Raw genomic sequence first — 288,358 nt, forward strand, 5'->3', positions numbered from 1 at the left:
TACGTTTTCCTATGTTCATGACGTCGGTCCCTTGGGCACGCCAGGAACCTATGATTGTGGGTTCGAATCCCGGTTCGCCCCGATTATGTTTCTAGGTTTGTCAGCACCATACCCGTGCTCGTGGGTTTCACCGAAGTGGTAAACGCCTGAGACCTGCATCACTTCGGGCTTTCCTCCCACATTACGGTGACACGCCGTGATATAACTGGAATACTGTTAAAAGCGGCGTTAAACCCAACTCACTCATTGTTAACCACAACCAAACATGAGTGTATTACCTATTTGAGTTGCAAGACCTATGAGGTAACGTTTAGACATTTTCACAATTTACGATCCTCAAACATGATTGGTTGGTTGAAGTAATATGACGTCATACTGGTACAGTGTTGTGTGTAAAAGAAATATGTTTTCCTATGTTCATGACGTCGAGAAACGTCACAAAAACAATATCCTCATTGAATGGATTTTATAGTGTATTTAAACATATTTGCTTCTAATAATGGATATTATATATTTTCATATAATGAAAAATGTTAACGATCCGATTCGATAAACTTCGTATCACGATCCGATAAATATGCAAATGAGCTCACCTGACAAGAACTATTTTCAAGCTCCATACATCGAAGCACTGCCTTCTTGATAAATTCTTATGCTGCAAAATCGTACTGATGAAATGCAAAATAAACATATGCCCGAAAGCATCAATTCGTCTGAAATGGCATGAAAGGTATTTACTTGTCCATATCAACTCGTCACCATAATTTCAGACATTGCCATGAGGGTTAGAAAAAGGTGTTTAACAAACTCTCATGTTATTGTTGGTGGTTTAGAACCTGTTGTTACAAGGGAGTCTGAGGCGGTCGGAAAGCCAAGTGGTTAAAGTGTTCGCTCGTCACGCCAAAAACCCGGGTTTGATTCCAGACATGGGTACTATGTGTGAAGCCCATTTCTGGTGTCCCCCGCCAAGATACTGCTGAAATATTTCTAAAACAGCCCTACATTCGCACGTGAAATTCGCCCGTGTTAAGGCCAAACAACTTAACTAGACTGTTTTAAGTCAAACGTCTAAATCAGAAGGGAACTTTCTGTAACAGTTATAAAACGGAAGCAATGTTTTAAACTAGGGATGTTCTTGGTATCCGCTAATTCCAAATGCAAATATTAAAATAAACAGAACGAGTTCAATATGTCATTACAATACGGTATTTGCAAGTCGGAGGGGGTGCACAGGCAAAGTTGAGGACTAAAAGCTTCATATTGTAAAAGTGATGGTTAAGATCATGCAACTGTCAGTCAAATTAATATTTCAGTTGACAGTAACAGTGACAGTGAAAATATTTCAGAATAGAAGTTTTGAGAGTATCCCTTTGTTCCGTGATGATCTTCAGCTGTTCTGTTTATTGCGCAGACCCCTTGTAACAACAGGCAACAATTACATGACAGTTTGTAAAACAAATTTTTCTCTACTTAATGACAACGTTTGAAATTATGATGACGAGTTGGTATGGACAAATAAATAACTTTCATGCGAATTAAGACGAATTGTTGCTTTCGGATTTCTATAAATGTTGCGACCCGTGAAGATCCGGGGTAGAATAGGTCTTCAGCAACCCATGCCTGCCGTAAAAGGCGACTAACGGGTCGGGTGGTCAGGCTCGCTGACTTGGTTGATGCATGTCATTGTATCCCAATTGTGTGGATCGATGTTCATGATATCAATCACTGGATTGTCTGATCCAGACTCGATTATTTACAGACCGTCATCTTATAGCTGTAATATTGCTGAGTGCGGCGTTAAACAAAAAATCAACCAACCAATGCAGCAAACGGACAAGTAAAATATTATCTGTTGTTCCCAACAGGTTTAGATGCGTGTTTCCCATGTGGGTGTTTCTGTAGACAAACGTGCTTCTCAGTCATTTGGAACTTTTTAATAAATTGGCCAGGTCACTCAAACGTATTCATACGCGGTTTCAGGAGATATTCATCGCGTAAAGATACATCTTAACCATTGACTATTTTGAGAATGACCTTATTTGATCAAGAGATTATAATTATTACCCCCACGTGTTTCCGTATCGTAAACATCACATGTTAGGATTACATAATATACCACTCAGTCTTTGATAGGGATACTGAGATCGTTCATACTGTTACAGAAACTTAAGGGATTATTATATAAATTACTTATTTTTTGTAATGAAGCTGAAAATGAGGTCGCCTTCTGTCTTACAAGTTTCGGCTGACCTGTCCATCTTTGGGACTCTGTGTGAGTTCTCTCGAGTAGCTGTCCATCTCTCAGAAATAGAGTTAGTTTGGGCTCCGCTAAATGAAAAAGAGTAAGTTCCAACGTCTCCAAACGAACAGAGTATCACTACCAAAACTATACGGAAACACACTCGGGTAATAATAAATAAACTACCCAGATGTTATAATTACAGTTTCGGGGGGGGGGGGTGTTTGACGTTATTCCCAAGCCTTTAACCGCCGTTAATCTGTATTCCCTGACAGCTCATTCTCTGCCTAATTCATTGAAACTCAGATTATCTGCTACTCGAAAACCAACTCAGTTCATCGCTAATGCTCGGACTAGTAGCAAGCATTCAGTAGGGAGGTTTAACCGTATAAACTCCCTAAGTCTGCGTGGCTCTGTGATTATCCTATAATTACTTAATGGCTGGAACAAGCAGGATATTTGTATTCACGGATAATGAGCCGTGCACTCAGCGTTCAGCAAAATATTGACTACCACCTTAATATCCTGAGCAAGTTGCCCACCGTATTAGTTCCTGTGATTTTCGGTATGTCGATGTCTCCTACGTATTTAGGCGGTCGGGTTGCCTAGTGGTTAAAGCGTTCGCTCGTCACGCCGAAGACCCGGGTTCGATTCCCGATATGGGTACGATGTGTGAAGCCCATTTCTGGTGTCCCGATCCCGTTAGTCGCCTCTTATGACAAGCATGGGAAGACCTATTCTACCTCGGATCTTCCAGGGGTTATTCGAGGAATAACGTAATTATTAACGGAATCTATATCAAAATCGTATAGGAGCGTTGCAGAGATACGGTGACCGCAGCTAACTCCAGTGAACTCAACCAACATGGAAGTCAGTTCTTAAATAAAAGGAGGCACGGGTGGCCCAGTCGTCAAAGGCGCCTCATTTCGTTATGCAGAGTTGCTTCCCTTTGGCACGCCAGAAACCTATAAAGGTTGATTCGAATCCCTGTTCGCCCTGATTATGTCTCTAGGTTTGTCAGAACCATACCCGTGTTTTGTGGGTTTTACCGAAGTTGTAAACGTCTGAGACCTGCATCACTTCGGGCTCTCCTCCCACATTAAACTGACTCGCCGTGATATAACTGGAATACTGTTAAAAACGGCCTTAAACCCAACTCACTCACTCATTAAAATAAATGCTAAAGATACATTAATGTCGGATAGTTATGAGTTGGGATTTAATGAATGTGAGACAGTGTGTACAAGGAAGTGTGTGTGTGCGTGTGCGTGCGTGCGTGCGTGCGTGTGTGTCTGTGTGTGTCTGTGTGACTACTCATTCCATCACCTGACTTTCCAGCCAACATAATATCATTACTATTAGCGTCACCAGCATCATTATTTTTACATGTACAAGTATCCAGCAACCTATGATTGATTACGCGCCACTTACCCCGCGGGGGTAGGAATTTGTTCGTAATATCAATCACTAGTTTGTCGAGTCCAGACTGGATTATTTACAAGCTGGAATAGAGTTGGAATATGGCACAGCGCGGTGTCAAACAAAAGACAAACGAAAATTTTAAGGTACAATAGGAGTATGATATTTAAAGCTCGGGGATTGATTTTGTATAGCAAACTCAACATTTACGATCAACAAAGGGACGTCTTTAATAAAGTGGATATGCGTGTTGTATGGTGATAGACGACACCTGTGCCTGCACGCCAAGCCCACTTACAAACAAAACGAATTAAAAGCACAAATATTTGACACAGACATATGTAGAAGAGAAACCACTTCCCCTTGGGTTACTTGAGATTGTAAACCCTGGCGGGAGGGAACGTCCCGAGGCGAGCGTAGCCCCCCAAGGTATTTTCCCGAATAGTGGTTTGTCCAAATTTTAAAGCGACTCGTCGCTTAGGTAATAAGAAAACATCGATATACCTTTTGTGAAACATTACAGTTTGTCGCGGTATAAAAGGAATTCGAAAAGCGTGCGAGAGCAGAAAAAAAACGTGCAGCATGGACAAACTGGATTAATGACATGTAAAATTGAACACCCTTTCCACCTGCACTGGTGGCTTAGTGGGAAGACAGTGGCTCACAAAACTATATGTGAACACAATATGTGAACTTGCAGGTTCGATTCCCGTCATTCATAATGAAAACTTTCATTTCTTGTCTTCGATTTTAGAACATTGGACGTTTGAAACACCAAGTACAAATTTACAAGAATAGAAGTATTAGTAACTCCTCATATGAGGGTTTACAATCATTGTAAACCAGACCGCAAGGGATTACATTTGAATAAATGCCCGCTAGGGGGGAATTCAACCATTTAAAAAACCATCACGGGGTTACACAAATACGCAGAAGGTTTATAAATATCCATATTACAAGCGTGCATAATGCACCGTTAGTATAGCCTGTCCCGGGTAGAGCGAGAGACGGGTTGTTTGTTTAACACTGGGATACTTGGTCCAGTATTTAAGGACAAAGGAGGCACATTTTTCTGTCTGTGCAAACTTTGTTAAGAGCTGTATGGCGCGGAGTTACCGTCCTGCCTTTGCAAACTTTAGATGGGGTATCGAACCATTAAGAACCGAAACAGGCAGATGTATTAACCTAACGTTTGAAGACAGAGTGTGCTTTAACTGTAATTATCATAAAATAAATTATTGAAGATAAAAAAAAATGTTTTCTTCCAATGTCCATTATACGATGATCTAAGCTCTACATTATTTTAAGTATAACGGCTAAAATGTCCAACTTTTTAAACCTCTCTAACAATGAGAAATTGTACGTGTGTCCTTTTTTAGACATGAGGTATATTTCACTGCCACTGCTATTAAATATTACGACGCAGAAAGCTATTGTTATATGGATAAAACATTTTTATCTGTATATATCATTTAGTTTTGTATCGTCTCTAATTTTATATGAGTGTCGCTGTATTATTATTTTGATGTAAAAACTCCTATTTGTGCATGTTTCTGTCTGTCTGTCCGTAGTCTGTATGTACGTCTGTCCGTACGTCTGTCCGTACGTCTGTATGTACGTCTGTCCGTACGTCTGTCTGTCTGTCCGTCCGTCCGTCCGTCTGTCTGTCCGTCCGTCCGTCTGTCTGTCTGTCTGTCTGTCTGTCTGTCCGTCTGTCTGTCTGTCTGTCTGTCCGTACGTCTGTCTGTCTGTCTGTCCGTCTGTCTGTCTGTCTGTCCGTCTGTCTGTCTGTCGGAATACGTAGACTGTTAAGAGAGACACACGTTCATGTTGGGTTTGCACTGTTGACTTTGTCTCGTTCATGTTGGTGATATACTCTCAAGTATCTCGGGGTATCCGGTGCATTAACACAGTTTATTTCCACTTTCTGCTGTTTACTTTCTTCATATATCGTGACAAATGTTGAGAATATTGCAATGGAATCGCAGTTGATTGAGCGGAGAAGTCCCTTCCATATTGTGGGTAGTCAATATTATATAAAAAAATAATACCAGTATATCATATTACAAAGGCTTGTTTGTTTGAATTGACGTACGGGATCAATACTGTAGTCGGGTAAATCCGCCATCCGAAAGTGTATGAAGCGGCTTGAGAATCATCTTACACAACTGATTGCATTGGCGAGTTTTCGGCTAACTTTGGCTGGCATTAGGAGGACTTGTAATTAGCAGTTTCACCTGTTCGCGTGGCTATCACATTATTCTTGTGAGAGTCACTGGATAAAATAATTGCTGCGCAGTATTAAAACATATTTATCTTATTTTTGTTCACCACGAAAGGGGCATTTTCAGAACCCAACGCAATGTAACAATAAGCTAAGGGATTGGTCGGTATGCGGTTTAAAGTGAAGTCATGCATAACCACCAGCCCTTCGTTCCGTGAGGTGTTATGTAGGTAATGGAATTAAGCCGAGGGCTTCCGGTGAAGTGAGATGAAATGGCGTTTAACGTCGCGTCCAAGATTATTGCACTTATATAGCGACGTGCATGTACGTGTGTGTGTTTGTGTGGCTGCTTGTACTAGTCCGGACTGATGCCGATTTATAGTGCTAGCTCACTGAGATAAACAATGAATACCTCACTCAGACACAGTATACTGACTCCGAGCCGACCAGTCCTTGTTTTAGCTCCTTAATGCCGAGCGCCAGACAGGGTAACAACAAATACCATCTTTTAACGTATTTTGGTATGACGCGGCCGTGGATCGAACCCCGGACCTTCCGCTCTCCGGGCGGACGCTCTACCACTAGACCACGGAGGCGGTCGAGTGCATACTTATTCATTGACGATGTTTTAAATAACAGTAAATACCCACTCACGTACTAGTGTAGCAGCTTAGTGCATGTCCTTTTAGACTGAACAAACACATACTACGGGGTAGAGGTCTACGGTAGATCAAGGATCTAAGATATCAGACACCCTGAAACACATAATTACATAATAAATAAGCGGGGGCACGGGTGGCCCAGTCGTCTAAGGCGCCGCGATTCGCTGTGCAGAGTTGCTTCCCTTAGGCACGCCAGAAACCTATGATTGTGGGTTCGAATCCCGGTTCGCCCCGATTGTTTCTAGGTTTGTCAGCACCATACCCGTGCTCGTGAGTTTCACCGAAGTGGTAAACGTCTGAGACCTGCATCACTTCGGGCTTTCCTCCCACAATAAGCTGACACGCCGTGATATAACTGGAATACTGTTAAAAGCGGCGTAAAACCCAACTCACTCACTCACTCATAATAAATAAGTAAAACATTATCATTAATGCTAGATACATAGCATATGCATTACATAAGCATTACATATATCAGTCATCTATTAAACACGAGATAGACTGAACCTTAAACGATTATACTAGAACATATACAGTTATACATGATCCACCAGACCGACATTCAAGGGAGATAACTCCTTGCCTTCCATTTGACAATAATATATACACAATAACGCTTACACATTCTGTATAAACATATACAAAACAAGACAGAAATGAATGATATTATAATATTACATTAAATGTGGTCATAACATTTAGATTACATCTTAAGTATTAGACAAATATATATAATACAATGCACACCCTGTGGATGATACAAGGGTGTGTATCCAAACTGCCACACGTATGGCAACACCATAGATGATCTGAATAATTAATACATAAACTAAAACACTATTTAACATTAAGTAAAACACACATTTTATTTACAATGATTCGCATGTATCACCTCTGAATCTGTACCTTATAAAGCTTTTGAAAACATTCTTGAAGTAAAACACTATTACACATATTTAATTGAAGTGATAGAATATATTCTAGTGATAATGTATAGTTGTTTAGCTTATCTTTAAATAATTAGACATAATCAACATTTATATTAGATTACATACATTTAATTTACTTAATATAACACTTTAAACATACTGTATTATTTCAATACAACACAAGATAGATATTATAACCATTTAACTCACCTGATTTAAGATAATGTCTTTATGCTTTGCTGGCCTTAGCAGTTCAGTCAGTTCATGTGCTGAGAGAGTATACAGTGTAATCAAAGCATGCAGTTTAACAATAGGTGTTAGCTTGGCCAAGCAACATATGAAGCTTCTGGCCATGGGGCGGTTAGTAGGTAAAACAGTACAGATTCACTTTGTTATAGCTGACTGAAACTGACAACTAGTTATATATAATAAATATATGTAAAAACCTAAAATGAAATTAAAACAAATATATACCAAAAAAAACATCGGCCACACTAGCATAGTGCACGAACACTCCCTTGTACACGCTGCGTCACGTGCATTAATGTGTCATTCGCATTTATTGTAGTGAGTGAGTGAGTTGGGTTTAATGCTGCTTAGAACAGTATTCGAGTATTCAACCGCTGAGACATTCTGTCGTCTTACAACACAATACCGCTTCTATAACATACGTGCATAATCATTAGGCATAATAAGGGGCTTGTTTCAGCAACAGTGATCATCGATTGAATACTATTTATGTTGGGTGGGGTTCGTTTAGAACAACACACGTGACACCCATTTGCTCCACGAAGGCCGCTTAGGATTTACGGTCTCTCTCTCTCTCTCTCTCTCTCTCTCTCTCTCTATCTCTCTCTCTCTCTCTCTCACACACACACACACACACACACACACACACACACACCTCTCTCTCTCTCACCTCTCTCTCTCACGTCTCTCTCTCTCACCTCTCTCTCTCTCACCTCTCTCTCTCTCACTCACCTCGAGCTCTCTCTCTCTCACACCTCTCTCTCTCTCACCTCTCTCTCTCTCACGTCTCTCTCTCTCACCTCTCTCTCTCTCTCACCTCTCTCTCTCACCTCTCTCTCTCTCACCTCTCTTTCTCTCTCTCACCTCTCTCTCACCTCTCTCTCTCTCACCCCTCTCTCTCTCTCACCTCTCTTTCTCACCTCTCTCTCACACCTCTCTCTCTCACCTCTCTCTCTCTCACCTCTCTTTCTCTCTCTCACCTCTCTCTCTCTCTCTCTCACCTCTCTCTCTCTCACCCCTCTCTCTCTCTCACCTCTCTTTCTCACCTCTCTCTCACACCTCTCTCTCTCACCTCTCTCTCACCTCTCTCTCTCTCTCACCTCTCTCTCTCACCTCTCTCTCTCTCACCTCTCTTTCTCTCTCTCACCTCTCTCTCTCTCTCACCTCTCTCTCTCTCACCCCTCTCTCTCTCTCACCTCTCTTTCTCACCTCTCTCTCTCTCACGCTTCTCTCTCTCTCTCTCTCTGGGTCATGTCAAACACAAGCTCCATACAAGTCATTCAAAAATATTTGTACGACGGGGAATGTGAGGACGCGTCTTAAAAATAATGTCTTTTATGTTTTGATGAATTGAAAATATGCACTGCGGCACGTATCCACAGTTGTTTAGAAACGGGAAGTAAGAACTCCTAACACAGAGGTGTGGCTTATACAGATCTAGTAATTGCCTGTAATTTAGAGTGGATTGTATTGTGAAATCAGTCACCCGGTGTATCAGATGCGTCTCAGTTAGACCATGGTAATTACGTACATTATATTTCGAATCTACACAATGTACTCTGTGGGAAAATACACTTAGTCCCGATCAAAGACGCTGGTTCAAGGTTGGGGCTTTGTAAGTGGGTTGAACATTTGAGATACATCCTAGGTTAAATATGTGTTTACGTCCGCCTAACCATTTTCGGGAATAACCATGGGATAAATGGAATACAAAATGAAAACGAAAATATCAACAAAAACAATTATTTTATAAGCGAAACAGAAGTAAGAATAAAAGTATTGACATATTACACAACATGGTGAGATTATTAACAAAGAGAAAATATAGCAGAGTGAAAATGTTAACAATGTTAGGATATAAACCACAATGTTAGGGTATAAACAACGAACTGATATACGTATATCATAACTAAAGATACGAACAACACATAGCAGCGGGGTGGTACAAACAACAACAACAACAACAACAACAACAGTAAAGATATAAGTGAATGTAAACCACAATAGGATGGTGGAAAGTACGAGATGGTAATAAGTGAGGTGAGGTGAGGTGAAATGGGGTTTAACGTCGCGTCCAAGAATATTGCACTTATATAGCGACGTGCATGCAGGTGTGTGTGGCTGCTTGTACTAGTCCGGACTGATACCGATTTATAGTGCTAGCACACTGAGATACCATGCCGCAGTTTTACATGAATACCCCACTCAGACACAGTATACTGACTCCGAGCCGACCAGTCCGTGTTTTAGCCCCTAATGCCGAGAGTCAGACAGGGTAACAACAAGTACCATCTTTCAACGCGGCCGTGGATCGAACCCCGGACCTTACGCTCTCCGTGCGGACGCTCTACCACTAGACCATGGAGGAGGCCGGTAATATTAACGACACGGAAATATATATATATATAACAACGAGGTAATAGAAACAACAAAGTGACAACAAGAACATGATATGTTTAATGACGAGCAATCAGGAGAGGTTAACCTCTGCACCAGAAGATTCTTTTCGTTTGTTTGTTGTTTAACGCCGCACTCAGCAATATTCCAGCTATATGAAGGCGGTCTGTAAATAATCGAGTCTGGACCAGACAATCCAATGATTGATATCATTAGCCTCGATCCACGCAATTGGGATCGATGACATGCATCAACCAAGTCAGCGAGCCTGACCACCCGATCCTGTTAGTCGCCTTTTACGACAAGCATAGTCTCCTTTTACAGCAGGCATGGGTAGCTGAAGACCTATTCTACCCCGGATCTTCACGGGTCGCACCAGGACAGTACATGTTGCACAACACAGCTCAACACGCCACATAGCGTGACATGTACAGGAATAAAAAAAAGCTATCTCAGGAATTTCCGGAAGATAAAATATGTATTCATGCAAGTCTAATACAAGCGACACAAAACCATGATTAATTAATCAAGCCATCTTCTCCTATTAATCAAAGCCGCATCTGCCATGCAAGGAATTTTAAGTGAAACCTCGTTAATCCGGACGGTAATCCTATCTGGATTTTCGAATCTTGTTTATGGAGTTATAACCCTCTGTGCATGTGTAGACGTTCCACCTGTAACAGTCCGGTGGGAGAGGTTTCCGGACTGAAGGGGTTCGTACGAACGAAGTTTCTCCAGCTCGAAACACTCAACAACAACAAACAAAAAATTATGTCGTTCACTAGAGATAATAATGGATGTTTTGAAAAATAATGTGTTGTAACGTGTAACGTTTCGATAGTGTTTGTAATTTTGGGGTCAAATCCTATTTACCAAAATAAATAAAATAAATTCTTTTACCCGGCAGTTTGTTTACGTATGCAAAAATCGTTTTCATAAAGCAATTACATAATGCAACCGTGCTACCATAAAAATGTATAATGTTATATGAGGTAGAGTACTTATTATAGGGCTTTACTGTTACATAACAGGTCATGCTGACCTCTCCCTGTGCATAACATAACGAACGCTATATGTACGCTACATGTGTAACCTGCCGGCCGCGAGCGTTAACGTTCACAGATACCAATAACTTGTCATAAAGTGCTCTATTTCTGTGAGCGACCGTGATGTTATCTGGCCAAGTGGCTGTATCCTGTCTCCAGTAAAGCGTCGCACCAGGGATGGTTTTTACAACCTTATATTGTAAACGCTAGCTCTCGTCATGGAGGAGCCGGGATGCACTGGTTGCAAGTTCGGGTCTCGACAGCACCAATCTGATTCAATGCCAGAATGGGTGGAGCACTGGTTTTGTAATGAGGTTAGTAGATTGAAATAGGGGTTGATCATATTGAATATATTATACTTGGTGTAGGGGAATCATTATTAGCTTGACACATTTTCAATCCAGTTAACTACGTTTATAACGAACACGCTTATAACGAACTGACCGATATAACGAACTTATTTTTTAGTCCCGGCCATTTGTTGCGTATATGCTGTATATATGCTTATAACGAACTACGGTTATTACGAACTAAGATTGGTGGTCCCTTTGAGTTCGTCATAACCGTAGTTTACTGTATAATGTTTGCTGTTACCTTGGTTGTATCGTCTTTATGTTTACGTATGTTGATACAATGATTTGCTAGCGTAAGTGACGTCGCAGTAAATGGTATTGTACTTATATCCAACGCGTATCGACGAGCATAGACGAGTCTGGATTACGCAATCCAGTAGTTGATGCACAACGACCTACGCCGATTATATATTTATTTATTTATTTTATATTTATTTATTATTTTTTATTGGGGGCGGGGGATGGTGGCGGGAATGAGCCACATACAACGTGCCATTTAAAACTCTAGACGCGCTTAAGGTTTTCGTGATTAAGAATTCCTTTCTTGCTGCACTATTTTTTAAGCGGCGTAAAATCATACTCACTCGCTCATTATCCTTTCTTGGATTTAAGGTAAAGAACAGGCCTAATAGTATTAATGTGTAAAGAAAAGGCCTATTAGTATTAATGTGTAGAGTACTTTTCTCCGTCACCTTTTGACATAAAACATGTTTATCGGTAACACAGCGATTAACTATTAATACCCTGGCATGCTCCGTGGGTTACGAAGTGCAATACTCGTTAACAAATAACGTTTGGATATCTCAACGTTTAATAGGATGAATGATTTATTAAAATATTTTGTAGAACTTTCAAATATATATTTTTGTTTAAACTAACATTCTAGATATCGCTCCTTTGTGAGGATCTTTTAGGAAGTAGCTTCGCATTTTCAAAGACTCTATATAATCGTATAACAACCCTAACAACAGTTCACCCCGCCTGTACGTTAAAGGGCAAGTTCACACGGAAATGAACCAATTTTCCTTGTACTATTTCCACATTAAAAGTGTTAACATAGAAGTGTCATAGACAAAAATATAAAAACATCATATTTAATTAACATATTTTTTGCATTAAAACGATTTATATTTTTCACATTTACCAAGTGTTCTATTTCCATAACAAAAACACCATGGCTTATGCCCCTTGCAATATGACGTCATTGGTGCCAATTGATAAACATTATGACGTCATCATGCTTTGTTAGAGCCGCTTCACGTGGTGTAGGTACAGTTTTGTGATTCTAGCGTCTCAGATGTCAGCCAGAATTGTGTTATGCTGAGTCACTACTGCGCCGGAATGTGTCGTAGACCATGTTGTTTTACCGCAAACTGGTCCTTGATATCTTTTGCGTTGAGAATAGACAGGGACCCAGTTGAATTGGCACCAATTTCGTCATAATCTAAGGGGGATAACTCAGACCTATTTCGCTCGTAAAACGAAGGCCTCATAACGGCATATCATTTTAACACTATTGTGAGCTTCCTACTTTCACTGTGAAAATTAGTGTATATTTTCAAACACAGATACTAATTAATTCTAAAATTGCGTTTTGTTTAGAAAAAGAAAGAAAGTGATTTTTGCGTGTACACTTCCCCTTTAAGACACTGGTCTATTAATATTTTATTTTGTACAGCAACACGCTCTAATAGTACCTCCCCTGATACCGTGTAGTACACCCCGTGGGGATTCAGGGCTAGGGCAGGTCCCATGGCCAGAGTGCCGTTGTACAAAGGGATCTTAACGCTACGATGCTCGTAAGTCTATATTAAAGTATCGGAGTTGCGATCACCTAAGTGCTAAAATCCCTTTCTACAACGGCACCCTGGTCCTAATGATTTTGTTCTTAGAGCAGACTTAAATGTGTTTGTTCTTTTGTTTGTTGTTTAACCGTGCAACATTCCAGCTATATGACGTCGGTATGTAAGTAATCGAGTCTGGACCAGACAAGCCTGTGATTGACATCATGAGCATCGATCTACGTAATTGGGATACGATAACATGCTTAAACCAAGTCAGCAAGTCTGGCCACCCGATTTTATTTTTTTTGATAACTGTGACGTCACTGTTAAAACAAAACAAAACTGCATTTCAAATGCATTATTTCAATTAAATTTGCATATATAAAATCATTTTTTTACAAATCACTAATATTTTATATAATCATTTTGTATTTAATGTACTTTAAATTCGTTATAATTGTTATATCAATATGATAATTTCATTAGTATGTGTGCGTGCGTGCGTGCGTGTGTGTGTGCAGGGTTGGGACTTTGAAGAGTGTGTGTGTGTGTGTGTGGGGGGGGGGGGAGCGAATGTCCTCCGAAGGTATAACAATCAACACGGTCTTGGAATACCCGGAGTTCATTAACATGTCACACTTCACAACTCTATGATAATGGTCCATGACTTTTACATGTACATTCATGATCGATGGTCGGCACTTTTTCTGCATCCCTGAAGGATAGCCCACGATAAACACTCATAGTATAAACAACGCCGAAAGAAAATCGCTGCTCGGCCAACCTTGAAGTCCTAGGTGGCACGAAAGTATTTCACAACCCCGCTTTGGGTACAACGTCACTCGGGAAGGCATAAGATATACCAAGAGTGACACGGTGGATGATTCTCGAACAATAAGACACTGCCCCACCCGAGTAACTTGAGCTTTGTCACGGATACCTTCACTCGTTAGCTCTAGACCAAGGAATTTCTAGGGCATGTCTTCAATCTCACCGGCAACTGTCGGGCAGCGGAGGACATTGTAACTGCGGGAACCATTTCGACGACAGGTAAGACACCGGTTCATGTCGATGATGACATTATGTGTTAGAAGCGTTGTTATATAGCTAGTGTTTCGGGTAGATATGTAGGTCGCGTTCGGGCAGTACCGGGATGGAAGCTTTTCAGACAAGCTCGGTTAGTTTCGTGTAGGCATAAAGGTATTCCCTTGTTCACGGCGGTGTTGATATGTATGAGATTTGTAATCGTGAAATCCACTGTTATCATGTGCTGGATATAACAGATCAACCGGTAACGGATTAGAGACGCATGTCTGGCATAACATGCTCAGCCCGTCCGTGTAATCGGTAACGGGTATCCGACGGGTGTGTGTATGTGTGAGAGACTAACGTGTTCATGTACCCTTCTATGTAAATATGTTATATCTATCTATTTTGAGATGCATCGTTCAGTTAATAACAGAAGGCGTACGCTCAAGTAACATTAATATCCAAGCGGTAATCTACAGGTGTTTGTCAACCTCTGGAGGCGTGAATGCTTGCCAGGTGATATTTGTATACTGAACTACACTATTGTGCTACAAGAGTTTTCACATATGACGTACAGTAAGAATCAATAGTCCACTCGATGATTCGCATATTCACACGAACCAATATCAATCGGTGTTTTTTAGACAGAGCATGTTTTAGTCAGCGTTTTAAGACAGCATCAGTTCAGTATAGCAACTTGCGTGAGATAGAAGGTCAACGCAAGGCAATTACTCAAAACCTATCCTATCCCATCCCAAAGCTGATCTTAACTTGAGTCCTAAGTAAAACGCCATAAAACAGTAAGGTACATGCATATGTTACGAATCTGTGAGTCACGCTAGCGGCACGACAGCCCGACCAATGGTATGACGTGTTGTGTGTTTGGGGGGTATTAAGAATGTACACCGAATGAGATATATCCCTGTAATAAAGAGTAAGCCTAACATTTGCTGACAAAATTTAAGTGACCTGATTCTACATCAAGCTTTTCCTACAGGATATTTATTTGTGTTAAAAATACTTTAGATCTTCTTGGGAGCTTCTTGGGAGCTTGCATATCTTTGTTAAATCATAATCATGGAACTATTGATTTCCAGCAACAGCTTGAGATTTGTCAGTTTATTTTGTAAACAGTTCACCGTGATGTAAATAGTGTACATATTCAAGCCACCAATAAAAATTCCTAGCTAAATGTAATAAACATGTCTGGCATTCTTATTAACATCAAAGTAAAGAAGGTAGACCATTTTATATTTTAATTGAAACTGGTAATCGACGTGTGACTTAAATGGCAAGGACATGTTTGTAAGGATTGTAGGGATATATATAATAATAATGACTATAGAATAGAAGAGACACCAAATTCACATATATTTTTTAAAAAGTGTTTAAAATGAAATGTGTTAATGTTTTTGTAAATCTTTAAGTAAATTTATATTCCATGTCTATGACGAGTGTGATGTTATTAATGATTTATGGATAGATGAACAACCTAACCAGTTCCTTCCACATTAGCTTCATGTCACTGCATTTTCAATATTCTTTGGATTTCGAGAAAATATGATATTACATAATCACATGTTATTGTCTCAAAATAACGACATGTTAATATGTATTAAAGGAGTAAAACTATCTGGGGTATCAATCATCTGTATGTAAAGCCGAAAAACCTATTATATATAAAATAGTAAATCAACAGTCATATTGTTTCAGTCTATTGCCAAATACAATCCGTGAAGATCCGGGTCAGAATAGGTCTTCACCATCCATGCTTGCCGTAGGGGATCTGGTGGTCAGGCTCGCTGACTTGGTTAATGCATGTCATCGTATCCCAAATGCGTAGATCGATGTTCATGGTGTAAATCACTGGATTGTCTGTCCAGACTCGATTATTTACAGACCGCCGTCATATAGCCGGGATATTGCGATGTGGGGCGTTAAACAACAACCAACACACAACCACTATTGCCAGATAACCTAATGTAATATTTAATGTCCATTAAAGCAGTTTTAACGCTGTAGTGCACATCCCACTGTGTATTCATTGAAACACATCAAGACAACCTAGCGACATAAACTACAACAATGCAATGACGCTTACACTAGAAGCATGAGTCAAACTGCAAACATACACAATGCTTTAAAGACTTTTGGATTGGGACGCTGTTAGCTCAGGCTCGTGCTCGTGGATTTCACCGAAGTGGTTAACGTCTGAGACCTGCATCACTTCGGGCTTTCCTCCCACATTAAGCTGACACCCCGTGATATATATAACTGGAATACTGTTAACAGCGGCGTTAAACCCAACTCACTCACTCACTCTTTCTAATATTAAACCATAGATATATAAAGGTCCCTTAGGTCCGTTAAGTGTTTGTGACGTCATAAGAGGCAGCTTCAAATTCCAATAGTGTATATTGAAAAAAATCAAGGTCGGAACAAAACTCAATTTTTACAAAGTCGAACTTCTAGCAAATACTTTATTTTACATGAGGTTTGTTTGAAATTGTCAGTCATTATAAAATACAAATGTACGTGTTAGAAATGAACCACTAAATGTAGGATGATTGTACGCTATTGTATTAGGTATTATGTGCAAGTTCATAAATGTGTATGGTTTCATATGGAAATGGAATATTTACAGGTTTTATGACTGATTCACTTTTTCAATCCGGTGTACCATGGGTCCAGTCTGAGCTGCAGAAATTCTGCTCAATGCCAAACTGTAAACTACTACTACTAATACTAATACTACTACTACTACTACTACTACTACTAATAATAATAATAATGAAAATAATGAAAATAATAATAATAATAATAATAATAATAATATGATGATGATAATGATGATAATAATAATTGAACTATAGCGCACAAATAATTACGCCTTTTGTAAATGATGAATTGTCGTCAAACACGTCCATCGAAATGCCAAACTGTAAAATACTACTACTAATACTACTACTAATAATAATAATGAAAAAATAAAATAATATTAATAATAACAATAATAATGATGATGATGATGATGATGATGATGATGATGATGATGATAATTGAACTATAGAGCACAAACACTTACGCCTTTTGTAAATGATGAATTGTCGTCAAACACGTCCATCGGAATGTGGATTCTATATAACCGTCGTGTCAATACAACTGCTGGTACGAAACCGGTAGGTATAGTATGCCTTGACAAATACATGCCCCAACAAATTATGCCTTAACAAATACATGCCTTAACAAATACCACGCTTCATTTACGCCGTTCTTTTTCTATTCGATTGATTTTCGATTTCCTTTTCGACACTGGCGGTATAGCGGGGATATGTACAATCTGTAGCGTGAGGCGTTATATGGGCTAATTAAATATGCATAGTCGCATGCCACATCGATCTTAACTGTACAAACACCAGCTATATCGACAGGCAGTTTGTTTCCCCTTTTAATTCATTAAATAACCTGCGTGTTATTACCTAATATCGGTCTATATGAACGTGTTTTCGGGCCCTTGCGTGTTGTCTGGCTGGGTTCATGGCGTGGCTTGTTTGACTTATCCTGGTGTAACACACAGTAGGGTTTTCCCATGTGTATGGCGGATAGACTGACACGGGTAGTTCAGTGTACGTTCAGGTAAGCATTTCTCACTTTGGGTATTTAATATTAATATTCCTATGATCTGACACAGCAAATTATGCGTTAAAACGTTCAAAACTAATATGCATACTGCATGTGTTCACTTTAATATTAAAAAAGTGGAGTAAGATTGAACACAGTTTTGATAGGCTATATGAACATGTTTTCGGGTCCTTGCGTAAATAAATATATGTATGGGGGTGTTAGTGTTAGTGTTCCAGGCGAGAGAATAAGATGTTTGTGTTTCAAGTCAAGATAGGGGCGGTCGGGTAGCCTAGTGGTTAAAGCGTTCGCTCGTCACGCCGAAGACCCGGTTTCGATTCCCGACATGGGTACAATGTGTGATGCCCATTTCTGGTGTCCCCCGCCGTGACATTGCTGGAATATTGCTAAAAGCGGCGTAAAACCATACTCACTCACTCACTCAAGTCAAGATATAATTCGTAATTGAAGACAACCTGCGTGTGGGTTGCAGTGTCTAGTTTGACGCATGCAGTGTGTTATTCATGGTCGAGAAAGTGTACCTACTAATGTTATGGGCGGTGCGGTAGCCTAGTGGTTAAAGCGTCGCTTGTCGCGACGAAATCTCTTGTTCGATTCCCCACATGGGTACAATGTGTGAAGCCCATCTCTGGTGTCCCCCGCCGTGATATTGCTGGAATATTGCGAAAAGCATCGTAAAGCCATACTCACTCACTAAGTGGTGAAGGGTGTATGTCGTGCAAAAAAGCATAAAATGTCGCCTCTTACGACAAGCATAGTCGCCTCTTCTGGCAAACATGGGTTGCTGAAGACCTGTTCTACCCCGGATCTTCAAGGGGCACTTGGAAAAAAAACAACCAAAAAACCCAGCGTGTCTGTCCCTAAACAGTCACCTCTCACAAGTGTGAGGTAAAAAAGGACCTATAATATTCTTCCCCGGAATCCACGTGGAGTAATACGAGTGAGTATGGTTTTACGCCGCTTTAAGCAATATTCCAGGAATATCACGGCGGGGGACACCAGAAATGGGCTTCACACATTGTACCCATGTCGGGAATCGAACCCGGGTCTTCGGCGTGACGAGCGAACGCTTTAACCACTAGGCTACCCGACCGCCCCTGGAGTAATACGAAGTTGATTTTGTTGAAGAATTGTCGTCACTTAAAGTGATGTATATTTTGAAGTTTGGTTTTTCTTATTTACGAAATGTGTTTCAACATTGTTGTTGAACGCACGCCGATCACCTTGCACCGAAACAACTTGTTTACATTAAACTTTTAACAGACGTAAATATCAAAGCCAAACAGTGCGTAACTCAACACACCACTGACTAGGTTCTTTAATGCATCTGATCTCATCATTAACTACTTGTATATTGAGATTAAATGTGTACAGTGATGAATATGATAATTGTAGTGAACAATATATGCTGCTTATAGCCCATACGAGAACACTAATACAAACAATACTTGTTTACGTAGATACGTTTGAAACATTCCCCTGTGTTGTGTCTTTACAGTCAAGGACGTCATATATAAGAATCAATGAAGCGTATCGGCTTCCTTGTGTCGTGGAATCGTGTTTGTGTATACTGACGAAGGACACGAACCTCTCCCTTTCATGTCTCCGATACTGAACATTTAGCCCTCGCGCCCTTGTACCGAACTCGTGGTCCACTGTGGGCGACTAGAATCGCCTTCGGACATATCTTGTGACCTTTAAACCTTTCTCTCCTGTCAGTGTGCACACCTCTGGACAAGGCAACCTGTTGCTTTTAACATGTCAGATACAAAACGGATAACATCGCGATCAGAAGGTGAAAAGTTGAAATTCCCGGTCTCATGTCTCTCAGGAAGGGTAATGCATAACACAACCCCGGGATAAAGGAGTCCCAGGGGACCCGTGAAGATCCGGGTCTTCAGCAACCCATGCTTGTCGTGAGAGGCGACTATGCTTGCCGTGACGGACGACAAACGGGATCAAAATCAAATATGAAACGCCGCAATGTTCCTGCTCTATGACGGCGGTCTGTAAATAATCGAGACTGGACAAGACAATCCAGTGATTGATATCATGAGCATCGATCCACGAAATCGGGATACGATGACATGCATCAACCAAGTCAGCGAGCCTGACCACCCGATCCCGTTAGTCGCCCTTTACGACAAGCATTGTACTCTCTTAGGACAGGTATTGGTTGCTGAAGACCTAGTCTACCCCGGATCTTCACGGGTCGACCCCGGCTGTAGAAAGCTTCTGTTTCTAAATCATACCCTACATGCATCTGTCTCTGAAGACAAGCCTATTCAACGCTGGTCCAGGCTCCTTACAGAAGGTCTATGTTATTTAGGATGTATTGACCGTTATGTCAAGTGATGATCCCTACTAATGTGTGATTGTTAACATGTACCCCACCCACCCGAATGCCCGGGTTCGATTCCCCACTTGGATAGAATGTGTGAAGCCCATTTTGGATGCTAAAAGCAGCCTTAAAACCAAACTCACTCGTATGACTCGTACAGTCACGTTTTATTCCAAACAGACCATTGACACAGAATATTCCTATCAATAATGAGTAGTATATAATTATTAACGACTTAGTGTGTATTTGGACGTATCTAGTTAAACAATGTATATATGTCCCGGGTGCCGTGTTTCTCAGTGTGTCTTTCTTAACGCAGTCCCTAAAGGGTAGGTGTTTAGAGGCAAGTTGTTTTCCAAATCCCTGATCTAGAAATCAACAGTTGATCGATCTGATCCACGAGGAATACATGTTAACAATAACACATTTATATCGGTCAGAAATCAATCATCATTCATTGACACATGCCGGTCAATACACCCTCAATTATCGACGTGTTCGGGCGATACCCTAGAGAATCAATCAGTGCCAGCTTAAAGCCATGTTTAGTAAAAGATTAATCCTGTTCATGTTCTAACTTTAAAGGTTTAGGCGTCCATATAGTCACCACACCGCCCTGGTATAATGGTCGTCCTTTCAGTCATTTGGTGGATCCAAGAGGTCTCATTCAGGTGGTCAGATTGACCTGAGGTGAATGAGTGTCTGTCGCGAAGGCAAATAAGTGTGATTTTGTTGTTGTTTGGCAAGTTTTAGCGTATTTTCAGCAATATCACGGTGTTGCTGGGCATGAGAAATGGGCTTCATACATCGGGTGTTAGGAATATCAAGTGATTATACTAGGGGGATGGGAATATCAATATATTATACCATGGGGGGTGGGAATATCAAGAGATTATACCATTAGGGTTGAGAACATCAAGATATTATACGATCATCATGGCCAACTGCTGTGTGTTGGGTATATCAAGAGATTATACCATGGGGGTTGGGAATATCAAGAGATTATACCATTAGGGTTGAGAATATCAAGAGATTATACCATCATGATGGTCAACTGCTGTGTGTTGGGTATATCAAGAGATTATACCATGGGGTTGGGATAATCAAGATATTATACCATTAGGGTTGAGAACATCAAGAGATTATACCATGGGGTTGGGAATATCAAGAGATTATACCATTAGGGTTGAGAATATCAAGAGATTATACCATTAGGGTTGAGAATATCAAGAGATTATACCATCATGATTGTCAACTGCTGTGTGTTGGGTATATCAAGAGATTATACCATGGGGGGTGGGGGGTGGGGTGTGGGGGGGGGGGGGGGGGGGGGGTATATCAAGAGATTATACCATGGTTTACTACTGGGGTTAGGAATATCAAGAGATTATACCACCATATACCATTAGGGTTGAGAATAGCAAGAGATTATACCATGATTTACAGTTTTGGAGCTGGGTATATAGAAAGATTGTAAAATGGTTATAGAAGGGGCCATGGTTTACTGTCGTGAAGTTGGGTATCTCAAGAACGCATACACCATGGCTGATAGGTTCAGGTCGGGTGTACTGATAATAGTCAGGCGCTTTTCCTCTCCATAGAGAGTGAGTGAGTAACATATGAGAACAATCATATCATCACTGAGATAGCTTTCCACTCTTCTTTGTTGTGGGGAATCGAACCCGGGACAAGTTTACCCACATTAACCGTTGTGCTACATCATGGTCGAACCCGTTCCCTCACTCACTCACCCACCCACTCACTCACTCACCCACTCACCCACTCACTCACTCCAACCATTAACCCAAATATGTATACATAGGTTAATATTTACTATTCAAACTGACCCGAGAACACATTGGCCATTAGCTCCGTAAGCTTTATGAGTCCGAGAAAGAAATTTTCATGGGAAAAGCCAGCTATAAATTGGCTGTTATAAATAGTCTAGCTGGTGGTGCTGGAGAATGCTTCTGGCAAGTGGCAAGACTCGAGTTACAATACGTGCCAAGTATACGGCTACCCAGGCTTAAGTCCAGTGACTTAACAGTAATGGGTGTCGTTGCAGCCACAAAAGACGGCTTGTAATTTGAAACCCTGCGTTCCTGGGGCAAATCCAGGGAAAAACCATGCGGGAGTACTCAATCATATCCACTCGCCAGTTTCCGTGGTGACGCAGGCTTCACTTGACTGACCTGTCATTTTATCCCAGATGCAGCCTGTCTCACAGTCCCTGAAACATATTGTTTCCATTTCCGCCCAGCCCTTCCTGTAATACTAAAACACTCAATGAAGCAAGTCTAGATTGTCAACGGGATCTGACACTCCCATCTCACTGGGATTCCTTTTCAATTTGAATGAAGTTGCTTAAAACAGTGATTCTATCAAAATTATATATTTTCAGAGACTAAGCGTTAGTCTATCCCTTATAGTAAGAACAATTGTAATGGCCTGGGATTTCTGTTAGAGGCAGGACATTTTTGGGTCACTGCTTCAAAACATTCTGTGACAAGAGAATCCAAAGATTTTTATGTTTATTCATACATTTATCAGGACATCCTGCTCACTTATATTTTTTCTTGAAGTAAACCCTGTGGACAAATTATTTGTTCACTATTTTTTAAGGGGATACGATCGTCATCATTATTTTCACAAAACAAGAAAATAAAAATTAAATGGCATGTTTTAATTATATATAAACTAATTAAACTGAGGGCCAAAAGAGACTATACCTCTCAGTTAAGTTTATCATGTTTTGTTTTCAGTTTAAAATATACTTATACTATATTAAATAAGATTAATTGTACTGGTACGTAGTTGGGCGATTAAGGCTAAACTTGTGCACTTTGGGTTAAAAGCACCAAACTTGACACACTTATACATTGAACCATTCTGAACATTTTTGGATATGGATTTTAGTCAGCGCTCAAAGAAAAACATTTACATTTTTTTTTTTTTAAAAATTATAATTGGATTTTTTTAAAAATATTAAAATAGATTAAACAAAAATTTACAAAATACACAGGTGTTCAAGCATGTGGTTGCAAATTCATTTCTTACCCCAGTCTTCATTGAACCAATATATTATACACTTTTGCTACCCAGGCAGCGATTACATTATACAAACTGTTGCAGGTATGAGTGATGGTTAGATAGACAGAATCAAATGTAACAACAGTTCATTCAGTTTTCAATTACAGTAAACTACGGTCATAACAAACTCAAAGGGACCACTAATTTTAAGTCGTAATAACCGCAGTTCGTTATAAGCATATATACAGCATATATACATCAAATGGCCGGGACTGAAAATAAGTTCGCTATATCCGTCAGTTCGTCATAAGCGTGTTCGTTATAAGCGTAGTCTATTGTACATGAAAAAATATACTTTTGCCCATCAGTTTATTCTGGATTTATAGGTTTTCAGAAATGACTTAAATGTATGTACACAACCTCATTAAATGTACCATGTATGTAATTGTCAATAAAATATACATTTTCTAAAGTTTAGAAGCCCACGTACTGCATTCTTTCATTAAAAATATGAAAGAATTTGGCCCCAAAACATCAAGACCGAGGTTTCGTAGCTAGGAACGTTGTATACGAAATATTATTTGGTAATTTCTAACTATAGTGTTTGGTCGAAATAGTCAGAAATGGTATCAGTGTCAACTATTGATATGTTAAGTTGATACATTACCACCAGAACATGGCCATTGCTTGAACAATCGACACACCCCTTGACGCCAGGCACAACCGTAAAGCAGCGTCACAGGCGATGACGTAAAAAGCTATTTTCTAATGTGCGCTGGCTAAAATAGCAATAATTATCAAAAGAAACAACTGTCTCATCTCAAAAGCTATAAGAAGTTCAAACATCTATTCAAAACATCAACATGAGATGAAAATAAAATGAGGCCCGGATAAGCTTCGAAATTGAGTGAAATACGCAAAATATATCACCATTAACTAAATTTTGAGTTCGTTGCGTACAAATTCGCGTAAAAAATTTTAAAAAAACCAGTCGCGTGACAACACTGCGTAATTATCCAATGTATCCTTTACAACGTAAGTACCTGCATTTCTTTATACAAGTCTTTATTTACTAGTCGAAAACAGGCATGTGTATCGCTATTGTGTATTTATGCCACATGAGACACACTTGGCGCAGTCCACGAATAGGTACAAATTAAAATTCATCTGAAACAGGATTTGAGAAGAATTATTTCAAAATCAAATGTCGACTCAATGGTGTACAGATGCACAGTGGACTGGACCTGTGGCAGTTTAATATATTGAATACCCAAAGAAATGCGAAGGCTAACTTGTGAGTCAAAAGCAGGTATCTGTAACCCTGCATACTTCGCCTTTGTGATTCAAGCTGCTTAATACGGGAAACCGGTGTCGGGTATCATTTGTTACGATCAGCCATGCTCGTGTTCTCGGGTAGGTCTGAAAAATGGTATGTAGCATTCGTCACCGCTCGCCCCTTTCCGTAACCTGCCAGACGACTCGTCCCCCTATCGATGAATGTTATGCGCGAAAATACGACAAACCAATCAAAATGCGCGTATGACTTCCAGTTCTTTGGTCGAAGAATCCCTCAGGAATAATTTTTGAATTTACACATGTCTTGTCTAAAAATATACCCAAGATACGGTTATATGTGTTCAATCATGGTTTATAATGCCGCATGTCCCGATGTGCTTTAATTTTCATCCGAAATGATAAAATATATGGGGAAATATAAGTGAATCAGTACGCAACGAGTAGACAATCCTTTTAGCTATGCCCCTTTGTGCTTAGACGGAACCTCGTCGCCAAAAATGGCCACGATGGGGGCACGAGTCTCTATTCGGCTTGTTCCGGAATAACACGAGTTGGTCACGAATGTGGTATGTAGGTTATTGTGGAGGTCATCCGGTATGCTTGCGGAAGGCGACATCACTCGCCATGGCTGGTACAGGGTGTGTGACGTTATTTTAATGTATACAATGTATAATCAAAGTAACTGAGATTTTATCGATTTGTTGACAACCAATTAAGGGAGCTTACACCACCAACCCCCCTTTGATAATTGTGTAGTCTGTGTGGGAGAGCCTAGAGAAAAAAGTGAAAAGGAGTCCAACTCAAGTCTAGAATGTTTTGGCAAGTCTAGATTTCCTCATCTCCAGAAGGATTGTTCTTGGCTCCATTTGGATGTTATTATTTTCATTTTCTAGATATATTTTTTAAATAAGATAACTTTATTTCTTGGACTAAATGTCTAACATTAGTGAATGAATCATATTTATATGGTATAGGCTGTATGCATATATATTGATCAGTCGTCTGTGAACCAACCAAACACTTGTCACTACAGACCAGAGTGTCCTTTACTGTAGTATAAAATTCAACAACATCCCAAATTTGTTTTCTCCTTTCAAACTGCTGCAGGGGCGGTCGGGTATCCTAGTGCTTAAAGCGTTCGCTCCTCACGCCGAAGACTCGGGTTCGATTCCCGACATGAGTACAATGTGTGAAGCCCATTTCCGGTGTCCTCCGCCGTGATATTGCTGGAATATTGCTAAAAGCGGCGTAACACCATACCCACTCATTCACTGAAAATGCTGTACATCTCTTATGTCACTTGTCATTACCACAATCGGCTGAATCTCAACCCCTCAGGTTATCTCGTCCTGCATTGATAGGAATCCATTTTGTAAATAGTTTCGTCAGATCACGTGGCAATCACATGACAGTCTAGCGTCAGGCGTGACCCTTGGACAAATGTTACGCTAATTTGAAAAATTGTTAACTTAATTTCTATAAACCACAACAAAAGCCTTTCTCAAGATCGGGCGTCTTTCTACACGAACAACATCGGTCGGTATTCGGACAGTGGAATGCAAACCACTACCCCACGTGCACCCAGTAGTGATTACAGATTCCAGTAACGAGGCGTCTTAGTGGATCGGGTGGTCAGGCTCTGTTCCTTTGTTTGATAACGTGTCATGATAGCAGTCATTGGCTTGACTGGTTCAGACTCGAGTGTCACAGGCTGCCGTCATGAAGCTGGACTATTGCGGAGTGTGGCGTTAAACAAGAAATACACACACTGAATAGGCATTGCGCAGTATTGTGAAATCTAATGTAGCCATACAATGTAGCTCAGTAAGCTCCTGGTATGCCATGATGTCGTTATTGATGTGGGGACGTGACCGAGATATTCCTCAGGTATCAAAAGACTGTTTGTGCTTGTGATGAAATTGCGAATCGACACAAAGAACACGTAACAAGCACATGTGTGTTTGTCAAATAGAAAAGCTTTTGGGAACATTTTTTGAATTTCACTGTTTATGACCTAGCCTTTTGTAAGGGGGCGGTCGGGTAGCCTAGTTGTTTAAGCGTTCGCTCGTCACGCCGAAGACACGGGTTCGATTCCCGACATGGGGTACAATGTGTGAAGCCTATTTCTGGTGTACCCCGCCGTGACATTGCTGGAATATTGCTTAAAGCGGCGTAAAACCATACTCATTCACTCGTTTTGTAAGAATGCAAGGTCAGGGCAAGGTCGGTTTCATAAGCGCAGGAAGGCGGTACCGGATAGCGTTACTGCGATACTGTTTTCGTAAATGATTCACAACGAAATGTCATCTGCAGGCACTGAAATGAAGCCGGCCGGGTAAGAGATCCCGGCACTTAAAGATTTCGTTTCAGGACACGTAAATTATACCTGTGTATGGGTTGTTGTTATGACTACCAGATCGATCGATACCTGTAACCAAATATATCTCTGGTGTATAAACCCTGCAATAAAAGCCGACTCGGTTTTCAAAATATATAAATAAAGTAATTTTTAAAATACGAGGTATATTTTTTCTCTCGTCGCTCTGTTGTTCCAAATTCATTTTAACATCTTGATGGTAACAGTCTCATTTTATCAGTTTTTGAAACGATATTTCCAACCTTTTTTTAATGATGTAGAGGTCGCCCTGGTTATACGTGAAGCTGGAATATTGTGTGGAGTGTGGCGTCTAACAAACAAACAGATGTTTAGATAATTATTAACAAACAGAAAACATTTTATAGAGGAGGGTGAATAAATTAATTTTTTTGTGTTAAACTTTGTTTTTCCTATTATTTGTTTTATATTTTGTTCATAGTGGATGCGAAATATGCATGCGTTGTTAACCGGAAAATGGTATGTGCGTCATAACAGAGTTGAAAGGAATATCGTGTAATTTGAGTGAGTGAGTGAGTGAGTGAGTGAGTTAGAGATAAGGAAAGCCTTAAGTGATTGAGATGTTGGACGTTTACCACTTTGGTGACGCCCAGGATCATGGGTATCAGGGCGAATCTAAGACTCCCACGATCACAGTATTCTGTCACGCCTAAGGGACGCAATTCTGTATTCCGACCTCTCAACGACCCTTCCTGGGTAATTGGAAACAACGACAAACAATGTATCAGGGCCACGTCATATCCATGTGCACTTTTTGGGATACGTGAAATTGATTTAGTTGAAATGGGCCATCACACCATCATTGCCGCTCACTACTTTTTCTAGCATGCTTTTCAAAGACAAATTCTAGGAATGATTCTTTAAGTACTACATATAAGGGATTTAAATGTCAATACTGTCACTGGAAAAGTGAGAGTTGGGATATGCATCCTTGTCTTTCCTTGCATATTTCCTAACAAAATAAGTTAGGAATCCTGATTATCTTAATGGACTTTTTGTAGTGAAGACGGAGCACAAAATTTCATGAAAATATCCTCCAAAATATTCATGATCCGTAACTTTGTGTGTTCAGTATATACTAAGACCTTGTGGATGAGGCGCTCGCCTCTTACATTTACGATCCGGGTTCGATTTCCAATATGGGTATATTATATGAAAACCTTCGTTAATGTTGCTGGAATAATTGATTCAAGCGGCGTTAAACCATACTCACGCAATCCGTATCATACGCAGCCAAGGCTAAACAAGTAGCGGATTAAAGGTTTCTATGACAGACATATACGTACGTCGCAACGACAACAAAATTCGTTTGTAACGTATACTTTCGACAGCCAGGTGTTAATTCTCACGGACCAGCATTACATATGGTATTTATAGTACGTGTAGCATTAATCATGTGTTATTGAAGATGCGTCAGACAGACGTATTGTGTAGGCCAGGTGATTTAAATTGGGTTTTGAAAATGCATTAAATAAATTAAAGAAATTTGGATTGTATATTTCTATTTTTGTCGTAAGGTGAGTGAGTTTGGTTTTACGCCCCTTTTAGCAATATTCCAGCAATAACAGCAATATCTAAGGAACACCAGAAATGGGCTTCACACATTGTATCCATGTTGGGAATTGAACCCGGATCTTCGGCATGACAAGCGAACGCTTTAAAAACTTGGCTACCCCACTGACCCCTTAAAGTGAGTGAGTGAGTGGATTTCACGACGTCCTAGTGCAAGTGTTTCAGTTACCACGGCGGGTCAGCTTGGTGTGGGTAGAAAGCCCAAAGTGGCACATGCCTCAGAGTGAGTGAGTGGGTTTGGTTGGTTGTTGGTTGGTTTGTTGCCGCACTCAGCAACATTCCAGCTATATGACGGCGGTCTGTAAATAATCGAGTCTGGACCAGACAATCCAGTGATTGATATCACGAGCATCGATCCACGCAATTGGGATCGATGACATGCATCAACCAAGTCAGCGAGCCTGACCACCCGATCCCGTTAGTCGCCTTTTACGACAAGCATGGTCACCTTTTACGGCAAGCATGGGTTGCTGGAGGCCAATTCTACCCCGGAATCTTCACGGGTCAAGAGTGGGTTTGGTATAACGACGCTTTGAACAGTATTTCAGTTATAACACGGCGTGTCAGCTTAACGTGAGAGAAAGGTCGTGACGCAGGTCGTACACATTCACCACTCAGGGATAGACCAACGATCACAATCGGGTCGAATCCAAGATTCGAATCCATTGTCACGGATCGCGTCTTCTAGGGGACGCAACTCTGTACAACAGTGAGTGAGTATGGATTTACGCCGCATTTAGCAATATCCCAGCAATATCACGGCGGGGGACACCAGAAATGGGCTCCACACATTGTACCCATGTCGGGAATCGAACCCGGGTCTTCGGCGTGACGAGCGAACGCTTTAACCACTGGGCTACCCGACCGCCCCTGTACAACAAGCCGTGCGCGTTGGTAAACTTACCCAACCATAAATAAGTCTTTATACAACATTTGAATATTACACATGTACAATAGTCTGAAACATAAATAATTCAATACTAGATTTCAGAAACCCATTATGAGTTGTGTTGAGTATCCATTCTCACCGAGTGTTCATGCCTGACGTCCCTGACCTCAGTCCCCCGTCCATACAATACAATTGCTGTCTCACTATGGGAAGGAATTTGAGACGAGGGGATTTCGCAACTCTGGTTCTCTCCATTGTGTTTGTTGTGTCACGTGAAACCGCGGGGATGCCAATGTCACGAGCTTCGGGGGATGCGACCGACACGGCATTCGTGACCAACTCGTGTTATTCCGGGACAAGCCGAATAGCGAAGGTTACGGAAAGGGGCGAGTGGTGACGAATGACCGACACGGTTGTTATTTAGTTTATATGTGACCTAAATACACGCATGTAATTAAATGGAAGATGTATACAAGTTTAACTTCTTTGATAGGCATTTAGAAGTTAGAGTACTGAATAAGGATAAGAATTTATGGTTGAACAACTTCTTTATTAAGAGCGACGTTTCGGTGTAGGTTCTAACACCGTTATCAAGCAAGTTATTTACAGAGTGACTGACTGATATAGGAGATTTAACGTGCGCTTTCCGACTGTAGCGTATTTCGCACACTGGCCTGGCCGGGCCATTTAATGTATTCCGAAAAGGGTGAAAGTGATGTGTGCAATCCAAGAGGGGGCTTTTAGGGGTTGCTTATATTGAATTTTTGGAAATTTAAATTTGGAATAAATGCCGAGGTATTTACAGAGTTTGGTTGGCAAGTATATATACAGGTAGGAGGCAATCTTTATACAGTAGAGTAGATATTGCTATACTGGAGTAGAGAAGCCTGTTATGTACACACAAGGGTAGTGATGACAATCATCTGTGAAGTCAGTGAAATAAACAAAGGGTGAAGCCAGTAATATAAACAATAGGATTATGGCTGATGTTCATTTATTCGGGTTTTGAGGGGCCTAGATGCTTCCATCCAGCCACAAGCTAGAACCATCAGGAGCAGTTTACCACATCTCATGCAATTGTGGACAAGCTTACATAGGAGAAATGCTCCCTCAAAGCACCAGGGCCCACTTGCACAAAGCGGCCTTAGCGCTATGATGATCGTAACTCCCATACTCTAACATAGGCTTACAATAGTCGTCGCACTAAGATCGCTTTGTGCAAGTGGGCCCAGGACCGTGCAACCTCTGATCACAATGGTCCAATGTATAAGATCACGCTGTTTCTTTAAAAATGTATATATTTTTAATATTTAATTTGCGATGAATCGTTTTCGTTTTTTTAAAGTGAAATCTATATGTCCATAATTCCGAATGTATTCTTGTTGTTTTTTCTCTATTGTGTGGTTATTCAGTGAAACAGGATGTCTGTCCTGGTTTTCCGATCTCGAGTGTTTCCATGGCTGTGACCACGCCTCGCACCTTCTGTAGTTTATGTTAACACTGCCTCGTGATTACAATGTAACGTAAGAACCACAGACTAACGTGTAATGGACCCGTGAAGATGAGTGAGTGAGTTTATATATATATTTTATCATTTCGGATGAAAATTAAAGCACATCGGAACATGCGGCATTATAAACCATGATTGAACACATATATCCGTATCTTAGGTATATTTTTAGACAACACATGTGTAAAATCAAAAATTATTCCTGAGGGATTCTTTGACCGAAGAACTTGAAGTCATACGCGCATTTTGATTGGTTTGTCGTATTTTCGCGCATAACATTCATCGATAGGGGAACGATTCTTCTGGCAGGTTACGGAAAGGGGCGAGTTGTGACGAATGACTTGAGTGAGTGAGTGAGTGGGCGAGCGAGTGGGCTTCTCGCAAAATGACGCCGAGATATCGCGGGCTGAGATGGAATCGAGGTTGAGCCGGTGTCGAAGACGACTTGTTGTTTAACGCCGCACTCGGCAATATTCCAGCTATATGACGACGGTCTGTAAATACACGAGTCTTGAGCAGAAAATCCAGTGATTCACATCATGAGCATCGATCCACGCAATTGGGACACGATGGCATGCATCAACCAGCAAGCCTGACCACTTGATCGATTAGTCGCCTCTTACGAAAAGCATAGTGGCCTGTTACGATATATATGAGTTGCTGACCCGTGAAGATCCGGGGTAGGATAGGTCTTCAGCAACCCATGCTTGCCGTAAAAGGCGACTATGTTTGTCGTAAAAGGCGACTAACGGGATCGGGTGGTCAGGCTCGCTGACTTGGTTGATGCATGTCATCGTATCCCAATTGTGTGGATTGATGCTCATAACGTCAATCACTGGATTGTCTGGTCCAGACTCGATCATTTACAGACCACCGTCATATAGCTGGAATATTGCTGAGTGCGGCGTTAAACAACAAACAAACAAAATATATGGGTTGCTGAAGACCTATTCTAGATCTATCCCGGATTTTCACGGGTCAGCGTGTTTCTATCCCGTATACGTACACAAATGTAGTTTGTGGGTATCGGCGCTGTTTTGCTTTTGTGTTAACAATCATTAATCTAATATTTCTTTGCTGTCGAATTGCTTGGGTTGTTTGTCTTGTGTCTTCTGTAATAAGAATCAGTTTGTAGCTCACATTATTCTTTCATTTTCATCTCAACTAAGATTAGATCCTTGGTTTATATTTCTCACACATTAGGCTAGAGTCGCACCAATGCCCGTCTCCTTTTCACCACGCCTCGTCCGACTCGATAGTCGCGACGGAGTAAACAGGCCTGTTTCGCGCGCGGGAAGCGCTGTCCCAAACAACACGGGTGAGTGGGTACTAGCACGTGCTGTACGTGCAAGTCAATTTCAGCGCATGCGTATAGCGACGTGTTCCGTCTGTCGTCTGCATGAATGTTCATTTGGAGAAGGCCAACAGGCACTTTGGGAGGTTTAACTATACAGTAATTTAATGGTCAAGTCTATAGCATGGTTGTTGTAAATATTGTTTTTGTGTCTGTTTGTGCCTCAGAAACAAGACAACTGGAAGAAAGTCGATCTCATACGAAGCCCTTATTCGGAAGGGTACTACATATACCCATTGAGCGGAAGTAAACGATCGAGCAGAAGGTCCCAAAGCCGACGACAGGCGAGGAGTTCCGGTCGGGGAGTAAGGATGTCCGACAAGAAATACTACACCAGGGAGGACGACGAGTTCTATACCCCGACACGGGTGCAGCTTGCTGGGTACGGACGCCATATGTACGACAACCCGAATTTCGTGTACGACACAAGCCAGAAGCAGCGTCCATATCATGTGGCTTCCAGTTCCGGTAAGGTGTTGTCTGTGGCGTTACTACTATTTCGTTTCTAGTTCCGGTCAGGTGTTGTCTGTGGCATTACTGTTATTTCGTTTCTAGTTCAGGTAAGGTGTTGTCTGTGGCATTACTGTTATTTCGTTTCTAGTTCAGGTAAGGTGTTGTCTGTGGCATTACTGTTATATGGATTATGGTTTGATCCCAATGTGAGCATTCACGATCATGAAGTGGAAACACGTAAGCTGCATGCATCATTGGAGTTAATAACGTGTGCTAGGTTTAGGGATTGTTTAGATGTCATTAATTTATTATTATATATCTTTAAATTAATAAAGTTTGATAATGGGGGGGGTGTCTTCATGGGTGGCCCAGTCTCTAAGGAGCCACAATTCACTGTGCAGAGTTGAATCCTTGGCAAGCCACAAACCTATGATCTTGGGTTGATTGTTTAATGCTTGGTCATCCCCTTTACCAGGGGCAAAACTACCATTGTAGCAGAAAAGCAATTGTTTACACCTAAGAAAAAAAGCACAATTTGTTTACACCTTAAAAAGAAGCACATTTTTTTTATAAGTAAAACTCAATTTACCATCTATGCAGTAAATTATTAATTCAAAATTGGTCGAACATGACATTGATTGTCCAACTTGAAAATCGGACTCTTTACACACTTTAGGATTTTAGTGTCAGATGGTTTGTGACATAAGCCAACCTCGCTCTCACAGGTTTTTTTCAAAATAATGATAGGTCGGCTCGAGTTAAAATATGAAAATATAAATAACCATCACATACTACTAATGAACTTGTGAAAACACAAAAAGAAATATTACCGATTCATTTTAATGTTCAAATATCATTTGTCACCATGGATGTTTCTTGAATGAAAGTCGTAAATGTGTTGATGAAACACCTATATATACTACTAATGTAAATTATGAAGATAAATAAATTGCTAATATTTGTTACAAATAAAATCTGACATAAACAGTTCCAAAATGCAGGAAATAGCTTTTAAGAGCATCTATAACTTTTTTTAAATTTCTGGTGGGCATGCCCTCAAAATTGGCTGCTTCGTGCCCTCGTGACATGCTGACACTTATAGTTACCCTATTTGCGCCCCTGCTACCTGTGCTCCTGGGTTTCACTACTGAGGCCAACGTCACTTCGGCCTCCCCTCCCACATCAAGCTGACACCTCATGATATAACTGGAATACTGTACCAAGCGGCATTCAGTCCAAACACCCCGATCCTCAATTTTTTCCTTAGACCAAACCCTGAACAGATTATGCGTTCTCCTATACGTCATGCTTCTGGGAGGAACTGTATCAGTTGTAGGATCCAGGCCTGTTCCCCATGCCGAGAATGTACCATTACTGCCCATCTTGTTATAACATGTCTTATACACCAAAACCATACCTTCCGCATGAAGATCTGACATGGGCTCAAACGATGGAAAAAACAAAAGGCAGAGTTACTTCCCTTATTCAACTCTTCTTAGGACAGGATACAGCAAGGGTTTTTTGTTTAAGTAAGAGAAAATTCAGTACATAGTTTCCAGGTTGGTATGATATATACTTCTAACAATAATTGGGGCGGTCGGGTAGCCCAGTGGTTAAAGCGTTCGCTCGTCACGCAGAAAACCCGGGTTCGATTCCTGACATGGGTACAATGTGTGAAGCCCATTTCTGGTGTCCCCACCGTGATATTGCTGGAATATTGCTAAAAGTGGCATAAAACCATACTCTCACTCACTCACTCTAACAATAAGTTAAAAGGACATCAAACTTTTTCATATGACTGTATGTCTGTCATGGCTGGTGGGTATTGCAACATACAGTCTTCAAGTTGTGGGTGTTCTTAACTTGTTTTGAGTCATATGTGGTTGAGAAGTCAAATGCAGCATGTAAGAACAGTTTTCATTTTGTTTGATCGGGACAGTAGTTCATGACCGGGTGGAAATGAGACACACTCAGTAAGACAGATGGCCACTGACTCACTATGATAAGAATGCCTAAAAGTTCAACTGAACTCAAACTACAATGAAATCCAGGTGTGAATCAGATGTATCATATCGCCATGGCAAACTAAGGGTGTGACAGATGGTTCCATCACTCGCCTGCCACAATTCATGACTGTCGTAAGAGTCAAGTCAGGGGTTAGATTGTGTATTTGTTGTGGTACTGTGACTTTACACAGTGGTCATCTGGCGGAGTGTTCCACAGTGCACGAATAGATTTATGTTGGAAACTTGATATGATTCGAACAAACAGGGTGATTTAATTTCTTTCCCCATAACTGGAAATTTGTGAAACTGTATACTTACTTACACCAGACATGTTTTGTTTCATGTTATACAGATATCTTTTCTCAATATGGTAAAATACAGGATAAAAATGATAAAAAAAGCCACTGTAATTGAAAGTAACTTTTTAAATAAAATTATTTCCTTTAAAGGGATGTTCACGGCAAACATATTTTCAGTCTATCACAATGAGCCCCCTATATATTTTTGGTTAATTATTTTTGGAATTTCATTTTGGCTTATCCTTTAATCAAATTGGTCTGGTCTAATGTACAAATATTGAGTGATTTACTTTAACATCCAAATCTCATTGAAATTATCTCATACTCTGATGCCATACCTCTCTGGATGAAGGTCTAAAACCCTTCTACCTCCATAGAGAGTAGATTCAGGTGAATCCTGAGGCCAGATTTTGGGGTGGGGTTACAGAAGTTGGGCCCAATAAATAACATTCCAATTTCAAATATATTTTCTTATTTGAGGAAATCAGTGTCAACTTATTAAAACCATTCATCTTTGTTTCTTTACTTCCTCCATTGGATCTTGGCAAAAGAAAGCCCAAAGCATATGCCCTCAACAGTACACCTTAATATACCATCAATAGTACACCCTTTTGGGTGTAGAAGGCATGGTTCTCAGAACACCCTCTTGCATGTGGAAGGCATGGTTCCTAGAACACCCCCTGCATGTGGAAGGCATGGTTCCTAGAACACCCCCTGCATGTGGAAGGCATGGTTCCTAGAACACCCCCTGCATGTGGAAGGCATGGTTCCTAGAACACCCCCTGCATGTGGAAGGCATGGTTCCTAGAACACCCCCTGCATGTGGAAGGCATGGTTCCTAGAACACCCCCTGCATGTGGAAGGCATGGTTCTCAGAAAGAACAGGCTTTATTTCTTTTCATGTGCAACTACCTAATTACATTTGTTTTCAAGGTACTTGTCTGAGAATTTTGAAGCCTTGATGTTGTTTTGCTAACTGGAAAGTTTTCCTGACACAATCCTCTATTGAGTTTTCCTCAGATCTTTATGCACAGATATTGGATGGTTTCAAAAATTTGATTTCATTGCGATTGTTGAACATCCATTGATATCTCTCATTGTGAGCTTGAGAAATTTAAACATTTTTATTTTCAGACTCCAGCAATGGAACTAGCCGATTATCAAAACGCCAAAAGAGCCACTACTTCCTCGCTGGAGTCATATTGTTTGTTGTTTTATTGGTTGTGGCAGCCATCGGAGTGGGCGTATATTTTTCAAGTATGTATATTTCTTTAGTCTTTCTTGTATTTTTGCTATTAAGAGTAAGTTATGTACAGTAGGAAGCATGTTAGTCCGAGAGACCATACACACTACCCCGGTGAGAGCAGGGCAGCCATTAGCAAAAGACCCGTGAAGATTCCGGGGTAGAATTGGTCTTCAGCAACTCATGCCTGCTGTAAAAGGTGACTATGCTTGTCGTAAAAGGCGACTAACGGGATCGGGTGGTCAGGCTCGCTGACTTGGTTGATGCATGTCATTGATCCCAATTGCGTGGATCGATGCTCATGACATTAATCACTGGATTGTCTGGTCCAGACTTGATTATTTACAGACTGCCGTCATCTAGCTGTAATATTGCTGAGTGCGGCGTTAAGCAACAAACCAACCAATAGCAAAACTGCATCTGAGTTTTACAGAATGGAAGTTCCTATGTAACATACAACAATTTTGTGTGGTTAATATGTTAAGTTGCATTCAGGAAAATAAAATAAAATAGCTATATTTTCTATCACGTTTCATATGATTTTGATGGAGTTCAGTCATTAAAATGCTTGCAATGTTGCTGTACAGAATTCTCAGATTTCAGTTTTGGCCCATTTTTATTGTTAAAAAAGTTAGTAATTATAAGGAATAGCTATCAATATTCATGATAGAATCATGAATGGTGTTGGCAATCCCCCCATGCTTTTTGCTAGAGGCGACTAAAGGGATCGGGTGGTCAGGCTTGCAGACTTGGTTGATGCGTGTCAATGTATCCCAATTGCTTATGATGTCAATCACTGGATTGTCTGGTCCAGACTTGATTATTTACAGACCGTTGTGATATAGCTGGAATATTGCTGAGTGCGGCATTAATCAAACAATCACTTGTTAGAATAACCCGTGCATCTAAAAAATTGGTATCAAGCCAGTTCTTGAATTCCAAACTCACGACAATGTTTGTGTGATTGCTTCATGGGACAAAAATCTTATTGATGCTGTTGTTGAATTACAGTGAACCAATCTACGCAAGGCAATCTCGATACAAGTCCGTCCAGACTAGAGACCCATTCAGGCAATCAACGTGAGTTGTTCAACTATGTACAAACTTATGATGATATCATAGGAAATCACCAGCTGTAATAAGTCTGAATGACGAGGGATGACTATTGGGGCTAATTATGTCTCCCCCAGAATGGAGGGAGACATATTGTTTTTGGCACGGTTCCCGTCGGCGTCGGCGTGGGCGTCGGCGTTCCCACCGTTTCCGGACCATAACTCAGAAACCGTTTAATATTTTTTCGCGAAACTTTGTATACACATTAACCCAGCACTGAAGTGGTGCCTTTTGCTATTTAGAGATTTTTGACATTTTTATTTTTTCCTGTTTCCATGGAGATAACTTGAACATAGACTCTGAATGGGGGTAAGCTTGGTTTCCGGACCATAACTCGGAAACCGTTTAATATTTTTTCGCGAAACTTTGTATACACATTAACCCAGCACTGAAGTGGTGCCCATTAGTTGTTTGAAATTTCTAGGAGTTCTATTTTTGTCTCTGTTATTTAGTAATGGAGGGTGGGAATGAAGAGATGGGGTTTAACGTGAAGTAAACGAATGAATGGGGGTTAGGGGAGTGGGGGGAGACATATGTTTTTACGAGTAAAAACACTTTCTAGTTTCACTATTGCAATTGCACTTCAATAGTAGCCCAAACTATTGCAATAGTATTGCGATGGTAGTAAACCAACTTTAAGGCTTTATGATTATATTAGTCAATGTAATAGAAATAAATAAAGTCTGACAATCTCAAATACGGCCATTTTCCTACCTATCACTACTCAAACCAAAGGGAAGTAACTCTAATCTTGAGTTGTTAATATCCTTGCTTACCTACCACACAGACAGGCTTGAAATGGGCATAATATAATGTATTATTAACAACTAATTGCAACCACTGAAACTGTCGATTGTTATGCATACTTTTGGCATTTTTAAACCATTGTGATAATTCAACAGTTCAATATATCTTTACACTCTTATAAAGGACCACTGTTTTATGAAGTCTTACGGGTAAGGTTAGATTATTGAAACTTATTTTATGAAATGTTTCTAGGTAAATAGTCTTTGCTCATTAACATGATGTACTAATCATGCATTTCAAAGTTGTCTCTTTGGTTTTGACTTCCTGTCAACACTGCCACAAATACAGACCAGAATAATCAACCAAGACTGACTATTGTGTAGACAGGCAGTCGCCATGATCATTCTCATAAGAGCGTTTTGGTATGCTGGCAATAAAACTAGACATTTTGCAATCCTAGCACCGGATGCAAAGCTGACCGTTCGAGCCGGAGATAAAACCTGGGAAAATGAGATGGCAGACACCCAAAGCATCCGGTTCAAGGAGGTAGCCAAGGAGTTTGAAAAGGAGGTATGGACATCTTCTTTGAGTGGCATTTAGAAGTTGGAATGGTAACTAAGACAAGATTGTTATGGATGAGCAACTTCTTTATTACAATTGGGCGACGTTTCGGTGTAGATTCTAACGCCGCCTTGATCGCCCAATTGTAATAAAGATGTTGCTCATCCATAACAATTTTGTCTTAGGTATAGACATGTTTATAATATTCTGCACAGACTTCGTGATGACACTTGGCCATCATACACAGCCTAGATAATCATTATTGTAAGGGATCAGTGTCTCCAATTGCTAAGGATTGATTTGTATGTTACTATGGCCACACTTTTTAAATTTATTGCTCACAGATGTTTGATTGCCTCTGCCCAAAATATAGTAAATTTTCGTGTTGCTTGATACTTTTATTTGATTTGGCAAGAAGTTGTGTGGGTTTATTAGTTTGGTGAGAATACGTAGCTGCTGATACTATTGAAAGTGCAGGAAGGTTAGTAGTTTACAGTAACATGTATTATGTTTGTGCTCTTGAGAAGGCTTTCTTCGCTTTATACTGATAATTGTCAATGCAAGAAAATAACAAGTCTAGATTATTCACCGAAACAGATTCCATTTGGCGTAAAGGGCAAAATAGCTGTGAAAATAATATGAATGGATAATTGAAAATCAGTGATGACACCACATACAGTGCATTTGATCAATTGTGATTATTTATAGGGTTACAGCTGGTTAATCATGTGAATAGCCAATTTAGTTTGGTATGATTTTGAAATTATATATTTTCATTTTTTCTAATCCACCAAAGAATGGCTGTGGGGCATAAAGAATAAATTGTAACTATTTTGTATTTCATTTTATAATTGTGGCTTTTGGCTCCGGTCAATCATGTCCATAACCCCCAAAATAAGAAAATCTAAAAGATGCTTGTGATGACAAAATCTCAGTTCACAAGAATGGAAGCAGTTTTAGTTGTCCAAACAGTGAGTGAGTAAGTGAGAGTGAGTGTGTGAGTGAGTGCAGTTATCCAAACAATGTGTGAGTGAGTGCAGTTATCCAAACAATGTGTGAGTGAGTGAAGTTGTCCAAACAATGTGTGAGTGAGTGAGTGAGTGAGTGAGTGAGTGTGTGTGTGCGTGCGTGCGTGTGTGCGTGCGTGCGTGCGTGTGTGTGTGAGGGAGGGAGGGTGCGTGCGTGCAGGAGGGAGGGAGGGAGGGAGGGAGGCGTGCATGCGTGTGTGCGTACGTGCAGTTGTCCAAACAGTGTGTGAGTGAGTGAGTGAGTGAGTTGCTGTGAAGCCTGCTTACCACCCTGGGCCTCCTTGTAGGAAAATAGTCTTTATTGTCCCTTCTTTCAACTTCAGCTTGATTCTGTCTTCCTTGCCAGTCCTGTGAAAGATGTGTACAACTTCAGCATGGTGTCAGGTCTCAGGTAAGTGAACACTTCATGCATGATGTGATACAAGAAAACTGGATTAACTGGAGCTGTCTTATCAAAGACGTTGACAAGGAAATCGACCAAAACACATCTTTTGTTAGTTAAAACAAAACTTGGCAATATTCCAGCAGACAGCCGTCAGTAAATAATAAAACCTGGACCAAACAAACTAGTGATTAATATCATGAGCAGCATGCCATGCCATTCTAAGTGTTGACACGTTGACAAGGGTTGTGTATTGCCTGAAAATGTTCTTGTTTGCAATATATTGTGATTCTTAGGTCTATTGTGATATGATTTGAAATATTTTGCCCTCAACTCACTGCTGTGATGTTTCTTCCACTTTCGACCATGTTATGTTCATGTTATCAGCCCAACATAGCGCCATACATGTTAGTTGGCTCTTTTGTTTGGAACGATTTCATGATCAAGACGCTCGGCCACCATATTTAGCTGTAGTACCATCATATCAAGGGGGGTAGCGGTGACAAATAGCACAGCATGCTAGAAATATATTCCCCTGAGGGGGCGGTCGGGTGGTGGTTAAAGCGTTGGCTCGTCACGCCGAAGACCCGGGTTCGATTCCCGACATGAGTTCAATGTGTGAAGCCCATTTCTGGTGTCCCCTGCCGTGATATTGCTGGAATATTGCTAAAAGCGGCGTAAAACCATACTCACTCACTCACTCACTCACTCACTCACTCACTATTCCCCTGAGATTAGTTGTACCAGGAATGTTATATTATTGATAACACCCAAAGAAATACAGTCAAGTCTCGTTTATCCGACACTCGTTAATCCGACAATCGGCTTTATCCGACACAAATGATGGGAACCGATTAAATCAGTGCTGTTTAGACCCATTAATCTGACAGTCTCGCACTCCGACTCCGACACACCTAATTTGCAACGATTTGCTGAAATCACTCATTAATCAGTCTCGTTAATCCGACACAGGATCAGCGTACTCCATGGTCATCTGCCCGCGAGTACATAGCCCTGTGTTTTGATGCATATTTAAACGGCTGCAGAGATAAACTTTGTGTTTTGTGATAAACTTTAGAGTTTGCATGATTAGAAAACATATTCCGCGAACAATGTAACACAACAATATGAATATTTCCTTTTTCCTTTTTTTAATACAACATGTTTGAATCGTTATCTATCGTGTAGTTGTCCAATTTTCGATCCGACATACTCATTAATCCGACATAATCATATGCAACCAACAATGTCGGATTAACGGGACTTGACTGTACTTATTCTAGTATTTTCTCAATATGAAGACTGATTCAGATGGTACCTCAATGTGTATTGTTAAAGATTTGCATCAGGGTTTCCTGGTATAACAGGCAATCAACAATGTGTATTGTGGAAGGTTACTGGCATAATGTGCAAGCGTGATGATACACTATCAACCAAGTCACTGACCCTTACCTCCTGATCCATTTGGGCGGTCGGGTAGCCTAGTGGTTTAAGCGTTCGCTCGTCACGCCGAAGACCCGGGTTCGATTCCCGACATGGGTACAATGTGTGAAGCCCATTTCTGGTGTCCCCCGCCGTGATATTGCTGGAATATTGCTAAAAGCGGCGTAAAACCATACTCACTCACTCCTGATCCATTTTGTCTCCTTTTACGATAAGCAGGGCTCCAGATAATTTATCAGTATCAGGAGTAAGTACTCCTCATTATTTCAAAATAGGACTACTGGCAAAACTAAAGAGTACACTTTGAGTACTGAATGGAATTTAATGGATTCATCTTGTATTTCATCTCAGATATGCACGACAGCATTTCTACTCACATGTAAGCAGGTCAATAAACAACAAATAATACTTTTTTCATTGTACATGTATGTCGGTTGTATAATGCGTACTTTCAGATAAAACATCACTAGACATGTCTATTGTATATTGTGCACTTTCAGATAAAACATCACTAGACATGTCTATTGTATATTGTGCACTTTCAGATAAAACATCACTAGACATGTCTATTGTATATTGTGCACTTTCAGATAAAACATCACTAGACATGTCTATTGTATATTGTGCACTTTCAGATAAAACATCACTAGACATGATAATTTACTGTTTAAATTGTATTTACAGTTCTACTAGGCATTGTTTTATTGGCTGCGATTAAGATGACCGTGTGTATTTTCTCGTAAACTAAGCCGGAAACAGCAAGTGCAAGTATTTGTTGATAGTAGTGGGACAAACCACATATGTCCTACCTTTTAGACATTTTAAATCTTGCCCTTTATTGGACCTTTACACTAGACCATGCAGCTAAATTATCTCGAAATGTAATTCCTGCACTGTTAACATCATCCCCTCAGAAACCACTGGACCAATGAAGTTGAAACTTCTGTATTTGCTCCCACCAATGATGACACCCCAATGTGTTTCGAAAAGATCCACCACAGAACCCATAATGAAAAATATGTTTATTGCTCTTACTCAGATATTTTTTTCAGAATGTAATGAAATTTGGTATGTGTTTAGTAGTTCAAGTCTTGTTCAACTTTTTAAATTTTTTTACATTTTGTCCTTAGTTTGAACTTGCACTTGTGTATGGACAAACCTCTTAATTCAATCAAAATGTGCTTTAGGCTCTGAGCATCATCTCCTGAGAAAGCACTGGACAACTAAAATCTGAACCTCCAGATACTTGTTTCACCCAGTGATGGCATCTGAATATGTTCACCAGCGATATTGAAAACTTATTTACCATATTTTAACTGGTGTTATATTGCAATAAACTAATACGATAAACTTGGTATCACGATCCGATAAATATGCAAATGAGGGCACCTAGCAGGAACTACTTTCAAGCTCCTTACATCGATGCAATAAACCATTGACTGACAATCCCACTTTTATTATTTGTTGTAGTATTTGTTGAGACACTTGTCGATTTGAAAAATTTGAATAGCTTTAGTTGCAGTGATGACATTTTGAACTGTTGACTGCATATCCAGGTGAGCTACAACGACGTGGCACTATATAATTTTCATGTATTTCAATCTCAGATTCTGTGTTAGGTTATCTTCAATCATTACGTGGTAAAAAAGACATTGTTATCTTCAATTGTTTCATGGCTAAAAAAACATTTTTTTATTTCTTATATATTTTATATTTATATCTCCAAATGTTACAGTTCTGGTAGTGTGATAGCCCAGGTTGAAGTTTTCTTCATTACGGAGACTGTGGAAACGACTGTGTCACAGAAACAGCAGGTAGCCAACTATAAGGCCAACCCACAGACATTCCAGGTGGTGGTGAAAGAGGCCTTTGCAGAGAGGGCCAAAGAGAGAGCCAGAAATAATATCAATACAGGTCCAACATTTGACAGCTCAAATGTAGAAACAGTTGTTGTGACCACAACTACAACCACCACAACGACCACCACACCAACAACAACCCCACAAGCAATGACAACTCAAGCAGCAACAACTCAAGCAGCAACAACTCAAGCAGCAACAACACAAGCAGCAACAACTCAAGCAGCAACAACTCAAGCAGCAACAACTCAAGCGGCAACTACACAAGCAGCAACTACACAAGCAGCAACTACACAAGCAGCAACAACTCAAGCAGCAACAACTCAAGCAGCAACAACACAAGCAGCAACAACTCAAGCAGCAACAACTCAAGCAGCAACTACACAAGCAGCAACTACACAAACAGCAACAACTCAAGCAGCAACAACTCAAGCAGCAACAACTCAAGCAGCAACAACTCAAGCAGCAACTACACAAGCAGCAACAACTCAAGCAGCAACAACACAAGCAGCAACAACTCAAGCAGCAACAACTCAAGCAGCAACTACACAAGCAGCAACAACTCAAGCAGCAACAACTCAAGCAGCAACAACTCAAGCAGCAACAACTCAAGCAGCAACTACACAAGCAGCAACTACACAAGCAGCAACAGAAGCAGCTACAACTCAAGCAGCAACAACTCAAGCAGCAACTACACAAGCAGCAACACAAGCAGCTACTACACAAGCAACAACACAAGCAGCTACTACACAAGCAGCAACACAAGCAGCAACAACTCAAGCAGCAACAACTCAAGCAGCAACAACTCAAGCAGCTACTACACAAGCAGCTACTACACAAGCAGCAACACAAGCAGCTACTACACAAGCAGCTACTACACAAGCAGCAACACAAGCAGCAACAGAAGCAGCTACTACACAAGCAGCTACTACACAAGCAGCTACTACACAAGCAGCAACACAAGCAGCAACACAAGCAGCTACTACACAAGCAGCAACACAAGCAGCTACTACACAAGCAGCAACAGAAGCAGCTACTACACAAGCAGCAACACAAGCAGCTACTACACAAGCAGCAACAGAAGCAGCTACTACACAAGCCACCACAACAGTCCAGACAGCATCAACAACCAGCAACCAGCCAGATGTAGTAACAACAACTACAATAGCAGCTCCAACCACAACTCCACCTCCAGAGCCGGAAGTTGGTGAGTAATGTTTTGTAGATAATACAATGGAGTCAGCAGGGGTCACAGATAGGGCCGGTCTGTTTGTAGCCATCAACCACTTTCCAGTTTCATTGTTGAACAAAAAAAAAATCTGCTGGAGACATTACATTCATTGACTCGACCGTCAAGACATCATTACATTCATTGACTCGACCGTCAAGACATCATTACATTCATTGACTCGACCGTCAAGACATCATTACATTCATTGACTACACCGTCAAGACATCATTACATTCATTGACTCGACCGTCAAGACATCCAATTGGACCCTTTGCTATTTTACGTGTTGAGTTGCTCTTGCTATTAATGTGGAAAAAAAACCAAAATTCACAGATAGGCAGAATATCTATAAAACTATATGAAACAGCCTTTGCTGTTTTGACTGCTCATCTTCATATCTATATCGACCGCCCCTGTGGTCTAGTGGTACAGCGTCCGCCTGGAGAGCGGAAAGTTCAGGGTTCGATCCCCGGCCGCGTCATACTTGTTGTTACCATCGGCATTAAGGGCCTAAAACAAGGACTGTTCGGCTCAGAGTCATATACTGTGTCTGAGAAATGTATTCATGTTAAACTGCGGCATGGTATCTCAGTGAGCTAGCACTATAAATCAGCATCAGTCCATACTAGTAAAAGCAGTCACACACACACATGCATGCACATTTGATCTTATCTTGGACGCGACGTTAAACCCAATTTCATCACACCTAACCTCATATCTATATGATCTGAGACAAGGGGACATGATTCTGATTTAATGCTTCTACTTGACAATGGGCAATAGGAGGGGTTTGGGAACTCCAGGATTAGATCTTGTCATTTTTGTAGTTTTGAAATCGATGGTCCATTCCAGTTTGGTGGGTCGGTGCTTGGTTGTGCCCTGTTCTGACACAGGGTCTGATTTTGGCTGTTGTATGATTTGGTATTGTAGGCCTCTGGTGGAGTGCCCAGTTGAGGTGAAATGGTTGGTGACAAGTTTGTCTCCCTGGTTGGTAAAGTGTTCGTTAAGTCGAATGTAGAAATGATGTTTTGATTTTCCTACATATTGTTCAGGACATTTTGATCAGAGTAAGTAGGTGAGGTTTCTACTCTTGCAGGTAAAGTGTGTGGAGTACTTGTATTTCTTGCCTGTTGTGTTTGGACATTCATGCAGATTTGGCAGGCTGGTTTTGGGCAATTGTCATCCAGTTTAGTGACAGTTTGACCGCTAGTTCAGTGTTCCCGTTTACCGGTAATTACCCGTTTTTAACCGGTAAAATTAGGCTTGGACCGGTAATTCATGTGACTGCCAGTCCCTGTGGACCGGCAAATTAAGTACCTTATAAATCTTTGTTGTTGAACAAAACATCTGTGATATTCATATAAGTACATTTTTTCAAACAAAGTCTGCATGTCTGTTACCATCAGGGTCTCTCCTTGTCTATTTCTAGGATAAATATCCATTTATAGCAACTTCGTCTCGAATATTAAAAAAAAAGAAGAGAAAATTGTGACTGAAGTTTGTGTGGATGGCGTATAGATCAAACTAAGTTACTTCAGAGATGACATCTTTGCACTGAGCATGATGTTGAAAGAATTGAAACCAAATAATTTTCATGTGTTTTTTTATTTGTTGAAAGTTTGGACTGGCAAAAATTAGGAGGGACTGGTAATTTTAAGAGTTGCCAGTCCACAAGGACTGGCAGTTTCAAAGCCAGCGGGAATACTGTAGTTGTGGGTTTGGTGGTGGGTATGTCATGGCTGCTTTCCCGGTGATGTCTCTTTGTGTGTGGTTCTTTCTGTATTGTTGTGATGTGAGGGACTTGGACATTTTTTATGTGAGCAAGCATCTGGCCCTGCTAGAAGGTGCAAGTTCATGAGATCCGGCTTGGTATAGGCCTTCAGCAACCCATTGCTTGCCATAAAAGGCAGCAATGCTTGTTGTAAGAGGCGACTAACAGGATCGGGTGGTCAAGCTTGCTGACTTGGTTGATGCATGTCATCGTATCCCAATTGTGTGGATCGATGCTATTGATGTCAATCAATGGGTTTTCTGGTCCAGACTCAATAATTTACAGACCGCTGTCAAATAGCTGGAATATTGCGGAGTGCTGTGTTAAACAACAAACAAGCAAGCCAGTTCTTGATTGTGGAGCTGAAGAGTGCAGTAATCTATGATGAAGATAACTGGTTTAGTGTCTTCAGAAAGTTTTGTTTTTTTTTTGTTAAGAGGAGTGTTCTTATCCATTAAGATTTTCATAGGATAGCCTCTCCTCAGGTATACATGACCAAGTTATTGCTGTGGAACTCTTATTACGACTGCAAGGTGCATATCATTTTGAGTCATAGTAATTGGCTATGAGGTACTTTGACCTTGAGGTCTCAGATGTGGATGGCAAGAAGTGTATGGCAGATAGAAGAGCGTATCTGTTGTCTTGCAGTATAGGTCAAATTCTGGTTTGTGTGTGTTCTGTTTAAAAATGACCCATGTATCTAAGAAAGCCACCTTATCCCTTGAAAATTCATCCATTCATATTGAGGAAAATAGTGTATGCACCCCATGTGAAGAACTGACAATGTTATATATCTGGAATATGGTATCGCTTAATAAGTCCTACATGCTACTTACCTAATCTTTTTCCAAAGAGCAGGTTAGGATGATGATAAAATGGTCAACAATGGCTGCCAGGATGAATAGTTACTCTACTGGTGACCAATAGGAAAATATTTTTGTTCAGCTCGAGGCTTGGCATATTTGCTTTCATTGCTTACACTGTTATTGTTGGTTTGTTGTTTAATGCTGCACTCAGCAGTATTCCGGCTACATGATGGCAGTCTGTAAATAATCAAGTCTGGACCAGACAATCCAGTGACTGATATCATGAGCATCGATCCACGCAATTGGGATACGATGACATGCATTAACCAAGTCAGCGAGCCTGACCACCAGATCCTGTTAGTTGCCTCTTACGACAGGCATTGTTGCCTTTGACATCAAACATAGGTTGCTGAAGACCTATTCTACCCCGGACCTTCATGGGTAACACTGATATTGATGTGTATTGGCAGGGCAATCGTATCACTGCATCCACAGAACAATATTTCTCAAATTACAGATTGTGACACTTAGACATCACTTTACTTTAATATGAACAGTGCTTGTTCATAGGAACTACAGGCAAACATTTTACTATGATCATGTAAAACCAAAGGTAAAGATGAATAAATGAAATGTGTGGTAACTGGTTTGAGACTTGTTGCAGTGCCTGACTACAACGCCTCCTTGACCGTGGCCAACCAGCAGTGGAACAACGCACTCAACGACACCACCAGCGAGGAGTTCAAGAACATGTCTGCTAAAGTTGTTGCCCAGGTCAGTCGTATGGCTGGAATATTGCTATCAGTGTTGTCCGCTGTTGTCACATGGCTGGAATATTGCTGTCAGTGTTGTCCGCTGTTGTCACATGGCAGGAATATTGCTATCAGTGTTGTCCGCTGTTGTCACATGGCTGGAATATTGCTATCAGTGTTGTCCGCTGTTGTCACATGGCTGGAATATTGCTATCACTGTTGTCCGCTGTTGTCACATGGCAGGAATATTGCTATCAGTGTTGCCCCTGTTGTCACATGGCTGGAATATTGCTATCAGTGTTGTCCGCTGTTGTCACATGGCTGGAATATTGCTATCAGTGTTGTCCGCTGTTGTCACATGGCTGGAATATTGCTATCAGTGTTGTCCGCTGTTGTCACATGACTGGAATATTGCTATCACTGTTGCCCCTGTTGTCACATGGCAGGAATATTGCTATCACTGTTGCTCCTGTTATCACATGGCTGGAATATTGCTATCAGTGTTGCCCCTGTTGTCACATGGCAGGAATATTGCTATCAGTGTTGTCCCTGTTGTCACATGGCAGGAATATTGCTATCAGTGTTGCCCCTGTTGTCACATGGCTGGAATATTGCTATCAGTGTTGTCCGCTGTTATCACATTGCTGGAATATTGCTATCAGTGTTGCCCCTGTTGTCAGATGGCTGGAATATTGCTATCACTGTTGTCCCCTGTTATCACATGGCTTGAATATTGCTATCAGTGTTGTCCCCTGTTGTCACATGGCAGGAATATTGCTATCAGTGTTGCCCCTGTTGTCACATGGCTGGAATATTGCTATCACTGTTGTCCGCTGTTATCACATTGCTGGAATATTGCTATCAGTGTTGCCCCTGTTGTCAGATGGCTGGAATATTGCTATCACTGTTGTCCCCTGTTATCACATGGCTTGAATATTGCTATCAGTGATGTCCCCTGTTGTCACATGGCAGGAATATTGCTATCAGTGTTGCCCCTGTTGTCACATGGCTGGAATATTGCTATCACTGTTGTTCCCTGTTATCACATGGCTGGAATATTGCTATCACTGTTGTCCCCTGTTATCACATGGCTGGAATATTGCTATCAGTGTTGCCCCTATTGTCACATGGCTGGAATATTGCTATCACTGTTGTCCCCTGTTATCACATGGCTGGAATATTGCTATCAGTGTTGCCCCTGTTGTCACATGGCAGGAATATTGCTATCAGTGTTGCCCCTGTTGTCACATGGCAGGAATATTGCTATCACTGTTGTCTGAAGATTTATAAGTCCATTCTTTATTGTGATATCACTTTGCTGCAATGGAGATGACCAATGATCACCGACTGCAACTTCAGTAGTGACATGTATATTTCAGGTTGATGAAGTCATGAAGAACAGTAACATGAGTGAATTGTACAACCGCACCGAGGTTTCATCCATGAGGTAAGATGACTGTTCTCTGCCTCAATCCATCATCTGTACCAGCTTCATGTTTTATGTCATCTTTCCTGTTTGTTTATTGGTTTCAGATATTTTAGGTGAAAAAAGCATCAAGCATTGTAACACTAAAATAACTTTACCATATATGTTTATTTTGTTCAAAGATTTATTTTCAAAATGTCTTATTTTGAATGAAAAAAGGCAAACTAGCATGTTGTTTTCACAGCCAAAAGATATAAAAGTAAAAGCCAAATCTTTTTGGTATGTTTAGAAGATTCTTTCACCTGGAGTATCATTAATAAAATATTTGTGTCAGCAGTGTGTTTAGTTGCAGTAACTTTTATGTGACGTGTTTTGAACATGGTTATTTGCCAGCTGTAATGTTACGAGTGAGAGAACGTCTTGGTGAGTATTTCTTCAGGATGGAAGTACCTATAGGGGCTCGATGCTAGTTTATACATATTAGTGTTTGCGTATCCTAGATTTTCCTACACTGTTGTTAGAAGTCCAAACCTTATGTTTACAGTAGAGACTACTCTAAGGTCTGAATTAGAACTAGATTAGTGTGTTTCTTAAAGTCATCTAGTTCTAGACAAACAGATCATGCTTTCTGAATTGTCTTAGTCTCAGGGTTTATTTTACTATTGTAAAATAAGTCTTGCTTTGTGTTTCTATAGATAGCACATTGTGCTTTTACAGGAATACCATCTATTTACAGTTGTAACTCATGAAGTAAGACTGGTTTTGTGTTTCTACCATGTCTTTATAAACATCGATAACACAGTGCTCTTTGAGAGTAACTGGTGATACAGTGGTGACTTATAGTTTACTGTCCAGCATTGCACCCCTGAGAGAGGGTGTCAACAACAGAGGCTTCTTCTTCAGTCAAGGAGCAGTGGTATCAGAATTTATGCCGATTCAGCATTTGATCTTAACTTGGTGTTGGAATATACAATGATCAAGTATTTGCAAAAAAAGGGCTTAACGCCATAAGCCATCAATGAAAATATGAGTACATAGGGAATGTGGGTAGCAAAGTTTAAGCATGGCAGATGAGCCTTGAAGACTGCCCCATTCCTTGAAGACCTGTCACATCAGCAACAACAGAAATGGTCCAGAGAATCCACAATATTGTGATGACCGACTGGCGATTGACTGAGCGTCATATTGCTATAGTTCAGTAGGCGATTTCCCTGGAGATAGTACCTTCCATTATCACAGATACTTTGGCAATGAAGCTTCTGACATCTGATAACTCACTAGGCACATCTCCAGTGAAAATATAGCTCTATTTGAAGCTGATTGAGAAAGCTAGGTTCTTGCAATAAGTTGTGATTGTAGGCAATTGCAGTCCAAACAACAATCAAGCATTTGGAAGCATTTGCCATCACCATCAACATCACCATCACCATCACCATCAGCTGGAAAGGTTATGGCTTCCGTGTTCTGGGACACCAATGGTGGACAATCCTAAATGGAGCATATCATGCTGCATATTTGTGGCAATTACAGGATGAAATTAGGGCTGCAGGATGTGGGAAGCTGAGAAAAACTGTGCTCTTCCATCACGTCAATGTGCCAGTGCACAAATCAGTCATTGCCATTACTACAATCCAAGAGTAAGGCTTTGAACCCCTTCATCGCCCGTCTTATTCTCCTGACTTCCATCTGTTCCCAAACATTCAGAAAGCTCTAGCTGGAACCCATTTCAACTCGAACAATGACATCATTGCAGGTGGGGATAACTTTTTGGACAGCCAAGAGAAGGGCTGTTGCAAAACTGGGATAAGATCCTTCCAACATCTATCGCAAACAGTATGACGGTGGAGGGGTTTGGTTTTGGTTTGTTGTTTTACGCCGCACTCATCAATATTCCAGCTATATGACGGCGGTTTGTAAGTAATCGGGTCTGAACCAGACAATCCATTGATTTACATCCTGAACATCAATCCACGCAATTTGGATCGATGACATGCATCGGATCCGGTGGTCAGGTTTGCTGACTGGTTGGTGCATGTCATCGTATATTAATTGCATGGATCGATGCTCAAGATGTCAATCACTGGATTGTCTGGTCCAGACTTGATTATTTACACACCGACGTCATATAGCTGGAATATTGCTGAGTGTGACATTAAATAACAAATAAGATAAAAAAATCTAAATACCCAAGGGACCACAGAAGCTGAAACTTTACATGCTTGTTCCGACCATTGAAAAGATCTCAACAGGTCAGATCAGATCTGTTCCACAATATGCCATCATGTCTGTCAATTTGAGAAACACCTTATGACCTTTATGGTAATTTTAAGATGTTCTTATTTAACCATATATATCTAAGCCTTTTGTAGGTTTTTTAGAACTATAACTTTTCTGTCAATCATTTTCTGTAGATTTTAGTGTTTTTATGTGAACTGATATTTCATTGCATTTCTATACAAAACAAACCTTTAATTGGCTCTGGATGGTGTCAGAACTGTTTAACCAAAAAAACAACATTTTTCATTCTTGTGTTTTTCATTTCAAACAAATCCTGATCTGAGACCTGTAAATAGTTCTAAAACATAAACCCTTTTTACTTACAACTGTATTTGTGTGTTTGTTTGTTTGTTTGTTGTTTAGCGCCACACTCAGCAATATTTCAGCTTTATGACAGCGGTCTGTAAATAATCAAGTCTGGACTAGACAATCCAGTGATTGACATCATGATTATTTACAGACTGACGTTTTATAGCTGGAATATTGCTGAGTGTGGCATTAAACAACAAACAAACAAAACAAAACAATACCAGTATTTTTCCTCAACAGCCAAGGAAGTGTCATCGTTATCTTCATCATCATCTTCAACCCTGTGCCCCAAGCTGAGGTAAAACCAGATGTCTTGGTCATCATTAAACAGCCAACAAAAATGAAAGAGGTTTTCAAAGAGGGGATACAACGGATGAAGGAAGAGCTTAAGAATAACCCTGACAAAAAACCCGTATCTGATATAGAATTGGATGAAGAAAGCTTAGATTTTGAACCAGTTTACAAGCCTTCACCATGTGAATCGGCCGTTATGGACGTAGCTTCCCACTGTAAGGCTGCATATGAAAAGTTTGTGGACATGGCAACTAAAGAGGGAGACTATTGCAAGTAAGTTATATGTTCTTTAAGACTGAAACCTGAAGATCCGGGGTAGAATAGGTCTTCAGCCCCCCATGCTTGCCGTAAAAGGCGACTATGCTTGTCATAAGAGCCGACTAACGGAATTGGGTGGTCAGGCTGGCTGACTTTGTTGATGCATGTCAACGATTCCAATTGCATGGATCAATGCTCATGATATCAATCACTGGAATGTCTGGTCCAGACTCGATTATTTACAGACTGCCGTCAAAAAGCTGGAATATTGCTGAATGTGGTGTTAAACAACAAACCAACCAACCTTTTAGACAGAAAAAAGAAAGCTGATTACAAGTCATTTGTGAGAATTTGTCCTTACTTTCGTCTCCTATTTGGATAGTTGTGTTGTGTATTTAGAGTAAATCTTACTGTCTAATGTTGGTCATGTGTGTAGATACACCAGCTCGCATAGTAAACAAAAGATGCCAAGTTTTGTGTTAATGCCATAGCCACAAGCTAAGGAATTGCTATGATTTTCGACACTGGATCATTATTGCTTCAACATTGATTGATGAAATATGCTAATAATATCGAGAGAAACACGTAAACAATTTATATGTTAGCATTGGCAAAACAATAATAAATTTGAATGCATTCTTTGTATTCCTCAGTCGCTCCAAGTTTCTGTAACTCTGTAAGTTGAATTGCAGCGCCTGTATGTTGATTAGTCTGCATTTGACTCATATCTTCTTTGAGGGGTGGTCAGGTAGCCGAGAAGTTAAAGCGTTCGCTCGTGACCCCGAAGATCCGGGTTCATTTCCCGACATGGGTACAATGTCTGAAGCCCATTTCTGGTGTCCCCTGCCGCGATATTGCTGAAATATTGCTAAAAGTGGCATAAAACCATACTAATGAATATCCTCCTGATTATTAAAACCTTTCTAACTGTAGAACAATTTACAATGGAACTGTTTGAGAAATAAGTTAGTTATATAAATATTTAAGCCAATATTATTTGACCATTGGTGTGCCTGGACTTCGCATGATTATTCTCAGGCTGCTGTGTCCTCTGGCTTTGATACTGCTGATTACAATGGAGAACAAGCGAAAAAAACATTTCTCAATGAATAAACTTACATAAGGCATAAATCTTCTAAGTAGGGCTAATCTGCATTATGTTACATCTAATATGAAAGCATACAGGTGAGTCACAGAACCTGTCTATCCTTTCTGTTAATTTGACTATATTCATAAACTATGTAGTAAAGCAGTCCAAACACTATATTCACATGCATGTGTACTCCTGTATTCTCGTTACAGCCCCTATGAGTTCTATGTGAGCTGTCTGAAGTTCATGGTGAACTTCTTCAGAAAGGACTGCCATGTGTACCATGTGTCCAGTGCTGCCAACTACTATGTCTCCCAGAAGGATCCCAGCATGGCACCACTTACATCCAAGTGTGCAGGTATGTTCTTGCTGTGCTTGCCTTGGTCAAACAGTTGGTGATTGTGCTCATAAGAGCCATATTCTCTGGTGATATTGCTTGAACTGAAGCTGTAAATCCTGGGGGAGCCATGTTTGGAAAATAAAGTGCCTTACCTTCCATGGCATGAAGTTCTGGCAGTGACCTGATTGCTTTCATTGGTTAATCATTTGACTTCTTCCAATTTTTAGCACACCTGACTGTAAGTCGTGTGAGCATATGTCATGTCCGAGGTTTTGTCGTGAATTGTGCTTCGTCCGTGTCAAACATCATCTCCTCAGAAACCTCTGCACCAATGAAGCTGAGAACTTGAATCTGATTTTCAATATGGCTGCCACAGGAGCCATATTGTAATCAAATTGTGTTTTATGTGTAGCTAGTAGTGAAGTTCAAAATGTATATCTGTTCCAAGTTATTGGGATACTTTAAATTTTAACCTTGATTTGACCATTGCAGATGATTTTACTGAAAGCTGAAACTTCTTTGACAATGACGAAACCATTTTCTTTCAAAATGTCTTGAAATTAGGTACTTGTATAGTTAGTAGTGGAACCTAACACTCATGTTCTGTTTTCACGATATTATTAATTGTTACCTTTATTTTACCTTTAACACGTCCCATTTTAATTCTGGAAACCCAAAAGTCCAGAAACTCTACGCTCTTTGCCCAGTCTCGGTTAAAGGTATTTACAAAATTAAACATGCCGTTTTCATGGGAACATACCAAGGAAGAAAATATGAAAAAAAAATTGTTTAAAAACTCAATATGTAGACTATGTCGCCCATCGGCCTGCCCATGGGCGAAGTGTGGCCCATGGGCCTGCCCATGGGCGAAGTCTGGCCCATGGGTAGGCCCATGGGCAGGCCCATGGGCAAGAATATGTTCCTTTACTTAAAACTCATGTTTTTGTTTCGCAAATACATTTAATGTATTCATTCAAGTATCATGACACAAAATTTAACTCATTTTAACTTAATTCAACGATTTTATAGCGATATTGAAATATTTCGCCCATGGGCGAGAAAAAGGTTTGGCCCATGGGCGAGAATATGTTCCTGTACTTAAAACTCATGATTTTGTTTCGCAAATGCATTAAATGTATTGAAAGAAGTATCATGACACAAAATTTAACTCATTTTAACTTAATTCAACGATTTTATAGTGATATTGAAATATTTCGCCCCTGGGTGAGAAAAAGGTTTGGCCCATGGGCGAAAATATGTTCCTTTACTTAAAACTCATGATTTTGTTTCGCAAATACATTAAATGTATTCATTGAAGTATCATGACACAAAACTTAATGAAAAAATGAAGAAGAAAAAATGTTCAAAAACTCAATATTTAGACTATGTCGCCCATGGGCCTGCCCATGGGCGAGAATATGTTCCTTTACTCAACTCATGTTTTTGTTTCGCAAATACATTAAATGTATTTATTTAAGTATCATGACACAAAATTTAACTCATTTTAACTTAATTCAACGATTTTATAGTGATGTTGAAATATTTCGCCCATTGGCGACAAAAGGGTTTGGCCCATGGGCGAGAATATTTTCCTTTACTTAAAACTTATGTTTTTGTTTCGCAAATACATGCAGGTGTTCTTACTATTTTCATGGCACATAATGTAACTCAATTTTACTCAATTCAGCTATTTTACAGATTTATTGAAATATTTCGCCCATGGGCGAGAAAAGATTTTGCCTTCGAAATCCTTGATTATTATATCATGCCAGAGTTCTGAAATTCAGTGACAATGTTGCTGAACAGTAGAATCTGATGGACGTATTGTGCAGAACCTGTTTGACACTATGGGTTCCAGGACCACTAACACTCTGAGCTGAAAAAGTTTGGTCCTAACCGCACCCAACATCTTTAATGAACCCGGCCTTATCTCTCAAAACGTTTTGGCAGTTTATCATACGAATTCATGTGCGTGTACAACATGAAATTTTAGTTAGTTTCTATTTCATTTCCCATTTTATGACCCGTTGATACATCCCACTGTGCAATTACGTGACAGGTACGCGTGCGCGTATTTTAATGGAAAGAAACTATTCGTCTTTTATTGCATAACGTTTGGCTGAATATCTTACATTCTAACGAAATCTCGAAATAATTATTTAATTACAAGCAGTGTCGAACTGACCAGTAGGAATTATGTTTCAATGCGATTGAGGAAAACGTGAGTGAATATTGTGACACTAAAGCAACTTTTAACTGCATTGTCACTTTTGGTATGAAAATGGTAATAGTTAAGAAAAACGTAACAGCCTTCTTATGATAATTCTCATATTCTCATTAGTACGTTGTGTCTAATTACAGTGTCGGCCTTATTTACAGGTGATTCTACAATACTTGTTGTCGGTCAATTACAATCTGCCACACCACGTGTGAATAAACAGTTATGCAGGTGTTGCTGTGGGCAAATACCTAGCCTGTACATGTATATTTTTGTGGATACATGTATTACATATTTTCGTTGATATGTGGATATATTAAGCACCAAGACACAAAATGTTTATGAAAGATGAATTTGTGCCTTGATATATATATTCAACGCGAACGAAGCTTGTATTTTCTCCGCGATCCTGATGTGTATCATCGTTTAATAGGTCATTCATTAAAAGGATGTTGTGAGGCGATATCAAAGGAGCCGCTCAATATACACTGTGTCGTCCGTTTCGCGTGAACTACCACCCTACCCTGTCAAGTAAGAGTTATGTAATCGGCACACAAATATATTTGGTGCGATGTCAGTGTGGAAGGAGTTTGAATTACGTCAGCCAGTGGCCACAGAAAGCGTAGTACCAATCAACAAGGCCAATGCCGTACTAATAACCTAGTGACTCGCGTAACAACGGCTGTCAATATGTCTGCTACATCTACCATACCATCATCCCTGTCACAACTGGCGTATTAACGGTTTATTCAAAAAATTATTGTAGAAATGTCGTTACCAGACTAACGTACGTCGTATTCAGTCCTCAACTGGATGTCACATTCCTTATATCAGTTAACAGCCCTGTTTGTGAAAATATTTACTAGACATAAGATTTAAAGACTAATAAAATCAATTGTAAGACCGCATAGACCATAAAACCGAATAAAATATGTCTTGGTATCATCTCTTGTGTATTAGATGATGGCAATGACCGGAAATGTTATAACGTTAGATTAAGAAGGAGAAACATTAAAGTGTTTTACAATACTTGGAAACATGAGCAATAAGATGTAGCAACATAAACATGCATGGAATAGGGAAAAAGGATGAAAACAAATTGAAAAGGATTTTAATACAAAATTATCGAACTAAATAACTTGCCTGAACAGAAGGGGTACCCAAACTTGTTTGACAGTTATTCGTGTGTTGTAGACTGTCGAATGGGACTCATGTGTGTACGTAGGGTACGCATATCTATTGCAAGTTTTAGTACTCATACACTTTCTCTTTTTGTGTTTTGTTTGTTTGTTAGTTGTATAACGCCACACTTAGCAATATTTCAGCTGTATGACGGCTTTCTGTAAATAATCGAGTCTGGACCAGACAATCCAGTGATTGACATCATGTGCATCGATCCACGCAATTGGGATACGATGACATGCATCAACCAAGTCAGCGAGCCTGACCACCCGATCCCGGTAGTCGCTTCTTACGACAAGCGCTGTCGCCCTTTTATGCCAAGAATGGTTTGTTGAAGATCTTCACGGGTCTATTGAATGCAGGGATTTGTGTAAAGTCATCAGACAGCATACAATGCCAACTAAAAAATTTTACTCAGTGTCTCCGCAAAGTAATATAGTACGGTACTTAGAGTACATGTGAGATTATACTCAGATTAGGGAGATGTTTAATCCATATAACGTGTTATTATTCTACCTAACAATGTATTTAATGAAATGAATGCAAAACAAACTCAACGGCTAAAAGGTTTCATTGAAAAAACTACCCCTAGTCTTGACTAATAAAACAACTGCAACCCGACACAGATTAAACGCAACTTACAAACACAATCATAATCTGGTTAGTCTGTATCACTCAACGAGGCCGCTTACTCTGCCCACAGTATGACAGTATTGGGCAGTTCAGTAATTAGGAGCCAAAACCAGGCAGGTACGCTGGTCACACTTGACTGGTCTGACTGATGATTAGGTCATCTGCCAATTGGGAGTGAACCATAGCAAGAAGTATCTGCGAAACTATTTGCTCCTTTTATGGGACCGATTAGTTTTATGACCATGGGCCTCGGCACAAGCGTGGTGTTGGAAGACAAGTTATACATGTACATCCGATATGGTGACTGTTTTTCGCTATTCATATTCTAAATACATTCATAATACCACAACATTTTAGTACTCCTTGAAACTTTACAATCACTTCAATATGTACAATAGATTGAACGAGAACACTTGATATATTGCAGATTATTAAATCATTGTCTCTATTATCAGCCGCTACGTTTGTATCGTTTGCATTGTACAAAGAAATATTTTGTCTGTCCTTTTACAGATTTAGCCTCAGAATGTGCTCATTCGAATTAGGAACGAAAATAATTGCTTATCATGAGTATATATGATACAGTTAAAAGTTACTTGTACACTGTAGACGTATTCACTTTAAAGTCGCATACGACCTTCGCGAGCGAGTTGAATAATCCAGGTATATTGGAACGAAGTCTAGAAAGGGTTATAAAGTTTTGTATTTGGTAATGTGTAGGTTTGTTAAATATAAATTTTTAAATTCCTTTTATTTCAATATGTAAAAACATAACTATGCGCTTAAAAACAGAGCTGACTTGATGGGAGATAGCCACCTCAGATTGTCTGTTGGACACGGTTTAACCTTACTGTGTCCTCACCCTGGTTGTTGTTACCGTTGTTATAAGGGATTAAGAGCTACGGCTCATTGCATTTTTGGTTACAGTCTGTATCACTAAAGTGGACATGTGCAGGTGAACTCTGTTCAATTAGTATATGAAATGCCCCAAAATGTGAACTCCAGACAATAATAACCTGAGGGTAAATCCACGTGCGTCTGCCTTTCCCCTCGTTCACCTTCGAAATCCTTGATTATTATATCATGCCAGAGTTCTGAAATTCAGTGACAATGTTGCTGAACAGTAGAATCTGATGGACGTTTTGTGCAGAACCTGTTTGACACTATGGGTTCCAGGACCACTAACACTCTGAGCTGAAAAAGTTTGGTCCTAACCGCACCCAACATCTACAAGTTTGTAAGCTTGTAGACATCATTAAGAAGTAATTAACAGTCCCATGCTGAGACCTTTCTCAAAATTCAGACCGGTGGCAGGCTGCCAACAAAGAGAAGAAAATATCGCAACCTCGACACGAGTGTGCTCAGTCAAACAATGAACTTACGACCGGCAGAAAACAACTCCAGTTGAGTATGCCGATGCTGTATCTCAGCCGTGTTGGCCTGAAAATTTAAACATGCTAATTAAATCCAAAATCGTATAATTATTTTTAATAGAAACCGTATCTTAATTTGTTCTTGCACTGCATCATATCGTGTATTTCATCTGTATATGTGTAATGTGTATATGTATCAATGACTACACTTATACCGCATATTCTGCAACAGACTATAATTAATCACCTTATTATTGTCTCTCCATTTACCATGGCTGACTGCACTAATACCCTTTTAACAGTGGACACCGATATCAGTATACATGTAGGCTTTTTGTTCAAAAAGGAATATGCAGGAAATTATATGTAACAATTAACTGTGTACTAATTACATGTTTGAATGTTATCAGTTTTACGTTCTGAGATACAGTGATGTAAGCATCTTCTAAAATCTTCTAAAAATATAATAAAATACAAAACTCTCTGCCGTAATTTTTTGTGGAAATCATTCGATCAAGTAAAAATGACTGCGTGACAAGACGAATCAACTATTTATACCCGATAAAAGAAACTGCCGTATTTTAGGAACAGTGCTATAACAAGACATTTGAAATTTCTAACAAGCAGATACATTAAAGACAGTGAATAGACTACAGGTACGTAATCCGTATCAATCAAAGGTGTAAAAAAACTGAAAATCATATCTGTCGGAGACCTACCAAATTACCAAGTTTTATCATTACTATATTTATTACAATGCAAATACTTTAGTGATACATTTTTTAGAGGAGAGGGCATACACACAAGTATATTGCTTCCGTGTGTGAATGCAGGTTGTACTTGGTATCTCAGTTCTCAGTTTCATACTGGTTGTATAACTGAATTTGTATATGGAACCATGCGTACAGCATGACAATTACTTGCTATTCGTCAGTTTACAACACACATAACACGGTCAAACAGTTTTAGGCATCGCTTTTGCGAGTTATTTAGTACAATAATGTTTTATTAAAATCTATTTCAATTTGTTTTCACAATTTTCCCTATTGACAGTCGTTGTTACGTGCGTCACTAGGTAATTAGTACGGATTGACCTTGTTTATTGTTTCTATACTTTGAGGATTTCTGTGGCAAGTGGCGGACGTAATTCAAACTCTTCCGCACTGACACCGCATCAAATATATTTGTGTACCGATTACATAACTCTAATGGACAGGGTGGGGTGGTAGTTCACCGGACGACACTGTGTATATTGGGCGGCTCCTTTGATATCTCCTCCAAACATACGTTTATTGAATGACCCCATTAAACGATGATACACATCTCGATGAATATATCAAGGCACTAATTCAACTTTCATAAACATTTTTTTGTCTTTGTGCTTAATATATCCACATATCAACGAACATTTGTAAAACATGTCTCCTAAAAAAAATTAAACATTTTCAGGCTAGGTATTTGCCCACAGCAACACCTGCATAACTGTTTATTCACACGTGGTGTGGTAGATCGTAATTGACCGAGAGCAGGTATTGTAGAATCACCTGTAAATAAGGCCGACACTGTAATTAGATACAACGTACTAATGAGAATTATCATAAGAAGGCTGTTGTTTTTTCTGAACTGTTACCATTTTCATACCAAAAGTGACAATGCAGTTAAAAGTTGCTTTAGTGTCACAATATTCACTCACGTTTTCCTCAATCGCACTGAAACATAATTCCCACTGGTCAGTTCGAAACCGCATGTAATTAAATAATTATTTCGAGATTTCGTTAGAATGTAAGATATTCAGCCAAACGTTATGCAATAAAAGACGAATAGTTTTTTTCATTAAAATACGCGCACGCGTACCTGTATATTGCATACCTAGTGTCACGTAATTGCCCAGTGTGATGTATCAACGGGACATAAAATGGGAAATGAAATAGAAACTAACTAAAATTTAATGTTGTGAATTGGAGTACACGCACATGAATTCGTATGATAAACTGTCAAAACGTTTTGAGAGGTAAGGCCGGGTTCATTAAAGATCGCTACAATATGTAAAACAGGTGAAATTTGTAGAACTAAAGGAAACATCCAACCAAATGCCCTTTTTAAATAGTAATGTAATGATATAATATAAAGTATATTTCACATGATACAATATACTTTGCAAACAGTTAGTTGATGCTTGAAAGGGACTGACGAAAACATGGGCGAAATATTTTAATAACGCCGTAAAATAGTTGAATTAAGTAAAAATTAGTTAAATTTTGTGTCATGATACTTGAATATATACATTTAATGTATTTGCGAAACAAAATCATGAGTTTTAAGTAAAGGAACATATACTCGCCCATGGGCCAAACCTTTTTCTCGCCCATGGGCGAAATATTTCAATATCGCTATAAAATCGTTGAATTAAGTTAAAATGATTTTAATTTTGTGTCATGATACTTCAATAAATACATTTAATGTATTTGCGAAACAAAATCATGAGTTTTAAGTAAAGGAACATGTTTTCGCCCATGGGCCTGCCCATGGCCAAACGTTTTTCTCGCCCATGGGCGAAATATTTCAATATCGCTATGAAATAGTTGAATTAAGTTAAAATGATTTTAATTTTGTGTCATGATACTTCAATAAATACATTTAATGTATTTGCGAAACAAAATCATGAGTTTTAAGTAAAGGAACATGTTTTCGCCCATGGGCCTGCCCATGGCCAAACGTTTTTCTCGCCCATGGGCGAAATATTTCAATATCGCTATGAAATAGTTGAATTAAGTTAAAATGATTTTAATTTTGTGTCATGATACTTCAATAAATACATTTAATGTATTTGCGAAACAAAATCATGAGTTTTAAGTAAAGGAACATATTCTTGCCAATGGGCCAAACCTTTTTCTCGCCCATGGGCGAAATAGTTCAATATCGCTATAAAATCGTTGAATTAATTTCAAATGAGTTAAATTTTGTGTCATGATACTTGAATGAATACATTAAATGTATTTGCGAAACAAAAACATGAGTTTTAAGTAAAGGAACATATTCTCGCCCATGGGCCTACCCAAGGGCCAGACTTCGCCCATGGGCAGGCCCATGGGCGACATAGTCTAAATATTGAGTTTTTAAACAATTTTTTTTTCATTTTTTCTTCCTTGGTATGTTCCCATGAAAACGGCATGTTTAATTTTGTAAATACCTTTAACCGAGACTGGGCAAAGAGCGTAGAGTTTCTGGACTTTTGGGTTTCCAGAATTAAAATGGGACGTGTTCTTTGCATTTTGGCCATGCACCTACCTCATGTTATAATACTTTCCCTTCGTACTGTAAACAATGTCTTCTCAAAAACAACTTGATCAATGAAGCTTGTTCCCACCAATGATAACTCCTGAATATGTTCAAGAGGTTCGAATCCAAATTTCAATATTGACAAATTTTAATGAAATTTGATATTAATTTACTTAATTATGTGATTCAACACAAAATTTGTTTGTTTTTGCATTATTTAAATTTATTTTAATTAAACTTGTTTTGACTATGCTCTTACTTCTCTCATAATGCATACTTGCCTCTGTAAACCTCTCGCCAGAAGTTGGCATTATTGGACATTAGTGACTTTGGAATGTGTGTTTCTCTTTATGATGACATCATAATTTGTTCAATTCTTTGGATTTTGTGTTTTAAGTATTTATGCAGATTATATTTGAATATATCGCTGCTAAAAGCAAGTTTTGTTTAGTGTCTGTCTTTTGTTTTCAAACTTTTGACATTTTCACCTGATGATTACATATCCAGGTGAGCTACAGTGTCGTTGCCCTATTATTTTTAAAGATTTTGAGTCCTTTTGCCAAATCTCGAAATTTCAAAATAGTTACTTGTAGTTTCAATTAGTTTCTCATTATTAAAAAACTTCTTTCAACAATGTTTAAAAATCAAAATTACAAGTTTTTTCTCATTACTTTGATTGATTATTTTCTCAAACATTTAATTATTTTCTCAAAATTACAAGTTTTTAAAATAAACTTGAAATAATGAGAAATAATTGAAATTATGAAAATGTAATCAAGGTAATGAGAAAAAACTTGTGATTTCGAGGATACCAAACAAATGATTGAAATAACGAATAATTTTTATGTATGCTACCAAAGTGGCACCATTAGGCTTTCGTAGTGAAGAAATAAGAGTACACTCAAAATCTTTCTTTGCCTGTAGATACTTGAGGGTCAACAAAATGGCTTAAGGTGGGATGTTTGGTAGTGAGGAAGAAAGTTTTTCTGGCCTAAGTGATCTGACATTATTTATGATTTATTTGTGTTTTGTGCAGATGGCAATGGTCAGGTGAAGAATATCAACTTTGCACCTACCAGAGCAGATAAAATGTGCTTGGATGGCAATGCTGTCAACTACATGGCTCACTTCCACTGTCCAGATTATCTGGACCAAATACGTTCAAATGAGACCAAAGGAGACTGCAAGTAAGTTGTCATTGTTTTCAGGAAACATGGGGTTTCAGGATAGAGCCTTCTCAAAGCCTTTGCTTGTTGTTTGATCCTTAAAAAAATCCAGAGAAATGGTTTCTACGACCCTTTGCTGAATGAAGGTGTGTCTGGTTCAAGTGATCTTAGGGGTCGGCCATTATATGCTCTTTAGAAGCTTGCGAACATTGCCATGTTGAGGCCCGGAATGTAGGAAATAATGATGTTGCTCCTAGGAGGGAGGTAACTGTAAACTAACCACGATCTTAGTTAATCTGAAGGATTAATTAATTTGCATTTTATAAATTATGGGAAAATTTCAAAAGTATTTGCCAAGTTTATTATAACTGAACACACTATCAAAGTTTATATTTGAAATTATGATACACTGACCAGTGAAAAATGATTTCAGAATACATGTCCTTGAAAGAAACAAATATGATTAACTTTGTAATGTTCCTAAGTTTTCGAACTTATCCAATCTCAAACTATGCATTTTTCATTCTTTCGATTTGGGTGTGGAAACTCCCTAGAACAAAGCCTCATGCCAAAAAGAACAATGCATGAACTTATCCCAACATCACCATGGTCACAACCTAAACAAATGGGTAACTCATTGTAATCCCATGCATAGTGACCCTACACAAGCTGACTTCACCTGACTTCACCTGACTTCGCCTGACATATCATTCTCTTTCTCATTGCCACAGTGTGGAGATATGTTCGAACATAGAAAAAACATTTTGAGTATTTTTGTGAGCTTCCTCCTCCTGCTACATCATCATTTGGCGTTTGTCTTTACAGGGCGTTTGTCCTTAACTGTTCCTACGTCATCCCTAACCCGGCCCCCCAAGCCATTCATGTCCGATCTCGCCTCAAACCTTGAAAAGGCCTTTGTTTCATTCAGACATCAGAAGTAGAGTGTCTTGGGATACGATGACATGCATCAACAAAGTCAGTGAGCCTGACCACTGGATCCCATTTGTCGCCTCTTAAGACAAGCATGGTCGCCTTTTATGGCAAGCATGGGTTGCTGAATACCTATTCTACCGAGGAGCTGACACGTACCGGCATGGATGGAGTGTCTACCTCCTCCACAGCGCCAGAACTGTGCGACATCACCACATTCAATCCAAAGTGATCTTCTCATAGTTCCATTATTGAATATTGAGATAGATACAACAATTTGATGCATTTGTCTGCTCACATCCAGTGTTATATGCCAAGTCAGAAGAAGAAGCTACATCAGAGGTGCCATGATGCTTCAACATAAGTTCCAAGGCATTGTGGACTTTACTGTCCCATCACATGGGCACCATGACTGCAATCCGTCGCCATGTGCTCCTTCAAGCTATCCTTGGTCTACGCCTTACCTGTGTGCCAACAGGTCTCCAGGACGTCTCTCAGGATGTCAGCAAAGAAACACACTTCCAGGTGTCAGTAGATCTTCTTAAACTGCAATGTTCGCAACTGGGAGACCCCAAAAGGGAAGTATTGATACCGTCCCCAGTGGAACCCATCAAAACGGGAGTTACATGAGGTCCTCGCTCAGAAGCCTAGTTCTTTTCATGGCAGAGGATGTGGCCAAGGACAATAGGGATGCAAGTCATCAAATCCCCGGACAGTCTCCTTCACTCCCAGCAGGCACACTGGAGAGTTCACCAAGCCAGTCCCGAAGAAAGAGGAGGATAAGCTCTGGATGATGAAGACTTTCAACACGCAGTATCTCGAAGATCCGCCCAATTTTTGCATGATTTCCATCATGCTTCTATGTACAATCACCATGACACTATGGCCATCTTGTGGGAGAATTTCAATGCCTATGCCTTTCCACTCTACCAGCCTTCTACCTTGGGTTTTCAAAAGGCAGCAATCAACAAACAGCTTCAACTGCTTTGGGTCGCACCTTATTGGCCAGCACCTCATTGGCCAGCACGAAGTTGATTCAAAGTTCTGGTAAACATCACAGAAAAAAATTACCATCATCTATCAATGCAAAGAGATTCTCTCCTCTGACCTCATTGCACCTGTGGCCGGACACTCTCCATCTGTGTTTGGCTCTGCCAAGGGTTTTTCTATGAGAGTAGCCAAGACCATCAGTGCCGCTCATCACACCCCTCCCAAGGCCTTGTACAACCATAAGTGAAAAGCCTTTGAAGGGTACTGTCAACCAGACGAACTGTTGACCATCCCTTCCTAAACCTGCATTTTGAACCCAGATGACCATGAAGACATCTCATTATGCCTGGTTAGAACTTTGCATATTTACCCCAAAGCTTCTACGATGTTATGATGCCCTTTTATGCCCGGCCGCCAACATGGAAGTCTCCTGTACCACAATTTCCTTTTGGCTACGCTCGACAATTCTTTGGGCCTATCACCTTTGCTGGATTCCCTCTCCCTGTGACATCTAATCCACACAAGACAAGAGCAGCTTCATCCTCGATGGTGCTGCACATCAACTGCAGCAGACGTAGGATGCCCCTGGAAGTCCACCACAGTCTTCGCTTCCCACTATCTACAAGACAACCTGTGAAGATCCCAGGTAGAGAATAGGTCCTCAGCAACCCATGCTTTTAAAAAAAGGCGACTATGCTTGTCATAAGAGGTGACTAACATGATCGGGTGTTCAGGCTTGCTGACTTGGTTGATGCATGTCATCGTTTCCCAATTGAGTGGATTGATGCTCATGATGTCAATCACTGGATTGTCTGGTCCAGACTCGATTATTTACAGACCGCCGTCATATAACTAGAATATTGCTCAGTGTGGACAAACAAACAAACAAAAAAATGAGACATCTCAGTCACCGATGTTCAAGGCCTTAGCCAGTTTGGTCTGTTGGTCTTGGCACAACAGTTGACGGCAGTCCATCAGTGCAGATGATGATACAGTGTACGCTCTGCAGCGGACTCGTACACCGTCTCCTATACAAACTGAATAAATATTGTAATGTCATCCTCTGGTTATTGTCATTAGAGCTCATAGGAGGGTGAAGCAGCTCTCCTGTAGAGACTCAGGTCTTCAACATAGAAGTCGCCACAAGGTACAGCTGTTTCGACAATGTCCCAAGAACTCTTATCTGCTCACCTCTGCCTTGAGCTTGTGATGTCTCAGTATTTGTTTGAAGATCCTCTTATGGATATTGTCAATTGTTCTACTCGTCTTAGCATGCTTCATTGTATTTGATATTTTTGACGAAGTGTTAAAGAAGATGCCAAGCAGGTTAACCTTACATCCTTGAGCATATGTAGAGGGCTATCTTGAAGAACATATTGACTGGAGATCCCTTCCAAATTGGTTATAAAGTGATGGTTGAATAGGTTCCCTACTTCAAAACTACTGTCGTTTCTCCGTGACATCCTCGATATCATGCTGTTATGGTCTAGTTACGTAAAGAGGTTTTCTCACCTTTTACAGTGTTTTTAACCTGCTCACATAGTCATGTCTTTTTGTTGCTAAATTGTGTAACTATCTTGAGGAAGAAGCATTGTTTTAAGCCATCTTCCTTGTGTATGGCTCAAGGTTGTAGTCTAATACAGGCTAGGTTTAACTGTGCCTCTCTGTCCAACCGTGGGATAAATGCATAGTGTGAGATAGGATAAGTCAAAGTGTATATTGATATACTTATCCTATCTCACACGCTACATGCTCACCTGACTATCCCAGTATCACAGTTACCTTGGGCCGCACGGGTGGCCCAGTCGTCTAAGGTGCCGCGATTCGTTGTGAAGAGTTGCGTCCCTTGATTGTGGGTTCAAATCCCGATTCGCCCCGATTATGTTTCTAGGTTTGTCAGCACCATACCCGTGCTTGTGGGTTTCACTGAAGTGGTAAAAGTCTGAGACCTGCATCACTTTCCTCCCACATTAAGCTGATACGCCGCGATATAACTGGAATACTGTTAAAAGCGGCGTTAAACCCAACTCGCTCACTCACTCACAGTTACCTTTGCCTGTCTGCCCAAAGAAAGAGAATGATATATCTGGTAAAATCAGGTGGTCAGCTTGTGTGGGGCACTGTGCGTGGGATTAGACCCATTTGTTTAGGTGGTGACCATGGTGATGTCGGGATATGTTTGGCTGTAATGTTTTTTTTGAGGATTTGTTCTAGAACTTTTCCACACTAAAACTGAAAGGAAAAATGCATAGTGTGAGATAGGATAAGTATGTGAATATACAAGTTAATATAACATTTTCAATTATTCCGGAAATCTACTGAAAATGATACAGAGACAAGTGGACTAAATTCCTTTCCCACTTTCAGCATACTGGACGGCCTCAGTTCTTGTGTGTATGAAGCTATGAAAGGGCTCGCCGTGTCTAACGGCAAGACATTTGAGTGTTCCATGAAGGATGTGAAGAACAAAGTAGTACATTACAAAGGCAACATTCTCAAGCAGACAAAACTCCCAGAAATATGCTTCAAAACAGGTAGGTCAACATAGTCATGACCATCCTCGAGTATCCAGTGTGTTACATCTTGTAAGAATGGACTACTATGTTATCTAGTACTGGATGTGAATGTTATTCGCTTTTTAAAGTAAGCCAGGAACAGAGAAATATTTCGACCTTGAGTACATTTGCCAACAGTTTGCTCGTGCTCGAGTTAGATGTATACGGTTTAATTTTGATATCAGGAGACAACACAAACTTTCAAAATCTTTCAACATAAACTTACAATAAATGCTTCAATTAAGTTAAAATACCTCAGAATTTGGGAAAATAACTTTAAAAAAATCATAATTTTTAACAAAATAAGTAATATTTTTCTCAATTTGCCCACCAAGGGCACTTCGTGTAGAATCCTAGATAAAACTCTGCAGTGTTAACAAATATGCACATCATATTCATTAAAGAGTATTGATGATTGTCCCTTATCATTTTGGGGACATTTCCTTCTGTATTTGACCAAGTTTATCAGCACAACCTATGCCGACCCTCCACCATTTCCATCGTTGTTTCACAGGTGAAGGGAAACAAGCTTGTCCTCCATTCATGGAGTTAGTTGGCTTTGTTGCGGAGAGTTGTCCAGAAGCAATCGAAAAAATCTCAACAGAAACTGATGTTGAGTCAAGATGCAAGTAAGTACAAATCAGAAGGACAGTAACTTCAGACAGACATTGATGTGGCCCTTACCCTGGGTTATTTTCCAATTCAGACAATGTTTGATGTGTTCGTCCATTTCTCTTATTTGAGCAATCACATCTTGATGTGCTTGCATTTGCAACTAATAAACCCCAGGCAAACTTTGGCTCTCTTAACCTATTTTCATCAATACAAGAATTTCTAAGCCTCAAATTGGATATATATTTCAAAATTCCCCTCTTCAGGTTATTAAATAAGGTGATAGATTTATGAAACTTGGTAATGTTATAGTTTTGCAATGGTCACTTGTTTTTCAAAAATATTAAGATTAGCATTATCATGATTCATGAAATGCTGAATGAAACACCCGATTTGAAGAAAATGAATAACTTCAAATAAGATGCCAATTTTGTGTCCACCTATGTGTAACCATCAGGCACTTAGTTGCAGACCCTTGTTTAATCCCTACTGTGTATCACTGGCGACATTACAGCAGAACACAGATATAACGAACATGGAGAGAGTGAACACACGGACACAACAAACTGTTACAAAATCCCAGACTATATCCCCTCTATATTATCACTTAAGATTTACGTACATGGTGAACTCTCTGACTGACTGACTGAGGTTGGGGATTTTACGAGCGCTTTCGGACTGCAATTAGCGGTGACAATTTAACTAGTTAAACTTGCTTTATGTTAAACTTACCTGTACATGTAATTGGACTAATCTTGTCTGTAAAACAAACATTAAACCTATGCAGTTTCACAAATGCAGTCAGCAAAACAAACCCACAGCAAATGACCAACTATACATCCTCCCCGTATGTTCTAAAAATGTTATGAATTGAATGTTCTTAAATGAATGTGATGAATTGTTATCAATTGAATACTATAAAGTGATCACTGCTAATACAAGTCAAGTACGTGTATTGTGTTTTGTTTTATCGAAGATGGTGGATGTTTCCGAGCGAAAACGTATAGGCCTATAACGAACTGATTTCTCCAGTCCCGTGTAGTTCATTAGATCCATTTTCTGCTGTACTTAAGCAGCCTGACATCACAGTAGCCTATAGGAATCACCTGTATCAACCATGTTTTATTTCATCTTGACATTGGGCAGTGGGTAGCCTATTCGTTAAAGCGTTCGCTTGTCACGCCGAAGACCCGGGTTTGATTCTCGACATGGGTACAATGTGTGAAGGCTATTTCTGGTGTCCCCTGCTGTGATATTGCTTGAATATTGCTAAAAGCGGCGGAAAACAATACTCACTCACTCACTAATCTTGACATTAACTCTGATCCTTACAGGCATTATGAGTACCTGTTGGGCTGTGGGGTCATGGTTCTCAACAGAATGAACTACAACTGTAAAAAGTCCCAGCTGAACACCATGGCTGTGGAAAACAAGGCGTTCTTCCAGGTCCAAATGAATGGATTTGATGTGATGCAGTGCACAGGTAGGCGGGATTGAAACCCTGACACTCTGCTTCATAAATGTTGTCTGTGAAAATGTTATCCTTAGAAACTAATTCTTAACATTCCTTGGTAATTAGAATATCCTGCCTAGGTGCTTGTTCCTGTTAGGGGTCACAGTATATTCATGGCAACCATTCCATAGAGCTTTTGAATAATGACCAGATAAAATCCATTAATAGTTAAGGCAAGTTTTACAAATACTTTGTCTTAGTTATTGTTGGCTCATTGGTCACCTTGGGACCCCTATATTCCTGCCTGGGACCCCTATATTCCTGCCTGGGACCCTTATATTCCTGCCTGGGACCCTTATATTCCTGCCTGGGACCCCTATATTGCTGCCTGGGACCCCTATATTCCTGCCTGGGACCCCTATATTTCATGCCTGGAACCCCTATATTACTGCCTGGGACCCTTATATTCCTGCCTGGGACCCCTATATTGCTGCCTGGGACCCTTATATTCCTGCCTGGGACCCCTATATTGCTGCCTGGGACCCTTATATTCCTGCCTGGGACCCTTATATTGCTGCCTGGGACCCCCATATTGCTGCCTGGGACCCCCATATTGCTGCCTGGGACCCTTATATTCCTGCCTGGGACCCTTATATTCCTGCCTGGGTCCCCTATATTGCTGCCTGGGACCCCTATATTCCTACTTGGGACCCCTATATTTCATGCCTGGAACCCCTATATTCCTGCCTGGGACCCCTATATTCCTGCCTGGGACCCCTATATTGCTGCCTGGGACCCCTATATTCCTGCCTGGGACCCCTATATTGCTGCCTGGGACCCCTATATTCCTGCCTGGGACCCTTATATTCCTGCCTGGGACCCCTATATTGCTGCCTGGGACCCTTATATTCCTGCCTGGGACCCCTATATTGCTGCCTGGGACCCTTATATTCCTGCCTGGGACCCTTATATTGCTGCCTGGGACCCCCATATTCCTGCCTGGGACCCTTATATTCCTGCCTGGGACCCCTATATTGCTGCCTGGGACCCCTATATTCCTGCTTGGGACCCCTATATTTCATGCCTGGAACCCCTATATTCCTGCCTGGGACCCCTATATTCCTGCCTGGGACCCCTATATTCCTGCCTGGGACCCCTATATTGCTGCCTGGGACCCTTATATTCCTGCCTGGGACCCTTATATTGCTGCCTGGGACCCCTATGTTCCTGCTTGGGACCCCTATATTGCTGCCTGGGACCCCTATATTCCTGCCTGGGACCCTTATATTCCTGCCTGGGACCCCTATATTCCTGCCTGGGACCCTAATATTCCTGCCTGGGACCTCTATATTGCTGCCTGGGACCCCTATATTCCTGCCTGGGACCCTTATATTCCTGCCTGGGACCCCTATATTGCTGCCTGGGACCCTTATATTCCTGCCTGGGACCCCTATATTCCTGCCTGGGACCCCTATATTCCTGCCTGGGACCCCTATATTGCTGCCTGGGACCCCTATATTCCTGCCTGGGACCCCCATATTCCTGCCTGAGACCCCCATATTCCTGCCTGGGACCCCTCACCCAGTGCTGTAGCTGTAGATGACGTCCCACTTGCAGTAGTTCTCTGATGTTTTCCGACAGTCCTCACCAGCTTGTGATTCATAGATGCCTTACGCTTAAGCGGCATTATGAGCGATGTATGGTGAAGGAGGAGGAGTCAAAAGTAGAGAATTGCTGTACAAAACCCAGTAGATAAAATTTTGACAGAACGCAATGAACGATGCTGATGAGAAAGAGAGTTTGATGAAGTCATTGGAAGTAGAATTACGACGAAATAATAATAATAGTTTAGGTAAGTTTCACAAATGCTATATGCCTTAGTTATTGTTGGGTCAGTGGTCACCTTGGGACCCCCATTTTTCATCCCTGGGTCGCCCATATCCATGCCCAGGACCCCCCAAGACAATCATATACGTGTCTGGGACCCCATCGTATAGCTAGAATATGAACGCCAAACATCAAAAAGAAAGGTGCAGGTAAATAAATCCCTGGTAATAGGCAAACTGCTTAATATTCATCAGTAAATTTGAGTTGGCAAAGAAAGAAAGTGAGTTTTGAAAACCAGCATTGACTTGAGCCTCCTTTCATGTCACATTCACTCAGTCACCGTCTCTAGTTTGGTTCAAACATTGTCAGATATGCTGTGTTGTGTTTATTTCGAATACTTACAGTAGTTTTGACCCGGTTGTGCATGTGTTTTCAGAAGGTGGAGAAGTTGAACTATCCACAGTGGCCCCTTTCACATATTACCCATCATGCCTCAATGTTAACGAGTATGACTATATCTGGAGGTACAGGTGCAAGGTCAAGGTCGAAAAGGTTGAAACAGTGAACGGAACTGCTTGCAGGTAAAATTATTAGTGTTGGCATTTGGAAGGCATATTTTTGAACACATAGACATATTTAAATCTTGAACTCTAAATAAAGTTTTACTGTTTTCTTTTAAATTTGGACTTGGTAAAAAATGATTTTGGGTTATATGGTTTTCATTTTAATGCATAATTCTGCAAAGTTGTAGGATTTGTATATTTATGTAATGAATTACTGTTATTTATGGCTTTCAGCAAACTGACAGCCACTATGGGATGCTTTATGGAGAGTATGGGATGTTCCTACCAGAACGTCTCGATGATCCTCCAGAAGTACGGCCGCCTCTTTATAGCAGAACTGAACTTCACTCTGTGCCATGGTGAGTGGTCGGGTTACCGTATATGACTGTCTATAAAGCGACCCCAATGTGTAAGGCAACCCCCCTGTACAAGCCTGCAAAGTCGATGCTAATTACTATATCCCGTCTATAATGCGATCGCGAATGAAGCACATCACTAGTGCATACACAATCCTAACATTTGCAATAAAAATGTGTTTGTCTTCTGCAGAAAAAAGGACATTGTATCGAATCAGCAAATTCAGGGAAATGAATAGATCATACAATTAAACTTGGTCATTACAAATTTTAAATTTGAGATTAAACATCACTAGACATGACAGTATTTAAAAAAACATCAGCTTATTATTGGAGGAAAGTCCTACCGGATGCAGGTCAGCCATGTTATTAGTTTGGCAAAACCCACAGGGTCACAAACATCTGGCGTAGAATAGATCTTCAGCAACCTATGCTTGCCATAAAAGGCAACTAAGCTTGTCATAAGAGGCGACTAACAGGATCGGGTGGTCAGGCTTGCTGAGTTGGTTGATGCATGTCATTGATCCCAATTGCGTAGATATCAATCACTGGATTGTCTGGTTCAGACTCAATTATTTACAGACTGCCGTCATATAGCTGGAATATTGCTGAGTGCGATGTTAAGCAACAAACAAACAAACACAGGGTCACAATGCGAACGCCTCTGGTTAGCAGAATGCAGAGAAAAAAACAACTAACTCAAAGTTATTCTCATATATGTTGATCAACATAAGTATATGATAAATTTGATATCCCTTTCACCAAACTGAATGTTTTGATATTGAGAAAAGTATGTATATGCTGTGAAAGGTCCAGAGGATTATGGGGACTTTTCAAGCAATCATCTGCTGCACACTGACAGTCATTCTACAAATATATGTTGTCTGTTGTAGAGTTCATGAAGCAGATTGATGGTCGAGCGTGCCTGAGCTCCACACAGCCCCAGCTGGAGGGACTCACCAGGTGTATGGTTGTTCTGTCTGGTCTGTCCGATGACATGTCCCACGACCTCTCCTGCAGGTAGGCCACAGGCACAAGTCCTGCTATCAGAAGTGTTCCCATCTCCCCTGTATGGTTGTACTGTCAGGTCTGTCCCACCACCTCTCCTGCAGGTAGGCCACAGGCACAAGTCCTGCTATCAGAAGTGTTCCCATCTCCTCTGTATGGTTGTTCTGTCTGGTGACATTTCCAACGACCTCTCCTGCAGGTAGGCCACAGGCACAAGTCCTGCTATCAGAAGTGTTCCCATCTCCTCTGTATGGTTGTTCTGTCTGGTCTGTCTGATGACATTTCCCACGACCTCTCCTGTAGGTAGGCCACAGGCACAAGTCCCGCTATCAGAAGTGTTCCCATCTCCTCCTCCTCTGCACAAGGTTGGAAATAAATTTAAAACCCAACATGACAGTGGACTAGGTGGCCCATAAGTGTTTTCTGCCCATCTTCAAAGTTACCTGCATGCATTCAGGCATTTTGAATATTGAAAAATTGCAAAAGATAAGAGACAAATCGTGTCTGATTCTGTTGAAACAATGCAAACAATTACTTGAGAATCTACAAGGAGTTGAGGAAAATTTCATGCAGCCCGACACAAAAGTTACCAGCCATGGGCAGGGCGGGTGGGCGGGGCGGATGAGCAGGGTGGGTGGGGGGATGGGCTGGCGGGCTGTTGGTCAGGCAGGCAAGCAGGTGGATGTTATCAATCACTTGTTGGTCTGGTGAAGACGTCATTATTCACGTTTTCACAGGCCGACAATGTAGATGGAATAGTGTTGAGTGAGATGTTAACATTAACTCGCTCACTTCAGGGAACCAAGTCTCATTGTCAGATGCACCATGACGTGATCATCATGTGTCCCTTACTACCTGAACCTTGTAATTCCTTTGAATACCTTACCTCTATTACATCTAGGCCATAAAGTCTTGTTTTGGCTGTAGTCACATCAAAAAATCTCAACTAAACCTCAATTCTGATACCAAGCTGAATACACATGACGACCATGTTCCTGTGAGAGAATGCTTGACTTAAAATTGCAACCATAAAATGGGCTCCCTTACATTGCTGTATATGAAGCATCAAAAAAATAAAATTTGATTCTTATTGTAGTTTTGTGTACATGCTCAACCATAGTCAACACCATTTCTTGGTTTGAGTTTCTGTGCCAATATGGAGGTGGCCGGAAATGGAAGAAAGTTGGTAATAACTGACCAATGTAGACCAATCACAAGGATAAAACTGAAATAACCTTCGTATGAAACCGCTGTTTATGTCTGTGTTGATTGGAAGCTCCATGTTTTAGTTTTTGTCTGAAGGGTCAGGCTGCTTACTTTATCGTGGACTTGACATTGAGTCTGTGATCCATTTGCAGACAACTTATTATAGGAGATGAAGAAATAAATTAGTTGCAGATATGGGACAACTTTCAAGGTTTCTGTTTTTTAAAAGAAGACCTATGCCCCACTCAGCATAAGCCTCCATGCTTATCGATAAGGGGTGACGAATAAGTGGATTTAGTAAGGATGAACAACTTCCTTATTACAATTAAGAGCTCTTAACTTCCTCCAACTTCTAAATGCCTATCAAAGAAAGTGGATTTAGTGGCCACAGTGGCTGCGAAAATGAATAAGATTTGATTTGTGACCTCCAGAAAAGTGTAAGATTTTGTACTCTATGGTTCGACAGGTCCAGATTCAGTCTTCAGTCAGCAAACGTTAAAAGATGGTACTTGTTGTTACCCTGTCTGGTGCTCGGCATTAAGGGGCTAAAACAAGGACTAGTCAGCTCGGAGTCAGTATACTGTGTCTGAGGGGGTATTCATGTTAAACTGCTGTATGGTATCTCAGTGGGCTAGCACTATCAATGGGTATCTGTCGGGACTAGTACAAGCAGCCACACACACACACACACATGCATGCACGTTGCTATATAAGTGCAATAATCTTGGACGCAATGTTAAACCCCATTTCACCTTCACAGCATTGAAAGAGCTGGGATGAGTCTAATATTCACACAGACTTGCAGAGGTTGTAAGGAGGCTTTTAATTTAGTGGCTAAAGTTGTTAATGAACCATGATTAATGACTTGTGTTGCGTAAATAAACATTCACCATATCCCTGTTCTAGGACGTACTATGAGGCTGTGCGCTGTATGGAGAATCTTCATGCTGATCCAACTTGCAACATGGAGGCTTTTGACAAAGTTCTTCCTGACTATGCCACAACTGCTTTGATACGAACACCAGATCTTTTAGCAACATTAAAAACGACATCTTTACCAGCAGCACCAAAATGCTCAGGTATGTACGAGTTGATAATCTGTTGGTTTATTCAAAGCTGCATTAATACCCAGCTTGTTGGGAAGGGTACACAGGGTACTCACTGACTGATAGTGATTTCTTGAATCTCTACTAACAATTCAATTACACCAACTAGTATTCATTTGATGTTATATTTGTGTTGGACCAGATTACATCAAGAATGCTGTTGACATCAAGGTTCCCTGTCTGGACAAGGAGTTTCTGGGGAAGGTCATTCTGGGAAGAGTCTGCAGAAAGTTTTTGGATAATGTTCTGGATAAAACACTTCCTAAGTTCAGTCGATGCCAGTAAGTCAAGTTTGATCTATCATTTCATTCACAGTAGTGCTGTGTTTATAGTAGCTACTGCTCACTATACAAGCCAACTGGGGACTGGGCGATCACACTGACAGTAGTGCCATGTTTATAGTAGCTACTGCTGTAGCCAACTGGGGACTGGGCGATCACACTGACAGTAGTGCCATGTTTATAGTAGCTACTGCTGTAGCCAACTGGGGACTGGGTGATCAAACTGACAGTAGTGCCATGTTTATAGTAGCTACTGCTGTAGCCAACTGGGGCCTGGGCGATCACACTGACAGTAGTGCCATGTTTATAGTAGCTACTGCTGTAGCCAACTAGGGACTGGGCAATCACACTGCCAGAAGTGCCATGTTTATAGTAGCTACTGCTGTAGCCAACTGGGGACTGGTTGATCACACTGACAGTAGTGCCATGTTTATAGTAGCTACTGCTGTAGCCAACTGGGGACTGGGCGATCACACTGACAGTAGTGCCATGTTTATAGTAGCTACTGCTGTAGCCAACTGGGGACTGGGTGATCAAACTGACAGTAGTGCCATGTTTATAGTAGCTACTGCTGTAGCCAACTGGGGCCTGGGCGATCACACTGACAGTCGTGCCATGTTTATAGTAGCTACTGCTGTAGCCAACTGGGGACTGGTTGATCACACTGACAGTCGTGCCATGTTTATAGTAGCTACTGCTGTAGCCAACTGGGGACTGGGTGATCACACTGACAGTCGTGCCATGTTTATAGTAGCTACTGCTGTAGCCAACTGGGGACTGGGTGATCACACTGACAGTAGTGCCATGTTTATAGTAGCTGCTGCTGTAGCCAACTGGGGCCTGGGTGATCACACTGACAGTAGTGCCATGTTTATAGTAGCTACTGCTGTAGCCAACTGGGGACTGGTTGATCACACTGACAGTAGTGCCATGTTTATAGTAGCTACTGCTGTAGCCAACTGGGGACTGGGTGATCACACTGACAGTAGTGCCATGTTTATAGTAGCTACTGCTGTAGCCAACTGGGGCCTGGGCGATCACACTGACAGTAGTGCCATGTTTATAGTAGCTACTGCTGTAGCCAACTGGGGACTGGGTGATCACACTGACAGTAGTGCCATGTTTATAGTAGCTACTGCTGTAGCCAACTGGGGACTCGATGATCACACTGACAGTAGTGCCATGTTTATAGTAGCTACTGCTGTAGCCAACTAGGGACTGGGCGATCACACTGCCAGAAGTGCCATGTTTATAGTAGCTACTGCTGTAGCCAACTAGGGACTGGGTGATCACACTGACAGTAGTGCCATGTTTATAGTAGCTACTGCTGTAGCCAACTAGGGACTGGGCGATCACACTGCCAGAAGTGCCATGTTTATAGTAGCTACTGCTGTAGCCAACTAGGGACTGGGCGATCACACTGACAGTAGTGCCATGTTTATAGTAGCTACTGCTGTAGCCAACTGGGGACTGGGTGATCACATTGACAGAAGTGCCATGTTTATAGTAGCTGCTATAACCCTTGATGATGGGAGAATATGCCTGAAGTTTCAGCCCAAAGTGTTGGCTGTTTAAAATGAACTCACCACTCTCAGTGGCACTACCGGTAATTGCATATTTTGAGTCTGATTCAAATCATGTCCAATTTTTTATAAATTTCAGAGCAATAGTACAATGCGTTCAGACGGCCATGTATGAAAGTGTCCGAGCCAGCTGCACTGTTGAGCAGGTCAGAGAGGCCATTAATTCAACTTTGGATGACCTTCAGACAGTCTTTCCTCTTGCAGCAAACAGCTGTTCAGGTACAGTCTGCCGTGTTACTCTGTTATTGTTGGAATCGGGTGATTGAGTTCTTCCTGTCCGAACTGGAAATTTCATTTGGAACCGGCAGCGTTCACATTATACAGATATCACATTACCATTGAATGGTATAAATGTCGTAATGGTATGCTGTGATACATTGGATAACGTATATGTGATAACTGAAGTCATCTGGTCAGCAGTAAGTGGAAAGAAAATGAAATCAAAGTTGTCTTCATTGTAATGATCAAACTTAATACCTATTGAATGTGGTGTCATTTTACAATGGTAGATCATCTCTCGTTTTTTCAGGTGAATACGCTGGACAATGTGAAGGGATTGTAGTAAAGAATGAGAGTAAGCCAGCCTCCTCAAAATGTTTTGCCTACATGTTCACCATGAACACCACCCTCTTAACTGTGGAGGAAAACTGCAAGTGAGTTTACAGTTTTGATGTCCTTTGTTCATTCGAATTGGACCGTCTCCGTGGTCTAGTGGTAGAGCGTCCGCCCGGAGAGCGGAAGGTCCGGGGTTCAATCCCCGGCCGCGTCATACCAAAAGACGTTAAAAGATGGTACTTGTTGTTACCCTGTCTGGCGCATTAAGGGGCTTAAACAAAGACTGGTCGGCTCGGAGTCAGTATACTGTGTGTGACTGGGGTATTCATGTTAAAATGCGGCATGGTATCTCAGTGAGCTAGCACTATAAATCGGCATCAGTCCGGACTAGTACAAGCTGCCATACAAACACACACACGTACATGCACGTCGCTATATAAGTTCAATAATCTTGGACGCGACATTAACCCCATTTCACCTCACCTCATTCGAATTGGTCGCCGTGAAAAGGTGCAAGATTGCTGATGGCTTTGACTGGTAATGATACTGACTGATACTATGTTGACTAAATTATTAGGTAACAAGGTATTTCTTCTTGTGACTATGTTGTGAATTGAGAAAAAGATTTGGGCAGTCGGGTAGCCTAGTGGTTAAAGCGTTAGCTTGTCACGCCAAAGACCCGCATTTGATTCCAGACATGGGTGCAATGTGTGAAGCTCATGCCTGGTGTCCTCTTCCGTGATATTGCTGGAATATTGATAAAAGCGGCATAAAGCCATACTCACTCACTCTACAGCAACCCATTCTTGTAATAAGAGGCGACTGTACTTGACGTAAGAGGCTACTAACAGGATTGGGTGGCCAGGCTCGCTGACTTGGTTGATGCATGTCTTCATATCCCAAATGCGAAGATCAATGCTCATGATGTCAATCACTTGATTGTCTGGTCCAGATTTGGTTATTAGCAGACAGCCTTCATATGCTGGAATATTGCTGAGTACAGCTTTGAACAACAAACAAAAAAACCAACAAAGAACAGAAGAAACATTACATGTTTTGAAGGAGTGACCAAAATGTCCCGTCTCAAACAATAATCCCCCTACCGCCTCCGAATATCAAATGGTGGGTCTTATATAAGAAGGTTGGTTTATCATTCAATGATAAAATGTCCAGATAAAATTTGAGTACTATCCTCTTTTCTTGTTCTGTCACAGCCTCTTCATCAGTGCACTAGCATGCTTGAGGAGAGAGTTCATGGAAGTCAACATTACTTGTACAATAAAGCAACTTGGCAGCCAGATCTTTGAACTTGTGCCGTACATGGCTTCACTGAGACTACCCTTCCTGGTGTATGATGTCATGCAGTGTAGAGGTAACTGTTGCTATGACGAGTCGTAGATTTCATTTCATGTCACTTCCTTTACAGGTAATTGTTGCAATAATGACTCCTAACTATTGCTTGGTGAGCCAATCAAATGCCATGAAATTACATGCAAATGTTACCCGTGAAGATCTGGGTTAGAATAGGTCTTCAGCAACCCATGCTTGGCATGAAAGGTGACTATGCTTGTTGAATGAGGTGACTTATGGGATCGGGTGGTCAGAGTTGCTGACTTGGTTGATGCATGTCATCATATCCAAGTTGTGTGGATCGATGCTCATGATATCAATCACTGGATTGTCTGTCCAGACTTGATTATTTACAGACCGCTGTCATATAACTGGAATATTGCTGAGTGCAAAGTTAACAACAAATACAAAATATATTCAATGAAGTACACATAGATTTGATGTGATCTGAGTGTAATATGTTCTGTCTGTGTGTGTGTGTTTGTGTGCAGCATGCATTGCATGCAATGTTCACCTGGTAAACATACATACATAGTGCGGTTTTTTTTTCACTATGGTAACATCTTTGATCAGCAATATGTATGTTAACTGACTCTTCATTACCTAATGTTGATTTAGCTTTTGTAATGAGTTAATAGACTCAACGATCGATGCTGCTGTGAAGATTCCAGGTCAGAATAGAGTGACATGACTGATTGCATGTCATCTTGAACCAACACCGTGAACTTTCATCATGTGATCATCTACCAGTGGTTTGCTTGGACCAGACGGGGTTATTTACTGACTTCTATGATAAACCTGGATATTGCTGACTTTTTGTGACAGTCACTTTGTGAAACAGTCTTATGGTATCCACCTTGTAATTTGGCTATTCTGCAATATTTAATATAGAACAGGCAGGTGAGCTACAGAGACTGTGGTTGTTTTTGCTCATTCCCATGATTTGATTGTTTTCAGCGCAAGTTGCTGAAGCAATTGATGTAGCTACCTCAGATCACTGTTCTAATTTTGCCACCATCCCTCTCTACACTTCTACCAGTGTGTGTGCCCAGCATGCATTAGGAAGTTGCACGTATGTATGTCTCAGTCATCTGTGTAGGTCGGACAAGGGCATGCTTCCGATAGTTAGGGGGCACGGGTGGCCCAGCTGTCTAAGGCACTGTGATTCGCTGTGCAGAGTTGCATCCCTTGGGCACACCAGAAACCTTAGATTGTGGGTTCGAATCCCGGTTCGCCCCGATTATGTTTCTAGGTTTGTCAGCACCATACCTGTGCTTGTGGGTTTCACCGAAGTGGTAAACATCTGAGACCTGCATCACTTTGTGCTTTCCTCCCACATTAAGCTGACATGCTGTGATATAACTTGAATACTGTTAAAAGCGGTGTTAAACCCAACTCACTCACTCACTTTGATAATGAACTTGAATTACAGAGTTATGTTACTGTATCAGTATCTGCATTCAATCACTGGTTTGTCTGTTCCGAGTTCAATTATTTTTAAACTGTCATGATGCAGCTGGAATATTGTTGATTGCAGCATTGAACAGTATTCACTCATTGTGTGAAGTTTTATATCTTGAAAATCACATTCGTAAAACTGGTTGAGTAAATTATACAGCTCATCTTTGGACTTTTGTATTTTATCTATCTATATATCTAAGTATATATATATATATAGCACTCACATATTCAGTTGTATTTGTTCCCTTGATTCATTCCCTTGGTATATTGATTTGTGAAGTTTTGATTCTTTTGGAGTGATTGCTGACAAGTGTTGTACCTTTCAATCCAGTGCCCTGCCAGGACTAGTTCAATGTGTGGGGCTCGTCCTGCAGTGTAATGATACCACCGCCATCTCCAAAACCCTTGTCTCTAATAGCGACATCCTCATTCGTCGGCTTGGCATTGACTACAGCAAATGTTCCCCAGGGGGAGGTAAGGAGGGAGTTGGTTACATGTATACAGATCATTCAATTCTTGGATTGTTCTTTGTAAGTTTTGGTAAATGCTGATTTGCAATAGGAATGATTTTTTTCTATTGGATCTTATGTTTTTTTGTACTGTGGAGAAATATATACTCATAATTGTAGATATTTTGTAAAGGACACACATTCAGAGGTGTTCAGTTTCTATGTGCACGCTGAATGTCCTAAACTCTTCACAGTGATATTTCCCAATATCTTGAAATAGTGAAACGGATAATATTTCCTTTTTGTTTGTTTTGAATGTGCAAAAGAAAGAGATTAAGTTTAACAACATTTAAGAACTCTTGTCACGTCTTTTGCATGCACATCAAATTTAGTTTTCTACCTAAACTGATGTATGATATGATGGTTTTAATTTTATATTCTGCAGTACTCCTCCGTTCTCTAATTAGACTATGTCTATTCTGTTTCAGGAGTGGACTCGTGTTCAAGTGCACTGATGAAGCCCGAGGGTACAGCAGCGGGGTCCAAGTGTTTCGCCTACATGTTTGTCCAGAACACCACCTTGCTGACTCTGGAGGAGAACTGCAAGTGAGATGACCCACCCCCAGTTCTGCCACTCACTTCATTGATGATGAAATAGGATTGTGCTTCATGGCATCAGCTGTACCCATGTTCACCTCAATAATTATCACACAGTTTATTATAAAATATTAAACCATGGCTCCTTTGTCTTTGACTGTGGCCTAACTAACAGAATTGTTAGTTAAACACCACTTGGCAATGACATATCTTTTATTTTTCCCCTGTCCTAGATTTGACAATAGAACAATTTCATGAAAAACGTTTGTTGCCAGCGGGATTCAAACGGGTGAAGTCCTCACAGAAGGCTACTGAATATGGTCTTCTGCCACAGTGACATGGTAGAAATTGTATGAAATTGACAACTAAATATCTAGGTGACTGATAAATGTGCAAAAAATGGTCCAAAATGAATGGTATACTTGCCTGGGACATGCATTTCATAACCCAAATCGGCAATTTACCATGTGCACGTACAAAAGGCATGGGAAATATATTTCACGTGCTTTGTGTAGGGCTGACTGACACAGTGTTCTCCCAGTTGAGCATAGAGTTCCTGAATATCTTTCCAAATATCTTGAACGAAACAATATTTTTTAATCATTTTAGGTGCTATAAATGTTGGACATGGTTTAAGACTGTTACACCACTTGGACCCCGGTGTCTGATCGTTGAAATGGTTTATTAACGAGGCGTTTGTGGTGTAATTAACCATTTCAATGATTAGACACTGTGTCCTTGTTGTCTACCCTATACATAAGACCTCATTTAGCAGCAGTGCATCATTAATAATACTTACTTGGTGTTCATCTTCAAACCTAGAAACGTTGATTCGCCACACGTGTTGAGGAGTTATGAAGTGTTATTTTGTGCTGAACTGTGTGACATCACATGCCTTCTTGTTTTGTCAGGTTCTTCCTCAGTGGCCTTGCATGCGTGCAAGGAGAGCTCATGAAAGTCGGTGTTTCCTGTTCAATACGAGGACTGGCCCAGGACTACTTCAACTATGTGCGCCTCCTTGCCTCCCAGAACACAACCATATTTCCCTTTGATTTTACACAGTGTGCAGGTAATTGTTCTCCACATGACTCTTACAGAGGTGCTAGATTCTTACAAAGATGTTTGTGTTTTTATGTCTTTCTTAGTACTAAATTTTAAAACTTCTCCTGTTGCACCCTATGCATTTCTCAAATGTGTCTGGGTGATGCTAGGGGTGTTCATGTGGATTGGGTTTTTTAAAACAGGAAACCTTTGTTTAGGCACATTTCCACTTAGGATCAAAAGAATAAGGAGAAATGCATAGTGTGAGATAGGATAAGTAAATAAATATACAATTTATTGTAAAGAATTTCCATTTATTGAAAGCGACTTGTGATGTCTTGATAAGTGAGTAGCTAATTTGTGCTGTTGTGCTGTGGACTTGTGTCATTGCTGTATGTTTCCCAAGAGAATATTGTGTCTGCCATGTTTTGTTTTGGCTATTTTCAGCTATAGTGGCCAAAGATGGTGATGGGAAAATTGAAGATCTATGCTCCAATGAAGACATCATCCCACTCTTTGTCTCCACCAGTTACTGTGCCATGCTTGCCTATTCCAATGATTGCGGGTATAAATTTGCTTTACCTTTTTCTAAGAACTATAGTCTGTTTTCTTGAGTATAGCATAACCAAACATAATGCCGCCCAATTCGAGTATAATGTGCAGTAGAAAATGTTTTATCCCTTCAGTGGAATGAACTAATAGGTGATAACAAAGTTGGTTATCCAGTGAAGATCCGGGGTAGAATAGGTCTTCAGCAACCCATTCTTTGCATATGAGGCGACTATGCTTGTCGTAAGAGGTGACTAAAGGGATTGGGTGGTCAGGCTGGCTAACTTGGTTGATGCATGTCATCATATCCAAATTTCGTAGATTTATGCTCATGATGTCAACCATTGAATTGTGTGGTTTAGACTTGGTTATTTAGTGACTGCCGTCATATAGCTGGAATATTGCTGAGTGCGGCATTAAACAACAAACAACAGGACCCATTCATTCCTGGTCTAACAGACATCGTCGTAACCTTCAAGGGATAAATCTTCACATCACATTTGGGACGGTGGGGAAGCCAAGTGGTAAAAGTGTTGGCTCATCAGGCCAAAGACCCAGGTTCGATTCCCCACATGGGTACAATATGTGACGCCCATCTCTGGTGTCCCATCTCCTTGATATGGCTTGAATATTGCTAAAAGCGGCGTAGAACCATAGTCACTCACTCACATCACATTTCTGTTCCAGAGTCTTCAGAGGGGTGGTCAACTGTGTTCAGACCAGCCTGAACTGTAGTGATAACAGCATCATCACCAACGCCCTCATCACCAACAGCGATGTCCTTGTCAGACGTATTGGAAGGAACTACAGTGGATGTCCCAAAGAAGTGGAAGGTAAGCACAATGTCTGTTCACAAATTTCTTCACCTCTGAAATGGAAATTTATGTTGATAATGGAATGAGTGGGAGGTGAGGAAGGCATTACCCTGGGAAACTGAACAATATTTTCGAACTTTAGGTGGTCCAAAATTCATGAGTGTTTCCATATATAATGGACACTGTATCAAATTTTAGAATAAATGCAACTTGTTTTGGCCATAACGATCCCTTGGATGCAGATCAAGAGTATTTGTTGCAGCCAGACATAATGATCTACACTCCCCAATGTTGGAGAACTCCCCTGTTCTCTAACTAGATCGTGCTAAATCTGTTTCAGGAGTGGACTCGTGTTCAAGTGCACTGATGAGGCCCGAGGGTTCAGCAGCGGGGTCCAAGTGTTTCGCCTACATGTTTGTCCAGAACACCACCTTGCTGACTCTGGAGGAGAACTGCAAGTGAGATGACCGACCCCCAGTTCTGCCACTCACTTCATTGATGATGAAATAGGATTGTGCTTCATGGCATCAGCTGTACCCATGTTCACCTCAATAATTATCACACAGTTTATTATAAAATATTAAACCATGGCTCCTTTGTCTTTGACTGTGGTCTAACTAACTGAATTGTTAATCACCACTTGGCAATGACATATCTTCCATTTTTCCCCTGTCCTTGATCTTTACGATAGAACAATTTCATGAAAAACGTTTGTCACCAGCTGGATTCAAACCGGCAAAGTCCGCACAGAAGGCTACTGTATATGGTCTTCTGCCACAGCTACGTTGGAGAAATTGTATGAAATTGACAACTAAATATCTAGGTGTCTGAAAAATGTGCAAAAAATGGTCCAAAATGAATGGTATACTTGCCTGGGACATGCATTTCATAACCCAAATCGGCAATTTGCCATGTGCACATACAAAAGGCACAGGAAACATATTTCACGTGCTTCGTGTAGGGCTGACTGACACAGTGTTCTCCCAGTTGAGCATAGAGTTCCTGAATATCTTTCCAAATACCTTAAACGAAACAATATTTTTTAATCATTTTAGGTGCTATAAATGTTGGACATGGTTTAAGACTGTTACACCACTTGGACCCCGGTGTCTGATCGTTGAAATGGTTAATTAAACAACAACTCGCTTGTGGTGTAATTAACCATTTCAACAATTAGACACTGTGTCCTTGTTGTCTACCCTATACATAAGACCTCATTTAGCAGCAGTGCATTATTAATAATAATTACTTGGTGTTCACCTTCAAACCTAGAAACATTGATTCAGCACACGTGTTGAGGAGTTATGAAGTGTTATTTTGTGCTGAACTGGTTGACATCACATGCCTCCTTTTTTTTTTATCAGGTTCTTCCTCAGTGGCCTTGCATGCGTGCAAGGAGAGCTCATGAAAGTCAGTGTTTCCTGTTCAATACGAGGACTGGCCCAGGACTACTTCAACTATGTGCGCCTCCTGGCCTCCCAGAACACAACCATATTTCCCTTTGATTTTAGGCAGTGTGCAGGTAATTGTTTTCCACATGACTCTTATAGAGGTGCTAGATTCTTACAGAGATGTTTGTGTTTTTATGTCTTTCTTAATACTAAATTTTAAAACTTATCCTGTCGCACCCTATGCATTTCTCAAATGTGTCTGGGTGATGCTAGGGGTGTTCATGTGGATTGGGTTTTTTAAAACAGGAAACCTTTGTTTGGGAACTCTTCCACTTAGGATCAAAAGAATAAGGAGAATTGCATAGTGTGAGATAGGATAAGTAAATAAATATACAATTTATTGTAAAATTTCCATTTATTGAAAGTGACTTGTGATGTCTTGATAAGTGAGTAGCTAATTTGTGCTGTTGTGCTGTGGACTTGTGTCATTGCTGTATGTTTCCCAAAAGAATCTTCTGTCTGCCATGTTTTGTTTTGGCTATTTTCAGCTATAGTGGCAAAAGATGGTGATGGGAAAATTGAAGATCTGTGCTCCAATGAAGACATCATCCCACTCTTTGTCTCCACCAGTTACTGTGCCATGCTTGCCTATTCCAATGATTGCGGGTATAATATTGCTTTACCTTTTCCTAAGAACTATAGTCTGTTTTCTTGAGTGTAACCAGACAAAACGCACACCCCATTCGAGTAAAATGCACAGTAGAAAATGGTTTATTCCTTCAGCGGAATGAACTTATAGGTGATAACAAAGTTAGTTATCCCATGAAGATCCGGGGTAGAATAGGTCTTCAGAAACCCATTCTTGACAAAAAAGGGACTATGCTTGTCGTAAGAGGCGACTAACAGGATCAGGTGGTCAGGTTCGCTGACTTGGTTGATGCATGTCATCATATCCCAATTGCGTGGATCGATGCTCATGTTGTCAATCACTGGATTGTCTGGCCCAGATTCTTTTTATTTACAGACCACCGACACATATAGTTTGAATATTGCTGAGTGCGGCGATAAACAACAAATAAACAAACATTTGTGTTCCCAGAATGCAGGGATCTGGGCCCTACACTCTACCATTTTAAGCCATTGAACTGAAATAACATTATATGTTAAATATTTTAAACAACAAACAAACAAAGTTGGTCTATAGAAATGTGAAATTTGAGATAAAACATCACTAGACATGATGATTAACCACTTAGATTGTATTTCTGGTTCTGCTAGGGATTGTTATTACAGGCAGAGATTAAGATCACTGTGTGTATGTTCTCATAAACTGAGCCAGAAGTAGAAATCAACTGCACATACATTATGTTTTTTACCTTCTCTCGCATTACTCCTGAATGCATTCACTGCTCGCCTATTGACAGAAGTGAAGCTGTGATTTGTCCTGCTGAAGAGATGTTATTGTCGTGTTATTTCATTTGTAGCTTTTGCCATACATATTTAAAAAGTATAATAACCACTCGCATATCAGTTTGGTACAACTGATAGCTATTGCCAGATATTTTTCACATATGGAACAATTTGACTAGTAACTGTTGAGGCTTCCCTTTGTCTTGCTATTTCGATCATGAACACATGTTGTTGACATATAAAGGTCGAATTACAACAAATATAACTTGTGTCACAGCACGGCCTTTATGATATATGTATCGATTCTCTATCAACAAACGTTCACTTCCAGGGGTCATTAAATAATGGAGATCACTTCATACATGATTTTGACGATGTTAATGAAAAGAATAGTGAGGCTGTCGGTCAGGACTAGGGATGGGTATTGGCGTATTTAATTTAAGTGTGTCAATATTTTACAATGCGCAAGCCATATTGCGATACATATCACGATATATTGCATAATTCTAAATTTTGATTTTAGAAGCTATTTGAAACAGCAGTTTATGAATTGAAGCTGTCAAACCCAACTCACTAACTTAATCATTGAATTAGGGATTTGGTCATAGTGGCTGAATTCTGGTGGTAAACCAAATGTCCTCTAATGTAAAATGTATGTGTTCAAAAGAGTATTCCTCAATGTGATATGTTTCAAGAGGGGGTATTTTGCATTTCAGTAAATGTTGAAATTTGTTTTATGAACTGACTCACCATCAGTTTCCACCATTCAATCCAGTGTCTTCAGAGGGGTCGTCAACTGTGTTCAGAGCAGCCTCAACTGTAGTGATGACAGCACCATCACCAACGCCCTCATCACCAACAGCGATGTCCTTGTCAGACGTATTGGAAGGAACTACAGTGGATGTCCCAAAGAAGTGGAAAGTAAGCTTAATGAATTTAGCGAAAAAAATAAATTGTCCCCAATAGTTCTTGAAAAGAATAATTATTCTTCAGACAGTTGAAACAAAAAGAAATTGCCTGGCTAAAAAATGACATTGTGGCAAGGTGTTTTCCTTTAAAAAGAAATCACTCATAGTTTTAAATAAAAAAATATCTGGTTTTGTAGATGTAGCTGAGAATATCTGATCTCGATACAAAATTCAAAGGCCACCCCAAGAACATCCAAAATTCGGTCCCCAAACATCAGACACCTGCATCCTTTTAGGCCTTCCTTCCTCATTAACCAATCTCATTTACTAATCACAAGGAGATATAACTGAAATAATGTTCAAAGTGGCATTTAGCTCAAACCAACTCACTCACTTGCAAGTGTTGCTTAAAGGGCAAGTTCACACGGAAATTAACCTATTTTTCTTGTACTTTTTCCACATTAAAAGTGTTAACCTAGAAGTGTCATAGACAAAAATATAAAAATATCACAATTAATTAACATATTTTTCGCATTAAAACGATTTATATTTTTCACATTTACCAAGTGTTCTATTTCCACAACAAAAACACCATGGCTTATGCCCCTTGCAATATGAGGTCATTGGTGCCAATTGATAAACATTATGACGTCATCATGCTTTGTTAGAGCCGCTTCACGTGGTGTAGGTCTAGGTGTGTGATTCTAGCGTCTCAGATGCCAGCCAGCATAGTGTTATGCTGAGTCACCACTGCGCCGGAGTGTGTCGTAGGCCATGTTGTTTTACCGCAAACTGGTACTTGATATCTTTTGCGTTGAGAATAGACAGGGACCCAGTTGAATTGGCACCAATTACGTCATAATCTAAGGGGGATAACTCAGGCCTGTTTAGCTCAAAAAACGAAGGCCTCATAACGGCATATCATTTTCACACAATTGTGAGCTTCCTACTTTCACTGTGAAAAAAATGAGTGTATATTTTCAAACACAGATACTAATTAATTCTAAAATTGCGTTTTGTTTAGAAAAAGAAAGAAAGTGATTTTTGCGTGTACACTTCCCCTTTAAAACGACATCCACTAACTGCCTCACTGTTATATTTCAGACAACAATCCGTGCCCATTGCAAGGAGATGAGAACTTCAGCCTTGCAATGGACGTTGTTGCAGAATGCGGGGCTATTCTTGGAAAATTCAATGCTTCTATCATCCCAGAGGAGCATGCATGCAGGTTTGTATTTGTTGTTATTACCCACGTGGTCAAGATACAGGTGGTAAGATACTGAATCCGTACGTCACACGTGTGTCGTACAAAGTTGACCTCATTTTATTCGTTTTGATTGGATAACCGTGAACACCTGAACTACTCTTTTCATTTATAAAAAAATTGCGAGACGTCATTCGCTTTATCAAATACAAAACAGAACTAAAGGAATCTCACGAAAGCGAGAGACATTTACACACACTCCATTAAACCAAACAAGATCGTCACATGCATTAAATTTGCTTTGCATTCTGTATTAGTTATGCATAGAGCTACTGCAGACATGATATAATCGAGCCATGCATATCCATATGCAATGTCTACCGATGGATCGAGGGTCCCATGAGCGTGACACACCCGACCACTTTCACAACTTTCAATTTGATTTAATGTAAAAGGTTAAGCGTGGTGAAATGAAGTCAATTTAGACTATCTGGACAGATATCTAGACCTACGTTCGATGCTCCGGTTGTGCCATCAGTGACTCCATTCAAAGCGTATTTTGTGACATTGCTTCCGGAGGTGTTTGTTCATGAATGAACATACACGACTGCACGACCAGATCACTAAAGGTGAACATTTCCGATACAAATAATTCGAAAACTCAATAGAAGTGTGCCTGACTTCTGATTATGTGATCCAAAACATCCCAAATGTGAACAATAACATTCCCTACCTCTAACGTAAACCGCTTTGAGTAGATCATGGTTGTCTTTTCTTATTCCGTTGGTGACCTTGCCCTTCGTTTGAAGCTGTCACTGACATTCAAACAGACTTGAGTTGTTTGATTTTCACGTCTTCAGTATAGGGTGGTACAGTTAATATGTCTTTGTCGAACGCTCTGATTTCCCTCTTCCAAAATGGTACGGACAGGATATAAATTCAGCTGATAGATCAAGAAAACCGAACCATTTTGCACATTCGGGACCAAGGCAGTGCAAGCGAGCGACCGTTGGTCCGATATACAAAGAGCGGCGCTAATGTGACTTTTAAAATTTTCTTATAGGTGTCCTGCATACTAACAACAATGCACTTGAATTACCATAAGTTAAAGAAATTCTTCCAAAAGGATCTTGAGCATCAGTGCTGTAATGTTTGCAAACAGCAAGAGCATGTTGTTGCATAGAGCATAGAAATGTCAACAATGGCCATATTTGGGCATACATCAATATTCATATGCAACCAGATTTTGCAACCGGTTTCAGTTAGGTCTGTCAACAAATGAAAGTTATAATGTAAATGCATATATTTAACGTGCGTAATAAATAAAATACCAAACACTTTCGCTCGGTCTGATACCATAGAAAGTCCACTCGTTTCGTAAAAATGGTATCTAACAATAAGGAGTGTAGTTTTCTCTTTTTATGCAGTAGCCATAACATTTCCTGTTTCTTCATTTGGAAAACCTTTCAGCAAGCTGACAAGTTAAGCTAGGTATTAACCTGTCACATGATTTGTTTGTTTAACGCCTCACTCAGCAATATCACAGCTTCACGTATTGTACCCATGTGGGGAATTGAACCTGGTTCTTCGGCGTGACGTGCTAACGCTTTACCTACTTAGCTACCCAAACGCCCCCTCTCGTATCAACCACTGGAATTCCAGGATAGAACACCCACTCAAGTGGGTATAGGCCCTATGGTATAACTGTAATTATGTACCTGTAGCGGACACGTCCCTGCTGGTTTCATCTTGGCTTGGACACTCGCCCCGTGCAGACGTGTCCTTCCTAGCTCGCAACCCACGCTCTACCATGAGAGATATCGCTCTATCGCTACCTAGGAAGCTAGTTGCCATCCTGGAGCCCTTGCTGGCTTACAGGGTTGGGGACTACTCCCTCCGGACTTCCTACAAGTCCAACTCCTCCACCCTCTCCATCTCCTTTGACCTAGGCCAAAGGAAAAGGCCTCTGGTCAAGGCTCCGGCCAAGACCAAGCCTAAGGAGAAGAAGACCCCGGCCCCTACCCCTGCTGCACCACGCCCGGTACAGAAGGCCAGGCCGCCTACAGTGAAGAAGGCTCCACCAATCGCCCCCATGGAGATCAAGGAGAGCCTTCCCACCACCGCTCCGCCCCCAAAAGCTGCACTGGAACTCGCTCCTCTCGAATCCAGAGGGGAGGAGCCCTTTCGCACGCCGGTAGGGACTGGCCACGGGAGGAAAAAGAGAAAGAGGAAAAGTATCTTCTCCCCTGACTCTCCCCCCCTCCCATCACCTCCAACCTGCAAGACCACGGAGACGCAGACCGCCACAACACCAGGCCCCTCCCTAAAACACCAGCCAAGTCCAGACCGACCCAGTCCCGGAACAAGATGTTGAGGTAGGCGTCCGTGCCCACCTTGCACAGCAGGCAGATGTCATTCTGGAGCAGCACCCTAACACCTGCTACCAGAATGAGAGCGGCAAGATCTATCCCAGCAACCGCCCACGCCCACCCTTGGTGCTGGTGCAGTACTGGGGTGAAGAAAGATTTGAGCATGAGATTCACAGCTACCAGGATCTCTCGGAATTCCTGGTTGACTGTGATCTCCCAGTCAGTCCAATCTTCATCACAAACGCCGCCACCCGCCTCACCACCGCACTGTTCCGAGCTCTTCCTCTCGGAGAGCTCGACCTAGCCAGGAGGCTCCTGGCTGGGAAGAAGCAGTAACTCGCCACACCAGCTCGCCAGCCGACGCCGTGCCTTCCCACGCTTGACCCCCCCCCCCCCCCCCGCCCTCCAAGCCCAAACTTTTCCACATTATTATTATTCTTTTACTACCCTCACCTCACCCAGCCATACCCACCCCCTAGATGAAATTTTTAGGTTTACTTCATTTACATTTTTTTTGGTCGCACTTCTTATCTATTCATAACGCTTTTTTTTCCCATGTGCGAGTTACGCTAAATGTAATTTATTACATGCGGAAAGCGCATGTTAAATCCCCGAACAAACGAACCAAATGTAGCGGACAATGTAGGAAAAATCTTTCTTTATCAAAACTTGGGAAATTTAAGAAGTTATTTTTTCCAGGATTGTTTATGTATTTTAACATTGCTTTCAATATGGTGTAAAGCTGAGCATTCAAGCCTTTGTAACTATATGTTCCTGTTGTAGGTAAGATTCAAGTCACTTTTGTGAGGCAGTAATTTTGAGTCCCATTTACAACATGGTTTTGTAAAGGATGAGGTTGGAAGTGACAAATATTTAAGCTATTGAAGGCTTTTGCATTTTGGTGTGAAAATTATCCGACATGTTGAAATAGCTGATTACAAGCCTTTTTTCTTCCGTACACATACAAAAGTACCGCTAAAATGAGTGAAGAAGGTTGGTTTGAATGTTTCTATATTTCTGAGAAGATAATTTTCTTCACACATTTAAAAAATGCTTCTTGAAAACCTCTTAAATCACATTTTGAGCTTCTTGTTCATCTAGTATTGTTATCAGACCAAAACATGTGTGTTTACTGATGCATTTGTAACTTTCATTATAATGCAAAAACACTTTCCTCAATTGTAAGTGGCAAGTAAATTGAGAAAAGTGATTGCGAATATCAATTTTCCTAGTTACACAGTCAATTTTTTAGAGAAAAATTCAAAATAATCGTAGAAAGGATTTAAATGTCCAAGTGAAAGTGCTGAAATCACACACTCTGTAATCAGCTTCCAAACCAAACCTATTTGGGGCGTGGTCTTTAAGCTACTCGCGCAGCGGTGACAACCATTTTCATTTGCTGATATGTTTGCTACATTTATCAATCTTGTGATTCTTAACCGTTTTACTGTTTCTGCAATTTCTGTGAGTCCTACAAAAATAACGACATTGCATGCATTGTTGAAAGTGTGAAACAAGCCATGATCTTGACATTGTAAATAATTTAAATAACAATTGACAATCAGGGACTAGCGATTTATTACTAACACCCTGTTTGGGTAAGAAAACACCCGCTGCCCTCGGCCGTATTCCACACCATAAATGCCTATCAGGGATTGAATAATCCCCTGACTAAACATCTGAAGGGATCATCAGTGCTGTTAAGGTGACAGAAGTTGTGGACACTGAAATCAATTGGAAGAGCAGACCGAAGAAAGATGATGTAACACAAAATCTGAGGCAGAAGTAGGCAGACTGGGCGTCGGCCTGTTTATCATGATCATTGAACTTGCGCAGCGCATCAAACACCCAGTGAGGGGAATCCCCTCAGTGGTGGACTTTTCCATTTGGGGACGATGTCACCTGTCATTTTTTTGTCATGCATTTTACGCTATTTCCATTTTTCAAACTTAATTTTGGTCAGACATTTGTGATTAAGTATGCCCTACAGTATAAATAATATTCAAAGTTCTTGTGTTGACTTGACTTGCCCTTTAAGTTATTCATATCCTGTGGGCCTAAAAGGCCCTTGGGCGGTCGGGTAGCCTAGTGGTTAAAGCGTTCACTCGTCACGCCGAAGACCTTGGTTCGATTCCTGACATGGGTACATTGTCTGAAGCCCATTTCTGGTGTCCCCTGCCGTGATATTGCTGGAATATTGCTAAAAGTAGCGTAGAACCATAGTCACTCACTCACTCACCGAAAGGCCCTCACTCTTACTCCAAGTTGGGAATACAGACAGTTGCTTCAGACTTGATGTTATGTGTTGGCGTCTAAGGATGCCCAGATTAATATCATTGACTCACTGACTCTTTGCAGGATTTACTGGGGCGTGGTCAACTGTACTATGGAGGAGATGTCAAAGAAAGGATATACCAAGTGTGCCGGGCAGATCGTCACCTACCTGGAGGACTACCTCGACACCAAGAATAAGGAATTAAAGGATGTGGTGCCCTACAACTTCAACAACTGTCAATGTACGTTTTCTCTCACAGGTGTCAATACATAAGAAATAGCCAGTGAACTCCTTCATGCTCATGTGAGCCAGGGGGCATGGGTGGCCCAGTCGTCTAAGGCGCCGCGATTCGCTGTGCAGAGTTGCGTCCCTTGGCGACGCCAGAAACCTATTATTGTGGGTTCGAATCCCAGTTCTCCCCGATTATGTTTTTAGGTTTGTCAGCACCATACCCGTGCTCGTGGGTTTCACCGAAGTAGTAAACGTCTGGGACCTGCATCACTTCGGGCTTTCCTCCCACATTAAGCTGACACGCCGTGATATAACTGGAATACTGTTAAAAGCGGCGTTAAACCCAACTCACTCACTCACTCACTCACTCATGTGAGCCACATGACAAACTCCATGTCTGTTTTCTCATTTCTTTGTTAATGCATCATATCTGTCATAGTGCTATTTACAGTACATAGGGATAAGACTGACTTGTTTCATGAAATACAATATTGATATAACATCTGTGCAGAATTTTGATTGTTCACATGAATTGTTTACGAAGAGATATTTTGCCTGGTTCCATAGGAATAATTTTTATGAAAAGCAAACATTGAAAAACTTCATATGATTAATGAAGTTACATTTGTGTTCCGACCCATGAAGAACCAGGGTAGAACAGGTCTTCAGCAGACCATGCTTGTGACTAAGGTGACTATGCTTGTCGTAAGAGGCGACTAACAGGATCGGGTGGTCAGGCTCACTGACTTGTTTGATGCATGTCATCGTATACCAATTGCATGGATCGATGCTCATGATGTCAATCACTGGATTGTCTGGTCCAGATTGATTATTTACAGACCGATGTCATATAGCTGGGATATTGCTGAGTGCGACAATAAACAACAAATAAACAACAAATAAACAAACTTTAGTGTTCCCAGAATGCAGGTATCTGAGCCCTACACTTTTTTACATTAACCATTTTTAAGCCATTGAGCTGAAATAACATTAATATTTTTGGTTGCCTCCCTACCTGATATGTTCAGAAGTATTTGATATCATGTTAATGCATTGCAAGACATTTCCATTCTGTGCCTTTGGAGGCTTCCACATTTACAAGACACATTTGACGTTGATGCTCCATGATTTAATTAAAGCATTGCAACATTAAAACACAGCTCACACACTCAAGTGTCAACAGCGAACCCAGACACTGTCACACTACTCAGACACTGTTGAATTTGTGGTTTCAGCCAACAGGCCAACTGGCGATGTGTGTTCCAATGACGGCACTCTGTCTCACTTCGCTGGCTCCTCCCTAGAGTGTGCCCCCAACACCGTGGCACTCATTAGACAGAACAACTACACTTGTGGGTCAGTCACAAGCACTTCACTTCAGCACTTCACTTCAGCATTTCCTGTACAAAGGAGCATGCCTGTATCAAGTGCCAGTTTAACAGGCTGATAGGCCCCTATGGCCAGTTCTTTCCTGGGGAAGGTTTGGCCAAGGCTGAAGCTTCCTCCTCATATGTACTGGATATCTAACATCCATTGGAGGGAAGATCTGGCCAAGAATGAACCATCCCTTTCTTTTGTTCAGTATATCAGAAATCCCGAGTAAGGGAGTGTCTGGCCAAGAATGAACCATCCCTCTCTTTTGTTCAGTATATGTCTGAAATCCAGAATGAGGGAAATCATGACCAAGGATATTGCCTCCCTGGGAAATATATGAACTTGTCTATTTCCCACTGGGGAAGAACTATCTTAGGCCAAAACCTCCCCAGGGAAGAGCTGACAAGAGGGTTTAGCCATAATGGATTATGTCGCGATCTATCACTGTTGATGTCTTTTGAACACTGAGATTCTCGAAACATATTCCTAAAAGTATATTACCACCAGTACTTCTTTTCTAGAGCTATTTATGGATAATAAGAGATTGTTACCTCTGTTTTGGGGGGCAAAGTCGTCTAAGGCGCCACGATTCACTGTGCAAAGTTGTGTCCCTTGGGCACGCCAGAAACTTATGATTGTGGGTTCAAATCCTGGTTCACTCCGATTAAGTTTCTAGGTTTGTCAGCACCATATCCATGCTTGTGGGTTTGATCGAAGTGGTAAACGTCTGAGACCTGCATCACTTCAGGCTTTCCTCCCACATTAAGCTGACACGCTGGGATATAACTGGAATACTGTTAAAGCAGCATTAAACCCAACTCACTCACTCACTACCTCTGTTTTTGCTCTCGATCAGATACCAAGATTCTGACAAATGAAAACTTGCATCTATTTTCCCCATTACTTCAAATACTTTGGCATGGTCATAACGGGTAAGAAGGTCTATGGCCATACCACAAGCAGGTTAGTGACCAAAGTGAAAATCTTAAGAATCAGGTTAAGTAAATAATTTGCATATGTTACAATATCAGAAAAAGCTTGTGAAAATGTGACTTTTGAGACATTTGAAGCATACCTTTGAACCCTATAATGTTTGCCAAAATCTTACCTGTTTAAGAATAATATACTTTCATGTTTTTCTATGAAGAATTCTGATAACTATCACAGCAATCTTGTATAAGATAATACTGCAGTCTGGAAACAGCAATTGCTTTAAAATTAATTCATGTAGCAGCATGTAATATTGTTTTAATTTACAATATGGTAACATTGGTTAATGTAATATATTTGAGGACATCTTAAGTATGTTGAAAATATGAAAATTCCCACTTCCAACCCTAAGTAAATGGGTATGATTCCTAAAACTGGTACAATGTGTGAAGCCTGGTCTTGGTGCACGCCCCATATGGCTGTAGTATTGCTGATAGAGGCATAGAACTGAACTTAATCATTCATGAAAGTACTTTTGTTTTATCCATCTGCAGATCATTGACATGGTTGGTGGAGTGTGTAAAAGAAGTCCTGCACAAATCTGAGATGAAATGTCCCACATGGAAGCTCCACAACAACTTCTACTATAACTCCTACATCCTACAGAGATACAACTCCACGCTCAACTTTAACATGTGTGACAGCTACAGTGGTATGTTTTGGGGGATTCTGGGGCAGTCACTGAAGTTCTGCTCTATGGGAAGTCTTGGGAGTCATGCTTTCAGGTCTTGAGGGATTCTGGGGCACTGACACACATAGTTCTTGTGGGGTTCTGGGGCAGTCATACATTCAGCTCTTGGGGGATACTTGGGCACTCCCACATTCAGGTCTTGAAGGATTCTGGGGCACTGACACACATAGTTCTTGTGGGGTTCTGGGGCAGTCATACATTCAGGTCTTGAGGGATACTTGGGCACTCCCACATTCAGGTCTTGAAGGGTTCTGGGGCACTGACACACATAGTTCTTGTGGGGTTCTGGGGCAGTCATATATTCAGGTCTTGAGGGATACTTGGGCACTCCCACATTCAGGTCTTGAGGGATTCTGGGGCACTGACACATATAGTTCTTGTGGGGTTCTGGGGCAGTCATATATTCAGTTTTGGGGGTTTTGCTAACACACATTAGAAATCAGAGACCCCTAACATCTAATCCCCTATGCCCCAAACTGGTCACTTTATGGCCTTCACACAGATGTAAACTATTCACCTTCACCCACTCACTTTCATTGTGTGGGTTAATGAAGGATTCATGGATGCACTTATTATGTCATCCTGCAGCAACTGCGTGTCATCATGCAGCGATTGTGTGTCACTGTACAAAGATTGTGTGCACCAGTCAAGTGTGTTCAATCAATTGTGTGGCGATGTGCACCAAAAGTGTGTTGTCATGCACCTGTTGAGTGTCCTCATGCACCCGTCGAGTGTCCTTATGCACTGATAACAGCAGTGATATAGCTGGAATAGTTCTGAACACTGAACATCATCCACATTGATCCTCGAAAGGTTGCTGGAGTTTGTGGTGATACAACAAACATGGTTGGTATCCCAGATTTACCGTAATTGTTTCCCCTGTTTGTCAGCACCATATAGCCATGCTAGTCATTGCCTTGCTCGTAGTCGTGCATCTAGTAGCCATGGTCATGGTTGTGCATCGAGTAGCCATGGTCTTAGCCGTGCATTTAGTAGCCATGGTCTTAGCCGTGCATTTAGTAGCCATGGTCTTAGCCGTGCATTTAGTAGCCATAGTCGTAGTCATGCATTTAGTAGCCATGGTCGTAGTCATGCATCTAGTAGCCATGGTCTTAGCCGTGCATCTAGTAGCCATGGTCGTAGTCATGCATCTAGTAGCCATGGTCGTAGTCATGCATCTAGTAGCCATGGTCGTAGCCGTGCATCTAGTAGCCATGGCCGTAGTCGTGCTTCTAGTAGCCATGGTCGTAGTCATGCATCTGGTAGCCATGGTCGTAGTCATGCATCTAGTAGCCATGGTCATAGCCGTGCATCTACTAGCCATGGTCGTAGTCATGCATCTAGTAACCATGGTCTTAGCCGTGCATCCAGTAGCCATGGTCGTAGTCATGCATCTAGTAGCCATGGTCGTAGTCATGCGTCTGGTAGCCATGGTCGTAGTCGTGCATCTGGTAGCCATGGTCGTAGTCATGCATCTGGTAGCCATGGTTGTAGTCGTGCTCTTAGTAGCCATGGTCGTAGTCGTGCATCTAGTACTCTGCATCACTTCCTTACTCCAATGTGATGAAACCCTGATATATATAGTTTATTCTCTTTCTGATTAAATCCTCCTTGGGGCACTTATTGCATTTTCCTTGCTCAAGAAAATCTATATGACATAGTTGTAACCATTTTCCTTAATAAAAAATGTTACCACACAAAAAACTTCGTTTTTGTATGATATACGACCACCCTTACGGGGCCTCACCCCCAACGGCGCCTCACGCCAGGGGGAGCAACTCTCACCCAAATTACTTTCCTTATGTCATCTGTAAGAGACAGACGTGTTGATTTTTCACACAAGACAAAAATAAGAGAAATCTATCGTTCGACAAGAACCATGGCTGACCAAACTGTATGTATGGTACATTTCTTTCATTGCAAAGGCGTAATACCTCGCATTGTGAAGTTATAGAGATGTAATAATACGCCACGTGCACGGTACCTTTGAATTCAAATGGCCGTAATGGCGTCCATATTGTAGTTCCACGGGCTGATACATGTAACACCAAGGCCATTAAGAAACGGCTTGGGGTTTTGTTATATCATACAGCATTGGTCTACAATTTTTTCCTTTACAAAACCCAAGGTGGTGTGTTAATTCATAAACTACACTTACCTTTTTTACGGGTTTTTACACCTTAGCGCGTAACACGCCCCTTTGGTGTTATAATTATACTACGACATTGGCTATTAGTATCGCGTTACAAATCGCATTCTACATTACGCCTTTGCTTCTAGTTTCACAATTTATGCACGTTTCTTTCCGATCTTTATATCGCACTGATACACGTTGATACCCTTCCCGCCCACCTCAGAAATTACGGTCTTGTTTACAAGACCTTCAAACTGTGTACGGGTTGTTCTAAGACAGGCACGAATGCTGCCTAATATGTCTGGCGGAGGACATTGCCTTTACCCCACGGGGCCCCCAAAAAGAGACAAGTTGACTTGTTCCACTTTAAAGAGGTCTATTAAAGGCGGGGGTAGATATCAGATCTACTAAGACATCCCCCCCCCCCCCCCCCTCCCCATCTAAAAAGGGTAAAAAAGCTGCCGAGATTGTCTCCCCCGCTCCCTCTCCGGGGGCCGGGTGAGAAGGCTCGAGGGTCCCCGTAGTAAGCACTGCACCCTCTCCTGCACTGTCTTTGGCAGACTTTTCTGCGTTACTTAAGTCGCAGATGGTGTCGATGATGGAGGAGGTAAAGTCTCAGCTCCGAGAGGAGATGCGGACCGAGCCTTCCCCGTTGTCGGCGCCGGACGCGGCTTCGAGACCTTGTGATATGCCCGGCGTCGGCCGAGGCAGGCAACTTGGTCTCGGGGACGATCTCAGACCGGGCTTCGGCGCCGGCTCGAGGTCGCTCCCCAGCGGAGGGGTGGCGGGCGCCGGCCCGTGCACTACCGACGCACAATTTTTCCCTAGCGGAGCCAGACGCCTCTTCCGAGGCCGAGGCTTTCACTAGTGGATTCGTAGCCCGGAGCCAGGGGGGTTCCCTTGGTCTCGGGGACGATCCGAGACCGAGCTTCGGCTCCGGCTCGAGGTCGCTCCCCAGCGTAGTGGTGGCGGGCACCGGCCCGTGCACTACCGACGCACAATTTTCCCTAGCGGAGCCAGACGCCTCTTCCGAGGCCGAGGCGTCCACTAGTGGATACCTAGCCCGGAGCCAGGTTGGTTCCCTTTGTCTCGGGGACGATCCGAGACCGAGCTTCGGCTCCGGCTCGAGGTCGCTCCCCAGCGTAGTGGTGGCAGGCACCGGCCCGTGCACTTCCGACGCACAATTTTCCCTAGCGGAGCCAGACGCCTCTTCCGAGGCCAAGGCTTTCACTAGTGGATACCTAGCCCAGTGCCAGGTGGGTTCCCTTGAACCTCCGGCACCTCGGCACCGGGACTCGGCCTCGGGCCGGGTGCAGAGACACGTGCGGGACAGGATTGTCCATGTACTGCCTCAGGTGGCTGCACCCATGCCAGAGTCGGAGTCACCCAACTTGACTAAGGTCAAGCAGGGCCGGCGGTTGCCCCCCCTTTCCCGTGTGCGGTGCGGAGTTGAAGGCTGCTTACATATGCTTCGAGGAGCAATATCATAATGCATGCCAACAGCTCCGTGTGTCCGTACACTCCGCGTATCTGTCGGCTGTACAGAGGGAGTTAGCGGGAGAGGGGCCGGCCGACTCTTCGGAGTTGGCCGCGCAACTAACATTATCTTGCGCGGGACGCTATTCGTAGCTGTGCCTCGCAGATGATGTGCGCTGTTATGTGCATGCGCAGGCGGTGGATGTCGGTATCTAAATACTCGACTTACACACGCCAAGACCTACTTGCTTTGCCGTATAAGAGGGTGCCACCCTCTTCCCTGGGGCTGAGCAGGCGGTCCGAGAGGCTGCTCAATTGTATACTTCCATCAAAGACTCATAAGGCCTTGTTGGAGGTACCAAGCGTTAAAACCGCGTAAGCGGGCCTCTCCAATTGTCCCCTCCTACGCTAACGCACGGGTCAGACGTCCACACCTGCTGGGAAGCCGCCGCTTCCTTCAGGTATAAGGGCGCCGGGAGGAGCAAGAGAGGCACGGGCCGGGGCAAGGCAGCTGGTCGAGGCCAACAGCTTTTTCGCAGGGCTGGGAACGATTGGTTCCCATTAGCGCCCGAAGAGCCCCGGGTGAACCCACAGTCGCAAGTTATCGAGAAAACTCATCCGCTCCTCCACTTTTCCGGGATAAAGCACACTCCGGTGCCTGCTACCCGAGAGAAGGCGGAATTCCTCCGTGCCGAGGTCGACGCACTTCTTATGAAAGCTGCGATCGAACCGGGTCCCGAGGGACAGGAAAGCGAGGGCTTCTACTCGACTTGTTTCCTAGTCACCAAACAGTGATCTCAACTGTCGAGACAGGAGAATGGCTAACGTCAATAGACTTAAAATACGCCTATCTCCACATACCAATACACCCCGAGTTCAAGAAATACCTGAGGTTTTCTTTCGACGGGAGGTGTTATCAGTTCAGGGTTCTACCATTCGGGATCTCCACGGCCCCGAGGGTGTTCACCAAGCTGATGTTGATTCCCGCCCAAGTGGCCAGGTCAAAAGGTCGGTTCTGCCATCCGTACCTCGACGACTGGTTACTAAGAGCTCTATTGCAATCCCTGAGTCAGATAGCTACACAACAAGTGATAGATATTCTGATCACTCTAGGGTGGATGGTCAATCTCAAGAAGTCAGATCTGAGCCCCACTCAGAATCTAGTCTTCCTAGTGGCTAATTTCAACACGGTGAGAGGACGTGTATCTCTGTCACAAGATATCAAGTCCCTTAAGCGCAAGTCACACTGCTCGTACATGGCTCCAGTTACTGGACAACATGGCGGCGACAGTGGATTTGGTCTGGCGGGCGCGCTTGAGAATGAGTCCCATTCAACAAGCACTCCGTCGACTTTGGGCGAACTCGGAAGATCTCGAGACTGCGCTCGAGACTCCGTAGTGGCTCATTACACACCTCCAGTGGTGGACCGAGGTCGGGAATCACTCCCGTTCCGTCTCTCACAGTTCAAACAGACGCGTCACTCTCCGGCTGGGGAGGCGTTCTGAATGATCACACTGCCTCGGGACTATGGTCCCAGCAGGAGATCAAACTGCATATCAATGTGCTAGAACTGAGAGCGGTCAGGTTGGTGTTCCAACGCTTCCCGGATCTGCTTCGTGGCCAAGTGGTTCGTCTAGAGATGGACAACCAAACGGCGATGACTTACATCCGGAAGCAGGGGGGAACGGCGTCTCCGTCGCTTCGACGAAAGACGTGGCAGTTCCTACTATAGTGCGGCTCTCACGATATCAGGGTGCTACCTGTTTATCTCCCGGGGGTGGACAACGTCCGTGCGGACGCTCTGTCTTGCCGGATCCTCGCTCCTCACGAGTGGAGGCTCGACCCGGGGATATTCGGGATTTTCTCCCTGTTATACAGGTCGTTACAGGTGGATCGGTTTGCGTCTGGGTTAAATAACCAGACACCAACGTTCTGCTCCCGAGTACACGACCCGAGGTCGGTGGCACCGGACGCCTTTCAGCTAGATTGGACGGACAGTTCTGTGGGCATTCTCCCCAGTACCTCTGATTTCCAAGGTCCTGTCTCAGCTAGGCACTCAGCCTGCGCGACTAATTGTGCTCCTGGCACCTCTTTAGTCGGCGCAGAGTGGGTTTCCAGTAATACTCAGGTTTCTGGCTCAGCCTCCTGTTATATTACCTTTACGACCGGACCTCCTATCCCAGAACGGGGCCCTCCACCCGAATCTCAGGTTTCAGTGGGTGGCTTGGCCACTGTCAGGAATCGCCTCCAGAAGAGCGGTATTCCTGCACGAGTTGCAGACACAATACTGGCTTCGCGGAGGGATTCGACAAACGTTCAGTACGATAGATAGGCCTGCTATGCGCCCTGGTGTGTCGATAGAGGGATTGCAGATCTTTTTTCTGCAGATCTCGTATCCGTGCTTGAGTTTCTCCAGTCGCGACTAGATGACGGCCTGGCCGCATCAACAGTCCGAGGGTACTCTACAGCTATCGCAGCTTTTCACGTCCCTGTCGACGGGGCACTTCTGGGTGCACACCCATTAGTGCAGCGCTTTTTAGCAGGTGTGGACAGGATCCGACCGCCAGTCCGGCGGATCAGTCCCCCTTGGGACTTGTCAATCATTCTAGATTGGCTGTCCGGTCCTTCCTTTCGGGATCTGTCGTCTCTCTCTCTTCAGCTGTTGAGCTGGGAGACGGCGTTCATTGTGGTGGTAACGTCCGGCAGACGGGTAGGCGACATTCGTGTTATGTCAGCCGATCCCAAAATAACTGTCTTCCATGGGGTCGATAAATATCACCGGGACAGTCAGTTTTCGTCTACCGTACTATTACCGTCCTAGGGTCGCACACGATTCCACGTGAACGGCTCCTATTGAGCTACCTGCTCTTTCACAGCCTTCCTCGTCGGGGACCACTGCAAGACATGCTCATGTCTTGGATGTCCGCACGACTCTCAAGGCCTATATCAGCAGAAATATGGGTGTCCGTAAGGATAACCAACTATTTTGCTGTTACTGCGGTAGGAAGGTTGGCTCACCTGCGAGTAAACAATCTATCTCGAGGTGGATAGTTTCAACCATTTGTACAGCGTATACGCTTACAGGCAGGGACCCCCCTACCAGGTTGAAGGCTCATTAGGTTAGAGCAGTGGCTGCGTCAAAAGCGTACGCCGCAGCTCTGCCCATTGAGCAGATCTGCTCCGCGGCTATTTGGAGCCAGCCGAGCACGATTCATCAAACCTTACCAACTCGACAAACACTCAAGCGAGCGTACTCGGTTTGGTAAGTCAGTTCTCCGAACTGGGCAAAGTTCTAATCTCTAGCTGATTGAGCTTTCGAGATTTTAGACAGTCTTCCGGTTGTACTGCTCAGTAATGGTCCGGATTTTATCTTCTGCGGTCGATAAATATCAGTCCTTACTACTCGATAATACTCGTATTTTGCGCACGCACTACTTCGATCCTCGGGGACCCTCTGGCCTAGCTCAGCGCTGGTTATGGTCTCTCGTGATCAACGCCCTTATATCACTTGTTCAAAAAAAGTGTGGGGGGGGTGGGAGGTGTTTCGAGTTCTCAACTTATGACAAGCCGCAAAAACAGGCTTTATCATAATATATGGTCGACCACGCCCTGTCTCTAGCCCCCGCCTTTCGACGGTGGTGCCTCACGATAAGGTTGGTTCCATTTATTGAACTCAATATTTTATTCTGTTGAATAATCAAATACGATGTATTTATTTACGCCTGTTGCTGACGGATGCCACTTCCTAGATTATCTTTGGGAGTCTGTCTTGATGCAATAAGTGCCCCAAGGAGGATTTAATCAGAAAGAGAATTTTACAAACCTGTAGAGGTTATGAATTCTCTGATGAAATCCTCCTTGGGGCACGGCCACCCACCTCCCCACATTCCGTCAGCATTTGACATATGGAAAGTGATTTGGGTGAGAGTTGCTCCCCCTGGCGTGAGGCGCCGTTGGGGGTGAGGCCCCGTTGGGGGTGAGGCCCCGTAAGGGTGGTCGTATATCATACAAAAACGAAGTTTTTTGTGTGGTAACATTTTTTATTAAGGAAAATGGTTACAACTATGTCATATAGATTTTCTTGAGCAAGGAAAATGCAATAAGTGCCCCAAGGAGGATTTCATCAGAGAATTCATAACCTCTACAGGTTTGTAAAAATTTTATGCCACTTTGAATTTCATATAGATAGATATATAGATTTATAGATCTGAAATTCAAAGTGGCATTAAATCAAACTCTCTCACTGACTGACTCTGTAGCTATGATTGCCACTATTTTCTTAACAGTGCCAACCACCTCCCCTGACTACTACAGCCCCTGCAGGGACTACAACTCCATCAGATACAGCGCAGAGGCGTACTGCATGCCTCTTTTGCGGAAACTGAATGACACCAAGGGAAGCAACTCTTGCAGGTGAGACTCACATTTCATGTTGTAAAATGGGCAAGATCAGATTTGCCTTCAATTTCTATTGCCTATGTTCCTCTCTTATTTACTTTTGACCATGAGGTATGTTAGTGGAAGGTGGTTAAAGTGTTTGCTCCTCATGCATTGGAACCAGGTTAGATGTGTGAGGCTGATTGCTTGTGATCATACCCCAATGAAATGGCTTGCTGCTCATACCTTCAATCACTGGTTTGTCTTGTCTAAACACAGTCTGAACAGGCTGCAGAGATACAGTCGGAATGTGGCGTTAAACAACATTCACTCACATCTTTCTTCTTTAGCTATCATGACAACATGTCTTGGTTCATATTTGTCACTCTGTTTCAGTGCATACGGTAACCTGATGCAGTGCCTAATATACGCCTTGCACAGATACAACTGCACTGCCAAGAAGATACACAACATTGCTATCCAAAATTCCAAGATTATTAGGGATGAACTGTCAGAATTCAATCCAAACAGTTGTGGTGAGTTCATGTCCCGTGGAGAACAGTCTTCCTTGGCTTACTGACCCTGTGGTTTGAATATGTCCCCTGTAACCCTGTAAGAGGTAACTAACAGGCTCCACTGGCCAGGCTCAGTGACTGGGTTGTTGGTACTTCATTAGACCGATCATTCGTTTTCTGATCCCGACTCGATTATTTACACGCTGCCAGACCTGTGAAGATCCGGGATAGAATAGGTCTTCAGAAACCCATGCTTGCCCTAAAAGGTGACTATGCTTGTCGTAAGAGGCGACTAACGGGATCGGGTGGTCAGGCTCACTGACTTGGTTGATACATGTCATTGTATCCCAATTGCGTAAATTGATGTTCATGATGTGAATCACTGGATTGTCTGGTCCAGACTTGATTATTTACAGACCGCCATCATATAGCTGGAATATTGCTGAGTGTGGCGTTAAACATCAAACAAACAAACCCTGCCATGATATAGCTGGGATATAGTCTGTGACTAGTGCTAAAAGAATAGTTTTTTGTTCTGCCCATAACTTTCATCAAAGTGGTAGAAGACTTTGGACTTAGATCCATGAGATTGGTTTGGGTGCTCACAAATTTCACCCCTTGTTTCTCAAGATGGGCCAAATCATACCATTCACAACAGAGAATAGATCCCTCCAACATTTCTTAATATTTATTCCATTTGCAGGTGCTCCTACATTTACCACCAAGTCCCCATGTTTGGAGGACAACTATTATGGGTTTGTCATGAGTGTAATGTGTGAAGCTGACAAGCTGAAGCCCACAGAGGACAATTGCAGGTACGTTCTTCAAGCTAGATCACCAGTCTCTAAGGTGCTTGCTTGCAGTTGTGCTAGCAGAAATAGTAGCTGTACATTGGTGGTGTGACTGGCTGTGACTGCCTACATTATGATGCTTGGTCTGTCATTTTGTGTATGGTGCTCCAGGACCTGTGAAGACCTGGGGAAGATTAGGTCTTAAGCAACCTATGCTTGCTGTAAAAGGTGACTATGCTTGTCGTAAGAGGCGACTAACAGGATCTGGTGATCAGGCTGCTGACTTGGTTGATGCATGTCATCGATGCCAATTGCCTGTATCGATGCTCATGATGATAATCACTGGATTGTCTGGTCCAGACTCGATTATTTTCAGTCTGCTCTCATATAGCTGGAATATTGATGAGTGCAGTGTTAAACAACAAACCAACCAACCTATGGTGCTCCAGAGTTGCACCCAAATCAGGCATGTCTGTGACCTGGATTGTCCTGGAAAACATTAGGCTGACATGCTGTGATATAACTGAAGTACTGTTGAAAGCTTCTTCTCTTCTCACACCTCCTGTGTTGCATGGATAGCCCAGTGGTTAAGGCATTCACTCATCATGCAGAAGGCCAGGGCTCAGTTCCCCATATTGGTACAATGTGTATAAAGCTCATTTCTGAAGTCCCCAATAGCTGGAATATTGCGAAAAGCAGCATAATACCTCCCTCCCTCCCTCCCTCACTCACTCACTCACTCACTCACTCACTCACTCACTTTTGTGTTGCAGCATTCCCTACCAGTTGACCATGTGTGCAATGAACGTCTCTTCCATTCTATTCACACAATGTACAATGAGTAACTTCTCTGCCTACCTCCAGAGAAACAAGGACGGCTTCCCACCTGCGTTTAGACCCTGCATTGGTGAGTATAGCAATGGAAATGTTCTTGAACAACAACCTTGCACATCTAAATGCCTTAACCTTAATGCAGTAAATGCTATAAGGAGTAATGCAGGATAAGTACTGCATTTTCTGGAGTACAATGCGCACCCAAGTATAATGCGCACACCCCTCTAGTGGATTCAGTATTTTGGAGAAGAAAAACAAATTGGGAGGAAAAAAACATAAAACTCATTATGACATGTATAATGCGCACCGCCTTCCACACAGCATTTTTTTTTTTTTTTGCACTATACTTAGGGAATATGGTATAGAATGTAAAAAATATTTAGATTTGACTAATTACTGTTGCAGTTTGTCTGAACTTAACTGACAGTTTTATCCACCTGAACTGGACCACAATGAAGGAGGATGCAGGATAAGGGCCCTTTTTTTATCACTGAAAATATCAGATTATAAAGTTGCAGAAGACATTGGCATGAACATGATATGCCTGACCAAATGGCAGACTTCTTGGCTCTTTATTTTCATGCACTTGTTTTGGACTTGATCAAGTACTCAAGTGTGGCTAAAATGTGTGAAAAGCTGATACTTTGATCTTCAAGAGAAACCTAAATATGAGCAACGGTAATTTTTTTGACCCAATGTCTGTACTGGTATCTACATCAACCCAAGAAAATAAGCTTGGATTAAGACCTTGCTCATGTTCAAATATTAGAAGAACAGTTCCTGAAATCCTCTATAGAACCGGTTTCTTCTTTTTGTCCCCCGCCGCGCGAAAGCGCGAAGCGGGGGATATAGTATTCACGACCGTCCATCCGTACGTCCGTCCGTACGTCCCACCTGTTTGTTGCCGCGATATCTCAAGAACTAAACACTGGATTGTCTTCATATTTGGAACTATGGTGTATATACAGACACCACAGACACCAGTCGGTTTTGGTGACCTTGACCCCATTTTCAAGGTCACAGCAGGCAAATCTGCTTTTGGAGTTTGAAAACGGTGTTGCCGCGATATCTCAAGAACTAAACACTGGATTGTCTTCATATTTGGAACTATGGTGTATATACAGACTCCGCAGACACCAGTCGGTTTTGGTGACCTTGATCCCATTTTCAAGGTCACAGCAGGCAAATCTGCTTTTGGAGTTGGAAAACAGTGTTGCCGCGATATCTCAAGAACTAAACACTGGATTGTCTTCATATTTGGAACTATGGTGTATATACAGACACCGCAGACACCAGTCGGTTTTGGTGACCTTGACCCCATTTTCAAGGTCACAGCAGGCAAATCTACTTTTGGAGTTGGAAAACGGTGTTGCAGCGATATCTCAAGAACTAAAAACTGGATTGTTTTCATATTTGGTACTATGGTGTATATACAGGCGGGGGACATTTCGTCACTTTGTGACAAATACTTGTTTGCTTTCAACCATTATCTGGTCATTGAACGTTGAAGTTCCAAGCATGCAAGAGTTGAAATGAGCAAATTCTGATTCTCATTTATCAAGTCTGTGTAAACATAGATAATAACTTACGGCAAATATCTGAAGGTTTTGGGGGGCACGGGTGGCCCAGTCGTCTAAGGCGTTGCGATTCTCTGTGCAGAGTTTTTGTCCCTTGGGCACGCCAGAAAACTATGATTGTGGGTTCGAATCCTGGTTCGCCCTGATTATGTTTCTAGGTTTGTCAGCACCATACTTGTGGGTTTGACCGAAGTGGTAAACGTCTGAGACCTGCATCTCTTCAGGCTTTCCTCCCACATTAAGTTGACACGCCATGATATAACTGGAAAACTGTTAAACCCAACTCACTCACTCACTCTAAATGTTTTGCTCAGTTCTCACTTAATGGAGATCCTTTTGGAGGAAGAAGACCCTTACCACCTTGTCTGATGACAAGAGTTGGATGGGTTTTAGTCTTCATTGCAGCTTTCTGTGTGAGGAAGTTGTTGTAAATCATCCAAGAGGTTTTTAGCGCTGTGTGAGAGAAAGATGCATATTATCCAATAAGCGTTCAACGCTGTGTGCAAGGAAGTTGTATAAGCATTTAGCGCTCTGTGTGATAAACTTATCAGTATAATGTTAAGCCCATATCAGCTGTTTTCACAAGGTAACATTGGTGAAATATGTTTTTAAAATTTAAAAAAAATGTAAATAGTAACTGTTCGTGTCTCATAGGAGGGTCCTGATGGGTGGGTCCCATAAGCAGTAAGCATTTAAATTTAGGGTACTTTTTCATTAAGCAGTAATTTTTCTTCTTTTTCAATAAAATCATCGCGAAAAAATCCTAAATCAGCCATGACAGGACATGGGACTTTTAATTCTGCTTTCGTTTCATCCTGACAATTCATATTTTTAATACCTGGTAAAATCTCAAATCGCTAAACATTCTAGACTGGTCCCCTGTGTCAGTTGCGCAGCCTGCTTTCTGTGGTGAAGCATTTGGGTCTTGAAGACAGACTGTTTTTGACCATTTTAATCATTTTACGATAAGCAGTAAATTATCTTTTTATGTTAAGCAGTTATTTTGGGGTATTTTATGATAAAAAAGATGACTTTTATGTTTACGATAGTGTTTGAAGGGTGTTTTACGTTAAGCATTAAAACCCATCACGACCCTCTCGTAGGCCCTGTGGCTGGATATTACACTGTTTGCTTTATATGTTATTTATTGTTACCGTGCAATATGTGCCACGTAAATAAACTATTTTTCTTTTCTTCTTTTCTTCTTCTGTGTGACATGTCTATTTTGCCATTGCAGATAACATACAGTCCCTGATTGTCGACCGCTGTCTGCTGATGACCAATCCTGGGGCCAATTGTCTCGCATTTTCAACGTATGGGATTGTAGGCACAAGTACTTGCGAGTAGGTATATTTTGCTGACATAAATACTGTATTTAATTTGATAATGCAAACCTCACATATACAAGCGTGTAAATATTTTCAGCAATTGCTATTGGATATCTTCGTCAATATAAAGACATGACTGAGAAGTTATGTTTAGCTATATTCTTTGTCTGAGGTATCCTTTGCTTGGATAATGGCTAAGAGTCTGATCATTTATTGATTAGATATTTTCTGATATTAGATATTAGAAAAATATAGAACCACTTTCTATTAGTATTAGATATATAATTATTTGAATCCACTTCCTTACAGCGAAACTAACATGCTGCTCTATGCAACCAGTTTGAAGTGTATGAAGAGGCAGGTTCAGACCAACTGTACAATCATGGACATCAATAAATCTTTAAAGAACTACTTTGATGTGATCTCCGTGGGGGCTGGCAGCTTCCTGTCGGCACAAGCAATACCTGTGATAACCTGTGCTGGTGAGTACTGGAATTTACCAGGGGCCAACTTTCAGAATTACCCACGAGGAATAATGGATTATATGATTTAATCAAGTTGCAAGTAGGAATAATGGATTATAAGATTTAATCAAGTTGCAAGTAGGAATAAGGGCGTATATGATTTAATCAACTTCCCGAAAAGATTTTTGTTAAAATTCACTGGTATGAATTAGCCAATTACCATTTTGAGATGATAAAATGCTCAAGGAGGATTTCTAAAAAAAGTCCTTACCTCTATGTACTCCATTACCTTAGACGTGACTGTAGGTGAGAATGCATTCAAGGTATATTACCGTATTCGACGTAATAAGCGCCCAGGGCGCTCTCAAAATTAGAAATAGGGGGCTGTTATTAGAATATTATTTGGTGGAAAAAAGACAGTTGAAAGATAAATTTCATGGTTTATGCTGACACCCTGAAATGAATTTAATTGCCCATAATTAAGAATACATATTACACATGAGTGCTTATTATACACGAATAAATAAGTCTTGTGTACATTGATAAATCAGAATGGGTGCTAATTGGGATTGTTCACTAGCCAGTATATTAGCAAATATCGCCATGGGCACTTATTAGAGTGGGGCGCTTATTACGTCGAATACGGTAATCTTTGTACCCATGGGCATTGCAGGTCAGAATAGGGCCCCAGACATGTTCTATATTACTGTAAACCTGGGTCAGAATATGTCCTCAGTATACAAGGCATGTCCTTGAGGGATACTGAGACAGCATGGACTCAAGTGTACCTTGTCATGTCCTTGAGGGATACTGAGACAGCATGGACTCAAGTGTACCTTGTCATGTCCTTGAGGGATACTGAGACAGCATGGACTCAAGTGTACCTCGTCATGTCCTTGAGGGATACTGAGACAGCATGGACTCAAGTGTACCTCGTCATGTCCTTGAGGGATACTGAGACAGCATGGACTCAAGTGTACCTTGTCATGTCCTTGAGGGATACTGAGACAGCATGGACTCTAGTGTACCATGTCATGTCCTTGAGGGATACTGAGACAGCATGGACTCAAGTGTACCTCGTCATGTCCTTGAGGGATACTGAGACAGCATGGACTCAAGTATGTCATGTCCTTGAGGGATACTGAGACAGCATGGGCTCAAGTGTACCTCGTCATGTCCTTGAGGGATACTGAGACAGCATGGACTCAAGTGTACCATGTCATGTCCTTGAGAGATACTGAGACAGCGTGGACTCAAGTGTACCATGTCATGTCCTTGAGGGATACTGAGACAGCGTGGACTCAAGTGTACAATGTCGTGTCCTTGAGGGATACTGAGACAGCATGGACTCAAGTGTACCATGTCATGTCCTTGAGGGATACTGAGACAGCGTGGACTCAAGTGTACCTTGTCATGTCCTTGAGGGATACTGACACAGCATGGACTCAAGTGTACCTTGTCATGTCCTTGAGGGATACTGAGACAGCGTGGACTCAAGTGTACCTTGTCATGTCCTTGAGGGATACTGAGACAGCATGGGCTCAAGTGCACCTTGTCATGTTCTTGAGGGAACCTGAGACAGCGTGGACTCTAGTGTACCATGTCGTGTCCTTGAGGGATACTGAGACAGCATGGACTCAAGTGTACCTCGTCATGTCCTTGATGGATACTGAGACAGCATGGACTCAAGTGTACCTCGTCATGTCCTTGATGGATACTGAGACAGCATGGACTCAAGTGTACCACTTCTTGTCCTTGAGGGATACTGAGACAGCATGGACTCAAGTGTACCACGTCTTGTCCTTGAGGGATACTGAGACAGCATGGACTCTAGTGTACCTCGTCATGTCCTTGAGGGATACTGAGACAGCATGGACTCAAGTGTACCATGTCATGTCCTTGAGGGATACTGAGACAGCATGGACTCAAGTGTACCTCGTCATGTCCTTGAGGGATACTGAGACAGCATGGACTCAAGTGTACCTTGTCATGTCCTTGAGAGATACTGAGACAGCGTGGACTCAAGTGTACCATGTCATGTCCTTGAGGGATACTGAGACAGCGTGGACTCAAGTGTACAATGTCGTGTCCTTGAGGGATACTGAGACAGCATGGACTCAAGTGTACCATGTCATGTCCTTGAGGGATACTGAGACAGCATGGACTCAAGTGTACCTTGTCATGTCCTTGAGGGATACTGACACAGCATGGACTCAAGTGTACCTTGTCATGTCCTTGAGGGATACTGAGACAGCGTGGACTCAAGTGTACCTTGTCATGTCCTTGAGGGATACTGAGACAGCATGGGCTCAAGTGCACCTTGTCATGTTCTTGAGGGAACCTGAGACAGCATGGACTCTAGTGTACCATGTCGTGTCCTTGAGGGATACTGAGACAGCATGGACTCAAGTGTACCTCGTCATGTCCTTGATGGATACTGAGACAGCATGGACTCAAGTGTACCTCGTCATGTCCTTGATGGATACTGAGACAGCATGGACTCAAGTGTACCACTTCTTGTCCTTGAGGGATACTGAGACAGCATGGACTCAAGTGTACCACGTCTTGTCCTTGAGGGATACTGAGACAGCATGGACTCTAGTGTACCTTGTCATGTCCTTGAGGGATACTGAGACAGCATGGACTCTAGTGTACCTTGTCATGTCCTTGAGGGATACTGAGACAGCATGGACTCTAGTGTACCTTGTCTTGTCCTTGAGGGATACTGAGACAGCATGGACTCAAGTGTACCTTGTCATGTCCTTGAGGGATACTGAGACAGCGTGGACTCTAGTGTACCATGTCATGTCATTGAGGGATACTGAGACAGCATGGACTCAAGTGTACCTTGTCATGTCCTTGAGGGATACTGAGACAGCATGGACTCAAGTGTACCTTGTCATGTCCTTGAGGGATACTGAGACAGCATGGACTCAAGTGTACCTTGTCATGTCCTTGAGGGATACTGAGACAGCATGGACTCAAGTGTACCATGTCATGTCCTTGAGGGATACTGAGACAGCATGGACTCTAGTGTACCATGTCATGTCCTTGAGGGATTCAGAAAAATTGTCATCAGTCATTCAGGGTCGATGTCAACCCAAAGTATACAACCTCTCACACAGGACCTGTGGGTTGTCATCATGGCCCAGTAGGCTGATACTCTAACTTTGAACAGATGGTTTGCCTCCTCCAAGTTCTATTTCAGGCCTGGGATGAAGTGGGAAGTGCTGACAAGGCACCATCCCATTTACTCCCCACATTAAGAGTGGCTTAAACCCACCTGACAGACATCCTCGTTTGTCCAGGGTATCATGTCTCCATTATTATTGTAATAAAAACCCTGGACCTGCTTGGCACCGTAGCTTCAGGAAGTGATGCCGAACTTCTCCATCTCTCTGACCATTAATTTCACATTAATTTTCTCTTGCTTATGAGTGTCATTGGATTGGACATCTGTTTCTAGAGCTAAAAAAAATGTAATAGTCTTTGTTCTCAGGTTCCGGCTGCATCATAAAGTCCATTTTGAAAAAATAAAAAAAATAAAAATATTCCGTGTCTTGAACACACAACCCCGGCAGAGAAATGCTACAATACTTATGAACAACTTGATCCCATTGAAATTATTGTAAACAAAATTTGGTTCATACTAGCTTGAACAACTCCCTACCCCCTCCAAAAAAAAACAAACCTGCCCCCGCACTATATTTTCAAAAGCCATTGCATTCTCAATGTGATTGATTCAAAATGAAGCTATAGTGGTGAATGGGTCTAGGGTGTTTATGAATATACTTACCAATAAATGTTTGGGAACATGAAATACTTTTATACATGAAATATTAAATTGTGTGCTCAGTTTTCACTACAAAAAATATCCCCACAAATATTCACGATCCCTAACTGATTTTTGTTCTGCGTGGAATGGAGACATGATACACTGGATCTTTGAGGATAATATAAAGAGGGGGATTCAGCCCTTTTCTGGTGCTGCTGTAAACATTAACATCAACGTATTGTGTTGTCTAAGGCAGTAACACATTTAATTGTTGTTTCAGAATCAATTAAGACAACAGATATAAGCACATTACCGGACTTCTGTAACAACGTCGAAGCCATCATGAGGATCCTTATGACTTTCGGCGGCAGCAATGTTTCGGGAATATTCAGTGCAAATAATGGAGTCATCCCATCCTGCTTGTAAGTGTGACAAATTAGACAATGCTGTTGTCCTTCACAACTGTCAAAATGTGGATAAAACATGCAGTCCAGAGGGTTTACCCCGAGGATGAAGGTTTAAATCTCATAACAACCTAAAGGGAAGTGTTTTATGGGTAGAACATTACCATGACAAGTGCGTCGCCTATGTGACATTGGTTAGAATAGGCCCCAGCAACCAATGCCGGCCGAATGAGGCTATTAATGGATCATGTGGTCCGGCTCGGTGGTTCATAGTACCCATACAGAATGAGATGTTGCCCATATTATGGATTATCGGGTCCAGACTTGATTATTTACAGGATGCCGTCATTTACACTGGAATACTGCTGAGTACTGGTTAAACAATAAATTGTTAATTTGTACCCAAATGCTCTGCTATTTGAACTCCTTAGCATCCCCTCCCAATGGAATGTTACTTGAGTATGAACATACCACATGATCACTTTCCTTTGACCCGTGAAGATCCGAGAGATAAAAGGTCTTCAGCAAGCCATGCTGTAAAAAGTTTCTGTGTTTGTCATAAGAGGCGATTGAGGGGTCAGGCTTGCTGACTTGGTTGATGTATGTCATTGTATCCCAATCGATTCCCATGTCAATCACTGGATTGTCTGGTCTACTTATTTACATACCGCCGTCATATACCTGGAATATTGTTGAGTGCGGTGTTAAACAACAAACAAACCTTCCTTAATTTTGTCAGTATATTTATATGAAAAGTGAAAAATTACTATTGTAATTAAGTGTTACCACAAGTGAAGACTGACAGAAACTAACTGCCAGTGTGACCAATATTGGAGTAAACTGGATGTCAAGGAGAACGTGTGATTCTGTTTCAGTGTCCTGCTGCCGGCCATACAGTCAACATTGCAGACAATGGTTTCTTTTGTGGGCTTGCCGTGTGATACGGACAGGATGGTACAACTGGTGGTCAATAACAGTGATATCATCAGGGAGAAATACCCACATGTAGACTTGTCAAACTGTGGTATGTATAAGGCTCATTCAATATGCTTTGAATTGTATTTTTTCTTTCATATATGTTTTAATATGGTAAGCTACTCAGCACTAACAGTAGCCTGACCTCACAATTTACACTTGTCAGAGGGGTACACAAAGTATGTGATCTAGACTACAAAGTGGTCGGATTTTCATTTTTGTGTAAGCCACAGTGGCTGAGTGGGTTAGATTGCTGACTTTGTGTGCTGGCGATTAAGTTCACTTTGGCAGTGTGGGTTTCTAATCCCAAATGGGACTCAACCCAATAAAGTACAAGAATCTGTACTTTACTGAGAAAGTGTTATCCCAAATATGACATTTGTTACATTTGACCACTTTCTTAATGGCATTGTGTGTTCACTTCCTTATCGAGTCTTTTAGTTGACCAAATGTCATGTTTTACCTTACCTGACACAACAGTGCATTAGCTTCCCTAGCTTATACAAGCAGACAGTACTGGAACAGAGAGACAGTTGAAACAGACAATTGGCCGTGCCCTGATACCAGGAGTGATCCGCCTTGGCCGCACTCCCTCATATTCTTCCCTGTCTGTCTATGATAGTTGTGTTATATTGGAACAATGTTCTCACCTTCGAAGTCTTCGTTACTCGATGTTTTCAAGTTGGTGTTCTGGTATATCCTTTCTCTGGCATATGTGTATATATACACTTCTCTGTGGTATATTTCTGCTTTCACAAGTTTAATTCTGCACTTTTCAGTGTGTGCGTAAGTTTGCAATTTCAAGTCATGGTTGCCATCTTGCACTTTTTGCTGTAGTTTTATTTAGGCTTTGTTGGCGCTCTATACACTCTGGTTGTGTTTACGGTATACGGTGTTTGAATAGGGTTTTCATTTAAGACAGTGGCATGGTATCTCGTTGAGCTAGCACTTTAAAATTGTCTTTAGTCCAGACAAGTACAAGCAGCCACCCACACACACACATCTGCAGGCGCATCTCTATTTAAGTGTGCAAAAATCTTGAATGTGACGTTAAACCCCATTACACCACACCTTCTCAACCCCTACACCAGACAGCCTCATCCAGACCGTGAAGTCTACAATCTGGCTTATCTCCAAAGGTCCTGGAGGGCCAAGGATTTCTTAGCCTGTGCTGCTGAAGCAGTTTCCAAGGCTCATCGCTCTTCCGCCTCTATTATGTCAAGTTATGATATTTTCACGCTTTTTGCTCATCACGACATGACTCCATGGCCTAGTGGTAGAGCGTCCGCCTGGAGAGCGGAAGGTCCAGGGTTCGATCCCCGACCTTGTCATACCAAAAGATGGTACTTGTTGTTACCCTGTTTGACTGCTGCCACACAATGGAGAATATGAGGGAGTATGGGCCAAGGTGGATAACTCCTGGGTATCTGGGACTATAGTCTGTTTCAACTATCACTCTGTTCCAGTACTGTCTGGTTTGTATAAGGTAGGGAAGCTAAAGCACTGTGTAGCATCAGGTGAGTATAAATGCATTGCATTTATCCCAAAATGCTTATTTTTGGTAAGACCAAGTTTAGCTAATATGATTAAAAGCTTTGTTATTTTTTTTCCCCCTGAGATCGGATTTCCCAAAATCTTTTAAATCTCAACATAAAGGTATGTCACCATTATGCAGTTGAAAAAGTGTAATGTCATCAAAATGATTTAAAACAATGAATGAAGAATGCAAAATATTAAAACATCAAAAATATTAAATATAAATATAAATATAAATATAGAAATAAAAATATAAAAAGCCCAGAGGGTAAACTTTATGTGCATAATAAAGACAATGAGTAGTTTCATGACACATACCAAATGTGATGATCAAGAGATATTGCTAAAAGTGGCAGATATCTAAGTTAGTAAACACTATATGACAGTCAGCCATTGCTTCATTAGTATTAATTCATCTTTTTACCTCCTACAGGTTAGCATATTGACCAAACTGCAAACATTGGGAACAATTTGACAAGGGAAATTGTCAAATAAGAATCCTTAGTTGTTATTGGTAGCCTGAAATCAGGAAACCTGCTTATTCAATATCTCTCACTCAATCACTCCCTGACAATGTCTAATGTCATTCCAGGAAAATACTGCCCTTCACTCCTTGGCAGAGGAACAGACCCTGATGCCCCATACCCTGCATACACATCCTCCAGCTCCTACAACGGCACCAACTACACATCCTCCAGCACCATGACCACCAACCAGACATACTATCCATTTCAAGGCCAGACACCGTACATGCCCAGTGTCCTCAGATGTACCACTTTCCTCTACACCATCTTCCAGGCCTCGGCTCCCCAAGAGACGCTATGCAGGTAAGTACATCATCATCCAGACATCGGCTTCCCAAGAGATGCTGTGCAGGTAAGTACACCATCTTCCAGGCCTCGGCTCCCCAAGAGACGCTATGCAGGTAAGTACATCATCATCCAGACATCGGCTCCCCAAGAGGCGCTGTGCAGGTAAATACACCATCATCCAGACATCGGCTCCCCAAGAGATGCTGTGCAGGTAAATACACCATCATCCAGACATCGGCTCCCCAAGAGATGCTGTGCAGGTAAATACACCATCATCCAGACATCGGCTCCCCAAGAGATGCTGTGCAGGTGAGTACACCATCATCCAGACATCGGCTCCCCAAGACACGCTGTGCAGGTGAGTACACCATCATCCAAACATCGGCTCCCCAAGAGATGCTATGCAGGTGAGTACACCATCATCCAGACATCGGCTCCCCGAGAGACGCTGTGCAGGTGAGTACACCATCATCCAGACATCGGCTCCCCGAGAGACGCTGTGCAGGTGAGTACACCATCATCCAGACATCGGCTCCCCGAGAGACGCTGTGCAGGTGAGTACACCATCATCCAGACATCGGCTCCCCGAGAGACGCTGTGCAGGTGAGTACACCATCATCCAGACATCGGCTCCCCGAGAGACGCTGTGCAGGTGAGTACACCATCATCCAGACATCAGCTCCCCGAGAGATGCTGTGCAGGTAAGTACACCATCATCCAGACATTGGCTCCCCGAGAGACGCTGTGCAGGTGAGTACACCATCATCCAGACATCAGCTCCCCAAGAGATGCTGTGCAGGTAAATACACAATCATCCAGACATCGGCTCCCCGAGAGACGCTGTGCAGGTGAGTACACCATCATCCAGACATCGGCTCCCCAAGACACGCTGTGCAGGTGAGTACACCATCATCCAAACATCGGCTCCCCAAGAGATGCTATGCAGGTGAGTACACCATCATCCAGACATCGGCTCCCCGAGAGACGCTGTGCAGGTGAGTACACCATCATCCAGACATCGGCTCCCCGAGAGACGCTGTGCAGGTGAGTACACCATCATCCAGACATCAGCTCCCCGAGAGATGCTGTGCAGGTAAGTACACCGTCATCCAGACATTGGCTCCCCGAGAGACGCTGTGCAGGTGAGTACACCATCATCCAGACATCGGCTCCCGGAGAGATGCTGTGCAGGTAAATACACAATCATCCAGACATCGGCTCCCCGAGAGACGCTGTGCAGGTGAGTACACCATCATCCAGACATCGGCTCCCCGAGAGACGCTGTGCAGGTGAGTACACCATCATCCAGGCATCGGCTCCCGGAGAGATGCTGTGCAGGTAAGTACACCATCATTCAGACATCGGCTCCCCAAGAGATGCTGTGCAGGTAAATACACCATCATCCAGACATCGACTCCCCAAGAGATGCTGTGCAGGTAAGTACACCATCATCCAGACATCAGCTCCCCAAGAGATGCTGTGCAGGTAAGTACACCATCATCCAGACATCGGCTCCCCAAGAGATGCTGTGCAGGTAAGTACACCATCATTCAGACATCGGCTCCCCAAGAGACGCTATGCAGGTAAGTACACCATCATCCAGACATCAGCTCCTCAAGAGACACTGTGCTGGTAAGTACACCATCATTCAGACATCGGCTCCCCAAGAGATGTTGTGCAGGTAAGTACACCATCATCCAGACATCGGCTCCCCAAGAGATGTTGTGCAGGTCTTGTGTAAAGACAAGTGTATTTCAGTTATCCAGTGTATAGAACTTTGTTATATCCCTATGTTCCATTCTCGTTACAGGCTGTACACGGAAGTCCTACGATGTATGGCAGTGAAAGGGAGCATATATGGAGACAAGTGCATGATTGAAGATTTCCATGATGCCCTTGAGAGCTACCTAGAGTTGGCAAATGCCACTTCCATGTTTCAAGTAGATCAGTGCTCAGGTATTGACTTGGGACATGATTTTCATTCTTTCCTGTCTAGAGAATTTAAGTTTCATGTCTGATTTGGGAGCGGTGGGGCAGCCTAATGGTTAAAGCATTCGTTTGTCACGCTGGAGATCTTGATTCAATTCCCCACATTGTTAAGATGTGTGAAGCCTACTTCTAATGTTGCCCATCATGTTGTTGCTGGAATATTGCTGAACACATGCTCACTTAGTCACTCATGTCTGGTTTAACCAGTAGTTAAAGGACGGCAACACTCAAACTTTGCTGATCATTGACTATTATCTGGACTGGTTTGACTTGTGATCAGCGCTAATTGTTATCTGGTGATTATGCGTTTGAATTAAAGTGTTGCAGGCAAGACAACGGAGTTGGTGTACTGTTAAAAAGTAAAAGATAAACCTGAGAAGTTTCAAATTCTGGGTTTATGGAGTGACCCACTGGAGCCCCTAACTACAGAGTGGAAAAAGAAATGATGCTATTTTTAACTTATGTTAATTACACAAATACTCCATTTTTGATCCGGGGTGGTCGGGTAGCGTAGTGGTTAAAGCGTTCGCTTGTCACGCTGAAGACCCGGGTTCGATTCCCAACATGGGTACAATTCCCAACATGGGTACAATATGTGAAACCCATTTCTGGTGTCCCATGCCGTGATATTGCTGGAATATTAGTAAAAGCGGCGTAAAACCATACTCACTCATGTTTGATAGCTCAGAAAACTAAAAAGATGCAAATAATACAAATCTCACTTTGAGAACTGATGGAAAGCACAGCATACTCTCTGGCAGCTGCCAACATTTTATTAAGATGACAAAGTCTCCCCAGAATAATGTCCTGTTACTGTAAAGTGCTGTACACAGATCTAGCATTTTCTGTTTTGCTGCTTTGTTGTAGTGCTTGGTTTGGTTTGGTTTACAGGCAGCATAAAGAAGTACTCATCACAAGCACCATTGTGTGAGAACCCTGAGCTACTGGCCACCATAGCCAATGTGTCCTGTATGCATTACTACAGATACACTGGAGGAGGGTGCAGGTGCGTGTTGTCGACAAACCAGTATTTGTTGCTGATTGTGTTACTCACGGATTTAGTGTTGCAGTAGTTTGGACAATGTGAAAGTGTGTAACTGATTGATTTACTGTTGCAGTAATTTGGACAATGTGAAAGTGTGTAACTGATTGTTTTACTGTAGCAGTAGATTGGACAATGTGAAAGTGTGTAACTGAATATTCTTTTGTTGCAGTATTTTGGACAATGTGGCAGAATGTGTATTGGGTCTTCTGAACTCCTCCAGCATCCACTGTTGCCGTGATGTCATCAAGAATGCTCTCATCTCAAGAGCTGACATCACTGCCCAAGTCTCCACGGATTTCTCCAGCTGTCGGGCCACTCCTCAAGGTGATATTGTAGTGACCATCCTCAACCAAAGAACTAGAAATGTGAAGACAGTCACATTAAACCTATGCATTTTTACCTTTGATTGTACGGCATAAATAATATATGATGTCAAAAATAAGTGAAATATGTTTTCTAGAAGCTCACATTTCTTTGTAGATATAAAATAGTTTTTTTACTTCATTCTCAGATGTTTCTTTAAGGATTGGTTTACTGATGCAATGACCATATAACTGATATAGTGAAGGGAAAAGTAGCCGGAACAGCAATGTTTACCAAAAATACTTCTGAGTTGTATTTAAATAAAATTATGCATAAAAAATGTAAAACTGCAACACTTGACTTGACAAACATGGCACACATGGCAATAAATTCAGAGAAAATTTTGAAGAATAAAAATATCCATAAAAGAAAAAAGAGTTAAAACACCTGACCAAATGACAAGTAAAGTGCTTTCTTTATGTCACTATATTTCTTTTATTTTCACATTGTCCACAGAGATGCCCTCCACACCAGGATGGACCATGAACACAGGCCCACTGTATCCGAACACTAGTCCGCCATTACCCAGTTCACAGTACTCACAAGGCATCTCCACAAGAGGGGTTACAGATTATCCGTTGAAACCCACGGCCTCGTACCCACAGCCCATGCAGCCCTGCCTCATGTCCACCCTGTACACATGGGGCCCCTACTGCCGTCACAGCGGCTTTCTGCTCGCCCGCCACCAGGCGGACAACATGACATGCAGGTATTGCTGAAAACCCGAGAACAATTTCTTTTTGAGAGTTTCAGGATATTCACTGACGGATCTCACCACAACTCACTACTGACAAAGTAGACACAATTTAGGGATCACAACTTCTTTAAGACTGTAAAGGTGACATTTCAGCATAGGTCCTTATGCCATTGTCAAGCAAGACTGGAACGGTATAAGGATCTATCACGAAACATCGCCTTTACAGTATTAAAGAAGTTGCTATCCATAAATTGTGTCTACTTTGACATCTGTCAACTTCTAAGTAATGCCGATCAAACAATTCAACTCACGACTGCTACCGAGTTGTCCCCATACTGCTACTGGGATTTGTCTAGGACTCAACACTAAGGGACATTGTAGAGGCCTTGTTAACCATTACAGTTTTTGCAGCAATCCTTACAATTTTAATCTAAGAATTATGGTATTACGATAATAATATTTACTATTATGTAATGTATTTTGTTAAATGATACCCAGCATACCTGGGGAAGTTTACTTGCCACTTTGCGTGTAACACGTGCATGCATGTGGCTATATAAGTGCAATAATTTCGGATGCGAAGTTAAACCCAATTTCACCTCACCCCAATTCACTTTGCATGTAAAATACAGGACAAGTATACAAATATAAAAATTATCTAGGATTTTACTGGAGGTATTAACATGGCACCCTGTCTGGAAGTATGATGTAGGAACATTGTTATTAATGTCACATTAAAAAATATTTGGTTTCAGATTTCTGTCGAATAACTGTTGAGCTATTATGTTGGTCAGTTGTTTGGTTTGTTGTTTTACGCTGCACTCGGCAATATTCCAGCCATATGACAGCGGTCTGTAAATAACCGAGTCTGACAATCCAGTGATTGATATCATGGGCAACGATCCACGCAATTGGGATCGATGACATGCATCAACCAAGTCAGCAAGCCTGACCACCCGATCTTGTTGGTCGTCTTTTACGACAAGCATAGTCACCTTTTAGGGCAAGTATGGGTTTCTGAAGACCTATTCTACCCCGGATCTTCACGGGTCAAGCGATTATGTGAAAATATGAATTGTGTCACAACTTTACAACTTACGTGTTTATTGTAAGGCAGCAAGGGCATCTGAACGGCCCTCGTAAATGTGTGCAAAATGGCTTGTATCAGCATTCAACCGCACTCACTCATTCTGTTTTATGGAGTGTTGGGGTAGCCCGATGGTTCAAGTATTTGCTCATCATGGGTTTGAAGCCCATTTCTGGAGTCCCTTGTCATGATTGTTTGAATATTGCTAAGAGCAGAATAAAACCTTTCTCACTGACTCACTCTTTTTCCTCAGCATCTACACTGATTTGGTCAACTGCATCACTCTTGTGGCCAACTACAACAACTTCAACTGTAGTGTTGATGACATCATCATGATGTATCAGCAGAATTCCAGCATGTTTGACCTCACCGAGCTGGACCACAAGGCCTGTACAGGTAGACCACTGTCTTTCTTGGGTGTGTGGGGACGGGTACAGGTAGACCACTGTCTTGCTGGGGTGTGTGGGGAGGGGTACAGGTAGACCAATGTCTTGCTGGGGTGTGTGGGGAGGGGTACAGGTAGGCCACTGTCTTTCTGGGGTGTGTGGGGAGGGGTACAAGTAGACCACTGTCTTGTTGGGGTGTGTGGGGAGGGGTACAGGTAGAGCACTGTCTTACTGGGGTGAGTGGGGAGGGGTGTAGCTGGTGTCTTGCTGGGGTGTGTGGGGACGGGTACAGGTAGACCACTGTCTTGCTGGGGTGTGTGGGGAGGGGTACAGGTAGTGCACTGTCTTGCTGGGGTGTGTGGGGAGGGGTGTAGCTGGTGTCTTGCTGGGGTGTGTGGGGACGGGTACAGGTAGACCACTGTCTTGCTGGGGTGTGTGGGGAGGGGTAAAGGTAGAGCACTGTCTTGCTGGGGTGTGTGGGGAGGGATACAGGTAGACCACTGTCTTGCTGGGGTGTGTGGGGAGGGGTACAGGTAGTGCACTGTTTTGCTGGGGTGTGTGGGGAGGGGTGTAGCCACTGTCTTGCTGGGTTGTGTGGGGAGGGGTGTAGCCACTGTCTTATTGGAGTGTGTGGGGAGGGGTGTAGCCACTGTCTTGCTGGGTTGTGTGGGGAGGGGTGTAGCCACTGTCTTGTTGACAGCCTCCATGGTCTAATGGTAGAGCGTCCACCCAGAGAGTGGCCGTATCACACCTGAAGACGTTAAGAGATAGTACTTGTTGTGCTACGTAAGTGCAATAACCTTCTTGTATTTAGGTAGAAAGTACTGATATTTCTTATAATAGTTAAAACAAGATATGTGGACAGAAAGAATTGATATAATGTCCGAACCAAATCAAACAAATCTGATATAAGATTACTGACTGGTGTCAGAAATCCAATCACTCACTCACTCATTGTGGTGAGTGAGTGACTTGTTTTACGCCACTTTTAGCAATATTCCAGCAATATCATGGCGGGGGACACCAGAAATGCGCTTCACACATTGTACCAATGTCGGGAATCGAACCGGGCGTGACAACCAAATGCTTTAACCACAAGGCTACCCGACCGCCCCCTTATGCACTGTGTTGCTTTCAGTGGCACCCCTGGAGCTGCGCCACCCAGAGATGCAGTCAGTGTGTGCTGATGAAGTGGTTAGAGACTATGTCCTCAAGTATGGCTGCAGGAACTTCAGCAAGGAAAACATCCAATATGTCACACCAACCAACTTCTGCAGGTGGGAAGCAGCTAGCTCTCTCCACCTACTCTCTACTGTATCATTGACAACAAGTTATTGAAAATATTCATTTCATGGATTCTGATTTTTCACTTTTTACATAACAAGCTATTTGTCAAGACAGAGTTGGGTTGCCAGATGCTATTTTAATTCATATTGGGATAATGTCATTTTTCAAAGTTACTTTTCTTTCAAAATGCTGTACATCTTGCAAACAACATAACTATGGCAAATCAAAATTACAAATTAACACTTGAATTTCTTTAAATATTGAAACAATAATACCATTTCTTTCTGTGGTCAAAGCAATAGATTTGAGTTTACAGTTGTGGGCTCTGAACAAACCATGACACGATAAGCAACAACAACACACTTAGCTTTGTCTTTGAGTATTAACTGTGATGTGATTATCTCAAGTATAACTGTACCAGATTCAGATGATAAAGGCATCAAGGAACTTATACCCTGTGTTATGTCCATGATAGGTGACCGCCTCTGTGGTCTAGTGGAAGAGCGTCCGCCTGGAGAGCGGCAGGTTCGGGGATCGATCCCCGACCGCCTCATACCAAAAGACGTTAAAAAATGGTACTTGTTGTTACCCTGTCTGGCGCTCGGCATTAAGGGGATCAAACAAGGACTGGTCGGCTTGGCGTCAGTATACTGTGTCTGAGTGGGGTATTCATGTTAAACTGCAGCATGGTATCTCAGTGAGCTAGCACTATAAATCGGCATCAGTCCGGACTAGTACAAGCAGACACACACACACATACACGTGCATACACGTTGCTATATAAGTGCAATAATCTTGGACGTGACGTTAAACCCCATTTCACCTCACCTCAGTGGTAAGTTGTGAAAAGATCAATTGAATTATGGATTTACGTTGATATTATATTGGGGTTTCAGCATTGGTTATATTTGTTTGAAGGATGAAATTTAAGAAATTAATACCTATTCAATCGCTGCAGTTGCTCAGTTGTAGTGATTCTTACATTGATTTGTTTTCCTTCGCTGAGTCTTGATATGCTCTGTAGCTATGTTGGAAATGTTGACATGTTCTATGTTTCCATGTGTTAAGGAAAGTGGCGTCCACCACAGAATGCATCCAGACCATGATGGCCTCGTTTGGGGCAACCTGTTCCAGAGAGGAGTCTGGACGTTTTCTCAAAGGGATCCCTCGTCTGGAGTACCTCGGATGCCTGGACGAGTGCCACAAAAGTAGGAGAACTCATTAGACCTGTGGAGATCCGGGTTAGAATAGGTCTTCAGACACCCATGCATGTCGTAAGAGGCAACTAACAAAATTGGGTGGTCAGGCTCGCTGATTTGCTTTGATGCATGTCATCGATCCCAACTGCGTGGATCGATGCTCAGGGTGTCAAACACTGGATTGTCTGGTCCAGACTCGATTATTTACAGACCGCCGTCATATAGCTTGAATATTGCTGAGTGTGGCATTAAACAACAAACAAACATCAAAACAATGTTAAATCATTACTTACTCCCCATCAACTTACTCAGCATGAACGTGTGATGAAGAGGTCCTCAGGGTCTTGGCTGGCTGAGCAAAGTTGTCCCCCTGTTCCTGATTAGCTAGTAATGGGTTCGAACCTGAGATTCACTGGATTATCATCCGTGGCCATTTGTCTGCCAAACCAGAAGGGAGGATAGCTGACTTAGCATTGACAAGGAACCTCTGAATCTCCACCAATGATATGACATCCTTCAGCATTAAACCCTTAACTGTCCAAGGATTCGTTTGTCATGTGTTTGAGAGCGCTCCAATTATCTTTGGCTTCACTTCAACATAAGACTAACATGCTGGGATATAACTGAATGTTAATTGAGATACTAACCTGTGAAGATCTGGGTTAGAATAGGTCTTCAGCAACCCATGCTTGCCATAAAAGGCGACTATGCTTGTCGTAAGAGGCAACTAACGGGATCAGGTGGTCACGCTCGCCGACTTGGTAGATGTTAATGATGTCAATCACTGGATTGTCTGGTCCAGACTCAATTATTTACAGACTGCCATCATATAGCTGGAATATTGCTGAGTGTGACATAAAAAATTGGGGGAAAAAATTGAGATACTGTTGTTAAGTGATGATTGAGCCAAGTCCCCCACTCACGCTAATCTGTGCTTGCAGAGTTTGAGCCTGACTACAGGAGCTCCTGCTCCATCTACTCGCCCCTCACCCAGGAGCTGTCCTTGTGCTCGGACAAGGTCAGCATGATCCGTGGAGCCGGACTACAGGACCAGTGCAGGTGAGTGGTCTGGTACAGCTAGTCGCGGTGAAACGATACATCATGAGTTTTCATGCCACGATACAAAACATGATCTAATTTTTTTCTGTATAGATACAAGATAAAACACTTGCTGAGATAAATCACTTGCTTCAAGTTTTATGACCCCCAGCATTTTTGTAAGTCAAATATTGCAAAAAGTGTTGTAATTTGTGTTTCAAATTCACTTATGATATTAGCTGCTATTAATGTGTCTACAGGTAGCTTTTCCTTTTGAACCTGCTTTGAAACATTTATAGTCAAGAAGTTTCCACGCGACTTGACGTTAATATGCAGATAGTGACCTATGCATCATGATTGCAGCGTATCGTGGACTTGCTATGTCATTTCATCATAAAAGCAAGAGTAGGAAAAAGGAGGAGGAATATTAAGGGGTGTCCTCGGTTCTTTGATTTGTTGCTGTAGTGTTTGAATCAAGTGACCCCTTAGTTGTTGGGTTTTCAACATCAGGGTGAGACAAGGACAACCATGATGTCATACTTAATTTGGAAGCATTGAGTAGAATATTATGTTACACAATTAGAGCTTCTGTATATCCTCAAAAGCAAAACCTATTAGTAAGAAAACATGCTCATAAATGTTTCATACAATCTACGTGAAAGGGTTAACAAATGAAGAAATTATTTCCTTATATTAAAAAAAACTGAGTAAATTTTCCTCCATACATATGTAATAATTCATATAATAGTATTCAATGTTCATTTATTCTAATAATGTTCATATAAACACAAAAATGGTACAGACATGTATCGGTAGTTTTTCCTTTTGTTGACACTTGATTTCCAGTATACATGCGGGGTGTTTTGTATACCCATGGGGGAACATACCAGAAATCTTAGGGTGGCGTGTGTAATGCACACGTACCTCTGTGCGGTTTCATTTTCTGAAAAAAAAAGTGTGCACTATACTCAAGAAAATATGGTAGCTGCCCTCTTTACTCAATTTCTAGGAGACAAATTACCATACATAGATTACATGCTGTGTTGAGAGACAGTGTGTCTGGCCAACCAGATATTGTCATGTGTGTCATGTGTGTATGTCATCAGCACCTACTGGCCGATGCTGGTGAGCTGTATACAGAAGAGGCTGTACGAGGGTGGGGCTGTGTGCGATGGCAACAACATTGTAGGAAGACTCCGCAACAGCTCTCAACTCTTGAAGGAAAAGGGACTTGAGAGTCTGTACAATTGTAATGGTAAGCTTCTCACTTACATACCAAGCGAGTCATTGTCATTCTGTTGCCTTTTCTAACTCTGTAAAAATTATGTCACTTCAGGCTTAATTTCCTCCCACATTAAGCTGACAACATCATACAGTTCTGGAACAGTTCAAATTGGACGACTCACTTCACTAACTTATAAAATCTTTTGCAGCGTTGAGTTTCTCGACAGTGTGTGAAGAAAAGAATATAACCACCATGGCAGTTGATGATTGCAACGTTGACCTGAAGAAGTGTGGGTAGGTGCCAATATCATGCACTGTTGACCTGAAGAAGTGTGGGTAGGTGCCAATATCATGCACTGTTGACCTGAAGAAGTGTGGGTAGGTGCCAATATCACGCAATGTTGACCTGAAGAAGTGTGGGTAGGTGCCAATATCACGCAATGTTGACCTGAAGAAGTGTGGGTAGGTGCCAATATCACGCAATGTTGACCTGAAGAAGTGTGGGTAGGTGCCAATATCACGCAATGTTGACCTGAAGAAGTGTGGGTAGGTGCCAATATCACGCAATGTTGACCTGAAGAAGTGTGGGTAGGTGCCAATATCATGCAATGTTGACTCCATGCAGAATCTCGTAACAGATTGAGCAACTCTCACATCACATCGTTTATGAATGAATCCCTTATTACTTGAGCCTGTCAGTGATTACAGAGAAAGTCTCTCGCCATCACAAGATTGATAAAAGAATCTCTTAATTCTTACTTAGGCCTGTGTTTGTGATCAAAGAGAAGTTCTTTAGCCTTGACATAATTAATAAAGCCACTAATTCTTACTTTTGTCACTCGAATTATATACACTGACTCAGTGGATCATATGCCTGCAAAATATTTAATATCTTGTGGAACCACTAACTCAGTGTAGCAAGTGGGTACGTTTGTGGGACAAGAAAGACTGGGCTTTCAGGTATTGTTATTTCAATCTGGTCCAGACAGTATGTTTCCTTATTTTATGGACAAGCCTACTCAAGTTTTCCAAATTTTGAAAAATGTATCTTCTTGTGATAGAAGAGACTTCAGTATTATTTTGTCTCCTGCCTTTTAATTTTGATCAAAAGTATACAAAACAAAATTAGATTTATTAATCAGGTCTTATGATCCAAATAACCAACTGTGTGGTATGCAAGTGATAGGATGGAACATGCCTCCATCGTTAGAGATTTACATACAATGTGTGACTGTTTCAGACAAGGGGCGGTCGGGTAGCCTAGTGGTTAAAGCGTTCGCTCGTCACGCCGAAGACCCGGGTTCGATTCCTGACATGGGTACAATGTGTGAAGCCCATTTCGGGTGTCCCAGGCCATGATATTGCTGTAATATTGATAAAAGTGGCGTAAAATCAAACTTACTCACTATTTCAGACAAGAAGAGTCGGTGACCCGGTGTGTACAGTCTCAGCTGCAGAACAAGACCTACTCTGTCTACTGTTCTCTGCCACAGCTTCGCGGCAATGTGCTGTTGGTGCTGGGCGAGCGGGGACACAGACCGTGCTCAGGTCTGTCTTCTTTGTCATGTTGCTACAACACAGACGTTGTTGGAGTAGTGGGTGCCGTTGTACAAAGCGATCTTAGCGCTAAGGTGATCGTAACTCCCATACCTTAACATAGACTTTCGACAGTCGTAGCGCTAAGGTTGTTTTGAACAACGGCACCATTGTTTGCACGTTAATGTGCTGCTTGGTGGCAAAGCAATTGAATGAAAAACATTTTGGATAATGTTCATGATACATATGAATTCAGTAAACTACCTTTATAACGAACATGCTTATAACGAACTACCAATGTAACAAACTTATTTTTTAGTCATGACCATTTTTTGTATAAATGCTGCATATATGCTCATAACGAACTGCGGTTTTTAAGAACTACGTAGTTTACTGTATGTTGTTGTGTGCAGTGATATTTGTTTGTCCTGTCATTTGATCTATTATTGTTCACTTGAGCAGGGGTTGTGGTGGCCCAGTCATTTTAATGGGCTGCAAATAGCTGGGCTGAGTTGCATCCCTGAGTTGCATGGCAGGAACTTATGATCCTGGGTTATATTCCCTGTTCATTATGATTGTTTTTGGGTGTGTCAGTACCAAACCTCTGGGTTTTACCAAGATGGTAGATGTCTAAGACGTACATCACTTGAGGCTTGCTTTCCACGCCAAGTGAACACGTCAGTGTGCTTTAGGTGGAATAAGGAAAAGGTGCATTCACATTTGATCTTTTTTCCCACCACTTGTAAATTCTATTTCCTCCAACCAATGCATGATGCTAAATAAGATGCCCTGTGCATATCTGGGGCAGAATGCATGTAAACAACAATATCAGAAATGGGTGTCATGAACAACACTAGTTTATTTGTATGAAGTCAATGTTTGACCATCATAGAAGGCAGACTGCCTCCATGGTCTTGTGGTAGATTGTCTGCCTGGAGAGCAGAACATCGGGGCTTCAATCCTGGGCCTCGCCATACCAAAAGACGTCAAAGATGGTACTTGTTGTTAGCCTTCCTGGCACTTGGCATAAAACATTCAAAACAAGGACTGGTCAGTGACCAGTGGTCACCCTGCTGTCGTAAAATCGGCATTAATCTGGACTAGTACAAGCAGGCACACACTCACACACACTCACACACACGCATATGCATGCATGTTGCTATGTTAATAGAGCAATAATCTTGAATGCAACATTAAACCCTGTTTCACCTCACCTTTCACATTATAGAGGGGGGCGGTCGGGTAGCCTAGTGTTTAAAGCATTCGCTCGTCACACCGAAGACGCGGGTTCGAATCCCGACATGGGAACAATGTGTGAAGCCCATTTCTGGTCTCCCCCACCGTGATATTGCTGGAATATTGCTAAAAGCGGCGTAAAACCAAACTCACTCACTCACTCATTGTAGAGGGCGACCTGAGGCTGAATGGCAGTCGAATCGAAGTAAGGAAGGATGGTAGATGGGAAGGCTTCTGCTATGGAGAGGATTGGACTGACCATGCTGCAGGTCTTGCCTGTAACCAACTGGGCTACAAGTATGGTATCGCTGGAAAAAGCTACAGGAGTAGCAGTGTACCAATCAGTACATATGTCAACTGTTCGGGGGATGAAGAACAGTTTGGCAAGTGTGATGTTCACAAGATCAAGGAGTACTGTCAAGAGGAAGCCCACGTCACCTGCCTAGATGACAGTAAGCACAGTTCAAAGACCGCTAACATGTGGATACTTTGTAGAATACAACAGTCGCCCTGAATTGCGAACAATTGCTTCATATTTTTTTATCATCAATGATCCTAGGAATTACTTTTTTAAATTACCACCAAAATACCTCTTTGAAATATCATATGATGATATCAAGGGTGTTTCATCATGTTTGTCATTTGTAATAATAATTACATGTATTCATCTGAATATGTAGTGTCTCTGTGATGTCAGGGTGTGAACATGTGATAGCTGGCTGCTTTGTAAACCAGGGCAGTTGAGAGTTTTTGAAAACTTCTGATTTTCTCACCTATTCTTCATGTCTTTTCGTACCTAATCCATGACAGGAACGATCCTCATCTCCCTTGTTATAAGAGCGTATGACTTTAAACCCCCATTATACCTTGCCTCGCCTTCTGCATCATGCTGAAATGCCTTGATATGACTGCAATACAGTTCAAAGAGGCCTTGATTTGTCTCACCTCTGCCCCGACCCGCACCACCCCACATCCCCCTACACTGCCCCGCCCACACTGCCCCGCCCACCTCACCCCACACTGCCCCATCCTGACCCATCCCCACCTCACCCCACACTGCCCCGCCCACCTCACCCCACACTGCCCCGCCCACCTCACCCCACACTGCCCCGCCAACCTTGTCTCACCTCTGCCCGTACCCCCACCTCACCCCACACTGCCCCGCCCTGACCCATCCCCACCTCACCCCACACTGCTGCCCTGCCCACCTTGTCTCACCTCTGCCCCGCCCCGCACCACCCCACCTCACCCCACACTGCCCCGTCCTGACCCATCCCCACCTCACCCCACACTGCCCCGCCCACCTCACCCCACACTGCCCCGCCAACCTTGTCTCACCTCTGCCCGTACCCCCACCTCACCCCACACTGCCCCGCCCTGACCCATCCCCACCTCACTCCACACTGCTGCCCTGCCCACCTTGTCATACCTCTGCCCCGCTCCGTACCACCCCACCTCACCCAACACTGCCCCGCCCATCTTTCCTTGCCCTGCCCCGCCTCGCCTACTTCACCTCACCTCACCCCCACCTTGTGTACTCCTCTTCCAGGAACCCACTTAGAGCTAACAGGCAACAGGTCAGGCTGGGTTGTCGCTGTGCGGGGCAGAAAAGTTGGCTTGATCTGTGACCAGGGTGGCTGGTATGAATCCAAAGCCTCCGTAGTATGCAGGAGCCTGGGCTTCGCCAGCGGGGAGACTTTCAAGGATCGGGCAACCTGGCCTCTCCCACATGTATCTGCCTTTCACACATCCTTTAACTGCAAGGGAGAGGAAAAAACACTGGACTCCTGCCAACAGGAGGGAACCTGGGAAGGGGACTTGTTGGACATCTCCGAGCTCAACCAGAACTCTTATGGTCAATGCTCTATGAACTTTATGGCCACGGTGTATTGTCATGATGAGGGTGAGTGTTGGTGTTCTTGCGGTGAAGCTGGTGATGTGAGGTCCAATCAAACATTCTGTCCATACCAGGAACAAATATTTGGTAATTTATATCATCGCAGGTCTTGTTTTCATTGCATGGTCAAAGACGTTTTGGTTGATGACATAATCATATAGAACTAATTTATACATTTGGTATACATGTCGCTTGCCATGGGGCTCAACATGTGTCTTCCGGAAAACAGAACATGCCTGTTCAGCCCCACTACTTGACCTTGATATTCTGAAGTTTGACCTTTATTTCGAACAATAAGGAAGATAATTTATGGATGTAAATTTCTTTATTATGAGGAACACAGTATCTCAGAGTATACACCTGATGAAGGAGTAAGTATATACTCCAAAACATTGTGTTCCTCCTGAGAAAGAAGTTGACATCCGTAAATCCTCTTCCTTATGGGTATCTTCGATTCTCGACATGGGTACAATGTGTGAAGCCCATTTCTGGTGTCCCCCGCCGTGATATTGCAGGAATATTGCTAAAAGCGGAGTAAAACCATACTCACTCACTCACTCCTTATGGGTATCACTGTATGCCTTTGAAACACTGGACAATGTTCTTAAAGTCTCGCAAAATACATCTGAGGAAGCTATAACTTTAGCATCCTTGTTTCTCATGATGTCATCATCTTTTGGTCAAATTATTAGGCTTTTTACTGTGTTTTCATGTGAAACAATTGGGACAATTGTATGACATCAGCATTGCTATTTTCTTTTGTAGGTATTGAAGGTTCATAGCTGAAACTTGCAGTAAAATAGATGTAACTGTTAAGTATCACAACAATGGTCTGAAATAGTACATTCTTTCTTGATGATTTGGAAACATTGTAACTCAGTTACTTGTTTCATGCTTGTTGATATGTTTGTCTTCAGCATTCATGCAGGACATATGTTTAGCAACTCAGGCAGCAACTTTTGTGAAGTGTGTGTCTTTGTTGACATTTTAGACCGCTGAGTACATATCCAGGTGAGCTACAGAACCATGGCACAAGTCATCTCTTACAAGCACGGTATTTTCATAATCAGTATTGAACCTGTAATGTTCATTGTTTCAGTGAGACTTCACACGAGATATAGCAATTCTACTGGAATTGTGATCTTCAAAAATGCAACATTATCCGCCCCTGTCTCCGGTGAAGGGTTTGACGACAAAGCTGCCAGTGTTGTATGCAGACAGCTCGGGTTCCAGAAAGGTGGCATCTCCCTAAGCTTCAACCCTTTCAACTACTACTTCTACAAGGTTTACAGTTTCTCCAACATGACCTGCAATGGTGATGAGGCCAATCTGATGGACTGCGAGCACAATGGGACATACTTGAGATACTCATCAAAGCCTGCTGTAGTCAAATGTACAACGGGCAAGGAGGAAGGTGAGAGGTCAAGGTCATGCACTCTGATAAAGAGTCATTTGTATTTCCGAATCTGTGTGTGACAGAAGGTGATATATCTTGAGCATTCCACTAAGTCCAGTGATTGACACAGTGTAAATGTATCATAACATATCCTATAGGAGCAGAAAGTAGCTAACAATTGGGATTACTGGCTATTTGATTTCCAGTATCAGAAATTTTCATCAGTCCTATAGCCCACACAACAAATATTCTCATGGGACAAGTACAAATTACTTATATGTGGGGTATGACCAGAACCAGAGGATGTATCATCTTCAAAACTCTTTCCTCCCAGCCAAAATTGCTTCCCCCCAAAGTTTGATAATGGCATATGATGGTGCAGCAAAGGTTTACAAATATTCTTTGGTGATTGACCCTCTGGGTAAAAGACTGACTGCTCTCTGCTCAGTTTTTTCCTTATCAATGCTAAGGAGAAGGGTCTCTCAGATTAGGTCAGTGATGAGAAGGGTCCCTCAGATTCAGTCAATGCTAAGGAGAAGGGTCTCTCAGATTAGGTCAGTGATGAGAAGGGTCCCTCAGATTCGGTCAGTGCTAAGGAGAAGGGTCCCTCAGATTCAGCCAGTGCTAAGGCTAAGGGTCTCTCAGATTTGGTCAGTGCTAAGGAGAAGGGTCTCTCAGACTCGGTCAGTGCTAAGGAGAAGGGTCTCCCAGATTTGGTCAGTGCTAAGGAGAAGGGTCTCTCAGACTCGGTCAGTGCTAAGGAGAAGGTCCCTCAGATTCAGTCAGTGCTAAGGCTAAGGGTCTCTCAGATTCGGTCAGTGCTAAGGAGAAGGGTCTCTCAGATTCGGTCAATGCTAAGGAGAAGGGTCTCTCAGATTTGGTCAGTGCTAAGGAGAAGGGTCTCTCAGATTCGGTCAATGCTAAGGAGAAGGGTCTCTCAGATTCGGTCAGTGCTAAGGAGAAGGGTCTCTCAGATTCGGTCAGTGCTAAGGAGAAGGGTCTCTCAGATTCGGTCAATGCTAAGGAGAAGGGTCTCTCAGATTCGGTCAGTGCTTAGGAGAAGGGTCCCATAGATTCGGTCAGTGCTAAGGAGAAGGGTCTCTCAGATTCGGTCAATGCTAAGGAGAAGGGTCTCTCAGATTTGGTCAATGCTAAGGAGAAGGGTCTCTCAGATTTGGTCAATGCTAAGGAGAAGGGTCTCTCAGATTCGGTCAGTGCTAAGGAGAAGGGTCTCTCAGATTAGGTCAGTGATGAGAAGGGTCTCTCAGATTCGGTCAGTGCTTAGGAGAAGGGTCCCATAGATTCAGTCAGTGCAAAGGAGAAGGGTCTCTCAGATTAGGTCAGTGATGAGAAGGGTCCCTCATATTCAGTCAATGCTAAGGAGAAGGGTCTCTCAGATTTGGTCAGTGCTAAGGAGAAGGGTCTCTCAGATTCAGTCAGTTCTAAGGAGAAGGGTCTCTCAGATTCAGTCAATGCTAAGGAGAAGGGTCTCTCAGATTCAGTCAATGCTAAGGAGAAGGGTCTCTCAGATTCAGTCAGTGCTAAGGAGAAGGGTCTCTCAGATTCAATCAGTGCTAAGGAGAAGGGTCTCTCAGATTCAGTCAGTTCTAAGGAGAAGGGTCCCTCAGATTCAGACAGTTCTAAGGAGAAGGGTCTCTCAGATTCAGTCAGTTCTAAGGAGAAGGGTCTCTCAGATTCAGTCAGTGCTAAGGAGAAGGGTCCCTTAGATTTGGTCAGTGCTAAGGACAAGGTCTCATAACAACAGTGTTAACTGAACTGAACTTTATTAAACTCATGCTGCTATCAGCAGCATTAGAGGTACAACATTGATACATAAACATATACAGCACTATATACAAATAAACAAAATATATCAACAGATTTACCAAGCAGTGACGAGACATATTGATAGGGTTAATTAGCAGCATTATAATTTTACGAAATGTGGATAATTTTCTAAGTGTTCCTAATCTTTTACTATTAAAAACCAATACTTTCTTGCCTCAAAACTTTCTGACATCCCCTCGTATACATTAATTCACTTAGAAAGTAATAATTTCAAATTTCCTACCCAGACCATCTTTGACAAATTGATGAAGACTGAAGTTTTGTGTTGATGATAGCATATCTCAAGGAAGTCCAGTATCGTAATGACATCTCTGATAGCCATGAAAAGAAGAAAGTCTTTTAGTATCCCATGTTTCTATGTCCTACAGTGCCTGACATGGAGGTCAAGGTCAATGCTGATGGTCGTGTCATGATTTCTCGTTACGGGATATTTGGAACAATCTGCAACAAGGGTTGGACCAACAGGGAAGCTGAAACAATCTGCTCGAGCATGGGCAGTGATGCAGCCTATGCAAGGAACCTGTATGATCAAGGGTCCAATGTTCCCAAATGGCTGTACAATGTGAAGTGTGCTGATGGAGATAAGTCCCTCCTTGACTGTGACTTCTCCATGACACCAGGTGTCGACAGCTGCTCACAAGATGCTGGTGTCTTCTGCTTTAACAAGTCTGATGGTGAGATATGACTATGAATTAACAATCATTAAGTGTTCATACTGCTTGGTGTTCCTAAACTTCAACAAGGTAAGTCTGTTGTGATAGGGAAGATTAGTGCTTAAAGCCCAGGTTCCACTATGAATTAACAATCATTTAGTGATCCTACTGCTTGGTGTTCGTAAACGTTAACAAGGTAAGTCTGTTGTGATAGGGAAGATTAGTGCTTGAAGCCCAGGTTCTACTATGAATTAACAATCATTAAGTGATCATGCTGCTTGGTGTTCCTAAAATTCAACAAGGTAAGTCTGTTGTTATAGGGAAGATTAGTGCTTGAAGCCCAGGTTCCACTATGAAATAACAATCATTTAGTGATCCTACTGCTTGGTGTTCGTAAAATTCAACAAGGTAAGTCTGTTGTTATAGGGAAGATTAGTGCTTGAAGCCCAGGTTCTACTATGAATTAACAATCATTAAGGGATCATACTGCTTGGTTTTCGTAAAATTCAACATGGTAAGTCTGTTGTCATGGGGAAGATTAGTGCTTGAAGCCCAGGTTCTACTATGAATTAACAATCATTAAGTGATCATGCTGCTTGGTGTTTGTAAACTTCAACAAGGTAAGTCTGTTTTGATAGGGAAGATTAGTGCTTGAAGCCCAGGTTCTACTATTAATTAACAATCATTAAGTGATCATACTGCTTGGTGTTCGTAAAATTCAACATGGTAAGTCTGTTGTCATGGGGAAGATTAGTGCTTGAAGCCCAGGTTCCACTATGAAATAACAATCATTTAGTGATCCTACTGCTTGGTGTTTGTAAACTTCAACAAGGTAAGTCTGTTGTGATAGGGAAGATTAGTGCTTGAAGCCCAGGCTCTACTATGAATTAACAATCATTAAGTGATCATGCTGCTTGGTGTTTGTAAACTTCAACAAGGTAAGTCTGTTGTGATAGGGAAGATTAGTGCTTGAAGCCCAGGTTCTACTATGAATTAACAATCATTAAGTGATCATGCTGCTTGGTGTTCGTAAAATTCAACAAGGTAAGTCTGTTGTTATAGGGAAGATTAGTGCTTGAAGCCCAGGTTCCACTATGAAATAACAATCATTTAGTGATCCTACTGCTTGGTGTTCGTAAAATTCAACAAGGTAAGTCTGTTGTTATAGGGAAGATTAGTGCTTGAAGCCCAGGTTCTACTATGAATTAACAATCATTAAGGGATCATACTGCTTGGTTTTCGTAAAATTCAACATTGTAAGTCTGTTGTGATAGGGAAGATTAGTGCTTGAAGCCCAGGCTCTACTATGAATTAACAATCATTAAGTGATCATGCTGCTTGGTGTTCCTAAACTTCAACAAGGTAAGTCTGTTTTGATAGGGAAGATTAGTGCTTGAAGCCCAGGTTCTACTATGAATTAACAATCATTAAGTGATCATACTGCTTGGTGTTCGTAAAATTCAACATGGTTAGTCTGTTGTCATGGGGAAGATTAGTGCTTGAAGCCCAGGTTCCACTATGAAATAACAATCATTTAGTGATCCTACTGCTTGGTGTTTGTAAACTTCAACAAGGTAAGTCTGTTGTTATAGGGAAGATTAGTGCTTGAAGCCCAGGCTCTACTATGAATTAACAATCATTAAGTGATCATGCTGCTTGGTGTTTGTAAACTTCAACAAGGTAAGTCTGTTGTGATAGGGAAGATTAGTGCTTGAAGCCCAGGTTCTACTATGAATTAACAATCATTAAGTGATCATGCTGCTTGGTGTTTGTAAACTTCAACACGATAAGTCTGTTGTGATAGGGAAGATTAGTGCCGAGGTGAGCGTGGAAGCTTGGGGCGCGAGCCTGAGTGGAGCCGCCTCGGGTGCAGATCTTGGTGGTAGTAGCTTGAAGCCCAGGTTCTACTATGAATTAACAATAATTAAGTGATCATGCTGCTTGGTGTTCGTAAAATTCAACAAGGTAAGTCTGTTGTTATAGGGAAGATTAGTGCTTAAAGCCCAGGCTCATCACATGGAAGAACAACATTTGGTTCCACAAATGGATACAATATGTGAATCCCGTTGTTCCCATCTCAGCAGCCTGTCAACTGCTACAGTGTGGATGAGTGCATACACTATCCATATTGTTTGCCTGATGGGACACCATTAACCTACCATTAACTGGTACCACTGAAATGCCCCATTAAAAGACAGCTACAAGACAATTAAAATACCCTCAAAATACCTTAAGATCCACTTTAATTGAAGCAATTTTAATGGCATTGTACCCTAAAGCAAAACCATTAAAATCATTTTTTTACATAATTAAGACCAAATACAAGGAATTAAAAAAATTAAATTGTGTAATTAATGGTGGTAGTCCCAAATTAAGCTGACAAGCATTTAGATGATGCAACTTCTGTTCAAAGCTGTGTCTAACTCAACCCACTCATCAAAGAGACTGACAATTATTGTTTGCTTCAGTTCCAAGCTACTCGCTGACCAATGGCCACTATGGCCATGTGATGGCCACTCTGAAGAAAGAGAAGGGAGTGGTCTGCCACAGCTACTACTGGAGCAACTCCAACGCCCGTGTCGTGTGTCGCAGCCTCGGCTTCAACTCGGGAGAAATCTACACTGGCCCCCATGCTGCTCCCGAGACCTCCTCTGCTTGGTTTTCCGACTCCATGTACTGTAGCGGAGACGAGGCTTCACTGGACATCTGTAATGATGGGAACTGGACAAAGCTGGATATCAGTGGAAAACAAAACTCGTCGAACGTGTATTATGCTTCATCTTGTCTGAGCAATATTTTCAGTGTATTCTGTTATGGAGAGGGTAAGTAACTCTAAATTGGATAATTGTTTCTTTTTTCGACATTTTGCAATAAATATGTACTGCTTCCTGGTCAAGAGCCTAGGCCTAGTTCTAGGTGTTTGTATGTCATATGTATAATGTTCTCCATATGATCATCTTCCCAAGGCAAGGGAGTTAACTGACTTTAAAAGTCCAGTTTCCACCCTTGCCGAACTTGGCTGGAATTACTGGGCTCGATCGTTGCACCACCAGTGGCTATTAGCAATTATGTCCCTTCTAAGCCTCTCCTATGGACCAATCAGATTCCACCTCTCGTATCACTTGCGTTTGCTTCACACAAAATAGTGGCGCCCAGTCAGGACGATCTGATCGATAATCAAGATCTATATTGTGATAAAATGGGTCTTACATCGCAATGCATCAAATCACGTGAGCACCTTCATTAAAAACATGAAAGGATTTGGAAAATATCTGCTGACAACGAATTGGCGATGCACATGCTTTGCAAATCCTGCAATCGATTGAAATCTGCACGACAGTTTACGAACCGGATTTGGATTTCGGTGCGCGATTTTGATTGGACTATGCATAGACTCGTTACTCCAGACAAAATGTAACTCCATAATACCAGCCTAGTTCGGCAAGGGTGGAAACTGGAATTTTATTGTCAGTTAACTCCTTTGCCTCGGGAAGATGACATATGATAGGAAAAATAGCTTGCCACAAATGAAGATACATACATCCCTGAATTACGCATACATTTTAGCATCAACTTACAACTTGTCTTTGTCATGAATATAAATGGTCTAGATGAAAACAAGCACAATAGATTTGATGTAAAAACGAACATAATACATTGTGAACCTCAGCATGCAGTTATGTGCATGGCGGACAAGCCAATTAAACTCGCAATGTTTTACAAATTGCAGTGCTATATAGCATTCTTTATTGTCAACATCTTTTCGTGCTCACCAACGTTCTTTCATACACATTGTTCTTTCTTGTGATGTGACGTTTTTTGTAACATTTGACTATTAATATTGTGTACTTTTGACCTTTATTTCAACTTCATATTTTTTGCTGCCGTCTGTTTGTTTTGTATTTTGACCTCTATTAGAAACATGCATACTTTTGTCCTTCATTTCAACTTCGTATTTTTTTATCAAATGTCCACCCTCAGTAAACAGTACCATGTGTCATAGCCTCATAGTAGCAGTCAAGTAAAGAGGGTGCTTGGACGACTTAAATTACGTTTAAGCTATTTGCCAGTGTGTGAGCCATGCCCTCCTCTGAGAGTAAGTCTGTTTATGGCATTCAAGGAGGTGACATTGATAATTCAACCAATGCTTGCAAATTGTTTCAGTGAGGCTTCACACAAGCTTCTTCAACAAGACAGGAGTCCTGCAGGTTGCGAACAATGAAAGTAAAGATTCCTACGGAACATTCTGTGCCGACAACTTCACAGATACAGCAGCTGCGGTCGCTTGTCGGGAACTGGGTCTCGCCAACAGCGGCATTGCTCTTCCTGCTACGACATACGGAAGCGTGTATTCAAGCGTAGGGAGGGGAAATGTGACCTGCGATGGATCCGAATCCTCCATCCTTAACTGCAGCAAGCCGTCTTCCCTCTATTCTTGTTCCTATTGGAACCATGCATCAATCCTGTGTGATGACAAGCCAGAAGCAGATGGTATGATCAGAGATACCAACCATTGCAATATTTTGAAAGAATTAGGGCTGGGACGAGTTCAAACTTACAACCTGGGTACCCACCCCCCTATCACCCGACCCTACCCGGGTACCCACCCCCCTATTACCCGACCCTACCCGGGTACCCACCCCCCTATTACCCGACCCTACCCTGGTACCCACCCCCCTATTACCCGACCCTACCTGGGTACCCACCCCCCTATTACCCGACCCTACCCGGGTACCCACCCCCCTATTACCCAACCCTACCCAGGTACCGACCCCCCTGTTACCCAACCCTACCCGCATACCTGCTGAAGGTCCCAATAGATCAGTTCAAAATGTCTGATTGAGAAAAGTTTGACAGTAGCCCTGGATCCGGAAAAATGTATTCAGATGTATACACATATAAAATGATCTGGTCATGCATACACCAAAGTTGACTGAAGTTTTATCTTCAAACATATAAAATTCAGAAGGAATGGGTGCATAGTCAGAAAGAAGTGTGGAAATCAGTGACTTGTAGTGTAACCATAAAGTTCTAGATACTTTTTGTCATTAAACAATATATCACATAACTAACCACGGGTCCGGGTAGTCCTGTGGGTACACGAGTTACTCCTTCCAGCCCCAAATATTACTTTTGTTACGAATTTTGTAAAAATATGCTTGTAGCTTAGTAGATCAATGCTCATGAAGTCATCATCCATATTTTATAACGGGCGTCATATAGCTAGAATATTGCCGATTGCACTTTGAACAACAAAGAAGCAAACAGAATTCACAGTATGGACTTGCATCACTTGGGCACACTTGGGTTCAAATGACGGTTTGCCCTGGTTGTTTCTAGGTTTGTTAGCACCATACCCAATCTTGTTCACCCAAGACTTGGCTCTCTTAAGCTTTCCTCACACATTAAGCTGACACACAAAATATAACTGGAATACTGTTAAAAGTGGCATTTGGTGGATCCGTGAAGATCCGGGGCAGAATAGGTCTTCAGCAACCCATATTTGCTGTAAAAGGCGACTACGCTCGTCAGGTGGTCATCGATCCCAATTGCATCGATCATTGCTCATGATGTTGATCACCGGATTGTCTGGTCGAGACGCAATTATTTACAGACTGACGTCAGATAGCTTGAATATTGCTGAGTGCGGCGTTAGACAACAGACAAACAAACTATGTGGTGTATCATTAGTGTGTAGCTTTTTTGTAGTCAAGTGATACGATACCACAAGGCTACACGCATGTTGCATAAAAATATTGCCGGTGTAATCCCAGCGCTTGTTGCCATGAGCATTCCCTGGCTTCCCCAGTATTGGAGCCAGGCCTTGACAAAGATGGGTACTTCAAATAGTACCTACACTGCAAAGCAGGTTAGATATTCACAGGCGATAGAGGAATGCATGTACACACACAGCTACAGATAAGCTGCATAATTGCGTAAAATACCCCCCTAAACTATTCAAAACCCAATTACTCTCAATTTACTTGCATACAGAAATGCATGCATTAAATGAAAAACTCAATTGTTTCAAAACAGCACGCGTAAATACCCAATGAAACTTTTTCAGCATGCATACAAGCGAGCTAATTTCTGAAACACAATTATGATCTAATTTACTTTCCAAGTCAAGCCTATATTTAGGACCGTTATATACATCTAAAACATTATTTCATTTATTTATTTTTAAATCTCAAAATGCTTACTCATTTTGGGAAAAATCCAATAGAGTGATTAATAGATTGAATATCTATGAATATATATAGATGAATTGCTCAAAGAGTTATCTGGAGCTCTGTATACAAAACTGACAATGGTGCACACAGTGATTTGTCTGCTTTTGTTTCTGCATGCAGTGGAAAACACCAAGTTAAACTTTCGTTTGATTGCCACTGATTGTGTTTCAGCTCCCATCACAGAAACCAAGGTTGCGGAAGATGGCCGAGTCCTTGTGAAGAAGCATGGCTACTGGGGAACAGTGTGTGGCAGCGGATGGAACAAAACAGATGCCAGCGTTGTATGCCGGGCTCTTGGTTATGATGCAGGCTTTAACAAGACAATGTACAGGAGCAGTGTCGTTCCTCAGTGGCTCGGCCAAGTCAATTGTACTGGGTTGGAGAAGTCCCTGATGGACTGTAAGGCTGTTGAGCAGGACTGCAGGACTAATAGCATGGTTGCTGGTGTCAAGTGTTATAACAGCAGTGATTGTAAGTGGTGCATAATCATTGTCAATGCTTTTTGTAAAGGTCACAGGTCCATGAATGAACCATATGCCAGTATCTACCCTCTGACTTGAGATGTTCACTGTCCTAACGAACATCGTTCAGGACTTGGTATTAGACCCTATAGTTGTTTCAGGTAGTTGTAAGCAAGTTGTCCCCAGAATGTCTGCATGGATTTGGTTCTAGCAGGTTATCCCCAGAAATTCTGCATGGATTTGGTTCTAGCAAGTTATCCCCAGAACTTCTGCATGGATTTGGTTCTAGTAGGTTATCCCCAGAAGTTCTGCATGGATTTGGTTCTAGCAGGTTATCCCCAGAACTTCTGCATGGATTTGGTTCTAGTAGGTTATCCCCAGAAGTTCTGCATGGATTTGGTTCTAGCAGGTTATCCCCAGAAATTCTGCATGGATTTGGTTCTAGCAGGTTATCCCCAGAACTTCTGCATGGATTTGGTCCTAGCAGGTTATCCCCAGAAATTCTGCATGGATTTGGTTCAACTGATGACAAGGTGTTTTAGGGATGTTGCAGGCCCCATGCTGTTATTTTGAAGGTCATTGGAAGGTTTAGACTAGTTTGCTGTTTGTTTCCTGTTTATCTCCTTACACAAAACGCTACAGATTTATTTAAATAAAACAAGTCCACACACAGTGGACGAACATAATGAACTTGACCTATTATTTCTAGGTCACTGAAAGCATTTCCCTTTCTGCTGTTCGATAGTGAAACATCCCAAGATATACCAACATTTAGTAGCTAGTGCTAAATGTAATTATTGCATGATACTACAGCGAGAGCCCACCTACCTGAGGAAGGTTGGCTATGTTGAGAGAATGACAAAGACGCAACAGTGGATTTAATGGCCGAGGGCTTGGAGGTTCTAAAGGGCTACCCCAATTTAGAAATGGAATAAATACTATTAAAGGCTAAATGATATAACCATACAACGCCATATAGAGCTATGTGGAGAATTGCATTGCCAAACATATTTGGTAATAGATAATTAATGCTAATTGCTAATGCACAAATAGTGGAAATGTCCCTACCCGACCAAAACTGAGGGTCTAAATTGAAGCAATCTCTGCCAGGCCCAATTTAATTGTTAATATATAATTAATGCTAAAGCCCAAATGGCGGAAACGTCGCTACTCGACCAAAGCTGTGGAAGCGAACGCTGCCAGGCCCAGCTATGTGACAAATTGCGTTGCCAAATATAATTGTTACAAGATTCCTGAGTGACTCCACATTAAGCTGACACGCCGTGATATAACTGGAATTGTTAAACCCAACTCACTCACTCATTGAACAAGATTTTGTGTACTGAATGTTGCCAAGGTAAATTTGCATATTTGGAAGACTTTTTCACTTTATAGTTTACTTTTAACTTTTTTTCAAAGAATTGTTTTGTCAAAGGAACCCCAACTTAACCTTTACACCATAAGTTAGGGGTAACCAAACTTTTCTGCTGACATCCTCCATTTTGACATAGCATATTGCCCAAGAGAGACTCTTATAAAAGGTTAGATTTGTGTCTTATCTTTTTGTTTTCAATATTCATTTCAGTGGCTAAGTATACGTTCCGCCCCCGAGCTGGCTCCTCTAACATTGGTCATGTGATGGTGGACTACAAGGGGTTGTCATACCCCCTGTGTGACTGGCAGTACCTGTCATATGAGGATGCGGGAGTCTTGTGTCGATATTTCGGGTTCCCCACTGGAAAGAAACTGGAAGGCCAGCGAAACCAGTCCAGTTTTGACTATGCCTGGGCTGCAGACTTTGCCTGCAGTAATACAGATACAGACCCCAACGCATGCGCACGGAACTTGACTGTAGAAACTACAGGCTTGTACAGACGGTGTTACAACAACCTCGTCGAATTGTCTTGTGCCAAGGGAGGTGAGATTTGAATACCGGAGATGACAGCCATTGAGATTTTGGTGGAAGGATTACTTTGAACCAAATTCCACAATTACGAGTTGTGATATATCTAAAAATTTGTCCCAAACACCTTCGCAGTAATTTATACTGGATATTAACCTGGCTTAGTATCAAAGTAGTAGTTACTATCCTGTCTACAGTCATTGTCACATCTACGACCATTCGATAATCAAGTCGTACGTAATGAGTTGTCTTAATGTGATGGGAAGATTTGCATATTTGGCTGATAAAATATGATGCAACAGATTATGTTCATTAAAACCATTTAGTAGGTTATGCAAACATTGATTGCTAATTATTGTTGTACATTGCTTATTTAAAATTCTGACTATGACAGATATTTCGAATTGAATCAGTTTGAGATTTGCATCTCTAGAACGGGACATGACTGTTTACACACTGACCTGAACAAAGAATGCATAAAATTTATCTTTGGAGTTTTAAAAATAAAAATCTAATGCATCCTAGGGGGCCATGGGTGGCTCAGTCGTCTAAGGCACTGTGATTCGCCGTGCAGAGTTGCGTCCCTTGGGCACGCCAGAAACCTATGATTGTGGGTTCGAATCCCAGTTCACCCCGATTATGTTTCTAGGTTTGTCAGGACCATACCCATGCTCGTGGGTTTCACCGAAGTGGAAAACGTGTAAGACCTGCATCACTTCGGGTTTTCTCCCACATTAAGCTGACACGCCGTGATATAACTGGACTACTGTTAAAAGCGGCGTTAAATCCAACTCACTCGCTCATTATATGTTAGTTTTGTTTGTGTTATTGTTTTACACAAAAAATTGAGGACACTCACAAGAGATTCCTTATTTGACATTGTAGACTGAATAGGTTTTAAATATAAAGACACTTAAGGATTGACTGTGTATTTTTTTCGGTTCATTGAGGTATGAATCGAAAAACTGATGTGCAAACTGTATGAATCCGCGTAGCGGATTCTTACAAAAGTTTGCACATCGGTTTTCGATTCATACCTCAATGAACCGAAAAAAATACACAGTCAATGCTTATAATTAAATTCGACAATGTAAAACATGTTTTATCTACAATAGTTTAACCCAAAACAGTTGCATATATCAAAACAGACAAAAATGACGACATTGATAAACATTCCAGGTGTAGGAATACATACAGTTGCGTCACATGAAGCAGGTGATCGTTTAATTTATGCACATAACTTGACACGCCTACACAGTCAGTAGCCAATCAACGGAGAGTGGGATTAAAACAATGTTCATTGGACCTGTCAATTAAGGCAAGAGGCGAAAAGAACTGCAACAGTCAGACTGTAACGAACCGGAAGAAATATGTCCGAGAGAAGGCGGCTGTTTCAAATAACATGGTCATTTACTGCGTGATTCAAACATTACTTCCCTGATTACGGTAAAACACAGTTGGAGAAATGCTAGTTAAAAATGAAACCCGAAGACATGAAAGTTGAACCGATGCGAGCGGGAAAAAAGCAGGCGAGTGAGCCTGCACGTTTGTTGTTTCATTCATTCTCGGCCTTCGGTTTCAAAGGGTAGTTTGGACAATGAATATGCATGAAAGTCGCTAAATGTCCTGTGCATGACGATACACGGGATCAGAAAGGGAATTCCCTTGACTGTAATATTGGGATTCCCCGACATATAGCAGTAATAAAAGTAGTGCGCCTCGGTAGGCGTGGCTTAATTTTTTACATTCATTGGGAAATGAATGCAATAACACGTGACCAATTCAGCTAATCAGAATACAGGAATTTCCATGAACACAACGGAAATTTAATTATATGTCATTGAATGTTCTACTCACCTTTTTTCTTCATCTAGCACTTTCTACACTTTCACTCACTCACTCACTCACTCACTCACTCACTCACTCACTCACTCACTCACTCACTCACTCACTCACTCACTCACTCACTCACTCACTCACTCACTCACTCACTCACTCACTCACTCACTCACTCACTCACTCACTCACTCACTCACTCACTCACTCACTCACTCACTCACTCACTCACTCACTCACTCACTCACTCACTCACTCACTCACTCACTCACTCACTCACTCACTCACTCACTCACTCACTCACTCACTCACTCACTCACTCACTCACTCACTCACTCACTCACTCACTCACTCACTCACTCACTCACTCACTCACTCACTCACTCACTCACTCACTCACTCACTCACTCACTCACTCACTCACTCACTCACTCACTCACTCACTGATGCCGGAATTCTGTGATCGTTGCTTTGAATCCCTCGTATGTTTACGCTTATTATCATTCTTGGTTTGTGATCACCCAGAGGTAAATGATTGTCGGGTTCAGGCAATAACACTGCACCCTCCATCAAAATTATGATTGTAAACACTCACAGTATGGACAGTATGTCACACATTTTCAGTTGTGTAATACCACGTACCTAAATATTATTTAGGTACGCGGTAATTCGTGACCCATGGTCATCAAAGTAATATCCAGGGATTAATAAAATATTGCTGACCTGTAAATATCTGAGCCCTGTTTCACAAAGCGATCCTTCTGTTACGACTGTCATAACTCATAGTTTAATATAGACTTACGACAGGCGTAACAGTATGTTTGCTTTGCGAAAGGGGCTTTTAGATCAAGGAGGAAGAGGTAGTTTCAAGCCAGCCACTGAGAGATGTCATTATGATCCTCTTGTGACAAATCACATAGTTGAATCACACTTCGTGTTTCAAGCCAGAATATTCTGCTGTCAGTCTCACTGCTCCTTCGTGTTTGTGAATGTACTTAATGCATGTACATCCATCCAAAGATGCTAGGGCTGGGACGATTCCAAATTTACTACCTGGGTACCCACCCCCATATTATCCGACCCTCCCCGGGTACCCGCTGTAGGTCTCAAGAGATAGGTACAAACGTTTGACCGTACTCCTGTCAAAATGTATTTAGATACAGGTATAAAATGATCTGGTCATGCATACACTGAACTTGACTGAAGTTTTATCTTTATGCAAACATATAAAGTCAGAAGGAATGTGTGCATCGTCGGAAAGCAATGCGAACATTTGTCACTTATAGTGTAACCATAGATTTCTAGATAATGTTTGCCATTAAACAATATAATCACATGACTAACCACGGGTCCGGGTAGTCCTGTGGGTACCCGGGTCCTACTCAGTACCCAACCGATCCGAGTACCCGAGTTACCCGTCCCAGCCCTAATAGATGCTCACATTTTAGTTTGTCCCTCTCCCGGACTCTTGTTTGTGAAAGATTATGTACCTCACTCTTACAATTTGGAAGCCCACTTACTCCTATTTCTTTCCTCAGTATCCCTTGATCCGGACTCCAGCAGTAGTGGACCACTGGTTGTATTTTTTGGGAAGAGCAGCTACAAGGTGTGTGCCGACAACTTCACCAACACAGCTGCTGATGTTGCATGCCGCGAAATGGGCTTCAAGGGTGGTTACATGATATCGTCCGTGGTGTACAATCATCCAAGCTACTCCTTCGGTATGACGGGGGTGGACTGTAAAGGCAGCGAGAGATCTATCAAGGAGTGCTCAAGTCTTAAGAAACCCGAATACATCTACTGCAGCAGTGACAAGAACTTTGTGGCTTTAAAGTGTACCCATGGCAATGGACCAGGTATTATGCTTGACCAATTCCTTTGAATAGATGACCTCTGTTACATCACAGCAATTATTTCTGTGCAATTTATGTCCTCACAGAATAAAATCTTTCGATTTTCAACAGACGCTCATCTTCACTGCCAGGAGCAGCCAAACCTTTGCTGCTTAGTGTGTTATACTTGACTATTTGATTGTTACTCGTCCAGGTTCGAGGTCAGAATCAGACCCCAGCACTTTTAAAGATTATTGTCAGTAACTATCTGGGCAGAATGATCTGCTATTTTGCCTTATCAATATAGAACAAATGCTTAGGTAATTGTAATTTTATTTCAGTACACTTTGACAGTTGTATTTAGCTTCTATCAATAAGAAGTGTCCGTTGATGTTATTTGATGCTAGCACTATAAATCGGCATCAGTCCAGACAAGCACACACACGCACACGCACACGCACACGCACACGCACACGCACACGTGCATGCACGTCACTATATAAGTGCAATAAACTTGGACGCGACGTTAAACCCCATTTCACCTCACCTCACCTGAATATTCACATCACACCACATGCTTCTCTAAAGCTACTAAAATGAGGGTTGACTGGTCACAATGTGAGAACAAGCTGATGATGTGTCCTACCCTGACAATGTTGATCGTTGCTCATACAGTCAACCACCCAGATTATGTAAAGACCACGCTCATAATGCTGGAATATTGCTGACTGTGTCATACAACAACATTCACTCACTCACTCCAAATAACATACCTGTGAAAATCCAGGGTAGAGTAGGTCTTCAGCAACCAATGTTTGCCCTAAGGGGCGACTAACGGGATCGTGTGGTCAGGCTCGCTGACTTGGTTGATGCATGTCATTGTATCCCAATTGCGATGATCGATGCTCATGATGTCAATAACTGGATTGCCTGGTCCAGACTTGATTATTTACACACAGCCGTCATATGGCTGGAATATTGCTGAGTGTGGTGTTCAACAAACGAAACAAACTCCCCAAAACAAACCAGACAATGCTAATCCTTGCAGATGGAAGCGGCAACACAACAGGACAAGAGGACATGCCTGTGAAGCTGAGGGGCATCAACAACGTCGTGGTCATCCAGAGAGACAACGTCTGGTTCAGCATCTGTGGTGACAACTGGAGCGACAACGAGGCTTCGGTCGTGTGTAGAAACATGGGCTACAAGGAGGGTTTGGCCAGCCAGTCCTATGCCAATGCCGACATGCCCATATGGAACTACAGATTCAACTGCACGGGATCAGAGTCGAGTCTTGGCAGCTGCGTATACTGGACCAATCCTCATGAACAAAAGATCTGTTCCCAAACCGCTGTAGCGACCTGTCTCAATAAACGTAAGGAATGACTCTTTGTGAGTTAGCATTATTAAGATTTTAGAAAGTAAGATTTATTTCGAGTCACACACAAACCACCTTAATTCCATGAATACCCAACCTCTATTTCATCATTTCTATGGACCTGTGAAATGTTCTGGGTAGAATAGGTCTTCAGCAACCCATGCTTGCCGTAAAAATTGCTGAGTGCGGCATTTAACAACAAACAATACAAAAATCATTGTCATAACCCGGTATTTTGGCTGTCATCACTCTATAATATAAATTTTTAAGATACATTCTCTTCACTGTCAGCTATCTATAATCAATTGTACAGGTAAGTCTTCTACTCCAATGATTCTGCGCTTGCACAGTGAGGGGTACCCCACTTCTTTCATGTTTGTGGTAGAGTCATCATTTTTTTTGTAGTTCTGATTATGACATCACTTCATATATAATTAATTTTCTTGTCTAGGAATTGGATTTTCAATCCAAGGAGGCATCAATGGAAAATCTGGCTGGGTGTTGGCCGTTGATGGGGATAGATCCGGCATCATCTGTGACTACGATGGATGGAGCAATGACGATGCAGGACAAGTGTGTCGGTCTCAAGGATATGAATGGGGAGAGAAACTACCAGCACCACCAATGAAGAAACCTACAGACAGCATTCTGATGGCCACCTTCCGTTGCAGTGGCTCTGAGACTGATATCAATGCCTGCATCAGAAAGCAACCAAATGAGACGTATTTCTTCTTCACATCTGAAAATAACACTGCCTGCAATTCTTGGACTGCCGCAACAGCCAGCTGTTATGGAAAAGGTAGAGTGATCCAGAAGTTTGTGTTGGTGAATGTATTTGCAGGAAATGCAATGAATAGATTCAGAACCATTATACTGAACCTGCCGTCCTCAACAGGTTCCAGATGGGGTGGTCATTATGGAGACAGCAGGGCTGTGTAGTGGCAAGAGAAGTTGTATTGTAATATGTTGTGATACAGGTATCTGTTTTGTGATACGTACTGCAGTATATTTGGAGCTGAAGTGATAGACACTTGCCAGCATGGTCAGCCATTTTGTTGACCGATACAGGGGAGATAACAATGTGAGAGAAAAATCACTTCCATGTTTCCCGTTTCGATGCTTGTCGTAACAGGCTACTAACGAGATCAGGTGGCAGGCTCGCTGACTTGGTTGATACATGAAGTATCCCAGTTGTGTAGATCTAGGCTCATGATCACTGGATTGTCTGGTCCAGACTTGGTTATTTACAGACCGCCGTCATAGAGCGGGAATATTGTTGAGTGCGGCGTTACACAACAAACAAAGAAACAAGAACACAGAAAAACATCATTTGAAAAGTGTGTTGTGGTATTCCTACAATATCATGGAGTCCTCGTAGAAAGTAATTTTTCAGGCCTTTAGTTAGTGGGCAGGTCAAAGTATCAAATAACACAATATTGTTTGTCAGAAACTTAAGTACACTTTGACATAAGTATACAGAAGAAATTTGCCTTTTCTTGTGTATAACACTTTTGTCTATACAAGTGACTTACCAAATTCAACGTAATAAGCGCCTAGGGCGCTCTCAAAGTTAGAAATAAGGGTTGCTCATTAGAATATCATTTTGAGTTGAAAAATCTTAAATTTCGTGGTTTATGCTAACAGCATGAAATGTTTGCATACGACAGATATATTTTTCAAGAATTTAATTGCCCATTATTAAGGGTGATATAACACATGAGTGCGTATTATACACAAATAAATAAGTCTTGTTACATTGATCAGTCGGAAGATGTGCTGATTGGGATTGTTCACTTGCCAATATAATAGCAAATATCGCCGTGGGCACTTATTAGAGGGGGGCGATTATTACGTCGAATATGGTACCTGAAATTACATTTTCAAAGAAGTTTTGATTTTCTCATGTGTGAAAATATGTGTCCCGGCCCATCATGAGTTGCTGCCAGCCTGATAAAAGTAGAACTATGTATCATTCTTTTTTGTCTTCAGTTCGGCTGCAACCATTCTACAACTCCTCACTTGGTGTCGTGCTCATCGGGAACAACAAGCAGAGCTACAGCATATGTGCTGAAGGCTTTGATGATAAAGCTGCCAATGTCGTGTGTAGGGAAGTTGGGTTCCCAAACGGTGGTCGTGCTCTTGGCTACAACCCCTTTGTCCACCGTGTCCACACCATGGGCTTTGGCAATGTCACCTGTACAGGAAGCGAGAAGGCTCTGGGATCTTGTGTCATGTTGGACAAGTACATGTACAATTGTCCATCGGGTGTACCTGCTGTTGTGAAGTGCAACACTGGCGAAGATGAAAGTGAGGAACTTCTTCCATAATTCAGAGTACATTCTCAGATGTGCCATTGCACCATTCTTGCTCAATTTTCCGATGGTGTTCAATAAAACACTGGCGGGTCATATGTGCCGGTAGTAACTTATTTCATGGCTAAATAAAATAATAGTCTTCGATCTCAGGCACCGCCCGCATCATCATAAAGCCCGCCACACTTTTTGTTTTCATATCCATTTTAAAAAAATTTGAAATTCGTAAAATTACTTTAAAACAATGTGCTTTTTTACATACTGGTATGAACAATAAAAAAAAAAAACCAACGCCCACCTGCACTATATTTTCAAAAGTCATTGCCTGAGAACTAATTCTTGTATTTATTAAGCCCATGATAATAGCTAATTGTTACATGCAACTAAATGTGATGTAATGACATGAGTAATTCTCATTCTTCATAAATGCTTATGAGCAAAACTTGGAAAGGTAATCTCATCCAATATGTTTGAGACGTGATAAGGTCACTTGCTCCTTGTCTCTACAAGCAGCCACTGACAATACACCTTATTGCACACAGTGAAGCATGCCAACTTGTCCTACTTTACTAATGTGGTGGGGGCGGTCGGGTAGCCTAGTGGTTAAAGCGTTTGCCCGTCACGCCGAAGACCTGGGTTCGATTCCCGACATGGGTACAAATTGTGAAGCCCATTTCTGGTGTCCCCAGCCATGATATTGCTGGAATATTGCTAAAAGCGGCGTAAAACCAAACTCACTCACTCACTACTAATGTGGAAAACTGCGTGGATCATTGAGACTTGATTGTATTGTTTTCTTAAGAAGTGTGAAACCCGATGTTATTTCTACCTTCTAGTAACAGACTGGAAAATACGCACTGACCAAGGCAAGGTACTCGTGTCGAGGTTTGGTGTGTTCGGTGAGGTCTGCTCTGCTGGTTTTGATGATGTTGCCGCGACGATAGTATGCAAATCTCTCGGCTTTGAAACTGGTGCCTCAAGAAACATGTTCAGCAGTGCTGAAGATGTACCGATGTGGATCTTTGATATGTCTTGCTCCGAAGCCAACACAGAATTGAAGTCCTGCAAACATAACACTGGGCCACATCCAAAGGATTACTGTAACAACGCTGCTGGGGTCTTCTGTCAAAACAAGGAGGACAGTAAGTCTCCTCTAGTACCTCAAGGACGTTGGGTATCCAATTGATTAAAGTGTTCACTCGTCACCCTGAAGTCTTGTTTTGAAGCCCAGCTCTGGTGTCCTCCCAAGGACAATGCTGGAATATTGATAAGAGCAGAATTTGTTGTCAGTATTAGACAAAATCTCACATGTCGATATCACAAGCCAATTTAGAAGAATATGCAATGAATGGTTTAAACTGAAGATGAATAATTGTTTAAGTGTTAAGAATACCAGAAATGTTAGGCTAAAATAAGAGGCACTGTCCTCGTCAACAAAAATATCCACTTTATAAAGATTCCAGCTTTCAAAACATTCAGGTACCTCACTTTTTAACATGGCAGTTTCTGCTAACACACACTAAGCTCGCAAATCAAATGTTTTTGTTATTCATACACATCTGATACCACATTGTTCATTATGTCTTTCTTTTATAATTCGGGGGGCACAGGTGGCCCAGTCGTCTAAGGCATCGCGATTCGCTGTGCAGAGTTGCCAGAAACCTATGATTGTGGGTTCGCCCCAATTATGTTTCTAGGTTTGTCAGCACCATACCCGTACTCCTGAGTTTCACCGAAGTGGTAAACGTCTGAGACCTGCATCACTTCGGGCTTTCCTCCCACATTAAGCTGACACGCCGCGATATAACTGTAATACTGTTAAAAGCGGCAATAAACCCAACTCACTCACTCACTCTTTTATAATTCAACAGCATTTATTGATTTCGTTGTTCCTTTAAGAGAACCAAATAAGTAATTAGCATGTATGTTTATTTTCAGTGACAATCTACTCCATTGAAGGCGGAACCACAAAGAATTATGGGTACCTTGTCGCAGAATACAAAGGTACGAAGGCCACTGTGTGTTCCCCTGTGTGGTCATCTTCCAGCGCCAACACTGTGTGTAAACAGCTGGGGTACGCTGGTGGACAGGCCTACTTTGGCCCAATGGACAAACCAGCCCTCCAGGATGTCATGGCTGCCAACATTGACTGTAACAGCCATGCAACGCTTCTGGACATGTGTCGGACCGGTGACTGGGAGAGGTTCAAGGTCGGTAACGAGGCATCAGCAAACTACACATGCACACAAGGGCCTGTCAAAGTCTTCTGTTACGCTGAATGTGAGTATATCTTGACGACTAACTTTTGATAGAGATTGTAAGATATTGAAGCCTTATCAAGATATCAAATTTTTATACTTATACCTATCTCACACAATGCATTTCTCCATTGTAACGCCATAGAACAGAGTTTCCAGATTAAAAAAACAACACTTCACCTGAACACATCCCAACATAACCATGGTCACTACCTAAACAAAGGGTCAGTCAATCATTGTCCAATAAATCAACTGGTCATTGAACTGTGACCATCACCGACAGAATAGCTGGCCTGATCAAACTAACCATCACCGACAGAATAGCTGCCCTGACCAGACTAACCATCACCGACAGAATAGCTGGCCTGACCAGACTAACCATCACCGACAGAATAGCTGGCCTGACCAGACTAACCATCACCGACAGAATAGCTGCCCTGACCAGACTAAACCATCACCGACAGAATAGCTGGCCTGACCAGACTAACCATCACCGACAGAATAGCTGGCCTGATCAGACTAACCATCACCGACAGAATAGCTGGCCTGATCAGACTAACCATCACCGACAGAATAGCTGGCCTGATCAGAATAACCATCACCGACAGAATAGCTGGCCTGACCAGACTAACCATCACCGACAGAATAGCTGCCCTGACCAGACTAAACCATCACCGACAGAATAGCTGGCCTGACCAGACTAACCATCACCGACAGAATAGCTGGCCTGATCAGCCTAAGCATCACCGACAGAATAGCTGGCCTGATCAGACTAACCATCACCGACAGAATAGCTGGCCTGACCAGACTAAACCATCACCGACAGAATAGCTGGCCTGACCAGACTAAACCATCACCGACAGAATAGCTGGCCTGATCAGACTAACCATCACCGACAGAATAGCTGGCCTGACCAGACTAACCATCACCGACAGAATAGCTGGCCTGATCAGACTAACCATCACCGACAGAATAGCTGCCCTGACCAGACTAAACCATCACCGACAGAATAGCTGGCCTGACCAGACTAACCATCACCGACAGAATAGCTGGCCCTGACCAGACTAAACCATCACCGACAGAATAGCTGGCCTGATCAGACTAACCATCACCGACATGATAGCTGGCTGACCAGACTAACCATCACCGACAGAATAGCTGGCCTGAACAGACTAAACCATCACCGACAGACAGAATAGCTGGCCTGACCAGACTAACCATCACCGACAGAATAGCTGGCCTGACCAGACTAACCATCACCGACAGAATAGCTGGCCTGACCAGACTAACCATCACCGACAGAATAGCTGGCCTGATCAGACTAACCATCACCGACAGAATAGCTGCCCTGACCAGACTAACCATCACCGACAGCCAGAATAGCTGGCCTGACCAGACTAAACCATCACCGACAGAATAGCTGGCCTGACCAGACTAACCATCACCGACAGAATAGCTGGCCTGACCAGACTAAACCATCACCGACAGAATAGCTGGCCTGATCAGACTAACCATCACCGACCGAATAGCTGGCCTGATCAGACTAACCATCACCGACAGAATAGCTGGCCTGACCAGACTAACCATCACCGACAGAATAGCTGCCCTGATCAGATCCAACAAGTTGCCGAGAATTTGCAGCACATATCTCTCGAAAATCAACTTTGTCATTGCCACTACAACCTTCTTAAAGATTTCCACGGTTGCAGTATTCCAGGATCTCATTCTTTCCTACAAGTTGGCTGCTCGAGTTAGCGCGATCCATGTTCATGAAGTCACTCATGTCCGATTTGACACCATGGGAAACTATACCTTCGTTGGGAGTTCATTGTGAAGAAGCAACTTCTGGGCCAACCAGATGGGCTGTTCACCATCCCTTCCTTGGCATCCATTTTGAACCCAGATGACCAGGAAGATTTCTCCTTACGCCTGGTTAGAGCTTTGTGTATTTACCTCAAGGCATCTACTATGATACGACCCTCCCAGAAGAGACTTTTCATCCCTTTATCCACATCTGCCACCACGGAAGTCTCCCGCACCACGATTTCCTTTTGGCTATGCTCAACGATTCTTTGGGCCTACACCTTGGCTGCATTGCCTCCCCCCTGCGACATTGCATCCACGATGGCGCTGCACAACAAAGTGCTGCTGTAAGAAAGACAATGATATATCAAGCCAATTCATGTGTCAACTCGCATAGGGTCACTATGGTTGGTTGGTTGGTTGGTTTGTTGTTTAACGCCGCACTCAGCAGTATTCCAGCTTTATGACGGCAGTCTGTAAATAATCGAGTCTGGACCAGACAATCCAATGATTAATATCATGAGTATGGATCCACGCCATTGGGATCGATGACATGCATCAACCAAATCAGCGAGCCTGACCACCCGACCCCTTTAGTCGCCTCTTACGACAAGCATAGTCGCCTTTTAGAGCAAGCATGGGTTGCTGAAGACCTATTCTACCCCGGATCTTCACGGGCCACTATGCATAGGATTACGATGCATGACCCTATGTTTAGGTAAAGACAACGGTGATGTTGGGATGTGTTTCGGGTGTATGTATATTTTAAGCTGGAAACTTCCACACCAAGACGAGAAGGAGAAATGCACAATGTGAGATAGGATAAGTTTATAAATATACCATTTAATGTAATCTTTATCATATAGTATATAATGGCAACAGAAATGTCCATAAAATGTTGAGTACTGAATGGGTTAATGATTGAAAACTGCAGACTAATCGACATGTTGGATGTTCTTAAATATAGTTCAATAATGAGCAGTTGGTCCCTCTCACTCCATACGTCTGTGTGTTACCGGCAGTGAGGACACTTGGAACAATTCTCAGTTATAACACACCAGCTTTGTGATAATGCCACATGGTACATTGCCCTGAATAGCTATATTTATAATCTGAGCAAAATCCAAGTCTTATTTCTGCTGCTGCAATTGATGATGCTTAACAACTTTTTGTTTCTAATTAGGATCAGATGGTTTTGATTCAGTTCTTCTTGTTTCAGTACGTTTGCATACAGGCTTATTCAACAAGACTGGTATTGTACAACTTCAAGTTAATAATGATTGGTTGGCTGTTTGTTCTGATGGGTTTGATGACAAGGCTGCCACAGTTGTGTGTAGGCAGCTGGGACTGTCGGCCACTGGAGTGGCCGAACCCGTGGCTTTCCCGGGCTACTATTCCAGCAGGTACTCCCGGGGAAATGCCTCCTGCACAGGGACAGAGACATCCTTCCTCAGCTGCAGTCAAGAAATAGACCAATATGCCTGCCCCTCCAGACGACCAGCAACTGTGGTGTGCAGGGACTCCAGTGCTGGTAAGTCCCAGTGATCACTACAGAGATTGTAAGCTGTGGCGGTAGTAAGCCAAGTCAGGCTATGTGACAGTGATGGTAAGTCCCAGTGATCACTACAGAGATTGTAAGCTGTGGCGGTAGTAAGCCAAGTCAGGCTATGTGACAGTGATGGTAAGTCACAGTGATAACTACAGAGATTGTAAGCTGTGGCGGTAGTAAGCCAAGTCAGGCTATGTGACAGTGATGGTAAGTGACAGTGATAACTACAGAGATTGTAAGCGGTGGCGGTAGTAAGCCAAGTCAGGCTATGGTTATGATGGCGGTCTGTAAATACAGTCCAGTGATTGATATCATGAGCATCAATCCACACAATTGGGAAATGACAACATGAAATAAACCAAGTCGCGGCCACCTCGGTGGTCTCGTGGATTGAATGTCTGCCCAGAGAGCGGATGGTCAGTGATTCGATCCCATGGCCATGTCATACCAAAAAAACATTAAGAGGTGGTACTTGTTGTTACCCTGCCTGATGCTTGTTCTAACGGGGATAAAACAAGGATGGGTGTCTCAGGTGTCAATTAAATGCGTCAGAGTAGGGTCTCCACGTTTAACTGCAGCATGTTGTATCGGTGGGCTAATACCACAGAACTGTCCCTACTCTGAATTACAAGCAGGGCGGTCGGGTAGCCTAGTGGTTAAAGCATTCGCTTGTCAAGCCGAAGACCCGGGTTCAATTCCTGACATGGGTACAATGTGTGAAGCCCATTTCTGGTGTCCCCCACTGTGATATTGCTGGAATATTTCTAAAAGCAGTGTAAAGCCATACTCACTCACTCACTCAATGAATTACAAGCAGCCATGTACACACATGCATGACATCACGATGTGAGTACAATAATCTTTGATGACATGACATGAAACCCCATTTCACGGTTTTACCTCTGCTCAACCATGTAGCAATAGAAATTGGCACTGGTCCTATAGTCCTTGTCAAACTGCCCAAATCTAAACGTATCATGAGGACTATTTGAAATTTGACATTTTTAAGGGTTTGACTACATGTTATCATTATAAAGACATGTGTACAATTACCATTGTTTCAGCATTGATGAAGGTCATTGGTCATGGTAACAGAGGTCGTGTAATAGTGAACAAGTATGGCATCAATGGGACGGTGTGTTCCTCCGGCTGGGACGACCTGGATGCCAGAGTGTACTGCATGGAGCAGGGGTTCCAGGATGGATTCAGCAGCAGCCAGTACGCCTACAGGGATGTGCCGCAGTGGATCAGCGATGTCGGCTGTGTTGGCGCCGAGAAGACCCTGCTGGACTGTCCGTTCTCCACAACAGTTGACACAGACACCTGCAGTAGGGATGCCAGTGTTTTCTGCTTCAAGAAAGAAGACCGTAAGTTTTACCATTTTCAGATCATAGTGTTTGCGCAGCAAACTGCCCTCATCACTCGTCCGAATGAGCTTTAGATAATCACTTATCAGTGTGTTTGTTGTGTCCGTTAATTATGACATGAAGGGTTCAGTTTCTCTCTCACTCTCTCTCTCTCTCTCTCTCTCTCACTCTCACTCTCTCTCTCTCAACTCTGCATCGCAACTATTATGTGTTTATATGTGTCTTTTGACAAATTGTTTGAATTCTTTGGATCTCTACTAGTCTACAAGCTTGGGTATTGTTGAGTATTTTGGCATTAACTATCTTGTTTATTCAGCCTGATTATGTATTGGAGTTGTTAGAGTAGAATGGTCACAAATGACATGACAAAAGTGATTTCAGAAAATAAATCATAATTCCCTCGTTTCAATATTTTCTCAACATTACTCCATACAGCAGGTGGTAGACTTTGGTCAAATTCGCAATGAAACAGTGTTTGGAAACTCAGGTCTTTCAATCTTTTTCTTTTCAGTTGCCACATTCATCTTGACTAAGCAGCCAGCAGGTGAAGACCGTGTGGGTCAGGTGGTGGTGTCTAAGAATGGAACGACCCAACCTATGTGTCTCAGCCATTATTTCAGTAATGATGACGCCTCCGCTGTGTGCAAGAGTCTCGGTCAAGAGTTCGTGGGTGGCCAGCCCTACTATGGGAACCTGACAATCACTGGCAGTAGCGACTACTACTGGTCAGTCTCCATGGCTTGTAGTGGCACGGAGAAACAAGCCGACATCTGTATCACTCACTGGAGTCTCATGTCAGACTCAAACAGGAATTCCACTTCTTGTCGACCGGTGCATGTTGAATGTTTCCGCGAGGGTAAGTACTAGTCTGTCCTGCAGTCACAATGTTCTAATCTTTGCCCTCCCTCCATTGTAATCGTAGAATATTTGTTCATTTAACTTTGGTTAAATTTGATAATAATTGCCAACACCTGAAGGGATGATTTAAATCCTGCTGGGGTCTGGCACATGATGCAGGAAGCGATGGTACTGTAAGTCCCCATGGACCCTAGCATTGGGTTCCACCTTCAGCTGCTGGCGATCTATAGCCCTTTTTTATTATGTATTGTTACATATAGTGATATCTTTTTATGGTTGTATGCTAGTTTTAAAGTTTAATCTGTGATATTCAAGTTGTTTTACTGTCCATCAGGTTTTTATTTATTAAATCTAAATATATGTATTTTCAACGTATAACTTCTCGTCACGATATGGTTGAAATATTGCCGATGTGACGTTAAATATTAACTCACTCAGTCCCTCCTAAGTGTTTTCCAACAAGTTTGAGATGGGTGTGGTCAGTTTTTCAACAGGTATTAGGTGTGTTACCAAATACTTATAAACATGTTCATGTTGTTGCTTACTCCCAAACTCAAGCTGACAGTGTATCAGGGTAAAATGTTGCTGAGCATGGCATTAAACCCAATTGCCTTAAATATTGAGGACCTTGGTGTCAAGTTTGTAACTGTTGGGGAGATAACTATTTGATGATAAACAATTCTGTTTCCAGTGCGTCTGTACCCCAATAGCCTGGCTTCTGTGGGCAGCCTGGTGATCAATAACGACAATGCCTGGACCGCTGTCTGCATGGATGGGTTCACGGACACCTCGGCTATGGTTGCATGTATTGAGATGGGGTATGCTGGAGGGAGAGTAATGACATCAAGCTACCCTGCTTCAGGATTCTCCAACAAATTTAGAAATGTCATGTGCACAGGTGCAGAGAAGTCCTTGAAAGACTGCCCAGGAGAGATGACCAAGTCCTACGCCACATGCAAAAATGACAGAGAAGCAACAGTGTCTTGTTACAAGAAAGGCAATCAACCAGGTCAGGGGAAAAGAATATGATTGATTATTGATGATGATTGATGATAATAATGATGAGGATAATGTAATGATTGATAATTATGATTGTGATGATTATGGTGATGATGATGATGATGATGTCCATTGGGCTGTGTGTAGAGGGAGCAAGGGCCCTGACCTGATGATGAGCCTAACCAGCCTGACTGTGCCAGGATCACCCAAACCCTCTTTGCTGCATTTTTTATTTTAATCTGTGCATCCTGATTATAATAATAATAATTACTTTAGGGTATTACTTGATTTCCCCTTTTTCTGTCGCCTGTGTCTTTTTGACATGTCTGTTTTGTCGACCCACCCTAGTGTGGACAGAATGTTGCAGATCCATTTTCTCATGAATCTGTTCTATGCCAACAGCCATGTCATGACCAACCTTTTGTTTAATGCCTGATTTTGTACAAGGCTGGAATGTGAATGTCCATTTTGGAATTTGTTGTCCTACGTATCAAGCACAGCTCAAACATGTAAGACATGCAAACCCTTGGAAATCATGATCTTTCATCTGAACAAAATCCAAAACATCTTATGACTTGGTGAGAACTGTTGCTCTAATGTGTACTTTGTTGTGCTTACCCATTATCTCTTGCAACACCAAGAATGTCCCTGACTCATTGTACCCATCTGGGCCTTGCAGAGTTGCGTCCCTTGGGCACGCCAGAAACGTATGATTGTGGGTTCGAATCCTGGTTCACCCCGATTATGTTTCTAGGTTTGTCAGCACCATACTCATGCTCGTGGGTTTCACCGAAGTGGTAAACGTCTGAGACCTGCATCACTTCGGGCTTTCCTCCCACATTAAGCTGACATGCTGTGATATAACTGGAATACTGTTAAGAGCAGCGTTAAACCCAACTCACTCACTCACTCACTCACTCACTCACTCACTCACTCACTCACTCACTCACTCACTCACTCACTCACTCACTCACTCACCCACCCACCCACCCACCCACTCACTCACTCACTCACTCACTCACTCACTCACTCAAACCAGGCCCTTTGGCCCAAATGACCACGACATTAACCACGAGGCTCCAGTTCCTTGTTCTGGAAGTGTGCATGTGAAGTCAAGATAACTGACTCAGTTGTTCCAGAAGATTGAGTCATCCATTGTTTTGCCTGTTATCAGAGACGACCAGCGTGGCCCCAGCAAACGACTGCTCCAACTTCCAGTATGTTAGGAACATAGCGTCTGCATGTGGTTCTCAAATAAGCGTAATACAGAATAAAACCAAGCCATCATGCGAGTAAGTGTTCTGTCATAGGTCAGTTAGATACGACTCATTGCTTGATAAGGATACTAATAATTTTGTTCTTTATAAATCAGCCATTTTCACACACTTTACACTTAACTATGAATATTGTATTGTCATTAGTACCAAACATGCAATTATTGAAATGACCAAAGTCTAGCTCTCATTTAAATATATGAGAATATATTTGAATTAGTCTGAAAACTTTCAAAACAATTTATTAAAGGTTTGCTTAATTCTTAAATAGTGCATATTCAGTGAGCCAAAAAGCATCCCTAACATACCTTGTTCTCTAGTGGCCTACAATTTGTATGAGCTGTGGTGTTGGTGTCATTAGGCTTGTGCATGGTAATGTCTTGTTGAACAGCTACCTCCTGGACGTAGCTGAGTGCGCGGCCACCAATCTGTGTTACCAGACTGGCTACTACAAGTGTTCTGTTGAAGACATCATGATGACCTTCAGATATAACTCGAACGCCACCAGAGACTGGCTTGGCCTGCATAATGCAAAGGATGCCTGTGATGGTATGTTGTTGAAGCTCACCTTCACATCAGTGTGAAGTCATTATGGTTCTTGTCAAACTGTAAACCTTGGAGAGGGCTTCAGTGTAAGGATATTAATTTATCATCCAAAACTGGCTCCCACAGGAGATATCGCTTTGGTGAGATCAAGCAATATCTACACTGTAGATATCACTGCAATGAAATTGCATCACAATGCTTTGCAGACTGTCATTGGTTACCATGACATCACAATCAAATGACATCACCAATGGCTCTGCTACTGAACCTGTTAACACTTGCTTTTTACACTTAAGACACTGCTTATTACCGGTAACTGTCTACAAAATGAAAAAGTTGGAAGAATGATATTGGATGATAAATCAGCAAGCCTTTGAGTTTTTCCATTTTTATCAACTCGTGTTGATATATTTGATAACAAAAGACACTCGGGTGAGATTCACTATATTCATGAAAATTGAATAGGCCAATATGGCTACCATGAGTAATTTGGAGACATTCATATTTTTGACACATTGGGTCTGTCAGATGAGGAGTAGGAAGAAAATAGCTTGACTGTAACACATATAATTCATTGTGCTCATCAGGTATGGCGATGCCCCACAGCATGTGTGAAGACAAGACTGCCCTCACCTGCCTTGTGGGGATATGTGCTGTTGGGTCTAGGGCGGACTTTGTCAAGCTAGACCTGCCCACACAGTGCAGGTAGGTGGCATGACACTGGACTTCCTTGTGTTAATCAACTGTTCACTATATGTTTCTCTTATCTGTACAATATACCGTATATCGCTGTGTATAAGGCAAGTTTTTTTGTATCTAGAATTAGGGGGCTTAGAGAGGGGAGGGGGAGGGTTTGATGTCCCTGTGACATTACTGTGAGCACCTAACACCAGAAATACCATGTCAACAAATCCGTACTGAAGTACACAAACTAATCATATAATTACAGTGTCTGGTTATAAAGAGTGTAATATACATAATCCTGAAAGAAAATGACGTTGGTCAAAACTGTATGTTTGGAACTGCCTGTACAAATAGTAAATAACATTTTTTAAGCAGACATTTTCAGATGACAGGTTAGATAGACTATGGCTCTTCATTATGAATGCAACCTATTGATGGGGCTGGTTGTTGGTTGTCAGACAGGTGACTGATCCTCACAACTAGAATTGACACTGACATAAAGGGCCTTTGGGTAGACTAGTGGTCTAGTGGTTAAAGCGTTCGCTCTTCACGCCAAAGACCTGGGTTCTATTCCCCACGTCTGAAGCCCATTTCTGGTGTCCTTAGCTGTGATATTGCTGGAATATTGCTAAAAGCGATGTTTGTTTGTTTGTTGTTTAACGCAGCACAATATCAACTATATAATGGTGGTCTGTAAATAATCGCGTCTGGACCAGAAAATCAAGTGATTGACATCATGATCCATGCACTTGGGATGTGATGACATGCATCAACAAAGTCCAGCGAGCTTGACCACCCGATCCTGTTAGTCGCCTTTTACCACAAGCATAGTCGCCTCTAACCACAAGCATCATCCCCTTTTTCGGCAAGAATGGGATGCTGAAGACCTATTCTACCCCGGATCTTCACGGGTCTAAAAGCAGTGTAAGACAATACTTATTCACTCACTCACTCACTCACTCACTGACTTCATTATTTTTTCAGTGTCCTGGCCAACATGTCATCTTGTGTTGTGACCAGACTGAGGAGCCAGGGACAGGGCTGCAGCTTGGACGATATACGACTGGTCATGACCAAGGTGGTGCTGGATACCATGGACTTTGATGATAAACAGTGCTCAGGAAGTGAGTTTTCCAAAAGGAATCATAATAACAAAATACAGTTAATCTTAATCACCACAATGATTTCATTTGCCAAAAATGCTATAACTTTCTTTAGTACATCTGACTCCCACCGATGCGAGGAATGTTGTCATTATCCAATACTTATGTATACATCCATGCTCGTCACGATATGGCTGAAATACTGCCGATGTGACATTAAATATTAACTCACTCACTGCATACATGCATGCAAGACCATTTGTTATGGGCCTCAAAAATAGGCCTGTGTCTATGGCAATACTTTTTTTTACTAAAAACGAACTTGGAGGGGGAGTAATAAAAATAATGTATGGAATATTGGGACATTGCCCTTGCACAATCAGACACCTGGAATAATGGGACTTTGCATTTGCACCATCAGACACCTGGAATATTGGGACATTGCCCCCTGCACAATCAGACACCTGGAATATTGGGACATTGTCCTTGCACCATCATACACCTGGAATATTGGGACATTGCCCCCTGCACAATCAGACACCTGGAATATTTGGACATTGCCCTTGCACCATCATACACCTGGAATATTGGGACATTGCCCCCTGCACAATCAGACACCTGGAATATTGGGACAATGCCCCTTGCACCAGAGCAACCTCCTCTTTGAAATGGTGTCAATCCATATTTCAAGTTCATTATCATCCAGGGGTCCATACCAGGAAGCTATCGTAGAGCAAAAGTTATTATAACTCCCATACTTTAACATATACTTTACTTTTCCAGGGTAGGCATGGTTATGGGTCATTGACTTGGTCACCCAGTGGTGCAAGTTCTGATAGTGTGCTTTTTTATGTAGTTGACAGAATTCATATACCACTTTACAAATCTGTCCTTTGGATTGTTTTAAGAATCAACCTCTTCTCCTGCACCAACCAGTGATGGTAACTACTGCTCTGATGTTAGGATGTATAGGAACTTTGAACAGAAGTGCAGTGATGAAGTCGCAGCAATGCAGAAATCACCAGACTGTGTGTGAGTATACCTGTCTCTGGAACCCCTAAAGGCCTGTATGTCGTTATCATGGAAAAAACAGTTTCTTCAGTCTATGAACCTTCCACATAGAAACCTATGATCGTGGGTTCTAATGCAGGTGCGCCCCGATCATGTTTCTAGGTTTGTCGGCACCATACCCATGCTCGTTGGTTTCACCGAAGTGGCAGGTGTATGCAACTTACCCATTATCTCTTGCAACACCAAGAATGTCCCTGACTTATTGTGCCCATCTAGGCCTCCAAACCAGGCCGGGGGTACTAGTGGCTGAGTCGTCTAAGGTGGCGCGATTCGCTGTGCCGAGTTGCGTCCCTTGGGCACGCCAGAGACCCATGATTGTAGGTTCGAATCCCAGTTTGCCCCGATTATGTTTCTAGGTTTGTCAGCACCACACCAGTGCTCATTGGTTTCACCGAAGTGGTAAACGTCTGAGATGTGCATCACTTCGGGCTTTCCTCCCGTATTAAGCTGACACACTGTGATACAACTGGAATACTGTTAAAAGCAGCGTTAAACCCAATTTTCTTACTCAGATTAGTTCACATAGACTTCTTTAAGAGAGACGGGGACCATTGTTCAACTTAATTCAACTTTATTTCAATAAAGCTTTCATTCACATGGTGTGATAGTTATCAAAACAATGTTACATTGGTCTGACCTGTAAAAGTTTTCATTTCACAACTCATATGGGTTACAACATGGCATAGTTTGACTGCATGCATGTTAAGTTTAGTCTCTCCACTCAGCTGCCTTTGTGTGACTGAAGGTGTTTTTATGGCAGGTAAAACAAGCAGGGCAATGACACTTCCATTCCATTTATGAATGATATATATTCCATATAAGTGTGCAACAGCTTGTTTATAGCAATACACTCAAAATATTTTATTTTTTGCAGTGGACTGTCAGAAGTTGCCAAATGTCTGTCCGGCGCCGTGTGTGAAAACGGAACACATTTGTGTGGCAAGGATGAAATGATGCTGGCGTTCCGCTATAACGGAAACTTCACACGTGACTGGCTTGGACTGGATGGTGCAAAAGACAAATGTGATGGTAGGTTGGATTGTGAAGTGTCCCAGGATCGACTCCAGGGCCCTGACGGGGCAGTCGGGTAGCCTAGTGGTTAAAGCGTTCGCTCGTCACGCAGAAGACCCTGGTTCGATTCCCGACATGGGTACAATGTGTGAAGCCCATTTCTGGTGTCCCCCGCCGTGATATTGCTAGAACATTGCTAAAAGCGGCGTTAAACCATACTCACTCACTGCAGGGCCCTGACACACACATGACAGAACACTGCAGAAACATTGTCACAAATATAGTTGTCATTTGCAGTGAGCCAGGTTATTGTGGCGGGACTGTTACCAGTGAAATTGTTCAAATCAGTGTTATGTTATGTGCTATTGCCTTTAGAATATATGTCAAGACGTTCCAGACAGTTGCTGGTGTCTGGATTAATTAGGATCTGACTGTCAGGGTTTCACAAGTTAATGTCATCTTAATTCTCTATGCGGAGTTGAATCTCTTGGGCGTGCGGAAACCATGATCATGGGTTTGAATCCCAGTTTGTCCTGATAATGTTTCTTGTTTTGGTTTTCTGTGTTCACCAAAGTGTTGAATTCTTAAAGCCAGCATCACTTTACTGATGTGGAAGAAACACATTAAAATGTAAATGTATTGGTTATTTTTTTTTAGTACATATCCACATTACTAGGTATACCCACCCACCTATGAAAAAAAAACCTGTCTGATCATTATTATCGGGGTGTCATGAAAAACTTACAAATTAAAGCAAAAGGGTTGTATGGGGCAAATATATCACGTCTACTTTTTTCATAGAAATGTCTTAATAAATTTGAACATTAATTAGGAAATGGTAATTTATTTCAGGGGTTCAGGAAAATATGTCTGATCCTTGTTTGCAGTGTCTGGCCCTTGTTTGCAGTGTCTGATCCTTGTTCGCAATGTCTGGTCCTTGTATGCAATGTCTGGTCCTTGTATGCAATGTCTGGCCCTTGTATGCAATGTCTGGCCCTTGTTTGCAATGTCTGGTCCTTGTTTGCAATGTTTGATCCTTGTTTGCAGTGTCTGGTCCTTCTTGCAATACCTGGCCCTTGTATGCAATGTCTGATCCTTGTTTGCAGTGTCTGACCCTTGTATGCAATGTCTGGTCCTTGTATGCAATGTCTGGTCCTTGTTTGCAATGTCTGGTCCTTGTTTGCAATGTCTGGCCCTTGTATGCAGTGTCTGACCCTTGTATGCAATGTCTGGCCCTTGTATGCAATGTCTGGTCCTTGTATGCAATGTCTGGTCCTTGTATGCAATGTCTGGTCCTTGTTTGCAATGTCTGGTCCTTGTATGCAATGTCTGGTCCTTGTATGCAATGTCTGGTCCTTGTATGCAATGTCTGGTCCTTGTATGCAATGTCTGGTCCTTGTTTGCAATGTCTGGCCCTTGTTTGCAGTGTCTGGTCCTTGTATGCAATTTCTGGTCCTTGTTTGCAATGTCTGGTCCTTGTATGCAATGTCTGGTCCTTGTATGCAATGTCTGGTCCTTGTTTGCAATGTCTGGCCCTTGTATGCAGTGTCTGGTCCTTGTATGCAATGTCTGGTCCTTGTTTGCAATGTCTGGTCCTTGTATGCAATGTCTGGTCCTTGTATGCAATGTCTGGTCCTTGTTTGCAATGTCTGGCCCTTGTATGCAGTGTCTGGTCCTTGTATGCAATGTCTGGTCCTTGTTTGCAATGTCTGGTCCTTGTATGCAATGTCTGGCCCTTGTATGCAGTGCCTGACCCTTGTTTGCAATGTCTGACCCTTGTTTGCAATGTCTGGTCCTTGTATGCCATGTCTGGTCCTTGTTTGCAATGTCTGGCCCTTGTTTGCAATGTCTGGTCCTTGTATGCAATGTCTGGCCCTTGTTTGCAATGTTTGATCCTTGTATGCAATGTCTGGTCCTTGTATGCAATGTCTGGCCCTTGTTTGCAATGTCTGGTCCTTGTATGCAATGTCTGGCCCTTGTTTGCAATGTCTGGTCCTTGTTTGCAATGTCTGGCCCTTGTATGCAATGTCTGGTCCTTGTTTGCAATGTCTGGCCCTTGTTTGCAATGTTTGATCCTTGTTTGCAGTGTCTGACCCTTGTATGCAATGTCTGGTCCTTGTTTGCAATGTCTGGCCCTTGTATGCAATGTCTGGCCCTTGTTTGCAATATCTGGTCCTTGTATGCAATGTCTGGTCCTTGTTTGCAATGTCTGGCCCTTGTTTGCAATGTCTGGCCCTTGTTTGCAATGTCTGGTCCTTGTTTGCAATGTCTGGTCCTTGTTTTCAATGTCTGGCCCTTGTATGCAATGTCTGTTCAGATGTCAAGTGTATACTTCTGTTTCCCTAGGCATGGTTCACAGTGGTGTCTGTGAAGATGTGGACATTCTCACCTGCCAACTCCAAGCCTGCAGTCCCGGAACACCTGAGGAATTCGCCATTCTGCCATTAGATCAAAAGTGCAGGTAATAGTCCACAGACATACCATTCATATTCCATGGCTCCTTCCTTCTCTGCTCACTTTACAGATTTTTACCCTAAGCCATGGATGCCGGATTTGCTGCTTGTTGGTGCCAAGCGTAGCCTTATCTTGAACCTTTACCCAAGCATCTGACCAATGCAGGGTATTTCTCCCAAGCAGTAAATAGACATTCATAACATCATCTGGATGTTACTATGAACTTATGTTAGAAACTGCAAGGTTTCTTGATTTGATAAAACATGGCCCAAATGACGAGATTGGGGGGCAGTCCCAAAATGGATGATTTCAAAATTGAAGTAAAAATCTAAAAAGTCAAAGCATATATCTGGTTATTACAGTGTCAAAGATGTCCTAGCACATGTAATGAAATGCTTCCAATAGTGGTACCTAACTGTTTTTGGTTTTTTTTAATTTGGCTTTTGCTGATTCACTGGCCCTAAACATCAGCAATGTGAATTTTGTTTGGATTGTTGCTCACAATATTAATCATTGGATTGTCAGGTCCACATGCGATTATTTACAAGCCATATTCATACAGCTGGGATAGTGCTGAGTGTGGCGTTTAACAAACCCCAAAATTAACTGAGTCTCTAACCAAGACTTTGAGAAGTAATCTCCATAAAACAAAGGACTTGACAGTTCCACAGTGTCACTAGCCTTAGTTAATCATCTCTTTTCACTGAGGGTCTGTTTTCACAAAAGTGCAACTTTTCCATGCCACCAATTTTGGTAACTACTTTTTATGAACGCCACAGAAATTGTATATTGATTCCTACCAATGATGGGTTCCAGTGTGTGGAGTTCGATGACCGGCTGCACCCTGTCTGCGCTGTCTGCTAAGGGGAAGAAATGCAGTGAAGATGGAATCAGGAAAGTGACCAGTGAGATTGCTGAAACTGCGTTCAAATTGGACTTGTCAACTTGTTTAAAATGATAAAGTAAGACTTTTTGACATTTCTCTGAGAAACATAGCTTTAGATTCACAATAAATTATTAAGAAACTACATTATTAATAAACTTATGTACATAAGGACACTTGATGACAAGCAGTGGTCAAAATCTGTAGAGATACTTCATGAATAGCAATGGTAAACATGTATAAGTATACTAGATGAGAAGCAAGGCTAAGGGTAATACAGGGAAAGACAAGTAGGAACAACAGGTAGGCATCTTTCCCTGATATCTTACATCAACATGGCGTCTGTGGGAAAGAGGGCATTAAAGTACATAACATTTCGTGGATATATAGAGGATATTTCATGTATCCAGTGAAATATCATGTATCTCTCATCAAGTGATGGGAGAAAGGAGATATTTTCATGTGTATTTTTCCCCCCATCACGAGATGAGAGAAACATGATATTTCATGAGACGTATGGAATATCCTATTTATAATATAATATACACTATTTCATTACAAATGTAAAACCTTGAAACTCCCTCCCTAACACACAGGGACAGTGAACCGTCCCATGTATTTGCAACTTAAAAAGTAGTTTCTTGTTTGCAGAAATCTTGAACAATATAAACAAAAGTATAAAAAAATATTTATGGTTATGAAAATTCTTTATCATACGTGTAGATATGATTATGTACAAAATCAACTTTAACAAAAAATATTCTTTAAAACTTCAAGACTGCTGTTGGTAGCAAAAGATCACATGCTCGTCAAGTAACAAAAATGACGCTTTGCAAAACGAACAGTCTCAACTGACAAGTTAAATGAGAAATTTACGGTATAACAAAGCATTTTTTAGAGAATAACAAACTGAAAGAAGAGATATTAACTCCAATTGATTATTTTGCCTTGTCAATGTGGAACTATCGTAAGGCCATTCATGGAACCTTTGCATATAGCATGTAGCAAGGTCACATGTTTTTTTCCATGCCTCCACTCTCAGATTGGTGCTAGTTATAAGGGGGCCTACCAATCGAAAGCCTGTGGTGTTTCTGGGTTAGAATTGTCCCAGGACAACCAATGATGGTCCTAAGAGGTGAAAGGGGCGGTCGGGTAGCCTAGTGGTTAAAGCGTTCGCTCGTCACACCGAAGACCCGGGTTCGATTCCCGACATGGGTACAATTGGTGAAGCCCATTTCTGGTGTCCCCACGTGATATTGCTGGAACATTGCTAAAAGCGGCGTAAAACCATACTCACTCACCCACCTAAGAGGTGACCAAGGTGATTGAGTTGTCAGGCTTGGTGACTTGGTTGATGATGTGTCACCACACCCAGATGACGTTGATCATTGCTCACATTATCAATCACTGGATTATTTGGTCCAGACTAGATCATTTACAGGCCACTATCATATACCTTATTCACAGTATCATGTGCCCTGTGTACTTAGGCAAAATGACAAAGGGCGTGGGATAAAGCCTTGTGGATAAAGCGTTCGCTCTTCATGCCGAAGGGGGCACAGGTGGCCCAGTTGTCTAAGGCGCCGCGATTTGCTGTGCAGAGTTGCGTCCCTTGGGCACGCCAGAAACCTATGATTGTGGATTCGAATCCCGGTTTCGCCCCGATTATGTTTCTAGGTTTGTCAGCACCATACCCGTGCTGGTGTGTTTCACCGAAGTGGTAAACGTCTGAGACCTGCATCACTTCGGGCTTTCCTCCCACATTAAGCTGACACGCCGCGATATAACTGTAATACTGTTAAAAGCGGCATTAAACCCAACTCACTCATCATGCCAAATACAGGGGTTTGATTCCCCACATGCGTACAATGTGTGAAGCCCCTTTCTGGTGTCCCCCGCCGTGATATTGCTGGAATATTGCTAAAAGCAAGGGAAAACCATACTCACTCACTAGAAAAATGACAAAAGGGGTGAGAGAGTGCTTACTAAAACTATACACAACTTAATTTTGTTTAGGTGATCAAACCGTTGATGAAACTTAAAGAAAATCAATAATAGTACTGGACAATTAAAGACACCTTCTGAGCTGTTTTTGATGTTATTGTAAAAACAAATATGTAATATACAAAAGAAAATATGGACTGTCATGAACATTTTCGGTCTTATTAGGAGGGCACTAATAAGGATGTATTACAGTTTGGTCAAGAAGTTGGTCAGGGGCTGTTTCTTGGAACAAATACGGCAAATACAGCAGCTGGAATATTGCTGAATGCAGAATTAACCATAACAAACAGACAAACATGCATCAAACAAACTAACAAACACAAATGATGGTTAGAACCAATGGATAAAGCATTTGAAAATTTGGGAAGAAAGTTCTCACACAATATCATTGGCAGAAGATATACCGTAACTACCTTTTAATATCATATTTCTATTCCAGGACAGTCCTGCTTCAAGAAGAATTTGCACAAAGACTAAAAACGGTTGCAAGGGATCTTTAAATAACTGTATAGACTATCATTATAGTTGTATATTCAGAAAACACAGTAGGGGCTCCTGTGTGTGCCAATCGGTCATTCCAATCCTGTTAGCCCACATGCTCTTGTAGAGTGCAGTTGCATTCCGTCAGTAGGTTATTGAGCCTAATGAATGGTGTTGCAAATTATTGCCAGGAACAAGATAATAGCAACAATGAATTTGTTACCATGGTGATAGTGATTTGTGTTGCCATGGTGATGCAGTGATTTGTGTGTTACCATTGTGACGCAGTGATTATTGTGTGTTACCATAGTGACAGTGATTTCTGTGTTACCATAGTGACAAAGATTGAAAGGGGGTGGGGATCATGGGATTGGACTCCGGTGTGACTGTGCAAGGTACCCATGCGTTAGTATGTCTGTGTCAATTTTAGGTTTAGAGATTTCTTGAAAATTTTGTGTGTTTCATGTTTTAGGTCGTAACTGAAGAAGCTCTTTGAAAATATGTTTGCTCAACTTTTACACATTATGAAATCCATTAATTTCACCTTAGTATTGTTTGTGTCATGTTAGTGCTGTTGAATTGAGAATGTTGACAATCTAGAAGTTTTACACCAAGGACTTGGTGAGGTGTAAAGACATGTATAACTTTTACCTTTGAAGGCTCAGCTCCACGTGTGTCACCTGTCCTATCAATGTGCATGGTTTCAATCTGAATTAATTCCATTGCCGCCAGGTCTAGCTGTAACATAAGATGTTTAAACTACCTATACTGTGCCTGTTGGTATTGTTTGGCCGGATTTTATTGTTCTACCATGTTGCTGGTCAACTTATGGGTTTTACTGAGAGGCTCTTTGCAGTTTAGTAACACACACCAATATGTGTTAGGGAATTGAAACTTTATTTTTGAAATATCTGTGTCCAAAAGTCCTTTTATGTATTCAAGATTGTAATATTGTTACAAAACCGTGATATACGTATTGTATGTATATATTGAAACAGATTTTAGTTTTTATTTGGATGACTTATTGCCCGGGTATCAAAAAAAGAAATCTTTTATTTGAAGAAGCATCATTGTACAATGAAGATCAAACTTTTATATATATTTTTATACAATAAACAGTGGTTTTATACACAATTCTCTGTTTGTTTTTATATGATTCCATGTTTGCCTGATCATCTTAGTGGTATCAAGATGAAGAACACGTGACTTATGTTCATCAGAGCATCACTTTCCTAAAGTGAGTGAGTGAGTTAAAATTTAACATCGCATCGGCATTATCCCAGCCATATAGCCACTATGATGATGATGTGCTGGACATAATGTCTGACATGATACCATGAAACCTCACATATTCCAGGAATGGCGATATGCTTGTCGAACGCTGACTTGGTTGATGCATGTCATTGTGTCCCAATGGCGTGCATCGATGCTCATGATGTCAATCACTGGATTGTCTGGTCCAGACTCGATTATTTACAGACCACAGTCATATAGCTGGAATATTACCGAGTTCGGTGTTAAACAACAAACACTGGAACTGACTTGAGAGAATGGTAGTTTGTGACACTGGAGTAAGTATTACAGATGTTAGTGGCAGTCTACCTGGACCATGAAGTTACATGGTCAGGTGCCAGTCTAAGGTGACACATTTAATAGGTAGAGTTGCGTCCCTTGGGCGTCTCAGGAACCTATAATTATTGGTTTGAATACCAGATTCACTCTGATTATGATTCTTGTTTTGTCAGCACCATACTTGCTTGTAGGGAGCACCAATGTGGTAAACCTTGAAGACCTGCCTCATTTTCGTCTCTCCTTACACTGCAATTCCGTTCAAAACATTAAACTAAATTCACCCGCTCATAAAATTACATTGTGTATATCCAGGGTTGTCAAGTTGAGCAAAATGTTCAGCACAAGAATTGTAGGTTCACCGACAAAGCTCAATGTTGGCGTGAAAACTTTACGTTGACTTTCGACCATTGCGAACACCCCTACCGTGATTGTTATAGTTCACAAATTGTTGCATTGCCCCGCCATGACCCCGTTCCAAAAAGCGATCTCAGGGCTGGCATTGTCGTAAGCCTATGCTAAAGTATTGGAGTCACGGTCGACTAAGCGCCAAGATCGCTTTGTGGTACGCGGCTAATATAACAGTGAACGTTAGGGTGAATATCTGCCATTTTAGTATTTTCTGACCATATTGAATTGTTTTAAGGCTGTTCCAGTATCAACTGCACCTTAAGGTGACACGTTATTGAACTACTATTCATATCTACCGTCCTAAGATTTTCTGCAGAACCCTTAGCATAGTGCAAACCCGGATCCTGTGACTCTTCAGTAAATGTGTCGAGTATACAACATGTCAAGAGCACTCTAGATACCGGAATGAATGTGTTCTAGTTCTCTTTGGTTTTTTTTTTTTCAATTTTAAGGTTGTTGTTTAGGCATTGTTTTTTTTCAATTTTAAGGTTGTTGTTTAGGCATTTTATTTTTCAATTACAGACCCTTTGACGCAAAAATATGGAAAGTGAAAAACTTATTTTATCACAAATTGATACCATACCTATATATGAAAAGGATTACATGCTAAGCGACGATATTGTTTGTAGCTTCACCGGTACTTCTGTGTGGTTTTACTCCCTTGTAAACGCTACTAGAAAATTGTTACCATTCCTGACCTTTTGACCATTTGACAAACAAAATCATATATGTGTACCTTTCACATCAAAGTGACCCTATATTCTCACAAGGATCAAAGTAAATTAATATAAGCAACATATATTTATTTGAACAGTATTAACCAAGATTTTGAGAAACACATCCGTGAACCAACTAAATGAAAAACGGGACTTAGCTTGTATTGACTTTTGACAAATATTTCACCAGCAGCACTTGAATACTGCTGCTGCGGCGGTATCAAGGACCATTAACAAAACATGTATGTCTGTGCCAGGCTTTATATACACCGAGCTACGGGATATATGCCTCATAAACTTCACGCAAGGGACCGCCAGGTGTGTACAATAATAACTGGAGTTTTGTGAAAACAGGTTAGGAATCCTAAAGCCGTGTTGTTTTCCAGACGTACAAGATTACCGCGATGATATCGTCTTGTAAATCTTTCTTCTTGTGAAAAGGGTTTAAAGGTGACCTTGACGATAAACAGCTTATTGTGAAGAACTATAAGGAAGTGTGCAATTGTGGAAAGATCCGATCTCGTTTAAACGTGTTTCCATGGGGACTTACCGCTATCAGACATCAAACAACTGTGATCATTGGTTGCCCGTATTCAAAGGTGTCAATCGTTGATTCATGTCTCAAATATTGATGGTGCCATGTTAAGTCTCGACCCATGAATATGCGGGGTAGAATAGGTCTTCAGCAATCCATGCTTGTCTCTTCCCCCCCTAGCCTCCTGCCCTTGCCGTAAAAGGTGACTATGCTTGTGGTAAGAGGCGACCAACTGGATCGGGTGGTCAGGCTCGCTGACTTGGTTGATGCATGTCATCGTATCCCAATTGCGTGGATCGATGCTCATGATGTCAATCACTGGATTGTCTGTTCCAGACTCGATTATATACAGACCGCCGTCATATAGCTTGAATATTGCCGAGTACGGCGTTAACCAACAAACAAACAAACAAATGTTAAGTCTCATATCATTTGATGGGATCGGTTTTCGATTCCCAAGTTAGCATTTGGGCCTGGCGGTCGGGTAGCCTAGTGGTTTAAGCGTTTGCTCGTCACGCAAACTCACTCACTCACTCACTCACTCACTCACTCACTCACTAGCATTTGGGCAAAGAGTAGTTGACTGGGTGGACAGGTTTGGTGACTGTGCCATAGTGTCCTCAAACAGCTGATTGATGTTGATTCTTTCGGTCCAAATTTGAATAATTATAAGCTGGAAGTGACGGCGTAAAATAACACTCACTCAGTACAACGTGTGAATCCAATACTTTAGTCCCACCCTATGATATTGCAGCAAACGTCGCGATGCTATTGGGTTACTTGTTTGGCCCAGGTTATAAACCCTTCACCTAGAATGGCTGAGAAGTTGTTGATGCGGTGATAGCACAGGTGGGACTAACGGGATCGGTTGGTCAGGCTCGCTGACCTGGTTGATGCATGACATCGTATCCCAATTGCGTGGATCGATGCTCATGATGTAAATCACTGTATTGTCTGGCCCAGACTCTATTATTTACAGACCGCCGTCATATAGCCTGAATATTGCAGGGTGCGGCGTAGAACAACAAACAAACAGGAACTTGTTTGACCCAGGTTATAAACGCTTCACCTGGAATGTCTGAGAAGTTGTTGTGGTGACAGCACGGTAGTGCATGAGCAGGAGACAGACATGTATGTTGTAGATGTTTACAGTATTTGTCCACGAGTTGTAAATCACTGGTATGACGCTGTTTACGGCCTTATGAAGACAGAAACATAGCGTCTCAAAAGGTCAAGATATTAAACCATAAAAACCTGAACAAAGGCTCGGAGTACACTTGTTTGCTGTCGCGTCATGTCGGCTGCAATAATTCATGCTTTCACATTTACAGGTTTAAGAACGTGATAGGCTGTTTCGTAACCGTACGTCTACCCGCATCCACACCCATACATCACGATCATTTGAGATATCTTTCGACCCGTGAAGATCCGGGGCAGAATAGGTCAACCTATGCTTGTCGTGAAAGGCAACTATGCTTGTCGTAAGTGAGTGAGTGAGTTGGGTTTAACGCCGCTTTTAACAGTATTCCAGTTATATGGCGGTGTGTCAGCTTAATGTTGGAGCAAAGCTCGAAGTGATGCAGGTCTTAGACGTTTACCAGTTCGGTGAAACCCACGAGCACGGGTATGGTGCTGACAAACCTAGAAACATAATCGGGGCGAACCGGGATTCGAACCCACAATCATAGGTTTCTGGCGTGCCCAAGGGAAACAAATCTGCACAGCGAATCACAGTGTCTTAGACGACTGGGCCACCCGTGCCCCCCTTGTTCAATGAAATGGGAACATTATTCCTTTCTCATAAGGCCATCAACAGACCAATAACTATTTATGTAGTAATAAGTGTAACAAGTATTAGCCTTAGACGACGACCCCCCCCCCCCCCCCAGACCGCCGTCATATAGCTGGAATATTGATGAGTGCGGCGTTAAACAACAAACAAGCAAACAAACAAGATATCTTTCACTGACGGAGTCGGTACATTTTGTATGGTTTCCCTGGCTTTGTTATCTGTGTTTCGTTACATGACAAATATGAGACTTAGTCCGATGTGACCTACTAACAAACTGACGACGACTACGAAGTGGGCTCTCCTGATTCTTGCGCGTTTGCAGCCACGGTCCATGTTCGCGAAGCCAGGTTAGCATAATTGATAAAGGAGTTGCGAACCTTAGCGCTAAGGTTGAATTATGCAAGTGGGCCAAGTCCTCGAAACCAACGTATACGGGTAAAGAGCTGACAGACCAAGGTTCGTAATCGCGGCGTATATGAGAGGCGAAACCTAAATCAGCAGATCCTGGAACGATTCAGGGACACACCTCTACAAAGATAAGAATGGTACCTCTGATAAGGTCATCTGTGCCCCTTGTGAACCGTTGCATGACACTTGTCTTCACCAGTCTGCTAAATGTTAAGACACCTATCGTAATACCTACTGTAGATGTGGTTGTCGCATGTTCTGGGGGGCGCGTCGACACTCCGCCTCCTCAAGCACGCTGTGATATATGTTTCTAATGTTGAGTACGTTGAAACCTGTTTTGAATGTCAAAACAGGTGGAGAGAGCAAGGAATGCATGTTTTATTTGCTCACTTAAACTATCACAAATGTGGATTTTGTTTTGTATGATCTTCGCCATAGCTGGGAACACATTCTGCTGAATAGGTCCCTATGACCTTTGCTTGTCGCAAGAGGCAATAAATGGATCGGGTGGTCACTCTCGGTGGCTTAAACCGGGGTCAGACCACATCGCCTGACTTTATAGTAAAATATACTGAACGTAGATGTGTGTTCATGATGTTGGATCATGTTGAAATACGTGCGCGGAAAGTTAGGTGATGTGGGAATGTATGCATGGTGATGTGGAGTGAGTGAGTGAGTGAGTATGGTTTTACGCCGCTTTTAGCAATATTTACATTTAGTACTAGCGACTAAATGTTTTTATTGCAGGTATATCATCTTATGTTTACAATTTTACTTACTTCCTGCTACGTCATCGCACGCGCGTGTCCTCGGAAGTTACGTAACCATCTCGTGGTGACGTAATCACTGGGTTTTTCATTACGTAACCGTCTCTACTCTTCACTTTCGCTCAGCTGTCAATCCGTGGTACATCGCATTGTCACTCTCCGCTTTCCCACCCGCCCGCCCTGTTTGCCTCCATCTATCTCATTTCCATTGTACATCAATTTTATTGTCTATGACAGGTACCAGGCACAACAAATTGTACATATCTAATTATATATCTCTCTAATATTGTACATATCTTGACAATGTGAATAAAACAAGTCGTGGAGTGGCGTGGTTCTTCTGGGCTACCTCCTATATCATCATAATTTATATTGATATATCTACTAATTAGGGTTTCCGGTTACCTGCTTTCCAGCGGGAACCCAGACTGGGTTACCTTCTTACCAGTTGGAACCCAGTCTTTCCCGGGTTTTCACTCGGGAATCTAGTAACAATTATATTTGGCAACGCAAGTTGCCACATAGCTGGGCCTGGCGGCGTTCGCTCCCATTTAGACCCGCAGCGTTGGTCGGGTTGCGTCGTTTCCGTCATTTGGGCCGTAGCATTAAGTATATATTAACAATTAAATTTGGCCTGGCGGCGTTCGCTCCCATTTAGACCCGCAGCTGTGGTCGGGTTGCGTCGTTTCCGTCATTTGGGCCGTAGCATTAAGTATATATTAACAATTAAATTTGGCCTGGCGGCGTTCGCTCCCATTTAGACCCGCAGCTGTGGTCGGGTTGTGACGTTTCCGCCATTTGGGCCTTACCATTAATTATATATTAACAAATATGTTTGGCGACTCAAGTCGCCACATAAATACTATTTATTCCATTTCTAAATTGGGGTAGCCCTTTAGAACCTCCACACCCTCGGCCATTAAATCCACTGTTGCGTCTTTGTCATTCTTTCAACATAGCCCACCTTCCTCAGGGAGGTGGGCCATCGCTGTAATATCCTGCAATAATCCATTAATATCTCGGCGGGGAACAAAAGAAATGGGCTTCACACATTGTATCGAACCCGAGTCTTAGGCGTGACGAGCGAACGCTTTAACCACTAGGCGACTCTACCGCCCCTGATGTGGAAAGATGTCACAGTGCATGGATGTGAGGTGATGTTGGAAGATGTGCATGGATGTGAGGTGATGTTGGAAGATGAGCATGGATGTTAGGTGATGTTGGAAGATGTGCATGGATGTGAGGTGATGTTGGAAGATGTGCGTGGATGTTAGGTGATGTTGGAAGATGTGCATGGATGTTAGGTGATGTTGGAAGATGTGCATGGATGTTAGGTGATGTTGGAAGATGTGCGTGGATGTGAGGTGATGTTGGAAGATGTGCATGGATGTGAGGTGATGTTGGAAGATGTGCGTGGATGTTAGGTGATGTTGGAAGATGTGCGTGGATGTTAGGTGATGTTGGAAGATGTGCATGGATGTTAGGTGATGTTGGAAGATGTGCATGGATGTGAGGTGATGTTGGAAGATGTGCATGGATGTGAGGTGATGTTGGAAGATGTGCGTGGATGTTAGGTGATGTTGGAAGATGTGCATGGATGTTAGGTGATGTTGGAAGTTGTTCCTAGATATAAGTTGATGTGGGAAGATGTGCATGGATGTTAGGTAATGTGGGAACTGTGAACGACCAGATGTAGGTTTAATAGATACATCTATTGGTCATAGCATATACGGTCGAACCCCGTTGTCTCGAAATCGGATGTGTCGAAACCCTGGTTGTGTTGAACTCATAGTCCGGTCCTGATATAGTCTCTATGTTTACCCGCATGTGTCGAAACTGTGTCCCAAACTTAATTTAAAGTCTCAAAAATTAAAAGAAGATACATCTTACCCTGACAAGTCGAACTAGCTCAGTTAGATGATATGTGACATATAGGTTGCATCAGCAAATCGTGGTATTCGTGCTTATGTGTGGCGGGCCCTATCTGCAAAACCATTTTTGTTTACTTTAAGACAAAAGATGTGTTGCTCTGAAGAATAATCTGTCATTGTGGAGTCCTTTCTCTTCGTTTCAGCACATGCGTGTTTCGAACTTATAGCATCCGTTTCTCTGAGTGTATGCGATGTCTAAATAGTTTTAAAAGGCAGATTAATTGTGTTATTGTTGAGTCAGACTATCTTTTCAACACTTGCGTGTTTCGAAATTATAGCACCCGTTTCTCTGAATGTATGCGATGTCTAAATAGTTTTAAAAGGCAGATTAATTGTGTTATTGTTGAGTCAGACTATCTTTTCAACACTTGCGTGTTTTGAAATTATAGCACCCGTTTCTCTGAATGTATACGATGACAAAATAGTTTCAAAAGTCAAATTAATTGGATTTGACGGCTTTCAGAAAACGTTTTTCAAACATTTAATCACCAGCAGGTCTTTGACCGAGCCTGGACTCCTTTGGATAAGTAGGTAAACACGGTACAAACAGTATTCTTAATGTGCCCTGGCTAAATGAGCAATTGTAATGTCCTAGTTTATTAAATTCACAATACACCATTTGTTCTAAGATTCTTTTAATTGTGTCAATATTCCTCAATTCCGATAAATGTTGTTGTGTATTGCCACCAACTTATGCAAAAGTTCGAAAGAAAACAATTATTGTGTCAATTCCGATAAATGTTTTTGTGTATTGTCACCAACTTATGCAAAAGTTCGAAAGAAAACAATTATTGTGTCAATTCCGATAAATGTTTTTGTGTATTGTCACCAACTTATGCAAAAGTTCGAAAGAAAACAATTCTTGTGTCAATTCAGCCATCTTATGAGGTTTTTATTTGTAAAACCACTTTTACTGGTTTTATACGGTAAAATGGTATCTATCGTACCTAGAAGTAAAAGTACCGTACATAAAACGTTATTTTAGTAAACAGCGGAAGTTTCCTTCGTCCCGTCATACCACATATATTGCATGTTTGTTATTCAGTACGATAAGTGACATCGGATACACTAGGTATCCTGACATTGTTTAGATACGTGACGAACACCACCACACCAATGCCCGCTTGAATACCGGACTTCGACCTGATTTCAAGCTGCGGGAACAACTGATAGAAGTAGCGAGACCTGAATTACTGTAGACCCAACCCATACCATCCCGCTCGCTTATGTAATTATTTCGGTTCTGTGTTATCTAGCGACGTTCCTACAGAGTTCCAAGAACACCACACGAGCACTCCCAATACCACACCTGTCATCGTCTCACAGGTGTGACAAGTCGAACATAGCGTTCGTTCGTTATAATCAGTCAATTCCCAACAACCATTGAAACGTGTGTGTGTTTTGTGTAACGTCGCACTAATATTTCACTTATATAACGGCGGCCTCTAAATAATTAAGTCTGGACCAAACAATCCAGTGATTGATTTTGTGAGCAACGATCCTCGCCTTCGTTTTGTTCTTGTTTGTTTTGTCCGCTGTTTAACGCCGCACACAGCAATATTCTTGCTATATGACGATGGTCTGTAAATAATCGAGTCTGAATCAGACACTCCAGTGATTGATACCATGATCATCGATCCACGATATTGGGATCGATGACATGCATCAACCAAGTCAGCGAGCCTGACCACCCGATCCCGTTAGTCGCTTCTTACGACAAGCATACTCACCTTTTACAGCAAGCATGGGTTGCTGAAGACCTATTCTAATCCGAATCTTCACGGGTCCCTCGCCTTCGTGGCAGGGTGACACGTCAACGAACACGTCACCTGACCTCCCGATTCATTAAATCGCATCGTACGACCAGCCTAGGTTCCTGGGGACCAATTCTAACCCGGAATCCCCACGGAGTAAAGTATTATGTCAACTGTCATAGTCTGTACCAGACAGATAAGACAGAACACTAATTCATTTGACAATGGGATGCCAAGGCCGTAGATGCTCATGAACAGTCTTTGTGTGTACAGAAAAAGTCACGATGACCCAACATTTGTCACGGAAACCCCCGTTAATCAGGACGCTACCGTTCCAGTTAAATCGCCCGGATTGACAAGTGTCCGGATTAAAAAGTTAACGGACTAAGAATACGCAGTAAATTCATCTCATATTTACACGTTCCACGCAATAACCGTCCAGATTATGGGGTCTTCCGGATAATCGGGGTTTCGCTGCTTATTAAATATTTAACAAAATTGATTGTTTCTTATATTTGAAGTACAGGAATATTGTTTATATGATTCATATGCACCAAGTATTGTTTTAATGTTCTCGTTAACATGATATATTTAAAACAAGAACAATTGTTATTTAACCTTCAAACACCATCTCCTATCAACAGATGAGTTATAAATACTGGACTACCAACTAATTATCATATGTGTGACTTTCGAAAGAACTTGTGTTGAAATTAGTTAAATTAGACTCAATATAAATTTATATTCAACCAAATGGTTTAATTAAATAATTATACTTCACAGTTGTTTTACACTTATGCCTGCTTCATAACAATATACATCAATAAAACACAACTTTTAACTCACAAAACAAAAAAGCGGTTCTTCATCACAACGTACAAATGTTCCCGCCAAATACCCCTACCTCAGTTCACTCTAACAATTCAGCGCTAAGGCAAGAAAAGGAATAAAATTAAATAAAAAGACACACCGAAAACCTAGTCTAAAATCATTCAATGGTCAGGTTAACAAGCGACGCGTATTTTCAATGTTCAAGTACTTCTTCATGGTCTGAAGAAGGCGTGAGTGTGTCATGCCTTTTCCTAACAGCTGGTAGGCGAGTATCTGTAGGCGACAGGTGTCGACAGAGGGACCGAGTCAGTTGTGTAAAAGTTCGTTTTACCTTTCTCCATGCATGGACGAACGGATTACATAGCCGAACAAGACAGGTGCTTCTTAGACAGCAGTCTCCGTCCTCACGAGTTCACCATGACGACAAGGATGAGGCACAGCGAACCTATTCTGACCTTGAATAACCTCCGCAGCATCAAAAAAACATTTTGATATTTGAACCAATCCATTTTTAACATGCGCAATGGAGAGGCAAGTATAAACGTTACTTCCCTATGTAATCCGTTCGTCCATGCATGGCGAGAAGTAAAAAGAATTTTTATACAACTGACTGGGTCCCTCTGTCGACACCTGTCGCCTACAGATACTTTAACTGTTGTAATATGAAAGGATCGGATTGAGAAGTACAGATGGAATATTGCTGGCTGTGGCATCAAACAACTTTCACTCACTCACGCGAGTGAATCCGATAATCCAGAATATTTTGTAAGCTGATTGAATGAAACACTTATGATGATGTTAATCAGAGTAAATTGTACAATGCCTTTTTAGATACATTGATAACACCTGTGAAGATCCGGGTTAGAGTAGGTCTTCGGCACACCATGCTTGCCGTACGAGGCGACTAACTGATCGGGTGGTCAGGCTCGCTGACTTGGTTGATGCATGTCATCCTATCCCAATTGCGTGGATCGATACTCATGATATCAATCACTTGATTGTCTGGTCCAGATTCGATTATTTACATTCCGCCGTCATATAGCTGGAATATAGCTGAGCGCGGCGTTAAACAACAAAGAAAGAAAGATACATTGATTGTGATGTGTTATGTGTTATGGCGTCCAAGTGCATGGGTAACTATTTCTTGGTGTTATTGACATTTGACAGCACAGAATATCAACATATTCTTATACATATACATGTGCATCTTCACGACTACAAGAAAGAACCCTATGGCTATTCAGCAGTAAAGTGCTTCCCTATTTTTCCAATAAAAAGTAGTGAAAGCAATCGTATGTCCTAAGGGTTTGGCGTGTGTGAGTTGCCCGCTGTCTCATTAAAATAATATATTATACCCCTAAACGATATCTCTCTGTGTTAAAAAACGGGCGACATTAACAAGGAGGGTGGTGAACTTTCTAATCAGACAATCAGCGACGAGACTTCAAAATTCTCGGTACGAGTGAGCGATGAATTCAGATCACCATATCTGATTTCTGTATCTTGAATACGAATGTAATCGATCAAATCCGAATGCGAAAAATAATACTGTGGTATTATTGTGTTGTGTATGTGTTATACATCCTACTGTCCGTGACCGTCGTGGTATCTACACCCAAAATGCAGGGTATGTTTGTTTTATGTGGCATTTTGGTTGTGGCAGATATCGAATTTTCGTATTGATAGGGTACGGAAATGCAGCCAAAATTGTTTTAGAAAGCTGACATCTGATTGGCCCGAGAACCCACATATCCTTCATTGTAATTGGGCGGTCCAGTTTCGACCAGGATTCGCTTGACGCGACTTTCTGTGGAAGTGGCGTCAGATCATGATGCAGAGAGGTATCATATCGGAGTAAAAGAGTATTTGATGAGACTGACCGCCGACAACTACACTTGTAAGTCAGGCGACCACGCTGTCGGGGACCACGCTGTCGGGGACCATGTTGTCAGGGACCAGTTGAAACTCGGAATCCCCATGGGGGGATACTCCAGAGGTGTTTTCTTAATATTGTAACCTCATAAATAAACAATCAGAGATTACTGATAAATAAATAATACTTTTATTGCAGCATTCGAAAAAATAATATCAACAGTTATAGCAACAATGAAAGCAAGAAATGGACGCTGATTGCACATGGGCACATTACACTGATTTGATCATCGTTGATATCCTCCTCCTCATCATCACCATCATCAGCATCAGCATCATAATCAAACATCGGTTGTATGAACCACCACTTCAATTTTTATAATATCAAACTGATAACTGAAAAATGCTCTTTTACACAAGTAGCTGAAATTATAACAAATAACGGTACTCCTGGAAAAATGTCATGACGGCTCATTTGCTTGTGTTGCCTAAATTAATCATTCCAAAATTAAAATAAAATTTGATGAACATTTATGAACATGAATGCATGTGCCCCACAAAAAGTGCTGACTGTTAAATATCACATTTGAAGCCATAAGGGAGCGCCCCAAAAATAAGACAAATGGATTCGCCTGGGACATAAATGTGTTTAAATAACAACTTATACACAATAAGCATACAGAATATTGTAAAATGATAAAAACAGTGTATTAATAGGACACTTTACCAACATCCATTTTCAGAGTTAAAGTCACGCATAATTCATCAAGTGCAACGAAAATAGACTTGGGGCAAGGAAAAGGTATGTTTGTCGTGACAGGATTGTTCAACTACAGGATTGGACAGCGCGGGATATGGCGGTCACGTACTGAGGGTTAAACACTGATTTGGATGAAAGAAATAGATACAATTAAATACAAAGTAACAATCGTTAGATTCGTATGTAAACAAAAGCATATATTCACGGCTGGGTCGGGGTTCGTTAACATGACGATCTCACCTGTGTTCTTTCAATAGCCAAAAACAGAGTTCCCGGATATATAAGTTAAAGAAATCTGTCTCACTTAAAAAGTCATAATCACACGGAACTAAAATTTTTTTTTTTTTTAATGAAAGTTAATCTTCCCCAGTCTTAACATTTATTTCCCTTAGAAACAGTTCGTTTCCGGATACTTCTTATTTGTTTAAGCTGTTTTAATTACTTGATCATAAAGCAACAACATGCACAAAAGTGCAACATCAGTAAAACAGTTAAACCTTGCTAGTCCGAACACCCCTCATTCGACAAATCGTTCAAACAATCAAACCATTTCGGCACTATGGTCAAATCCCCAGGGATAACTAGATGTAAACTGCCGGGGAAAGAAATTATTCACCCATCTTGGATGGCGGTTAAAATGAAACAAACAAGAAATGGTTAGTCAGTGGTGATGTATTTGATATGGGTATCACAGTTGTTGTTTGTGGTGATCTGGCGAATATTTTGAATCCACGTTTTCAAAACGTTTGTTCAAATCCAATCTTTAAGTGTATACTTCTTTTTGTACATCCCTCCCCAGTACGAGATATTTAGGTTTGTTTTTATGATCATGTTTTGAAATATTAAAGTAAACAACCGTGAAGAATCAAGGAAAGAACATTACTACCTTCCACAGTTTTGTTGATACTGCGGATGAGTCGATCAACTTAACCAATCTTCTTAAAGAGTACGACCATCTGTCTCACAAAGTAACTTAACAGTCGTCTCCAGCTTGTGGAAGTCGCACATTTGTGGAATATATAACAGCAACACAGAGTGGAAATAAGGCAATGATACAAATCTGACCCTAAAGGGTCATGATCGACATCTATCGAAATCTTGATAGCCCGGGTTTCATTTATCCAGACAAATGTTATAGAAACGTCTGGACTAACGAGGTGTCACTGTATTCCTTGTCTTTATCCGCCATCACACGTGATTGTTGTAAATGCAACACGAATACATAACATAGTCCTAACGATCATAGGATTCTGACACGCATAAGGAAACAATTATAAAATATAAACATGGTGGAATGCAAGCCTTGATCGAGTTTTCAACATGACAGTACTAACCACCCTTCCTTCAAGAGGATGATCCTTCAGTCGTTTTTAATGGCTGATGTAAACAAGAGGCAGAAATATTCACACTGGATTCGACAGGATGGTATCTCGAATGTGAAACAACTTCAATTCGAAACTTCTTTGTCATTAAAGGATGTTCAGTGGTCTCTAAGCCAAGAAACACACCACTAAACAAACAGGCACTCTGTTATTGTCTCAATGTCTCTCATTCAAGAAGTTCAGTTATATGTCGTGAAAAAAATGACAATAAACAATATGGCGGCATAGCAGGCCACAGAGAAGAGAGCCCCGGCAATGAACATCAAAGTTGCCATTTTACCAAGTCGCTGTGCCTTCTTGTCTTCGCCCTGGTGGAACTCCTTGTCAGACTCCTGCATGTAATGTACACCAGGTAAACAACAAATAAACACAAAATACAAACAGCACGTGCACCAAAAGAAAGAATGGATCCTGTGGTTGATCCTGTTGTACGGATTGGGGAGGATGGAGGCCGTGGACGAGTTGGACAACACTGCTCCCAGCTGCCTCTTCTCAACAATCTTTATAATATCACTTGGGTTGGTGATGATGTCGTCCCCCATGTCAAGAAACACCTCATCCGTACACGAGTCTGTAGACTGGTTCATCGGTCGGTTGGCGCTCGAGAAACTCCTTGTTTCAATGTATCGTGCTCGTTTGGCTTTGGCGCCCATGAAGGGATCTGGAGATCTGGGACTCTGATCTCCGTGGGAAACCATTTCGCTGACGCTGAGGATCTGCTCGTCTTTGGTCTCCCTGTCTCCGGGACTCCCTGGTTCTCCTGAGGAGCGGAATCTGTTGTTGTACGATGGGTGTCGGGTAATGTTTCCGTACGGCATTTTAACAAGAATTACAATTTTAATCTCGCTCAAAGGAAGTTTATGACGTTTCCCTGGGCTGGTATATTTTCTTGATGACAGGACGCGATGTTACTCCACGTATGAAGGTAAACTCCACGTTTTTGATCCAATCGGACTCATACACTAAGTCGGTATTTTAGTGTCTTGACACGCAATCAACCATCATAACATTGTAACATATACAATGTTTTACTGAACGTCCACTAAGTCTTCTCACGACCACGTGGCGAGACTATGTGAAATAAAGATGTATTATCCACAGAAACACTGAAGTATCCTGTTTGATGTAGTCTAACACTATCACAACAATCTCTTTCTACTGTCACACCTTGTATTTCCGTTCATCGCGTTCAATGTAATCACGGAAGTCAGCAAGAAAATGCAGCCACCAAACTATTCAATCCAGTTAGGTATCCTCTCCCACACACAGTAAGTTAGGTATGTACAATGTTAATCCGATTAATAGCCAAAATCCAAACGTTTGTCATTCAATTCGTCGTTAGGTAAAGCTATCGTCTGCTTCGCTGTCGTCTGTCAGAAGGTAGAACGTGCAGACGACACAACGACCCGCGGAGGTATGTTTGGAGTGTGACGCGAACTCCCTATGAACAGGTACGCGGATACGAGAATAACTGGTCGGCTTTGTCACGCGTTTTGCGCACAACTGTAAAGAAAGCTCTATTTCTGGGAGCAGTCACTTAGCTGGGTTGGTGTAGCGGACATTAAGCTGTGGGCGGATTGCGGCGCCCGATTGGTAACTCCTTGTTGCGTCAAAAACGTTGTGTGAGAAGTTGATTATTTTTTTGGGACAGAGAATAAGCAGTTCGGATCGTATTCTCGCTGGTCCTGTATGAGGGAACGAGATGAAGTCGAGGTTACATTGTCGACCACCGCACCCTGAACATAGTGTTCATACCAGTATGGTTTTCTTATTTGTAAAAACATGTCACGATGACCGAACATTTGTACAAAACCTCGTTAATCAGGACAGTATCGTTTCAAGTTAAATCGTTCGGATTAACACGTGTCCAGATTAACGAATCAAAAGGAAGTGATTCCACCTATAGTTGAACACTTCCCATACATCATCGTCCGGAATAGGAGGTTTCCGGATAATCGGAGTTTCGTTAATGCAAAGTATTGATTAAAATTGTTTTTGTTTTTCTGTTTTTGTGTGTGGAGTACACAACGTTTTTTAACTTTTTATAGATCAACACGTTTGGGGTGGAGCTGAGCTGTCTGTAAATTTATCCGGTTTTTCTATCGAACTTTCTAGAAAATACGTGACTTGTAAATAAGTATCTGAACACATTCTATTGTGTATTCGGAATGTAATTCATCCCACCCTTTCTGACAGACACGACGACCTTGCCCATCCCAAACCCCGAGTGCAGTAAGGTAGAACACGAATATACCACAAAGCTTTATCGTTTTATATAACACCCCGCGTGTTTATTCATGGGGAAATCATCAAGAATGCTACATTAATGTTGACTCTTTCACTTTGTCCTCACCGAGATAGAAAAGGGCATTCCCAGTGTCATGCAACTATTACGTCATGATACCATATAAGGAGAATTTGCTTTCCTACGTCACGTTCTCCCCTGCTAAGACTATGTTTACGCGAGTGATTATCGCATAGTTTTGGTGTGTCCGCCTTGGCGATAAGTGGTGCGTTCGGGCGACGTTGTGTGAGTCGTCGTTTCAGTGAGCGATCAGAGCGTGCGTGAATGTTGTTTTAAACCGCAGTCAGTAACATTCCAGCTATATCACGACGACCTGTAATGAATGAGTCCAAGCCAGGCAAACCAATTGTTGATATCATTATAAAAAAAATAAGTATGTATTATCATAATGCTTCAATTTCCTTAACACCATTTCATCCCAATTCAATTGATGCTGAACCGATAGCTTATCTGCCGAAGGTGACATGTAACATGTGATTCCGTGTTGAGCCAGAACCCTAGAAACTCTCAGGAGTCAAGTTTGCAAAGGTCACCCATCCACCTACTCTCCGCGACCAGACCGCCTCCGTGGCCTAGTGGTAGAGCGTCCGCCCGGAGAGCGGAAGGTCCGGGGTTCGATTCCCGACCGCGTCATACCAAAAGACGTTAAACGATGGTACTTGTTGTTACCCTGTCTGGCGCTTGGTATTAAGGGGCTAAAACAAGAACTGGTCGGCTCGGAGTCAGTATACTGTGTCTGAGTGGGGTATTCATGTTAAACTGCGACATGGTATCTCAGTGAGCTAGAACTATATATCGGCATCAGTCCGGACTAGTACAAGCAGCCACACAAACACACACACGTGCATGCACGTCGCTATATAAGTGAAATAACCTTGGACGCGACGTTAAACCCCATTTCACCTCACCTCACCTCACCTCACCTCCACGACCAACGTTGCTTAACTTCGCCTGACTTGTGACACAGGACCACGCGCCACCCCACGTGACAGTTTCGATGCGGTCGGTACGCCCTGATACACAAACATCCAGAGCCCCGTTCCACAAAGCGAGCTTAGCGCTAAGATGGTCGTAACCGTTAGACCATACTTTAACATATACTTACGACAGTTGTAGTCAGTATACTGTTTCTGAGTAGGGTATCCATGTTAAACTGCGGCATGGTTTCTCAATGGGCTAGCTCTATAAAATCGGCATTAGTCCGGACTAGTACAAGCAGCCACACTCACACTCACAAACACATGCATGTTACTATAAACACCTCACCTTAACTTCAGAAAGAAGTTTAGATTATACCTGGCTCTACAGGAATTGGTGTCGCTTGGCTGAAAAGTCTGACATGCTTTTCATGTAAAGCCGATATGTATCATTTGCAGATATTATTGAAACGGTTTGAAAACACTGTTTACAAACAATTGTGAAGATTCGCGCAAACGTAACATGGGCTTCGCACACGATTTGAGGTGTGAGTTAACATGATTCCGCCACTTTCATGGAGGCGGTGTGTTTGGTCTGCAAACAGCGATCTGAGTGCCTTCCATAGCACATCGCATGTGCAGCATGTAACATTTAACACTCTCTGCACAAGCGGATATATTTGGCGCATGTCAAAGTCACATCAATTATGAGCACAGCGGGCCCTACAAATAGAAGGATTTTAGACGAAGGGTTGAATTCTAGTGTTCGCAAGAGAACCCTACTCAGAAATAGAAATAGTTACTTGTAACCAGACACACATAGGACGTACATGTAACCAGACACACATGGAACGTACATGTAACCAGACACACATATGACGTACATGTAACCAGACACACATAGGACGTACATGTAACCAGACACACATGGGACGTACATGTAACCAGACACACATAGGGCGTACATGTAACCAGACACACATAGGACGTACATGTAACCAGACACACATATAGGACGTACATGTAACCAGACACACATAGGACGTACATGTAACCAGACACACATAGGACGTACATGTAACCAGACACACATAGGACGTACATGTAACCAGACACACATATGACTTACATGTAACCAGACACACATAGGACGTACATGTAACCAGACACACATAGGACGTACATGTAACCAGACACACATAGGACGTACATGTAACCAGACACACATGGGACGTACATGTAACCAGACACACATAGGACGTACATGTAACCAGACACACATAGGACGTACATGTAACCAGACACACATGGGACGTACATGTAACCAGACACACATAGGACGTACATGTAACCAGACACACATAGGACGTACATGTAACCAGACACACAGAGGACGTACATGTAACCAGACACACATGGGACGTACATGTAACCAGACACACATGGGACGTACATGTAACCAGACACACATAGGACGTACATGTAACCAGACACACATAGGACGTACATGTAACCAGACACACCTAGGACGTACATGTAACCAGACACACATAGAGGACTTACATGTAACCAGACACACATAGGACGTACATGTAACCAGACACACATAGGACGTACATGTAACCAGACACACATAGGACATACATGTAACCAGACACACATAGGACGTACATGTAACCAGACACACATAGAGGACTTACATGTAACCAGACACACATAGGACGTACATGTAACCAGACACACATAGGACGTACATGTTACCAGACACACATAGGACGTACATGTAACCAGACACACATAGGACGTACATGTAACCAGACACACAGAGGATTTACATGTAACCAGACACGCATCGGACGTACATGTAACCAGACACACATGGGACGTACATGTAACCAGACACACATAGGACGTACATGTAACCAGACACACATAGGACGTACATGTAACCAGACACACATATGACTTACATGTAACCAGACACACATAGGACAAACATGTAACCAGACACACATAGGGCGTACATGTAACCAGACACACATAGGACGTACATGTAACCAGACACACATAGGACGGTCATGTAACCAGACACACATAGGACGTTCATGTAACCAGACACACATAGGGCGTACATGTAACCAGACACACATAGGACGTACATGTAACCAGACACACATAGAGCACGAACATGTAACCAGACACACATAGGACGTTCATGTAACCAGACACACATAGGACGTACATCTAACCAGACACACCTAGGATATACATGTAACCAGACACATAGAGGACATACATGTAACCAGACACACATAGGACGTAAATCTAACCAGACACACCTAGGACGTACATGTAACCAGACACACATAGGACGTTCATGTAACCAGACACACATAGGACGTACATGTAACCAGACACACATAGGACGTACATGTAACCAGACACACATAGGACGTACATGTAACCAGACACACATAGGACGTACATGTAACCAGACACACATAGGACGTACATGTAACCAGACACACATAGGACGTACATGTAACTAGACACACATAGGACGTACATGTAACCAGACACACATAGAGGTCGTACATGTAACCAGACACACATAGGACGTACATGTTACCAGACACACATAGGACGTACATGTAACCAGACACACATAGAGGTCGTACATGTAACCAGACACACATAGGACGTACATGTAACCAGACACACATAGGTCGTACATGTAACCAGACACACACGTAGGACGTACATGTAACCAGACACACACATAGGACGTACATCTAACGAGACACACATAGGACGTACATGTAACCAGACACACATAGGACGTACATGTAACCAGACACACACATAGGACGTACATGTAACCAGACACACATAGGACGTACATGTAACCAGACACACATAGGACGTACATGTAACCAGACACACATAGGACGTACATGTAACCAGACACAAACATAGGACGTACATGTAACCAGACACACATGGACGTACATGTAACCAGACACACATAGGACGTACATGTAACCAGACACACATATGACGTACATGTAACCAGACACACATATGACGTACATGTAACCAGACACACATGGAACGTACATGTAACCAGACACACATAGGACGTACATGTAACCAGACACACACATAGGACGTACATGTAACCAGACACACATAGGTCGTACATGTAACCAGACACACATAGGACGTACATGTAACCAGACACACACATAGGACGTACATATAACCAGACACACACATAGGAAATACATGTAACCAGACACACAAAGGACGTACATGTAACCAGACACACACATGGGACGTACATGTAACCAGACACACATAGGAAATACATGTAACCAGACACACATAGGACGTACATGTAACCAGACACACACATGGGACGTACATGTAACCAGACACACATAGGACGTACATGTAACCAGACACACCTAGGATGTACATGTAACCAGACACACGTAGGACGTACATGTAACCAGACACACACATGGGACGTACATGTAACCAGACACACACATAGGACGTACATGTAACCAGACACACACATAGGACGTACATGTAACCAGACACACACATGGGACGTACATGTAACCAGACACACACCTAGGATGTACATGTAACCAGACACACACATAGGATGTACATGTAACCAGACACACACACAGGACGTACATGTAACCAGACACACATAGGACGTACATGTAACCAGACACAAACATAGGACGTACATGTAACCAGACACACATAGGACGTACATGTAACCAGACACACCTAGGACGTACATGTAACCAGACACACATAGGACGTACATGTAACCAGACACACCTAGGATGTACATGTAACCAGACACACGTAGGACGTACATGTAACCAGACACACAGAGGATGTACATGTAACCAGACACACATAGGACGTACATGTAACCAGACACACATAGGACGTACATGTAACCAGACACACATAGGACGTACATGTAACCAGACACACCTAGGATGAACATGTAACCAGACACACATAGGACGTACATGTAACCAGACACACCTAGGATGTACATGTAACCAGACACAAACATAGGACGTACATGTAACCAGACACACATAGGACGTACATGTAACCAGACACACACATAGGACGTACATGTTACCAGACACACATAGGACGTACATGTAACCAGACACACAGAGGACGTACATGTAACCAGACACACATAGGACGTACATGTAACCAGACACACATAGAGCACGTACATGTAACCAGACACAAACATAGGACGTACATGTAACCAGACACACATAGGTCGTACATGTAACCAGACACACATAGGACGTACATGTAACCAGACACACATAGAGCACGTACATGTAACCAGACACACATAGGACGTACATGTAACCAGACACAAACATAGGACGTACATGTAACCAGACACACATAGGACGTACATGTAACCAGACACACACATAGGACGTACATGTTACCAGACACACATAGGACGTACATGTAACCAGACACACAGAGGACGTACATGTAACCAGACACACATAGGACGTACATGTAACCAGACACACATAGAGCACGTACATGTAACCAGACACAAACATAGGACGTACATGTAACCAGACACACATAGGTCGTACATGTAACCAGACACACATAGGACGTACATGTAACCAGACACACATAGAGCACGTACATGTAACCAGACACACATAGGACGTACATGTAACCAGACACACATAGGTCGTACATGTAACCAGACACACATAGGTCGTACATGTAACCAGACACACATAGAGCACGTACATGTAACCAGACACACATAGGACGTACATGTAACCAGACACACACATAGGACGTTCATGTAACCAGACACACATAGGACGTACATGTAACCAGACACACAGAGGACGTACATGTAACCAGACACACACATAGGTCGTACATGTAACCAGACAGACACATAGGTCGTACATGTAACCAGACACACATAGGACGTACATGTAACCAGACACACATAGGACGTACGTGTAACCAGACACACATAGGACGTACATGTAACCAGACACACACATAGGACGTACATGTAACCAGACACACACATAGGACGTACATGTAACCAGACACACATAGGACGTACATGTAACCAGACACACACATAGGACGTACATGTAACCAGACACACACATAGGACGTACATGTAACCAGACACACATAGGACGTACATGTAACCAGACACACCTAGGATGTACATGTAACCAGACACACATGGGACGTACATGTAACCAGACACAAACATAGGACGTACATGTAACCAGACACACATAGGACGTACATGTAACCAGACACAAACATAGGACGTACATGTAACCAGACACACGTAGGACGTACATGTAACCAGACACACCTAGGATGTACATGTAACCAGACACACACATAGGACGTACATGTAACCAGACACACACATAGGACGTACATGTAACCAGACACACATAGGACGTACATGTAACCAGACACACCTAGGATGTACATGTAACCAGACACACATGGGACATACATGTAACCAGACACAAACATAGGACGTACATGTAACCAGACACACATAGGACGTACATGTAACCAGACACACATAGGACGTACATGTAACCAGACACACATAGAGCACGTACATGTAACCAGACACACACAGGACGTACATGTAACCAGACACACATAGGACGTACATGTAACCAGACACACACATAGGACGTTCATGTAACCAGACACACATAGGACGTTCATGTAACCAGACACACATAGGACGTACATGTAACCAGACACACACACATAGGACGTACATGTAACCAGACACACACATAGGTCGTACATGTTACCAGACACACATAGGACGTACGTGTAACCAGACACACATAGGACGTCCATGTAACCAGACACACATATGACGTACATGTAACCAGACACACATAGGACGTACATGTAACCAGACACACACATAGGACGTACATGTAACCAGACACACATAGGACGTACATGTAACCGGACACACACATAGGTCGTATATGTAACCAGACACACACATAGGACGTACATGTAACCAGACACACACATATGTCGTACATGTAACCAGACACACATAGGACGTACATGTAACCAGACACACATAGGACCTACATGTAACCAGACACACATAGGACGTACATGTAATCAGACACACATAGGTCGTACATGTAACCAGACACACACATAGGTCGTACATGTAACCAGACACACATAGGACGTACATGTAACCAGACACACATAGGACGTACATGTAACCTGACACACATAGGACCTACATGTAACCAGACACACATAGGACGTACATGTAACCAGACACACATAGGACGTACATGTAACCAGACACACATAGGACGTACATGTAACCAGACACACAGATGATTTACATGTAACCAGACACACATAGGACGTTCATGTAACCAGACACACATAGGGCGTACATGTAACCAGACACCAACATAGGTCGTACATGTAACCAGACACACATAGGACGTACCTTTAACCAGACACACACATAGGACGTACATGTAACCAGACACACATAGGACGTACGTTTAACCAGACACACACATAGGACGTACATGCAACCAGACACACATAGGACGTACATGTAACCAGACACACATAGGACGTACATGTAACCAGACACACACATAGGACGTACATGTAACCAGTCACACATAGGACGTACATGTAACCAGACACACACATAGGTCGTATATGTAACCAGACACACACATAGGACGTACATGTAACCAGACACACATAGGACGTACATGTAACCAGACACACACATAGGACATACATGTAACCAGACACACACATAGGTCGTACATGTAACCAGACACACATAGGACGTACATGTAACCAGACACACATAGGACCTACATGTAACCAGACACACATAGGACGTACATGTAATCAGACACACATAGGTCGTACATGTAACCAGACACACACATAGGTCGTACATGTAACCAGACACACATAGGACGTACATGTAACCAGACACACATAGGACGTACATGTAACCAGACACACATAGGACGTACATGTAACCAGACACACATAGGACGTACATGTAACCAGACACACAGGACGTACATGTAACCAGACACACATAGGTCGTACATGTAACCAGACACACAGATGATTTACATGTAACCAGACACACATAGGACGTTCATGTAACCAGACACACATAGGGCGTACATGTAACCAGACACCAACATAGGTCGTACATGTAACCAGACACACATAGGACGTACGTTTAACCAGACACACACATAGGACGTACATGTAACCAGACACACATAGGACGTACGTTTAACCAGACACACACATAGGACGTACATGTAACCAGACACACATAGGACGTACATGTAACCAGACACACATAGGACGTACATGTAACCAGACACACATAGGACGTACATGTAACCAGACACACATAGGACGTTCATGTAACCAGACACACATAGGGCGTACATGTAACCAGACACCCACATAGGTCGTACATGTAACCAGACACACATAGGACGTACATGTAACCAGACACACACATAGGACGTACATGTAACCAGACACACATAGGACGTACATGTAACCAGACACACATAGGACGTACATGTAACCAGACACACATAGGACGTTCATGTAACCCGACACACACATAGGACGTACATGTAACCAGACACACACATAGGACGAACATGTAACCAGACACACATAGGACGTACATGTAACCAGACACATATAGGACGTTCATGTAACCAGACACACATGCGACGTACATGTAACCAGACACACATAGGACGTACATGTAACCAGACACACATAGGATGTACATGTAACCAGACACCCACATAGGTCGTACATGTAACCAGACACACATAGGACGTACATGTAACCAGACACACACATAGGTCGTACATGTAACCAGACACACATAGGTCGTACATGTATCCAGACACACATAGGACGTACATGTAACCAGACACACACACATAGGACGTACATGTAACCAGACACACATAGGTCGTACATGTAACCAGACACACATAGGACGTTCATGTAACCAGACACACATAGAGGACGTACATGTAACCAGACACACACATAGGTTGTACATGTATCCAGACACACACACAGGACGTACATGTATCCAGACACACATATAGGACGTACATGTAACATGTGTGAGCTTTGTGGTCAAGCATTCAAAAGCGCAAGTCTAGCAAGCACCAGGTGCTGAGATCGTATCCCGCTAGTGACCGTAATGTTATTCAGTCTTAGGACCAGCAATGCGTACAGGTCTTTACAGTGTTTGGGGGCACGGGTGGCCCAGTCGTCTAAGGCGCCGCTATTCGCTGTGCAGAGTTGCGTCCCTTGGGCTCGCCAGAAACCTATGATTGTGGGTTCGAATCCCGGTTCGCCCCAATTATGTTTCTAGGTTTGTCAGCACCATACCCGTGCTCGTGGGTTTCACCGAAGTGGTAAACGTCTGAAACCTGCATCACTTCGGGCTTTCCTCCCACATTAAGCTGACACGCCGCGATATGACTGGAATAATGTTAAAAGCGGCGTTAAACCCAACTCACTCACTCACTCACTCACTTTACAGTGTTGTCACTACCAGGTATAGTCTAAAGTACATACAACCCGTGCACTCAAATGATCCACTCGTCCGATGGTAGATGACCAGATGGTGGAAACACGAATACCTACATACACCCGAAACACAAGTGTCAGAACTTGTGGTGTCACCCTGGGCAAATGACTCAAATGTGCCTCTGTTTACCCAGCAGGGAATGGGCACCCGATATGTGAGGTGTACACGTAAAAACCCTCCAGCGTCCGTAGGCAGCTTGGGTTGTATACTCCCCAGGGAGTTGAGAAAGATAACTGGAATGGCTACCAATCTATTTATCGGGGAACAACTAAACCGCATTTGAGCAGATACCAGTACCCGGATAAGTGCGGTATATAAATGTATAATATAGAATAGAACGACAGTCATTTGAAACGTATAAAGGTTCCACCGGTCAGCTGTCTCAGGCCATTAGTAAGGGGCTATGGGAAACAAAACTTACTCAAGTTCAAGATAAATAAATTACATTATTGACTAGTTCAAGACAATCGTTAGAAAATACATAGCTTCTGGGCAAAGAGGTAATCAAATATCCCTCCTTAGATACATATTTAATTTCATTGAAACAATTAATGACGCAATTAATAAAAGCGACAAAACCCTTTCCATATTCATGAGAAAATGTCTGCCAATAGCAGTGACACTTGTGACTATACCATGAGCATGTTTATGAATCACTATCAAATAGTGATGATACAAAGTTTTCGCAAAAAGGTTAGCCCATCCTGCCCCACCAGTTGCACCCGTCACAAACACATGCACAGGCAAGTCAATTGTTCACCTGAGAAAACACGGGAACATATGAATCCAGTCAAAATCAGGAATTGCATCGGATATCATTTTTGTCACTGATTTGTCAAATTTGGAAATATCATTCACCATAAGGCTTTTTGAAAGCTTTACTGAGGCCTTGAATGTGGTAACACTGATCAAAGAACGTCAGAAGTCATTTCTAACAGGTGGGCACGGGTGGCCCAGTCGTCTAAGGCGCGGCGATTCGCTGTGCAGAGTTGCGTCCCTTGGGCACGCCAGAAACCTATGATTGTGGGTTCGAATCACTGTTTGCCCCGCTTATGTTTCTAGGTTTGTCAGCACCATACCCGTGCTCTTGGGTTTCACCGAAGTGGTAAACGTCTGAGACCTGCATCACGTCGGACCTTCCTCCCACATTAAGCTGACACGCCGTGATATAACTGGAATACTGTTAAAAGCGGCGTTAAACCCAACTCACTCATTTCTCGGAAATCAACATGACATGTACAACATGTACAAAACATGACACACAATTCTGAACTTATTTCTCAACAAAATTTATTAAATAACAGGATTTTAGTGGTTTTGAAGTTGAACTTACATACCAGTTGTTTTGAAATAACTCTATGACAGCAGTACATGTTCAAAATGACTAACTCTAAAAGTCGCCCCGGCTGAAGTTGACCTACATGTTTGACTGTTCACAGCCCATGGCTGACAAAATAGTTGTTCACGGTGACAGTGCTGTTTACAAATTGCTTGAACCTAGAGGACAACCTCGATCTGGAATAATGTTCACCATATATGTCTGAATGTCATTTATAATTGAAGGCAAGACGGCCTCACGTGTGTGACCCCTTATCTATGTGACACAGTGTTTAGTGCGTGTTTCCCACATTAGAAGGCGTTCAGAAAAAGATTTAACCATCTTTGATAAGCTGCCACGATCACATAGATGCTTATGCATTTTGCCAGTTAGTGACAAAACATCTGACAATGTTTGGATATCGATATTAGTTCCAAAGGGTTATCGGCAACCATTGTTATAGGTCGGCTTTCGATAGATTGATATGTTCAGACGTTTGTATGAAAAGGCTTTTTTTTTCATTTTTTAGGTATCTAATGGAATTAGATACCCGTTTTCTGGTCTATACTCGATTATTTACAGCCGTATATACATTCATGTAGTTGAAATATTAGTGTGTGGCGTTAAAGAACAAAGAAATAAAACAGAGTCGTGGTAGAATTCTCGTTCATATCTTTCTTAATCACTGTACTTTCTTAATAACGATTTCTATATATTTTCTCCTCATTTCTGAAATAAAGCATATCCCATTTGTCAAAAAGGGTCCTGTAGTAACTTGTCCTATATAATGTAGACTGTCGTGAAACAAAACACAATTGTCTTTTTGTCCAAATGCCCTTTTTGTGAGCTATTCTTTTCTTTCACCTGAAACCACAGTGAATTTTTTTTATGAAAAGACGATAACACAGAAACACAATATGGCCGCCAAAGGATGCACAAATATGGCTGCTGCAGATGAATTATCACGTACTGGCGGCGTCGGTGGTACTTGCTTGAAAATCTTTGGCTCTCCATTTGTCAGAGAGATTGTCATTACTCCGCCGTTAACAGTGGCTGTGTCTGTCTTGTCCCAGATGTTGACGAACACTGGAACCAAATTGGAAGCTATAAAAACAATTCCCATAACGTTTTCTTTATACAATAAGACGCGAAAAAAGCAGATGAGCAAAATGAGTGAAACAACACCATGCAGAGTTACTTCCCGTCTGTATATTTTTTCTAATGAACTGATATTTCAACACTAAACGTGACACGTTTCATTGCTTTGTTTGTTGTATAACGCCGCGTTAAGCAATATTCCAGCTTTATAGCAGTGGCCTGTAAATAATCAAGTCTGGACCAGACGATCCAGTGATTGATATTATGAGCAACGATCCACGCCATACAGTACACTACAGTGTACATGACACGTGAAGTTCGTTCATTTGTCCCCACAGTGGGACGATATAAATTCAAGTGGCCAAATGGTGGGTATTGAACTTCCATTTACTTCCATTTACTTCCATTTACCGGATCCTTGTTCCATGTCTGTGAGATTGCCGACAGATTTCTGTACACTGCCTTGTGACTTGCCAACATTGGTCACCGCGATTAATAGCTGCAACAAGACAAGATTAGTGTTACAATCATGCTATCTACTGTTACTTTACTTGTGTGTGTAAAGGGGGCATTTAGCAACGTGTTCCTGTATTATTGTTTTTCCCCATCTTCCCACTATTTCCCGCTAAATCCTGTACTTCCCATTACCAGCACAGACACTGTGTAATGCACGAGATGATCAAACACGTTCTGGGTGTTTGCCTTCACATCAGATACCTTGTAGGAATAGGCTAAACCAAAATATATATCAATTTTTGTTTTATTAACACAGTTTGTGTGTATGTGTGTGTGCGTGCGTGCGTTTGTATGTATCTGTGTGTGTATGTCTGCGTGTGTGCGCGTGTATGTGTGTGTGTGCGTATGCCTGTGTGTGCCCGTGTGTATGTATGTATGTGTGTGTGCGTGTATGTCTGTGTGTGTGTGTGCGTGTATGTCTGTGTGTGTGTATGTCTGTGTGCATGTGTGTGTATGTCTGTGTGTGTGCGTATGCCTGTGTGTGCCCGTGTGTATGTATGTGTGCGTGCGTGTGTGTCTGTGTGTGTGTGCGTGCGTGTGTGTCTGTGTGTGCGTGTATGTCTGTGTGTGTGTGTGCGTGTATGTCTGTGTGTGTGTATGTCTGTGTGCATGTGTGTGTATGTCTGTGTGTGTGCGTATGCCTGTGTGTGCCCGTGTGTATGTATGTGTGCGTGCGTGTGTCTGTGTGTGTGTGTGTGCCTGTATGTCTGTGTGTGTGCGTGTATGTCTGTGTGCATGTGTGTGTATGTATGTGTGTGTGCGTGTATGTCTGTGTGTGCGTGCGTGTGTGTGTGTGTGTGTGTGTGTGTGTGTGTGTGTGTGTGTGTGTGCACACGCAGGGTTCTCCTGACATATGTAATCTGAATCAATATCCTTTATGTTGGGTTGGGTCACCCCCCTTTTCAATATATTTCCACCCGGGGTATTTTGGCGGGTGTAATTGAGTCTGATTATTGACATGAAGTCCGCGATGTCGACTGAATCAGTACCTCTTGCTTGTCTCCCCTTGTTATGACCAGCGTATCGTTGTCCACGTACACCTCCTTTTGGTTGAGGGCGCCAAAGTCAACTCCGACCGACTTTCTCCCATCAGCTAGCTGCCTGATAAACTGAAATAGAGTTTGTTGTCAGGTGTTACCATGGCAACAAATCGGGTTATGTATGTCACAAGTTTATAAGACTTAGTTTAAATGTCTCCATGCAATATTGAAGTGAGTGCGTGATGTGGTGTTCGCGAAAAGGTTGGCGTAATGTGCTCCACAGGTGTCATTCGTCACAAACACATGCAAAGGAAAGTCAACTGTCCATCTGAACAAACACGGGAACATATGGTACAAATAGGGAATTGCTTCGGGCATTTTGGTCAAATTTGTAAATGCCCTCCACGTATCTACCATGAAGCATTTTTCAAATCTTCACTCAGGTCATCAAGTGTCGTAACGCAGATCAAACGCTCTCTGAAATCTTCTGAAAATATAAACGATCCTCGCAGTCGGGGTACGAATACATACACCATCCCCATTCTAGTCGGCGCTTACCACGAACATGAGAGAAGATTTTTGTCAGCTGATTTCCATCGATCCTATGAAAATGACCATTGAAAAATACTCTAACATTCTGCCGGAAGCAAGCGTACTTTTGTTGTTCACCGCTAATCTATCATGTCTTCTTTATCTTATGTTTTTCCTGTCCACCAGGATTTCTTTTATAGTCAAAAATAAGGTAAACGTGACATACAAAAGTAAATCATGACATACAAATGTAAACCATGACATACAAAAGTAAACCTTCACATACTAAGTAAATCATGACATAAAAAAGGAAACCATGCCATACAAAAGTAAACCATGACATTCTATAATCAACCATGACATACAAATGTAAACCATGACATTCTATAATAAACCATGACATACAAATGTAAACCATCATATACTAAAGTAAACCATGCAATACAAATGTAAACCATCACATACTAAAGTAAACCATGACATTCTATAATAAACCATGACATACAAATGTAAACCAGCACATACTAAAGTAAACCATGACATACAAAAGTAAACCATGACATACTATAATAAGCCATGACATACAAATGTAAACCATCACATACTAAAGTAAACCATGACATACAAAAGTAAACCATGACATACTATAATAAACCATGACATACAAATGTAAACCATCATATACGAAAGTAAACCATGCAATACAAATGTAAACCATCACATACTAAAGTAAACCATGACATACAAAAGTAAACCATGACATACTATAATAAGCCATCACATACTAAAGTAAACCATGACATACAAAAGTAAACCATGACATACTATAATAAGCCATCACATACTAAAGTAAACCGTGACATACAAAAGTAAACCATGACATACTATAATAAGCCATCACATACTAAAGTAAACCATGACATACAAAAGTAAACCATGACATACTATAATAAACCATCACATACTAAAGTAAACCGTGACATACTATAATAAACCATCACATACTAAAGTAAACCATGACATACAAAAGTAAACCATGGCATACTATAATAAACCATGACATACAAATGTAAACCATGACATACTATAATAAACCATTACATACAAAAGTAAACCACGAAATACTGAAGTAAACCATTACATACAAAAGTAAACCATGACATACAAGAATCTGGCCTGTGTACTGTGGATCTGTTCTGACCCGGAAACCCCACAGAGCGCATACGGCGAATACGGGACACCAGGAAACTATTCTAAGTACAGTCAGATCTGTTACTCCGATACTCTACGTCTCTGCCTCAATAGGGCAACGCCGAATGTCCCCGAACTGCCCAGTCTAAATGATGGGCGCATTGGGTTTTCTTTAACATCCTTTTCGTTTCATTTCCTTACATCCTCGATTCAGAAATTTCGATTTTAACAAGCGAAATCCCTTGACAATACAAACACTCTCTGTATAGTACACCCTTTTATGTGAAGATGCTATGACGCTCAGGGACCGCCTCCGTGGTCGAGTGGTAGAGCGTCCGCCCGGAGAGCGGAAGGTCCGGGGTTCGATCCCCAGCCCCGTCATACCAAAAGACGTTAAAAGATGGTACTTGTTGTTACCCTGTCTGGCTCTCGGCATTAAGAGGCTAAAACAAGGACTGGTCGGCTCGGAGTCAGTATTCTGTGTCTGAGTGGGGTATCCATGTTAAACTGCGGCATGGTATCTCAGTGAGCTAGCACTATAAATCGGCATCAGTCCGGACTAGTACAAGCAGCCACCCAAACATATACACGTACATGTACGTCGCTATATAAGTGCAATAATCTTGGACGCGACGTTAAACCCAATTTCACTTCGCCTTTGCCGCTCAGAATAACAATGCGTTGTTTTTGCATAATATTCTCCACTCGGAACTACCCGATTGTTTCAACATACAGTGTGAGTGAGTGAGTGAGTGAGTTTGGTTTAACGCCGCTTTAAACAGTATTGCAGTTATATCACGGCGTGTCAGCTTAATGTGGGAGGAAAGCCCGAAGTGATGCAGGTCTAAGACGTTTACCACTTCGGTGAAAGCCACGAGCACGGGTATGGTGCTGACAAACCTAGAAACATAATCGGGGCGATCCGGGATTCGAACCCACAATCATATGTTTCTGACGTGCCCAAGGGACGCAACTCTGCACAGCGAATCGCGGCGCCTTAGACGAGTGGGCCACCCGTGCCCCCTTCGACATACAGAAAACAGACACGTTGCTCCGACCTTTGATTCACATGACGTGGCCCAAATCTGTTTCGTTTTATCATGTTATTCTTCGTTAGTGAACTATGTATATTAGGTTCCGGATCGAAACAAACAAAAGGGTGCTTGTATTAGTTTGGTTTGTTTGTTTGTTTGTTTGTTTGTTGTTTAACGCCGCATACCGATACATAACGGCGGTCTGTAAATAATCGAGTCCGGACCAGACAATCCAGTGATTGACATGATCCACGCAATTGGGATACGATGACAACGATCCTCGCCTTCGTTTTGTTCTTGTTTGTTTTGTCCGCTCTGTAACGCCGCACACAGCAATATTCCAGCTATATGACGGCGGTCTGTAAATAATCGAGTCTGGACCAGACAATCCAGTGATTGATACCATGATCATCAATCTACGCAATTGGGATCGATGACATGCATCTACCAAGTCAGCGAGCCTGACCACCCGATCCCGTTAGTCGCCTTTACGACAAGCATAGTCGCCTTTTACGGCAAGCATAGGTTGCTGAAGACCTATTCTACCATGGATCTTCACGGGGCGGTACGGCTTTTGGAAAGTAGGAGAGCTGCCTCCACGAAAAATCAACAGGTTTTATTTTTAGTTTCCATTTGGACTCCCAATTTAAATTTCACATTGAGATTGGTATGTATCTTTCAACAATATTCTATTACTTGTACCCAGAAGGCGTAGAAGTGGCTCACGGTAAATCTTACAGCACAGAGACTTTTCTCATGGGACTAACCGTAGCCCCTGTTGTGACATGTAGAAACTGTGAGTAAGTGAGTGAGTGAGTGAGTATGGTTTGACGCCGCTAATAGCAATATTCCAGCAACATCACGGCAACGGACACCAGAAATTGGCTTCACACATTGTACCCATGTCGGGAATCGAACCCGGCTCTTCGGCGTGACCGCCCAAGTGAGTGAGTGAGTGAGTGAGTTAGTGAGTGAGTGATTTGCTTTTAACGCCGCTTTGAACAGTAATCCAGTTACATAGAAACTATGATATTAAACGATGAACGGATGACGGGAATCGGTAACTGCAGCTGCGTGGCGTTATCCTATCTTAAGCTCACCTGGTACATCGCTGTCGTGTTGTCAAGGTGCGGCCAGAGGGCCTCCCGGTTGTTAGGATCCGCTCCCCCGTGGTACAGCTGTTCAGTGCCGTAGTACACCAGCGGGATGCCCTACAAGATCATGTACCATTTCATATTACAGTAAACTACGGTTATAACGAACACGCTTATAACGAACTGACGGATATAACGAACTTACTTTTTGGTCCCGACAATTTGCTGTTATTATACTGTATATATGCTTATAACGAACTACGATTATAACGAACTAAAGTTAGGAGTCCCTTTGAGTTCGTTATAACCGTACTTTACTGTACTGCGATTTCGATGGTTCTGACTGCATCGGGAAATATGAAGGCCGCGTTTGAAATATCTAAGCTAGATCTAGACACAGACTAAAGATACCCTCTACTCACTTGACTGAAGAAGACATAGACTAGAGAGTTCCTCAGTAGTGTGACGTCCGGGGTCATATTAAGGAAACGTTGGAAGTCGTGGTTGTCAACGAATAATCCCAACACAGTTGTATCATTGAAGATTTCTTTCTAAAAGGTAATAACAAAATATAATTCAATATACTTGGAATGTGTGACAGCAACTGGAACATTTGATATATATATATTGATTTTGTGTTTTATTATTTTTATTTTATAGATTGATGATATCAATATACATAGGTAGTGTTGGAGGGTCGTACATACGTGGTCCAACTCTTGGAATCAAATGGTTCATTAACCGTCTATCCCTATATTCTAAAAATATCAATCAATTAGTATACGTGAAGGATATAGAGGTTATCACGCGAGTGTGTTTGGGGATGGTAAATATCCTGCATTAGGAATAAACATTGTATTTAGCGAGCCTTGGCGAGCTAAATACATAGTGTTTATTCCTAATACAGGATATTTACCATCCCCAAACACACAAGCGTGATAACCTCTTTATCATATAATGTCATTCTTTAATTCTGTGCTTTAAAATCGCTTTCCCTCTCTCACAAACATTACCGAAACATTGCGAGTTTTCCTGGAATGCGCGCATTAATATTTATTACGTCACAGGGTAAGTGATTAGTCAGTCGGACAGTGACAGTAGCCAATATAGTTCCAACTGAAATCTGTTTCTTATACAGTGGCGAAGCAACTTATAGGCAAAACAACAGTTGTTTTTAATTGCCTTTCGCGGCAATCCATCGGTCTGTCCGCTAGAGTAACTGCCCTTTGTCAAAGGGAAGCTACTCTAACTCTAGTCTTATGAGACGTCACGGCCACGGTCAGACGTTGTTGACAGTCGGATCTGTCATAACGTTAAGAAGTGTAGTCAGATGTACACACAGCGACAAAACTAAACAAGGTAACAATTCAAACATATTTCGGCCAAATCCAACTATTTTAATTTGTGGAGAAGGTTTCAAGCCGCAGAGGTCTACAAGCACAGATATGGCTACTGATCCCGCTTGGCTAGGCCTCGTGCCCTCGCAAAATTGTTTCGAAATTTATATCTCCAAAGTTGCCAAAACTTATAAAATGCCATATCTACGTCACAGTTAGACACTGATTTTCAGTATATTAGACTATTCTTTTGATAATGATAGCAATTATCCCTGTAGTTTATCCAGATTCCCGATGGTTAATTCTGACTCGATCGCCGAATGACGAGGGCGACGCCATGTTTGTTTATAAACAGTGAAAGTAGTCCCTACTTGACCTTTGATATTTGCATCTCTATCCGCATATGACCCCAACGGATATCGTTTTTATCCGTTGGCTTTATCCTGCCGAGAAACCTACCCATTATATGATAAAGAGTATTATCAGTGTTGTTTCAAAACGATGAGTGAAATACGTCCGACAGAGCGTGACTGTGTGCGGCAAACAACAACTATATCTCCGGATGTCATGTTATGATCGCCTTTGTGAAAACGCCCATGTGCTTCAAATATTCAGCAGTACCATTGACGCGCCCCGGTGTCAGTTTTATTTGAGTGTTGTTGAACACCGCACTCAGCAATATTCCAGCTATATGGCGGCGGTGTGTAAATAATCGAGTCTGGACCAGACAATCCAGTGATTGATATCATGAGCATCAATTCATGCAATTAGGGGGATAAGGTGACATGCATCTACCAAGTCACCGAGCCTAACCCCCCGTTAGTCGCCTGGCTCTTACAAGCATGGGTTTCTGGGGACCTATATCTAACGATAAATAATGTTTCATAGCTGGAACAGTCAGGTTTTCGTTTTTCGGAGAGAAGTTCCCAATTTGTATCCTTAATGTTTCTGGACGTCCTCCACAAGTGACAAAACTATTGTCGTGCAGTTTGTTCGTGTAAACGTTAAATCAACAAATCATCTGCAAGTTACTAAATGTGAATGTGCCCCAGGTTTCCAGAAACATATCTGACTTTTAATACTGTGTTGACATGTATGCTGCACGGATTATACAAATTATCATTCGTCACAGCTCGTGTCATTTCGGACAAGCCGACTGGTTCCCGTCTTGAGTCAACTTGGTTCCGTCTTCTCGCAATAGCCTTCGTATTGAACCACATTCGCCATTGCTTTGAAAGTGTACGTGGTTATTTTCTAATCATAACATACTTCATATTTACAACTACTTGTTATTCATTTGGGTGAAACAATTATGAACCCGGCCAATGGATCAGTGTACACTCGAATTTCATTCTCAGCTCCCTGGGGAGTACACAACCCAACTGCCCTGTGGGGCGTTAGAAGTTACCTGTAAGTGAATACTGTCTAGCAGTTGGGTCATAGGCTTCTTCTCGTTGAAACTCCTCCGCAGAGCCCAGTACAGGGGGAAGTTAAGCAACGCCTCCAGTGCGGAGCCCTGGTACGCCGCCAGGTAGCGCGGCCGGTCGTAGTAGTTGGCTTCCCCCAGACAGAACACCCCAGCAGATTCCTGGAACTCGCGCCAGAACGGCTTGGGAACCTAGTTTTGGACGGCGAGTGAGTGATTTGACATGCTTTGAATATCAATATGACAGTATCAGCTTAATATGAATGAGTGCATGAGTGAGTGAGTATTGTTCACACCGCCTTAAGCAATATTCCAGCAATGTCAGGGCGGGGACACCAGAAATAGACTTCACGCATTGTACCGGTACCAATGTGGGCAAACGAACCCGGGTCTTCGGTGTGACGAGCGAACGCTTTAACCACTTGGCTAGCCAACCCCAGGTGAAAATGAGAAGGTGTGTGTGTGTGTGTGTGTGTGTGTGTGTGTGTGTGTGTGTGTGAGTGTGAGAGAGAGTTGTGTTTAACGCCGTTTTAAACAGTATTCCAGTTACATCACGGCGTGTCAGCTTAATGTGGGAGGAAAGCCCGAAGTGATGCAGGTCTCAGACGTTTACCATTTCGGTGAAACCTACGAGCAGGGGTATGGTGCTGACAAACCTAGAAACATAATCGGGGCGAACCGGGATTCGAACCCACAATCATAGGTTTCTGGCGTGACCTGAGGGCAGTATTATTGCATTATGTGAATGGGTAGGAGATCGTGTATAATTAGATATTTTTGCGGGAGGTAATTGTTAATTTACTATAAACCATGATTTCTAGGTTAAGTAACAATGGCTAGCCTGTTAGAAAATTAGTACAGGCTTCAGAAGAAATTGTGATTGGGAATTCCGAATCTATATAAACTGCCGGGATAAAGAAAATAAACAAACAAGAAATGTTTATTCGATGTTGATGGATTTGATACGGGTATCATTGTTGTGTTTTAGACCTTAAATTTGCAGTGTTTTTGGCGACTGTTTTCAAACTGGTAACGTTGTGATAACCTTTCTACTTTTCTGGTCAAATCCTGTTTTACAAGTTTCCGTAGTTAATTTGGTTCGCCAACTGAAAGGCCAACTGCAGTTGATAAACTTCAGTTTGCCGATTAGAAAAGTGCAACATATTTTAAAAAATATACTGATTCAGACAACCGTAGTCTATTATTTATATTGTCTTACAAAGTCGCTAAAGAAGAATAATCATCATCATCATCATGTATTGTACGCTTCCGGGATGCTTGTCTCACCTCACACAATGTATCAATACGGAGACCGTCCACGTCGTACTCCCGCGTCAGGTTGGCAACCCAGTCTAAGAGGGTCTCTCTCACATTGGGCACTGATTGGTTCAAGTCAGGAAGGATTCCCAGTCGGCATTCCTCAATCTGGGTAGACAATAGAAGAGATTAGGTACAGGTGGTATTAATTTGAAGATTGATATCTATAAATTTCTTGCGTTTCTTAATCGAGTTTGAGTTGTGTAGAAGTGTGTGTCTAGAGGCAGTGGCCAGTAGCAGAGACTAAATCCTGCTGAAATGTTTGCGGTGGATAAAGAACAATTCTTATCCTGATGTGTTCAAAATATGTCCTTTTTTGACAACATTAAAAGAAACTGTTTTGTTTACCGCCCGATATCTTTGCACATAAATACCTTGTACAGTCCATATGATCACATACAGCCGGCCCGTGAAGATATCCGGGGGAGAATAGGTCTTCAGCAACCCATGCTTGCCCTAAGAGGTGGCTATGCTTGTTGTAAGAAGCCACCAACGGGATCGGATGGTCAGGTTGCTGACTTGGTTGATGCATGTCATCGTATCCCAATTGTGTGGATCGATGCTCATGATGCCAATCACTGGATTGTCTGGTCCAGGCTCGATTATTTACAGACCGTCGTCATATAGCTGGAATATTGCTGGGTGCGGCGTTAAACAACGAATCAACCAACCAACCAACCAACATACAGCCCATGTCCCGTTAGGCCAAACGGCCCCCACTGCCTCGACTGACAAGCAGGGGATGAAGGGATTACTCCGGATGTCAAACTGCTGCATCCTTTTGTATTATATTTTTACTTAAAGTTTTGCTAACCAATCAGCTTTGGTAGGTCCAAACATTAAAATGTAGATTATTAATATTACGATCTGTGTAGCTAAACATTTATTTTACACATTGCTTTTAGTCATGAATGTTAAATATATTTACAGAACCATAATAAAAAAGAGATTTTATATCTCTCTTTATAACGTGTTTGCAATTATCAGAGACTATAGCTTTTAATCACTTACTGAGTTTAAGGTTATTTTTGTATGATTATAGTTGTTGTATCGTGTCGTTGTTCTGATAGACCGGAGATAGGTGGTCCGGTAAATATGTGGATTTTTTCATATTTGTATATTTTCTGATTGTTGCTTTTGGCTAAGGTTGGTGGAATCCATAAACCGAAAAATGCTTCATAAACAAACCAATTTCAAAACATATTCTTGTTGCTCGTGACATTTAAAAAACCCAACTGATCCGGTGGAAAGGGGGGACGTTCATGTTTTATTATTTCTTTTATCATTTTTATTAAATCTAGAAATTTAAACCGCTTGAGATTTGAAAAGGTGGGACGGTTGCCACTCTGAATGGCACTGGCTTTGCTTATATCTAATTCTGGTGCAAAAATGAAATTGAGTTTAAAATGTTGTTTCTAGTAGAGCTTGAAATTAAAATAAAGAGAAGGGGGCATTTTAGGGGCGGATGGGTCTTGGGAAAAATCTGTTGTTTTTATTTTATAAGCCTGTCATAAATTAGCTTAGTCAGGCTCATTCGTGACCAAGTCGTGTTAATCTGGGACAAGCCGAATGGCGGCTCGTGCCCCTCTCATGGCCATTTTTGTGACCGGGTTCCGTCTTAGCGCAAACGGGCATACCTAAAACAATTGTCAACTCGTTGCGTAATGGTTCACATATTATTTCCCCATGTGTTATATATATTTCAGATGCAATTTAAAGCACATTGGGGCATGCGGAATTATACAGTATGACTGAACACATTTAACTGTGTCTTGGGTATATTTTTAGATGCAAGACATGTAAAATCAAAAATTATTTCTGAGGGATTCTTTGACGAAGACCTTGAAATCATACGCGCATTCTGATTGGTTTGTCGTATTTTCGCACATAACATTCATCGATAGGGGGACGAGTCTTCTTGCAGGTTACGGAAAGGGGCGAGTGGTGACGAATGAGTCAGGCTTAGTCAGCTGTATACCTCGGACTGGTTAGACGACCCTTGGATGTAGCAAAGCTCATGGTAGTGCTCCTGCTGGTCAAAGGGAACAAACTCTGTGAAGTTGGTGAGTTTCTTTGCCGGGCAGGAACGGTCACTACAGCCACTGGTTCGGCCCATGTGGTTGGCGACCCTGAAAGTGAGTTAGTAAATGCAGAGACCATATAATAGATATAGATATACGGTCTCTGGTAAATGTTCTCAATTCCGGAGAAGTACAGCGAAATGGCACCGCGCCATGTATATTAACATTGGCTTTTAGACACACGTGATGCAGAGGGCGTAATAGTCCATGAGCCAGACCCCTGGTTTTTATGTTTGACTACCAAATGGAGGGACAAATTTCCATTGTGGTTTTCAGATAGCCTGATGTCCAAACCACATGAAATCACATGATGGACATCCCACATGTCCAGCTAAATGTCATTTTGGCCGCCATTTTGAAGATGGCCGCCATTTTTTTCCAATTTGCTCCAAATTTCAGAAATAAGCATGAAACACAGAATTTAAATATAAACAAATTGTCGGATGGAGGTCACGAGGCAGTATGACGACAAGCAAACACTTCGCATCTGATTGTTTTCATATTGTGTATTGATAAACAGAAAGCTACGCGATAAATCGCAAAGAACAATGAAGAGCGATCATTCGCTCTCAACTTGATGACGTCGACGTTATTTTTTAGAGGAAGTGTCTAGGGAGTTTTTCCACATAGATTTAACAATGCAACGCAGATAAACGCAATGGCCGTACGATCGCATCCATAAGTGGGTACGAGATATGACAGTTGGTATTGGGAGAAAAGGTACAGATAACGACGTGATTGTGAGAATATGCGGCAAATACCCAACTTTTCATAAAATAGACTTTTGCGACATTGCCGAGGTCGGATTCTATTCAAGTAGTCATCATTATTAAAACACGTGTAAATAGTTTTAAAGCTTGTCCCCCATGCTTATAGAGGCTGTACATAATGTTGATAAAACATATAAGAAATATACGACCCGTTGGAGTTGTAATTGTATAATAAAACACACCTTATGGTTTATTCTCCCTGCAGAGGGTTTTCTAAGTAGGCGTACACCTCGGGGAGTAGGGAACACTGTATTCTTTGCGAGGCCGTGCATCTCAAGCCGACAGGATTACACGGCCACACTGAAGATACACAGACCGCATTCCCAAGGGATATTCTCCACTCGGAACTACCCGATTGTTTCGACATACAGTGTGAGTGAGTGAGTCTGTTTTAACGCCGCTTTTAACATTATTCCAGTTATATCAGGGCGTGTCAGCTTAATGTGGGAGGAAAGCCCAAAGGGATGCAGGTCTCAGACGTTTACCACTTCGGGGAAACCCACCAGCACGGGTATGGTGCTGACAAACCTAGAAACATAATCGGGGCGAACCAGGATTCGAACCCACAATCATAGGTTTCTGGCGTGCCCAAGGGACGCAATTCTGCACAAGGAAACGCGGCGCCTTAGACGACTGGGCCACCCGTGCCCCCGGATACGCGTAGACCTTATAATATTCATATAATTTATTTAACATAATTTCGTAAATCCTTTGGTAATTTTATTCATTTTTGTCTTCCTTGGATAAGCATAGATAGAGGGTAAAACCCACTTTGAGCACTATGTTAGACATGTCTTTGCGGGAGACACCAGAAATGGGCTTCACACATTATACCCATGTGGGGATTCGAACCCAGGTCCGCCATAGGGTATAGACCAACTATTGAATGCTGTGCTACCCTACCGGTGCCTTGTTGGATAAGGTAAACACTTACACGTCGAACATGACCCAGATATCCCGCTTGTGACATTCAGCTATCAAACTCTTCAGTTCCTCCTTGGTTCCAAACTCTGGGTTAACTTTGTAAATGTTCTTAGCCCAGTATCCATGGTAACCGTTGACAGTATTTTCGACTGTTGGAGAAATCCATATGGCATTGGCACCTGGTTGAAAATAAAATCAATAACGTGTAACAAGGGAGGTATAAAATCAACAGTATTTTTCAGGTGTTTTTTTTGTCCTTTTATGTTTTCAGTAATATGAACTTAAAATTCAAGAGGTTATTCGCACGGGGGCTAGTTTAAAAGATTAGCCTATATATACATAGGCAATCTCACAAGCGAATCTACTCTCAAAGTCTCAGTACTTTTCATCCTCGATGATACAGGGCAGTGTCTAGAGAATGTCAATCAAGTATTTCAAAACGAGGCGATATAGGTTTTAAACTCCGAGGCTTGAACTGTTGTTCAATTTGATTATGTTTTTTTAACCATCACTCATTCCTCCAACAGTTTGTGAAAAGTAATGTGTGGCTTGGTAATTTAGTGTACAAATTGAACTTGTTCGATGAAGACTGGGGTAAGAAATTAATTTGCAACCACATGACCCCTACCGTGTTTGAAATGCACATTGGTGCCGAATTTTCAAAAATTGAATTTCAAAGATAAGTTGTCCTAAATACCCATTTTCATGCAATTGTTTTCAATTTTTAAAAGTTTGAAATCACATTATAATATTATTTAAAATGCCCCAACAAAAATGACTTCGTAGAAGTATTCCTTAAGTGCTGACTAAGAGAGATTACAGTTTATTTTTAAGATCGCGAACTAAATTTCAATTGGAAATCAAACATATGATAAAATCAACTGTGAGGTACAGTTTCTTTTGTTCCTCGGTTGATAACAAACAGTAAGAGTACGAACCAAGGCCTTGAATGTAGTCCAGGTTTTCCTCGATCCCTTTAAACGTCCCGCCACAGTAACTTCTCAGATCACTGCAAGTTGTGTTAGGGTTGTCTCCCTTTTGTGAGAATCGATCTGTCAGCAACTGAAACGTATCGGTCAAGGTAAACTTATAATTATGTCATGGAAAATAAAGAATTTGAAAGTTTGTTATTGTTCATCCCAGCGACCTCATATCTTTACCAACGTAGACTACAAGAATAACAACAATTGAAGTGCTAAATGATATTCTTATTTGGACCACCGACCCAAGGTTTTTGGGAAAGAAATCTATGACCTGCTAATAATACAGAAAGTTCTAAATACGCTTCAGCTGTAGAATCAAGTAGGAATAAATAAAACTAATTAAATCAAAATGAATACAATTCAGCGAACGAATATATGATTTAAAAATACGTTTTCGTAATAGTTACCTGATATATAATTCTTGATTTCCATTCTTCTGCCGTTTTGGCAGCACAAAAGGCAAGAATCACAGTTAAAACTCCCCATCTGAATGTCTCCATCGTGTCTGTCGGTGTACGAAGGGAGAGGAGTAACTGACACTTATATATAGTTGTTCCCCAAATAGCATCGGCCCCTGGATTCCTGGATTGTCGGGACACGGCGACATGTGCAATCACACCATCCAATGTGAATGTTCCATATCTCGTGATTTCGACATCATTTCCCTTTGAGCTGGACTTTAAAACTCTCTTGTGTTTACATCAAACCTTGAGTCATCAATATTTTTGCAACACATTTCACAAGGCAGATTGAAGGGGTTAACGACAGAATAATGTGCACTTATTTCTCAGTCTACAATGTAGCAAAAAACACGACCAATGCTTAAAGACGACGTGGTTTCAAGCGCAGATAGATATTCGAAAAGCTGGGATGCACTGATTATTTGGAAAGGGAGGGTAAGGTAGGACAAGTTGCTTCTATTGTGCAACGAAGTTGTCAATTATTTGTTTTTCTTTTGTTTTTGTGTGTGCAATATGTCATCAAATGAATAAGGTATATGTTTTAAAAGTATTTATACCTCAACATCGTAAGATTGCTTCAAAAAGGGTGGGAGGGGGTGGTAGTTGCACCCATCTCCACCCCGACCCCCACACCCACCTTTTGGATTCGTGTACGTGTTTGGATCTTTTGGAACTGCTATACCATGCGTAGGATTGAGTCGTCACGCAAAAACGCCATCTTGTCACCCAGCCCGCTAACTAACATTGTATCATATAGATGAGTGAGTGAGTATGATTTTACGCCGCCGCTTTTAGCAATATTCAAGCAATATCACGGCGGGGGACACCAGAAATGTATCCATGCAGGGTTTCGAACCCGGATCTTCGGCGTTACAAGCGAACCCGGATCTTCGGCGTTACAAGCGAACGCTTTAACCACTAGGCTACTCCACCGCCCATGATATAGATGAATCTAGCAGTGTATCCTGTTTACACAGACACTCCGTCCCAACCACATCACAACGTCTAGACCTAGGTCGTAAACAGCTCACGACCTCGGAATATTTCCTTTTACTCCGGATATAGTGGTGTTAGCAAGCGTGAATAATCACGTGAACTTTAATCCGAGCAGGCCGTGGTGTTGTGTTATTGGTTATTGTGCATTTGAAATACGAGATGAACAAGTGTGTGTGTGTGTGTGTGTGTGTGTGTGTGTGTGTGTGTGTGTGTGTGCGTGCGTGCGTGCGTGCGTGCGTGCGTGCACGGGTGGCCCAGTCGTCTGAGGCGCCGCGATGTGCAGAGTTGCGTCCCTTGGGACAGCCAGAAACCTATGATTGTGGGTCCGAAACCTGGTTCGCCCCGATTATGTTTCTAGGTTTGTTAGCACCATACTGTGCTAGTGGGTTTCACCGAAGTGGTAAACGTCTGAGACCTGTATCACTTCGAGCTTTCCTCCCGCATTAGGCTGACACGCCGTGATATAACTGGAATAATGTTAAAAGCGGCGTTAAACCCAACTCAGTAACTCACTCTTTATGTTGAGATGCGGAAGTGGGATTTAATCGCTTTTAAACAATATTACTGCATGAAGCACATTCCTAAAACATATTCTTTTATTCTTTGAAAATTTTAATTTTACTGTTGTTTATTTGGGATGACGATGACCCTGGGGTCACTGAATTTAATTTTATTTCAATTAATATTTAGAATTAAATTCTGTCCAGCAATGTTTATATGAAATATACACCGGTTGTGGTGAAATATCTGGTTATTTACATTACCCAGTGAAATATACTGATAGAAATGACAAAAGGAACGCTATGTTTTAGACAGTAAAATGATATGCTATCATGGGTTCCCAGCCTGTCTACCAAACACACTTGTAAACAGTGCATACAAACACATCCCAAGATTTGATTCTGACGTGTGTTGAGTTTGTATATACTGACAGTATAGCTATTTCCCTATCCAATTTTTATTGCCCCCTTATTCGTTTCCATCTGTATATTCTGAAATTTCACAGGGAAAGAAGTTTTGAGATGTGACTTACTTTTTACCCTATTGCGCATAAAACGACATCGAGTGACCCAGGTGTGTCGGGACGGGCGCTGTGTTGTGTTGGGTGCACACTTATAATACCGATCAATCTGGAAAGGACCCGTGAAGATCCGGGGTAGAATAGGTCTTCAGCAAACCATGCTTGCCGTGAAGATCCGGGGTAGAATAGGTCTTCAGCAAACCATGCTTGCCGTGAAGATCCGGGGTAGAATAGGTCTTCAGCAAACCATGCTTGCCGTGAAGATCCGGGGTAGAATAGGTCTTCAGCAAACCATTTCGTAAATATTTTTGAATAATTCAGCACAAATTCAACAGGATATGTCTGTGGCAATAGCTGCGGAACATGAATGTTGATTTCATAAAAAGTTCTCTGCTTAGAGTATCGATATGTGATATAGTCCACTCCTATCAAGCAAAGAAAATAAGAAAAATCCTGGTAGGCTTGAATGGATGTAGGCTAGTGCACATGCTTGCCTCGGGATGATGCTCGTGTTGATGCTGCAATATGTTGATGTACATGTCTATTACATGTCTGAATTGTTACCTTGAAGATCCAGGGTAGAATAGGTCTTCAGCAGCCCATGCTTGCCGTAAAAGGCGATTATACTTGTCGTTAGAGGTGGCTAACGGGATCGGGTGGTCAGGCTCACTGACTTGGTTGATGCATGTCAATGTATACTAATTGCGTAGATCGATGCTCATTCTGTCAATCACAGGATTGTCTGATCCAGATTATTTACAGACCGCCGTCATATAGCTGGAATATTGCTGAGTGCAGTGGTTAAACAGTAACCAACCAAACAATTAATCTACATGTAGTTTTCATAGAGGCAGTCGATCATTTAACTATACTGAACAACAAAAATTCCTGTGACATTGAATAAGATTTAAGATTAAGATAAGAATAAAAGTTATGTTTTTAACTAAATCTGCAACAGATAAAAGACTCCTTTTTGTAAGTGTTCAAATGGTTTTATTTGCCATACTGACTTCAGAAAATGCGTGATTTCATAAAACAAACATGAACATGCCAAAATGTTAATTTACAAATCAATAGCGTGTGTGTCCACCTCTGGTTGCGACGCAAGCAACACATCTTCGTCTCATCAAATGGACCAGGCGTCGCACAAAGTCCTGTGGGATATCTGTCCATATCTGCTGGAGCATGTTTCGAAGCTCCTGGAGTGTCTATGGAACACGTGGTTGACATCGAAGGCGCCGATCCATCTCATCCCACATGTGCTCGATTGGTGAGAAATCAGGGGAGCGAGTCGGCCAGGGGATGACATCCACGTTGTTTTGTTGAGGGAATCCCGAACAAGTCGAGCAATATGAGGCCGGACGTTGTCATGTTGAAAGGTAATGCCTGGGCCATGACGACGCAAAAACGGTAGAACAACAGGGCCGATGATCACGTCGCGGTAGCGCTGTCCATTGAGATTTCCCTCAACCACTATCAAAGGTTCCTCTGTCTTGCTGTAATCCCAACCCATACCATAACGCTGCCGCCCCCGAACCGATCTTCTTCCATGACACAATGATTGACGTAACGTTCACCTCGACGTCGGTACACTCGAATCCGTCCATCGCTGTGGCTGACGTGAAAACGAGACAGTGAATAGTGAGTGAGTGAGTATGGTTTTACGCCGCTTTTAGAAATATTCGAGCAATATCACGGCGGGGGGACACCAGAAATAGGTTTCACACATTGTACCCATGTCGGGAATCGAACCCGGGTCTTTGGCGTGACGAGCGAACGCTTTAACCACTAGGCTATCCGACCGCCCCGTCAGTTAATAGGACTTGTCCTGTCAAAATGGGACGTCTGGCGGGTCTTCTGGCGACAATCCCTGCACATCTGAGGCGACGACGTACGGTTTCTGAAGATATTCGTCGAAGGCCAGGGATGCTTCTTGCAGTCACTGTTGCTGGCTTGAATCGATTTCGTATGTTGTTCGAATCCAGTTGTCTTGTCGATTATCGGTTACGCGTGGCCTGCCACTCCGAGGCTGGTCTCTGACTGCATTCGTCTGTTGCCAACGTTGCTACGTTGACTCGATCCTGCTTCAAGCATACCAATGGCTCGCACACTCTTATTTTCGGACAGGCGTGGCATTTCTTAATGTTGAATAATTGCGTAATTTTGTTGTTTTTCTGAGTGGTTGTTGTCAGCACGATGCTAAACAATGCATATAGAGTCCCGTTAACGCACATGTTTTTATACCCATTCTTGGGTAGTGAAATGCACGGGGCTTGCAAAAAAGTCAACTTTTGCATGGAATGCATGCTTTTGTGTAGCAGTTGCGTTTTTTGTGACTTGATTCCATACATGTACTACAATATTGAAAACCAAGCTTTACACTAAATATACTAAAATATTTGTGTCACAGGAACTTTTGTTGTTGAGTATATAAAAACAGATAATGCTAAAACGATTCTGGTTACGAAGAATGAAATGCGACTAAACAAAGTATCTATATTATTTTTTTAAAAATGAAGAAAAAAAAGGATTAAAATGGTTGAAAATAACTTTATTCCAGCATTAAGATAGGATATTTTATAGAACACAACCAAAACATAATTTTGTAATCATATATTATGAATAACAACATACACATATAAAGTTTGTTTTTAAATAGTTATATATATCTTTACATAATGGTTGTTTTACGATTTAATCATATATGAACAAATGACTCAATACAAAACAAACAACATGGGCATTATTACCAGACATCTATAAGAAATTGAGAGAATATATTTGTATACAAACACTAAATGTTTTTACATTTTCGGATATTTTTTCAAAAATAAAAATCTATTTTATTTCACACATGTATAAGAAACCAAAAACTGTCTTTATATGAACATCATTGTTTTCATATTTGTAAAGTCGCTTCATATAGCTGACAAATAGCTGGCGCGAGGTAAAATATTAGTTCTCGCCATTTCATATCTTCATTTAGTAATACAAAGGAGACACGTATATCTTAATATGAGTGAGTGAGCGATAGTGAGTTTTACGCCGCCTTTAGCAATATTCCAGCAATATCACGGCGGGGAACACCAGAAAGGGGCTTCACACATTGCACCCGTGTCAGGAATCGAACCCGGGTCTTCGGCGTGACGAGCGAACGCTTTAACCACTAGGCTACCCGACCGCCCCTGTTAATATGAAAAATGTCATTACAAAATGAACAATTTTCCTTATTGAACATGCTAATCCGCTATAAATATATACATTTTTTAAAAGATCAACGATTTTTTCTACATTCACGAACCCTGTATGGACACAAAACAATGACACCCTGTATAAAAACAATAATCATTCAACAATATAGCATTTATGGAAACACGTTAGGAACCGCTTAAGATCTATTTCCAAATGTAATAGTCATCATTTGAAATTGTATATTTTTTTACTCTATGACAGGACGCAATTATATTTGCTTACAAAGGGGCAAGCTCATATGGAAGTAGAGAAACTGAAATCTATAGTCTCTTAATATAAGTTTGGTGTGTGCTCCACGGCAATTGTTGTTTGACTGCCTTGCAATGGTTTTCTCTGCTTCGTGTGACATGATGTGTGATCCAGTACTTGCAACCACCTTGGGAAACCAGTGGTTGGTTGGTTGGTTGGTTGTTTAACGCCGCACTCAGCAATATTACAGCTATATGGCGGCGGTCTGTAAATAATCTAGTCTGGACCAGACAATCCAGTGATTAATATCATGAGCATAGATCCACGCAATTGGGATCAATGACATGCATCAACCAAGTCAGCGAGCCTGACCACCCGATCCCGTTAGTCGCCTCTTACGACAAGCATAGTCGCCTTTTACGGCAAGCATGGGTTGCTGAAGACCTATTCTACCCCGGATCTTCACGGGTCGGAAACCAGTGGTATCAGTTGTATTCTTGGTCATCTCTCAAATTGAGATTGGTGTATATATGTACAAGGACGTTAGGAATATCTGACAATAACCAAGGAGTGATGCTTAACATTTTTCCGGGTGAAAATTTTATAAAAATTTACGACTTAACCGATATGTTATGCCTTATGATTTAACATATCAATACATGGCTACACTGTCAATGCAACACAAACAGCAAGGACATTCTTAACAGACATGTATAAGAATAATTTGAGATAAATGTATTTGTATACAATTAACACTAAATGTTTTGATGCATTTGAATTATTTTCAAACATATAAATATAAGTTTATATATTTTTTTATTTTACACATGCATAAGAGAACAAGAACTATCTTTTAAGAAACATTATATAAATATTGTTTCCGTATTTTCAATTAAACCTTCATATAGCTTACAAATAGCTGGAACGACGTAAAATATTAGTTCTCTCCATATTTAACATATACTCATTTATAAACACAAAAATGTATTTCTTCATATGAAGAATCTCATTACAATTCTGAATATTTGTGTTTATGTAACATAAGTTAACTTGCTATTAACATCCATTATCTACACGCACCCTGGCATACACACACAAAGATGACCTAACCTTGACATCTGTTAAACGCAGCCTGCATGAAGTCATGGATCTCCTGAGCCCGAGCTCTGTTCCTAGGGAGATCCTGGTGGCACTTTTGAACGACCTCGTGGAGGTCCATCAAATTGCTTGCCACTTTAATCTCACTCAGGACAGATCCCAAAGCATAAACATCTGCCTGTGGGGAGGTGACACAGCCCAGCCTCACCTCTGGAGCAAGTCCAGGTTGGTGGCGTGTAGCGCTGGGCAGCTTGACTCCCTTCCCGAAGGACGCCTGTCCAAAGCCAACCAGCTTCACCTCCAGCGTGTCCTTGTTGATGATGATGTTACTGGAGCAAATGTTATTGTGAAGGACACGGCGGCTATGGAGGGTCTTCAGGTGGCTGGCCAGGGTCAGGCAGATGTTTGTCCAACCGGATCTGGAGACGAAATATCCAGACTTAAGGAGGTCCTGGAGCGAGATGAAGCCTGTGCAGTCCTCCAGGACAAGACTGTATTCCCTCTCCAGGACGCCCTGCTCCAGAACCCCCAACAGATGCGGCGTGACACTTGTGCCAGAGAGAGAGGATATTACTTTGGCCTCGGTCATCACCTCAGCTACAGGCCGGTTAGACTCTGTTCGGTCCTTCACAAGAACAGCTGTGTCCTCCACAGTGGCATGGAAGAAGGTTGAAGTGGAGCCACGACCATGCACGGAATATTCGTCTTCATCAGTTCTCTTGAATTGAACCTGCTGCCTTCCTAGTATTGATGGAACGTCATCAGGAAGAGCACCCTGGCTTTTGATGTTCCAGAATGCATCTTCTGAAGGGTCGTACCCAAAGGCCTGTTTCAGAATATCCCCTGCTGGTGTTGAAGCCTTGGGTGCGCCTGGCATGTCATCCCTTGCTGATGGTGAGGCATTGGGGACGCCTGACAGGTCAGACGAGCATCTGTCACCTGTCGACTCACACCCCTCATCCCCCCTCGACCTCTGGGACATCCACATCTTCCGATCCGTGTTGAGAAGGGATCCACGGGTCCGTGGTCGTCTCTTCCTGGTTTCGACCACTGTCCCCAGATGCGGGGTTGGAGTATTGACCGGCTGTGTCTGTGGGGAACTTTCCGGGGTCTTATCCAACCTTCCCTCCGTGGTAATGTCAGAGGGAATTCCAATTACATCTGAACTTCCAGGGAATGTTTCTTCCTCAGCAGCCGGCTTGATGACGATTTCTTTGGTGTTCCTTTTTAATTCCTCCTCGGCAGATGTTTGGAATTGTTTAAAATGTCCATCTGGATAGGTGCGGCCAAAGGGCAGGAGTCGGTTCTTGTACCACATCCACAGAGGCTTCTGCTTCCGTTTGTGTCCATCTTGGAAGACGCCAATAGCTGTTTCCTTGCACCAGGTGCCGCTCAGGAAGTTAGAAGTTGTATTCTGAGACCGTGCCATGTTCCTGGTAATGAAATAAACAACAGTAATGTTAGCAGTTGTAATTGGAGTTTGTAGTCATAGGGGTGTGTACACAAATGTTGAGATTTCATTAAATGCGATATCCGGTTTTTATTTACCTGATTTGATGTGAAGTCATTGATGCGCGACACTCGGGTGGAAGACGGCATCGCTCATTGTTGTCGGCAATGTTGGTGAGCCCGGTACGCATTGCCTGCAAAAGATGACCAGACCTTTAATGTTATTCCTGTTTGTTAAAACCGGCTCAGGAAAAACCAAAACACATACCTATGCTCCTCTTTGAAATTGAAAGTGGTGATTATTATTAACAAATAAACCAATCTGTCACTACACGTGTGTACATACCGAAATACCTTGGAATGTTATGTCTCAATTTGAGGCGTCAACATAATGTCCTCCCGGCATTCAATGTAGGCGGCCGTGTCCCATCCGTCCCTTCGTTCCGAAGAAAACATCAATATATTTATTCTGAATATTATTTTAACATAATCACCAAATTGTGTAAAGGGGTAGTTTTTGCAATTTTCTTTTTGTGCTTGAATATTTGGTGTTGTCGGAGAAACAGGTGAGACGTAGATTGAACGAGCGGTTCGTTTCCGAAGCAGCATTCAATAAATTTGATCAATTCTTTACTGGCAGATTAATGATGAGACAAAAAAAAGATAGAAAACTCGGATCAAATGATTGCCGACGGTAGTTGCTTTCTCGAAGTGAACTACTGTTGTTGGTCGCGGTTGGGTAGCCTTGTGGTTCAACGTTCGCTCGTCACGCCAAAGGCTCGGGTTTCGATTCCGACGCATGAGTACATCGTGTGCAGTACATTTCTATGTTACCCCGCCATTGATGGGATATTGCTAAAGCGGCGTAAAACCTTACTCACTCACTCTCGTTCTTACCTTCAATCCCTTGTTGACAAGGACGTACACCAACGGGACGCTGTGTAGACTGCCTTCAGCCATCATGTACATACACTTTCTTCAACAATGATAAGACGTCTTGATCACAGGAGCGACTGAGTCTTAGTGACGGAGTGTTTGTTGTGACGTCATAGACAGGCACGTGATAATGACGTCATCTTAGTGTGACGTCATAGTGTAGTGTAGTTTTTACTTAGTACGAGCAGCATCAATACTGCGGCTAAAATGAGTGTAAAGGCAGAGAGGTTATCACGCGAGTGTGTTTAGGGATGGTAAATATCCTGCATTAGGAATAAACATTGTATTTAGCGAGCCTTGGCGAGCTAAATACTTAGTGTTTATTCCTAATTCGGGATATTTACCATCCCCAAACACACAAGCGTGATAACCTCGATTATCATATAATGTCATTCTTTAATTCTGTGCTTGAAAATCGCTTTCCCTCTCTCACAAACATTACCGAAACATTGCGAGTTCTCCTGAAATGCGCGCATTAATATTTATTACGTCACAGGGTAAGTGATGTGTCACTCGGACAGTGACAGTAGCCAATATAGTTCCAACTGAAATGATCTGTTTCTTATACAGTGGCGAAGCAACATATACGCAAAACAACAATATTGTTTTTAATTGCCTTTCGCGGCAATCCATCGGTCTGTCCGCTAGAGTAACTGCCCTTTGTCAAAGGGAAGCTACTCTAACCTTAGTCTATGAGACGTCACGGCCACGTTCAGACGTTGTTGGCAGTCGGTCTGTCCTGTTATAACGTTAAGAAGTGTAGTCAGATGTACACACAGCGACAAAACGAAACAAGGTAACAATTCAAACTGTTTAGGCCAAATCCAACTATTTTAATTTGTGGAGGTTTCAAGCCGCAGAGGTCTACAAGCACAGATATGGCTACTGATCCCGCTTGGCTGGGCCTAGTGCCCTCGCAAAAAATGTTTCGAAATTTATATCTCCAAAGTTGCAAAAACTTATGAAATGCCTAAGCGACGTCACAGTTAGACACTGATTTTCAGTATATTAGACTGTTCTTTTGATAATGATAGCAATTATCCCTGTAGTTTATCCAGATTCCCGATGCTTTATTCTGACTCGATCGCCGAATGACCAGGGGGACGCCATGTTTGTTTATAAACAGTGAAAGTAGTCCCCACTTGACCTTTGATATTTGCATCTCTATCCGCATATGACCCCAACGGATATCGTTTTTATCCGTTGGCTTTATCCTGCCGAGAAACCTACCCATTATATATGATAAACGAATTTATCGCAACAGTTAGTTACCGACTTCACCCATAGAAAACAGCTTGGTGATAGACCCATGAACAATAAAATGAAATACATTTGAAATACAATATGAGCAAGCATTTACTTGGATATCAATTTCGGATTTCATGCTTGACAATTCCTTAAACTCCAGTCATAACATTCATGGCAATGGTGCTTGTGTATATGGAAATAACAATAATTCTATGTTTCAAAGGTGTAGCTTCATATTGAATAAACGTCGATAGTCAGTTCATATCGCGATCATCCGCAAATCCCGTCACCTCATTTGAGTTTGTTTCAAAGATGTAAAATCCAGATTTTGGTCCGTTGTTTCTTCTCTCGTCCAAGCTCCTGTGCTTATGCACATTGATGGGACGGTGATATTGCCCAGTGGTTTATGCGTTCGCTTGTCACGCCGGAGTGCCGGGTTCGATTCCCCACACGGGTACAATGTGTGAAGCACATTTATACCGTCCCTTGCCCTGATGCTGCAGGAATATTGCTTAAAGCGGCGTAAAATAAAACTCACTCACAACACATATGAGATTCGCTGATCACCAGACTACGAAGGCTTCGACGACAACTTGTCCACCCTCACCTTGATCGCCCACAAACGTGACAGGGAAAGGACGGCTCCTTGTCTACCCCGCATCACTTCCGTGACTTCTTCCTGGAACTCGAAGAGGCAAACATCGACCCAGAGCCAAAGGGAACGTCCGGAATCCCCAGATTCTTTTGAGGTGTTCGCCGGTTCAGTTGGGGCTGATCGCCGGTTCTCTTGGGGTGTTCTCCCACCCTTTTGGGGTGTTCTCCCGCTCTTCCGGGGCACGGGTGGCCCAGTCGTCTAAGGCGCCGCGATTCGCTGTGCAGAGTTGCGTCCCTTGGGCACGCCAGAAACATATGATTGTGGGTTCGAATCTCCCACATTAAGCTGACACGCCGCGATATAACTGGAATACTGTTAAAAGCGGCGTTAAACCCAACTCACTCACTCTCCCGCTCTTCCACTTCGAGCCACTGTGAGCGCTTAATACATCTAGATGTCAGAGATGTCACATCGGAAGGACCGGTTATTGTTATATTTAGATACCAAAGACATATTGCAATTATTTAAGGGTCATAAATTTTATCATTTAATAGTTTATAGTTGTTATAAATAAATTATCAACTATTTATGCACCATATAAGCACGAGTGAAACAACAATACAGCCTATACCAGCTGGCAGCTCGCAACAAAGGTTGAGGTGACCCCAATGTAATGGAATCTTCCTACACTGCAACGAAGTCAACATTTTGCCTTGGAAACTCAAAATCGCAACAAAAATATCACGACTAGCCAACCGCACCAGTTCAGCACTTGTCTGGTTTTTAGGCACAGCTTATTGAACAGCTTACAAGTTCGGAAATAAACCCTACTCCCATTTAAACGTAATGGTTAAAGCGTTCGCTCGTCACGCCGAAGACCCGGGTTCGATTCTGGTGTCCCCCGCCGTGATATTGCTGGAATATTGCTAAAAGCAGCGTAAAACCATACTCACTCATACTAAACGTAATGTGTCGGGCGTGTTGCATTGGAAACACATATTGTATATTTCCTGTATACCACATGGCATCTGTTCGACTCTCGTCTGATGTGTATGCAAAGTTTCAATATTATAAATGAACATCTTATAAGTTATACTCCGGACATGAACCCAAACATCCTTTCTACACAGTCCAACTTGCTGTCTTAGAAACGCAAGAAGAAGTTTTATTAAAATACCCCGCATTACCAAAGACACTTTGATCAGTACTGTATGATTCGGGCGCAAGCAGTACCCTTTTTCAACCTACCTAGGAACAATATAGAAAACAAACAGAGACACAATTAAGACTCTGTAGAACACTTGAATTATGAAGAATAATTTAATGTCGGCCATGTTGAAAGCACTTTTTAGAAACCATACATACTGGGATCATCATACAGTTTCATTTTGTAGTTTCATGAATGTCGAAAATGCAACAACATAAAAACTAAAATAAAAATATGCCCCAAAAACGTATATGTATGTATCGCATACCATATACTGTCCTGCATATCAGGTTTTGTAAAACGTTTTGTGTTAAATATGTGTTGAGCATTTATTCGCTAGTGCCACAACGCCGTGATATAACTGGAATACTGTTAAAAACGGCGTTAAACCCAACTCACTCACTCACTCACGCTAGTGCCACATGCTAATGTTAGTTACGTTTGCGATACTCTTATTTATTTGTATGTGTGTTTATCAATCTGCTGAGACCTTGCATGGAAATGGCTGAGCTATGGGCAAAACTGAATTTATAAAATCGTATCGGAGTGATACAAAAACAACACCTGTCTCGAAACAACGCTGGGTCAATAAAGGACCTTCCGAAATATTTATTATATGTACAAACACGTTTGAAAATTACGGGTCCCATATGGTGCAAAAAAAATAACCTTGGCATCAACGCGACGTTAATGTGCTCTCAAACCTCAAATATACTGTTTTATCAACGCTTCTAGGTCTATTCGATTACAGATTTTACGCCCCCCCCTCCACACCTGTCAAACGCAGTCGTGGCAAGGTTAATGATTCTGTTTCGACAGAGTTTCCTCCCTTTGTTGGTTTACAGCAATGGCATCCTTAACTCAGAAAGCTAGCGAAGTTGCACGTGAAAAGCATCCACGAAAACAGGAAAAGTTTCTGCAGTATGGGACGGCTGGATTCAGGACAAAGTGAGATCATAATATACTACTTTAGACACTGACAAACTGTAAACTCGTTGAATTTAGCGTATTACGAGGAAGTGATTACCGGCTACGCGAAGCTCTTCAGGTTTTCAAAATGCCATTTTCCGGGAGACTAGTCACAATGCCTCTAAAAAACGAAGGGAAAGTATCTATCGTCTTTATTTTATTCCAAGTATTTCTCAAATATTGTCACGTATGTCCTTAAAAATATGTATATAGGTCTCAATTAGACAGTAAGATAATATATTATTTTCGAATTTGGTTCATCCAAAGTAAGCGGCTTTCTCACAATGTGAGTTCTGAAAAATCTTTTGAGGCCTTGCGCAACGGTCCTGGAAATGTTTCAATGGCTCTGGAAATGTTTCAATGGTCCTAGGAAATGTTATGGACTATACATTCCATTTTCAATCAGATAATTCTTTGTGAAAATTTGATACTAGTGTCAGTTTGAAATATCCTTCTTTTCCTATTGTCATCATAACAAATTAATATAAACAAAGACGTATATATACAAAGAAACTTTATTTTACTTTTAGATTTTTTTAATATTCAATAATAATATGTATATATATTTTCATATTTATATCTATCAAATAGCCATCATGTATAGGGCTTGTTGACCATAAATTCAAATTTATTATTTAAGCGTTTGAGATTTTCTATATTTTAGAGTGGTTGAGTCATTGTTCATCTTCTTCATCCTCCCATGTGAGAAGAAACTACAATTAAGTGAAACTTTTCTTTAAAATAACACCTAAAGATAAAGGATTGGTTGTTGTCTTGATTTGAACTTATTAAAAATACAGAATTTCATGTGATGAAAAGAGATGAATGCAGTGTCATTGAAGAAGATGTTTCAATAACTTCAGAATCAGGGATACAAAATGAGTTGCCCAGAGTAGCACAGCCAGAACGAGCCCATGGATCAATAATGTCTTGCCTAGAGGTGTAACTGCACCAGAAAGCCATGGGTTGATGTCCGGCGTTTGTTTGCACTGGCTGTGTAATGTTTGCTAAATCGGGTTAGAACCTCCTGCTAGGTGACATGGTGGCACATGTCAACATAAGACGTTAAGCACCGGGTACAAGGTCAAACATGTCAGATGAATTCTAAACCATTTGGAAAGATTCTGATCATGTTGTGGTTATGTGAAAAAAAGTTCCTGATATGAAACGGTCATATAAATTTTTATTTTTTTTAATTTACATTTTAAATTTGCAAATGAAATTCGGGTGAAAGTTTGTGTAAGTAATGTGTGAACTCCTTCAATTTACAAATTATTGGTGATATATCATGTATAAATTGTTGAGCGCCTGAAACGGAAAACTTGTATTTTAGAATAAATTGATTTGTTCTAAAATCATGAAAATAATTATTTGCATTGGCCCTAACATTACGATGTTGATTTTGTCCTTGATATTATGTGAACATAAAGAGTAATATATGTGTACGTTCTCTTCTGTCTAAATGCTGCCCATTGCCTTTGTATAATTAAAGGAGATTTATAAGATTAAATAGAGTGATAGTGTTTTTTGAAAAAGTTGAAATCTGATTGCTTTGTTTTTAGGGCAGAAGATTTGGACCATGTCATCTATAGAATGGGATTGTTGGCAGTATTGGCGTCGAAGGCGAGAAAAGGTACTTCTTTTAGCGAAGTGTATTAAGTTAAGTTTATATACTGAAGCCTTTGTTCTGCATCTTAACTCGGCTCTCTAAAACAGCACGACCAAAGGCTTTTGAAAGTGGGTAATCGATCATGCACTCAAGGAGCTCGTTTCGGGTTTAAAAAGGTGACTATATTGAATCTGGTTTTGTGGCTTTGTACACTGAATGTATGGGACATAGCTCATAATATCAACCTCTGGTTTGTCTGGCCCAGATTTTATTTATTTATCGGTTGCCTTGATATGGCTGGGATATTGCAGAGATTGGCTTCAAGCAAGACTCACGGACTCACCCACCCACCCAACGACTCACCCACCCACTTATTCTACCACTCTCTCAACCACCCACCCGCTCACTCTACTGCTCATTCAACCACCTACTCGCCCACCCACACATCTGCCCACTCTACCCATCCTCTCACTCACAGAACCACTTACTCAACCAACCAACCAACTACTCACTCACTCACTCACTCACTCACTCACTCACTCACTCACTCACTCACTCACTCACTCACTCACTCACTCACTCACTCAAAGTAGTGACTACACTGCAAGGTGTCTGTATACATGTGTTCATGCGGAACATGGAGTATACAAACATACTGACGATGTCCGAACTGGGGCCTGTCCTGGCATGATTTCCAGTTGATTTTACTCCTAACACATACTGTCATGACAAGCATGCCAGACCAAATTTCATCTGCTTGACTGGGGCTTTGGATTGAGTAGGCTAATATCAAAATACATACTGTGAATTAATAGGGTTTTCGAAAATCAAGTTGAGTACAGTAAACTACGTTTTTAACAAACATGCTTATTACGAACTGACCGATATAACAATATTTTTTTTAGTCCTGTCTATTTGTTGTATTTATGCTGTATATATGCTTATAACGAACAACAATTTTTACAAACTAAAATTAGTGATCCCTTTGAGTTTGTTATGACTGTAATTTTCTGTACTAATTGTCAAACTGATATCACATTGGATCCACATTCAGCTCAGACAATGTCTTTTCAGCCACCATCGGTGTGATGATCACAGCGTCTCACAACCCCGAGGAGGACAACGGCGTCAAGATGATCGACACCATGGGGGAGATGATGCCGAAACAGTGGGAGGAGTACAGCACCGAGCTGGCCAATGTCAGGTGAGCTAAGCTTGCATGTGGCTAGATTTAAGCAGCATAGGGCGGTTGGTGGCTAGTAGATTGTAGGCAGGTTAGGGATGTTGTAGGTTAGCCTGTATGCTAGGTAGGGATGTTTGAGGTTAGTCTGTATGCTAGGTAGGGATGTTGTAGGTTAGCCTGTATGCTAGGTAGGGCTGTTTGAGGTTAGTCTGTATGCTAGGTAGGGATGTTTGAGGTTAGTCTGTATGCTAGGTAGGGCTGTTTGAGGTTAGTCTGTATGCTAGGTAGGGCTGTTTGAGGTTAGCCTGTATGCTAGGTAGGGATGTTGTAGGTTAGTCTGTATGCTAGATAGGGCAGTTGTAGGCTAGCTGGTATGCTAGGTAGGGATGTTTGAGGTTAGTCTGTATGCTATGTAGGGCTGTTTGAGGTTAGTCTGTATGCTAGGTAGGGCTGTTGTAGGTTAGCCTGTATGCTAGGTAGGGCTGTTTGAGGTTAGTCTGTATGCTAGGTAGGGCTGTTGTAGGTTAGCCTGTATGCTAGGTAGGGCTGTTGTAGGTTAGTCTGTATGCTAGATAGGGCAGTTGTAGGCTAGCTGGTATGCTAGGTAGGGATGTTTGAGGTTAGTCTGTATGCTAGGTAGGGCTGTTTGAGGTTATTCTGTATGCTAGGTAGGGCTGTTGTAGGTTAGCCTGTATGCTAGGTAGGGCTGTTGTAGGTTAGCCTGTATGTTAGGTAGGGCTGTTGTAGGTTAGCCTGTATGCTAGGTAGGGCTGTTGTAGATTAGCCTGTATGCTAGGTAGGGCTGTTGTAGATTAGCCTGTATGTTAGGTAGGGCTGTTGTAGAATAGCCTGTATGCTAGGTAGGGCTGTTGTAGATTAGCCTGTATGTTAGGTAGGGCTGTTGTAGGTTAGCCTGTATGCTAGGTAGGGCTGTTGTAGATTAGCCTGTATGTTAGGTAGGGCTGTTGTAGATTAGCCTGTATGCTAGGTAGGGCTGTTGTAGATTAGCCTGTATGCTAGGTAGGGCTGTTGTAGGTTAGTCTGTATGTTAGACTAACATTTAGTATCTGAAATCTTATATTACACAATATCCTTCTTGACTCGAAAAATAAAAAAAATTCCCTATGCTGATTTCAGAAGAGCTAGCTTGAACTGGCTAGACTTGCTTTTGTATGCATTTCTAGATTATTATTTTTTCATAAAATAAATATATTCCACGGTCATGGTGCAGGACTACCTGTATGCTAGGTAGGGCTGTTGTAGATTAGTCTGTATGCTAGGTAGGGCTGTTGTAGATTAGTCTGTATGCTAGGTAGGGCTGTTGTAGATTAGTCTGTATGCTAGGTAGGGCTGTTGTAGATTAGTCTGTATGCTAGGTAGGGCTGTTGTAGGTTAGTCTGTATGCTAGGTAGGGCTGTTGTAGGTTAGCTGGTATGCTAGGTAGGGCTGTTGTAGGTTAGCTGTGAGGCCTAAGAAGGCTAGTTGAGACGTGCCACTGTGTATAGTGTAAATGCAAGTGTCCAAAGATCTGCATGCTATGAAACCACTTTTTTAATATAATATCATTACATGTGATATGAAGCCTGAGGCGTGGTGTTCCCATTAATACCAGCGTGGTTCAGCTGACGTGAACAGAAACTATGTTCCCTTCCAGTGATGAGAAGATCCCAGAGGTCTTGGAGAAGATCATTGCATCCGAGAAGATCGACATGGCAACCGAAGCATGTGTGTCGTATGCTAGGGATACAAGGTGAGCTACAATGTAATCATTCTTATTGAGTATTCAATATATTTTACTAATTTGGGTACATTCTAACAATATTACTTATTAGGCTCTTTCTTGTGTCTTCTAATTTACACCTGTTCATTTGCAGCCCCAAGTGTGTCCCATGTTAACTTTGCTTCATTTGTTTGTTTGTTTTGTTGTTTGTTTGTTTGTTGTTTAATGCTGCACTCAGCAATAATCCAGCTATACAAAGGTGGTCTGTAAATAATTAAGTTTGGACCAGACAATCCAATGATTGACATCATGAGCATTGATCCACGCAATTGGAATACGATGACATGCATCAACCGAGTCAGCGAGCCTGACCACCCGATCCCGTTAGTCGCCTCTTACAACAAGCACAGTCGCTTCTTACGGCACACATGGTTTGCTGAAGACCATGTTGCTGTGTGTGTGTGTGTGTGTGTGTGTGTGTGTGTGTGTGTGTGTGTGTGTGTGTGTCTTACAACAAGCACAGTCGCTTCTTACGGCACGCATGGTTTGCTGAAGACCATGTTGCTGTGTGTGTGTGTGTGTGTGTGTGTGTGTGTGTGTGTGTGTGTGTGTGTGTGTTTGTGTGTCTTACAACAAGCACAGTCGCTTCTTACGGCACGCATGGTTTGCTGAAGACCTATTCTAACCCAAGTCTTCACAGTTGGTTAACTTTGTATGTGCTCACAACAGCAATATATTCAACATGTGTGATGCGATATTGTAAAACTATCCTCCATGTTGTTTCTCTTAAATGAGATACAAATAAACTCTGCAGAGCCATGATATTATTTACGAGACACGTGAAGATCCGGGGTAGAATAGGTCTTCAGCAACCCATGCTTGCCGTAAAAGGCGTCTATGCTTGTCGTAAGCGGCGACTAACGGGATCGGGTAGTCAGGCTCGCAGACATGGTTGATGCATGTCATCGATCCCAATTGTGTGGATCGATGCTCATGATGTCAGTGACTCGATTATGTACAGACCGCCGTCATATTGCTGAATGCGGCGTTAAACAACAAACAAACAAATATTATTTACGACTATACAAACACGAAAGGGATCAATTTTGGAATTTTGCTGCTGAATATCAGCCTCTGATCAGTTCAAGATAAATCTCAGACATAGGTAATAAAAGTTGTATTTTGAGTGTATACAGCACAAATTCTTGTAGCCGGGGCAAGATTGTGTTGTCCTTCTTGACCACTGAGTTATGTCCCTTGCCTCCAGGCCGAGCAGTGCCTCCCTGGCTCACGCCTTGATGGAGGGGATTCAAGCACTGGATGGAAAATTCAAGGATTTTGGTAAGTTTCACTTGGAAAACCTTGTAGAGGTGCTTACTTCCCTTTAGCAAGTGCCATAATTATTCATATTTAACTACAAATTAAAAATTCATGTAAGAAAATAACTATTCTTTAACAAAGAAACTATTATTCCAGCAAAACAATAACATATCAGTCTCCTCGGGCTGGGACGGGTGACTTGGGATACTCGGATCGGGTGGGTTCTGAGTAGGACCTGGGTACCCACAGGACTACCCTGAACTGTGGTTTGTCATATGTTATATTGTTTAATGACAATAATAATAAATTTCCATGGTTACACAAGTGCAAGTTTCTAATGTTTGTATTTTGCTTTCTGTCTTTGCACTCATTTCCTTCTGAATGTATATGTTTGAGTAAAGACAAAGCTTCAGCCAACTTCAGTGTATGCACGATCAGATTGTTTAATACTTTGCCTGAATGCTTTTTGCCAGGCTTCTGGTAAAACATTTTGTACCCAACTTGAGACCTACAGCAAGTACCAGGGTAGGGTCGTGTATATAGTCTCCGGTTTTGACTAGATTTTTCAAACGTTTGCCATTTAGAATTATATCTATGTTGAAATCGTAATGAAAAGAGGCTTTTTGATTGTGATTGGATGCACAGTATAGATATCGTAATAGAATTTAGATAAGATACCCTGGATAATGGAGGATGTCAAATGACATCTTTCATGTACGCACATGCAGCACACAGTCCTATGAAATATATAGTCTCCTGTAGTTGTGTTTAATTTAAACACCCTCTGACCCCCTGTGTGACACGCCCTCTGACCCCTGTGTGACATGTTCTCTGACCCCTGTGTGACATGCCCTCTGACCCCTATTTGACATGCCCTCTGAACCCTGTGTGACATGTCCTCTGACCCCTGTGTGACATGCCCTCTGACCCCCTGTGTGACACGCCCTCTGACCCCTGTGTGACATGCCCTCTGACCCCTGTGTGACACACCCTCTGACCACGTGTGTGACACACCCTGTGACCCCTGTGTGACACACCCTCTAACCCCGTGTGTGACATGCCCTCTGACCCGTGTGACAGATCCTCTGACCCCGTGTGTGCCACACCCTCTGACCCCATGTGTGACACACCCTCTGACCCCTGTGTGACACACCCTCTGACCCGTGTGACACGCCCTCTGACCCCTGTGTGACATGTGAGCCTGTGTGACACATCCTCTGATCCTTGTGTGTGATACGCCTTCTGACCCCTGTGCGTGACACACCCTCTGACCCGTGTGACACGCCCTCTGACCCCTGTGTGACATGTTCTCTGACCCCTGTGTGACACATCCTCTGATCCTTGTGTGTAATACGCCTTCTGACCCCTGTGTGTGACACACCCTCTGACTCCTGTTTGTGACACACCCTCTGACCCCCTGTGTGTGACACACCCTTTGATCCTTGTGTGTAATACGCCTTCTGACCCCTGTGTGTGACACACCCTCTGACCCCTGTGTGTAAAATGCCTTCTGATCCCTGTGTGTGACACACCCTCTGACCCCTGTGTGTAATATGCCTTCTGACCCCTATGTGACACATCCTCTGACCCCCTGTGTTAGACACACCCTCTGACCCCCTTTGTGTAACACACCCTTTGATCCTTGTGTGTAATATGCCTTCTGACCCCTGTGTGTGACACACCCTCTGACCCCTGTGTGTAATATGCCTTCTGACCCCCTGTGTGTGATGCGCCTTCTGACCCCTGTGTGTGACACACCCTCTGACCCCTATGAGTAATATGCCTTTTGACCCCCTGTGTGTGACTCGTCCTCTGACCCCCTGTGTGTGACACGCCCTCTGACCCCAGTGTCTGTCTTTCAGGCCTCCTGTCCACCCCTCAGCTCCACTACATCGTGTGCTGCCAGAACACCAATGGCAAGTACGGAGCCCCAACAGAAGATGGCTACTACCAGAAACTGTCATCAGCGTTCATCAAGTTCAAGGAAATGGTGAGAGCATCTATTTGGTCAGATCCTGAGCCAATCTCATTTAAATCCGATATTTTACTCCCAAGTGATGCCTCTCGGTTAATAACCCTCTCAATGACCCACATCAGAGGCTCTGTCAGGTGAACTTTCTCTGTATAATCGAACAGAGCATTCTGACCAGCATGTGATTTTTGTCCCAATAGGAGAGGTGCAGTGCAAAGTTTAATTTCAATAAGTAAATTTTCTTAGAAAATATTGCATTTTCACATGTTTTGAACTTAGAAATATGTTGGAGTTTAAGTTGGGGGTATTAGTGAGCCCTGCTGACTTTTTGTCTTGTTCAAACTGTAAACCGTAGTAACACGACAATTATGACATTATAATGTCCTACAGAAGGGTGTCCAGCCTACAGACAGGTGTCTCCAAGTTCCCTATTGTCCCTCTCCCCAAAATGTCACCACACATGCTTTGAATAATCAACAGACCTCAACATCTATTTTTTGGCAACATTTATGAAGTAAGATCTGAATTTTTTTAAATTGCTTCTGAACACATATTTTCTTTTGTGGTGATGCGATCATCAGCTAAATCATGATCTAATGTATATTTGATACCTCTGGCAGACCAATCAGAATGCAGAAAAACTCTATGTTGGAATGTTTTTAGTAATCAAGAATTGTGGGTTGTTGATGAACACCCAGTTTATGTTGGTGTTTGTTTTCGGTTTCAGGGAGGGAAGGAAGGTGCGTACCAAGACACCCTCTACCTGGACGCAGCCAATGGCGTCGGTGCTCTTAAAGTACAGCTAATCCTCAAACACCTCAATGACACTCTCCGGATTAACCTGTTCAATGATGGCAGTAGTGGAAAACTTAATTACCAGGTGATTATTGGTTTTGAGCCATGTTTAAATTGGTTTAGGAGAGTTGAGGTGAAATGGGGTTTAACGTCATGTCCAAGATTATTGCACTTATATGGCGATGTGTGTGTACGTGTGTGTGTGTGTGTACGTGTGTGTGTGTGTGTGTGTGGCTGCTTGTACTAGTCCGGACAAATGCTGATTTTATAGTTCTACCAGATACCATGCCACAGGTTAACATGAATACCCCACTCAAACACAGTATACTGACTCTGAGCCGACCAGCCCTTGTTTTAACCCCTTAAAGTTGAGTGCCAGACAGGGAAACAACAAGTACCATGTTTCAACATATTTTGGTGTGACACAGCTGGTGATTAAACCCTGGACCTTCCGCTCTCAGGGCGAACGCTCTACCACCAGACCATGGAGGCGGTCCTTTGGTTTAGCAGTTTTAAATATTATTCATCAAAGGTGCAGAGGAACTTTACTCAAGAGGTATATCAAGGCATCACATCACATAATGTCTCTTCACATTCCATTGTGAACCCTTTAATTGGGACGTTAAATGTTTTGATGAGAATTTGTCCACTACTAAATATTCATTTAAAAATTATCATTTTGATTACACGTGTACAATTGATAGAAGAGTGATAAGCGTGTAATACTATTTGGACATTATTATTCTTATCCTTTGTTTCAGTGTGGAGCAGATTTTGTTAAAATGCAGCAGACAGCCCCAACAGGTATGCCATTTCAGGTCAATGCTCAACCCATCACTTTAGTTGCGTTCAGCTGATGCACTGTGTCCCTTATCAATATACATTCAGACAAAAAAAAACGCAAGTCAGTGTTCTGGAGACATATAATCTTGAACAAGGGCCTCAAAACTTGTACAGTGATATACTAAGCCTCGATACGTATCTTGACACAACTGGTCCCGATACATGATGCGCATATAAACGAGCTGTTGCTGGAAAGAGGCTTCATTCAAGAAGTACTTTTTTCAGTAAAAAATGTAGATTGGAATTATCTCATCATATATTTGTCGACATTTGTGATATTTAGGGTTGAGAGATCTGAAAAGCAAGTAATGAAAATAGAACCTGTAAGAATGACGCTTCGTGTCATCTGGTCAGCGTATATTAACTGAAATCATACTACTTTCTTGTGTTGCAGGAATGACACTTGAGGCAGGGAGGAAGTGTATCTCATATGACGGTGACGCTGACAGAATCATGTTCTTCTTCCAGGACCAGGGTTAGTTGATAGGAAAATATTCTCATTGTGATAAGGTTAGTTGTTAATACAGTACCCTCATTGTGATAGAGTTAGTTGTCAGGAAACTACCCTCATTGTGATAGAGTTAGTTGTTAGGAAAGTACCCTGATAGTTTACACCAGTGGGCCTATTTATTGCCATGAATACAATATAAACATGTGGGGTTTGCTTTTTATTTATGTGAGTAAGTTCAATAATGACCTTTTACATATAATGTAAAAATATCTGTCAGTTTCCTCATGCTTAAAGACCTATTTTGATTAATTACTTGTAGTGATGTATCTAGGGTTTCTTGTTTGAGGGGCTTCAGTATGCTTGAATGCTTCCTGGAAAAGAATGATGTGTGGATATTAAATATCCTATAGATACTAACCATTTACTTTCAGCTGGCAAGTTTCATATGTTAGATGGGGATAAACAAGCAGCGCTGGTAAGTGGCATAGTTCCTGAGGTGAACTCATAATTGACTTTAGACTAATTTATTGAGACCTGCAGTGATAGCTCCAAAACTGGATTTGAAAGTATTACTAATTAAGTTAATACAGTTAAAACTAGAGTTATGGCTCATTAGAGGTGACTTGTACTTCAATGACGATAGGACCAGTACCGAGGAAGCCTTCATGCTTCGTTTTACATCATTGCAATGTTAAATACCTTATTTCAATTATTTCTTTGTTTGTTGTTTAACGCCGCACTCAGCAATATTCCAGCGGTATGACGTTGGTCTGTAAATAATAGTCTAGATCTAACAATTCAGTGATTGATATCATGAGCATCGATCTACTCAATTGGGATATGATGACATGCATCAACCAAGTCAGCAAGCCTGACCTCCCGATCCTTTCAGTCACTCTTTACGACAAGCGTAGTCACCTTTTACAATGAGCATGGGATCTTCACAGGTTTAGTGATTTGTTCGCCCATTTGCATGTCAAGGGCACTTTTTGTGGAATCCTAGATAAGTTCCTGTGTATATGACCCTCCAGTAACTCCTCCCTGTGTCCCCTCCCATCACAGATAGCTGGCTACCTCCAGGAGCTGGCCACACAGAGTGGGCTCAGCCTCAACCTAGGGCTGGTGCAGACAGCCTATGCCAATGGCAACTCAACTACCTACATCACAGAACAAATGGTAAGTCTTGCCTCCTCCGTTTGAAGAATTGAGCCTCCAAAATAGGGGACTCACCATTTGATAATCTGGGCTGGGAAATAGGAATTTGAAAAAAAAGAAATTTTAATTTATTAATAATTTTGCTTCAAAGAAAATGTATAACATTGTATATCCTTAAAGTAAATGTTGTGTGGTTCCTATAGAAACTGTTTGAAGAGCTTTCACAGAAAAGTATTTTAGTCTTGTAAGTTTTATGAAAAAATATTCTGTTTCAAACAAAGTCCCTGGTCCCCCTGCACTGTTAACTGGCCAGTTCCTCAGTACCCGCTGTACATGTTTGTAACCAGAGTATGTTGAACATGATCTGACTGCTGTGAAAGAGGAATTTTGTACCATCCAGAAAATCTTAGGATTATTAGTTAAATCTCAAGTCCTTTTTTATTAACAATTCATATTTGAGTCATTGTTCAATGTTTTTATTGTTTGATATTGAATTATTGAAAAATAAGTGGTGAGTCCATTTGAAAGAGCTAAGAAAATTCAGGTTGGTACTCCAGTTTCAGGTTGATGTGATAGCTCCATCAACAAGCAAGGTGCTTGACACAGCTCATACTCTGGTCTCAAGGGGTCATGATAATATATCCTGCACTTGTCACTTCAGAAAGTCCCCATCGCTTGTGTCCCAACAGGCGTGAAACATCTTCACCACAAAGCTAAAGACTTCGACGTGGGCATCTACTTTGAAGCCAACGGCCATGGAACAGTAAGACATGAAATCATTCTGCTATGGGTTGGACAATTATATGTCTTGTATATATATGCTTGTGAGACGGCCAGGGATGAAAACACGAAATACTTTTTTTGGCCTGAACGTCATCCAGATTAGACAAAGTCCAGTTTGTAGAGAGTCTACTATGCACAATAATAACATTCAGTGTCCTGTGTTTCCAGGTGATCTTCAATGACAAAGCCACAGATCAAATTTTGAACGCTGCTAATAGTGAAAGGTAAACCTGACTGATAGCTCCTTCTGTCAGCATGCTAGACCCAGACCACTAGAGCTGCCACATTTCAATCAGTCTTCATCAACCCATGCTTGCTTGTCCCGGATCTTCATGGGTTTATTGATTTGCTTCCCCAGTTGCATGTCATGGGGACCCGTGAAGATTCTGGGGTAGAATAGAGGTCTTCAGCAACCCATGCTGGACCTAAAAGGCAACTATGCTTGTTGTAAGAGGTGACTAACAGGATCTGGAGGTCAGACTCGCTGACTTGGTTGATGCATGTCATCGTATCCTAATTGCGTGGATCGATGCTTATGATGTCAGTCACTGGATTGTCTGGTCCAGACTCGATTATTTACAGACCGCTGTTATATAGCTGGAATATTGCTGAGTGCGGCATTAACAAAAAAACAAACCAACAAATCAAAATTGAAAACGTGTTGAAATTGTCGTTACTGTAACAGACAAGTTGATATAGGCGTAGTTTTGGCCAAAGTGGTAAACTTCTGAGACCTGCATCACTTCAGGCTTTTCCCACATATTTAGCTGACACACCATGATATAACTCGAATACTGTTCAAAGTGGCGTTAAACCCAACTTACTCACGCAGTCATTTGTATTTAAATTTGACAATGGACAATACAAGCTGCTAGTCTAACTGCTGGACATAATTGTCCACAGTTGAAGGTGATGTATGACAGTAGGGTACAACTGTGTCAAGGTGTGAGTGAGGGAGTTGGGTTTTAACGCCACTTTTAACAGTATTCCAGTTATATCACGGTGTGTCAGCTTAATGTTGGAGAAAAGCCTGAAGTGATGCAGGTCTCAGACGTTTACCACTTCGGTGAAACCACGAGCATGTGTATGGTGCTGACAAACCTAGAAACATGATCGAGGCGAACCGGAATTCGAACCCACAATCATAGGTTTCTGGCGTGCCCAAGGGACGTGACTCTGCACAGCGAATTGCAGCGCCTTAGATGACTGGGCCACCCGTGCCCCCTCTGTGTCAAGGAGGATGTCATGTCTCATGTTGTGTGTCTGATTGTATTGCAGCAGTACTGAAGAACAAAAGCTGGCTGCCAAGAGGCTGTCCGTCTTAATGGATGTTATAAACCAGGTACCTTGGCTACACTGAGACTGATAGAGCAACAAGGAAGTACTACTTTTCTGTCCATGTTTGATTAATTATGTAAGTCAGGTGCTGGCAAGTCACTTTCAGCATATTTCACAAGGACAGATAATCTGTGAGTCGGAGTTGCAAGGAGATTATTCTTTATTATCTTTGGTCTTTTTTTCTGAGAAAATGGGAATAGCGAATCAGCTTGAAGTGTGATGCTTGACCCTGAGTGTGGCAGGAGTATATGTTTTGAGGTAGCCATTCTTATGTGAGGCCAAGGAATTATGTTTGAAAGCGATGACGTTATTGGGGGGCTGAGAATGACAACTTCAAATGTGGAAACTCATGGTATCATAGTGCAGCTTTACGTTATTGTTCTTTTACTGTGGCACGCTCTTTCTGCACTTACTGAAAGAGCTTTAAGATGGAAATTTCACCATCACACAACAGATGATGTCATATGCTTCCATGACAACTGATCCGTCTGCTTAATAATTGGCTCAGTTCAACAAGGGTTGAGAACTCTCTGGAAATGGGAAATAGACAGTTTGAAACTGATCAGTACATTTTAGATACTGGAACATTCTGAATTGTGTTGCCTACGTTTGTTATCATTGAATGTCAAATTAGACTGCATACTTCATTTACAATTGTATTGATATGAATATATGAATCCTTGCAGACTGTGGGCGATGCTATATCCGACATGTTGGTTGTGGAGGCGATACTATTTGCCAGAGGCTGGAGTATTGAGGACTGGGACAAATGTTACACAGATCTGCCCAACAGACAGCTGAAGGTCAAGGTGAGTCAGGTCATGGGTCAGTGACACGATCTGCTCAACAGACAACTGAAGGTCAAGTTGAGTCAGGTCTCAGGTTAGTGACACGATCTGCCCACAGACAACTCAAGGTCAAGGTCAGTCAGGTCTTAGGTCAGTGACACATCTGCCCACAGACAAATCAAAGTCAAGTTGAGCCAGGTCATAGTTGAGTAACATGATCTGCGCAACAGGTCAAGGTGAATCAGGTCATAGTTCAGGAACATTTGTCCAACCGACAACTGATGGTCAAGGAAAGTCAGGTCATTAGTCAGAGACATTATCAGTTCTGCAGGCAACTGAAGGTCAAGGTGAGTTGTGGTGCTAAGTTGCAGATCTTCCCAACAGACAAGTCAAGGTCAAGGTGAGACAGGTTGTAGGTCAATCGAATACCTATTGACCAAATAGTTCCAAAACTGTTCCTATTAGTGCTCTCTGGTTACCACAAGTAGGATCAATTAGTAAGAGCTGTTTCTGTGTGCCCCACATTAATGGTCTGTCTTCAGACAACCAATATGTGATATATATGTGATATATATGATCATACACATGATCTCTCTGCTCCTCCAGGTGTCAGATCGCACAGCCATCACCACGGCGGATGCGGAGAGGAAAGTAGTCACTCCAGCAGGTCTCCAGGGTGAAGTAGACAAACTGGTGGCCGGCTACACCAAGGGTCGCTCCTTCGTCAGGTGAGTCCCATCTCTAACCTCGCCTTCATGTCCGACAGAACAAACATGGCATTGGTATAACATTTACTGTGTCACATTGTCACATGGTCACCATGGTCAGTGATTGGTGATGTGTACATTGTCACTTCATCAACAGTCACTTCATCTTCTCTAGACCCGTGAAGATTCCGGGGTAGAATAGGCCTTCAGCAACCCATGCTTGCCGTAAAAGGTGACTATGCTTGTCGTAAAAGGCGACAAAGGGATCGGGTGGTCAGGCTCGCTGACTTGGTTGGATTGATGCTCATGCTGTCAATCACTGGATTGTCTGGTCTAGACTTGACTCGATTATTTACAGACCGCCGTCATAGAGCTGGAATATTGCTGAGTGCGGCGTTAAACGACATACCAACCAATCATCTTCTCTGGGGGGGGGGGGGGGGGGGGGGAGGCACGGGTGGCCCAGTCGTCTAAGGCACCGTGACTCACTGTGCAGAGTTGCGTCCCTTGGGCACGCCAGAAACCTATGATTGTGGGTTCGAATCCCGGTTCGCCCCAGTTATGTTTCTAGGTTTGTCAGCTCCATACCCGTGCTCGTGGGTTTCACCAAAGTGGTAAACGTCTGAGACCTGAATCACTTCGGGCTTTCCTCCCACGATGAGCTTTCCTCCCACGCCGTGATATAACTGGAATACTGTTAAAAGCGGTGTAAAACCCAACTCACTCACTCACTCTTCTCAAGGATGCGATGTTTAATAATGTTAAGGACTTCACACATCTGCAGATGGAAACCTCTCAATTAGAAATGCCACTGAGTGTTTACTCCCAACTTATCATTCACACGGGGCATTGATAGTTTTCTTTTGGTATTTAATATTGTTTGACTGAAATAGTTGACTGCTAATCTTAAATCTGTTTATTTGCTGCCCCAAGTGTGTCACATGCTGGATATGCCCACATACCGTATATGTCCCACATGTCTAAATTTTAACGGCGGTCGGGTAGGCTAGTGGTTTAAGCGTTCGCTTGTCATGCCGAAGACCCGGGTTCGATTCCCTACATGGGTATAATGTGTGAAGCCCATTTCTGGTGTCCCCCGCCTTGATATTGCTGGAATATTGCTAAAAGCGGCGTAAAACATACTCACTCACTCACTCACTCTAAATTTTAACACGCGAGAAGTAGCTTTTGTATATTGTTGGCTGCTGTAGAGTTCATGCTACATTCAGCTGGGAAATTCAGATCTTGTAAGAAAATACAGGTGTAAGAGCATTCAATATACAGTAAACTACGTTTATAATGAATTGACGAATATAACAAACTTATTTTGGGGGTCCGGCCAGTAGAGCTTAGTTTTACATTATTGCAATCCATGCATTGGTAAATACCTCATAACTTTAAGAAGTCCAATTTTGAACCAAATTCTTTCATTATGGCTTTATTAGGACACACTGTTTGCCACTGATGGATGTACCTGGGCTGGCTTACATCTGCTGAAATGCATGCTTGAATTCTACAGCAACGCCATGTATGCAAACAGACCCACTGGTCGGGGAGCAATTAGATGAGCAGATACTAGTACCTAGATACCTGTGGTATGTAATTTTGTAATAATAATATTCTTAACTGTGATGTTTGTTTTACAGGCCCTCGGGAACAGAGGATGTGGTGCGAGTTTACTCAGAGGCAGACACAAGGGTTGGTGACATTTTTCATATCATTTCTTTCAAAATCAGTTACCAGTTTAATCTGAATGAAATTTTGCAAGCAAAGTATTGTGATAAGATCTGTTTATACCACCCTGTATTGTATGTTTGTTTCGATGCTCCCTTAAGGTAGGAAAAGTCCCATTGTAACTAGAATTGTTGTAACAGCCAACTTGAGGATTGGTGGTGAGAGTGTTTGTTTGTTTGTTTGTTGTTTAACGCTGAATCAAGCAATATTCCGTCTATATGACGGCAATCTGTAAATAATCGAGTCTGGACCAGACAGTCCAGTGATTGACATCATGAGCATCGATCTCTCTCTCTCTCTCTCTCTCTCTCTCTCTCTCTCTCTCTCTCTCGTGAAGTAGATCTAATGTTGCTGACTACAGCATCAAGCAACCCTTACTCACTGACATGATGTTTGTCCATGGTGCTTCCAGAAGGTCCCACAGAATGAAGTACCCATGCTGGTTGTAAGAGGCGACGGACCGCCTCCGTGGTCTAATGGTAGAACGTCCGCCCGGAGAGTGGAAGGTCCGAGTTAGATCCCCAGTCGTGTCATACCAAAAGACGTTAAAAGATCGTACTTGTTGTTACCCCGTCTGGCGCTCGCCATTAAGGGGCTAAAACAAGGACTTGTCGGCTCAGAGTCAGTATACTGTGTCTGAGTGGGGTATTCATGTTAAACTGCGGCATGGTATCTCAGTGTGCTAGCACTATAAATCGGCATCAGTCCGGACGAGTATAAGCAGCCACACATACACGTGCATGCACGTCGCTGTATAAGTGCAATAATTTGGGACGGGACGTTAAATTCCATTTCACCTCACCTGTAAGAGGCGACAGAATGGATAGGGTGGTCAGGCTCGGTGACTCGGATAGGGTGGTCAGGCTCGGTGACTTGTTTGATGGTGTGTCAACATAGTCCGATGGGATTGATTGTTGCTCATAATATCAATCACAAGTTTGTCTGGTCCAGACTTGATTATTTACAGTCCACGTCATGCAGCTGGAATATTGCTGAGTGCAATGTAAAACAAAGAAACACATCAGACTTGAATGTTTGTGATTTTTGGACTTTGATATTAATCATTTTGCTCACATTTTACACGCCCACCTAATATGACACATCTTTAATTGTGACAGGAATCTGCAGACAGTCTGGCGTATGAAGTGGGTCTGAAGGTGTACGAGTTGGCCGGCGGGGTCGGAGACAAGCCCGTCAAGCCTTGACCACTGCTCTGCTAGGAACATCCACACACCAGCTTACACACAGAACAATCTCATTTAAATCAGATCTTTTACAAAGATTGACTTCATTTACCATCTTGATTCAGAAATTTCAACTATAAGAAAAGAAAACCACAGAGAACACAAATATACATTTAATGGTATTGGCTCTCGGGTAGATGCAAGGGTGTTAATAATATCCACAATAGAATAAGGAGGCCTTTATTATTTACATTCTGAACTGTCTGCTTAAGTTCATTTTCGAGTCTTTTGCTCTGAATTCTTTGCTCACTAATACAAAGAATTTCCAAGCCTCAGTGCCGATTGGCTGGTTATGAAGCTCACCTGATGAGACCTCCTGTGGAGCTGCTGTCAGATCAAGCAGAAAGGTGTCATAGCAGGGTAAAAGATTTGATTTCAACCAGATTAACACATGGAACATACTGGCGTTGTTAGTTAGCAGTAGTTGTAACTGGGAGCTTGTGCAGTACACTCATCTGATTCCAAATACTGAACCTTGATGGTTTTGATAATCTATTTATTAGTGATATCTTCTCACAACGATATTGCGGGTTGCCAATACAGGAACACTTATCATTCCTACCATCTTCAAGAGCGTCCACTAGTCTTTTAATCAAAGTCTTGTTTCCACCCTTGCCACATCAAGCCCACTTTCCTGTGCTAAATATGATTGAACTATCGCACATGTCGATAGTCCAATGATTGGTGGACGGTGAATTAAACAATTTAAATTGAAATAATTCATCATATTATTAATACGTAACAACTTGTAATGTGTGTGAAAAGTCGTACTAAAATATGCTGTTTGAAGGGGGCGTGGCCTAAATGCAAATGTCCGATTGGGATTTTAAATTTTCCGGACCCCTGGTCCAATCAGAGACTGTTTCACAAAATCAACATCGACGACTGGTACCCCTTCATATGAAAGTGATTTACCACTGCCTGTCTTTGTTGACACGTTTTTTTTCATCTTTTAATTCCCCCAACGATTGACAATCTTTTTTTGTCAGGGATCTGATCGACTAGCTCGTTGCCTATGGTAGCTGCCATCTTTGTGAAGCTATATGAGATAAGAACAGCTTGTGATCTACGTGAGATGGCGCCCTGGTCGAGCCAAGAAAGTAGCCTTGATGTGGCAAGGGTAGAAACTAGACTTATAGGCTAGTGGACATGCTTGCCTTGGGAAGATTCATTCCGACAAGAATTTTGAGTTACTAATTTTGTCAGAACCAGTTTGTATTATGTTTCATAGATCTTATGTTAGTATGCAATTGACACATTAGGCTGTGATAAATTAATTATTAGATTTTCATCCTCACCAACCTCACATCATTTATTGTCTCCAAGTACTGACAAAGAAAATCACTAGGACGCCCCTCCTTTCTTTAAATGAACGTTGGAAAAGATAGGAATATGCCATACACCTTGTGCAACCAAACAGTAATGCTTCATGTGAAACACATTAGATGACATTAGACGTTCACTCATGCCTTGAACAGTTGGTTTGAGAAAATAACATATAAAAAATAATGCCACCCTACTCTTAATTTTTGAAATTTTTGGATTAAATCTAATAATTGATGTATTGTGGCCTTATTATCATGGTCAGTTTTTGTATCAGTTGGACTCCTATTGGGCAGGAGGTACAAACTCAGACTGCATTTATTCCCCTGCCTGAGCAGGCTGTAGTCGAGAGAAAAAAGTGATGCAATTCAAGAACATCCCAGAACCAGTCTATGTAAGAAGAGCTCCATTGCAGCACCTTCACATTTTCTATGTTCTCTGTATGGACAGGGGTGTGCCTGTACGGAGCTTGTGGAGATTCATACGCTAAGCAATGACATCACTGATTTTGCATCTTCACATAATCAGGACTTGGTGCCATATGATGTCCAAGAACTAGTATTAATACAATTTATTTAATATATATTGATTTGCTTGTTGATGATGTAAACATTTACTATATCAAATGATAAAATAATCCCTGTACCAACCTACAATATTTCATGTCAAATATTAATTTGTATGCATTAATCATATTTATGAAAAAATTGGAAGATATGGGATAATGCGATATGCTTTGATGGGCCCGTGGGCTTTCTAACATGTAATATTGACTGTATTTTAGCCAATCATATTCACAGCGGAGTTATCATATAACACTTGTTACTTTTGCACTGTTCTGTACACAGAATAGAATCCTTATCCATTAGTATGTTTAGTTTTGGAAGGTGTCAATGAACATTTCCATAAAAAAAAAAACATGTTTCTTTGGCAATTTTTTTGTAAAAGTGAGGAAGGTAGGATATTCTTTTATTTTGGGAGCTTCTGAATTGTGTTTCTGTGGTCCTAAGATACTGTAGTTTTCAAATACGTCAAAATGTTTTTCACCCATAAGGTCCCCTATCTCATGGTTGGTCACAAATAATGGATAATAAACGAATTATTACACTCGCATGTGGGTCATACTGATTTTACGGAACTCGTGTAAGAATTCATGTATTACCTCGCTCTCACTCGGGAAATAGAAGTCTGACACACGATTTGTTAAATCAGTATAACACGCATGCTCGTATAATAAACGGGGGCACAGGTGTCCCAGTTGTCTAAGGCGCCGCGATTCGCTGTGCAGGGTTGCGTCCCTTGGGCACGCCAGAAACCTATGATTGTGGGTTCGAATCCCGGTTCGCCCCGATTATGTTTCTAGGTTTGTCAGCACCATACCCGTGCTCGTGGGTTTCACCGGAGTGGTAAACGTCTGAGACCTGCATCACTTCGGGCTTTCCTCCCACATTAAGCTGACACACCGTGATATATCTGGAATACTGTTAAAAGCGGTGTTAAACCCAACTCACTCACTTACTCATATAATACACGGTAATTATTTGGTGGATTAGGACTTAATTATGTGTCATGTTATGAACCGTACAAGTGATACTGATACTTGATTACAGTGTTACCATGGTTACAGGGGGAGTCTCTTATACAATAATATTGTTTACTATGCTGTTAAGTGAGTCAAGTTGGATGCTTGGTTGAGGGAACATAGGTTTTGCTTCCACTGTCTACAAATGTATTTTTGTAATGAAAATACTACCACTTCAAGATTGTGTTTGTTGTTTTTAGAGGTCATTATCAATACTTCAAAAATACATAAATCAGGGGGAAATTAGCATCAGTTAGTTTAACATGGATACCCTACTCAGACACAGTATACAGACTCTGAGCCGACCGGTCCTTGATGCTGATCGCTGGTAGGGCAACAAGAAGCATGACGTTTGGTATGACACAGCCAGGGGATTGAACCACCCAACTTTTCCTCCCCTAGTTTCGAGCAAACAGAGAACTCTACTGTTCATGATCTTGTCTAATGTAGCAGCAGCTAGATTATAGTCTTCAGCAACCCATGCTTGTCGTAAAAGGTGACTATGCTTGTCGTAAAAGTCGACTAACAGGATCGTGTGGTCAGGCTCCCTGACTTGGTTGATGCATGTCATCGATCCCAATTGCGTGGATCGATGCTCATGATATCAATCACTGGATTGTCTGGTCCAGACTCGATTATTTACAGACCGCCGTCATATAGCTGGAATATTGCTGAGTGCGGCGTTAAACAACAAACAAACCAACCAAGATTATAATTACACTTTTATTTCATGAGAAGGTCTGACAGAATTAGGCAGTGTATAAAATTCCCAAACATTTCAGTCTGACAACTGGACCGGCAACATTGCAAAGTTACCAGACCAGATAAGATGTTGCCAGTCCAGAATTTTCTAGAAAGTAACAAAAGGGTAAACACAGAGGATTAGTTCTGTTTAATGTTAGTTCTCAGAAAATAACAATAAACTGGTGGATTGTCATCTTAGTAACTTGAACTCCCGACATTTAGGGCTAGGATGAGTCTAAATTTACTACCCCCCAATTACCTTACCCGGGTACCCGCTGAAGGCCTCAAGAGGTAGGTACAAACTGTCCGATTGGGAACATTTTGACCGTAGCACTGGTAAAAAGTGTTCAGATACACGTATGAAACGATCTTGTGTATACAGTGAAGTTGACTGAAGTTTAATTTTTATTCAAACATATAAAAGTAAGAAGGAAAGGGCTTAGTAGTCAGGAAGAATTGTGAACATTAGTGATTTGTAGTTTATCCAGAGATTTAGATAAATAATATATCACATAGGGGGCACAGGTGGCCCAGTTGTCTAAGGCGCCGCAATTCGCTGTGCAGAGTTGCGTCCCCTGGACACCCCAGAAACCTATGATTGTAGGTTCGAATCCCGGTTCACCCCGATTATGTTTCTAGGTTTGTCAGCACCATACCCGTGCTCATGGGTTTCATCGAAGTGGTAAACATGTGAGACCTGCATCACTTCGGGCTTTCCTCCCACATTAAGCTGACACGCTGTGATATAACTGGAATAATGTTAAAAGCGGTGTTAAACCCAACTCACTTACTCACTCAATATATCACATGACTAATTATGGCTCCAGGTAGTCCCTGTGCGTATCTGGGTCCTATTCAGTACCCACCAGACCCGAGTTGCCCGTCCCAGCCCTACAAAAAACAGGGCTGGCAACTTTTCAAAACTGACACTATCAGCAAAACAGGCAGTCTCGGACTATCAGGCAGGCGAGTAATTTAAACACTGAATTAGGTATACTTTCTTTTGGTCCAGCTCACTGACAAATTGGGAGTGCTATATTTAGCTCAGTCTGTGAGTCATCACCATTCCTGAAGCAGGTAAACCAATGAGTGATGGACAAGCATCAGGCCTAGTTATCCTTGCATGTTTGTTGTGAAAACAGCACTTGTGAATATTCCCATGATATGACTGCGGCCTGACCAACCAATCCACTAAATTGCCTATTACAACAAGTGTAGGTTGCTGGGGACCTATTGTAATAGAATCGCCACAGAGGATGTGGGTCAGACCAGCTTGTGATCGGGAATCAATGACAACCAGTAATGGGAACAAACAAACATAATTTATTCTTCATATATTTACATAAAATGATGATGTACACATGCAGTTGATGATGGTGATCAGAGATGCTAGAAAGCCTGGAGAATGAGACAAACATGATTCACATTTACAGCAACAGAACAGGAATTTGTTTTTATTCATTCAAAACTGCATCTACACATTCATGGCCACAAGTCTAAATGATTTACCAAATAAAAATGTTTGCTTAGTAGTAACTTTTTCAACTTTGATCCATAAATGACCTGATTCATCATCTGTTGCATCCATTCACTCTTTAATCATACAATGAATGACCTACACATACAGGCACATGAAAATGATGGGACAAAAAACCTGTTCGGGATTAAGACATTGAGTTGTGTTCAACTTTGAACCATCTTCCCGAGGCAAAGGAGTTAACTGACTTTAAAAGTCCAGTTTCCACCCTTGCCGAACTAGGCTAGAATCCCTGGGCTCAATCATAGCGCCACCAGTGGTTCTTACGAGTTATGTCCCTTCAAAGCCTTGCCTATGGACCAATCAGATTCCACCTCTCGTATCACTTGCATTTACTTCGACCAAAATGGCAGCGCCCAGCTAAGATGATCTGATTGATAATCAAGATCCATATTGTGATAAAACGAGTCTTACATCATGTGAGCACCTTGATTAAGAACATGAAAAGACTTGGAAAATAGCTGTTGACAAATAGTTGGCAGTGCACATGCTTTGCAAATCATGCAATCGACCGAAATCTGCATGACAATTTACTAACCGGATTTCAATTCATTACACAATTTTGATTGGGCTATGCATTGACTTGTTAGTCCAGCCAAAATGTAACTCCATAATACCAGCTGAGTTCGGCAAGGGTGGAAACTGGACTTTTATGGTCAGTTAACTCCCTTGCCTCAGGAAGATGACTTTGAACAGATTCTAGTTACAACAGTGTCAGCTTCCAGTGGAGGAAGATGGAGTAAGACCGCTTCATTTTTAGTCTTGATTCAAAATAAGCACCGCTCAAGATAGCTGTCCAATTAAATGGCTTTCTGGTGTGAGTGAGTGATGAGAGATGGAGATGGTGAGATCACTTCTGACATGATGCTTTGGTTTATACCCTGGAGGTGCTGAGGTGAGGTGAAATGGGGTTCAACATCTCGTGTGTGTGCATGCATGTGTTTGTGTGGCTGCTTGTACTACCTCGAACTAATGCCGATTTATAGTGCTAGCCCACTGAGATACCATGCCGCAGTTTAACATAAATACCAAACTCAGACACAGTATACTGACTCTGAGCCAACCAGTCCTTAGCCCCTTAGTGCCGAGCGCCAGGCAGGATAACAAGTACCATCTTTTAGCATCAGAGATCAAACCCCTGACCTGCTCTCCGGGCCGACGCTCTACCACTAGAACACAGAGGAGTCTATATACCCTGGGTAATTGAGGATGGGCACTTCCATTCACTGATAAATACACATGGTGTACTTAGACCATTGGGAGAGTTTACAATGTAGGAAATGGAAGGGGGTGCAGGCATGCCAGGGAATTAAGATCTGTCACTCTGTACTTTCATACTTTCTGAGGACGTCGATAATGTTTTCCTTACAACTTGGGATGATAAGGACCCTTTGTCTTGACATGTTCAAATACTAAAACACCAACAAGATGACCCTGGCCTCGGCTGCTTGTGTGTTGGCACTTAGAACTAAAGCCAAAATGGAGCAACGTATATCGACAATACAATGGGGGCTGGCTTGTGCCTGTAGACTGACTTGAGCAGGGAATATACTGCATGATTTCATCAGTTTCGAATATTTCATTTCCGTTAACATTTAGAAATATGTCCAACAGTGTTCATTAAGAATTATAGTCTGATGGCCTTTTGAATTCACCCTCCTCAAAATTCAACATAAAAACCTGGCCAGTTCCATTTGTTACAGACTTGGGGGTATTCGACTTTTGAGGGCAGCAGCAAATCATTGAGGGGAGATAACTCTATGTTGACAGACTTACAAATAGTTTTTAACAGATTTCAACAGGCTTTTTTTCAAACTATAATGATAGAAATAAGATATATTAATGTTTAGGTGATTTACTTCACATGGTTATTGGTCAGGAAAATTCAAGGTCTTCGCATAGCATATTGTCGATTTTCACGCCTTTCAAGACCTTACTTAATTCAACAACTTTTCAAGCATTGTGAACCATGTACAATATGGAGCAGTCGTCTGACAAGAAGCACAAGTTGACTTCTGTATGTACACTGTAAAGTACATCCACAATTGTCTCCCAAACAGAACCCCGTATCAGAAGTATGGAACCCAGTTGCTGTCATCTGCCGGCTTCAGCATCCCAGTGACCAGCAGGATGATGTCGATGATCCACCATATCCCCACGCCTCCCACCGTCAGCAGCTTCCCTACAGCTGTACCTGGGGGCAAAGGACAGGACATCATCAGCAAACAACCCCCTAGCCATAACAGATTATACAGACATCCTTCATGTCTGTTTGTTTGTTGTTAAACGGCAATATTCCAGCCATATGACGACGGTCTGTAAATAATCAAATCTGGACTAGACAATCCAGTCATTGATATCGTGAGCATCGATCAACGCAATTAGGATCGATGACATGCATCAAACAAGTCAGCGACCTGATCCCCAGATCCCGTTAGTCGCCTGTTACGACAAGCATAGTCGCCTGTTATGGCAAGCATGGGTTGCTTAAGACCTATTCTACCCCAGATGTTCACGGGTCGCAGCCATATGTCTTCACGCAGGACGGAGGAACATAGTGTATACCGTGAAGTAATTATAATGGAACCACAATTGCGTTGCAGGTCAAATCTGAGCCAATAAAATACTAATCACAATGACAGAAAACTGTTCCTAAAACTGACCTGTGTGCCCGAGGCAGAATCTGTCCATACCCAGAAACCCAAGGAGAACAGAATATAACAGTGTTGTCACAAAGTAGTGGCCATTGTACCTGAAACAGTTCATTGTTGTCAGCTACCACGGTAACAGATGGTGTCAAATATATGGTGACATAAGTGTATTACTTATTCAATTAAGAATTAACTTCAATACTAATTACGATGATGTTTAAATATAAAAAAAACGGTGAGCAAACTGTTCAAATTGGTATAGTTTATAACTCTGTAACGCAAAAACATATTGAAGTCAATTCTTTTTAATAAATATGTCAATAATAATAATACCTTAATGTCAATCATTAACACATCACCATTGTAGACAACAGGACCTAATCATGATAGGACCTATTTGGACCTAAAATTCAAGAAACACTGGAAGTAACATCTGTTCAACAACAATCTCTGATTGTTTTTTTTAAAAAAGAAATATATAAAAAACACCCTATGACAATGATCTTTTGGGTCCATGTTACTTTATTATTATTACTATTATTATTGTTTATATGTTCTTGATTTTACTGAATGTACAGTGTACTGTATATCTGTGGACCAGGGCCAAGTGTAGTGACAAACAAACTTGCCCGACCTGTAAATGTTACTGTACACGGGCAGCAGACAATGGTGACTTTCATCCCTGGCGTTACCTGATACATGGAAATCCGTCTTTGAGGAATGTTCTGTTCCCGAAGCACTCGATGCCAGGAAGAGCCGTACAAACAACACTGGTCCGCTGCACCTCCTCGTATCTTTCATTGCCCCACTGAAACACAATACCAACAGGAGGGAGTTATGCAGTCTCATTGAACTTCAGATCTTCCTACTTGCCATACACGCTTTGTGTAGTGCTAGCGAGCACTGAGATCTGATTAATAAATGCTTAGTAAGGGCATAGAGTACAATGTAAATATAAATCATGATGTTTACACAACACAAAGTGGGATTAATGTACAAAGATAACAACATAATGACGAAGCCAATGACATAGGATTAATGTACAAAGATAACAACATAATGACGAAGCCAATGAGATAGGATTAATGTACAAAGATAACTACATAATGACGAAGCCAATGACATAGGGTTAATGTACAAAGATAACAACATAATGACGAAGCCAATGAGATAGGATTAATGTACAAAGATAACTACATAATGACGAAGCCAATGACATAGGGTTAATGTACATAGATAACAACATAATGACGAAGCCAATGACATAGGGTTAATGTACAAAGATAACAACATAAGGACGAAGCCAATGAGATAGGATTAATGTACAAAGATAACAACATAATGACGAAGCCAATGACATAGGGTTAATGTACAAAGATAACAACATAATGACGAAGCCAATGACATAGGATTAATGTACAAAGATAACAACATAATGACGAAGCCAATGACATAGACATAGGATTAATGTACAAAGATAACACTATAACGACAAAGCCTATGACATTGGATTAATGTACAAAGATAACAACATAATGACGAAGCCAATGACATAGACATAGGATTAATGTACAAAGATAACACTATAACAACAAAGCCTATGACATTGGATTAATGTACAAAGATAACAACAGAACAATAGGAAGCTGATGGGAAACCGATTTTCACTAATATCATCAGTTTGTAAATACAATCTCATTAAAATCAGATCTTAGTTCTCCCTTCCGCTAAACAAAGATCTGAGGACATCCCATTAGGGGTCAGGTCAGAACAACCTTTCATCTGACCAATCAATGCGTCGCTTACCAGATCATGAAAGTGACAGTCGGAATGTGATTTCTAATCATGCAACCTCGGAAACTTATTACACGGGGTATTCCGAACGATAGTTACAGGGTTAACGACTGAATCCATACTTTAGGCCATATATTAGCCATTCCAGAATGTTCTTTTGTTCAGGTTTCAATTTTTAAATCAAAAATTTGTCAAAATATGTTTCAAAGCGTAGTCGTCAATTTGAAATTCTGGTCAGTCATTCCATTGGTCGATCAAAGTTCCCGCAAGGTCTGTCTGAGTAATGGGATGTCCTCGGATCATTGTTTAGCGGTAGCGAGAAATAAGATCTGATTTTAATGAGATTGTTTGTAAATACTGATAATGATTATACCCTGCATACCGGTTGTATATTTTACCCCCGATATTGCGATTAGATAATTGATGAAAATAAACAGTGAGAAACATGATAAAGAAGTTCAGAGTACATATTAAATAATAACAACATTTTGATTCCCATGATTAACAAAGCTTCTATACACTAGTGATACACCTGACTTTGGGAACTTCATGAATCAATTCAAATATTTAAGATGTTACAAATACTGCAACTTGTCGTTAGCAATGTTTCTGCTTCAACGGCACGTTGAAGACAGCTAATGAAACGAAAAAGGGTTTAAAAAACATGGTAAGGAATTACTTCTGAGCATCCGTATCCAAGACGCTTCCTCTCCGTGTTATTTCCGTTCAGATCTAGTGGCTCGGAGCAGTTTAGGAACTGTAGTGGTCTGGAACAAGTCAGTCACATTTCAAGGCAGGTATGAGAGTCACAAATTACCAATGATTACAAGAACAGAATTGTAATGTCATTTCTTTCTCAAAATCTCAATGTGACATAATTCTTTATTGACAGCTTTGCTTTGAATATGGCACAAGTAAATTGTGACTCTAGTCTGACACTTGTGACTAGTCACGTGCCAAGTAAAACTGATCAGTTTATACTAGCATGACTTGGCCATACCCTAAAACTAATAGCTACGGAAATAAATGTCAAAAATTTGAGTTCAAAAGCTTTTGGCACTACTAGAAAACAAAACATGTGCCCAGTAACTTGCCCTACACCTATTCTGCTTTCACCATGTTTACTCTGTGATCTTGTTTTATATCTGTGTATATCCTTTCATCGGTTACAGTTATTCAAAGACTGTTAGTTCTGCATGAATTACACCCAAACTGTCCACTTACACACCTACCAGTTGGCTACAGGGTCTATGGATATTTACCTAAACATGCTAAACTGTCCACTTACACACCTACCAGTTGGCTACAGGGTCTATGGACATTTACCTAAACATGCTAAACTGTCCACTTACACACCTACCAGTTGGCTACAGGGTCTATGGACATTTACCTAAACATGCTAAACTGTCCACTTACACACCTACCAGTTGCCTACAGGGTCTATGGACATTTACCTAAACATGCTAAACTGTCCACTTACACACCTACCAGTTGGCTACAGGGTCTATGGATATTTTACCTATACATGCTAAACTGTCCACAAACTACATACATTTAATTGGGGTCCCACAAATTAAGGATGGTAAGCTTTTGTATATATTACATCTATAAAAAATTAATGATTTATATCATATGGATTTTGCAGCATAGAATATGCAGTGGACCAGTTGGAAATGCCTGTTGTATGTATCGTTTTATCATTGTCTGGTCTAACCTAACCAGATAACCAATGTTGGTTGGTTTGTTGTTTAATGCCGCACTCAGCAATACTCCCGCTATATGATGGCAGTCTGTAAATAATCGAGTCTGGGCCAGACAACCCAGTGAGTAATATCATGAGCATCGATTCTACCCCCGATCTTCACGGGTTAGATAACCAATACATGTTCCATTGACTCTATGCTTAATGCATTAGACTCTGATTTCAATATGAATGAACAACACCCACACTTTTAGTTCGGGGAATGACACTTTTGGGGATTAGGCCTATTTCGTATTTAACATGAAACAAAATGCACTCACAAATAGGAGCAGTTTATCAGTGGGCCATAGGGATCGTAGGTGTACCCTGTCGATTCGTCCATCAAATAATTGTCATCGAGAGCAGGTCCATCTTTACCCCCAATCACCGAAGGTGGGCTGAATAAAACCACAACAAAAAATGTAAAAATACAGCTTTTTGTATGGCGATGCAACATTATTTTATGTCATCCTTTGACAGAGACCCTAAGTTCATATAAGTTCATCAAACAACAAACAAGGAAAGAAAACGGATGTATACTACTCGCTATTTCAAATATAAATCCTGAATTACCAGATGGAATATTGGGAGCCGAATACTGTAGCATTACAATCTTGACTGGTTGTATGATAGTTTTTTCTGATTATCAATACATTTGTGATACTACTTAAAAACATACATCTGCAACCGATATCAGCAAAGTAAAGTATTTGCATCTGAAAAATACACAGAAGAAAAATAGTGTCAAACATTTTTCGTCAATGAATCTTACTTTTTACTTAATTAACCGGAAGTTACGACGAGTGTCTCGCGTGTGACGCACTTTCGTCAACACTGCCAACATGGATATCACAAATCTGTTTAAAGCGACAGTGAAGGCTGTCAAATCACGCAACAAGGTCATCGGCGAACCGGATAATGACAAAAGCACCATTCTCAGTACCAAGAGAAAGAAAGGAGATTTTGAAGTGAAAGCCAAAGATGTGGCAAGTAGATTACGTGTTACCGTTTGCATCATGCACAAGTGTGGTGCCATGTACAGATGAAGTAGATAACTACCTATAGAGTGTACGAAACCGAGTATACATAAACCTTGGCTCAATTTTCATGTTGCATTTCACTAGATTGATACATATGTTACGAAACAATACACAGTATTAATGTCAAGACTTTGTGGTAATCCTCACAATTTTCTTCTAAGTAAAACAGTCATAACCGTAGGCCTACTAGTTAAACATGGTGGACCTTTAAACTTGTTAAACACTGTTAATTTGTGTAGCTTAATTGGAAAAAAAATAATTAATGTGCAATACTAAGGCCATATTTTACATGTTACAACGTGCAGTTGCCATTGTCACAGTCACCAGCTGATCACAGATTTGTTTTCCTTTACACTGTGTATTGTCCATTCACCATGTTACATACATTTATGAATGAAATTGTAATGCAATAAATGAACAATCTACTCCAGAAACTATAACGTCCATGAAGGCACATATACCGTATTCGACGTAATAAGCGCCCCGCTCTAATAATTTTTATAAGTGCCCATATTTGCTAATATATTGAATAGCTAGTGAACAATTCCAATTAGCACCCTTCCAATTGGTCAATTTACACAAGACTGATTTATTCGTGTATAATACGCACTCGTATGTTATATGCACCCTTAATTATGGGCAATTAATTTCTGGAAAAAATATCTGTCATGTATAATACGCACAGACTTTTCTTTTGTATCATTTCAGGCTGTTAGCATAAACCACGACATTTACGATCTTTCAACTCTGTTTTTTTTCTCACTAAAATATTCTAATAAGGGCCCCCTGTTTCTAATTTTGAGAGCGCCCTGGGCGCTTATTACGTCAATTACGGTACTTGGTAAATGATTATAAGGAACTTGTACCTATTATCATCATGATCATGAATACTAAACATTAAAGCTGTCCAAGTTTTTGGTAATCAAAAACAGTGAGGGGCTATAGGCATGATAGGCATAGGTATCAGTGTTTGAAACAATTTTAAAGCCCAACAAGACTGTCAGTCAGGTGACCCATAAATGTTGCCTGCCCATTTTCCAAGTTGCCTGCCTGCATTTCCGATGAAATAATGCTGACAATTACATGAGAATCAACGAGGAGTTATAAATAAAACTGAATATGTAAGTAGTCTTATTGTCTGCCAGACAGTTTGGCAGATAGGGGAAAATTTCATGCAGCCCGGCAGGAAAGTTACCAGCCACAGGCAGGCGGGCAGGCAGTTTTTTCGGACACTGATAGGTATTAGAATATTAAGGAGGCTGATTTCTTATAACAGGACAAAAGCATTACTGCTTTCATGGTTAATGCTGAAAACTTTCTTTGCAGGTTAATACCATAACCAAGCTCCGGGATTTCCTGCTTCAGCATCGGAAGGAATACGTCAATGCTGGCAGGTTTGTGTGATGTCCTGATTACAGAGCTACCTTAATTAGCAGTTGCAGACGTAATGTGTACGCGAGACAGGTGCAGTCTGCAGTGCTCAGTGGAGCGCTTGATATTAATCATGTTAATTAATTCAATCACTGTGGTTGTGCTATCACCCGTTACCTCCGCGAAAGTAATTAAAGCACTATGTAAAGTCACCCCAATGCATTTACTATGAACATTTGATCAAAACCAAACCTTCAAAGCAAGAACCCTGTCTGGATGCTGGGATCCTGTTGTGATTCAGAGGAACAATAGTTCCCAGTGTCATGTGATAATTCTTGTCTTAAGAAACAACTAGATAGAATCAGACTTGGGGTTGTAGTTGGTGTTCTGACGTCATTTCAAGTTGGTGGATTGTTCTTCATACTTTGTCACTGGTTTGTCTGGTCCTTAAATGATTAACCCTTTTGGACCCGGGATAGAATGTGTCCCCAGCACCTGTTCATGACTCGATTTTGAGGAACTTGATTTAAGTTGCATGCTGACATGAAAACCTAGTTGCACAAGGAAAAAACAGGTTGCACCCTGGTCCCATATAAATGTATCCAAGTTGAAACATAGATGCTTAAACTTGTCTAAATAAGTATGTTCTCTGATGACTGTTTCATGCCATATTGCTGTAAAACATAATAGGAAAATTCGACCCAATAAGCGCCCATGTCCCAATAAGCGCCCCCATTCCCCCCCCCCCCCCCCCCAGTTCCGGAAATTTATATAGTTATTATTTCGTTTTAAATGAAAATCATCCGGGAACCGAGGTTTCCGGATATTTAAAGACCATCTGAGCGGGGTATGACTGTATTCTGTTTATTTTAGATATTTGTGACTTAAGGCTTACTGATGAATTTACGACAATTTGACTCTGAATTGGTCCCAATAAGTGCCAACCACTTCTGTCTTTATTTTAAGCGCTTATTGGGTCGAATACGGTAATCATAAAGTACCCACAATTTGATGACATCAAGCCCAGGAAAGCCTGACACATTACACAGGACACAGCGATTAGTCATGTATTGTGTGTGTTCAAAGATTGTAGTTGTGTCGGTTGGTTTGTTGTGTCACGCCACACTCAGAAATATTCCAGCTATATGACGTCGGTCTGTAAATAATCTAGTCTGGTCTAGACAATCCAGTGATTGATATCATGAGCATCGATGCACACTATTGGGATCGATGACATTCATCAACCAAGTCAGCGAGTCTGACCACCCGATCCCGTTAGTCACCTCTTACGACAAGCACAGTCACCTTTTACGGCAAGCATGGGTTGCTGAAGACCTATTCTATCCCGGATCTTCACGGGTCTGTAGTTGTGTGGAAAAGTAAGAGTGAGAAAGACATTTGAAATTTTGTGACAGGCGCTTGGTACTTGTAACAAAGTATTAGTTTGCTCTTTTCAATAATAGGTCGAACTGGTACATGCTTTATATAAAGAAACATATGACGAGTAGGAGTTATTTATTGTACAATAAAACACTGAAGGGAGAATAAACCATGAGAGGTGCAGCTGTTTACTTCTTATATGAGATATCATGATTATGTACAGCCTCTTTAAGGATGATGATAAAATGTACAAGCTTTAAACATATTTACTCCTATTTAACTAATGATGACTCCCTAAATAGAATCTGGATATGTTGGACAAGTCCATTTTATGCACAGGGGGTATTTCCCTTATATACTCACAATCCTCACGTTGATTACCTGTACGTTTTCTCCAGATACCGATTTTCACATCTCTCCTTCTTTTGGATGTCATTGCGTTTATCTGTTTTACCCAGCTTCGTCTATGGGGAACAACTCACTAGACACTCCCCTCTCAAAAATAACGTTGTCCATTATATAACGTCATCAAGTTGCATGTGCATGTTCGAACTCAAGAAATGATGTCATGATAGAACAATGTTTTATCATGAAATAAACCACACTTTGTTCTCCACTGTTCTTTGTGATGTATTGCGTAGCTACCTTATATTGGTAAATCGAGCCCTGCCATTGCTACTACATCAGCAACCCATGGGTATTCCAGATTGGAATAGGTCTCCAGCAACCTGTGCTGGTTGTAAGAAATGCATTGGGTGGTCAGATTCGGAGACCTGGCTGATGCTTGATGTCAATCACTGGGTTATCTGGCCCAGACTAGATTATTTACATACCAATATGATATAGCTGCAATATTGCTGAGAGCAGCATTAAACGACACCAAACACACAACCATACGTGATTGTTTACACACTACCTATATAAGGCGGACACCTGTCAGGCTTGAATATTTGCTGAATGCTGAATCATATACCAACTCATCCACAGAGTATGTTGTGTGGAATGTATTGCACTTCTGTAATCATGGCAGTTTTATATGATACATGTCTAGTCAATTGCACATTAATGTTACTTATTGTCTTTAGTCACCTGGCAACAGAATCATCAAAGATGACTGATTCAGATCGGGATCAGATTGACACAGATTCACAACAGATCATTAAAAAGTGCCAGGAGACGATTTCCATGTTTCGACAGGAGGCAAACAGCCAGCGGGTTCATCCTCAGGTCAAGGAACACCGACAGTCTGTCATGGTTCTGATTGGAGCTTATTTAAAGGGTAATAGTGTCATATTTAACAAAGATATTTGAAATATCAAAAGACAATTTATATTTTTTCTGTCCTATTAATCTGCTCGCATTGTTACTTCAACCATCAGATTTTATATGCATAAGGTCAGATCAGACCTCTGACCTGACCTGTGAAGATCCGGGGTAGAATAGGTCTTCAGCAACCCATGCTTGTCGTAAGAGGCGACTAATGGGATCGGGTGGTCAGGCTTGGTTGATGCATCTCATCGATCCCAATTTCGTGGATTGATGCTCATTATATTAATCACTGGATTGTTTGGTCCAGACTCGATTATTTACAGTCGTCGTATAGCTGGAATATTGATGAGCATGCTGAGTGCAGCATTATCCAGCAAACCAACCAACCAACCTGTGACCTGTTCACAAAATCAGTCTTGAGCCATGTGAACAAAGACTTATGGCAGTTGTAGCGCAAAGTTTTCCAAAGTTTCTGCCAAAGGGCCACTTATCTTTCTTTCACAGTTTCCTTTCTTTAAGACTTTCATCTCCCAAGTTACGTCGTTCCGTATTCAAAGTAATAAGCGCCCTGCTCTAATAATATTTGCTAATATATTGGCTAGTGAACAATCCCAATTAGCACCCCTTTCGATTAATCAATGTACACAAGACTTATTTATTTGTAAATAATACGTGTGTTATATGCATCCTTAATTATGGGAATTTAAATTCTGGAAAAATATATCTGTCGTATATAAACATTTCAGGCTGTCAGCATAAACCACGAAATTTACGATCTTTCAACTCTGTTGTTTTTCACCAAAATAATATTATAATAAGAGCTGCCTGTTTCTAATTTTGAGAGCGCCCTGGGCTCTTATTATGTCAAATACGGTATTTTTGATGATGTGCATTACCTTGCAGTTGTCTGTAAGATCTACAGTGAGCAGAGAGCTGTGAGAGTGAAGAGAGTCGTGGACAGGAAGAGGATGTAAGTATCATTCGTAGGGTCTGGTGATAATAATAACAATAAGTCCATTAATATAACACTTGACACAAGCTCACTGTGCATAACAATAAGGAGAGCCTATAGGTTGGGATAGAAGAGTTTGAAAGTCATGTCTAACTGTATTTTGAACAGTGACAGAGATTCTACTGATCATTAAGAGTTGGACGGAGGGTTCCACTTTGAGTCGGCTGTCACTCCAAATGAGGGAACAAGCAAACTAGTGCTTCCTCCATCAGTGGAATCAGATGATGCCAATATTTCTTAGATGGGAGAAAAACTTCTGGCACAGAACCTTCACTTGAGTTTCAATGTTAAGATTGGAATCAAACAGTACTCAAATTTTCACAAACTGTGAGAAAGAAATGACTGCATCTACCATGTCTACTGCTGACAACTCAGAGGAAGGTAACCATGACAACTGGGATATATATTGATGGAAAACAATATTTAAGTTTAGTTTTACTGTTTAAGGTGCCACCGAAGTGGTAAACATCTGAGACTTGCATCACTTTGGGCTTTCCCCACACATCAAGTAGACGTGTTGTGAGGTTGCAGAAATACTGTTCAAAGCACTGTTAAACCAACTCACTCACTCACTCACTGTCATGTCTTTCTGTCTTATGTAGGGGGCACGGGTGGCCCAGTCATCTAAGGTGCCGCGATTCGCTGTGCAGAGTTGCGTCCCTTGGGCACGCCAGAAACCTATGATTGTGGATTCGAATCCCGGTTCGCCCCGATTATGTTTCTAGGTTTGTCAGCACCATACCCGTGCTCGTGGGTTTCACCGAAGTGGTAAACATCTGAGACCTGCATCACTTCGGGCTTTCCTCCCACATTAAGCTGACACGCTGTGATATAACTGCAATACTGTTAAAAGCGGCTTTAACCCAACTCACTCACTCACTGTCTTATGTAGATCCCGTCTGGAGCCCGAAAGGAGGATGCACATCGCCAAACATCTGGAGGACAACGCAGACCCAAGGCCACAAGCTGATGTTAAACAGTCAGGTAGTGCGACACTTCAGTGAACTATGAAAGCCTGGAAACAGTACTTTGCTTTAGGAAAGCCATACAACAGAGTGACACATTCCTTTGCTTCTCTAGGAGTACGAGATGTATAATAATTACAAGTATTTATGTTACAGTGATCATTTGTTGACCGGGCGGTCGGGTAGCCTAGTGGTTAAAGCATTTGCTCGTCACGCCAAAGACCCGGGTTCGATTCTTGACATGGGTACAATGTGCGAAGCCCATTTCTGGTGTCCTCCGCTGTGATATTGCTGGAATATTGCTAAACGCGGCGTAAAACCACACTCACTCATTTGCTGAGCACATTACTTAGCTCTAGGTTAACTCTCGGTGTACGAGAGACACAATAAGTACAAGTATTTATGTTACAGTGATCACTTGTTCAGCACTATTAATGTTACATAGGCTTGCTGAACAAATTTATTTGACACAACTTGTCAGCCAGGTGACAAGCAGTAATGTGAAGACATGTGACGTCATCCTTCCGTGGGTGCGGTGAGATGGGGTCTGCCTCACAACTGGTTGTAACAACTTCTTCTTCAACTGGACCTCAAAAAGCTTCGTTTGCTGTCAAAAGAAAGCATTAAATGCATTGAGATGTAATGCAGGATAAGTGTACAAATGTAAAAAACATTTTTATTTTACTAATATATTGTTTGTAGAGAAGTCTGAAAAGTCTCGAGTTGCCCTGGAGAAAAGCAGCCATGCTGACGATGATGATGAAATTTCACCAGAGGAAGCACAGATGGTAAGCCCGAAAAACAGAAATCCAGATTTGTTTCTCATAATGGTTGGTAGTGAATGAATCCTCATGACACACTACGTTCCTCCATCACCCTCAAATACATATGGACGCTGTGCCGTGGAACCGTGAAACGTGCAATCTCATTGAAATCAGATCTTAGTTCTCGCTGCCACGAAACAAAGATCTGAGGACATCCAATTAAGCATGTTAAGGGTCATGTCAGAACGACCTTTCATCTGACCAATCAGAGCATCGCTTATCAGATCATGAAAGTGACAGTTGGAATGTGATGTTTGATCGTGCAACCTCGAAAAAAAACACACAGGGTATTCCGAACGACAGTTATGGGCTCTATGACTGTATTCATACCATCTAGACCATCTATTAGCCATTCCAGAATGTTCTTTTGTTCAGTTTTTAATTTTTTAATCGAGTGTATGTCAAAACATGTTTCGAAGCGTAGTCGCCAGTTTGAAACTCGTGCTGTAAAGTTCGATTAAGCTGCCTTCTGATTTGGTATTGTCGACTTCTTGTTACTCGTTCCATTGGTCGGTCAAAATTCGCGAAAGGTCGGTCTGACGTGACCCCGTAATGGGATGTCCTCAGATCTTTGTTTAGCGGTAGCGAGAACTAAGATCTGATTTTAATGAGATTATGAAACGTGTCTTTTGTTAGTCAGCTTATGTAAGGAGGCCATGTATAACTGACAGAGATCAAATAAGCCATACTCCATGTATCATCTTCCTGAGGCAAGGGAGTTAACTGACTTTAATAGTCCAGTTTCCACCCTTGCTGAACTAGGCTGGAATTCCTGTGCTCGATCATAGCGCCATGTCCCTTCTATGCCTCGCCTATGGACCAATCAGATTTCAACTCTCTTATCACTTGCATTTGCTTCAAACAAAATGGCGGCGCCCAGTTAAGACGATCTGATCGATAATCAAGATCCATGTTGTGATAAAACAGGTCTTACATCGCAAAGTGCATCAAATCATGTGAGCACCTTGATTAAAACATTTGAAAAATATGTGTTGGCGGTGCACATGCTTTGCAAATCCTGCAATCGACCAAAATCTGCATCACAGTTTACGAACAGGATTTCAATTTCGTTGTGCGATTTTGAATGGACTATGCATAGACTCATTAGTCCAGCTAAAATGTAACTCAATAATTCCAGCCAAGTTCGGCAAGGGTGGAAACTGGACTTTTATGGTCAGTTAACTCACTTGTCTTGGGAAGATGTCCTTCAGCAACCCATGCTTGCTGTAAAAGGCGTCTATGCTTGTCGTAAGAGGTGACTAATGGAATCGGGTGGTCAGGACTTGGTTGAAGCATGGATCAATGCTCATGATATCAATCACTGGATTGTCTGGTCGAGATTCGATTATTTACAGACCCCCGTCATGTAGCTGGAATATTGCTGAGTGCAGCGTAGGACAACAAACCATGCATTAACCGTTGCCTGACAGATTTCATCATCCGATTTGCAGGATATGATGTTATAGCTTTTATATTTCAGTTTGAGCAGGAAAATCAGACAATCTACAACGAAATGAACAGCATGTCAGATGAAGTAAGGTAGGTAATCGACCCTTGCATATTTCACTCAAAATAATAGGCATAACAAATATTTAGTGGCTTTAGATGTACAGGTATCATAGATCTATGTTGAAAACAATATGTTTATGACCATTCTACCCATAATGTTTACATGCAAATTCTTTGGTGTAAGTAAAGATTAGGAGGGTCATGTCATGGGTTGAGTAAAGTTGAGTAATGATGAGTTAAGTTGAGTAATGGCGAGTAAAGAAGAATAATGGTGAGTAAAGTTTAGTAATGATGAGTAATGATGAGTAATGGCGAGTTAAGATGAATAATGGTGAGTAAAGTTTAGTAATGGTGAGTACAGTTGAGTAATGATGAGTAAAGTTGAGTAATGGTGGAGAAGTTGAGTAAAGTTGAGTAATTGTGAGTAAAGTTGAGTAATGGTGAGTAAAGTTGAGTAATGGTGAGTAAAGTTGGTGGTGCTCCTTGTTTATGTTTCAGACAAATAGAAGGGAAGGTGGTTGAAATAGCAAAACTACAGGAAATATTTTCAGAAAAAGTTTTAGAACAGGTAAGAGTTTCTTTCAATAAAACACTTTTAGAACTTCTAATGGAGTGTGGATGAAATGTAATATTCCCCTTGCTTATTGTATCCTTAGTTGAAAATGGTGAAAATGGTGAAATACCTGTGTGTATCTTGCAGCAGGTTAAGGTCACGGTGTGTCATTATTGTTGTATTGATTAACATGATTAAGAGTGTCTTGTACATGAACCCATCTTCCCAAGGCAAGGGAGTTAAGTGACCAGTCCAGTTTCCATCCTTGCCGAGCTAGCCTGGAATTTCTGAGGTATATTTTGGCTGGACTAATGAGTCTGTGCATAGTCCAATCAAAACTGCATATGAAATCAACATCATGTTCGTGTACAACATGGCGACTGCCTCTGAGACACCCAGTGCATGTAGATTGTAGCACAACTCTTGAGCACACTGATGAAAAACATCATTAAAATATCTGGAAAATTCCGCAGTCGACTGAAATCTGCTTATTGTAATCCATGTTGTATTACGAACCAGATGTCTAGTTCATTACACAATTTTGATTGGACTATGCACAGACTTGTTAGGCCAGCCAAAATATTCCAGAATTGCAGCCTAGTTTGGCAAGGGTGGGAGCTGGACTTTTATAGTCAGTTAACTCCCTTGCTTCGGACAGATGACAAAATCTTTCATCTTTATAGAAGTCACTGTGTTGTACACATGGTTTGTGTGAATTCTGAGAAATTTTGACTGTCCTATCAAAGTAAAGGATACATGGGTTGATCAGCCAATCCGATGTCAGCTTTCTAAGATGATTCTGCTTCATCATAACACAAATTATTTTACCTTGATAATAAACCATATCAATGTAGATGCCATGTCACTAAAGAACAAAATGATGTGTACAAAATCCACAGAATATAAAGCACTGCCTTTATTATTCTTCATTCAGGACTGCCCATTTGAGTCTATTTTCAAATCAGAGTTCAGATATGCTGGTTCAAATGCTTGCTCAACTGTACCGAGAAGTTAGACACCTCCCATCCCCTATTGCCCAACCCAACCCAGGTAGCCGCTGTAGGTCTTTAGAGAGATGGTGCAAATTGTCAGATTGGGAATAGTTTGACTGTAGCCCCGTGAAAATATATACAGATACACATGTAAGATCTGGTCATGCATTCACTGAAGTCGACTGAAGTTTTATCTTTCTTCCAACATATAAGGTCTGAAGGAATGGATGCATAGTCAGAAACAAATACAAACATTAGTGATTTGTAGTGTAACCATGGAAGGCCAGATAGTTTTTGTCATTCATCAATATATAACTTGACTAACCACTGGTCCGGGTAGTCCTGAAGGTCCTACTCAGTACCCACCGTGCCTAGGACCCGAGACCCGTGAAGATCCAGGGTAGAATAGGTCTTCAGCAACCCATGTTTGCCATAAAACGTGACTATGCTTGTCGTAAGAGGCAACTAACGGGATCGGGTGGTCAGGCTCCCTGACGTGGTTGATGCATGTCATCGATCCCAATTGCGTGGATCGATGCTCATGATATCAATCACTGGATTGTCTGGTCCAGACTCGATTATTTACAGAGCGCTGCATATAGCTGGAATATTGCTGAGTGCGGTGTTAAACAACTACCAACCAACCAACCTAGGACCCTAGCCTTAGCCCTAGCCTCGACACTGATTTGCTGATCAGACAAGACTTCCTGTGTAATAAGATCTTGACAGAGAGGTATCAAATCAGAGTAAAAAATCTTTAGAAATCAGTGTGAGATTATCTCCCTTTGACTATCATTTTCCAAACCTGCATGTCATGACAAGCACAGGGACGGTGTGTGTGTGTGTGTGTGTGTGTGTGTGTGTGTGTGTGTGTGTGTGTGTGTGTGTGTGTGTGTGTGTGTGTGTGTGTGTGTGTGTGTGTGTGTGTGTGTGTGTGTGTGTGTGTGTGTGTGTGTGTGTGTGTGTGTGTGTGTGTGTGTGTGTGTGTGTGTGTGTGTGTGTGTGTGTGTGTGTGTGTGTGTGTGTGTGTGTGTGTGTGTGTGTGTGTGTGTGTGTGTGTGTGTGTGTGTGTGTGTGTGTGTGTGTGTGTGTGTGTGTGTGTGTGTGTGTGTGTGTGTGTGTGTGTGTGTGTGTGTGTGTGTGTGTGTGTGTGTGTGTGTGTGTGTGTGTGTGTGTGTGTGTGTGTGTGTGTGTGTGTGTGTGTGTGTGTGTGTGTGTGTGTGTGTGTGTGTGTGTGTGTGTGTGTGTGTGTGTGTGTGTGTGTGTGTGTGTGTGTGTGTGTGTGTGTGTGTGTGTGTGTGTGTGTGTGTGTGTGTGTGTGTGTGTGTGTGTGTGTGTGTGTGTGTGTGTGTGTGTGTGTGTGTGTGTGTGTGTGTGTGTGTGTGTGTGTGTGTGTGTGTGTGTGTGTGTGTGTGTGTGTGTGTGTGTGTGTGTGTGTGTGTGTGTGTGTGTGTGTGTGTGTGTGTGTGTGTGTGTGTGTGTGTGTGTGTGTGTGTGTGTGTGTGTGTGTGTGTGTGTGTGTGTGTGTGTGTGTGTGTGTGTGTGTGTGTGTGTGAGAGAGAGAGTAACACTAGTATTAATGTGTTAACATACCCTGACAGCCCAACCTTCACCTTGTATGTAGAGAGGCCCTTCTTTGAACACTTCAGATGTCTGTTTGAAGTTACTCAAAACTTTGTAATTTTGTTGTGACCTTCATTCTCACAACTACCTGTTTAGCTCACCTGACTGAAAGTCAAGTCGGCCCTAATGGTTGGCTTCTCTGTAAGTCTGTTTGGGTACTCATGACGTCAAGGCCGGTGTACCAGCCTGCGGTGTTGAAAGAGTTAAAACACAAAATAAAATTCCTGCTGACAAGTTGTATTAACATGATAAAGGGCATGTTACCTGAAACTTGAGTATGTTAAGTCATTCTCATTAAAATCAGATATTTTATTCCGATGCATTACCTCTCTGTGGAAGATCTGTGCACACCTCTCTAGGAGGCCACATCAGGAAAAGTTTCTTATTAGCTAATCAGCACTGAGGCTGCAAAGTTCTTGGTGCAAGTAAGCGAAGCATTCAGCCAATCATATCAGATTTCTGTAACCTGAAAACAAATATAATTGGGGAGTTCTGAATACAAAAAATAAAAGCCATGCTATTATATTTTTGTGTATAGTTTGTACATCATCTTGTTTCTGAGGGGACCCGTGAAGATCCGGGGTAGAATTGGTCTTCAGCAACCCATGCTTGCCATCAAAGGCGACTATGCATGCGTAAGAGGCGACTAACAGTGTCAGGTGGTCTTGGTTGATGCATGTCATTGTATCCAAATTGCATGGATCGATGCTCATGACGTCAATCACTGGATTGTCTGGTCCAGATTTGATTATTTACAGACCGCCATCATATAGCTGGAATATTGCTGAGTGCGGCGTTAATAAAAAAACAAACACAAAAACATTTCTTGTGCTGAGATTCTGTGGTAAAGATATGGAGGCGACGCGTTTAGAAAGCTAACATCTGATTGGCTCAAGGACCCACACATCCTCCTCAGGGTTCAGCTGATGTGACCTATGGAGGTGTGGTTTTCACACAGAGAGGTGTGATGGCAATGTGACCTTTGATGTTTTAATGACATTGATGTTGTGCTTGCTTTGTTACCATGGTTACAATTCTAATGACTTTGGCTACAGGAGAAAGATATAGACAGGATAGCCAATACAGCAGTTGGATCAACGGAGAATATTAAAGATGCCAACGAGGAAATCAGGGAGGTATGTTACCATGGTTACAGCTTATTATAATAATCAAGTCGGTGAGTCCCACTTGGATCCTGGGTCATAATTGTTCACCAGCAACTTCTGTTGGCATAGAAGGCGACATAATGGATGGGGTGGTCGGGCCTGGTGACTTGGCTGAATGTGTGTAATTGTACCCTGCGGATGTGGATCGTTTTTGTGATATCATACACTGGATTGTCTGGGCCAGACCTGATTATTTACAGGCTGCTGTCATAAGGCTGGAATATTTCCAAGTGTGACATTAAACCTGACAGCAAAAAAGAAATCCCTTCTTCCTCACATTGGAATGATTTTTCTAATAATTTAAGAGTGAGTGAGTGAGTGAGTATGGTTTTATGTTGCTTTTAGCAATATTCCAGCAATATCACGGCTGGGGACACCAGAAATGGGCTTCACACGTTGTACCCATGTTGGGAATCGAACCCGGGTCTTCGACATTACAAGTGAACGCTTTAACCACTAGGCTACCCGACCGCCCCTAATAATCTAAGAGGGACTTATAGTGTTTATTGGGTGAACACAAGGGCTACTCAGTATGAGGTATGATCTAAAAATTGAAAATTTGGATATAAAAAATTCATGAAATAGAAATAGTCTGAAACATATTTGGCATCAACTGCACTGCTGGAAACTTGAAATGAGAAACAATACAGAAATGTATAAAAAGTAGTTCAAAGTAGTTCAAAGTCAAGTTACTATTGAAAGGACCAGAGCCATTGAGAACATTTCAGTAGCAAATCAATTTAGGATCATTTTCAAATTGTCTTTAAAGTCATGTTAAATGTAAAATTTTGATGCCGCTAATGTCATTAAATGTGAATCATTTCTGTCTTATGTCATGAAATGTGAATCATTGCTGTCTCTAATGTCATGAAATGTGAATCAGTGCTGCTTCTTTTGTCATGAAATGGGAATCATTGCTGTCTCTAATGTCATGAAATGTGAATCTGTGCTGATCCTAATGTCATGAAAAGTGAATCATTGCTGCCGCAAATGTCATGAAATGTGAATCAGTGCTGCTTCTAATGTCATGAAATGTGAATTGTTGCTGTCTCTAATGTCATGAAATGTGAATCAATGCTGCCTCCAATGTCATGAAATGTGAATCAATGCTGCCTCTAATGTCACATTTTATGTTAATTGTTCCAGCTTATTTATTTGATCAAAGATATTTTTTTTTCAAGGCAATCAAGAAGAAGGCTGAGTTTCGAGTTTGGATTCTGTTCTTCCTGGTGGTGTGTTCATTCTCTCTCCTCTTCCTCGACTGGTACAATGGATAACACAACCAGAACGTCTAGATGAACCTTAACTTATATAGCTCTAAGCTTGCAGCTTTATAACATTTGAAACATACACCGTAAAGTAACATCATGAAAGATAAATCATCTGATGCAAAAGACGTCATGAATGTGTTCCAATAGTTTTGTTGCCATGGAAATGAGAAACTGCTGAATTATCAGGTTTCAATGAAAAAAGAATGTGTACTGCAGTGGTGCTGTTGTCATGGAGACAAGTACATTGCCATGCAAGAAGAAAACTATCTAGGGCTGCTGTGAACATGATGAATGCAAGTTGTATACCGTAAAGTCTCCTATAAAAGGATCAGATTCTTGATCATGTTTGAGTCTGTTGGAACGAAGGAAATGAAATATTGAGGTTGTTATGGATACTTTTTAGGTGCAATGAAGCTGATAATCACGATCATCATAATCACACGATATAGATAATCATGAAAATATACACCAAATGTGTGTAGATTCTGATGTGATGATGTACAGGATATAGAATCCCACCTGATCGCCTTGTCTCCTGTATAGCTAAAATACAAATCTACACATTTACTTGTAAATAGTATTTCTCACATTTAATTTTTCAGAGATGTCTTTATTTGACAGTAGGATTTAGATAAATACCTCACTAGAATCAATCTGTGATCCATGCACCAACCACATACAGGTTGGGTTTATTCGGGAATGGTGATGGGGTGTTATATTAACTGTTATTAGTGACCAACTATTTAATATTGTGGCAGGGGGCCTGGGATTTTTTCCTGAAGGAGAATCTAAATAATCATATTTATTCATTGGAATTTATTTTAACACCAATCTCATTAAAATCAGTTTTCGCTACTGTTAAACAAAGATCCGAGGACATCACATTACGGGTCACGTCAGAACGACCTTTCGCGAATTTTGACCGACCAATGAAATGACTGACAAGAATTCGACATTAGCCAATCAGAAGGCAGCTCTCTCGAGCTTTATGACACTAGTTTCAAACTGGTGACTACACTTCGAAACATATTTTGACGTATTCTCAATTAAAAAATTTAAAACTGATTAGAAGAACATTCTGGAACGGCTAATAGATGACCTAGATTGTATGGATATAATCATAAAACCCATAACTGTCGTTCGGAATTCCCCGTGTTTAATATTTCATGGTTGCATGATTAGAAAACACATTCCGACTGTCACTCTTATGATCTGGTAAGCGAAGCTCTGATTGGTTGGATGAAAGGTCGTTCTGATGTGACCCGTAATGGGATGTCCTCAGATCTTTGTTTAGCGATACCGAGAACTAAGATCTGATTTTAATGAGATTGTTTTAACACCAACATGTCTACCGATCTATCTATTTTTGTATATTTACTTGAGGCAAAATTATGTTTTTCCATCTTTTTTCCAAAAATCTCAGCCCCTCTGTGCTAATTATCAAATAGTCGGTCCCTTACTGCAAATTTGTTAATGTTAATGAATTGTACATTAAGCTTTCATCCATTCTGAAACACTGTTGTAGTTTCTCAAGCTTGTTAGTGTCTATATAGTTACAGACTGAGCAGATGGTATTTACTGTATTTCTTCTATTAGACGCCGGGATATCAATACATGCTGGTCTCTATTAACAAACGTCAGGTTGTATGCTCTGTCCTAAAAATAGAAGCTGGGCCCATCTTTTAATAAAATTAATGATCCCTATCACATTAACTAATGACATGCAATGATTACTCCCTTTGTATGACTAGAATTTGGGAGAGCAGCATGTTGAGTGCCATTGTGCCTGAATTAAACAGAATGGATACCAGGCATTAATGGCCTGTGCGAAAAATAATAGACACCCAGGCTTTTAATAGAGGAAATATGGTATGATGTGTTGGATACATCTTGCGTTCCATTGCTACTGTAACGTTACTATAGTGGTAACCATGGTGATCGTGACTTTCTTAATATAATTGAGTTATTTTATTATTACTTGTTCAATACTTCTGTGCATGCATGCTTGTGGAATGTTACTGGTTAACTTGTGTTACACATTCCTCAGGGAAGTGTGTCCATTAGCCTATGTCAAAGCCTAGCTTCTACCATTGACATTTCAAGCCTACTTTTCTTTTCTGGCTCCACCCTGTATAGAACATGAGTTGTGTCCTTGTCATGAAAATGCCATATCCAATCAGATCGATGTTCTTATTTTGAATGGCTTCACAAAGATGACGACCATAGCAGATGTTTTGGTGTACAGATTACGAATTATTTTTAGATCTCATCCCTGACAGACACACAAAATGACAGATTACCACAGTAAAGATACTTATTACTGCCGATTTTCACTCTGACAATAACAGAAACATAGAGACCATTGGAAACTACGCCAGTTACACTGTACATCGTGGCAACATGAAACACTCAGCGGGGTGTGTGTCTAAAAATAGCACTGCATCTCACTGTAATAGTTATTGTGATGGGTATTCAGTCTTTTTGAGTTTAAAAAACAATTTGCACTAAAATATATAAAGTATTTGGGTGAGTTGATTGAAGACGTAGAACCATTTCGACAATATTTTTGGAATAATTCAGCACAAATTCGACAGGATATGTCTGTGGCAATAGCTGCGGAACGTGAATGCTGATTTCATAGAAGGTTCTCTGCTTAGAGTATTGATATGTGATATAGTCCACTCCTATCAAGCAAAGAAAAATCCTGGTAGGCTTGAATTGGATGTAGGCTATAGTGGACATGCTTGCCTCGGGAAGATGCTCGTGTTGATGCTGCAATATGTTGATTTACATGTGTACATGCCTACCACATGTCTGAATTGTGACCTTGAAGATCCGGGGTAGAATAGGTCTTCAGCAGCCCATGCTTGCCGAAAAAGGCGACTATGCTTGTCGTAAGTGATGACTAACGGGATCAGGTGGTCAGGCTCGCTGACTTTGTTGATGCATGTCATCGTGTCCCAATTGTGTGGATTGATGCTCATGATGACAATCACTGGATTGTCTGGTCCAGACTTGATTATTTACAGACCGCCGTCATACAGCTGGAATATTGCTGAGTGCGGCATTAAACAACCAACCAACCAACATGTGTGAATTTATGATTGCAACTTTCAAGGTGCTATATATATGATTGTAAATCTGAAAATGTTTGACTAAAAGAATTAACTGTGTTTTCTGATAACATACACTTGTCAAAGATGAATAGCTTGTTTCTTTAACATTTCAGAATATATAAGCTGATAAATATTGAAATTACAATTTTTTCAGAAAAGGTATATTTTAATATACAGATATTATAGATCATTTTAGGTCGCAAGTGAAAGGATGATTTCAGCGAGTTACATGAAACACAGTTCTTATTTTAGCGATATATCAACAGTAAAACACTAGTCTTGGACACACTGGGAAGAAGATTACCGTATTCGACGTAATAAGCGCCCCGCTCCAATAAGCGCCCACGGCGATATTTGCTAATATATTGGCTAGTGAACAATCCCAATTGGCACCCCTTCCGATTGATCAATGTACACAAGACTTATTTTTTTCGCGAATAATACGCACTCGTGTGTTATATGCACCCTAAATTATGGGCAATTAATACATAAACATCAGGCTGTCAGCATAAACCAAGAAATTTATCTCTCAACTCCGGTTTTTTTTTCACCAAAATAATATTCTAATAAGAGCCCCCTATTTCTAATTTTGAGAGCGCCCTGGGCGCTTATTACGTCGAATACGGTACGTCTTTTTCAACTCTTTGAATTCTGGGTCTACATTTTCGAAACGATCTTAGCTAAGATTAATCTTAACTTACGTTCAAAGATAATGTATCTTAAATAAGATAAGATACATTTTCGACATATCTTAAATATGTCGCAGATTGTACTAAGTACTATCCTAACTCTGACAGAGAAGTTAGATTTACGACATTCTTACGATATCTTGTTATACTGAAATATTGTTTTGAAAATCTAGGCCCTGTATAACCTGGCACTGGTGTGTGTTTGTTGAGGACCTGTCAAGTGAGTGGAGCTCTATCACAGTGTTGTCACTGGCCTACTGTGTATTGTTAAATGTCATGGCCTTATTATGAATAAATACAAATATATTTGTTTGCTTTTGTTTCACAAAGTTTGACATACAGAAAATATGATCCACATGGGGGAATTTGGTGAGGTGAGGTGAATTTGGTGAGGTGAGGTGAGGTGAATTTGGTGAGGTGAGGTAAATTTGGTGAGGTGAATTTGGTGAGGTGAGGTGAATTTGGTGAGGTGAGGTGAGGTGAATTTGGTGAGGTGAGGTGAGGTGAATTTGGTGAGGTGAGGTAAATTTGGTGAGGTGAATTTGGTGAGGTGAGGTGAGGTGAATTGGGTATAACATCTTGTTATGTCATTTCACTAAAATAGCCACATGCATGTGTGTGTGTGTGTAGCTGCTTGTACTAGTCCGGACTTAAGCCTTTCTCATAGTGCTAACCCACTGAGATACAAGCCGCATTTTGAGATAGAAATCCCACTCAGAGCCGGCCGGTCCTTGTTTTATCCTCTTAATGCTGACTGCCAGGCAGGGTAACAACAAGTACTATAGTTTAACGTCTAATGGTATGACGCAGATGGAGATCGAGCCCCCAACCTCCGTTCCACGGGCAGATGCTCTATCCACATGACGGAGGTGGTTTTGAAATAGGTAATCCTGGTGGTAGATGCGGCAATTGGAAATGAGTCAATGTCAACAACATTCCAACTGTATCACAGTAGACTGTAAATAATATCTGTCCTGTTACTTGATTATTGACAGGCTGCTGTCATAGTATTTGTTTGTTTGTTTGTTTGTTTGTTTGTTTGTTGTTTAACGCCTCAATCAGCAATATTCCAGCTATATGATGGCGGTCTGTAAATAATCGAGTCTGGACCAGACATTCCAGTGATAGACATCATGAACATCGATCCACGCAATTTGGATCGATGACATGCATCAACCAAGTCAGCAAGCCTGACCACCCGATCCCGTTAGTCGCCTCTTACGACAAGCATAGTCACCTTTTACGGCAAGCATGGGTTGCTGAAGACCTATTCTAACCCGGATCTTCACTAATATGATCTGTCACATCACTAAAGATAAGATATTTTATGGATGTTTACTTCTTTATTCTATTAGTATGAGACGTTTAGATCCTTGTAATGTTGTCAAGCTGTCACGTTGCTGGAATATTGCTGACTGCAGCGTAAACAACCGAATGTACAGATTTGGTTATTTACTGTTTATCATTATACAGCTGGAATATTACTGACAGTTGTGTTAAAGAATAAACTAATCAGATTTGATTATTAATAAGCTGCCCTTTTGTAGTTGGAAAACAGCTGATTGCAGTATTAAACAACAGATCGAATATTGCTGACTAAACAAAAAAAACTACTTTCCCACACATCAAGTATCGTGATGTGCACCGATGCTCACACTATCAACCACTGGTTTGCCTGTTTCATGTATAGTATAGATGTAGGTCATAGCATCAGCATTCAACAGAGCGGAAATGTGGCATTGTAATTCACCTATAAAACAAGACTGATTTAATAAAATATCTTTATTCCAAAATATAATCACTCAGACATACAATCCTCAAACAAACACCCACACATAATACAGTCCACATGAAACACTACCAGCTCGTAGCAAGTGAGAAAACATAACAAAAACTACTCCATTGTGGCACAAAACTAAATGCCCATTTACAAACAAATATCCCTCGCAATCAAGTGAGCTCGACAGTTTCCCAGTGGACTAGTCTTGTATTCCAGTTTCAAAGGTTATGTAATTCACTGTGAGATCATTTCATGTCAAAACCAGCAAGAATTCCAGGTAAGACTATAGGTCCTCGAGTCGCTTGTCATCATTTCCCACTTTCTGTGTATCGTCGTTCAAGATGTCATTGACTGGACTGTCTAGTCCAGGCTGTATTACATGTATTTTCAAACCTCTATCATTCTGCTCGAAAATTAACAACAAACAAACATGTCAAATTTGATAGTGGCTTGCTACCCAACTGAAAGGCATGGCGTACCAAAGATTCCCATTTTTAGTTTGACAAATGGCTAAAAAATGACATGCATGTCTGTAAAACAAATAATTGAGTTTGGCCTCGAGTAAAATGTTGCACCCACTGCCTGCTCAGCAAGATCTACCCCCAATAGCTTCATGCTACTTTAGTGAGAGATGTCTGAACACAGGCCAATCATTTTGATGAAATTAATAGCTTCAAACCCACATTTGATTGAGCATCAATCATTTTTTAAATAATGAAATAATTCTTAAAATTTGATATAATAAATCTCATTTGGAATTATTCTTTCATTGCACATATATGTTGAATACTTGTAAGTTGTGAGCCTACAAGCAGACTCCCTTCTTTAGTATGATGTTGCCGTACTGGGCAGTTTCCCTGAAAAAGTAAAGGCAAAAACATCATTATTGGCACATTTAAGACATAGTCTGGAAGTTTATTTAAGGTACCGACGTTTACTACAATATCTAAAAAACTATCGGACCTACTCCAGTCAAAGTTGGTATGAGATTATTAAACAGTCATACATAACTAGATATTACATTTAAAGACAATCAGTGCATGAATAAAAAATCTGTGTATTTAGCTATCACTACATTTCATCAACAACCAGACCTGTTCGTCACGGGTGGAACGAGCATTCATTGTAACAGCCATCTGCAAGACAATCGGTGCATGAATAAAAAATCTGTCTATTTAGCTATCACTATATTTCATCAACAACCAGACCTGTTCGTCACAGGTGGAACGAGCATTCATTGGAACAGCCATCTGCATAATGCTACCCCTGCGTCACAGGGCCATATGAACCAATCAACTCAACTCGAAAGGGTGCACGGGAATCACCCACGTTGAGACGCCCAACGCTAACACTGTATTCATGCGTGCGTGATTCCCGTGCACCCTTTCGAGTTGAGTTGATTGGTTCAACTGGGTTGAAATATAGTGATAGCTAAATAGACAGATTTTTTATTCATGAACCGATTGTCTTTAAATGTAATATCCAGTTATGTATGACTGTTTAATAATCTCATACCAACTTTGACTGGAGTAGGTCCGATAGTTTTTCAGATATTGTAGTAAATGTCGGTACCTTAAATTACCTTCCAGACTTATAGCTAGCTAGATAAATCGCAAAGAACAAAAGCATGGTTTATTTCATGATAAATATTCTATCATTTCTGGAGTTTCGAACATGTGCTTGCAACTTGCTGATGTCATATTTTTGACATTATTTGAGAGAGGGGAAGGAAAAAGGTACAGGTAATCGACGTGCACACATATCAGACTTGTCCAATATTGCTGAGGTCAGATTCTATTGAGGAATTCGTAATTATTTAAATACGGGTAAATATTTTTACAGATGGTACATTTGATCATCATCCTAAAAGAGACTGTACATATTGTTGATCTCTCATAAAAGAAATAAATGACTGGTAGTCGTTAATTGTAAATAAAATGCTGCGCCCCTCATGGTTTATTCTCCCTGCAGTGTTTTATTGTATGATAAACAATTCCAAGTCGTCGTTTATTTCTTAAATAGAATACAAACCTGTAAGTGTTAAGTGAAGTGAAACAGGGTTTAACGTCTCATCCAAGATTGCAGCACTTATAAAGCAACATGCATGCATGTGTGTGTGTGTGTGGTGCTGCTTGTACTAGTCCGGACTGATGCCGATTTATAGTGCTAGCCCACTGAAATACTATGCCGCAGTTTAACTTGAATAGCCCACTCAGACACAGCATACAGAGCTGACCAGTCCTTGTTTTAGCCCCTTAATGCCGAGCGCTGGCCAAGGTAACAACAAGTACCATCTTTTCACGTCTTTTGGTATGGCGCGGCAGGGAAGCGAACCCCAAACCTTCTGCTCTCCGGGCGGACACTCTACCACTAGACCACAGAGGCAGTCGATAACAAGACTAAAAGTGGCGTGGGACCATACTCATTCACTAAATGCAAGACTGTAAAACAAGACTGTATTAAAAGTAGTTTTATATTTTCTTAATCAGATAGGATAGTGTGTGCAATACTACCTGAGGTGTGGATGTGTGACTAATTATCTCCCCTTAGCCATGAATTTGCCTCATCTGTGGATGGTGTATGAGTATGGTCTTACGCCACTTTTAGCAATTTTCCAGTAATATCACTGCTGGGGACACCAGAAATAGGCTTCACACATTGTACCCATATGGGGAATCGAACCCGCGTCTTCGGCGTGACGAGCCAACACTTTAACCACTAGGCTACCCCAGCACCCCGCCTTGGACAGAGGATAAGGCTTTTCATGAGGCTGACATTACTATACTGATAGTGAGAGGACAGGACATATTATTTGCTTATACATACCCTGTATGCACAATGGCAAAAGCCTTCTTGGCTCGCTCATAAAATTCAAATCTCTCAATGAGTTCCAAGGGAACCTGAAATATCAAATAAAAGATGTTCAATAAGTGAGGAACATATTCAATCACTTCAGTGGTATATAGGGGGCACGGGTGGCTTTGTCATCTAAGGTACCGCAATTTGATGTGGAGTTTGAATCCCAGATATTCACTACCTCCCTTCCCAAATGTCTGTTGCTATCACCTCCCTCCCCAAATAAACTGACGCTAAGGATAAAAAAGGGTGGAGAGTGGGTTAAGTTTGTAAAAAGAGCTTAAGTTCTAAAATAGCACAGTTGGTTGGTTGGTTGGTTTGTTGTTTAACGTTAACGTTTTATATTCCAGCTATATGACGGCGGTCTGTAAATAATCAAGTCTGGACCAGACAATCCAGTGATTAAAATCCAATTGCATGGATTGATGCTCATGTCAATCACTGGACTGTCTGGTCCAGACGTGATTATTTTCAGACCGCCGTCATATAGGTGAAATATTGCTGAGTGCAACGTTAAACAACCAACCGACCAACCATGCGTTAAAAAACATACAAACAAACAAACAATAGTAAATGAGGGAGCAAGACATCATCGCACAAATAATACGGCCTCCATTGATTGCCGTAAAATCAACAATCTGCCATAGAGTGCCCACCATAACTGAATCTTATTCACAAGTGACTACATTACACATAACCTGCTAACTAACACAAGTCTTGCTGTGAGGGAGACTTACTTCCTTGCCCTCTGCCTTGTTGATAATGGCCATGTATTTGTCCCAGACTGGGGTCGGGAGCTTCTTTGCCTTGTCGGAATCAACCAGATCCATTCTGCCCACCTGAAACAACAAGTTCACGCATTCAGGTTAACACACATCAGTGAGTGAGTGAGTGAGCCACTGTTGGTATATCTCCCCGAGGCAACAGTGTCCACTCCACCCTTGCCACATCAAGCCCACTTTCCTGTGCTAAATATCATTGGACTGTCGCACATATCGATAGTCCAATCACAGAATGTTTCACAAAATCAACATCCACGACTTGTACACCTTCATATGAAAGTGATTTTCTGCTGCCTGTTCTTGTTGACACGAATATGTCTTTTTCATCTTTTAAACCCCCGAACGATTGCCTATGTTTTTGTGTCAGGGATGAAATCGTGAATGTTTTCGTTATCTGATCCACTAGGTAGTTGCCCTCTTTGTGAAGCTATACGAGATAAGAACAGCGATCTGATTGGATATCGCGTTTTCATTACAAGGGGCATAACTCGTGAGCTGGCACCAGGGTCGAGCCAAGTAAAGTGGCCTCAGTGTGGCAAGGGTAGAAACTAGACTTTGATATAGGCTAGTGGACTCGCTTGCCTTGGGAAGATGCTGTTAGCAATACTCCGGCTATATCAGGGCAGGGAACACCAGAAATAGACTTGTGTCCATGTGGGGAATCAAACCTGGGCGAGAAGACACTTTAACCACCAAGCTACCCTACCACCCCTTATCACACATGACTCTAAACCAGTTCAAATACTACTGCACTTTTATATATTATTATCCATAATTTTGTAAATTTCAAACGTAGACATCTGTATTCTGTACACATGGAAAAAAGTTTCTTGTTTTTTTACTCACATAAGCTGTTTTGAGGACGAAGAAATTATGACATATGACTTTTTATGTTACCCAAATGTACTGAACAAAAAAGTTATTGCGTAATGAAGAATGAGCACACAATTTCATAAAATTATTAAAAAAATATTTATGATCTCTAACTATTCTTGTTCACTATATGAATAAAAGCCATTACCCCCGCATGAATCATCATCCCAAGGCAAGAGAGTTAACTGACTTTAAAAGTCCAGTTTCCATCCTTGCCGAATTAGGCTGGAATTCCTGGGCTGGATCGTTGCCGACCAATGCTTATTATGAGTTATGTCCCTTTTGAGCCTCTCCTATGGACCAATCCGATTACATCACTTGCACTTGTTTCGAACAAAATGGCGGCGCCCAGTCAAGACGATCTGATCATTACTCAAGATCTATATTGTGATAAAACGGGTCTTACATCGCGAAGGGCATCAAATCACCCGAGCACCTTGATTAAAAACATGAAAATGTTTGGAAAATATCTGTTGGCAACGAGTCGGCGGTGCACATGCTTTGCAAATCCTGCAATCGACCGTAATCTGCACGACAGTTTAAGAACCGGATTTTGATTTCGTTGCAAGATTTTGATTGGACTATGCATAGACTCGTTGGTCCAGCCAAAATGTAACTCCATAATACCAGCCTAGTTCGGCAAGGGTGGAAACTGGACTTTTATAGTCGGTTAACTCGGTTGCCTCGGGAAGATGTGCATGAATATGACAAGCAGTTTGTAGTGTTCTAATTCATGTGACCTCTCTTTAAAGCCATATGGTCAGTGGTGCCGTTGTACAAAGCGAATGTGGCGCTAAGGTGATGGTAATTCCCATACCTTAACATAGACTTATGACAGTCGTAGCGCTAAGGTTGTTTCGTACAACAGCACCCATATCATTATCATAGTGCCTCTTAAATTGTTAGTGAGAACTTCACAGTCCAATGGGAGGAAAAAGGGCTTTCTTTTTCGCTGTCAGGTTTAATGACACACTCAGCAATATTCCATACATAGTAATGACTGTAAATAATCAATAATCAGTCAGAACCAGACAAACCAGTGGTTGATATAATGAGCAATGTCAAACATCTTCAGTGTATGATCATACACAATCCACCAAGTCACCATGCAAGTCTCCTTACTAGTCGACCCGTGAAGATTCGGGGTAAAATAGGTCTTCAGCAACCCATGCTTGCCGTAAAAGGCGACTAAAGGGATCGGGTGGTCAGGCTCGCTGACTTAGTTGATGCATGTCATCGATCCCAATTGCGTGGATCGATGCTCATGATGTCAATCACTGGATTGTCTCGTACAGACTCGATTATTTACAGACCGCCGTCATATAGCTGGAATATTGCTGAGTGCGGCGTTAAACAACGAACAAACCAAACCAAATCCTTACTAGTCCAATTTAGTTGCTGTCTAACAAGGAATAGAGTGCCCAGGACCAGTTCTAACCCTGATCCCCATGGAGCCATATCATCCAATCAGGACAGCTGTTACAAAAGTCGTGGAAGCTCACATACTATTTTCCTGCTGGCATACTTTCATAATAAGTTGCTACAAGAGGCTTGACTAGTGCAATATATCTTAACACTTGAAAGTCTCCATTGTATTCTCATAAAGGTTTTGACTGACAATTAATGTCCTTTATATCTTCATCTTCCATCTTACCGGTTTGTCTACATATTGGTCCAGGGTAAACAGCTCTAAGACTCCCTCTAACAGCGACGGGATATCTAGACCTGAAACATAAACACCAACATTTAAGTAGCTATAAGAAGCTATCACCAATAAAGTCGCAGATAATGTGAAACATTAATTGTTTGTGTGGATGCAAAACCTTCACAAAAGCCATATTTTGTTTTTGTTTCAGGTGAGCTTATACGACGTACTATAATAAGAAAAGGCATATATATGCCAAAGTTCCACTTCATGAGGCTGACAATATCATAGAAGCTTACAGACCCAATTGAAAGAATTTAAGATAATGGTCAAATCACAAAGGTCAAACTTTAACACATCACCAAGAACTGAACATATGTGTTCAGACCCACTACAAACTACACATATACCAAATTTCATACTTTTTTTCAAAAATGTCTGAGGAGAGACGATAAATAGCTTCGTCACTATGCCTGCCATGGAGGAAATATTAAAAATCAGATTCAAACTCCTTGAACAAATTCAACCCATATTTTCAGGGGTCGTCACTGGAGCGCACAATTTTTTCGCATGCGAAATGTCAGCTTCATTGGTCCAGCAGTTTGTAAGAAGTTGTTTATGATGCACAACACTTTCAGTCAGGTGAGCTAAAAATGCATGCAATATAATTTTCTAAAAATATGTCTGACCATCAGCGCGCAGCTCCCTTGGACCGCTTCGACAGATGGAGGACGAGGGGAAGTGGGCATCAGCAAATACTGAAACAAAGCAGAGTGAGTGAGTGAGTGAGTGAGTGAGTGAGTGATTAGTCAGAAATATCCGACCAGAAAATACATACCATATTCGACGTAATAAGCGCCCCTCTTATAAGCACCCACGGCAATATTTGCTAATATATTGGCTAGTGAACAATCCCAATTAGCACCCCTTCCGATTGATCAATGTAGACAAGACTTTTTTATTTGTGTGTTATTGGCACCCTTAAATATGGGCAATCAAATTCTGGAAAGATATATCTGGTGTATTTAAACATTTCAGGCTGTCAGCATAAACCACGAAATTTATGTTTCAACTCTGTTTCTTCCACCAAAATAATATTCTAATAAGAGCCCCCTATTTTTAATTTTGGGAGCGCCCTGAGCGCTTATATATATGGTAATATGGTATTACTATGCATTTCATTTAGCCAGTATATATAGGGATGCATGAACAATGGAAGGACTCTTTGAAATGTTTTATTGATAAAACACCAGCTCCATTAAAACAATCATGACCATGGTCCACAAACCTATCTCATAATTAGTCCTTTGATTGTGGTAAGGTGAGTGAGTGAGTTTGGTTTAACGCCGCTTTTAACAGTATTCCAGTTATATCATGGCGTGTCAGCTTAATGTGGGAGGAAAGCCCGAAGTGATGCAGGTCTCAGACGTTTACCACTTCGGTGAAAGCCACGAGCACGGGTATGGTGCTGACAAACCTAGAAACATAATTGGGGCGAACCGGGATTCGAACCCACAATCATAGGTTTCTGGCGTGCCCAAGTGACGCAACTCTGCACAGCGAATCGCCGCGCCTTAGACGACTGGGCCACCCGTGCCCCCCCCCCCCCGATTGTGGTAAGGGACCGACCCCTTGATATTCTTGTGGGGAACCTAGGATTTTGTATGGAAATCAGATATTTTTCAGCTA

At 41.7% G+C, this 288,358-nt stretch overlaps 8 protein-coding genes across 13 annotated transcripts in view; 4 read left to right on the forward strand and 4 right to left on the reverse strand.

Annotated features, from left to right (window-relative positions):
* The first annotated feature begins 14,165 nt into the window (after positions 1 to 14,165).
* Positions 14,166 to 44,709, forward strand: LOC124119048 (mucin-5AC-like). The gene is made up of 7 exons (XM_048393772.1): positions 14,166 to 14,352; positions 32,528 to 32,828; positions 36,253 to 36,375; positions 37,373 to 37,441; positions 38,682 to 38,791; positions 40,134 to 40,201; positions 43,371 to 44,709. The coding sequence occupies exons 2-7, from the start codon at positions 32,672 to 32,674 to the stop codon at positions 44,707 to 44,709; spliced, it is 1,866 nt and encodes a 621-aa protein (XP_048249729.1). The 5' UTR covers positions 14,166 to 14,352; positions 32,528 to 32,671.
* Positions 44,468 to 175,341, forward strand: LOC124119039. Of its 5 annotated transcripts, XM_048393707.1 has the most exons (79): positions 44,468 to 44,701; positions 47,967 to 48,076; positions 49,434 to 49,501; positions 52,307 to 52,633; positions 53,921 to 54,066; positions 63,770 to 63,920; positions 68,187 to 68,353; positions 68,889 to 69,003; positions 70,321 to 70,469; positions 72,703 to 72,847; positions 73,064 to 73,188; positions 74,079 to 74,205; positions 76,306 to 76,478; positions 76,648 to 76,786; positions 78,449 to 78,588; positions 78,899 to 79,022; positions 80,139 to 80,296; positions 81,232 to 81,346; positions 82,067 to 82,209; positions 82,673 to 82,790; positions 83,693 to 83,850; positions 84,270 to 84,387; positions 85,059 to 85,204; positions 85,527 to 85,644; positions 86,551 to 86,708; positions 87,126 to 87,243; positions 88,763 to 88,908; positions 90,000 to 90,123; positions 94,827 to 94,984; positions 96,210 to 96,330; positions 97,833 to 97,990; positions 105,926 to 106,052; positions 106,413 to 106,552; positions 107,235 to 107,346; positions 108,096 to 108,229; positions 110,971 to 111,076; positions 111,371 to 111,543; positions 115,581 to 115,722; positions 116,580 to 116,728; positions 118,808 to 119,003; positions 119,102 to 119,140; positions 120,838 to 120,983; positions 121,908 to 122,022; positions 122,231 to 122,385; positions 122,881 to 123,133; positions 124,462 to 124,604; positions 125,733 to 125,871; positions 126,950 to 127,089; positions 128,022 to 128,139; positions 129,225 to 129,373; positions 129,552 to 129,636; positions 130,757 to 130,890; positions 132,285 to 132,566; positions 133,664 to 134,017; positions 135,111 to 135,425; positions 137,624 to 137,929; positions 140,377 to 140,730; positions 142,073 to 142,399; positions 144,313 to 144,612; positions 146,188 to 146,520; positions 149,880 to 150,197; positions 151,222 to 151,548; positions 152,003 to 152,350; positions 153,541 to 153,858; positions 154,700 to 155,005; positions 155,802 to 156,143; positions 159,144 to 159,455; positions 160,538 to 160,840; positions 161,352 to 161,696; positions 162,390 to 162,707; positions 163,872 to 163,989; positions 164,363 to 164,520; positions 165,105 to 165,222; positions 166,186 to 166,325; positions 167,213 to 167,336; positions 168,250 to 168,404; positions 170,733 to 170,847; positions 171,657 to 171,802; positions 174,167 to 175,341. In XM_048393707.1, exons 2-78 carry the CDS (start codon positions 48,053 to 48,055, stop codon positions 171,796 to 171,798), a joined length of 13,950 nt encoding a protein of 4,649 aa, XP_048249664.1. In that variant the 5' UTR covers positions 44,468 to 44,701; positions 47,967 to 48,052; the 3' UTR covers positions 171,799 to 171,802; positions 174,167 to 175,341. The 5 variants fall into 5 exon arrangements, with proteins under 5 accessions (XP_048249664.1, XP_048249663.1, XP_048249665.1 ...); XM_048393706.1 differs by lacking the exon at positions 119,102 to 119,140 and having other exon boundaries at positions 118,808 to 119,042; XM_048393708.1 differs by lacking the exon at positions 119,102 to 119,140 and having other exon boundaries at positions 118,808 to 119,042; positions 122,899 to 123,133.
* A 26,850-nt stretch (positions 175,342 to 202,191) lies between these two features.
* LOC124119049 (alpha-amylase-like) lies at positions 202,192 to 218,124 on the reverse strand. Of its 2 annotated transcripts, none has more exons than XM_046481438.2 (11): positions 217,926 to 218,121; positions 217,474 to 217,597; positions 216,546 to 216,714; positions 214,739 to 214,889; positions 212,731 to 212,868; positions 211,426 to 211,635; positions 209,103 to 209,231; positions 208,687 to 208,797; positions 204,840 to 204,959; positions 203,746 to 203,833; positions 202,192 to 203,322 (listed from the first exon to the last, which is right to left on the reverse strand). In XM_046481438.2, exons 1-11 carry the CDS (start codon positions 218,016 to 218,018, stop codon positions 203,123 to 203,125), a joined length of 1,533 nt encoding a protein of 510 aa, XP_046337394.2. In that variant the 5' UTR covers positions 218,019 to 218,121; the 3' UTR covers positions 202,192 to 203,122. The 2 variants fall into 2 exon arrangements, with proteins under 2 accessions (XP_046337394.2, XP_046337395.2); XM_046481439.2 differs by having other exon boundaries at positions 203,184 to 203,322; positions 203,726 to 203,833; positions 217,926 to 218,124.
* Positions 218,125 to 224,076: 5,952 nt separating this feature from the next.
* Positions 224,077 to 226,944, reverse strand: LOC124119057 (cytokinesis protein sepH-like). The gene is made up of 3 exons (XM_046481446.2): positions 226,882 to 226,944; positions 226,084 to 226,178; positions 224,077 to 225,968 (listed from the first exon to the last, which is right to left on the reverse strand). Exons 1-3 carry the CDS (start codon positions 226,942 to 226,944, stop codon positions 224,543 to 224,545), a joined length of 1,584 nt encoding a protein of 527 aa, XP_046337402.2. The 3' UTR covers positions 224,077 to 224,542.
* A 3,823-nt stretch (positions 226,945 to 230,767) lies between these two features.
* On the forward strand, positions 230,768 to 251,283 carry LOC124119040 (phosphoacetylglucosamine mutase-like). The gene is made up of 18 exons (XM_046481429.2): positions 230,768 to 230,918; positions 232,502 to 232,572; positions 233,623 to 233,752; positions 235,386 to 235,481; positions 236,719 to 236,792; positions 238,634 to 238,761; positions 239,471 to 239,623; positions 240,300 to 240,342; positions 240,776 to 240,856; positions 241,264 to 241,307; positions 241,895 to 242,008; positions 242,649 to 242,750; positions 242,939 to 242,994; positions 244,049 to 244,112; positions 244,795 to 244,917; positions 245,503 to 245,624; positions 247,250 to 247,301; positions 248,456 to 251,283. Exons 1-18 carry the CDS (start codon positions 230,818 to 230,820, stop codon positions 248,540 to 248,542), a joined length of 1,641 nt encoding a protein of 546 aa, XP_046337385.2. The 5' UTR covers positions 230,768 to 230,817; the 3' UTR covers positions 248,543 to 251,283.
* A 3,048-nt stretch (positions 251,284 to 254,331) lies between these two features.
* LOC124119051 (TM2 domain-containing protein CG11103-like) lies at positions 254,332 to 260,493 on the reverse strand. Its single transcript, XM_046481441.2, has 5 exons — positions 260,235 to 260,493; positions 258,892 to 258,979; positions 257,111 to 257,226; positions 256,431 to 256,519; positions 254,332 to 255,961 (listed from the first exon to the last, which is right to left on the reverse strand). Exons 1-5 carry the CDS (start codon positions 260,408 to 260,410, stop codon positions 255,837 to 255,839), a joined length of 594 nt encoding a protein of 197 aa, XP_046337397.2. The 5' UTR covers positions 260,411 to 260,493; the 3' UTR covers positions 254,332 to 255,836.
* Positions 260,494 to 260,759: 266 nt separating this feature from the next.
* LOC124119055 (syntaxin-18-like) lies at positions 260,760 to 275,763 on the forward strand. The gene is made up of 10 exons (XM_046481443.2): positions 260,760 to 260,939; positions 262,320 to 262,387; positions 264,830 to 265,023; positions 265,917 to 265,983; positions 266,918 to 267,009; positions 267,693 to 267,778; positions 269,295 to 269,353; positions 269,822 to 269,891; positions 273,547 to 273,627; positions 274,839 to 275,763. The coding sequence occupies exons 1-10, from the start codon at positions 260,796 to 260,798 to the stop codon at positions 274,932 to 274,934; spliced, it is 957 nt and encodes a 318-aa protein (XP_046337399.2). The 5' UTR covers positions 260,760 to 260,795; the 3' UTR covers positions 274,935 to 275,763.
* A 4,737-nt stretch (positions 275,764 to 280,500) lies between these two features.
* LOC124119050 (fucose mutarotase-like) overlaps positions 280,501 to 288,358 on the reverse strand; it is an 8,577-nt gene continuing 719 nt past the window's right edge. The window contains exons 2-6 of the mRNA XM_046481440.2: positions 287,359 to 287,427; positions 286,679 to 286,749; positions 284,107 to 284,208; positions 283,340 to 283,413; positions 280,501 to 281,370 (exon numbers count right to left, since the gene is read on the reverse strand). Of these exons, the coding sequence (XP_046337396.2) occupies positions 281,319 to 281,370; positions 283,340 to 283,413; positions 284,107 to 284,208; positions 286,679 to 286,749; positions 287,359 to 287,427 (368 nt within the window). The 3' untranslated portion in view covers positions 280,501 to 281,318. The remainder of the gene's footprint in view (positions 281,371 to 283,339; positions 283,414 to 284,106; positions 284,209 to 286,678; positions 286,750 to 287,358; positions 287,428 to 288,358) is intronic.

Source organism: Haliotis rufescens, unplaced genomic scaffold, assembly GCF_023055435.1.
Source record: "Haliotis rufescens isolate VD_foot unplaced genomic scaffold, xgHalRufe1.0.p SCAF_12, whole genome shotgun sequence".
In the NCBI taxonomy this organism is placed as follows: Eukaryota; Metazoa; Mollusca; class Gastropoda; order Lepetellida; family Haliotidae; genus Haliotis; species Haliotis rufescens.

Coding starts and splice junctions, on each gene's coding strand:
- LOC124119048 (XM_048393772.1), top strand. CDS start 32,672: ATGTCCGACAAGAAATACTACACCAGGGAGGACGACGAGTTCTATACC. Junction 36,376..37,372: donor AGTGGGCGTATATTTTTCAA/GTATGTATATTT, acceptor GTTGAATTACAG/TGAACCAATCTACGCAAGGC. Junction 38,792..40,133: donor CCAAGGAGTTTGAAAAGGAG/GTATGGACATCT, acceptor TTTCAACTTCAG/CTTGATTCTGTCTTCCTTGC.
- LOC124119039 (XM_048393706.1), top strand. CDS start 48,053: ATGTCTGCTAAAGTTGTTGCCCAG. Junction 151,549..152,002: donor AGCGACCTGTCTCAATAAAC/GTAAGGAATGAC, acceptor TTTCTTGTCTAG/GAATTGGATTTTCAATCCAA. Junction 166,326..167,212: donor TGATAAACAGTGCTCAGGAA/GTGAGTTTTCCA, acceptor GATTGTTTTAAG/AATCAACCTCTTCTCCTGCA.
- LOC124119049 (XM_046481438.2), bottom strand. CDS start 218,018: ATGGAGACATTCAGATGGGGAGTTTTAACTGTGATTCTTGCCTTTTGT. Junction 209,232..211,425: donor TAGACAGTATTCACTTACAG/GTAACTTCTAAC, acceptor ATTACCTTTTAG/AAAGAAATCTTCAATGATAC. Junction 203,834..204,839: donor CAAGGGGAGACAAGCAAGAG/GTACTGATTCAG, acceptor GTCTTGTTGCAG/CTATTAATCGCGGTGACCAA.
- LOC124119057 (XM_046481446.2), bottom strand. CDS start 226,944: ATGGCTGAAGGCAGTCTACACAGCGTCCCGTTGGTGTACGTCCTTGTC. Junction 226,179..226,881: donor TTGTCAACAAGGGATTGAAG/GTAAGAACGAGA, acceptor CATCTTTTGCAG/GCAATGCGTACCGGGCTCAC. Junction 225,969..226,083: donor ATGACTTCACATCAAATCAG/GTAAATAAAAAC, acceptor TTTCATTACCAG/GAACATGGCACGGTCTCAGA.
- LOC124119040 (XM_046481429.2), top strand. CDS start 230,818: ATGGCATCCTTAACTCAGAAAGCTAGCGAAGTTGCACGTGAAAAGCAT. Junction 239,624..240,299: donor GTGGAAAACTTAATTACCAG/GTGATTATTGGT, acceptor CCTTTGTTTCAG/TGTGGAGCAGATTTTGTTAA. Junction 242,751..242,938: donor AAGCCAACGGCCATGGAACA/GTAAGACATGAA, acceptor CTGTGTTTCCAG/GTGATCTTCAATGACAAAGC.
- LOC124119051 (XM_046481441.2), bottom strand. CDS start 260,410: ATGTTGCATCGCCATACAAAAAGCTGTATTTTTACATTTTTTGTTGTG. Junction 258,980..260,234: donor CTGATAAACTGCTCCTATTT/GTGAGTGCATTT, acceptor GACTTGTTCCAG/ACCACTACAGTTCCTAAACT. Junction 256,520..257,110: donor GACGGATTTCCATGTATCAG/GTAACGCCAGGG, acceptor GAACTGTTTCAG/GTACAATGGCCACTACTTTG.
- LOC124119055 (XM_046481443.2), top strand. CDS start 260,796: ATGGATATCACAAATCTGTTTAAAGCGACAGTGAAGGCTGTCAAATCA. Junction 260,940..262,319: donor AAGTGAAAGCCAAAGATGTG/GCAAGTAGATTA, acceptor CTTTCTTTGCAG/GTTAATACCATAACCAAGCT. Junction 267,779..269,294: donor CACCAGAGGAAGCACAGATG/GTAAGCCCGAAA, acceptor TTTATATTTCAG/TTTGAGCAGGAAAATCAGAC.